At 41.8% G+C, this 272,022-nt stretch overlaps 9 protein-coding genes across 10 annotated transcripts; 4 read left to right on the forward strand and 5 right to left on the reverse strand.

Annotated features, from left to right (window-relative positions):
* Positions 1–605: 605 nt before the first annotated feature.
* LOC311502900 (PR domain zinc finger protein 15-like) lies at positions 606–13,052 on the reverse strand. Its single transcript, XM_084565340.1, is given in 25 exon segments — positions 606–1,695; positions 1,904–2,125; positions 2,496–2,576; positions 3,217–3,392; positions 4,415–4,498; positions 4,650–4,781; positions 4,885–5,004; positions 5,390–5,469; positions 5,633–5,796; positions 5,988–6,128; positions 6,750–6,881; positions 7,025–7,119; positions 7,872–8,039; positions 8,142–8,229; positions 8,307–8,401; positions 8,487–8,696; positions 10,514–10,738; positions 10,959–11,042; positions 11,141–11,249; positions 11,350–11,502; positions 11,604–11,757; positions 12,161–12,254; positions 12,343–12,382; positions 12,947–13,034; positions 13,036–13,052. Coding segments are annotated over 25 exon segments (3,471 nt in total). The 5' UTR covers positions 13,044–13,052; the 3' UTR covers positions 606–1,167.
* A 2,919-nt stretch (positions 13,053–15,971) lies between these two features.
* Positions 15,972–31,252, reverse strand: c2cd2 (C2 calcium dependent domain containing 2). The gene is made up of 13 exons (XM_084564204.1): positions 30,411–31,252; positions 29,988–30,083; positions 28,509–28,628; positions 26,252–26,350; positions 25,720–25,836; positions 24,329–24,437; positions 21,282–21,390; positions 21,120–21,184; positions 20,898–21,013; positions 20,605–20,767; positions 19,099–19,340; positions 18,451–18,718; positions 15,972–17,389 (listed from the first exon to the last, which is right to left on the reverse strand). The coding sequence occupies exons 1-13, from the start codon at positions 30,690–30,692 to the stop codon at positions 17,169–17,171; spliced, it is 2,007 nt and encodes a 668-aa protein (XP_084420330.1). The 5' UTR covers positions 30,693–31,252; the 3' UTR covers positions 15,972–17,168.
* Positions 31,253–31,447: 195 nt separating this feature from the next.
* On the forward strand, positions 31,448–32,885 carry atg101 (autophagy related 101). The gene is made up of 2 exons (XM_084564205.1): positions 31,448–32,062; positions 32,157–32,885. The coding sequence occupies exons 1-2, from the start codon at positions 31,811–31,813 to the stop codon at positions 32,559–32,561; spliced, it is 657 nt and encodes a 218-aa protein (XP_084420331.1). The 5' UTR covers positions 31,448–31,810; the 3' UTR covers positions 32,562–32,885.
* Positions 32,886–33,598: 713 nt separating this feature from the next.
* zbtb21 (zinc finger and BTB domain containing 21) lies at positions 33,599–41,740 on the reverse strand. Its single transcript, XM_084565160.1, has 2 exons — positions 41,590–41,740; positions 33,599–39,313 (listed from the first exon to the last, which is right to left on the reverse strand). Exon 2 carries the CDS (start codon positions 39,309–39,311, stop codon positions 36,246–36,248), a length of 3,066 nt encoding a protein of 1,021 aa, XP_084421286.1. The 5' UTR covers positions 39,312–39,313; positions 41,590–41,740; the 3' UTR covers positions 33,599–36,245.
* A 1,364-nt stretch (positions 41,741–43,104) lies between these two features.
* umodl1 (uromodulin-like 1) lies at positions 43,105–59,396 on the forward strand. The gene is made up of 21 exons (XM_084564274.1): positions 43,105–43,872; positions 44,148–44,390; positions 44,646–44,792; positions 45,483–45,610; positions 46,013–46,196; positions 46,923–47,063; positions 48,410–48,586; positions 49,717–49,974; positions 50,476–50,588; positions 50,718–50,937; positions 51,951–52,355; positions 53,396–53,653; positions 54,155–54,267; positions 54,391–54,610; positions 55,381–55,518; positions 55,609–56,408; positions 56,551–56,711; positions 57,618–57,854; positions 58,128–58,284; positions 58,412–58,496; positions 58,929–59,396. The coding sequence occupies exons 1-21, from the start codon at positions 43,803–43,805 to the stop codon at positions 59,114–59,116; spliced, it is 4,443 nt and encodes a 1,480-aa protein (XP_084420400.1). The 5' UTR covers positions 43,105–43,802; the 3' UTR covers positions 59,117–59,396.
* Positions 59,397–64,909: 5,513 nt separating this feature from the next.
* Positions 64,910–80,870, reverse strand: map6a (microtubule-associated protein 6a; the record flags this gene model as incomplete). Its single annotated transcript, XM_084564599.1, has 5 exons — positions 64,910–65,057; positions 66,297–66,407; positions 69,225–69,439; positions 70,130–70,343; positions 80,164–80,870. The coding sequence occupies 5 exons, from the start codon at positions 80,868–80,870 to the stop codon at positions 64,910–64,912; spliced, it is 1,395 nt and encodes a 464-aa protein (XP_084420725.1).
* Positions 80,871–81,999: 1,129 nt separating this feature from the next.
* Positions 82,000–105,393, forward strand: LOC311502142 (diacylglycerol O-acyltransferase 2-like). The gene is made up of 15 exons (XM_084564275.1): positions 82,000–83,024; positions 84,123–84,301; positions 90,130–90,334; positions 90,465–90,639; positions 90,946–91,145; positions 91,491–91,639; positions 96,115–96,142; positions 96,532–96,582; positions 98,187–98,315; positions 98,544–98,651; positions 99,432–99,502; positions 101,999–102,203; positions 102,665–102,839; positions 104,117–104,319; positions 104,492–105,393. The coding sequence occupies exons 1-15, from the start codon at positions 82,931–82,933 to the stop codon at positions 104,644–104,646; spliced, it is 2,127 nt and encodes a 708-aa protein (XP_084420401.1). The 5' UTR covers positions 82,000–82,930; the 3' UTR covers positions 104,647–105,393.
* A 3,108-nt stretch (positions 105,394–108,501) lies between these two features.
* Positions 108,502–193,983, forward strand: uvrag (UV radiation resistance associated gene). 2 transcript variants are annotated; one of them, XM_084564788.1, is made up of 15 exons: positions 108,502–109,138; positions 112,593–112,710; positions 114,378–114,412; positions 115,587–115,748; positions 116,498–116,572; positions 116,692–116,777; positions 123,523–123,628; positions 127,423–127,549; positions 134,053–134,137; positions 137,728–137,815; positions 138,197–138,257; positions 141,220–141,385; positions 154,424–154,499; positions 178,424–178,515; positions 191,252–193,983. In XM_084564788.1, the coding sequence occupies exons 1-15, from the start codon at positions 109,034–109,036 to the stop codon at positions 192,069–192,071; spliced, it is 2,202 nt and encodes a 733-aa protein (XP_084420914.1). In that variant the 5' UTR covers positions 108,502–109,033; the 3' UTR covers positions 192,072–193,983. The 2 variants fall into 2 exon arrangements, with proteins under 2 accessions (XP_084420914.1, XP_084420915.1); XM_084564789.1 differs by having other exon boundaries at positions 178,424–178,507; positions 191,252–191,367.
* Positions 193,984–256,629: 62,646 nt separating this feature from the next.
* Positions 256,630–266,441, reverse strand: wnt11 (wingless-type MMTV integration site family, member 11). Its single transcript, XM_084565448.1, has 6 exons — positions 266,177–266,441; positions 264,411–264,602; positions 262,368–262,612; positions 260,487–260,764; positions 260,091–260,383; positions 256,630–258,165 (listed from the first exon to the last, which is right to left on the reverse strand). The coding sequence occupies exons 2-6, from the start codon at positions 264,491–264,493 to the stop codon at positions 257,991–257,993; spliced, it is 1,074 nt and encodes a 357-aa protein (XP_084421574.1). The 5' UTR covers positions 264,494–264,602; positions 266,177–266,441; the 3' UTR covers positions 256,630–257,990.
* Positions 266,442–272,022: the final 5,581 nt, after the last annotated feature.

Consider the following 272,022-nt stretch of genomic DNA (forward strand, 5'->3'; position numbering starts at 1 on the left):
AGAGAGTTTTCATTATATTTGCAAGTCATGAATGCCACCTCAGATCATATCTGATATTTTCATGGGGTTTTTATCTAAATGCTGTATTTTGATGAGCTTAGCATGGTTTTAGATGAAGACACGCAACAGCTCTACAAGTAACGTGTGTCAAACTTCAACCTGCCTCAGAAGCGGCTGATCCAGATATGGTTTGAGGTCTATCTTCTCACTCAACTGTATATTTAGAATATTTTTTATTTTTTTTTTTTAAATTCTACACTCACTTTCATGATGGCTACTTAATATCTAAAATATTTTTAACATCTGCTGCAGAATCTGATCGTATGTTATTGAAAATCCAATGCAGACGGGTGGAGTGTGCTTGTACACACTTACGAAGCGGTGCGTTGCATTCATTACACTCCCTAAAATGTATCAAAGGGACAGGGAGTCCAAACACAGGACTGGCGCCATCAGAGAGGGGGACGGGGACAGGGCTCGCCTGTCTGAGCTTGTCTGAGCTCCTCACGTGGCGGCAACAAACACAAGCAGGCGCAGTCCGTTTTTACTGCCATGTAGAAAAACCTGTCTGCTGACCACACACAAAACAGGGAGAAAGCCATCAGAAGGAGGTATGTTGTTTAAAAATAACAGTACAAAAAGCTTCCAGTTTTCTTTCCAGACAGGCCAACGGTGACAGTTTACAGCATTCAAAAATAACATCTCATCAGTCAGCTGCTTTCGGGCATACGCCAACCACCACGCTTTCCATAACCTGGTGGAGTCACTTTGACTTCACTTGTCACAAAGAAAAGGATCTGTTTCAGGTTAGTACATTTTCCTATTTCAGTTTTTGAGCAGCAGATTTGTCATGAAAACATGCATGTTTGTAAAGGCTGGTAAGGCATTTGAATATTCAGCATGTTGCTTTGGTTTCAAATGTAATCTTTAAGAGGAGTGTTTCAGTTTGGCTAAATGTACAATTTCTTTTTTTTTAATTATTTAATATTAACAGCCACTTTCTGTCATGATAAGAAATGGAAAAAAACATTACAGTTTTGCTCCTGTGGTGCTGGAGAGGCATCTGGGTGACAGTGATCAAAGCTTTGTACAAGTCTGATAAAAATCTACTCTACTATGTCTACAACGTCTGAGAGTGTGAGGTGACCTGCACCCCCCGGTGTGCGCTCAGTAGCTGAACATCTGCTGAGCGGAGCTGCTCGGCTGCTGCGGGGCGGGCGCCTGGCCCTGGCCTGGATCCGGGCCCTGAGTCTGGCCCTCCTGATTCTCCCCCTGAGCACCGTCCACCACTGGGGTCACCTGGCTGCCCTCAGCAGCAGGTACGGGCCTCCAGGCCAGGGTCGAGGCCTCCAGCTGGTGCCCCATGGGGTTGACCAGAGTGGTGAGGTTGATAAAGTGAGCGACGGACTGCGGCGCCGTGCCTCCGCCGGGGCCAACCGTCTCCGGGACGAGTTCGGCGGGTCGGTTGTGGAGCATGGCGGAGCCGCTTACTGTGTCGAAGGTGACGGTGAGGATGGAGTTGTCCAGGGTGAGGGGTCGGTCGCTGGCTGTCAGGTGGCCCACGGCGACAGGCTGCAGGCTGGTGAACTGGGCCGGGGCGTGGCTGGTGATGGGGGTGACGGTGATGTTGGTAAGACCCACTGAGCTGTTGGGGGAGGAGGCCGATGGAGCACTGGGGTCGGTCAGGACCACCACCTGAAACAAGCAGCAGTTAAATCAATGACAGGAACTGTGTCTTTGGATTTCTCTTCATTCTGCTTCCCATCATCAATGTCTAGTCAGCTGCTGTCTCTGGACATTTGGCCTGTTAGCAAGAAAAACTTCAGCTCCTGTTTCCTATTTCAATCAGGCCACCTGCTCTTATCAAGAACCTGGATATGCCTGTGAAAATCTGCATATCTACCTGCTGGATGCTCTGCACAGCGGAGCTTGTCTCGGTCTCGTCGCCGACTATGACAGCATTGAATTCCGTCATGGGTTCGTGCCTGGGCTCGGTAAAGTCAACATATTCGTCAGACTCGGAGAGCTCTGGCTCGGCTTGAACCCTCTGCTTCCTCTTGGGGTGTCGGCAAGTTCGGCTGGGCCTCTCTTGAGACATGCCGTCTTTTTCCAGGGTCAGAGTGGGCTGAGGAAGTAGCACACAGACGGTGACAGGGTAAACTTTAATGCATGTGATAGCCAGAACAAAGGAAGGAGTAGTAATGTTATAAAGACAGCCCATGCTGTGAATTAAAAGGAACTCATTATACTCGCACCATAACAGTTCTATATTTAAGTATCTCAAGAGTTTAAGGAACTGAAATGTACTAGTGGTTGGCGTCAACGTCATTTTTGCAAAAAGCTTTTGGCTCATCAAACTCAAACTGGCTCTCTTTTTGTTTTATATGCCAGGAAGCAGCTGTCTCCCCTCTGCTAGATCATCCCGAGCTCTTCCAAACACTGCGTTTCAGTGTCGTGCACCGAGGTGTGTGTACCGCATCACCGGAGAATCTGACCTGAACAATGCTGATAGACGAGTCGTTTATTGTCGAATTTTCCTGAAGGTCGTCGAACTCATCGATTCTCACAGACACCACCTGTGGGCAGAAAGCAGAACGACGACAGTTCAGTCAGTCTGTGACTCAATAAGAGCTCCGGGCCAGAGCGATGTCATGATATGGATCATGTCTGTGAAGAGACAATCCTTTGAATACAGCAAAGTCCACATTTTAGCCAGAGAAGACGAATAGTTTGAAAGAGGAGTTTAATAAGTAATCTGTGTAAGACAACACAGTCTTAAAATCTGTCCCCGAACAAGTTTAACCCCTTTGAGTCTGCAGTTTCTGGCCATTGATTGGTCAATAGAGACCCACTCATTGTGAAGAAAAGAAGAAAGCAAAAACAGGACTCCACCCAGGTTAATCTGTTAATCAGTTCAGTATCTGGTTGTTAACAGACCCTAGTCACTTGTGAGTTTCAGGTGCACACCACCAACAGATGCTGCAAATAGAAACTGAAAATGTCCACCAGGCATTTAAACCTGAAGAAGCCACTTGGATGTGTTGTGAAAAAGGTGAATTTGCACCCAAGTGAGCACACTAGGAGCAGCGGGCAGCTATGCAAGGCACCCAGGGATGTGGTACATGGTAGGGATCGAACACGTGACCCCACCGTCCCAAAGCTACTCCTCTATTTGTTTGAGCCTTGTCGACTCCTGACAGCCCTGTCCCAGCTCACCTCCGGGTGTTTGCGCCGCAGGTGCCGGTTCATGGAAGCGCGGGTGGACACCTTGGTCCCGCAGAGGTGACACGACTGGGCCTCCACCTTCTCGTGGGTCAGGTGGACGTGCTTCTGCAGCATGTACTCCGTCAGGTACTTCTTATCGCATGTCGCGCACGTCCACGTCTTACCCACTGCAGCAAGAGAGAGAATAAATCATTAATGGGGGGTTAGATAGCCATTTGGATGTACAGGGTTAGAGGGGAGACACCGTTGTGGACTGGCCTGAGTGGCTTCTCTTCTTGTAGATATTTAGACCAGCCCATCAGGTTTATGTGTGTTGTTTGGCTTGCTAGACCTTTCTTAATAAATTAAAGTTTATTGTAGTTCTAGACATCGCTGTTTTTCTCCTCAGTTTTCCTACTTTCCTGGTCTTAACCAAACATTAACAAAATATACTGCCCTATTTTCATCAAGCAACCGTCCCTGCTTTCTTCAACACATTGTCACTTTTCACTCTGCTTATATGGGAACGTGACAGCCGTCCATGTGCAGTACATGCACAGAGCACGGAGCGGTCAAAGGTGTGATTGTGTGCATCCGAGAGAAGAATGTGGTTACTCAGCTTCTCTGGAAACACGCACACAACCTCTGTTAGCTACCGAGGTTCAGCTAAGTTTGCTGGCTAAAATATTTTAGAGTGACTACAGCTACGCTCAGTTAAATTATTTAACAATCTGTATTATTTATTTATTCATTTATACATATTTGTGACTTATATAATAACATATTAGCATCTTAACGAGCCTTTTTTGTCTGGTGTACCACACTTTAGCAAGCAACCGGATAGTTCTCCACCACTGCATTAAGCTCTCCCTAATGGTGCACCTAGACATCTTTGCTGGTGCATAATCGGTTCCTAACAGAGATTCCATTTCTGGCATCAAGGCTAAGTAATTTAGCCAAGTCCTCTTTTCCCAGAAGTCCCATCTTCCACCCATAGCTTTTAGAGTTTTACAGTAAACATGCCCTTTAATAGTTCAGTTGTGCTTTTTTGGAAATGCGCTCTGGCAGCATAAATCAAAGCTGCGGAATCACTTTTCGCTCCACCTCTCTGGCTCTGAACACACTGAGGGAAATAAAAAAAGCCAAATTACAGACTCCCACGTTCACAAACCGAGCCCGGTTTTATGACGCCCCGACACAGGACACTTGCCTGTGTGGATGAGCTTGTGCGTCTCTAGGGTTGTCCTCTCACTGAACGTCTTTCCACACAGCTCGCACATGAAGTCTTTTATACCTGCAGACAAGGTGAGGACAAACGGTGACATGATGTACTGTCTGCGAGGTCTGCACTGTCAGTCTTGCTCGGGGTGACAAAGTGCAGGCGCAGTCAACAAATCAATAGTCTGCTCAAGACTGATGCTCGGCGTTCATGAAATGTGACCCACCTGTGTGACGCTTGTAGTGTTTCAACATATTGACCTTTTGGGCAAACTTGCGGTTGCACTCTTTGCACTCGTACTCTTTGATGCCCTTGTGAAGCTTCATGTGGTGCCTCAGAGCGTGCTTGGTCTTCATGCCTGCAGAAAAAAAAAAAATATATATATTTAAAGCATCTACTACCCAATGTCTGTGCTGATTGAATAGTGAGGAAAAAAATGAATGCAGCCGAGGGACCCTGACCTTTCCCACACTCCGCACACAGGTAGTCTCGGTTGTCGTCGTGAACCCTGAGGTGCTCCTTCAGCATGTCTTTCCTCGCGAATGATTTGCCGCACATGTCACAGCCGTGGCTCTTCACCCCTGGAAGAATATTCAAACACACAAGTGCACAAGACGTTCAATTAAAATCAGAGAAAGGTCATTATTTCAACTTCGGGCTGTTGATATACATGCAGGGGCAGTGTTAAAGAGCACATTTACTCTGATACAGCTTTGACTTATAAGTGCTGTAATAAATATTCCCACTTCCCACTATATTGCAGGGAAAAGCATTGTTCTTTTAACTACCTTCACCTATTTGGGACCACTCACACATTATATGCATTTGATTCATTAGTAGTTGTAACAAAGACACCTTCTATACCCTCTAAACAGGTTGAATTACGTAATATGTGACTATAAATACTGTCTCACAAAGCTTGTTGGCTCGTGAGAGATCAACACTTTATCTCAGGTCGCTGCCCACCTGTGTGGATGATCTTGTGTCTCTCCAGGTTACCGATACTATTGAAGATTCGGCCGCAAATTTCACATGGATGGATGTACCTTGGGGACAGAGCAGGAGGTTTGAAACGATAACACGCTCCACAATAAGTATGCAAAAGACCGTCTCTCTCTCTCTCTATATATAAATATATATATATCAGTCTTGATTGGGCAATCAAAAAATGAGGTGCAACGTGTGCTCTTTCGCCTCACACAGTCTTACTTCTGCACTGAAGGGTCGCGCAGCTGCTCTCTGTGGATGACCAGGTGAGCGTTGTACGTGGCCTTCAGGGCGAAGCGACGGTTACAGATCCCGCAGTTGTAGCCCCCCTCTTTGTGCTGCTCCATGATGTGCTTCAAGTACTCTTTGCCCTTTGCGAATGACAGCTAGAGACACAAACAGGAGGAGTTAATCTCCCCTCAGCTTGACACATCAGAAGGCCTTCCATATCTGTCTGCCACAGACTCCTGAACGGCCTTCATCGTGTTTTCGAAGGCCCGGCTCACGATAAAATTAGAGACCAAACAGTTTCTAATCTAAAATGTGGTTTCTCCGCGCCCGCCAGGACGGCGCTTACTTGACATTTCTTGCAGTTGTACTTGTGGTGCTCAGGATCGTCTTCCTCTTCGTCCTCGTCCGTTTCGTCGCTGTCATCCGCGGAGATGCCGATCTTCTTGATGAAGCCCTCTCTCTCCTGCTCATTCATCAAGGCTATATCCTGGGATGAAAAACAGTTCTTTAATGTTATTAAAACCAGTGACTGCAACCCTGTGGTGTCTGGCAACAGAATGTTGTTAGTGGGGGCCTTTGGGTCCTATGGGTTGAGGGGTGGGGCCTCTGTGGATCATCCCACAGATACTTGATCAGTTTGGGATCTAGTGAATTTGGACGCCAGGTCAACACCTTGTGCTGTTTTTCATGTGTTTTTAAGTTGTTCCTAAACTGTTTTTGTGTGTGTGTCAGGCTGCATTCTGCTGGGGATGGCTCCTGCCATCAAGGAGTGTCATTGCTATGGGGTGGGGGTGTCAGGTCTGGTCTAGGTGGGTGATACATGTAGTAACATCCACACGAATGCAAGGTCCAAAAGTTTTCCAGAACAACATTGTATCGTCACAGGACGGTCAATGTTATTTACATGTTAGTGGTCTTAATGTTGTGGCTGATTGGTGTATGTCATCATTGCTTGTCATGCAATGTGTAATCTGAGTGTAAAGCAGGTGCTGATGTAGCTTCAGCCACTCCTAGCATTGAGGAAAGGAGCAGCATTCTTCCATGACAGCACTATGTGGTGAAGCCGTTCATCAACAAAACGCAAAAACTGTTGCAGCTCCACTTTTACCTTGAAGTGCACATGAATGTGATCCCGGAGGACGTCCACGCGGAAAAACTTGCGGCCGCAGATCTCACAGGTGTACTTCTTATCGCCATGTGTCAACAGATGCTTGTTCATGTTGCTCCTGCAGGAGAACACCTGTGCACACAAATGTAGACCGAGCAGTATTTAAGTGGCTGATAAACTACAGCTAGACACCCACGCTATATTTTTTTCCCCTCCTGGATTTATGAAGAGGTATGTGACCTGCTGCCACAAGGGCTATTAATCAGAGTGCTCACCTTGCCACAGATGGGGCAGGGTGACGGCTCCTTCCTATACTTGGTCCCTTCTTCTCCGTTGGCCTCCAGCTCCTCTCTCTTCATGTGCTTTGGTCCTGTCCACGTGCATTATTGGTTTAGTTCAGCTTAAGGTCTCAACAGAGGAAATACAGTGACATGGAGACAACGTGTAGCTGGAGCTGCTACAAAAACACACCCACACACACACACCAAAAACACACACCAGACTGGCCAGATATAACTATAATTAACAGAGCCTGATTCATGCGACCGTGTAAACAAATGTAAACAGTATTCAGACACTTTAGATTTTTTCCTTCTTTTCAGTGGATTCAATTGCCATATTTTAAATTTTATATTTTTAACATTAGACTTAAAATGTTCGGAGTTTGAGATCCTGAAAAGAAGATTCTTTACTTCCATGAGTTCAAAACAAACTCCAAGAACTAAATGTGTATTGCCGGGCAGATACAGGGAAGCATAGTGGTGGCAGCATCATGCTATGAGGCTGCTTCTAGGTGCTTCAGTTGTGGTGAAGCATGCCAGGAGGAATGGAATAAACTGCCAAATCCAGACCAAATCCAGGTCTACAATGCATGAGCCTCTCCCCATTTGTTAAGTTGTTGTCATGCGTTACTGGGATTGGCTCAATTGGTTCAGAACAATGAGATCTGTGATGTAACTGGGTGAGATTGAATTGAATCATCTATACAGACATCTATTCAGTATTTGTGCACTGCTTACACACGAACCAACGGAACCTGAACGCTATATAGTCACCGAGTTATAAAACATGTGAATGGTATTACCAAACAACAACCTTGCTGCGGGCCCTCGTAGGACTCACCCACGCCGTGCCTCCTGCGGTGCTCCTGCATCACATCTTTGCGGTAGAACATCTTGCTGCAGATTTCACAGGAATAGAGCTTCTCCCCGTGCTTCTTCTTGTGCTTGGAGAGGTTGCTGTTGGTGGAGAAGAATCGCGAGCAGATGTCACACTGGAACGTCTTGTCGTCTGGAGACAGAACGAATAAAACGTAAAACAGGATCAGACATGACATGACCGCGACTAGAAACATGTCAAAGTAAAAAAAAAAGAAAGAAAAGACTACACTACCTGTCCTGCAGTTGTGAAATTTTAAGGCATTTTCCAGGCGAAAGGATTTCTCACACGTGTTGCATTTATATTTGTATTCTTGGTCAGGCTGTTGGGAGCACATAAAAACAAAGACATTAACCAGCGGAGCGACTCCTCGGAGCAACCGTTCGGGGTGTCACATACCATGTTCTTGCTGTGCTTGTACGAGATGTGCTGCTTCAGACTCTCCTTGCGACTGAACAACTTGCCACAGTCATCACATTTGAACAGCTTATCACCTGTGAGGACACATGAATTGGATGGATTCTCCGTTTTAATATATCCACGAAAGGAATCCAACGGCGTTCTCCAATGTGCTCATACCGTGAGATCGGATGTGTCTGTTGAGGTTGCTGCTGTTCTTGAAGACCTTGTTGCAGAGGGAGCAGTGGTACACTCTCTTGTGCTCTCTGGCTTTGTGTCTCTTCAGGACAGACCCGCTGTCTGGAGGACTCAGCAGGCTGCTGCTCTCGGCTGCTGGTGCTGACGCCTCGGAGGCCACCGGCGCGGATCTCTCCACCGGTGGCTTCACATCTGTACATGAGGAATCCAGTGAAAAGGAAAAAAAGAAAGAAAACAAATTGTCTTAGTTTAGCATGCAACACATTTGCTAATGAATAAACACAAAACACAAAGTAACATTTTAATACAAGGATGAGACTAGATTAAAAGTCAAAGGAACGCCAGAAAATTACAGTTACACTAATGAATTTCAATTCAATTTCATCAGTAACAATACAAATTGTCTCAAGAAGCTTTACAAAACCCAGAGCCTGAAACCTCCAGACCAAGCACCAAGGCAACGGTGGCAAGAAAAACTCTCTTTTTAACAGGAAGAACCCAGCTAACAGATATGGTAGGACTCATCTGCTTGAAGCTGGCCAGGTAGAGACAGAAAAAGAGAGAGGAGAGAAGAGAACAGCAGCAGGAACAAGATGATTCATACACCGATCAGGCATAACATTATGACCACTGACAGGAGAAGTAAATAACATTGACCATCTTGTGACAATACAATGTTCTGCCGGGAAACGTTTGGACCTGGCATTCATATGGATGGACATGTACCACCCACTTAGACCAGACCAGCCGCCCCCACCCCATAACAATGACACTCCTTGAGCAGGAGTGTCATTGTCAAACTGCCAAACTGATCAAGTATCTGTGGGATGATCCACAGAGGCCCCTCCCCTCAACCCATAGGACCCAAAGCCCCCCACTAACAACATTCTGTTGCCAGACACCACAGGACACCCCAAGAAGGACCATGTCCATTCTCTGATGAGTCCCAACTGATTTGGAGGCACACGGGAGACCTAAACAATATTAGGAAGGTGGTCATAATGTTATGCCTAATTGGTGTATGTGTGTCATACATACATTGATCAGACTCAAGCATCCATGTAGAATCTTACTGATGCAAGCAAGAGTACAAGATGTAGCTTGCATCAGTTCAGACCCTGTAAATAGTGCCCGTTGATAAAGATGATACAGTGTATCAGCTTTGAATGATGAATGATGAATGACACATAAAGTTGACATTTTGTAGTCATTTCATCTTCTTTTGTAGTCTTTTTCCACTTGTATAACCTCTGTTTATCTATTCTTTTGTGTAATATATTGTAGAAGAAGTAGTGAAAGTAGTAGAAGCAGCTACTGTCTGTGTCTTGTGTGGCACGTGTGGCACAGTGAAGAAGCAGCAGCACTTCACACCCCTTTATGTTTTTTCATTAACATATTGCGAAGGTGACAACTTGACTCTTGAGTCTGAAACCTCCGATGTGTAGGTTCTGCTATTTTCTTTTGCTATTGAAGTGTGTGGTGTCCTCACAAACACACACACACACACACACACACACACACACAGATCTAAAGAACCCTTTAAGGCCTTCAGGGAAAAGGTTTTGGATGAGATTTAAAAAGATCTCAAATGATTGCTAATTTGTCTGACCGCCCCAACAAATTCAGCCCAGTAGCAGACTGTTTGATGCATAAAGTAGTCTCCAAGAAACCCAAAACTTGATCACAGCATAAAGTCTGGCAGCCACTCAGTGTGCATTTATCTACAATGACAAAGAAATTGCACAGATTCGGCCTGAACTGGAGGCGAACCAAAAGGAAAAGGAAAAACCTTTGCTGTAGAAAAAGAACATTCAAACAAAACTACAGTTTATAGTTTCTGACATGAATTTAAGATGAATCAGTACGACTGTTATATGCCTGGGCAAAGAGAGTCACCAAGAAGCTTCATGAAAAACATATCTCTATCCAACTTACTCTGCATCTCTATTAGAACCATTTCTACCGTTGTTTTTTTTTGCACTCGACCACTGTTCTCTTTTCTTTCTCACCTTTGTTTTTGCTCGTGGAACTTGCAGCTCCAGGCCTGCGCCCCTTAGCTCTCCTGCCTCGGCTGTGCCTTCTCTTGGGGGCAGGCTGAGCAGCAGCGGGGCCACCGTCCTCCTCCTCCTCCGCCGCCTCATAAGGGCCCACCAGGCTCTCCTCCTGGGGCAGCAGTGGGTCCACGGGAAGCGCTGCTACCGTCTTCACCTCGCCGAGGTGACTCAGCATGCTGCCTGTGATCACCAGAAAGGAAGTGGAGGAATCAGAGTAAGCAACCACGACACCATGAGATCTTTTCAACGGGTAAACAGTCAGCGGCGCACTCCTACCACGATCAATTATGCAATTACAAGCTTTTAGAAAACAGATGTTATTGTAAACTCAGATCAGACCAAAGATCAAGACTCAAGATCAGTACACTTTTCTAACATGTGCCGACTTGAGGAATCTCACCTGGACTGTTGTCTTCAGCCACCGGAGACAAGTGGGCCCCACTTTTCTCTGAAGCGTCCGCTTTAGCAGATGAAGACGCCACATCTGATTAAAGGAGGGCAGAAAAAACAGAAGGGACAAGTCATGCTGTTGCCGTGACACCCTTCCACATCATGTGCTCGGTAATGCCCGAATAAATCTACCTTGTTGAGGCAGTGGTGGCTGAAGCGGAGGTTTCAACACGGGCTTCTCCATCTTCTTGGCGTAGAAGGCGCCGTACCAGACTCGCAGCTCCGTCCCAGGCAGCACATCCTGGAGAGCACAAAGCGGAGGCAGGTTAACAGAGGGAAGAATGCGGCGATCGCCAGTCTGCAGCCCTGACAGGCTCAGGCTTAAGGTGGGCGCATGGTACCTGGGAGGTGTTGAAGTAGACGTCATCGTCCTGCTGGTAGGCCGTCAGATTCTGGTGCTTGTGGTCAGTGGCAGGTCGCACCAGCATCATCCAGTTGCAGTCCTCCTCACAGCTGGAGTCAAAACACACCACCACGCCGTCCTTCTGGAAGATCTGAACATGAGGAGGATTAAGAATGATGACACTCATCCATATAAAATAAATAAGAGCATCTAGAGGTCATCTCCACATGGCCAGGATGCATAAAGCTGTACCTTCAGAGGAAAAGCCTCTTCCTTCTCCAAACAGGACACCCTCTTAGCCTCAAAAGGACCAAACCGCGTCCTCTTGACCAGCCGCCGCAGGACAAACACCCCTTCCTCCCCGTTAGCCACCCGTCTGATCTCCAGGCTGTTTGGTAGAGAAGACCTGGTGCAGGACCACAGCAGTTATAAAGTGACAGTAAAAAAAAACAAGTCACAGTATCACCTCCTACATTTTTATTAACACATAGATAACGTACACCTTTGTGAATATCTCCACTACATTTTAAGGGCCACTTGAAAATAAAATGTGGATTTGCCGAAAGTCACAAATTTAGCATGAGTGGGATGGAACTACAAGTGCCAGAAACTGAAGCATCTACAACAGGTCACCTACTTGTGCAATCTCTCCAAATATTTAATAAGATGACACTAAAAAAATGTGTGATTTCAGAACCTCAGAGGTCAGGGTGCTCGATAGCTCGGCTTGAATCTTCAAAGAATAAACTTCAGCTCAGAAGATGGGATGAAACCAGCGATTTAATGCAACACCCTCAGCTGTCACTCACCGAGCTCGACTGAGGACGAAGGAGTCCTGGACGGTCACCAAAGGTCCCAGTTCTGGACACTCAGAGTCATGGTACTGACCACAGTCCTCGCACCCTGTCACAGACACACCACACCAGTCAGCACAGTCCGGTCTGACTCTTGGACACATACAGCAGTGCAGCAAGACTGGATTCATACTCACAAATGAACTCATCTGGTGTCTGTTCAGCCATTATGCCAACCTACCAAGAGAGGAAATGAGTTTATAAGAGGCCTTAAACAGGAAACAGTGAGGGACATGTCCAGCAGTCAAGTCACACTGAATTTAAATGTGAACTTCTTAAACCTGTGTTTATGAATGTGACTGAACTTCCAAGCCTGCGTACACACTCAATGTGGGGACGCTTCAGCTGTGCCTGAACGCATCAGCCCTCCCGGCTACACTGTCTGTATTATGACAACAGGATCTGCTTTTTGGTATTCACGGTACAGTTGGAGCGCTCATGTTAAACACCCGGTAAGAGACGGGATCCAGGATCTGAGCGGCTCCCAGACTCTAGCCGGGTTTTAACTCCGATCTGAGCGGCTCCTCTTCGCTAGATGTAACAAAGAACAGTCGGCATGGCGGATGGACCGGAGACGCAAACCCTCAAACCGGAGTCGATGCTTTTCGGCGGCAGGCAGGGAGCAGTGGAGGAGGCTCGGGGCCACACGGAGCGAACCGGACACATCAGCTGCACCTTCACGACGAAACTGCGTCTCCACTTTGGACAAAACCCAAGTAGATTAGCGGGGAAACACGTTACCTTTTCTGCAAAAGACCCTTCATTTATCGAATCCTGACTCCGGGTTCCAATCCGCTCCAGAAACGGCGCAGGACCGGAAACGACGCGCCGAGTGCATTGTGGGGACTGTAGTCGTACAGTCAACACAATCAAGCCTACAATTAGACGCCGTTGTTTATTTACCCCAAATAAAAGGTGCTAAATGTGTCTTTGTCAATAGCCATAAAACGTATGTACATGTTATTTAGTTCAGGTATTAGTTACACCATATGACATATTCTACATTGCACTTGCTGATTCTACTGCACTACACACCAAAGTGTAATAACACAACAATTCAAAAATAATTGACTACAGTTAAATGTCCTGCATTCAATATTAAGTAAAGACAAAGCCAACAAAATATATTTCATTTATTTATTCTGGGAAGAGTCTGTCAAAACATTGTTGCTTTACTGGCATAAGATTACTTATATATACAGTGCCACTTAAAAGTACTTGCTCCCTTCAGTGTCTTCTACATTTCTACACAAAAATTATTCAGAACTTTAGCAGATTTTCACACAAGTCTTGAAACATAGTAATAATAATAATAATAATAATAATAACACATAACAGACAATGGCATTAAAAACTACATTAAAAAGATAAAAGGTTAATTTGGTTAAAAAATTTGGTTAAAACAGGATAAAAAATATACTTGTGTATTTGTTTATTGAGGATAATGAGCCAATATTACATATCACAGAGGTGCAAAAGTCAGTGCACGTCTAGGATTGCAAGTTAATGTAAAAGCTAGCTACGTAAAACTAGAGTCCATCTGTTCAGACGTGTTTCCAGTGTAAAGAGACTCGTTCAGTGCAACAGAGGAGCTTTCTGAAGATCTCAGAAAAGAGTTGTTGTTGATCATCGGGGTGGAATAGATTACAAAACCGGTCCTTAAGGTTGGAACCAACAAATCAACAATCAGACAAATTATGAATAAAGGGAGATTTAAGCTGACTATCATCCTTAAATCCTGTTACCCACCAAATACTTTCAAGTAGCACTCCGTATATTCATTCATTCAATCATTCATTCATCTTTTTTCATCATTCACCCACTTGTCCTGTGGAGGGTTGTGGGGGGGCTGGAGCCTATCCCAGCTGTCATCGGGCGAGAGGCGGGATACACCCAGGACAGGCTGCCAGTTCATCGCAGGGCTAACACAGAGAGACAGACAACCATCCACACTCACATGCACACCTACGGCCAATTTAGAATCACCAATTAACCTAACCAGCATGTCTTTGGACGGTGCGGAAGTAGTACCCGGAGAGAACCCACGCAGACACAGGGAGAACATGCAAACTCTACACAGAAAGGCCTCGATTTGAACTTTGTTGAGAGGCATCAGTGCTAACCATTACACCACTGTGCTGCCCGCACTCTGTACATATACATATATATTTATTTAATCACTCTCACTGGTGATAAGTGACATTAACTATGCCATGCCCCTTTACCATACACTTTCCAGGTAACACCGTATAGCACCTGTTTTAGTCGACTTCACTCTACTCACTATGTCAACAGTGAGTATGTCTGTAATATGTATTTTACAGGCGTGTCAGCGTTGCTATAAGTGTAACCTGGTTTTGCATTTACATCTTCCAAAACCATCACTTTAACAAAGCAGTTTCTTTTCATAAACAAGTTCTAATGTTTTTTATGGAATAAAAAACAACAACATGCTGTTCATTTAACTTATCTCATTAAATAGGTAGAAACTAAGGGAAACTACTTACTGGAAAAAACATGGCATGATTTAAATGGCCTTGTTTTTATATAATGCTTTTCTACCTTATTGGTACTCAAAGCACTTTACAGTCACAGCCACACCTACCCATTCACTCACACACATTCACACACCAGTGCCACACACTGGGAGCAAATGGAGGTTCAGCGTCCTGCTCAAGGAAACTTCGGCATGTGGCACATTCCGGGGATCGAACCGCTAACCCTCTGGTTCGTCAACAACCCGCTCTACCTACCTACTGAGCCACAGCTGGCTGAGTGCATAGTTTCTTTATTAAATATAATAAGCTAAAATAATTAGAAGCTACAATTAGGATTAATCTTGTGAGAAAAAAGATACACAGTTTCTCTGTGAAATGTGGTGCAGCGTACAAAGAGAGTACAAGTACCTCAAACCTGTACTTAAGTCATTTAAAAAAAAGCCTCTGTAAAGAAACAGCTGCACTGCTTTCATAAGTTAAGCAGCACTAGGGTGAATTCACAACAAAGTGTCATTGTAATCTCAGTTATTCAATCAATATTTATTGCCGAAATGAAATAACTCAATTTGTATAATAGTTACAATCCCTGCAGGGAAGTGACCGACATTCTGCGACAACAGCTAAGTCAGCCAGTTTCTGTGCACGGAGCCTTTAAAAAAAAGCACCAGGAAGCAGTTTATTAAACACATACAGCCCTACTGAATGCACAGCTGACGCTTGCAGGTTGTCCCAAGTAAAGGCTCCGAAAGCTGAGCGTGATTAAAACGACCCGTTTCCCCCCTCCATTCCTCAGAGTTTGCAAGCGTTCCTGTCTGAACGATTGCGCCTTTTGTCTACGGCCTGAACGGTGGATGAGAGCGGGTCACAGCCCTGCTATGTAAAAGACACAACGACACCCAGACTGCATCTGCAGAAGAGCACTGTCATCAACAGCAAGTGAGTGTTTTTAATTCTCAGGTAGACTAATAATGTAAACACTCAGTTAACAGATATGTGCATAGGCTTGATTATAGACATTGCTGATGGTGCGGGAACACAGTGGCGTCTCTTCGAGCCAGTCACTACAGTCCCCGAGTCCGACGCGGCCCAAAAGTCACATCAAGTCCGGGAGCAGCCGCGGCATCATCCTCAGAACAACTGTAAGGCAGTCAGCTAGCTCTGTCTGAGCTGCATCACTTCTCTGCTCAGAATAACTTATCGATAAACAGTAGTTAACATGATGCACAGAGAAAAGCTGCTCACCAAAGAAACATACAATCATTAGCTGGATAAAAAAAAAAAAAAAAAAAGCAGCCAAACAAACAAATTGGTTGCTCCCAAAGGTATTCACACTTTCTTTTGTTCAAAGCTACATGTTTAAAAAGGACAAAACATTTAAATGACGGAAAGACGGGTCGATTCCATTCAGACATGACGCAGGATTGAAATGAGAGAACTGGTTTCATTAAAGTATGGCTGAGTGTAACATCACAGTCCCTGGATTAAGATATGCTCAGTTCCCTTTTGACACATTAACAACCCTGCTGATAACAGTAGTGTACAGGAGGAATCTTTTAGGAAGACAAAGGAGAAAGTTGCATATCATTTGAAAACACAGCAAAAAGCACAACCCGCCCTGCTTCTAGTTTGGGAGGAGGTTCACTTATTTTAATGGCCGGTGGTGCATGATAACACGACCTCTGAACACGCCAACATCTTTCAATGTAATGTTAGACAAAAAGGCTGACATTAGCTAAGTGTAGCTACATTTTACAGCTTTTATATGCACATTACATACTCACTGACATAGTTTCAATTGGGATCAATTGAGGATGAACAGATAACTTCATAATATTAGTGTCAAAAGTAGTCGTATTATTCTCCCACCTGCACCAGTCGTGCCGTGACAAGATCGTCCCTTTGTGAAGGATTTTAATGCGAAGAGCTACAGAAAAGTCTCTGTCACAAGAGCAGCTCCTGTCATTGCACCTTAAATAAAAGATACTAAAACTGTGCAAATCATACAAACACCACTCTGCTCTTCATCTTTGGTCCTGCTGGTCCGCCGTAGAAAACTTACGGTTTACAGCAGGGAGAGTTTTCTCTTCGGCCACAGCGTAAGCGAGAATAAAGAGTGTTGGGCCACGGCAGTCCTTTTTGCCCGTAACGTGGCCGTAAAAGCACTTAAAGATTTCATAATGCCGCGTAAAATCGAATAAAAGAAACATGCAAAGTAAAACGTCATCAACCCAGGACAGGATGTCTTTATGCACACGCTTGTGTTTGTTGGAAAGTCTGCTACTTATATGAAGACACAGGATACGGCCAAACAAGAAGATATTTTTCCATCTGCACCAACTTCCCATTCACAACGCAGGAGCCCCGGTATGCAGGAAGTTTGCCAGTGCAACTCGAAGTGGAGGTGATTATGGTAGTTGTTGTGGGAGGGAACTGAGGTTAGGGGTAAAGTTGCTTGGTGGAGGGGGTCACACATGTGGCTCCCCCATGGAGGTAGAGCCGTTGGCTTTACTCTTATTCTTACTCTTGCGGTTGAGCATGCGGCTGAGCGTGGCTGTCCGGCTGGCCCGCTCCACTGCGGCCGGAGACTCAAGGTACACCAGGTCATTGTGTGACTGGCTCATCCCCGGGTCTTTGCGCTGGTGGCGCCGCCGGAAGAAAAGCTTGGCGCTCTTCCGAAGGAAGCTGCCTGTAGCAGGGAAGAAAGGAAGCAGCCTTTAACGTCACAGGAGACAATAATAAGGTCAAGATGACACCACTCCAGGCAAAGTAATGATAAAGAAAAGAGGCATACACAGTATTCCTTTGAGCAGTGATTTGAAAACAGCCGAAGCAGCCGGGGCACAGAATTTGTGTTAGTTGGAAATTGTTGCTACTGAAAAAAACTCATGGATGATATACTATAGAGTGTAAGCATTCCCCCTGTAAAGCTACTAAAACTGTGTTAATCACCAGCTAACACATACTAACTGTACCAACAGAGAGGTGCTGCTCAGTCCACAAACGGCTGCAAGCATCAGTGTGCTCATTCACCATGAAAGAAGCGTATCTGCTGTGGATTAGTTTAGTCAAGATGTAACGGCCTAAACACTGTGACAACACGTGAATGACAAATGATGAAAGAGACTCTACAGTCCTCTATACTGGAAGTAGCACATTCTTACAAAGGCTGAACAATATACAGGACTAGAAAAAGATTTGACTGGTGTTGGAGTATAGGAGGTCCGATTGAAAGTCAGAATAAAAAAAAAAATAGTGACAGTACTTTATCTATATATTGTGCAGCCCAAGTTCACTCTGAAATAAAGACACTAACATAATCTTACCCATTTTACATGAACTAAAGAATGAATTTGACAATAGAAACTATACTATCTACTGCTAAGAGAATCTACACACTGTACTCTAGAGTACCAAGGAAACTACAAGCAACTCATGAAGTAACTTACTCATCAGGACTTAATGCGTGTTTAGCACTGCTTTCCTCTAAGATGGCAGTGACGATAGTTCAAAAAGGAAAGGTTCAAAACAGTAGGAGAAAAAGAGAGGAAAGAAAAACACAAAAAAAAAAACAGACTGCATCACTGAGGAGCAACAGCAGGCAGTGAAAACAGAGAAAACGGTTAGTTCTTCCTTTAAGGCAATATGTTGTTTTAAAGGATAAAGTGAGATTTATAGGATATTACTGAGATCAGTCTCTCCCTCTTGGCCACCCACAGTAACAGCAGTCGCTTCTCTCTGAGCTCTCACCTCTGGTCTTCTTGCAGCTTGCCTCGGACACGCACAGAGAGAGCGAGGTATGGTCTAGTTCCTCTCCAGTCTGGCTCTCCCAGTCCTCCGGGGGCCGGCCGACTCCACTGGGGCCTTCCAGGGGCTCAGACACCTCTTGAAGGCTGTTGGGCCCTGACGCAATCGCTGCAGTCACATCCTGAGTGGAGCTGCTCTCTGACATTGAGGCATCCATCGCCGCCGCGTAGCCCGCCATGAGAGCCAGCTCATCATCCTGAGACAACGGCGTCTGGATAAGAGAGAACATCCCATTTAAAAATCAATTTCTGGTAAAGTTATATTTCATTTGACAGGGTGCTTATCCAACTATTACTATTTTCCACAAGAGGGCTCAGTTTTTATTATAGACACATGACGGGTACTAACAGCATAAGGAGTCTTTTCCTGCTCCTGACAAGGTATTCACTTTCATTTAAGATCCGTTTCTTACTCCACTGCAATAAACTTTTAGTAGGAAATAACTTCCATCAGCTCCAAATACTGGCAAACACTAGAGACTGACCACACCTGTGCTTCCATTCCCTTTCTCTTTTTGATAAATAAGTGAAACAGTTCCACTGATGTCAAATAGTCAAACTGAAACAATATGTGTTTGAACAGCAGTCTTACTTTAGCAATGCCTGAGATGATGATGGTACTCTTCTTCACCGGGGACTTCAGCTTCTGCTTGGCAGACTGGTGCAGTTGTCTGATGGCTGCCTCGGCCACCGGGTCTGTTCCGTTGAGCATCAGCAGCTCGGTGTCAGAAGAGGACAAGGCCTTACTGACGGTGCCCCCCAGCATGGACACCTGCTCTGAAACACGGCGCTCTCCGAGCTTCGGCTTGCTGACCACTGGCTTCTGGACAGGATCTGTGGAAGAACAAAAACTGTCTCATCGGAACACTTCAAGGGCATGTTAAAGGAGTTCAAAACGGTTATTATTTGACAGTGAGCAATGGATAAAAGACTTTGGTCCATTGTGACCTACTAATTGAGATCCAGAATGCCCATCAGCCATTGCTGACTTTATATTTGCATTACACCACACTCACATATAATATAACAAGTAATGTAGCGTAGAGTTATATTGCATATAAAATATGAATTACAATCACATTCAAGTCTTAGAGTCAAATAACAAATATTCCAAAAATATTTACCCAACAAGCCACACAGATACTCATCTGACCTCTGGATGACACTCTATTCTATTCTGTTTCACCTAAAATGAAATTGTACCCCAGCTCCAATTTGCAGCTTTGCTCCCAATACAAGCAGCCTAGAAAATTAGCTTAGCTCCGTGACTTGAATGTAATGTAACATAAGGGGCACACACCGGAGCTCATCTTATGTTTGGCTTTAGAGAGAATAAACACATAGTTCTTTGTAGCACATATTTGCACTCTTAATGCTTTATATTTAATTACAAATATCATGTTTCCATCTGCTGACTTAATAATGAAAGTGGTCTCAGTGTATTCAGACTGCTGAAAATGTACGTAGATACACTGCAGGGATGCATACCAAAACTGAAAAAGCTCTGTAACACCACCGACACTGCATTCTTGGAATCAGTTTTTGAGATTGGTCAGAAATTTGCAGGAAATTTGGATTTCTGGAAATCAAATAATAAGTAAAAACGGAGTATGGGCAGCGAGTGTGGCGCTGGCATTTACTGCTGAACGGTGGTTCATGTACCAATGTTCTGTGCTTGAACAACATGTTCAGTTGGATCGAGAATGAGAAGGCGTACTACTGCTGCTAGACGGCTCAGGAGAAGAGGTGCTCTGATCTACTCAACACCAGGTAGGCTGCTTGGTTATATAATTATAAGCTTATAAATAGTAGCCCTATCCGTCTGTGGGTAATGTGCGTTCTCACTGCAAACGAATCCAGATAGCGATACCAGGTGGGCTGAGACCACCCTCTCTAACTGGGCTCATTTGTGGCTGATTTGTTCTAGACATGGAAACACTCCCACTTTATAACAATGGACAAGGCATGAAAGCATCCTAAAGCTCCATGTTTCTCCGTAGGTCTGTTTTGAATAATATTTTAATGAGCTGAGGGACAAATTACATCTCAGGGTAAGATCAGTAGTCATCATGTGGTGCTACAGTCTCCGGCGCTGTACCTATGTTGAGTGGGAGCGGTCGACCGGGTTTGCTCTTCACTGCCGTGATGGTGGTGACCACGGTGCCACAGGGCATAACTGTACGATCCATCTCCACCTTCTTATTGGCAGCAGGCGTTGGAGGGTGCCAGGACCTCACCTCACTGGGGTCCAGGTAGGTAAACTGACAAATACAATTTATGTTAATATTCTTAGTGTAAATGGGAAAACCCTAGATACATGAATTACATCAATTCAACATAATCCGTTGATACTAAAGGAGAACGCAACAATGTCACAGGGTTGTATCTTACGTCAGTAGTAAGTGATCCAATCACTGTGTCTTTGGTAACGAGTGCAAACGTCTGCTGTCCCTTGGGCTGCTTCTTTACAAGATCAAAAGGCACTGATACCTGGCCTAGTAAGGAATCTGAAGAATTAAAACAACAACACACACTTTAGTCCGATTCTCCAAAAACAAGTGACAGTCAAAGCACGGGAACACAGTGACAGCAAATATCCAGAGATGTCCTTACTTTCTTGAGGTTGTCCATCATCCATCAACTGAATATTGAGCTCTTTTGATCGGCCATTCAATTCACTGGCGAGACAAAAAAAAAACATGTTCAGGATGTATTTTTCCACCGTGTGGTGCCATTTCTGCAACAACAGCGACGGTGCGTGTTTGTCAGACTTACAAGATAAATGGCTGGTCCCAGGCAGGATTGGGTGTGTTCTTCATTACGGAGGTGTTAAACCTCTGTGGAGGATCGTCTAACTGCAGCACACACAGAGGATTCACGCTGCCTATGAACACAGAAGAACTTAGTCAGCATCAAAGATAAATAAATAAATGGCAATGTGTGATCCAAGATTTGTCCATTCACAAATATTTAGACAGTCAGTCAAACACAATGTGCTGCTGTAAGATAAAAAAAAAAAAAAAGTGCTTTGGTCACTTCCACTGTTTCACTGTAATGGACAAAAGAGAGGTCAGAGTACATTGTATACGTGATGAATTATGCATAGGTTAGAGGACACTCTATAAGTAATGGTTTAGAGCGCTTCCTGTGCACAAAACAACCGTTTTTTTTCCTTGCGCACTTAAGCACTTAAGCAGCCACAAATAAGGAACTGGGTGTTAATGAATACAGCACTGGCAAGAACCATATAGACAGAACACCCACTGCAGCAGCTCTGGATCTGACTTCACAGGATGTCTCACAAGAAAAGCTGAGAATGACTGCTCTGAACTTGGAAGCAGGAAACTATATAGTGCAGAATGCTGTGCCGTGTCTCTACTGTATGTACAGTATCAAGAGTTGAGTGGAGGACGTCTGGCGCCGTGACAACCGCTGACAATTACACAATGACTCATCACAGGAAACACGAGTGTTGTGAGTGACGCTGTGCTTCATCACTGGACAAGCACTACAGCAACCTCTCATCAACTTCAAATATCTGCTGTCCTCCGCATTCATGGCTGACTGATTGTTTTCACTCTCATCATAGAGGAATCCTAATTATGTACATGTCTGGAGCACTCTGTTAGGTGTGGTGAGACTGATGTGGGCATTATTAATTCACTGCCAACATTGTTTAGCTTTGGCCGGGGCATTACCAAGAAATCTCCTGCCCATTCTCTGGAGAAGGGGCCCAGCCTGAGACGGAAATGTAAACAACAACCAGGAGGATGACAGGAACAGTGCCACTGCTACCAAGCCGATTTACCAAAGTCAGCCTCTGGGTGTAAGTAAAAAGAGGACAGATGGACATTTTGGGAAATAACCGTAGTAGCTCAGTATTGATGAGAAGATAAATAACAAATGTGGAAAAGAAATTGAAGACATAGTATGATGCCTTGGCGTCTATTCAAGCAGCCAGCCGAGGCACTGAAAAGTCAAGCCTGAGCCTGACCAAGAAATAAAGATACAAACAATGGCTTTTATAAATATCATTTATCACGAGGACAACATTTATTTGTTTTAGGAACAGTGCATACACTTCCTATCACTATGTTTTTGCCCTTCTTACATCATAATAACTGAAATAACCCAAATGCTGATAAAAAAGTTTCTGTTCCCTTGAAGGGTTGGCCTGATACAACACAAGCCGACCGTCTTCCACTGATAAGCAGAACCAAAGCCCATCACTACACAAACGCCTCACGTAACCGTCTCAATAGGAAAATATTAGCGTCGACCAACCACTCTTGATCCGACCATTTCTGGCTGGTGGGGAAAAAAATAAAAATTTCTGCGTGGGTTAAACGTCATGTGATGTGATGAGTTTCCGGGAGGGACAGAAAAATGAGCAAAACAAGCAGTTGTTTGCCTGACTTTGGAACAAATCTGATGTTCCACAGCGGGCAGAGGAAACTTGTGCATATAAAAAAAGTTCTGTTCTGTTGTGACTGATGTTTTGGGCACGTAAGCACAAATAGCTTATCGGACCGTTTAATTTATTCATTCATTCATCTTCTGTAACCGCTTGTCCTGTGAAGGGTTGCGGGGGTGGGGGAAGGGGGGGCGGAAGCTGTCCCAGCTGTCATTGCGTGAGAGGCAGGGTCACCAGTCTATCGCAGGGCTAACACAGAGAGACAGACAACCATTCACACACACACACACACCTACGGCCAATTTAGAATCATCAATGAACATCCGACCTGTGCAAACCGATTGTACGTGGCTAGCCCTAAAGTACCTGTGTTAACACCTGGCATTAGATATGTCTAATAAAATGTCTAAGATAAGATATGTCTCCACATGTGTACTCAGCCAGCACTCAACATCCAATCTCAGTTTGGTGCTCTGTGTGCAAATAAACACCAAAATTATTTGAAGCGCATATAAAATTGCAACTGCTGCTGTCTCTAATGGATCTCTACGGCTGTATCAGAACTACAAACAGCTATTTGTTGCGTGTGCGTCATCATTTGGAACAAGCTGTGGAGGCTCTCTCTCACTGAAGGCAGCTGCATATATGTGCCTTAAAAAGCTGATTTAACAACGTAGTTGGAGGTTTGTTTCTAAGGTATATCAGAGCTTGTGTTTCTTCTCAAGGAGCTCACACGACCGGTTAACTGCAGCTCATCTTTTCATCAGCGCCGTCTTATCAGTCAATTAATAGCTGCTTTATGGACACTGCTGCTGCTGCTGCTGTTGACAGCAGAGGGCTGACCACCATCTAATCAAAGGATGCTGTGTTTTTGCTTGAGGCACCCACCTCTGTGCGCCTCTTTGAAAGCTTATAAAAGTCTGTCGTCTTTTAAATATTCCATCTTTTACCAAGGTTGCTGTAAAATGTGTGAATTTCTTTAAACTGATCACAATGAACGGGCGGTACAGTGGTGTGGTGGTTAGCACTGATGCCTGGGTTCTGGGTGCCTGTGTGGGTTCTCTCCGGGTACTCCGGCTTCCTCCCACCGTCCAAAGACATGATCATCAGGTTCATTGGTGATTCTAAATTGGCCGTAGGTGTGAGTATGTGAGTGTGAATGGTTGTTTGTCTCTCTGTGTTAGCCCTGTGATAGACTGGCTACCTGTGAAGGGTGTACCCCTCTCGCCCAGTGACAGCTGGGATAGGCTCCAGGCCCCTGCGACCCTCCAGAGGACAAGCGGTTATAGAAAATGAATGATCACAGTGAGCTAAATTTATTCCTCCGTACTGCAGCAGTAGTGATACAGGGGTTTGGATTGCGATGGTGGGAGTCTCTGAAATAAAGACACATCTACAGACAACCTACCTGCAGCATCTTCCTCCAGATTGAGCGTGACCCGGATGTTTTTCACTAGCAGCTTCCAGTCGTGGGCTCGGGGGGGTTTTGGGGGTGATGTCGCTTTGTTGTGAGCGTCCTATTGGCAAAACCATCCACAAGATTAGTTAATAATTCAACAATACAGACCTACTGCAACATTAAGAGCAAGCTAAGTAATCTATTCATTCAAAAGAGGCACAGTCCTGTAACAACCACATCATAGGGATGCTCAAAGGCCTCTGAAAACTTTTTTTTTTTATTCCCCGGTGTATTAGTAATGTTCTGTGTGGGCAAACTATCTAACCTGATGACTCTATGCAAAACAAGCCTGTTGACAAAGGGTTTTCTTGTTCATAATTTGAATTGGATATTTTACGCCCACGGAGAATTTGCATCTCAACTGTGAAAGATCAAAAAGTGAGTTCTAAAAAACCAAAGTGAGATTATTAAAGTATGGTATCTGATTATAGTTTAGAGCATAACTGACTTTTAACTTTATTATTATAGGCTGATTTTACCAGGCATGCCAGTCAATTAAATAACAAGGCTTTGTCTGTAAGTGCTGGGTGATTTAGATTATCTAGTGCTCTGGTTATTTCCTAATCTTTTTAAAACATTAATAAAGTAGGATAACCTCAGCTGATGTTGCAAGTATTTGCTAAAAAGTAAACGGACAGCAAATTAATCAGCACTTCCAGGTTCGTGCTTCTCAAATTGATGATTTTCTCTATTTCACTAATTTAAATAATAACAAAAGTAAAAGATTTTAAGAAGAACCTTGGACCTTGTTAAACTATTCCTGACACTGAAACAGTAAGCAAATAGCTGACTAAAGATAACAATTATCTTTAGCAACCTACACACTAACTCAGTGAGAGTGATTATCAGCACTATGAGAGCATACACTTCATTATGTGTTTTTAGTATTACAATTCTAATTCTAATTTACCACAAATGTGAATGCATGGCGCATGATCTAATCAGAAACACATGTCATGCTGTCACGTGATGGCCGGGCAGAGAGCGCACTGGTAAAAACCTTTTTGTGATGCATGTGAGCACAATAAACTTTGGTGAATTCACTCCTCTGAGCAGGCTTTATGTGAGCATTTTTGCACTGCAGTAATGAATCTTCTACGCTGTTGTCAAGCCCGCTGAGCTACTGTTCGCCACAAATTTGCATTAATCACAATGAGAAATAAAGCCTGCCATCAGCACGAGCTATATACAGTGGGTGAATAAAAGGCAGTATTAGTTGCCTTCAGTGGCTCGGACAAAAATGTACAGATTAAAAAGTCTGATCTGTCAAATCGCAGCTTGCTGAAATCGATAACCTGCAATGACAGTCTTCAGGCATCAGGCATGACTGTCCAACTGACCTTGACCTCAGAGGCCTGAGCAGGCCTGCAGCTCATCAACACAGAGGGACGAGTCGCACATAAAAGCTGTATCAACTGCTCCTTTATGGCTGCTACGCTGAAAGTGTGGGCATTGTTCTGAGAGAGAGAGAAAGAGAAAGAGAGATGATGAAAATCACACACACGTATTAAATACTTAATGTGTTAAACTGGAAAACATGACCTCCTTTGTGGAAGGAAAAAGCAACAAAACTAAATCCACCCAAAATTACAAAGATTCTGGAGGAACGAAGTGTGTTTTACTGTTAAATGTTAATATCTTATAAACTATTTAGAAGGTTTTTTTAATCTTTGATGATGAAACTACTGAATCTTTCGCACAGATATCTCATTTATGCTACATTCATTTCATTAGAAAGACAAATCTGACAAAGACAAGACAAATAATTTTTTTTAACACTAGTTAACGTTAGCATGTATATGTGCAGTCAGCAGGTGTCTCAGCAGTCAAACACACAGTGGGAACATCTTATTATCTGCAGCTTCAAATTACCTGTGAAATGGGGATCACCCGCAGCGACCCCGTCTCCAGGTGGGACACTCCCCAGCTCACCTTGACCTCATCCTCAGCTTCTTGCATGTGTAGATGAAGCTGAGGGAGAGAAAAATTAATGATGTCTTATAATGCCACAGCAATCAAATATAAAGAAGCCCAGGATGTGAGGTGGGTGTGGTTTGGTTTTGGTTCCTAACCTGAAATGACGAGGTACGTTTGCGATGATTTAAATGTACAAATACCAAACCATTATGTGTAAAGCTGTCACCACTGCACCAGCTTTCACAACACTAGACATAATGCATCCCAGAGCATCAGTTAATTTGTTGACTAACTTAGAAAGCAGTAAGCAAAGTTGCTTACTTAATCACTTTGTCACATCTTGAACACATTACTGTGTGTCTGTTCCAATTTGTGGATGGTATTCTAAGTTTCACTGGGACTCGTGTGTAGAGTCTGATGTGAGATCATTTGCAAGGAATGATTTGTGAGATTACATGGTTTTGGCATTGCTGTTCTTATTTACACTGAAATTTACTTAGGGTATTCTTGCTCAAATATAACTACATCTCTCTTTTTAATCTCCAAAATAACACAGATGTCACGGTCGGGTCTACAAATAACTTCCACAATTCCTCTTTAGTGTGCCTGACTTACAGAATAAAGATTACTTAGGTAAAGTCAGCGAGGTGAACAACACCCACGTCGTGTGAAACAGAAACCAACAGAAGAAGAGAGAGAGAAGCAGAGGGACACAAAACAGACTGGTCCATCCTGCCCCAGCATGTCTGGATTCCATTGTAAGACTGAACAGTCGCCTCTGTGATGCCAAACAAAGGCCTCATCAGATAGTAACGGGAATGTTTTGATGGATCCAAAAGAACTTCACAGCCTCCGTTCACGAGGCCTGGATCAGTTTTTATAAACAACTTAAACTGGAAGGCTAAGCTATGATAATAAAACTGCACTCCATTAATAAAGAAGAACAGAACTTGTTTACCAAGCAGGGACGCTGTGTATGTATTGCCTTTTAAACGGTTAATGGTTCACATCACCTGACTAAGAGGGAAGAGGCTATTGTGAAGTCACACCATATGTAAATGTTGTGTTTGCATCTCAAAGAGAAAGTACTGCATTGGATTGGCGTGTGTCACATGGATGTCTCTCTTCACATGCAACAGGTCATGTGGAAAAGACAAAGTACACTGAGCAGCACACCTTAGTGTACTGAGTGTATTGTGTACATACGCTGTAAACACCTGGGGCTTCTGGTCCACATAGCCAGCCAGGAGCATTCTAGCTTGTATCTCAGTCCAGCACAAACAAATGTTTCAGTGGACGGATGGAAACATTTGAAAGGGCTTTCTGACTTTTCCAGACTAAGCCAAAACAGAGAGAGTGAAACAGAGAGAGTGAAACAGAGAGAGTGAAACAGAGAGAAGCGCTTTCCGCTGTATCCGTTTAACAACCAGGGATCCACAACCAAAACAAAAACGTGCCGACTCTAATCCTGACTTTAGCTTCCTAGCCTCTAACACAGGTTGTATTTATGGCACAGTGAGCTCAGGTGGGGGGTGGGGGGGGGGGGTGGGGGGGGTGGGGTGACAAGCACCTTATTGGTTTAAAAATGGCCTTAATGCAATCAGGTTAGCCTACATAGCCAATTTCATACATATATTGATAAAGACTTAACACAGAACTCTAGAACTACTTAAACTCTTTCCACAGCTTAATGTACACTATTGATTACATAACGTAATATATCACATATGGCTTCACTTTATTCAACACTACAGCTACATGTAAGGGGGAAAAACTATAGGTGAGTCCAGGGAATATTTCATTTGAGAGCTCGCCTATGCCAGTGGGATAAATGATAAAACACATGACTGTAATTTCTAGATAACAACACTACGTCATTAGTCATATGTGTCGTATCATTAGCATTTCATCAGTCTTGTGCAGACCCCTGACAAATGTGAATGTAGACAAAGTGGGCCTGGCTTACTGGAAACGGGCCTGACAGGGATGTTAATGAGGTCTTTGGGACGTTTGCCAAGCACAGAAAGATATCCCAACCACTTAATCTAATGTTGCTGCCAGCAGGGAGCCAACACTGGGCAGCACATCTTATTCAATAAAATCTCCCATTAAAACAAACCACAATGGCTTCCAAAGGATGTACAATAACTCTGATTCAGAGGCCTAAATGTTAAAGGGACAGTTCACCAAGACGCAACCATAAAACGTTTACCTGCAGCTCTAGTGGAGCTATACGGACTGTGTATTTACAAGGATCCGCTGTAGCCATGGCTCTCGATGCTGCACCGAGAGAGAACTCGAGCTTCTCCCAAACCACACTGCAGCGAGCGGTCTGTTGGGAAGACAAAGTGAAGCGTTAGGGTAATGTAAACCCACTGAGAATGTAAGAGCTACGGCAGTGACAGTATTTGCATGCAACTCCCGGGTAGTTAAAACATGTCGTGAAACAAAGTCAAATAGGGAGAAAGACTGCAGCGTGCACTAAACTGCAGGGTTCTGTGTGAAAGGAACTATAAACTATACGTACATATAGGCACCGTGCTTGACTGATATGACATAACAGTGCGTAGTGTCTTAAATACAAAACCTGTGGCACAAACATACTGAAATATCACCAAAGGGCTGTGTTTGCACAGTGGCTTTAAAAAGCCTGATACAAAAGTAAACGTAAAGATTTGCCTCAGGAGAACTTGACACTGAACTCTGAAAAAGGAAAAACATTTGTACTTGCTTCCAAAGTCCTTATCAGTGGTTCAGTGTAATGCAGCTTTAACTGGTTGTAAAGTGTCCCTTTACTAGAAACCTATTTACTCAGGGCATTCTTTTTGATTTCAGGGTAGGCGTCTTTGAGAGCAGTTTTGTATGAGATCACCGTTAAGGGGAAACCTAAACATAAACATAGATACTGATGCATTCCTGTCGGCCTCTTCCTCCTTAGTGCTGAGCCTGACAGCTATATAAGCTTCTTAAACACTCGCACACACACACACAATGTGCATACACACACAGCACGTGGTTGAAAATAAGCCTCTGTTCGTTAAACTCGCACACATTCAACAACAGAGCACCTGGTATTTTGGCGCATATCACGATGATCACAAAGAAAGGGCTGAGTTGGCATTGGGAGCACAGCAACGCCAACCGGGCCAGCAGCACACCGAGCAATTTGTCCCTATCTGACCTCTTTGAAAAATAAAAGACCTCCAGTGGCAGTTTACATAAAGTCTGCAGGGTGGCGTGTAATCTGTGTGACTGATAAAGAAGGAGCAAGCTTTTCACTGGCTTTTTTTTTAAATGACAAATATTCCTGCAGAATGCCCTCTGGTTATCACAATGTGGAGTTCTGAAAATAAATCTTGTTTATTGTACAGAATTCTGTCTGTACAAGGTGGGTGAGTTGATGAGTTGGCGCGTGTCTTTCCTCCAGCAGGTCAAAATGCTTTACAGGTTGCTGAGTAGCTCCCTCCCCACTGAATTAGAGAAGGGGAAACTGAATTTAGGAACAACCTTCTATAAATACCTCCTGCTATAATCCAGATGAATGCTAGAGCTGCCACAGCTGATCTAGATATCTCCCAGGATAAATATATTCATTGACCAGTCGGAATAGACAAAAGCCACAAACATGCAGCTCATATGATTTTTACCTGTATTAATAACAATAACACAGATTTCAGTGTGAGAGTTGTACCTTGTTCCTGGCTGACTTCTGAAAGCTGGACACTTGGCTGACCCTGAGTTCTGACGCCTCAAGACCATCCTCTTCAAACGTCAACACAGCAGCACCCTGAGGAGGAAGGAGGAAGGAGGAAGGAGGCTAATAATTAAAACCAGCAAACCTGCATTGCACAACTTGCAGATAACAAATTATATCACTCTGGCAGCGTCAATACATTTGTTCTGACTTGATAATTCCAAGGAACATGGGGAGAAAAAAAAAAGCAGATGATTCAGTGGTGGTGCAGGAAGGTGCCAAATTCACGCCCCCGACTGTGTTAATATCTTGAGTTTTGAGCGAAACATTATATGAGCCACATTATATGACATGCTGGACTTCTTTATTGAAGTCACCTGTCACTCAGCAGAGTGGTGGCCTGGCGATCATGAGACTCACCCCTCGCTTCCTTGACTCGTCATTCAAAGCCCTGCACCAGGCTCCTCTCCACTGACTTTTCCAGCTTTTCAGTGACAGCGCCCATCCCAGCAAAGCGGCGGCTTCCTCCTTCGCCGCAGTGTCCTCTCCCGGTTTCTGCCTACTTCCAACGATCCCATGCTGGAAATACTGTACGAAATACAGTACCAGGGTAATCAGGGATGCGACGAACAGTGTGACCATGCATAGCCACTGCGGATCCTCCAAACCGAAATATGAACTGGAACTTTCCAAGTCGGACATTCTTTGCGAATGGAAACGATGATCACAGCTTAACACACCTCCTCTGATAAGTTTTCTGCAAACTTCATAGTATTTGTTTAGTTAGAGAGCGGTGAAATCAATAGGGGTGATCACCTTCAACTGATAACATCGCCGATATCAAACCCCCAATATAAATTATGCTTATTGTTATCCATGGTGCAGTGCGCGCCAGCTTTTAAAACCCAAATAGAAGTCCCAATTTATGCAAGCAGGTTGTCGAGAACTAAAACCATTGTCAAAGAGCTGTAAATGTTCTGGGTTCAAACAAACCTGCAGAACAACACACTCATCCTCCTCATAGAATATGGATGTTAGCTTAGTTGGCTAATCTTCGCCACGGTTCGTTTAACTAGCTATTCTTATTAGCTACAGAGCCGCCAAAGTTTCCCCGGAACAATTTATTTCCAAAGTCCGTGGTCATGCTTCGCCAGGCGATGTCCAGATACAGAATGTGAATCCAGGGAATAACATCCTGGAAGCGAAGAGCGCAGTCCTTCCCGTTGGACTAGGTTTGCGGCTCAGTCCGACTGTACAAAGTTGCCCCTTCGAAACGGATATGTGGCACAAACTGTAACTCCCACAATGCACTGCGGCAAAAACGCGAGCGTTTGTTTTCGTCCGGTGATCGAGCGAAGCGAAGTGTATTTCCCAACTAAGGAAACGTAGGCTGCAATATAGCTCAGGGGAATTTGAGTTTAGATGTTTAGACATCCGTTTTGTACCACTTTAAATTACTTAACTCAAAATTAGTCGAATTTAAGCGGAATAAACTACGCAGAATGGGGTTTTGAACTACGCGACTTGCCGTAGTTTGTCCTGCTGTCCCCATTATTACCACTTCCTCCTGTGTTGTTTGTAGCAAACATTTAGCTAGCTAGGTTTTGTTACAATGTTTGTGAGCTCAGAACACCCAGCTGCCATGAGGAAGTAGGGTGTTTTATTGAAAACGTTCCATTGTAATACTCGGGCTAATACAGTATTACATAGCGGACGCCCGTTTGTAGAGGTAAACAAAATACTTCCTCGTCGTCTAACGTCACCCAGCTGGTATACAGCACCGTCACCTTACTCAAACCGTCACTTGGAAATAATTAGCAATGAACTGTCGATCCGAGGTTCTGGAGGTAACGGTGGAGGCGAGGCAGGTGGAGGAAGCTATGCTGGCTTTACTTCACACAATCTTACTGCACCGCAGTACTGGAAAATTTCACTACAAAAAGGAGGGCACCTACTCCATTGGCACCGTGGGCACACTAGACTTCGACTGCGACTTCATCGATTTCACTTTTGTCAGGATGTCCTCAGAAGAGCTGGACAGGGTGATCAGGAAAGCTGTGTCTGAATTCAAGGTACAGTACCCATCAGTTTTAACGTGTAATCTGTGCCCGTCATGTACCCACAGGCCTATTACTGACTGGGTTGAATTATCTGCTTTGGTTACAGGATGCTTTGAGCAACTCTGGCAGTGATGGCATGGGACAGATCTCCCTGGAGTTCTACCAGAAGAAGAAGTCTCGCTGGCCCTTTTCTGACGAGTGCATTCCCTGGGAGGTGTGGAGCATTAAGGTCAACGTTGTCAACCTGGCCAATGAGCAGGAGAGACAGATCTGCAGGGAGAAAGTTGGTGAGAAACTGGGTGAGAAGGTGATCAATGTTGTTGAGGTCATAAACCGCCATGAATACCTGCCAAAGATGCCCACCCAGTCTGAAGTGGACAATGTTTTTGACACCAGTCTCAAAGATGTCCAGCCATACCTGTACAAAATCACATACCAGATCACTGACTCACTGGGCACCTCCGTCAGCACCACCATGAGAAGGCTGATTAAGGACACACTGGCGCTGTGAGGATGCTCCAAGACAGAAAATATGGATCCTTCACATCCATCTATAGTTATGTTTCACAGGTTTTTGTTGAATGTGTCAGTGTAATAATTTCTGAGATGTCTCTACTGTGCTTTCTGTATTGCTAGTGTCTCAATTATGTAATCTTAATTTTAAAAATGTTTTGTTTTTGCAAGCTTTCTGCTTCTAACGATCCTCATCAACCTCCATCTAAAATACAACTGAACAGAAAGAAATGACACTATATATCAGTTAAATTCTTTGAATGATTGTGTTGCTGATAATGTAAACTTTTGTAAATATTGACAATAAATGTCGTTCATTGTAGAGACTGGACCTCATAAGAAACAATCATATTCTTTTCTGGCTCAGTTTGGGAGCAATTTTCCTCATCTGCGTGCATGCAGTTTCAAGAGGAGTGTGATCTTACACATGAGGTAGGACAGGATTTCCAGTTTGCCGTTTTTCCAAATGAGAGCAAACACTTCCTGAGTTCACTCCCTCGCTTCCAGCCACTAACTGTCACGTTGGCCCGCAGCTTGGAAAACATCCCCCTGACTCGGGGTTGTCTGTCTGCCAACAGGAAATTGACACGTAACAATAGTTCCAAACACATATCAAACAACTTCTGAGTGCTTCATCAGTTACACTGATGGCAATTCATCATCTGTGCTTTAGTGTATAAAGCACGGAATGTGTTAATTCATTAATCAATCAGCCCATTGAATGGGAAAGTCGTTACTTTGATAAATTAAGAAGTTGAAACACCAAACATCTGCTGATTTGAGCTGTTAAATGGCAAATCGTCCTAGATGTACATCAAGGTTAACTGAGTAGATTCTGACAAAGGTAAAAACATTTAAAGGAGATGATGTCTGCTGGCAACAGACTAGGTATGAGGAAGTCTTTGTTACACTGTGAAACATTTGATTAAGCTTTAAATTGGCTGATGAGAATGGATCGCAAACGTAAGACAATGATCAGTCCTAAACCTAAATAGTAAATAATCAAATACCACAAATGATTGTATATATGTATATATACTCCACCGTTACTCTTTATTACAGAAATGAAGCACAAAAACTGTAGAAAAACTTAAACACAAAGCAGCTGCAAGTCTCCAAAAGCAACAATAACGCAAATACAAATATTCATTATTGCAGTGAGAGCACAGGAATACTAAAAAGATAAAACTTCTCTTTACTAACAAAATTGGTACAAAATTGAGAATACAAACACTTCCATGTACACAAGTCTAATCATCTCGGTGAGAAGGTTTTTCTCATAAGAAAAAAATTAAGAGCACTATTATCGATACAGAATTTCTGCAAAGAATTTAACATCACGGTGCGGATCTCTTTGACTTCTCCCAAACAGTAATGATCATAATATTTGACAACAAAGTTCTAATCCATCAAGCCGAAGCAGAAGTATTTACTTGTACAAGAATGCAATTGTAAAACAGCTGGAATACAATCAAAACACAATCTTTTATATAAATCTTTAGGAAGCAGGAACACGCCGTCACCATTCGTAGAATAAAAGATTCCTGTGCCTCCCTCCTCTTGACGTCACCTCCTCAAAATGCCTGAGTCAAAGTTTTCTGAAACTATTGTGCTTTTATGCAAAATAATATCCACAAAAGTTATTTTTTTAAAGTTGCATAAGGCCATCAAAGCACTGTAAAGCTCTGTTAATTATCATGTGGGTTCAACTGCAAAAAAACTATCAGTGTATGAGTATTTACATAACACTGGTCCTGCACTAATCTGACAGATTTAGTGATTCTGACATTGTGACTATGTCTGATAGACACAAAGGACTATATCTGTATTTATTCTTTATAGTATAACCATAAATTTGATTACTATACTGCAGCACAAATATCTCCTGAAAGGTTCCTTGCTGTAAATATTGATTGATTTATTGTAACTGGTGTCATGAGCCAAATACTTGAATGACGTTACCCTGTATTTAGGATGCTGTGCAATCAACACGGCCCAATTTTATTTTCTGACAGCCCCCACTGGCCAGAGCACCTTTTACAAAGTTTACTTGCAGCCGTTTGCCTGCAGAAAAGTCTGACAGGCGACTGGACTGTCTCATTCGTGTGTATAAGTTCAAAAGGTTCAGCAGGCTAATAATTAGGAAGATACATTGTTTGTAAGTGCTGAATGAAGAGGGCAAGCAGTTAAACAAGGCTGCATAGTGAAATGCTATGCTTTAAACAAGAGATATCTGAAGTGTGTTTGATATAAAATATACTGACGGTTCAAATTTCATTTATTATACTGAAGTGCTTGTTCACCATTAAACCAAATGATGCAAAGGCAATATGAGGCTCAACTAGAAGAGAACAAATGAAAGCTAAGTATGAAGAAACAAATCAAAAACTTTGGGACCTATTTATCATTTTTACTCCTGCAGCCAAAAATCTCAATTATGGAAATTAAAAGATCTAAATAGACATTTTGGAATCTCTCTCTCGCTATATATATATATATATATATTCCACGAATTTCCACGAATCAAGTGTCAAACATAGTGCATATTGAATACATTGTTGAGGCCACCAATTTCCTCTTAAGGGATGTCACTTACACCAAAAGATGTATACGAAGATTTGTTCCAACAAAATCGAAAGCACAACTCTGAACCGTAATTTCCACAACTTTAAAGCACCTTTTCCACACTCTGAGAGAACAATGTATACGCAGTAGCTGTCCCTTCCATTGCTGCAACTTTTAAGGGCCACGACACACCAAGCCGAAGGTCAGCTGCCAACCGGTGTTGGGATGTCGGTGAGCGTTTGCGGCTCTAGTTTTTGTGGAGCATCCCGCACCGTTGGCAAGAGTCAGATACCGGACGGTGGCTTTAAGGCCGACTGAACATGCTGAATTGGAGCGCGACGATGACTGGCAGTTCAGGTTAGTGAAACAATGCATGAGAAATGATAAAGTCAAGGTGCAGAAGGCTCTTATCGTTTTACATCTTCATCTCATTCTGATTCGTGTATATTTTCACAATGTCATGAATATCTGGAATAAAGAAACTGTAGATCAAATGATCCGCTTGAGGCCAGCTCTGTACAACGCTTTCTCTTCCAGTTTCACTTTTTTAATGACGAATACAAACTACCGCTATCAGCTGGAGTTACTTTCTCTTATGGAGCGGCATCAGTTGGCCGTTGGCTTTAGACCGTGGGGTTTGTTTAAGTGCAACTTTCCGGCCCAGACAGAGGCGACGTGAAACAACAACACCACAGCAGGTCTTCGTCGGTGCTACTACTTTGATGTCGGTTTGGTGTGTCTGGCCCTTTAGTCAAAAACTGTACAGCTGAAGTAATGACGGGTACAACTGCACAACACATTGCTTTCTCAAAACACCTACGTAGGTAAATACAAGTAGACAACTAAATATTTTTCATCCAGATAAATTCTTAATAGATCCTTTAGAAAGAAAAAAAATAACAATTTATAATCAATCTCATCTCACAGAGGAATCTAAGCACTTGATTGCACATTCACGTTTACACCTCTAATGAACATGGCCACTTTAATATATGACACTGGAGGCAAGCAAATAAGCTATACATTCAAAATCTTCCTTTTGTAGGCTGAGGTGTGTTTATTCTAATATTAAGTATCGTCTCTCGAGAGAAGTGCACTGCTATCATTTGTCTGATGCTTACACGTGGCTGTGGCTCTGCTCGTGGCTCCACAGACTAAAGGCCGTCTTGAAGGTCCTGTGGCAGAGTTTACACATGTACTGCCTCTTAAACGTCAGGGCAGAGAGAGACGGCGCGTGGTAAAAGAGTGTGTCTGATTCCTGAGGGCCACCTGGATTCTCCACGCTGTTTGACCTTGACAGAGGGCTGTGGCTGCTGGGTTGCCGTTCTAGTTCAGGCTTATTTGTCTTGCTTACCGTTGAGCTACAGGGCTCCGGGCTGCTGGATTCCTCGGCCATCACTGCGGCGACTGGCACCGCCTGGGTAGACTTGAGCACAGAGGCCTGTGGCGAGGGACGCTCTGAGGTTTGAGGGGTCAGGGGAGGGGAGGGAGACAGAGACGACGGGTGCATGTTGATCTCTTTGGCTCCAGGTTCGGTAGCAGTCGACATGTGGGACTGGAAGTGGCTCCAAAGGCGGAAGTTGGTCCGGAAGGCCTTGTTGCAGATGTGACAGATGAATGGTTTGATGTGGCATAGCAGCTCCTGGTGTCGTTCCAGGTCTTTGCGAGAGCTAAAAAGATTTCCGCATTTCTCGCATGGCCACACACCGGGTTCCTCTGGCCCAGTTTTGCCAGCCTCTGTGTTGTCCATGTCGCTCACAGCCTCCTCTAACGGCTCTTCCTTCACTACCAGCTTGCCATGGTGGCCCATGCTCAGGTCCTCAGGCACATAGGATGAAGAGTCTTCTGAATCGTACATGGGTGGACCTGAAGAGTCGCTGTAACTGATGTTCTCTCTAGAGCTCCCAGTTCCAAGAGGCTCATCACTGTAATGCTCCTCTTTGAGCATGTCAGACGTTTCTTCACTGTTCTCTTGCTGCTTCAGGTGAATTTGGTCTTTAACAGTCATCATGTTGTGGTTGTGGACCTCCACCTGGTGGCGCCATATGCTGAAGGAGGACTTGAAAGTCCGCATGCATTCAAGGCATGTCAGTTTCTTGTACTTACAGTGAGCTTCGTGGTCCTTCTTGACAACTGGGCTTGAGAATCGCAGGCCACAGTAAGGGCATACGGTTGCATGTCTGCAGCCCCTTTCGTGGTCACCCTGTTCTAAGAGCGATGACAGTTTCATATTACAAAGTCTACAGGAGTAAACACCAGCGTCACTGTTCTTCTGTTGAATGATCTCATCCTGTTCCTGATAGAGGATGCTCTCGCTCTCTGTGTCCTGATCAGCCTTTTCAGCAGGATGTGTCCTTAAATGCTGCCTGTACTGAGACTGGAATACAAAGACCTTCCCACAATAAGGGCATATTAAGCTTGGCCTTGATCTCTTTTTGGTAAGTGCAGAAGATTGCAAACCCTGCTTATTCCTCTTTAGCTTCCAAAGTAGCGCTTTCTTTATTTCTCTCTCTCGCACAATGTCTATTAACTTCTTTTGAAATTTCTCATCCAACACAGAGGAGCTGGAGGAGGACGCTGGGTTTTGTACTACACCATGCTGAGTTTGGCAGTGTGTCCACACTTTGAAGTTGGTATGGAAGCGCTTGTGGCAGATGTCGCAGGCATACGGCTTTTCCGGGTTGTGATACATATTTACATGGCGGTGTAGTCCAGCACTGGACCGGAAAACCTTTAAACAGTTCCAGCATTTGAAAATCTTGTTTTGAGGTGGCTCCCCACTGTTCTCATTTGGGTCGCTGCCGGCATGCTGAGGTACTGTTTCTGACACGTTCACATCAAGCGAGAGGGCATGTTCTTTAAATATTCTGCTTTTCTTGAACGGGTACCGTCTGTTGTCTTGCCTGTCTTTTCTTTTCCCCATAGGATTACAGTCCGGCCTGGAACCTTGGTCGTAGTTTGTTTGCAAGTCTTTGAGACTGACTGGCAAAGCATCTCCGACCGTGATTCGAATAATGTCCAGGGGGTCAGCGAGTGGACTGCTTGGCTCAGCTTTCACACTGACCTCTCTTTCTACCTGAGATTCTTCATCATACCTGCTGGGGTACTTTGACCTGAGAACCAGAGGAGATGTTCTTGTTGAACTGCCATTGTGGGATGATGTTTCTGGCCCGGATGCTGTTGACGCCATTTTAACAACTGACTGCTCTCGATTGTGCAGCTCCTTGAGTTCCAGTGTGGGTGAGAAGACTGGAACAGGGCTGTCCATGGATAAAGATCTTCGAAGCAGGCTTTTTATGAGTGGTCCGCTCCTGTCGATGGTCTGGCTCGGCTCGCTGGCCTGAGCCTGAAAGGGCACTTTGGTATGATAGTGGGGCTCCTGCTCCTCATTCTCTTCTTTAGTGTCCTGATCAGCTCCTGACTGCAGCCTGATGTGCTGCACTTCAGCATCGCTGAAAGACACTGATGATGTCAGCTGGGGCCTAACAGAAGAGATGTGTGATGCTTTCCCTTTTAAAATGGAGGTGTATGGATAGGTGGGTTTCCTCTCAGAAGCTTCACTCTGCTCAGATGATATCCTGCTGGATTCAGATCTCCGGCCTGATTCATAGGAGTTGTAGTCTGATGGAGGCTGAGCTGACTCTTGTGCAGAGTGAGGAGATGTAGATCTCTCTGATGTTTTTCTCTGATAATTTGAGTGAGAGGGATGGACTGTGTCATTCCGGACCCGACACACAATGACGCTCCTTGTCTGGACATCATTCTCATCCCCCTCTGAGTACGAAAGCCTTTTTCTCGACACGCAGTAGGATGCATGTGGCCTTGTTGACACAATGTTGGTGAGGAAAGGGATTCCAAGGCTGTAACCCAGCTCTTGAATGGCTGCCAGGCTCCCTTTGTCCACGAAGAGTGAGGAGGAGTAAATGTAATTCAAAACTATCTCAAAAGCATCAGGCTCGCAGAAGTCCAGGTTTACAACTTTCAGCGACTCTGCATTCGTCCGTGTGAAGAGGGTCTGGAAATACTCGCTGCTGGCCGCCAGAACACTCTTATGGGCCTGGTACGTCTGGTCCGCCACTACCAGGACCACATCACACATTTGGCCACGCAGCCGCTGCTCATTGAGCAGCCCCAACACTGAGAGGGCATGGGAGGAGTTACTGTAATGCACCAGGCTCTCCATGGCTGAAAGACAAGGCAAGAAGATTTTATTTCACTGAACAAATGTAGATAAAGAAGTGATACTTAAATGTATACATTTGTTACATTTTATCAGTGCACCTGCATAAACAGACACATGAAGAAACACTAAATAATAGCAAACTGGAGGTCCAGACATCTGACCCTATTATGAATGAGTCTGTGTCCAGGTGGAGAAATTTCGTCTTTCAGTGCATCTTATGAGAAACAACTTGATATCACTGCAATTCTGCATGAACTTGAAAATAATCACTCTCTTTTTATTATGTCTAAAAAAAATGAGACATTTATTTTACTTTTAACCAGTTCTATCCCTATTGGTTACAAACTGACCATTTACAAGAAATCAGCTGCCACCTCATGGTAAATAGAGGCAACTAGAAGCCCTGAAATTCACCAGCAGCATTATCTGAGCATCTTGCTAAATCTGTGTGAAAACCAATAATTGTATAAAGTCACCGTAATGAGAAAGTAATAACTGTGAACTACAGCTGCAGCATTTAGTGATTCGCCAATTAGCTGATTGACAGAAAGAGATCTGCAACTATGCAACTTTGGTGGTTAATATCTTAATATCTTTCAATCAAAAAAAGTCAAGCTTATATATGTATATACACACTACTAGTCTGGTAAAACATGAAATATGAATATGTTGTCCTAAATGTAGTGGAAGACATTTTTACAGGTTACAGATCAAATGATTTATCAAGGAAATAACCAGCGTCAACAAAGTTATTGTGCCCATTTGTTTTGGGACTATAAATATTGATTCAGATTAGCAATCATTAACTGGTTAAATAATATCTAGGAAAGGACAACTTCCTGTGGGTAACTGGCATTTTCTGGTTGATCACTAGAGAGCAAAGTTGAACCTTTTTATTGATCACAAAATGGTGCACACTGGCGGGGGGCATGCACACCAAATGTATGGTCATTACATCACGTTAGCAGAAGTAGTTCTGTCAAGTCACCCCTCAGCAACGCAGGCCAATAGAGGAAGTTTAAGAAGTTTAAATTTAAAGTAAAGGCTTTCTGACTCAGAACGTGTGCACAGTGACAACTCTACTTACATCTTAAAAATGTTCATTTGTTTCTATTAGACAAAACGTTAACCTTCAAAGCATGGGAGACATTTCACAAATAAAAGAAGGAATGCATGAACATAGCTTATATATAATCATCTAAAAGAAAATATTGAGCAGTTGGCCCTGCACTAGTGCAGCAAATGCTATATATTGAATGGGTCTGGCAATTTTTGGGACCATCTCCAACTTGCTAAATTCCCTGCTGGCCCCCCCAGTGTGGCCTCACACTGCATTATTTACATGAAATAGACAACTAAACCTGATGCAATCTAACCCTGATTTATTTATTCAAATTTCATGAGAATCATAATGTCCTATAAATAGTGACAATGGTTTGTGTAGCTGCATGTTAAGTCCATCGTTGTGCCAAATATAAGGGCTTCAAGGCATCATTATCTAAGAAACTATCATCTATTACCACATGTCGATCACAGTCTGACATCCAGAAATGACTTAACGTGGTCGACAACAGGTATATATATATATATATATATATATATGTAATGGGCTGACGCTGCATTCATTCATCAAAAACTACACATCGCTTGGGTGACTGTTGATCCAAACTTGCAATTCACGTAGGAGAGTAACAAGGAACACTGAGTCAGTTTTCTCCCATGAAGCTGACTGAGGCTATCGGCGTTACATCGTCCATGAGACGTGGCTCAATTTCTAACGACTGATAACTTCCACTAGGAGCCAAATGTCGCTTTCGGTTCAGGACGCTCACGCACACATTTATCTATTTATTTTTTTTTAGTGTGCGCTGTTAAATAGCCCCAGAGCCTAGGCTACGACCCATCTGCTTTACAGTAATAGCTCTATCAAATTAAAGGGGGAGGAAAAGTTGAGCGCGTTTCAATGGACTCCGCCGCGGTAATCCCGGAATGAAAACACGGAGCCGCTGCTGGAGTGTGCGGGGAGTGAATTACGACCGCTCCCCTCAGTGGAAGTGCTCCTCTGATTTTTTTTTTTTTTTCTTAAATACGCTTCAACCCGGCCTGGCCGCAAAACAGGTTGTAGCTGGTCAGGTTTTTACAGCAGCACAATCCCCCTTTCGAGTTACGTCAGGGAGGAAAAGGAAAAAGGTTCTCGTTGACAGCACTCCACCAACTATGTTTCTCCCTCCCAGGTCATTTTATTGAACGTGAAGTTTGCTAGCCTGGCCACACTTACCCTGCCCGTCGTGAGAGTGGTCGTTCCTCCACGCAGCCGCGACTTTATTCAGTGTTGTGTAGATTTCTGCGCGCTGGTCGTGATTCCATCCATCTTGAATTTGACGTCATCCCACACCAGGGATGAGGTCATCGCAAAGAACGCTCGTCACGTGCACTGCGCGCTGATAGGCTGGTGGAGGAGAAGGAGGCGGGTCAACGGAAGGCTTGACGCTGAGGCTAATTTAAAGGGATATGTCATATTTTTCGTTTTAGAAGACAATGTATTTACTGTATGTTTGAACTGTTATACTTTTATGACGTTCAATGGAAGCTAACTGAAATCATACCCCATATAGTGATTAACAGTGTACCTGAGTTATGTGTAGGTTAAACTGCAGTATGTTTATAGCTATATTTTGCTTGATGTTGAGTCATGGGTGTTACAGTAAACTATGCGACTCAAACGTACATCTTTAGAGGAACTGATCTCTTTCTTTTATTTATTTAAAGACATAATTTCCTCTTTTAATCTGCAAAAGATATGCATCCATTCACCTACAGAGTTAGGTGGATGCATGTATTTAGTACTTTAATAGGTTTAAAGATATAAAATGTCTCTTTTTTAATTGACTGGTTTTAAACATGATTTTTTTTTTAATCTAACTTAATAAAGTTGGAATGCATAATTGTCTAATCTTATTAATGCAGCTACAGAATAGAATTTCAGCTATTTAAAAGGTTTTAATTGTGCAAAAAATGTGCAGCTTTAATATTTGTATTATTATTTTATTCTATTCTATTTTATTTTTGTTGGGTGATTTTAAAGATACATTTTAATCTTAGTAAATAAAACTGCCATGCATAATTGTTAAATATAATGCATCCAACGGAACAGATTGTCTTTACTAGATTTAAACAGAGCTAAAATCATTCAGATAGAATATGCAGGTAACTACACGCCCTTTAACCCCAGTGAAACTAATTAGGTCCATGACTGAAAAAAGTCACTCTAGCACAGCAGTAGATTGGTGTCATTACTGGCATCCAGTGGGGACTTGTCGCTATGTGTATTTGGCCTACAGGCCTCATCCTGGAAAACCATGTCAACCACAGTACCTGGCAACAGTCTCATTACTCAATCAGGTGTGGCACTGGTAAAAAAGACTGACTACGCCACTCCTGATGATCATTAAAAAAATAAAAAATAAATCTTATTTTGAAATTCTCATTTTTTTGATACAAGTGTATTAATGTTTAACAACATTAATTGACTTGATTCCCTGCACTTCCTTGCATCCACATGCCCCATTGTGTCTGCAAGATTCCAATCGTTAACGCTTGATGACTGAAGGAAGTCTAATCATGCCCATTTCACACCTCATTAATATAAAATGCGCACCATTATATGGATCAGTACATTTACTATGAATTAGGAGACATGCATGACAAGATGTAAAATAATGTGATTTCCTTTCATCAAACGTGAACATGCATTCACATTCATAATGTCAAAGTTATCACAGCGTCTTGATGTCGTCTTTTTATAGAACATATTTTGACAGCCAAAGCGTCCCACTGTTCCTTCATATAACGAGAATGAGGACATGTGGGAAAATGGCAGGGAAGTTCTCACTCCTCCTTATTTGACATTAATGGCTGACACAGTTGGCTGTTAATGCCAGCAGCATAGCAAGCACTGCCATGGTTACCTGTGTGGAAACCAAGTCATTAGGGACTCTGACTCCTCCCATCCCACATCTCTCTCACGGCATCATAAACATGTTTACTGCCACTGACACTGCCAAAGGAGTGAAATGAAAACTTATTTCATTTACATAAATGAAAGTGTGCCCTGTTCTGCCATTGTGAAAATAATATGAGCCGAAGACTAGTCTCTTGGAAATGCAGTGCTTCACTGTTGTCCTGCTGCCAGTTGTCAAAGCAATATGGCTGTCTAAATACTGCAATGTTCTTTGACAAATAAATGTCATTCAAGTGCATTCATAAATCTTACTCCAATTATTAACATATATCTAATACTCACCTGCGACCTGCTCTGATTTTGTGGTCCATTAGGGACTGATGGTGTAACTAGGGGGTGGAGAAAGACAGAGCCGCAGAGGATTTGGTCTTTGACTACACCCTGAACAGTGAGTTAGCATCATCTCAACCTGAAACATGCAAGTACAATGCGGTGGTTAATTATATGGTTGAGACTCTGAACTGTGAAAAATGAGTTGGATGCTCTCTGTCTGGGTGTCTGCGGCCCTGCTGGCTCTCTGTGGGGGACAAAACACTGAAGGTAGGTCTCCACGCTGATGACACATTAATCTGATGAATTGCCACAAAACAATACTTTTTTTTTTTTGGATTTACACCTCATGCTTCAGCAGCCGTATTAATTTCCTTTTGAGCCAAAATCAAATAGCATTTAGCATTTAGTGACTAAGAGAAAACATAGCGTGTTAGCAGTTTAATTTCACTGCCTTGCTCTTTTTTTTAACTTAATGCAATTAAGTAAATCAGATATCAAGTAAACTTAACCAACAGTAATTGACAAGAAATATTTTATTCCAGGGATGCACCTTGCTTCATCTGGCTACCATCTGTGTATCCGCAATGAAACACGGACTGTAAGTTTCCTGGCAGTGCACATGGTCCCTTACACCGTGTCAGTGCCTTGTGGCGGCTGGTTCTTCTGGAAGACATGCACAGTCACGCTTCATAAGCTGGTCCATCAGACTGAGAACAAGACAGTGAACGAGCAGGTGACCAGGTGCTGCGATGGCTACGCTCAAGTTGGTCGTTACTGTGCTCTGTGTGAGTGTGACGCACATCGCTTATCCATCCGTGGGTTTGAGGGAGATAGAATGGCACAGATTTGTTTGAAGATCCTTCGTGTTTGTAATATCTGATGGTATAGCAAAACACACCGTAGACGGCTAGGCATTCCGTGTGACCTTTCAGCTTGTGGTGCTGTGTGCAAGACACCAGATGGAAGTGCAGCAACTGAACTGCTACAAATATACCGCTGCTAATATATGGCCTGTAACATGTTATTTCCTCTGAATGAAGCTGTAAACAGGAGTGACGAGTTTACTGCCAAGCCAGGATCCTGTCCAACTGCAGATGGATTTTCTTCCAGCTCTAAGGGCTGTGTGTTGGATATAGACTGTCCAGGATGGCAAAAATGCTGCCACTATCTCTGCACTGATCCTACAAGTCAGTATACATTCAGATTGCTTTCCTTTGTTGTTAAACTTAAAAGCTAGCATGGTTTATTGGCGGAAGATCTTTCAACATTACATTTAAACTGAACCTGTGACACTTTACTGTGAAACTGTGGTTACAAATGACAATTATAACATCTTGTGAGACTCAGCTCAGTAATGCCTGCTACACAACAACATCAATCTTAAACCTGATGACATTTGCTGACAGCTAAAGCTCCCGGTCACAGCAGATCGGTGAGACTGAAGCAGTGTGTTTTATTGCTTGTAATTTTCATTTTTATTGAAAAAGGAGGGACGATTTATTTCTCAAGTGGCTAAAAAAAGAAGAAAAAAAAAACCTCTTTAGAAAAATGTTCCAGTTACTTTTGGAAATCCACAGACCTCACTGCGAGCCATTTCCCTTGGAACTATTTTCTGCTGAAGAAATAATGAAAGCGAACTCTGATATACACAAGGCTGTTGCTTGCGCCCGGCCCAGACAGTCACTGGCAGCGGAGGCTCCGTTAGTAGCTCGAAAATAGATGTGCCGTGATGTGAAATTTAGTGGTTATTGTTAAAACAGCTTTACCATTAACATTTGAAGCTTTGAAGTAAAGCAGGCAGGTTTCTGTGATCCAGTTAGTTGCACTGAATGTTCTTGTAAAATGTTTAACAAGGCTCATTTTAACTTAATTTTCAGGCTCAGCAAATTACTCTGAGGACGGAAGAAACACTTTGAATGCGACAGTGACAGTGAAAGTAGATTACAAGGAACTGATGGCCAGGGATGGCGGCCTTCTCAATCACACTAGATTGCTACAAGCAATGGTAACACTCCTATCCAACACTACAATGCTAATGAACTGCTGCTGCTGTAAATAATAATAATAGAGGTCTTGTATTCATACAAGACCGACCCAAAGCTTTTCACAATGACACATCTACCCATTCGTTCACACACACGTTCACACACCGGTGTACTAAGCGCACTGGAAGCAAATGAGGGTTTGTTTCTTACTCAAGGACCAAATTGCTAACGCTCTGGTTGGTGAACAACCTGGTCTAACTACTGAGCCACAGCTGCCCACAGCATAGACATTTATTGAGACATCTGCTATATATAATAAGACAATGCTGCCATGAACACAAGCTGGCTATCGTCACAATTAGATGAAGTTTATCATCATTACTTTTCTTTTGACGCTCTGTGTGTGTCTCTCTCCTTAACAGGTGACTGGAGCTCTGCAGTCCGAGGTTTCCATCCGTTACCTCGACTCACGGCCCGTGCATCCCTACAGAACGGCCACCTCTCTGCTGATTGACTACAACTTTACCCTGTCACGCCACAATGTCACGTCAAAGCTGAGCCGTCTCCTCAAACACATAGAGGAGGTGACATCTGTGACGGTGGAAGGTGGGGACACAACGGTGCTCTGTACGGCAGCACTGATCTCTCCGTGTGAAGCTACTTGGGGTTTTTCATTTTTTTTTTCCTTTAGTGAAATGACATTCTTGCAGAGTTTTGAGAATGATTCATGTAGCAGAGAACACAGTGTTCAGGAAAGAATGACTCAGTCGCGCAACAGTTTCCTTCTCCCACCACTTCTGTTTGAGTGACAGTCATCTGTGGGATGTTTCCTGCAATAGCGGAAAATAACACCAGAGCGCAACACGCACACACACGTGTATGAACACACAAACGCAAACCCACGCGTGCACACACACACATACACACACACACAGTATTAATCATGAATCAGTCATACTTGTTACATTTGCACAAAAGACAGTAACAAGCTCAAATAGGTTCTCTCAAATAGGAGATAATTAATTTCCTTCTCCACTCTGCTGGCATTCATCACTGAATCCAAGGATAATAATGAGCTTATTTTTAGACACCTCTGAATTGCCTAGCCTTTAAATTAAAGGTACAGCTCTGACATGCACATTGTATTCCTGTCTATTTTAAGTAACAGCATTCCATTTACAGATTTGAATCTAAATGTCTTTATTTGTAATTCATATTGTAGAATTCCAAAAGCTTTTGGCTATCAATTATTTAGTTATTTTCAATAATTCTGCAAACCCAACCCTAATTCAACAGCATACACGGTTAATATGTTTGTATTTTTCTTTGCAGATATAGATGAGTGTGCACACTCTGCTCTTCATCATTGCTCCCGTCTGGCACGCTGTATCAACACAGCTGGCTCCTATCAGTGTGCCTGCCTTCAAGGATACACTGACGTTGACCCCAGCAACCCCGGAGCCAACTGTACAGGTTAGACTATGTGTGTATGTGGTGTAAACAGATATTATTTATCATTCACTCTTTGGTTAATTGCAGTAAGTTGAACCGCAATTGCACCTTTAAAATGTAGAGGAAACACCTGTAAACCTTTTTGTCACACCTCTACTCCATATACCATACATGAGATAGATAGAATATAGCATATACCTCTAAAAGAAAAACAATATACTAGTTAAGATGAGTGGTAAATATCTGAACATTGGACCTTGTGATTAAACTATTTCTATTAAAACCTATAGCGATGCAGAGATGCATGCAGAGATCCATTCAAAACAAATAGATAGAGGACATCGATGTTTAAATTTGCAGAGCCTGTGATCTTTCATTTTGCAAGGAAGACACTCCGTTCAACCCCAAGGAATCATATATTAAATTTAAAGCTCTACTGTACGTGGATTGAGTTTGCGTTATTCCAGTTATTATATAGTAAGGTTAAAAAACATTTGGACAAACACACATGTAGTGTAGAGAAGGATTGCATACTTTGACACAACCACAACAAAAATTCGCTTTCAATAGTTTATTCAACAAAAACACTAACACATATAATATTCTTCAGCCCTGGCACCTGAAGCTAACATTGTCCCCTTTTGCACAGATGACTTCCTGTGTAGGCGTTTGATGTACATGTCCACAAGCCTCTGACACTGACTTACCAGTATGAAAAGGTCTGCTCTTTGCCTCTGGTGAGCTGTAGTTTCGCTTTAATGTTCTTTATCCTGGTATACTTCTAATGCAGGATTGTAGACCAGTGTGCTTTGAGGCCAACAGTTGCAGAGACGTGCATCTACAACTTTTCTTTTAAAGGCCTTAGAGATTTTGAAAAAAAACCACATGCTTCAATGGAAAAACAACAGCAGAGCCCAGATATCAGAGGTGTTACTGTATATGTACCTTAGCTGAAGATATCTTACTGTACACGTGGACCGCCTTGTGGCGTGTTTTCTGCATCAGATGCTGGAAAGTCCCAAACACATTTATCTGACTAAGATTACAGAGAAATATTCTAGTACAGCAAGAACTGTAGGGTTATGGAAACCTTGTCTTTGGCACGAACAAAGCTGTAAGGAACAGACCACAGATAAACATGATGATGAGGATGCGGCAACACGTGTAACTTCCTAAGGCCCGTCAAAGGAGCCTGAACCGAGATCTTGCGGTGAGAGTTAAAGAAACGACGCAACAAACCTTAATAGTGGAGTCAGGTTGTGCACACAGACACGTTTTATATTTAATTCACTACCTGCAAAACAAAACAGTGTAGCAGGCTGTATGCACCCAACTCTCAGCGCCCACGTTCATGTTTTGCATCAAAGGTTTTGGTTTCACCACGGAGTCCCCTCTGACCCACCTTCCGCCGATGAACGTGACCTACTACACTGCTTCCAACGCCACACAGCACCTTCCATCATCTCCCCCACCGTGGACAAAACCTGTGACTCCTACCAACGTGAGCTCAACTCAAGAGTCACCTCTGCTGTCAACCACATGTTGTAAGAAATGTTTCATTTTTTTACCTCAAGGCTGTTTAGAATCTGCACATCTTGACTTACAAGTGAAAGTAGCAGGTGACGTGTCCCAATAGAAACTGTTTGAGACAGACTATTTGGGTCTGTAGAAAGCATTTCCTCTGAACGACACAGATCAGCCAGCTGACACCTTTAGCTGAGCCTGAACATATCTTCAAGAGAATATGCCTCAGAACTGAAGAAGCTACTCGAATGAGTGGTGAAACGTCTTCTCAAAAAACTCTACAAGTCCAGTTGCCTTTTTTGAACCTTTGTTGGATATGCCTAAATGTGAAGATTAACTGTAACTGGCTGTAGCCATCCACTGCATGGATGACAGTAGCAGATGGTTTCATGAAAAGGTGGGCAGGTTAACCAAACATATAAACCAAATCAACCACTTACTCCTCATCTTTAAGTCTTTTCTTTGGTAAAAATAAAAAATACTAATTGAAAAATTAAAAAGGTGAAAAGCCCACACTTTCCCAACCATTTGATTATTTAGTTTATATTCACTTCAAACTAAAAGATGTTGTGCTTCAATGTACATCGATTGAGCACTTTATGTCTACGTAGAGAGCAGATCCTCTTGTCTACATGTTGTGTCGCCATGGCTCTACTGGGGCCCAAAAAGGACAAACCTAACACTGGATAGGCATTTTTAACCTCTTAAGCAACCACTGAAAAAAGAAGGGGTGAGCTAAAGAGTTTTCAGTTGGATGCTGTCTGCAATCTTACTGCTTGATGCCGCTAAATCAGATTTTCCTTAAAGGATGAAGACTGATTTGGCAAGCACACGTAATTAACTCCCCCACCTCCACTATAGACAAGAGATAGTCAGAAGTTAATTAACTAACTTTGAATGTGTTCTTGGCTAGGCTAACACTCTCCCCTAGTGTCCAGTCACACCACTATGCTTACTGACTGGTAGCTTTAACCTAATATTAATGGCACAGATTTAGAAGTGGTATCAACCTTTTCACAGAGCAAATCCATATTATATTATATTAGAAAATTAGCATTTCCCAATAAATGTCAAACTATTTACAGCGTTTAAGCACAATTAATGAACACTAAACCCTGTCTGTTCCCTCCCACCCACCAACACCTACCAGCACCTCCCAGCATCAGCAACCTACAGCCCGCTAACGTCACCGGGACGTCCTTCTGTGTTTACTGGTCCAGCCAGTTTCACCCAAACCAGACTTACCTGGTTGAAATACGCGAGGGGTCAAAGGTCGTGCTCTCTCAGGAGACCAATCAGACCATGATAGAGAAGAGGCACCTGCTGCCTGGGGTGCTCTACAATGTTACTGTCACACCTTGCGCATGTGGAAGTCAAGGAGTCGCCCTTCATATAGCCATCAAAACTGGTAAGAAATGATTATTAGAGTGGCTTTGGTGTTTGACTTTTTATCTTGTTATTGTATACATTTAATCTTGAGGCTAGACCACTTTCCCCACCCACACATTTCACCCACACTCTATATCAGTTGAAACATGCCCCATAATGAAATCCAAATGGAGCGTAACCAGTCATAGTGTGATAATAATTGAATCTAGCTACACCAGGTTAGTAATACATTTTACCTTTTTCCTGGATACTGCAATTGTAATTTGTGAAATTTTGTGGTTAGTAGCTGTTTTTTTGGAAATGTATTTTGTCTGAGCCACAAGAAAAGGGAACGACTAAACCCAATTTTTGAATATAAGATAAAATGTAGCCCCTGATTACCAGCCCCGCAGAGTCATGAGAAAAGAGATAGAATTGCCTTTAATGACTAATGTGTGATGAAGAAAAGACTCTTCTCGGGTTGGTCACATTTAATGGTGGAAAATGTGGTTATTGTACCAAATAAGACTTTTCTTTGTAGACGCTCAGACTCTGGAGGGCACAGCACGACCTACCAACATCCAGTTCACTGAGGACCTCCAGAACACCAGCAGCCAGGCCTACAAAAACCTCACTGATAGCTTTATACAGGAGGTGGGTGGGTATATCATGATGAGTATCTAGTGACAAAATATCATCTTTGACTTCAAATGTTTCTAAAAAACAAAGAAAAAAGTCCCAAAATTCCCCACACTTCTCACCTGTGTCCTATGTCTCCAACAGATCTACCGCTCTCTATCTCAAGAAATGAGGGCACTGATGGATTCAAGCCAGTTGATGATCGAGATCAAAAGCATTTCCATGGGCAGCATGGTGGTCAACTTTACCATAATCCTCTCGTTCAGTCAAAGCCAGGACATAATGAATGTATCCACAGCACTGCTGCACTCCCTGAAGAACAGCTCCGTGTACACTGTGGATGAAAACAGCACAAGCATAAATGGTGTGGTTCGTTCAGTGCTTTCTTCTACTGGTGTGCTTTTAAAGAGTTGGCTAGGCTGAAATCCTAAAAATTGCTCCAAATAATAGCATTAAAATGCCAAAAGTGAGTTTGAAATAAGAAACCCTAATGCTGTCATCAGCACATGCCATACTAGGCATGAGGATTTCAAATTCTGGACAGATCGTTGTATTGGAGTGGCAGTAATTATCAGTTTTTCACTAGAATCCATGTCAACATCCAAATCGAAATTACGACTGGGGAAGTTGTGATAAGCTTTGGTAATTCAACTAGAAAAAAGCAGACATGGGTGTTCTGTGTCAGCCAGATACCACTGTAAAATGATGATTAGACACTGAAACTTATTAGATACGTATACTAAACAAATACGTTTACAGCTTTACTCATCCAGCCCTGCAGTAAAACTGATCTCTCAAATGCGATTTCAATACGTCCTGGGGTGGTTCACACCTGTCTTTTACAGGCCAGATCAGATCTTAATGCAAGATGCAGCAATGTTCAAACTACGGTACTCCAAAAGGCCATTTACAATGATTTTAGCAAACTGTTTGCAAGCTAGGTAAGTAATGGATGTAATGTTTGGTTATATCTAATTTGGCAAAGCAATGACCTATATTGTGTCCCATAGCGTCATTTACAAAAGCATGGGGTGAACTAAAATGTAACGTAGAGGGCTGTATGTGACTGGTTAAGAAAATAGAATCTACAGAACAGTAACCAACAACAAAAACCTGACTTACTCATCAAAAACATTTTATCGTTTGTAGATGTTAATGAATGTGCTTCAGGGGAAAATGACTGTCATCCATGGGCGACATGCACAAACATCTTCGGATCGTACACATGTCACTGTACGGATGGATTCACAGACAACAGTCCAGAAAGGCCCGGACGAGTCTGCAAAGGTAGAGTCTCACAGAATAGTATGAAATATTTATTTTACACTTGCATTAACAGAGACATAATATCATTACATTTTGTAAACTCTTGTGCAGCCATTGCTATTTTGGAGACAACAACACCAGCAGTGCCAACAGCAGTGACTCATGCCACCACCACCTCTACTACAGCAATAACCACTACTACCCCATCCTCTTCTACTAGCCCAATAATCACTACTATCTCAACAACCACCTCAACTAACCCAGTAATCACTACTACTACCCCAACAACTACCCCTACAACCACTACTACCCCATCCTCTTCTACTAGCCCAATAATCACTAGTACGTCAACAATCACTTCAACTCTGACCCACCTTCCACCGATGAACTTGACCTACTACACTGCTTCCAACGCCACACAGGACCTTCCATCACCTCCCCCACCATGGACAAGACCTGTGACTCCTACCAACATGAGCTCAACTCAAGAGTCACCTCTGCTGTCAACCACATGTCGTAAGAAATGTTTCATTTTTTTTTACCTCGAGGCTGTTTAGAATCTGCACATATTACTTGACTTACAAGTGAAAGTAGCAGGTGACGTGTCCCAATAGAAACAGTTTGAGACAGACTATTTGGGTCTGTAGAAAGCATTTCCTCTGAACGACACAGATCAGGCAGCTGACACCTTTAGCTGAGCCTGAACATATCTTCAAGAGAATATGCCTAAATGTGAAGATTAACTGTAACTGGCTGTAGCCATCCACTGCATGGGAGACAGTAGCAGATAGTTTCATGAAAAGGTGGGCAGGTTAACCAAACATATAAACCAAATCAACCACTTACTCCTCATCTTTAAGTCTTTTCTTTGGTAAAATTAAAAAATACTAATTGAAAAATTAAAAAGGTGAAAAGCCCACACTTTCCCACCCATTTGATTATTTAGTTTATATTCACCTCAAACTAAAAGATGTTGTGCTTCAATGTACATCGATTGAGCACTTTATGTCTACGTAGAGAGCAGATCCTCTTGTCTACATGTTGTGTCGCCATGGCTCTACTGGGGCCCAAAAAGGACAAACCTAACACTGGATAGGCATTTTTAACCTCTTAAGCAACCACTGAAAAAAGAAGGGGTGAGCTAAAGAGTTTTCAGTTGGATGCTGTCTGCAATCTTACTGCTTGATGCCGCTAAATCTGATTTTCCTTAAAGGATGAAGACTGATTTGGCAAGCGCACGTAATTAACTCCCCCACCTCCACTATAGACAAGAGCCAGTCAGAAGTTAATTAACTAACTTTGAAGGTGTTCTTGGCTAGGCTAACAGTCTCCCTTTGTGTCCAGTCACACCACTATGCTTACTGACTGGTAGCTTTAACCTAATATTAATGGCACAGATTTAGAAGTGGTATCAACCTTTTCACAGAGCAAATCCATATTATATTATATTAGCACATTAGCATTTCCCAATAAATGTCAAACTATTTACAGCGTTTAAGCACAATTAATGAACACTAAACCCTGTCTGTTCCCTCCCACTCACCAACACCTACCAGCACCTCCCAGCATCAGCAACCTACAGCCCGCTAACGTCACCGGGACGTCCTTCTGTGTTTACTGGTCCAGCCAGTTTCACCCAAACCAGACTTACCTGGTTGAAATACGCGAGGGGTCAAAGGTCGTGCTCTCTCAGGAGACCAATCAGACCATGATAGAGAAGAGGAACCTGCTGCCTGGGGTGCTCTACAATGTTACTGTCATACCTTGCGCATGTGGAAGTCAAGGAGTCGCCCTTCATATAGCCATCAAAACTGGTAAGAAATGATTATTAGAGTGGCTTTGGTGTTTGACTTTTTATCTTGTTATTGTATACATTTAATCTTGAGGCCAGACCACTTTCCCCATCCACACATTTCACCCACACTCTATATCAGTTGAAACATGCCCCATAATGAAATCCAAATGGAGCGTAACCAGTCATAGTGTGATAATAATTGAATCTAGCTACACCAGGTTAGTAATACATTTTACCTTTCTCCTGGATACTGCAATTGTAATTTGTGAAATTTTGTGGTTAGTAGCTGTTTTTTTGGAAATGTATTTTGTCTGAGCCACAAGAAAAGGGAACGACTAAACCCAATTTTTGAATATAAGATAAAATGTAGGCCCTGATTACCAGCCCCGCAGAGTCATGAGAAAAGAGATAGAATTGCCTTTAATGACTAATGTGTGATGAAGAAAAGACTCTTCTCGGGTTGGTCACATTTAATGGTGGAAAATGTGGTTATTGTACCAAATAAGACTTTTCTTTGTAGACGCTCAGACTCTGGAGGGCACAGCACGACTTACCAACATCCAGTTCACTGAGGACCTCCAGAACACCAGCAGCCAGGCCTACAAAAACCTCACTGATAGCTTTATACAGGAGGTGGGTGGGTATATCATGAGGAGTATCCAGTGACAAAATATCATCTTTGACTTCAAATGTTTCTAAAAAAAAAAAGTCCCAAAATTCCCCACACTTCTCACCTGTGTCCTATGTCTCCAACAGATCTACCGCTCTCTATCTCAAGAAATGAGGGCACTGGTGGATTCAGGCCAGGTGATGATCAAGATCAACAGCATTTCCATGGGCAGCGTGGTGGTCAACTTTACCATAATCCTCTCATCCAGTCAAAGCCAGGACATAATGAATGTGTCCACAGCACTGATGCACTCCCTGAAGAACAGCTCTGTGTACACTGTGGATGAAAACAGCACAAGCATAAATGGTGTGGTTCGTTCAGTGCTTTCTTCTACTGGTGTGCTTTTAAAGAGTTGGTTAGGATGAACTCCTAAAATGGCTCTAAATAATAGCATTAAAATGCCAAAATGAACTTTCAGTTACAAGTTTGAAATAAAAATGCTGTCATCAGGCACATGCCATACTAGGCATGAGGATTTCAAATTCTGGACAGATCGTTGTATTGCAGTGGCAGCAATTATCAGTTTTTCACTAGAATCCACGTCAACATCCAAATCGAAATTAGAAATAAAAGCAGACATGGGTGTTCTGTATCAGCCAAATACCACTGTAAAATGATGATTAGACACTGAAACTTGATACTAGATACTTATACTAAACAAATATGTTTACAGCTTTACTCATCCAGCCCTGCAGTAAAACTGATCTCTCAAATGCGATCTCAGTGCGTCCTGGGGTGGTTCACACCTGTCTTTTACAGGACAGATCAGATCTTAATGCAAGATCTGGCCACAGAACAGGCCCTGAGACAACCTGTTCACACAACAGTGTTCAAACTTTGGTACTCCAAAAGGCCATTTATAATGATTTTAGCAAACTGTTTGCTTGTTTGGTTATATCTAATTTGGCAAAGCAATGACCTTTTTTGTGTCCCATAGCGTCATTTACAAAAGCATGGGGTGAACTAAAATGTAACGTAGAGGGCTGTATGTGACTGGTTAAGAAAGTAGAATCTACAGAACTGTAACCAGCAACAAAAACCTGACTTACTCATCAAAAACATTTTATCGTTTGTAGATTTTAATGAATGTGCTTCAGGGGCAAATGACTGTCACCCATGGGCGACATGCACAAACATCTTCGGATCGTACACATGTCACTGTACGGATGGATTCACAGACAACAGTCCAGAAAGGCCCGGACGAGTCTGCGAAGGTAGAGTCTCACAGAATAGTATGAAATATTTATTTTACACTTGCATTAACAGAGACATAATATCATTACATTTTGTAAACTCTTGTGCAGCCATTGCTACTTTGGAGACAACAACACCAGCAGTGACAACAGCAGTGACTCATGCCACCACCACCTCTACTACAACAATAACCACTACTAACCCATCCTCTTCTATTAGCCCAATAATCACTGCCACCTCAACAACCACTTCAACTACCCCAACAATCACTACTACAACCCCAACAACTACCCCTACAACCACTACTACCCCATCCTCTTCTACTAGCCCAACAATCACTACTATCTCAACAATCACTTCAACTACCCCAACAATCACTACTACAACCCCAACAACTACCCCTACAACCACTACTGTCCCATCCTCTTCTACTAGCCCAATAATCACTACTACGTCAACAATCACTTCAACTACCCCAACAATCACTACTACTACCCCAACAACTACCCCTACAACCACTACTACTCCATCCTCTAACCCAATAATCACTACTACCCCCACAACCACTTCAACCACCACCACTCCAACCACCACAACAACCACTACTACCCCAACCACTTCTACTACCCCAACAACCACTACTACCCCAATGACCACTTCTACTGCCCCAACAACTACCACTACTGCTTCCCTGAGATCTGCCACCAATGCCTCTATACTATGGGCCCTCTCAGTCCAGTGCAGAGTTGCTGCCATCACTGTGACTGTTGCCAGGGATTTTCTCACTAGTGCCCATATTCAGGAGAGCGCTCTGTACTTGGGCGAGCAGGACTGTGGCGTCAATGGAAGCAATGCTACCCATGTCCAGCTGACTGTGTCGTGGGATGAGTGTGGCACTGTGCTTTTGCATGTAAGTCCCCTTTCTCTTCTGTAAAAGCAGTTGGCTGCTTTTATGTCACCTATCTTCTATGTAACATACTTTCTGGCATTTTCTCTACAAAATTGAGGTGCATTAACTCTGAAAAGAATCCTAACTGCTTTTGGTATTTTAGAATGAGACCTACTGCATGGCATCCGTAACACTGTTCAACAACATGGATCCATACACCTCACAGAGTGGATCAGTGGAGGTTCCCAGAAGAGAGCTGCAAGTCCCCATCATGTGTACCTACAAGAAGAGCATGCTTATCTCCGCAGATTTCAGTTCCATGGGGTATACTTCTCTGGCTGCCATGATTACTCAGCATATTTCAGCAATTTTCAAAATAGGCCTCCCAGTTTCTCAACTAATACAGTAAAGAGACAAAGTGACAATACTGTGTTGCTGTTAAAACTTACAATGCAAAAGTGACTTTCAGAACACCACACGCAATAACTGACAACTGTAATTTAGAATATAGAGATACTGTATTATGCAGCAAGGCCAACACGTATGATTTGAGTCATATGGTACATTGTGTATAATAATGATGTAAATCTAAAGTATTTAAAGTTACGTTTCACAAAAGTAAGCCTCTGATACCATTGTTTTTTGGAGATTCAGTTTATAGAAATCTTCCAGGATACGATTTAGTAAATCAGTAGTTTGAAACTAGCAAACAGTTACTATGAACTTTAAATCCAAGCTGGATTTACTCTAATGAAAGGTGATTTATTTCTCTACTTTATTGGTGGTATTAGGTGTTCTTGTTTTCCCTGACTGATAGCTTACCCCCCTGTTTTGTGCTCAACTAAACTAAGCTAAGCTAAACTCAGCTAAACAAAACTAAACTAAACTGACTCACTACGCTAAGCTAAGCTAAGCTAAGCTAAATATATTCCATATACCTTTGTGAAAGTAATATAAAAATTCCTAGCATGTTACATGTTCCCGATTTTTTAATTTCTTCCCTTAAAATGAAAGCTTTACTTTTTAAGTAAAACAAAAGAAATTAAATAAAACAGAAAAAATAGAAAAAATAAGAAAACAGCAAAATTGCCCTGTGAGAGACTGTCCACATTGTTTGCTGCCCCTCGCCAGTGATAACTGGGATAGCCTCCAGTCGTTCTAAGTCTTATAATGAATGAATGAATGAATGAATGCTTGGTGTAATCCAGTTGTGTTATCATCCATCTCCAGGTATGACATGATCAAAGATGTCATCATGGGCTCGGGGTCTTTCCAGGTAGTAGTGCAGCTAATGAACGGAACAGTGCCTCTGCCCTACAACTACACCTTGTCCCCCAAGGAGCCTGTGGTGGTGGAGGTCAGCCTCAACGTCTCCTCAGATCAGATTAAATTAATCATAAACAAGTGCTGGGCCACTCCCACGCCAAACCCTGCAGACACCTTCAGCTACACCTTCCTGGAGAACAGGTCTGCTCCTGCTAAACGATATTTACTCTTTCACCTTAATTACAGATATTACTTTATCTTAATAACTGTTACCATTACTACTGCTATTATGTGTACTATGGGGTTAGGATGACAAATGGTCACAGGGCTAATGGTATAGGAAATTGTCATATAATCAGTGTGTAGCTGTTTCAAAATACAGTATTCATGTAATTAATTCCCATGACAGATTGGGGTCTATAAGTCAGATCTAGTCAAAGTTCATTTTTCAGTCCCTTGTATGTGTCTCCACAGCTGTTCAGTGAACCCATACACCAAAGTGCTGATGAATGGGAACTCCACCACGTCCCGTGTGTCTGTGGAGATATTCTCCTTTATCAGCCTGAATGTGATCTATCTGCACTGCCAGGTCCAGATCTGCTTGCAGACTGGCTCGGATGCATGCGTGCCTGTGAGTGCTTTCTGCTCAAGAGAAAATCGATTCAGTCTTTAGTCTAAAATAAGAATCCCCAACACCTGACTCAGGCTGAAGTACCCACTCCAGCTGTAATTGCTGTAATATTCTTGTTTTCTTGCAGAACTGTCTACAAAGAACAGCTTGGTCTGCAAACACAATTGGAACGGGTTTTGGTTCTTCCGGGCCTGTACTCAGGTCGGCTGAAGGTGAGTGCTTCATATAGAATAGAAGTAATAATAGTATTATCTATAAAACCCTTGATTTTAGTGTGATGTGTGGTCTGTGCTTCAATTCTAGTCAAAATTAAATAACAATGACACTTCATGATCTGTTGCTGCTTTTAATTTCACCAAAGTCCAAAGTTTCAAAGTTTGAGAGAGGCATCTAACTTCTCCATTATCAGTCTACGAGACAGGAAAGTTCAAGTAGCTTCTTTGAAAACCAACACCTAAAAACCCTGAATGTTATGAAATATGTATTGAATTATGTTCATGTGAAGTGAATTATTTGGTTCCATCCTCTATTCGCTAGTGAAGGATAGAGTATTTGTACAATCTCAATCAAGTCACCATTTTGTCATTTGTGTTTAGTCTGTTTGCTGGTTTTAATGCTGTAACCTGATGCATATGTTCTTGCAGAGTCTGTCGAAGAAGAATTTAACACTCTCTATGTAGTCGGCCTCTCGTGTCTCGGGATCGGACTGACGCTCTTCTTCATCATTGGTTTCGTCTGCCTCTTCTATTACCAAAGGAACCGCATCGGACACTACAATTTCAGCGTCAAACCCAAGGAAGAAAACTTCACCTACTTGGTCTTTAACACCTAGGGGTCAAGTCAAGAATTGGTCATGTTAGTGTACTTGCTATACTGTTACCGTGAAGCCGCCATCGGATGTCACTGTTGCACCATTCACACTTTAGCTTTCAGCTGCACATCTTTGCACATCGAACTATTTATGAAGCACAGACATATATTTACATTTAAAACTGCCTCCTCCGTATAAACTCAACATAATAAAATGATAGAGTAGTTGCATACAGGAAAGTCAGATGTCAAAACTATTTATTTAATGAATATTTTCAAAGGAAGTATGGCATTTTTATTCCTTTAGCTGGAGCTAAAATGCTCACAGAGGTATGAGACATGATAATACTCAGGAGAAAATTGTCCAAACCTAAATTCAGGAGTCTTAAAATACTCACTGATGCTGGAATATCAAGATTTATAATGTATTGACTTTGCAATGGCTTGTTTTGCATGTCTTTGTCTATATTAAGATGTTCTGTATCATTTATGCTTAAAATACACCATATGTAATACTGTACAATTATCAGTTTATTATCAGACTGTCATATGTCTCAGATATGCTGCCTGTCGTGTTGACTGAATAAATATATCCTACATAAAAGCAGACACTTGGGGGCGCTGCTGGCACAGTTCTTCACCTGTAAAATAACAATGCAACCTAACTTCCTGTATGCACAGAGATGACATGTTTACATGTCTTGTGCAGAGAACAACAAAAGAAATAGTATATTTAGAAGAAAATTCGTTTATAATAGCAAACACATTTCATCTTATTTTAGAGGGAATGGAGGTTGTAGAGGGGGGTGCGGGTATCATGTTCCTACTTTAATCAGATCAGTGGTTAAGAAAAAGATCTCATGTAAGCCTTTCTCAGTCCAGCAGATCTGAAGAGGATCCGGCTTTTCCTCACACTTCCCATAATCCCGCGTCGTTGACTACAGGGTCATAGAAGCAGCCGCCGGGCTGACGGGTGATGGTGTTGAATACTGAACAGGGGAAGGCTTTCTCTCTGAGAGGAGGTCCCTGGAGACCTGTGGTGAAGGAGGGCTTACAACCATCTGGAGGGCTGCAAAAGCCCCGCCTCCTAATTAACCCGTTCAGCCTCACAGTCTGAGACCTGGCAACCCGTCTCCATGGCAACAGCCCAGTGCAGGGATGGAGGGAATAATGGATGCGGGGAGGGAGAGAGAGCAGCAGCAATCAAAGGCGAGGGAGAGAGCGGGGAAGCAGTGCGGTTCAAAACTATGAAATCGGCTGAAATGTGCCTTTAGTGTCCATTTACATGTTGTGATGCAATTTGCTCCAACTTAACATTCCCTCTACATCTACATTTAGTGAGTGGTTTGGTTTGTGGTTTGCAGTTAATCTGCTTTGGGTGGCCTTGGACTCTAGAAGAGAGCAATGCGCAGGTGTTTGATAATTTATAACCTTCACATAAGCACAAACACAGCAACATTTCCCATTGTTTAACAGAGAAAACAAGTATCCAGGGAGAGATTTCTCACTTCAATAAGTTATTCCACTCTGTATGTCTGTATCTCGGAAGGGAGCAGAGCCACGTCCTTGGTTATGGCTGCAACATGATCCATGTCTCCACCGTCCTTCCTGTTTTCCTCCCCCTCTTCTTCACATCTGTCTCTCTGTGTTCATCTAGGTCAGGGCTGGTCAGAAACACAGCCATTCATCATGCTTGATGCTCCGTGCGCTGGAGGGGTCTCCAAAGGCTTTCTCTCGCACAGGTCATTACTGATTAAACATCCTAATTGTGTTTTTATGGGACAGCTCGGGGCCGTCCTCCAAGCACCTGGGCATTGTAATGGATCTGTAATCTTCACAACTGAGAGGTGTTCTGAAATGTAACCAAGTACATGTTACAGTGCAAAACACAGGTACACCGAACATGCATAACATTATGACCACCTTCCTAATATTGTGTAGGTCTCCCTTGTGCCTCTAAAACAGTTGTGATTCATCAGAGAATGGACATGGGCCTTCTGAGGGTGTCCTGTGGTGTCTGGTAACAGAATGTTGTTAATGGGAGCCTTTGGGTCCTATGGGTTGAGGGGAGGGGCCTCTGTGGATCATCCCACAGATACTCGATCAGTTTGGGATTTAATGAATTTGGAGGCCAGGTCAACACCTTGTGCAGGTTTTCATGTTTTTTTTAGTTGTTCCTAAACCGTTTTGTGTGTGTGCCTGTGTCAGGCTGCATCCTGCTGGGGATGACTGCTGCCATCAAGGAGTGTCATTGCTATGGGGTGGGGGTGCCTGGTCTGGTCTAGGTGGGTGGTACATGTCTAAGTAACATCCACACAAATGCCAGGTCCAAAAGTTTCTCTGCAGAACATTGTATTGTCACAAGATGGTCAATGTTATTTAGTTTTCCGGTCATAATGTTGTGGCTGATCGGTCTATTTGATTCCTCTCTGTGTATCTGACAACTGTGTTTTTTTTCCATACTAAACATCGCATGAGTACATTGTTACTGATTAAATTAACAATAACTGTAAAAGGAGGAGGTTCCTGGAACTAAGGAACGTGCAGACACATATTTTTTGATTTGTTGTTTTATAGAGTCAGTGAATTTGCCGTTTCCATGACTAATGAAATGTACCTACTGAACACTGTGTCCACTTCAGTTATAATGACTTCAGTGTCAGTTCATATTTTTGCAGGAAGCTATGGAACCTGTAAAATAGTATTGTCATATTAGCTCCACCTCAACCAACTGCAGCAAAATGTTATTTACACTGTTACGTACATTTGTTGGATAAAGCTTTGTTCGTTGATGCTAACCTTCTTAGATGCAGAATTATTGAAGTCACCTATTAAATGCAGCTGCACATTGAGGTAATGTCAAGAATATAAATGCTGCTTCCACCACTGATGGAAAACTATCCCAATTCAGTTGTTACCATCTCAGAAAACGCTCTAAAATCTGGCCCGTTTGATCTTTTAAAGACTATTTTCTATGGTTTTTTTCATCTCGCCTGGCTTATTGTTACGGCCTTTTTACACGTCTGAACAATAAATCAATGTCATGACTTCAGATGGGACAAAATTCATCTGCCAGGCACTGGACCAGAACAAGGAAAAGGAAAAGGAAAAGGAAAAGGGATCCTATCACTCTGGTTTTAGCAAGTCTTCATTTGCTCCCAGTATGTTCTGCTCCCAGGCTGTTATAGGCACCTTGACAGATGTCTACTGTCCGTTCCAGGGGCCAGGCTGAAAACAAAAGGTGGCATGTCTCAGCATAAATAACAAACAATGTTTTTCTCATCCAACTGATACATCTGACCAGAAAACCATCAGCGGTGATCTGTCGTCTTCGCACGCTCCTCCCTGGGTTTTAAATAATTTGTGAGAGTATCTTCAAGATGACTGAGTTGCTAATTAAGACCGACAGATCGAGAGTTACGTCTCCTCCCCCGGCGCTTGTTACTCTCTCAGTGCACAATTACACTAATCCCAGCAATCTTCAGCACCACTGATGGGCTGTGACGGGGCGCCGCCTCCGAAACAGGGAGCTCAGCTTTAATGTGCACATTTTGTCTGTTTCTCTCTTCCCATGCATCGTCACACTGTACATAATGTCATTTTCTATAAAACAGAGTGCAGACTGTAATGAGGGAGGACCAGTCTAATGAGCAGCAGTATGAACTTGTTGCAGGTTGTTTACACCAAAACCTCCAACCAGCTGCTTTATTAAGTCCCCCCCCCCATCAATTTATGTTGTCCTGTTTCTTTCGTCTCCCTCTCTCTTCCTCAGCGAAAGCCGTAAGTGAAATATGAGTTCTTGCCTAATGAGACGCTCCTTGTGCTTTTTAAGGAAAGTAGGTGATCCACTGCTCTTTAGTTTATGTCATAGACTTCTGGCGGGAGAGCAGGTTCAGCTCCAGTTTTTGTCCAACAGGGATACGTGTGGGGCGTTTGACAGTGGATCAGCTCTGTTGGTGCAGGCTTGTTTCAGTGTTGCTCATCGGATTAAACTTGAGAGTGGAGGGTAACAAACTTCAGATGAGCAAACTGTACCTGTAAAACCTTAAAAAACCGTCAAGTATTGAAATCTCTGTCTTTTAGGCTGTACTGAGGCAGTGCTCTTCTACAGTTGCTTGTGTGTGATGAAATTTAAAGCAGTCATCTTCTTAGATCCTTGTCGGAAACGGGTGGCTTCTTTAACCATAATGTGACTCCACCAGCAATAATTCAATCAAAGGTTCACGTGTGCTAGTACGCCCTTGATATTTTGCCCTCAAGTAAAGATGATATTCTTTCTAATGCCACACCCGTATTTGTTTCAGACTTTAGACCCTATTGGTTGGAGTTCCCCTTTAAGACGACAAATAGTTAAACGACCTCAAAGAAATCCATCAATTAAGATGTCTCCTACTGTTGGTGCACTGAGGCCTCACCGTTTCCATGTCAGGCTTGTGTAAGCAGCAATCCTGGACCATAATTGGTTTCTGGACTGTAAAGAGGTATGTCCATACAGAATGTTAAACTCAGACGGACTTACCCTCCTCTTTCAGCAGCTGAATGTGGGACCCGGCTGCTACTTCTCTGCACAGTGAAGCTCTAACATCCAAGGGAAGTATATTTTTAGAAAACACTTTATAACACAGCCAACAGCTCAAAGTGTGTGAGTCATTTGCTGGAGTCGTTTTAGAGGAAAATAGAAACAAATACGATGAAATAAATTATTTTTAACAGTCGTGCTCTCCGTAGACTTCAAGCATCACACTTACACTGTAGATATTTAATATAAGGGTCTTCATGGAGGTAACAGATGCCTTTTTGAACAAGAACAAGATGAGAAATGGGTCTTGAATTTGCTTCTAGCAGGAGCTTCTATGCAGCGCTCACATAGAGGTTCATTGAAGCTGGAGTAGAACACAAACTTGGTCAGAATTTGCAGATTTTTTTAAGGCTGCTACTGTCATTTAACTAGAGGAAAACATGAGAATAATGTAACGTACAACATAGATTGTTATTTTAACTGCACAGTAGTAGTAGTACATTGAATGTACAGTCAAGTATAAATACGCAATAAGTATTTTACTAGTATCTGTTTCAAGCAAAACTGAAAGAAACGTATTGATTCTTAATACTTGATTGTACATTTAATTTAATGTACAGCTGTATTATGAAGTGTCACTGTGGGAAAAATAAATTAAAATAAAATAAAATGAGTTTGAACAGAAAAAAGGAGCATTTTTGGAACGGTTACCTACGATTCATGTTTCTTAGAGGTATTTAGAATTTGCCAGCCCACTCAAAATTCCCTTGCACACTTAATGCGTTCAACTAAGCACACTAAAGGTCTCATTTCAACCACAGTCATTTTAGTAGTCTTAAATCTTTCTCTCTTCAGACCATGCAAATATCCCACCTAAAAATGGCAAGAATTACAATACAGGATGGATATCTGCAACTTATGCTTGTTTATTTACACTAAATTAACATACAGTACCGTTTTTTATGTTGTTGTAATTGTTAAGCACTTCATGGTGTGGTATAAGTACTAATAATAGTGACATATTCCTTCAAAATAAAATGCATGAAACCAGAAAATGATGTAGCACCTTTGCGATAATGCCGTGGGTCAAACAGCCGTGACCTTTGAGTCAGGAGCTGTTTCAAACATGCGTGTTTCAAATATGTGCATTTCCTTTTGGATAGCAGAAATATTAAATCTATATTTTGTGTGTTTCCCCCCCATCTTTTTCTAATCCTCCTTAATCACCAAATATTTACAGTACAGAGCAGCAGTCTCCGTGTAAAGGCGTGTCAGGCTCCGTCCGCACAGGCAGAACTACTCAGTCTGGTTCACGTCTAGGGCAAAGCGTACGACTCCCCCGCTCCGTCGAGGCTCGTCCCTCTCCAGCAGTGGCTGTGGTTCTCCTCCAGCAGCACCCTGGGAATGATGATGACTGGGTCGGAGAACCTCGTCCTTAGCATCTCTAGGAGGCAGCACATGGTTAAGGTAGCGGAGGAGGAGACAGAAAGAGACACATGATGAGGCATTTCTCTCAGGCGAAATCATCGGGTTGAGCTGAGGTGAGCACCCTGTGACCGCTCATTTCAGAGTGTACATATATAAAAACTTAAAATATGCTAACAAGGCAGCCTTCTTTGCTTGCCACAAATATTACGTAACAATGCCTAAGGTCAATTTGGAAACTGGAGAGTACCTAATCATGAAGTAAGTCTTTGAAAACTTGACAATCAAATGTGCTGCGTCGTTGGAATACTGATTTCCAATGATGCATGGCACAGCTTTGCATTTAGATCAATTCAAGCCGCTCGTTTCAATCTACACTTTAGCCCCGTTCATTTAGCCCCAGCGCCTTTTACGAACTACACAATGCCAGTAGTGCAATGAGGGTCTCGGGGTGTCCTTTAAATAAAACGAACAGCTACAAGATGCAGTGCTCAATGGAACTATCCAAATCACATTTGAGTGAAAAAAAAAATAAAAAATACACGATGAGGACAAATTAGATCATTAACATGCACTTACAATTTCCTTTGAAATGCCTCTTTCCAAAGCAGCATCGCTTCCCTCATTCCATTCATACTCACCCCTCAGCTTATAGCGGTGCTAACACTCAGAACACGTAATCTAGATAAGAGTGCAAAGCCTAGACCAAATTATTGAACATAAACTCGGATTGCAGGTCCAACAGAAAACAGTGGCAGCATGCTTCAGGGACTGATTGTTGCATGGAAAAACATGTGCACATAACATGAAACCTTTAGTTTTGAGATGCAAAGTGCTATGTGTTCTTAAATAGTGCATGTCCACTAGATGTACGTGAGTGCTTCATGAATGAGGGGGGATAATTTGACGATCTGTTCATGCAATTTGCTGTAAACATGGGTGTGTTACAGCCGTTGGGTCAAGAATGGTTGGGGGTGACTATGCTAAACTTGAGGCCTCCTTAAGAAAAGCTGCCTTAAGGAACCTTACATGTAGGATGTGACAGGCAGGCAGGCACCCTCCTACTCTAGTGTCCATATGGAAGAGAAATATAGAGGGGAGTAGACCAGAGATAATGTGGTGGTTCACCAGAAAAACAAACAAAACTGTGCCACTGTAATAGAAAAGAAACGTAAATCACAACTCTATGAGCATGTATGAATGGGAATGAGTGGCATTTGTGGCTCTATTTCTTTCCCCTGCTCCTGTGATCGATTACCTGGGATTGGGTAGTGCACAGCCCCACAGGTGTTGCTTTAGAGTCTGCACCCAGCCAATATCTCGGATTGGCTGGCAGAGTTGTATGTAGTGGTACTGTTTTAGCACAACCCTTCAAATGAATCAGAATGTCACTCATTAGCACAGTACAGGTTGGACACAGCATCATCCAAATGTGACATCCTCATATACTCCAACTATGACACCAGACTATAGAGACAATGTGATCTCAGCAAGTGTAACATCACACATACAGTATGTGGTTGATTTTTGCATCATTTGCACACTAACTGGTGGACTAAGAAGCACATGACATCTTATTCTGGAATAAGTTTCCGGACATCCTTTCACATGCATGTTGCTCTCTAAACCTGATGAGTCCTTGGAATATATTGAGACACGATGCAATAATAATATATTCTTCAGTTCTCACGTGAGGGCAACGTGCAGGGTTCAGGAAAAGATGCCAGAGCTCATGCCAGAATGCGGCGCAGGCCTGGATAAGCACAGAAAGAAGTTCTCTTCCATGTGGATTTTTTTTTTTCTTTCATAAATGTCGTCCGTCACAAAGACAAAGACTGGGACAGGAGAAACGCTGACAGACACCTGCAACCACTGATCGTTCACCGCTCCTCTTAACAAAATGAAGCAAGGAAGACACTGCTTTTTCTGCTTTTTGCATTTATTCGTGATGTTTCATTAAATACGAGCAAGCAGATAGAACACAAGCACGTCACAGAATTATTATTATTATTTTTCTTTTTTTTTTTTTTGCCCAAGACATAACTTTCATCACCATACTTTCTATCCTTATTTGCCTAATAATCACAAAGATAGCACCGGGTGTGTGGTGTTTACATTTACTGCCCCTACAAGCCCCCTCCCTTGTGTTACATGACAAAACGTCCCCCCAACCAAAGGCTGCAAAATGCTAATGAGTCGGGCCCTCATCCCGGATGGGGCACGTGCTCAGCTTGGATAGACATGGCGGCGGCGGCGGCGGCGGTGGTGGTGGTGATGGTTGCTGCTGTCTCGGACGTGACAGAAAACAGAGAAGTCATCAGATGCTGAGTGGCAGGGCTAATGAGAACAGCGAGGTGTGTGTATGTGTGGGAGGGGGGGGCTGCAGCGGAGCACAACGATAGATTGACCCGTGACAAGACTGTACAGTGCTCTTCTAAGTTATAACAAAGTGTCTCTCTCTAAATATAGACGCTAGGACTTGAAGAAAGCAGCCGGATGCTTTGGACTGAGAGTAGAGTCGGCCTCAGCCAACATGTAGCCCTGCTATCATATATAGACAAATATATATGTACAAAGGAGGTTATAACGGGGTCTAACAGATAAACAGTTACAGTACAACTTACTTCACGTTCCCTTTTCTCCAACACATCCTGCTGAGGACAAAAATAAATCCAGAGTGAACCCAGCTCCATCAAAATAACATGCTGTTTGGCCTTGAAATGCGGACAAACACAAGCAGAGCGAGCATTCAGAAACAGAGAGTGACGAACGGAGAAATCAGTTATTACGCTGAACGTCACTTCTCTGTTCCCCTTATAGTTTATATCACAATAAAAAAACATATTAGCATAGAGAAAAAAAACAAACATCTGATGTTACATGTAGCAGTAAACTGTTCCTAATTTATTTTTCAGTGCTTCAACCATACAGCTCCTTGTTTAAAGGTGAAGTGCTATTAAGAGGCGATACGAGCCGTCTGCTATCGTCCGACGGCAGACTGATCACATTGGTTACGGTCAGGCTCAACAGAGTGCATAATAACAACAAAAAGGCTTAAAGGAGGTGTGTGTGTGTCTGCTGCTGCAAACACACACAGTAATTGGTGCATCAGTCCTGTTGGAGGTGATTACACCGAGCCAGTGAGACTGACAGCTCCGTGCACGTGGCAGATGGACACAAACATTTTCCAAACAGCTCCACTGAACTCAGATCCTGAGACAGGCTGTTACTGTAATGTTAGGCGTAGTAATGGAAGGGGAATCTAATTCAGTGGGATTGCTCTATGACAGGTGTTCAACGCATAGTCGGTTTAGCGTGACCCAGATGGTTTGTTGGCTGTACATATAAAGGGGAACAAATGCTGAATGGGAAAACAAGGTGTTTTTTTTTTTGCCATAGATAAATTAAAGACAATTTAGCGCAGCGTACAACAGGGTTTAGTTCAAAATGAGACATTTGATCACAAAATCACATTTCACAAAGCTTTGATGGCGACATTGCCCAATGCAGAGTTTGAGCACCGTGAACAGACAACAGAGTAGCAAAGATAACAGAGCAGGTACAAAACAAGCCGTGGATCAGACATTCAGCGGGTCATTTATCAAAGATTTTCAGATTTGCTCTTCATTTTTTATTATTTTTTGTTTCCAAAGTGCCAATTCGGTGAACTTTTTTTCTACAAAGAGAGAAAACAAAAGACCCAAATCCTTGATAAACTCAACAAAGCAATCTGCTCAGTTGATCAAAGCCAACCCTTCAGACTTGCTTGTCACTGGGCCCATGCAACAAGAGCCATCCATTGGCTAGCCAGGCAGCCGGTAGCCATGGCAACCTGGAGATGGAGGCGAGCAGAGTGGGGGTTGGTGGGCGGCATCAAATGGCTGGGAGAGAGGAGAGGATGCTCCCGCCCACTCGTTACTATGGCGATCTAATGTAGCGTGAGGCGGGCGGAGCGAAGGCATGTCATGTTCAAACCCGATGTCTTATTCTGGTATTATTGTACAAACAAAGCCAAGAGGTAGAGAGAAAGGAGAAGAATGAAGAAAAGAAGGAGAAAGAGACCAAAGAGGGAAGAAGAGAAAGATGAGACGAGAACCTTGAATCAATTTTGCAGCCTCTGTGTTTGTTGTCCCCCAAAAAAACATAAGAAAGAAAAGAAGAAGTAGTGCTATAAATGATTTTTTACTCTTTTGCCTCAGCCAGTTTGTTGTTCATCTCTTTACTTTTCTCCTTGTCCCCCACCGCCGGCCGGCTCTCGCTCTGGTTCTCCGAGGTCGTCTTCTTGGAGCCCCTCAGCGCGGCGCTCTGCTTATCTTTGGCTTTCTTCACTGGCTTGCCCTGGCCTGCCGCTGTGGCCCCGGGCCTTTTGGGTTTAGAGCGAGGGGCACTATACCTGTCAACCTACGGATGTCGGATAGCGGAAAAGAGATTCCTGAGCTGAAATGCCTGTTGTTGCTTTTCATATCCAAAACTGTGTCGTGCAATGAGGTGAACATGGAAAAATAATTCACAGCATTACAGTAATGTACACCGATCAGGCATAACATTATGACCACCTTCCTAACATTGTGTATGTCTCCCTTGTGGCTCCAAAAACAGCTGTGACTCATCAGAATATGAACATAGGCCTTCTGAGGGTGTCCTGTGGTGTCTGGCCTTTGAGTCCTATGGGCTGAGGGGAGGGGCCTCTGTGGATCATCCCACAGGTACGTGATCAGTTTGGGATCTCGTGAATTTGGAGGCCAGGTCAACACCTTCTGCTGTTTTTCTTTTTTTTTTTTTTAGTTGTTCCTAAACCGTTTTTGTGTGTGTGTCTGTGTCAGATTGCACCCTGCATCATTGCTATTGGGTGGGGGTGCCTGGTCTGGCTTAGGTCGGTGGTACATGTCTAAGTAACATCCACACAAATGCCAGGTCCAGATGTTTCCCAGCAGAACATTGGATTGTCACAAGATGGTCAATGTTGTTTACTTCTCCTGTCAGTGGTTTTAATGTTGTGGCTGATCGGTGTAAATACGTCCCCTGCTCTCATTTCTTTCCCCTTGTTTTTACTGATTTAACACCATATTACAGAGTGCGGTGTGTTCTCACCTGCTTGCTGGGGTCTATGTAAGGCTCGCTGTACAAGCTGCGTATCCTCCTCCTCTCCAGGGCCTTGTTATCAGTGGCCTGCAGCGGAGCTTGTCCCTTGAACGTAGCACTGTAGCTCGTCTCTAGGCTCGTCTTCTCGTCCGGTGGCAGGTACGTGGACTTGGCCCGGATCATCTTTACCGGCTTCACATCTCTGTAAGCCTTGAACTCGGTACTGCGTGGAACAACAGGACATCGTTAGAAGACGTACTGGCTTTTAAGGTCTCAGCTGCTTTCATGAAAGTTAAATGAGAAGGCTGATACCAGCCTCACGTCTGTCTGTTAAATATTAGAGTACAACCGCAGAAGATGGAGATACTCAAGTACGTCAAACACACAGTCAAGGAATAACCCAGCACATTACTTCAGTTTTTTCCCTGAGAGAAACACAAATGGCTTTTGTTTTTTTTCCTTCTATGGACACAGCTAGGTTACCGGTTTCAACAAAGCAAATTACCGCATTTCACAAAATCTTCACCTTTAAAATAACCCATTTTATTTTCAGAGGCACTGTAGGCGTGAGGAGGTACGGAGCACAGTTTGATGGTGTGATATTGTGTAGTCCTCACACAGCAGTCCTGAAGAAGGTCAGCAGTGTGGCGTTCCCACAGAGCGGGTGGCCTGCGGCATGTGTTCAGTTTCAGTCTCCTTACATCTAAAGCTGTATGAACGTACAGTATGGGCTACAGAGGAGCGCCGCGGCTGAACACCAAGGTGCACATCAAGGTCATTTCTTTAATATAGCACCCTGCATTGCTCCTTCTCGCTCATTTACCCTTTATTTCTCTCTGCAGTGTGCCGTATTCCCTCAGCATTACTCAGCATCGGAGCTACAGTAGATACCATATGCTACAGATGCACCAGCTGTATTATTGCTTCAGAAATGCAATCACAGTTCAACCGTATGCCACCAAATTGCCTGTTTTGTATGATCAGGATTGAAGATATTAAATTTATTAAAGAAACGTTGCAAAACCTGAGAGTGAAAAGCCAGAACAAGAGAAAATAATTAGCCATCTTATGCTTAAGAATGACCTAAACAAATAGTTTCTGATCAATATGTAAGTTGTGTCTGATTATTTGTGTACCGCCATCAATTCATTGTCAGGAATGTGGAAAAGCACTGAAACTCTGCTCACAGAAACCCTGAAATTGCATTTTCTTTCCATCACACCGTTCTCAGTTAGCCTTGTGAAACCAGGTGGCGCTTTAGAAAACAGCTCCGTTCAGACACTGTGATATGACTGAATTCTTTTTATGCTGCTGTCTTGAAGAAAGAGGTTTTCATCTGAAGACCACTTTCAACTCGTTAAAAAAACAGAAATGGGGCAGTTATTAAAAGAAGACTATATATAAATCACTATCTTTAATTTGTTTGTCTTCATGGATTGGGCTATTGGCTCAGTGTATAGCTCTGTATAATATAATTTTAACTCCATGCCTTGATTTCTCTAGTTTCGGGTTAACTAGCACTTTTGCACATAGTAACAGTGATGTATTATTCATCAATGAAAGTGTACACCCACTGACATTGCTGAATTTTCACCTGTGTCCTGCAACAGGATGCTGAGATGAGGCAGCTTATTACAAAGCGCTCTGGGTTATTCCAGTCAGAGGACATCTATCAGTCGTACCCCGTGGCCCCGGTGAAAACCCATTAAGGCTCAGGGCAAACGCTAAACACCAACACAAGCGCTGTCGAGGCTCAGTGACACGTTCCCGTTCTCTGTGTCGATGAAGAAAAACCCTGTATTAGGCAATGCTGCTGAGTGTGGACCGAGGGGCAGACAAGGTCATGCTGCTGTACCGCAGCCCCATTAGAAGAATTTATAAGCCCAGGTCGTACCGAAAGACATGCAATCGATAACGAGAAGCCATGGAAAACAGCTACAGAGACAACGCGAGCCAGTGTCTTTGCATCTTCTAATGTACAGCTCTGAGGCAGGGAGCCGTGAGATCTGTAGCCAAGCTGATTTTACATTACGAGTGTGAAAGCTGGGTTCTGACCTCAGATGTTCTCGGGGTGGGTTGTCATGAGACACCACCACGCAGGAATGAGCTGATAAACAAAAACAACAGATTGTGTGATGAGTTAGGCTCAGTCCTGGATTTATTGTTTTTTATTCTTTAGTTTATAAGTATGTGGTTCTTCTGTCTTAGTAGTATGTTGATACAACTGATGAATATAGCATGAACAAGACTAACAAGACCATTCAACTGTTCATTACTACTTCTACTTCATAACACTGTACTGAACAGTTTACATTTAGATTAGTGACACTTATTCATCATCGTCATCATTTTGCATCTTCACTTCCTTGCATCATCAGTTTTAACAGGAAGTATACATGCCTAGATACTACTTTTATTCTACACTGCACTGAAGGACTCAGATAAGATTGGGCACTGCACTGTCTTGTAACCGGAAGTGATTTTGTTAGAGCTAAATGCCAACTTCAGCATGCTAACATGCGCACAAGGACACTGCTAGTATGTTGAGGTAAACGGATACAGTGTTTACCATCTTAGTTTAATGTATTAGCACGTTGACACTTGCTAATTAGAACTGAAACATAACATATATCACCATGCTGACAAATGCTGCCACCCCAACAGGAATATATGCTATAAATAAAGTTGCTCAAGTATTTTATCTTAGCCTTTGCAAAAGGTTGCTTTTGACGCCTTCTCGTTATAAATATATAATTAGTTTAGGTTTAATTAGCTGTCAGGCAACATTTAAGCAGCTCCTTGTGTCAAACGAAACCACAGCATGAAATGTCACTTCACCATAATGTGAAAAGCAAACGATTTACAACACAAAGGCTGATGACAGGGACATAGCCGCTGAATACAGGCGTCCCTTCCTCCGGTGGCGCAGGGGAGAGGTGGAAATCACAAAGAGAGCGTTACGTAACAGGGCTGAAGTCCACTTCCAGCGCTCGAATGGGCCGAGAAGCCGCGATGCAAAGGCAGGTTACACAACCATGTCCAAGTCCGAGGGGATAAAGCCCCCCAACGTGCCACCACAGGGCGTGTGTATGACAGAAACATAGAAAAAGAGACAGATTGTTAGTGCAGACAGGATTCACAGTGTGAAACACCGCTGCTATTCATGAACATATGACTGGGCAACAATACAGCCTGTGTCTCTGAGGCCAGGGTGTACTAGGTACGTGTTTAAAAGATTGCGTGTTGAGAAAAGGTTTCTTGGTTCGAGGGGCTGTCGTGTCGCGGAGTTGCATCTAGCTGCTGCACACAAAATAAATGTGAAGACGCAGCAGGGTGAGGTTCACGTGAGGCTGTTCCACTGAGCTAAGGAGACATAGACGGCTATAGCTTCAATTAGTGTTAAGATGTGTGCATTTTTAGGAGCAACAAAGAAACTAGTGGTTCATTGACAGTGTTAGGTGCAGCACACTGAGATAAACCTCTCTGTTTGACTGTAGATGTTGTGTTTTTTTGTTTCGCGTCATGTGAGACGTTATATCACGTTGCACAAATCCTCTCCAGAACACAATATTTTCAACTATCTTGCCTTCATCATGTTGCTATCTGAGTTTGTTTTCTGCTTTCCTTATTTAGAGTACAGTCCAGCATCCATCCATTAGTCAAGTGACTTACATTGCCATAGATACTAAATACACAGAGCAACAAAGGAATCACCTACAATTAATAGTTTTACATTAAGGCTCCTGCTGTCAGCAAATGGTGAAACATGCACAGGAAGATAAGATGCGCTATCTATGCCATATCTAGAGTGTGTATCTGTATCGTTAAACCATATCTGAGTACTGTCACCTGCAGAAAAGCTTCATCATTTAGAAGCTGGAACCAGAGAATTGTGTTTTCTGCTTGAAAAATAAATTACATTATGAATAGATGTAATAAAAATAACAACAATAATACAATCATAATAAAAAAAAATGAAATCAGCATCCCAGGCTGTACTGTCACACCACCTGATATTCCACCCTGTGTCACTAAAGCTGCTTTGGATGCTGACCCCGCTGACCCGCTGTGGCGGAGGGGACGCTCGGAGAAAGACCTTATCTCTACGAACGAATGCTGGCACGGACGGGGGTGGAACCGCGCCAGGGTACAGCACTGCTGAGCTTCACACAGCCGTGCTCTTACATGGTACAATCTGGACCGCTCACAGTGGGGCAGCCGCGAGAGATACGCTTTTAAACACGCGCACACTTCTGCGCCGCGGAATCAAACTGTGTTGAGCTGCACAAGCTGTCTTTACACTTTACAGTACAATGAGACATTATTGGCAGATCAGAGAAAGCCACCCAGGAGAAGGGTAAAAAAGTCACTCAAATTAGCTTCTGTAAATCCATCCCATTGAGAAAAAAAAAAAAGGAAAACTGTGTTTTAAAAGTCTTAATCAATAATGCAAGCCTTTGGCTGCAGGGAAAGCTCCCAAGGACTTACAAGAGCTACAGGAAGAACAGAAATACCACGTAAACTGCTCAGCGGAATATAACACATAAATAAATAAGTACATGTTTGCAGTATTCATCACTTTTTAAAGTAAAATATACAGCTATACATAGCCATAAACCCATGCAAAAAAGATAGTTCCTAAGTCTGGAAAAACCACATTTGAGCAGAAAGTACGTAGGGAAAGTACGCAGACAGACATGAAAGTGAACCAGAATGCACAAAAGCAGGGCCTCGCCTTAATGGGTTGCAGCCTTCATGTAGACCTGTGCTTCCCTACACTAGCCACTAGTCAGTCCACAGATTTTAGTCATGTAAGAGGGGCTGAGATATTTCAAGACAAAAACAGAAACATTGATCTCATTGTGCTAGAAGAATATTCATGAGAAAGTCATTATTATTCGTCCCCAGGAGACCATGAATACATGTTGGCAACCCATCCCGCAGTTGTTGAGGTATCATGTTGTAGTACCCACGCAGTGAACCAGCCACAATATTCTGTCCTACACTCCTGTCTGTATCTCCAAACCTCCTCAGTTAACCTTACCGATTCTTTATTGATCCAAAAGATGGAGAAACAGACGGAAATACTAAAGCGGAAACACGCTACTACCAAGCGGACCAATCACAGCTCTTGCGTTCCGTGTCGGCGCTGCGCGTAGTTACATTTCTGGGGAGGTGCACGTCAGGCTATGGCGCTAGGCTCTGCGAAGGCTCTGCGCAGGTGTCTACGATGACGCCGTAGCCTCTGCGTCAACTTAACGCATAAGTCTAAGCTGCCTGTAAGGCTTTTACTGGTTTAGATGATGAGCAGGAAAATTCTGTTACACTGAACAAATCTGGTTATTCATATCACTGTGTACAAGATAAACTGTGTTTGCTCAGTTTACAACACAATCTGGTGATGTATGTGACCTGACCCTCTACACTGTACGTGTCCTGGTGTCCTGCAGCCTGCCTACTACAGACTTGAACAGGTCAGCATGTTGATGCTTTTTCCCTATCTAAACTGCCATGGATAAAAGTGTCTTTCTTCATTGCTCCAGAAGGGAGACGCTTGCATTGCCACCATTGGTTTCTGAAATCAGTATATAATGATACTTCAATAACCCGAAAATGAGACACTAATGCAGAATTTTACAGACTAAATTGTTTTAACAGTATACAAATGAGCAAATTTATGTCCATATGTGGAATTTTGCATAAAACAAAGTGAGACCAGTGACATAGTTTTCTGGGATGTTGTTGCTAATGGTGATTCTGGCTCTAATTCTACACCAGCTCTTGGTCAGAGATAAAGGGCTGGCCGGCTTCACTCGCCGTAATCCAAGGAATCGATCTGCCCACGCACTGTAGCAGAGCTTCACTTCCTAACAGTGTTTCTCGCTTTGTCAGAGCCTGGCTTCTGGTCAATACTCCGCCTTTCTCTGGGATCACTTGGCATCCTCTCCCTAATACAGCCTTTCTGTAGCTTCTCAGAAAATGGCTCAGCATGAACAGACAATTACAGCATTACAAGACACTTCAAATCATCACATGAAGGAATGTAATAATAGTGCAGCAAGTTTAAGTCAGACGTTAACACTGGTCCAGGCTTAATATGTTACAGTATCTTACATAATTCATTCATAACCAGGATCAAATCTGAAGATATTTCCCCATAAACGTACTGTAATACCGTAAAATCAGATTAGGCCGGTTACGTAAAAACGTCAGACCTCTGAACTGATGCAACAACTGACAACTGAACATCAGCTGAGATCTTGGCTGAGGATTACGTTTGGTCAACAATTAAATCACACTGACTGTATATTCCCAGCTCCCCTCCATGCCTGAGTCTCAGAGCTGCAGCAGAATGTGTTTCAGCATTCACTGCTTGTCAGTAGAAACACACTGACGCTTTGCAGACTCCCTGAGAGGATCATCTTTAAATCCACCACAATCCATTGGCTCCTTTACAATATACTGTCTTCTACCGAGTATCTGGAAACGTGACATAAAAGGCCAGCTGATGTTGAGTTCATTGTGTATCACTGTCTGAGAGAGACAGAGGAAGAAGAAGCTCCCGAGATAAAACTGCTGTGAGAAATATGTTGAGCTATGATATGTGACATAAACTGAGGATAAAAAATTCACGATCGCCCGGTCTCTCTCTGCATTAGTGAACTCGCTGAACCTGCCTCACAGCCAGCGCTCAAGCCCCGTTCTTCTTCGTTTTCTTGACGGTTCTTTCTGCAGCCTGCTATTGTGACAGCCGACGCACATCACATAATGCAACACGCGACGCTGACAAGACGAAGAACAGCCTTTGTCTTTCACAGAAGGAGCGTGCAGCAAAAGAAACAAACGCCAACAAAGACTGCTGCCCGTGAGAGTTATTCAAACATAATGCGGCGAGTTGGTGGTGAGATGAATGCTGGATGGGGCTCGGGACTGGGAGGATGTTTTTTGAGAACGCTGCAAGAAAGGGAACAGTTAACGCAGCGGTTGGCGGCAAAGAACAACCACTGCCTTTAGCATGTTCTCAGGTGCACTACAGAAAGAGAGCCGTTGTCTTCAAGTCTCTCACAACAACACTCGGTGGATGAATAAAAGTTCTAAGAAACAGTGGGTGGAGTGTCCTTGTCAGTAAAGAGAGCCGATGGGAGCGGGGCTTTGTGTTGAATTGCAGGGGCAAAACTGCGGTGCAGTTAGCAACGTGGCTAACGTTCCAGGTGGCTACATTTCTGTGTTTACTTTTGGTCGGACTTAAAAACAGGGGTTTAAAAGGATTAACTTGAACATCAATTTTTGTTTTGGAAAGCTGCAGATACACCTTGATTCCCTGAAACTTTGCAATGAAGGGCGACAGTGCATGAAGTTGGCATGAGAGTCAAAAGCCACCATAGTCACCTTACTGGAAACATGACAGGTGGAAATAAACAAAATATCTTTCAAAGAACTGTGACCGTGATTCATCCTGACACTGCAGCTTGTGCACGTCCTCAGAAACTGACGCCACATGTTAGCTGCTAGATGCGACTCAGCACTCGACCGGCGAGGGCACAGCACAGCAGCAGCAAGGTCAGCAGCAGCTTTGAATCACTGCAATAATGATGGAAAGTTTCTAAGGGAAACTGCAACGCTGTGGCTGCCATTTACTCTGCTGTGATCCCAGCATGGTACAACAGCCTGAGACTGACGAGAGAGAGTCGTTTGTTTAATTTATATAAAGGTTAAGAGATAATCAGTTCATACAGATCATCCTCGGGGGGACCTGAACGTGTGTGCCAGATTTTAAAGCAGTCCACCCGTTGTCCTACGAGACATTTTACTGAGAAACAAAAATGTCAAGCTCCTGGTGGCACTAGAGGACATGTCATAAGGATTCATCTTGTGGGGGATGTCAACGTGAAACAAGATTACATGCCAGTATTAGAAAGCCCAGAGGTGTGATGGAGATCAAATTGAATAAATGAGAGTTATTTAATAATGAATGATTGCCTATTAATAATTCATGTGCATGACTAAGTAATTTTGCCCTTTTTTGAATATCCTTTCATTTGCTGTGGCTCCTCCCCTCTTACAGAGGACGGCAACAAAGGCTGTACCAGTTGTTATGAACTGGATGTCATCCACCATATCATTAAAACTGTCTGTCATCCTGTCAAATCCTTTCTTTCTAATGAATATTCTTCTAGCACAATGAGATCAGTGTATCCTGTCCTTGATGGCAGCAGTCATCCCCAGCAGGATGCAGCCTGACACAGGCAACTCAAAAAACATGAAGAACAGCACAAGGTGTTGACCTGGCCTCCAAATTCACTAGATCCCAAACTGATCAAGCAGCTGTGGGATGATCCACAGAGGCCCCTCCCCTCAACCCATAGGACCCAAAGGCCCCCACTAACAACATTCTGTTTCCAGACACCACAGGACACCATCAGAAGGCCCATGTCCATTCTCTGATGAGTCACAACTGTTTTGGAGGCACAAGGGAGACCTACACAATATTAGGAAAGTCAGAATCTCAAAGCAGTGGGACCAATTTTCATGAAATTATTGTTATTGTGAAAAAGTCAAGAGTCATCCAATCATACTCTAACACATACTTCTTTTTGTGTGTGTGTGTGCACATGTGTGAGTGTGCTGTGTAAGCGTCTGCACACCGTCCTTGGGCGTTAACCCACAGCTGACCTGCTTTGCGCCTCCGCTGGCAGTGCGAGGCAGAGAGCTGACTGGGCTCCTGCTTGTCACGGTGCAGCCACTTCATGCCATGTGGGGGGAAATAACCCTGGGCTGCACCCTGCTGACTGCTCAACAACAACGGCACGCCAGCCAGGCACCAAACAGCTGTAAAGGCTCACTGATCCCATCGGCTCCATTCACCTCCGCCTGCCGAGTCACACTTCAGCCAGGCTTCCTCTAACAACCGCAAACCTGCACCCTGTGACAACGCTGAGTCAAAATACAAGACCTGGCAGTTTTACAGTGAGAGTATTCAACTGGCTTTTTAAGGTAAAACCCCGGATGCTCTTAAATGTCCACCAACAGATTATTGCAGCAGTGGAAATAAAGCAGAAAAATCAGTGTGAAACGTATTATCTCATGTGCTCATAACCAGCAGCCTTCACCAAACATTAACATGATGTAAACAAAGGATGCAAAGCCACAAAAGGCATGCGCACGGCAACTAGGACATGCTTGACTTGATGTGCATCCATTTACCATGTCCCATCATCCTCTGGAACATTGCGTAATCACACTGCCCCGTGGACCAAAACATCAACAGTGTTTGACAACCACTCCACCTTCACCTTACCGTTCAGTTTAATTATCTTCTGCAGATAAAATAAAAGCTGATGGGCTTCTCATGTTTCCACATGAGAACAAGAGTGTTAATACGAATAATGTTCTATTAGTCAACCCCTTAAGTCCTTTAGGAAAAATCCCAATTCCAGGGACTGCAATGCAACCAGTGACACACCTTTCAGACACTTCTTTTGGAGGATTTCCTCTCCGGCAATGCCTCCCATTGATCAACGGTCGGTATGAGGACCTTCAACTACACTGCATAAAAATGATTGCGCTGGAAAAGGGTTCTTTAAAGGGAGAAGGGTGTTGTTTTTGCAGGTGAGATGTTTCTGACTGTTGTTTTGTATCTTAAAAGACGGCATAGCTACAGTCAAGACAGGTATGTGACAGAAATCTGAATGTGAAAATCACAGCCCCTAATACAAAATAAGCTAAAAATGCATCATTTAGTTGTAATATTGACAACTAATTGTTATTTTTTTTGTAATTCAGTGACTATGCTGACTACTTATAATGAAATTCTTTAATTCTTTTTAATGGTGTTGAATGTGTGAAGCATCACTTTCACACTGTCCCAAAACTATCTAAGTGCTTCTGTTTTCATTGACACTTTAGGCTTCAATTAACCTATATTTAGTCTTTGTTAGAGTTTGGTGACCTAATAGACTAGTTTAGAGAGTTTTGACCTCCCTGACCTTTTCATGGACCTTAGTCATCCCTAACACCACAGACAGCAGAGTATATGAACTCACTTGTATGAGCTGCCGGCTGCAATCTCCTGTTTGATCTGTCTGTTCACCGCATCCACCGCTCTCCCTTTGCCCTCTCCCTCCACCTTCAGGACTACTTTCTTCTCCCCCTCTTGCTTACTGGGCCGCTTTTTCCTCTCTTTGCCGTGGAGGAGGTCTTTCTCCTGCACCTTGTCTGCGATGGCGCTCTTCTCCACGCCGCTGTCCGCATCCGCCAGCACCACGTGCTTTTTGCCGTGCCTGGACCTGTCAAGTGCGCGGTCGTCGCCGGTCGAAGGGGTTTTGGGTATCCAGGGGTGGTCGTACCTTTTCGGGATGGGCCAAGGCTTGAAGTCCTTCTGGTACTGGGTCTCGCTGTTGAACGGCGTCTCCGGTCCGTGGTACTCGTTCTTGGGCTTACAGCTCGGCTCGGGTCGCACTTTCCAGTGCTTAAAGTCCTCGCGCATCACCGAGCTGCACACGCGCTCCTCGGAGACGCACCTCCGCGGTGGCCGCACCGACGTAGCGGCGCGGGTATCCGCGCGAGACGGCTGCGTTTCTATGGCGACCCGGCCCTGGGGAGGGTGGAGCGGCGGCTGCAGCTGGATGTGCTGCATCTCGGAGACGTCCGTGTACTTGGTGAAGACCAAAGGCACCGCAATGTCAGCCTTGTCCAGCTGGTTCCAGAAGCGGGCCATGCAGCACGCCCTGCTGATACAGGGCCACGCCATGGTGAGGTGTGGAGCACAATTTCCACAAGAACCGAAAAGAAGGATAATAAATACCCTATCTGTCCACACTCCGGTACCCTGATATGAGAGAATCAAGATGTCCGTGCGCCAGGCTCCACGGATGCTGTCCAATGCTGTTGACGTTAAATCTGATCAGTCAATAGGTAAATCCATTGTGCTTTCAGAAACGGCTACAGTGGCGCAAATATGAACGAATTTGTTAAAAGAAAACAACCGCACAGACGTCTGCTCTGCTTCCCTCAGTGTCTGCTCTGTCCGTACGACCTGCTACATCACTCCACGGCAGGGCACTGCAAGGAAAACGGCCCCGCCCGCCTGCTCAGCATCCCGGAGACACAAAACTGGAGTCGAGGAGGAAAATAAAAGTCAAGTCAGGAGAGATCATGAATAGACATCCGGGTTAACCTGCAGCTTTAAAACCCCTCTGAGGCTCTCGTGTTTTACCGTAATTTCTGAAAAAAAACACCCCAAAGAAAACGAAGCTTCATAGCAGGACATTGGCGGCGACTTATCTTCGTGCCACACACCTGGAATAATTAATCTGAACAAGCTTTAATTTTGAAATGTGACTACTCGTTTCCTGTTAGCGTATGGCTGACTGACCACGGTGAACTTTACGCAAACGGTGCGTCCTGACGCACTCGGCGTAGTGGTACAGGAGGAGGTCCATCCAGCACTTGGCTTGCACTTGTCACAGCTTCTGTTTATTTAGATGCTTGTTGTCACTTAGCTAAGAACCATGAACAAAATAATGGTCAGAAAAGAAACTATTTTCTAATCAGTCACAATACAAACTGAAAAGAATATACAAGTCAGGAATAGACATAAAGATACACTACATATAATATCATTAGGATTCCAATTTGTCATAGTTATGTGTTTGATACAGAAGGGGGACAGATCCCATTAAAGCCATTACAGCTGCTGTAATGTAGGTCTCTTATTCATGCAACATTTCCTTCATGACAAAGGGCTATCCGTTATTGGAGGACTGTGCCAGCAGATAGTAGAAAACATGAATAATGCCAACTCATTACACAGTCAGAGGGCCTGGTCCTTGTCGGACTATAGTCTCTGAAATACATGCACATTTTCTAAAAGGGGAGTTATTACAGTGAATGCAGACAACTAATTTCCAGAAGGAAAAAAAATGCATTTCTTTTCTTTGTTTGTCAGTGTGTGCAGGTAAAACACTAACTGACTGACTGAATACGCACTGAAGATCAAAGTGTTAATTAGGTAACTGGGGTAGATAAGCCCTGGATGAATTATTAATTCGTGAAGATGCAATCAAAGAGCAGAATATAATGGGATGTCAATCAAACCCACTGACCCCGGAGAATGTCAATCTACACAATGCTAATGAGAAAAAGGATAAAGATGATGGTGTGCTGATTTGTGATGCCATGAGTGACTAATCTTATCTGCTTCTTTCTTCATCAACACTTTGGATAACTACCTCTGATGGTGACGGAGGTGTGAGTACACCTGAGCTTTGTAACAAGCCTGCTCAAACCCAAGTGGTTTACCTTTAAACAATGTCGAAATGATTTCAAAGCATTTAAGGCAACACTGATAAGGGTATTGCGATACTGTGATAAGAAAAGTGTAAGTCCTCTCTGAAGACCTTTGTCGCTGCCTATATCACACTCAAATGCAGTTGCGTGATTGCTCAACCAGATGGGGCTGCCTTTACAACTAGAGAATATTGTAGTACACAGCCATTCTGACTGCTTTCCATACACACCAGGAAGTTAAACCCTAACAGCAGAATGAAGAGTCCCTTCATTCACTGACTTGTGGTTGTTCTTGTTTGACGGCTTTGTGTTTAATCAGCGCTTCTTGCGGGGTCAAAAGTCTGATGGAGCAGATATGGACTGACAAATCAAGGCCTGTATTCAGTTTCTGAGATAAGCCTCTCATTAGGAAGTGATGGTGGAGATGTGAGAAGGGCAGACTTTGGACCCACTCCGCTCGCTCTTCTTCTTCTCCTCCCCTGGTGCAGCGTCTCGGTCGGTCTCGCTTCTCTCGTGAAAAACATGAAAATTGATTTTGCGCCCGTGGATGTGCCCTTCCAAAGGAGACTGCAGACTCTCTCGGTGCTGCAGTGGGTCTTCTCCTTCCTTGGTCTGGGTGAGTGCGAAGATTCATGTGTGTGCAGAAGGGAAACATGTGCAAATGTAATAATGGGATGATGGGAAGCAGCTGATGCTACAGGACTAATAAGGATTTGACAGCAGGTGATGAATCGTGTTGGATTAACTGCTTCTGGCAAACTATAAGTTACTATGAATGTTACAGAACTGTTGTTTCAAATGACTTAACTCCTGTATGGCCAGAAGAGGGAGTCATGGAGGACATAACTTGAGCAGAGAACACCTTAACATAGGTTACATTATATATATGTTTTTTATAGTTACCATTTCATATACATTTCAGCATCTAAATTTGTCCATCTTGTGTTCATGTTCACTCATGAAAGACATCTCCATCATCATTCTCCCACAGCCATGTCGAAGTTAGGATTAAACTGGATTTCATGCACTCCATAACTCTATAGAAATATATTCATTCCAGTAGGTCTGATCTAGTAGGTCTAGCATTTGAAGTGGCTGACATATCCATCCTTTTGTCCATTATTGACCTATTTCTCCATTTGCTGACTTACTGATTGTGGTTGGTGGGAGGCGTGTCCCATTTAGGTGGCCTGTCATAGCTGATTTATTGGTCACTGTGTCAATACACATATTAAATATCAGCATCCCACTTCAGATTATTTTTTCCTTGTTTATTTCACGAGGGAATAAAAGAAATGTGTCCCTGCAAAACATTAACAGTGAGAGTGATAAATATGTGCCACAATGGGATGCAATTACAAAATCATGAATGACATTTCTAACGGAATTGTGTAAAGAGCACAGCAGGGAATCACCGACGTGTATTAATGCTACAGCAAAACTATGTTATGTATTATCACATATGCAGAAAATTTCATCATGTCTATTTCCTGATAGGAGAGGCCATTTAAAAGTTCAAATGCTGCATCGTTTTTGATGGAAAGCTTAGCAACTGCCCACCACTCATCACATATTTGATTCCAGCCAAGCTCATGACCTTCTCCTCTATTCAGCGGCCACCCATCCAGTGTGCATATCATTCCTTTGCTTGCTGTATGTTCTTCCCGTTCACAGCCGCTGCTACTCTCACTACGCAAACTCTTTCTCTCCTCAGCACCAACCTGCATCTTCCTGTTCTTTTTCCTGCTCTTCACCCGTTTCTGGCTGATCAGCGTGCTGTACTCCGTCTGGTGGTACTACGACTACGACACTCCGTCACGCGGAGGCCGCAGGGTGCCCTTCTTGTGCGGCCTCAAACTGTGGGAATGCATGCGCGATTACTTCCCAATCAAGGTGAGAGCGTTTGGACAGTGGTTCGCTGTATATACGAGTGTACACTTTCACATATGGGTGGGACCAGTCAGAAGATAGGACATCGGAACATCTGTCTGCTCATTTGATCTAATCTTTGATATCGGGCCTCCAGAGCAATAGCTGTTATCTCTGTCCTTGGAAGCAAATAGACCACTGATGGATGACAGCGCTCTGTTCCTCAGAGTCATTAGCTGAATATGTTCCCATCACGTCCCCAGCTCCTACAGTAAGCGCTTATATTGTCTGGTTAGACAGTTCTGCAGTCAGAAACTGAAATAATTTAATCAAAACCTCCTCAAATGCTAGATGACTGACGACATGATAATAGTAGAAACATCCTTTAATAAAAATGTTCCATAACAAGTGTTATATGACATTAGTAAGGCTCAAAAAAATCTAATCAAATAATTAAAAAAGACTGAAAGCACTTAAATATGAAGGTAAAGTAGAAACATGGTAGTTCAGCTTAGCTTTGGCTGCAAACACGTAGACAGCTAGTTTGGTTCTGACGCAACGCGTGCAGCTTTACTGGGTTTCCTGGCAACTTCACGGTAACGATAGGATGCCAGGAAATCCCTGCTCCTGGGAAAGGACCAGTCACATAAACCCCCCCAAGTGAAGTCACATGTGTTAAAAGTGATGATATGGTATGATATGGGTGAACTACTTTCCTGTGCTCAACGTCCTTCCACAGATTTCTCACAGATTTTCACTGGCCACTCACCAGATGCTGCTACAAACCAAAAATGTTTCAGTGGTCAAAGGCATTCACTGCTGAAACACAGAAGCAACTGTTAGAGAATAATCAGTTTGCCCCAGCCATGTGTGCAAACTGTGAACCGACCCTCTTATCGGAAACACCCGTTCCACCTTCATAATGAAAATAAACCCTATAAACGAGGTTTCTGCTTTTTTGTACAAAGGCATTATTCAGTGATCCAGGGCACAGGATTCTAGCAGGGAGATAACTTTTGGCTGAACGCTGGTGTCAGATAAATGAACAGAATAAACTGTCCCTGGCCCCCGACCTTCTGACAGTACACTACACTACACGCCTGTCTCCTCATATCCAGTCTATGGTCTCTTGCAGCCCGTTGTGTCCCTCTTGTGGTTACGCATGTGTAGTGTGTCTACATGACTTAATAGAAAAATAACTCCTGGTTTTTATTCACAAACAGCTTGATATTTATTCAAGAAAAGTGTCGGATGTTTTTTTTTTTTCATTTTCATTCTTATCTCCGTCACTCTCTCTTTTTAAAAAAATAAAAATATCTGGAGAATACTTTGGAATTCACAGAAAGTAGGACCTCTGTTTACAACATCAACCACATTACACAGACACACTTCTTGCCCCTGGGCAACACTTACACTTTGGACTGTGCTGATAAGACTGAATGCAACAACAATAATATTATTTCACCAGCATGTTTTAAAAACAAACGCTATATAAACGACCTTAAAGATTTCACATGAACCATTTTGTATATTTAAAGCATTAGAGCTATTTTATCATGATTTATATATGATTATTATTTTTTATTTTTTAAGAGACAGCAACAGAAAGGTTTTGAGCAAATTATGTCAGAAAAGCAAAATGTTACCGCTTGTTCTCATTTTTACCTCTGTAAGTGGGTCATATGATTGTTTTCTGTGATTAGCCTTGACAGCCATGCGCAATAATACAGTAATCCATATGGGCTATTATTGATATTATCATAAAAGGCAAGATAGCGACAAGTGTGCCAAAAAAAAGTTTATAATAATGCTAATACTAACAAACAACATAATATAATAAAAATCATGAATTAACAATTTAACAGCCAAACATCAATAATATGAAAATCCTCAAGAATTTCTTGTCTGGCAGCTATTAATATTTTCATCTTTTCTTAAACGTCTCATGTGAACCAGATGGAACTTTTTTTTTTAAGATTCTGAGAATTTATTTATTTATTTGTTTGTACCCATCTACTTGAAAGTGAATCATGTCCAGCATCATCTGACTGTATGCTACGTTAAGCCTCAAACAAAGAGTCCATCTAAGGCTTAAGAGAAGCAGTGTCTTTTGAGGGCCTTAATTAGTTTCATTGGTGTGGATTTTCCCACCATTTCTAATTGCACCATCATCAGGTCGGGCCGAAAGCTCACCAGCTGATGTGTGCTCTGATGTGAGGTTTTTAAGTAGATGAAAGTACATTTAGGCAAGACAGTGACGCAAATCCAGACATGTTTAAAGGCTACATATGTTTATGTTTCACTACAAAGTCTTTTTTATTCGGCCTAAGAATCCAACCTACAGCAAAATACACTCTGACGTATATAATCATGCTGATTAGCCAGTGGCAGCTCTCTTTTCTTTAACTCAAGGAAGAATTACGCAAAAATTGCGAGTGAGTTATGCCGTTGTTTTATGAAATGTTTCTGTCGTGTTACCTAAAGCTGCTCAAATATGTGCACATATGTGTCATCTGATTTAGGATACTAAGCAATGTAAAGTGTGTTCAAAGCAGCAGTTTTGCATTTCTTGGAGCGCAGAAATGCGGAGATCGGTTAACATTTTCTAATTTTACTCAGCTCTGAATAATAACCTCTTTGCGGGCTACATTTATAATCATACTAAGCTCAGCCAGAATATGTAAGTAAGTAACATTTATGTAATCACAAAGATGTTTGGTCATACAAGGCTTTCTAATGATGATACCAACATTTTAAATGAATGTAAAAATGAATTGGAAGCCAGTGCAGGGTGGATCAACTGAGAGAGAGAGACGTTTGCTTCAAACATGTAAAAAGAGCACTGAAGTAATCTAACAAGAAATAAAAACATGAATAACTATCTCCAGCTCACCACATATCTTAACAATATTCCCGAGCAAGCTGACAAATTGGTAAGATGACAGCTACATTTTAGAGGTTACACTGAACACCAACATTTAATGATCTCTTCTCCTGCTTGATGTTGGAATAATATTTTCAGGATTAATTATAAGATTTTCTGTATCTGCAGTTGGTTACTCTCATCAAGCCACTCTTAAACATCTTTAAAATGGCAGTGCAACTGATTATTATTGGCTTAGAAATGAACTGCCAAGTGCTGGAAATCTGTCCAAGATTCAGCATGTATAAAGAGAATAACATAGGACCCAGAACAGAACCCTGTGAGACACTTTATTACATGCTTACATGTGTAACATGTATGCAGAGTACCTCTGCATACATGTGTGGAGATGTCATGTTGTATATTTCAAACAACGCTTTCCTAAGGCCTCTCTCTCTCTCTCTCTCTCTCTCTCTCTCTTTTTCTCTCTCTCATAAGTCATAACACAGTGGCCCCCTATCTTTGCGTCCTTGGTGGAGACAGACAATAAACTGTTGCTTACTTATGTGACCTGTGGAAACACCACCCAAAGAAGAAATAATTCCATCACAATCAGCACACAACCCCTAGTAAACTTGTCATTTTTAAACTTTTACTTATCAATGTAATAGATAAAAGAAAGACAAAAGAAAGACACAAGAAATAATGGTTAGCTTTAGAGAGGTACACGTAGGTAAGTTTTCTTCCCAGCAACAATGTGCTGGTTCTGATTCTGTGTGCAGCTTGCGTTTTAATGTACCTGTGATTGACAACTTCATCAGGGCGTATCCTGCCTTTCGCCTAATACCATAACAGGCTGCAGCTACAAATACTGTGAAAAAGACAATGAACACCCTTGAAATTTCCTGGATGGTTCAAAAATCAGCTCCAAAAAGTAAATAGGAAGTCTTTTGATTCTGACACGCCCTTGGCATTGATAATAGCAATACAGATTATGTCGTGATGACAACTTTGCTGGAGGACTCTGTGACTGGTTACTGGTGGACGGTTCTTTTGTTTAGAGACAGCTTCGGACCTCATCACAGGAACCGAGCCAATGATTAACTTTGTGACCCGGAGGCCAACAACGGCAGGCACCCACAGTATAAACAGTATGGAAAAAAAACAACATAGCAGCCTTGTGAATGCCCAATCACGACACATCCTATATGTGACCGGCTACAGAACAATATCTGACAATAGCATTAGATGTTATGTCAGATGTAAACAATGAAGAGAAAGTTTTTTTTTCTTTCCTTTTTTTTTTTTTTATGAGTGAGTATAAAGTAAAACAAACCACATCACATGACCAGCAACTCTTTACTCTTGACCTTTAGTGTTTCACAGTATCTGTTCCCTACCGCTGTTTGTGTGTCTCGACCATGCTCCGCAGATGAGATATCTTATCGAGCCACCAATGGCTGACGATCTAAAAGACACTTCAGATAAATATTGCCAAGTAGTAAACACCCATAGTGTCCTTTAGGTGCCTGCCCAGCAACAAACAAATGAAGATTGGATTGGATTGTACTGTTATAGGGTGTTTGTGGGTCAACATCAAAGTAGATCATTTTGACTTTTAGATAGGGCTCCTCTAGAGTGAATAAATTACTCACTTCTAATCAATAATTCCTAATTAAAATAAACATTTAACTGATTAAAGGAGACCCCCACCAATATTAGATAATGAAGGCTCCCTCCAATCAAGATTTGATACATACAACCCTTCACAGGTGAGAGGTATTATCAAACCACATTAAAAAACATGAATCGCAAAGTCAGAATACACAGAGAGAGCAAATAAATATGAGCTATTAGTTTTCTCAGTGGTACTCTGATGGTAGCCCAGAACTCTTGCAGCATTTCTGCTGTTTATGAGATCCATTTGTAATACAAACTGAATATGTTCAACCTGTCTGACTGATAAATGTCACCACTAACCACATAATAGTCATTATATTTACAGAATAAACTTTCATAGTGCAAGTAAGGTGCTTGTTCTGCTGAAAGTTGGCTCCCGCTATATGATATATCACAGAGGTTTGGCGATACACCTCACAGCAAGATGGCGCTGGGTTCAAACCTGCTGGCTGGCTGGGGCCTTTCTGTTTGCATGTCCTCCCTCTGCATGTCAGGGTTAAGTGGTGATTCTAAATTGGCTGTAAATGCGAGCAGTTGTTTGTTTTTCTGTGTTAGTCCTGTGGTAGATTGGCGACCCAATGATAGCTAGGCTCCAGGATCCCCTGTGAGAACCGCTGTGATTCCAAATCCTGAGGTGACCGCAAAGTAAAAACAAAGTTCGGACAGACAATTTTTCAATCTTTACAATGAAGTATATTTTCTAAGCTGACATTTCTTGTAATATTTTAATCTTAGAAGTCGCCAGAAAAAGAATTTGAATACTTTTTTAATGATCTGCTTTTGTCTTTCAACTAAGCTGTAGATATAACACATTCAGTTTGCTTTAACTTGACATTATGATGACCTCAATAGTTGTGATTTAGATGAAGATCTGATTTTATGATCAATTAATGCAGACAACCAGGTAGGAGCACAAGGAGGACCCAAGGAGCACAAAATGTCAAATTCTCAAGTACAAATAAAATTGCATAGCAGCTGAGCAATTGTTTGCATGCAGTTCCCTCCAACTACTGTATGTTTCATGGGTATGTGAGGGGCAGTGTATTTTACTGTAGGCTGGCTTTTGGACAGAACTGAGGCCACAGGCAGGGGAGCTAAGAGAAGGTTCAAAGGTCCAAAGACAGTGTTGAAACTGAGATATTAAGGCACATGTCTGGGCTGCATCCAGCTGGACCACTGCAATACACTACACTTCGTTCATTGTGAAGATTTATAGAACAGGCTATGTTTGTGCATATGCATTTATTCAGATATAAATCTGAGCAAATCTTTAATTTCCACGCAACGTCTTGTCTTTTCTCCACCCTAGCTAGTGAAGACAGCTGACCTAGACCCCAGACACAACTACATCCTGGGTTTCCATCCTCACGGCGTGCTGGTAGCAGGAGCCTTTACCAACTTCTGCACCTATGCGACGGGCTTCAGGCAGCTGTTTCCAGGCATCACCACCTACCTGCTCATGTTGCCCCTTTGGTTCAGAGCTCCGTTTTTTAGAGACTACGCCATGTGTGCAGGTATGGGCCACAGATGTTTGAACCAGATTTCCCCATCGACCCTCTCTTTAACTCCAGATTGCATTCATAAGAACACTGTATTTTCTCCACATTTGAGGTATCATCTGATGCATTCTGTGTTACATTGCAGGTCTGATTCCTTCAGACAAAGAGAGTGCTACTTATGTACTCCGCCAGAGGCGTGGTGGCCGTGCTGTTGTAATAGCTGTTGGTGGAGCCCCAGAGGCCCTCGACGCCCACCCTGGTAGCTTCAATGTGCTCTTGGCCAATAAGAAAGGCTTCATCAAAATCGCCATGGAGAATGGGTAAGAGCAGACAGCCCTAGGGGGAATGAGGAAAGTTTTCTGTTACAGCTAATTCTCAGAAGTCGTATTGCTTATTGAAAGGATTGTGTCATTTTGTCCATTTTATGGTTTCTTGCATCTTGAGTGTGGTCTCTTGAAACAGAGCCTCAATCAAGTCACTTGCATGGGATTTCCTGGGAAAGCACATAGTCAGTGATGAGATCAGTTTTAAATGAGAAACTTATCTAAGACACAGAGGCATCAAGTGCTGAAAAATATTTGTCAATCAATGAATCACATAAATGTTGCCATTAAAACCTATTTCAGAGCTCACCTGGTGCCAGTGTTCTCCTTTGGAGAGAACGAAGTATTTGATCAGGTTGAAAACCCAAAAGGAACGTGGCTTAGATGGATGCAGGAACGGCTGCAGAGCATCATGGGGATCTCCCTGCCTCTCTTCCATGCACGTGGCATTTTCCAGTACTCCTTTGGTCTCGTGCCCTACAGAAAACCCATCAATACAGTAGGTGAGTAAACAGCTGTGGTATTTTATCGCTACATCCCCATGCCTTAACCTGTGAATTCTGTGCAATGCTGTCTATTCCATTAAACATCTCCCGAGGAGTTTTTGACTATGGGAAAGACGTTAAATGCCACTGAGTTGAGTTTCAATGGATGCAAATGCAGTCAGATAAAGAGCAGGATTTACTGTAGCCGCACACATTAGCTGACACACATTCGCTGGCACGCAGCCTGAATACATGGCACAACATTTTAAATAAACAGACCTCTGACACCGTCAAACCTTCTGCAAGCCATGAAGTACAGAAAGTACTGACTGAGCATACTGTCCTGCCCTCACCTCTCTGCAGTCGGGCGGCCAATCGTTGTGGTGAAGAAAGAGAAGCCAACTGCAGAGGAACTAGATGCCCTCCACCAGCTCTACATGGACGAACTCAGCAATCTGTTTGAGGAGCACAAAGCCAACTACGGAGTGGACAAGGACACTCACTTGAACTTTGTCTAAACTGGAATGAGGATGGAGGGGAATTGAATTCCTATTTATTTGTGAAGCAATGGCGCTTTAGATTCAGATCAGTTTACCCTTTGACTTGCTCTGTATTTGCTCTCAACAGGCTTGCAAACTATAACTTCTTGTTTCAACCTAAAAAATGTGAACACAACGGCTGCTTTAAAATTCCAAGAGAAAGAAAATGCAATGTGCTCTTTGAACCAACATTAAACATCGCCTGGAAAACAATGTCTTTATTTGATTAATTTAGAATCATTTAAATTCATTCCTTTTAAAATCCATCTTTTAGCGAAAGGCATCACTACTGTAACTGTAACTGAAGCTCAGTGTACATGATATCATGGCATCGCGTATAAATACCTTGCAGATTGCTTTTCAGCACATTTTTTCTGTCATGTCCATGTTTTTTAAGGTTATACCATGTAATTTTCAGAATTAAATTAAAAAAAAGGACTTTGCCTGTTTGCTAACTAATTCATTCACTGACTGACTGCACAGACACCTCTGGCTACGCGATTGTGTGATTACTCTTCATAATAAAATGTTTGGGGTCATGCATATAGGACAAAAATGTCCTTCTTTTGATTGCTGACAAATAAAAGCTGCACCACAATTCATTTGTGGAAAGCAACTTAGTACATTTGCACAAGTAATCTGCATATTAATAATTGAGTTCTGAATCATTCACATGTTGATACTTGATATTCCACTACAGCCATGTTTTAGGAAATGCCTCTTTCTTTTTTTGTTGAGAGCTGAACGCGAAAATGGACGCTGTTGCATCTGTTTAATGTGAAGTTACAGCAAGGGGGTTAATGGCTTAGCACGAACACTGAAAGCAGGAGGGGGCAGCTAAATGTCAAAGTGGCAGTTCAGAGGACAGGATCAGATTTTTTAAAGTTTATCTCGATGCAGTACTTGCATGTCGATATGTAGACTGAAAAGGCTTTATGCTGCTGTACGCCTTGCTATAATGTTGTGCATTAAACCAACAAGGCTGACGTGTTAATTAATCAGAGGTGCTCGGAGCCAGATTTATTTTAACCTTTGGATACCGGGCCACCTATTTGCCCCCATTAAGCTAAGCTAATCTAATCGGCTCACTTTTAACTCCTGGCAAGAAATCCAAAAAGTATTTTTCCCCCCCACAAAAGTACTGCTTTAATATCTGCCTTTAAATTCATTAAGACTTTCTCAAACACTAACGTGATGAAATGAACTTCAAATCTTCAGATATATTTAAGCAACCGACTGAGACATCTGAGTAATAAACCCGCTAATATGGGTTATCGTTTTATTAGATCTAGATCTTAAATGTTAAAAGTTCAGTGTCTGGTTTTCCATCAGGTTGACACGTGATAAGACTGTCGGTGAACTTTGGCAGACAACTTTCAGATGAGATTGCAGAGTTCTAATATTTCCAAATGAAACGGCTGGCAGACTGGACGATGCCCTGGTCCTTACAACACAGGCTGGGCAAGATCTGTGTGACTTTGCGTGTGTGTGTGCACGGCGGGCTGACGAAAAGGCTGATGAAATTTACAGCAGACCTTACCGCAAAAGAGACTCAGGGGAATGCATTTAGGAAATAAGAAGCCGATACTGGACACTGATTTAAATTTCATTAAATCTTGAAAGATCTGTTTGATAAATCAGCTGACACACCAGCAGAGTTTTTATATAGTATTTAAGCACTACTATATCCTAAATTGCTGCAGACAAAGTGGGTCTAGACTGATTGGAAATAAATAAGTCAAGATTGCTGTTATTATTGCATTATTGTGATGTGTAGTGTTTTCATACAGTAGGACACATCGGGGCCCGCTGTTGGAACAAAGCTTCTGACAACAGATGATTGCTTGGTCTCGAATTGCTGAGGTGGGTACGAGTGTAGTCAGGATAACAACGTTATCGACTTATTTTTAAAGACAGTGGTCAAAGTACAAAAGAATTAAGGGCTTGTGTACAGGGTCGTATCTTATCTTGACTTTTTCTTGAAAGAAAACAAAACATAAATACAGTTCCGGTCCCTCATGTTACTGAAAAGCTGTAGAACAACAGTGGCGCTATCATCATTTATGAATGGCAGAGTTTAAAGACACTATAAGTTGTCAGAGGGGAAAAAACGCAGTCACATAGTATATAGATAACTGGATATCTGTTCTACAGATACTGTGTACACTGCATGAATTATATAAGAATGTGAAATGCTTTTAGACTGAAGGACATGTTGCGCAACCCACGGAGAAACCATCCCATCACTTGAACGACTCCCACCACAAGACTCTCAGTTCCAATCAGTGCCAAAATATGAATAAAATATATTATTTCTGTAAAACTGCACGATTATGTCATCAATGTCCCAAATTATTTCTCAACAGCAGTGTCAAGGACTGTATGGCTGATTTGATCCAAAAGCAGTTATGATTCTTGGCTTGGTCCCACTAGATATGCCGTATCAGTTTTGGGATGAGATACAAAGTGCAAAAAAATGAGACAGCAGACTGGAAAGAATATTTAGTTTGATGAAGTCAAAGGTGCCACAGAGTACATATCAGGAAAAATCAGGACTTCAGCACATCAAGTGAACATGTGAGCGTGGAATTGAGGGTGTATTTATTCAGCTCAAAGTTCATCTGTCTATTTCTGTAAATGCAGCGTCACTATTAATAGCATCTGTAGATTTAAACTTGACCAGGTGCCATACATTTAGATCATTGACTTGGCTTAAGGTTTGAGACAGAGTTCTTGCATCGTCGAAGCTGAATTTATCCTCATTAAATGCATCCAGGGCCCACACACTGTATGTTAGCCACAAGGGTCACTTTCTGCAGTACCTATTTTCACAAAAATACAACTTTAAATGCAGAACTTTCATTTATGAAAAAGAAGAATTTTACACCATGGTAACCTTCTCCACCAGTGATCAGGAACTTTCAGCGAGCAGTGGTACACCACTCTCGTGTCCCATTCGGCAATTCCTGGCTAGGTGATTAGTTGGCAATGCCAGCTGGCGGATTCAGTCGTTGTTAGAGGTCACACTGAGTCAGATTTTTATGAAAGCTTCCTTGAAAAGATGGCAGCCCCTGTGGCATTATTACACAATGCAACCCACAGCTGCCCATTCTCAGAAGTCGTGCACGTACGACTGATGCGTTAAGTGCAACAAGTTCAATTTGGTCCGATTAAGAGCCAATAAGGGCAATGTGGTTGCACCATAGCAGCCAGACAGAAGACACAGTACTATTCAAATACCGATTATAAAAGAATGACTATTTAAAACCTCATTGGAAAAATAACTTACGACTTCAAGCCATTTCTACGAATTCGCTGTTTAATCTAATTGCACATTTGTCACAACTATTTAGGCTGTGTAGAGCGTGAGGCGGCAGGCAGAATAGTGAACCTCAGCGTCTTAGAGCACAGTCTGAACTCCATGTGAAATATTTCTGTTACATCAGACAAGCTGCAACATCTCTCCAGGGTATTAAGAGGACAGTTACAATTTTGAAAGTGCTTTCAGCAACACTTAAATAACGTGGAGTTGAAGCCAGTCCAACACAGGAGAGTGGAATTTGTGGGATTTGTTGCACATTAACTCTTAATGAGGCTTTGTAAATTCATCAGATGGACTGCTGTCAGTGGGGCGGCACAGTGGCGAGGTGGTTAGCACTGCCTCACAGCGAGAAGGTTCGAATCCAAGCAAAGATATTTGTGCGATTTCCCTGAGTCCATACTAGTGAAATAGTTGGGTAAATAGAAGGGGATGCACCATGGGGATTGTGGATACACTGTAGGTCCTTCACAGTTGGCCGATGGTTTATGTCGTTGCAAAAGGTAGCCATCTGGGAGCTATCACTTTCTGATTGTTTACTCCTCAAAGGGGCCCCTAAACAATTGCTTGGTTTGCCTGTGTTGACAGTGCGCCCATAGCAGAAGAGGCAACGCTTAGCATTCATTCATTCATCTTCTGTAACCGCTTGTCCTGTGAAGGGTCACAGGGATGCTGGGGCCTATCCCAGCTGACATCGGGCAAGAGGCTGGACAGATCACCAGTCTATGACAGGAACCTAACAAGCATGTCTTTGGGCAGTGGGAGGAAGCCAGAGTACCTGGAGAGAACCCACTCAGACACAGGGAGAACATGCAAACTCCACACAGAAAGACCCCAGTCGGCCGATGGATGCGAACTTTGAGGCATCAGTGCCAGGTCCAAAAGTTTCCCAGCAGAACATTGCATTGTCACAAGATGGTCATTGTTATTTACTTCTCCTGTCAGTGGTCATACTCTTGTGGCCGGTTGGTCTACTGTATGTCCTCGAACAGCTGCTTGGTTTGCCTGTCCTGATGGTTTCTGAGTGCACAGAGCAGAAAAGGCGACTCCTAAACTTTATTATAAATAAATAAATAAACTTTTATCTATCACGCATATGCAACATGTACATTTCGTGTTTGCCACACAGCTCAGCTGCCTCATCCAGGCTGCACCTGGTGCAGAGGTGAGGCAGAAATGATCAATACCTGGTGTCCACGGACCCACGTGACTGCCCTCATAAATACAGAGAGACGGGCGTCGCGGCTGCACTGGCGCTGCACGTCTCCCACCTGCAGACCTGCGTGTGTCCGGACAGAGAGGACGCCCTCACGTTCACGGATTCCTCGGCACATCTCTAATACATATTTGTGCTCAAGCCTCCGTCCTCCAGGCTCCTCCCCGCGCTGATTAAATGCCCGCTCGGCTCTGAAGTCAGCTGCTGTTGAAGGCAGTCATGACCGAGAGGCTGTAGAGTCGGCCTCCCGACGGCAAGCGAGCGTCTGCATCTGAGCTTTTTTTTTTTCTTTTTTTCTTCTCAATTTTTCGGGCGCCCTCGCCACCCAAGAAGCCTCAGCTATGAAGACCATTCTTGCTGCATACTCCGGCGTCCTGAAAGGTAAGACGGGCTTAGAGCTTGGATAGTGTGACAAGGACTAGATCAGGCAATCGAACACAAGTGGTCGAACAGATCAGGAGTCCATCATGAAAGAGGTCAGCGGGACGTGAAACATCACAGTTTGAAACTTTGAATCCTTGTTTTGGATCATGTATAAATATTATATTCATTCATATAATAACTGCAGTCAATTTCGGGGAGTAATACAACTCAGTCTTTTTTTTTTTTTTTTTTTTAACCATCAATTCATTTCCAATAGATTGTTATTTTATTTTATTTTTTGTAATAAGAGGTTAAAATTGATGAATTATTACAATCTTTACTAAATAAACCATTGCTTTTGACGGTGTAAAATTGTGTCTTCTTCTGGAGACTTGGCCCAACTATGTGGAGCACAAACTCGGGCTTTTAATTTGAAAGTATGTATTTGAAAATTGGTTTCTGGTGAGGCTCAGGGCCACAGTTTCATTTTTTTTTCCTTTTTTCTCTTTACAAAAAATCCATCTTGATGCAGTACTTACTTGTAGAGTGAAAAGGCTATATGCTGCTTTACTTCCCATGCTCAATGAGATGCTCCTAAAGCGACTTGTTGTAACTGAAGGGGTAAAAAGGGGCAAAATTCACATTCCTTGTCATGTGCAAAGATTAGTCCCACACTAGTCAATTGGAGATCTTTTGGAGTTTTTAGTTCCCTCTCTGGGTCACGGTCTTTTAACCTCACCTCACTTCACCATTCAAGTGAACTTTAGTTGAACTTATTTTCTAACACATTATGGAGATTTTGTCTCTTGTGACATTCTGGTCATTAAATAGGCTTCATGGCCCATAACGACAGAATATATTAAGGCCAGGTAGCGTAGGCTTAGGGATATCTGTTAAAGCTACACATGCAAGCCATGCAACGCATTTGAGCCAGAAGCAGGAAAGGTATTGAAAGACCATCACATGGTCCCCCTTGTTTGCTCCTTCTGCAGAGCATGATACTGTTTGTGTACCTCTCTCTCCGCCTGGTGACCAGTTTGATCTGGCTCCTGTTGGGACTGCTAGCACAAGCTATAGGTAGGCAGATCTAGCCGTAGCAAGTTGAATCCTGGCCAGCCCGTTGTCTCTGGCACGCTTTCAAGCAGCGGCAGTCTTAAGGACTCATAGCATCATAGTTCGTAGGTATTACCACTGGACTCCGGGAGTTGGGTTATTTTCAGTTAGCACAGATGGGATTAGACGACAGTGTTTTCGTGGAGGGGAGATCTTCTTCTTACTGGCTCTCAGCGGTATGAGCTTGACTGGCTTTAGTCGCTCTCAATGTGTCTTTTGCTTGACACTGCTTCCTCGCGTACAGTCTGTCCACATGTAGCTTCACTTTTATGGACTGGTGGTGACTGAAAATTGCTGGTGAGTAGCTGAGACTGTATGAATGTGTACTGATATGCAGGAGGAATGGTGGAATTAGTGGAGACTAGTTCTAGGAAATCCTTAGCTTTGTTTAGTTGAATGTCCACCTATGTGTTGGTTCAACTCAAATCAGGCTGCAGCAGGACAGCGTTGACTGCTTCATTTCAGTTCATCTGTGGACATTTAGTTTATCTCGCATGATCTGCCTCCAGGCACCGGCTCCAGCATCCTCTCAGCCCTGCAGGACGTGCCATCGGCGTTCTGGCCCTGCAGATCCAAGATGGAAAAACATCTGCAGGTCATCTCTGTGCTGCAGTGGGTCTTCTCCTTCTTAGCCATGGGTAAGTGTGCCTCTGTCTGTGAGGTGCGCGTCATTTCTCTTAAGACGTAAAGCAAAGAAGCTCATTGGTCTTGCAATAAGGAGGTCAAATCACTAAGCTGCACATGAACTTGCTGGGCGTTTTTTTTTTTTTTTTTTTTTCTCTGATTTTGTTCTGCTGACAGGCTGTTTTAACCTTTTTAAATGAATATATATATATATATATATGTTTGCTCCTGTCTTCCTCCAGGTGCTGCCTGCACTGTGCTGTTGATCTACTTGTTCTGGACTGACTGCTGGCTGATCGCTGCCATTTACACCGCCTGGCTCATTGTTGACTGGAACACACCGAAAGAAGGCAAGGCATTTAATATCAATTAAAAATCAAATATCTGACGGTTTGATTGTTGCCCACGAGTGGAGATAAGCCACTTGTTTGACTGTGATGGAATTTAGAGATAAAGACTGTGAAGTAATGAACTTGATGAAAAGAACTGTCGCTTGCAGCCTTACTTAATTCTGTGATGCAAGAATATGACCCTGCTCTTCTCTGTGAATCAGTAACTTGACACAGAAATAAAGTAATAAGAGCTACTCTTTCTAGATATCAATTTGTGACTAAACACATTCTGTAAACACAAGTAAGGCCAAACTAGAGTAAAGCCGAGGCTTTGGTTGGTAATCAAAGCTTGAGCTTGACATGCGCAACTTTTCCTCAGAGGTCAAAGTTAACAGGTTATCTTAGGAAACGTCAGCATCTGTTCACAAATTTGAGAGAAGGAAAAATAACATAAAAGGTAACAACTTTCAAGGATACACAGACACTTCCTCCTAATAATTCTGTCAATTTGTGTTTTTTTGTGGATACACTGACAGCCACTCAGTGTGTTTGCTGCCAATGGGAAAATGTTATCATGCAAATACAGATACCTGTGAGCACGCTGGCACACAGTAGACTGGCACACTGTATTTCAAAGTAATTGTAGAACTGCAGGGAGTTTTTAACGGTTCTGAAACGGTTAGTATTAGCAAGTATTATTTCAAAGTTTAAAGTAGTTTTATCAGAATTATGTCTAACTAATTTAATCGTTACTTTCGAAATTTTAAAAAGATTTTTAAACTGTAATTTGCTCCTCAGGTGGCAGGAGGTCCTCTTGGGTGAGAAACTGGACAGTGTGGACATATTTCCGAGACTACTTCCCAATCAGGGTATGTAAATGTTTCATCTTCTTGATGTACTGCTGCGAATGCATACGACCCAAATATTGAGAACTCAAGAGCAGCAGATGCAGGATTGCAAACAGTAAGGAAATAAATATTGAATACCTGCTGCTTGTTGTCAGGTAAAAAGTAAAAGGTAGTCCGTTACTTAATGATTACCAAATGTGCACAGGTTTGACACTATAGATAAGCTTATCAGGGATGGCTCGGGTATCAGCTGTCTGCTCCATGCTGTTCCTTGTCCTGTGCTGATTATGATTAAATGCTTGACGTTGGTCGGGAGTTTCGGACTTCGTCCTATTTGATAGTCTCAGATGCACACTAAGCCTTTTCGGTCCTCAGGTATTCCCCAGCGCATCTGTATTTGAGATGACGATCCTTGCCCAGGCTAAAGGGGAGGGGTGTGTGATCACATATTGGCACACATGCTGCATTACTGCATGCAGGCGGTGGGAGAGTAGCTGTGCATGACTAAACTGCCACCGAGGAGGCCAGAAGTCAGGGAGGATATCTGCCCTCGGACGTGTTCTGCATGGTTAAGTTGGCAGTCACAGGATGTGACTGAATCATCAGTTTTACGGACCAAAACGTTTAGTCAGTTAATCAATTAGATCATCAGAAAAACGGCTTGTAGTTATTTTTAGTCATTCTCCAAGCCAAAAAAAAAAAAAAAGCCAAACAGTGGAGCTGGAAGCAGAAAATAATCTTCTGGGAAGTTTCGACTACATTGTTTTTTGGATTGGTTGTATTTTTGTGCAATGAGCATAAAAAGTGAAAATTATTCTTTATAATTTCACAAAGAAAAAAGTGCCATTTTCTCCATGTTTTGTTTTAACTGTGTGGCAAAGACAAGACAAAGTTTCCTATAAGTTGAAAACGACAAATAATTAACTAAAATAACTAGGAAAACGCAATGTATTTTCTGTTTATTAATACATTTAGCTTCAAACAGACAAAAATATTTATTAGAGAACCAAAGTGAAGTGATATTGGAAACAGTCCTTGACCATGGATAAAAGTTACACCATTTAATCTAATATGTATTCTTCTCTGCTGGTGAAACCTTGGCCTCCTCTAATGAAACAGAGGGCTTTTTGTATAGCTTTTGTGATTCTATCATTTCTCCACGTTATGTGTTACAACTCACCACTGACTGTATTTAAATATGTAAATCAAAATTTCTCAACGGCTGTGTACTGGGGGAGGGCGAGGCATGTTCATTTGATACAGCAGATTTTTAAGATATTAATGCACATGAAGAGACAAAAAGGTTTTCAAAATAGTGAAATAAAATGAAAGTGCAGAAAACCCAAATCTTTTTCCCTCTTTTAAATGTTTTCTGCGAGTCTGAGGTCCGAGCTGAACTTTGTTCATCATATTGATCTATGCTGTGTGTGCCGTGTCGCCGTTGGTCTCAGCTGGTGATGAGCTCAATCTTGCGTCAGCCAGAAGCTAAATTTCAGACTGACCCTCTTGTTCTCTTGTTGTAGAAGAAATTGGTTAAAGCGGTCTTTTACTGTTTTATAGATCCAAATAACCTGAAAATATCGACAGGGGCATTAAGTAGTAACAGGGCAAGTGTTTATCTATGATCAGCATATGACTATGACTATTATTTATGTGTTGGAAGCCATGGGTCAAAGTCCAAGACAACGATGAAGCCGAAGTGTGAACTGTAGGAAGTCTGCTCTGTGACTGTTCTGAAAACTCATTTGTGCAAGTCAGCTTCACCACTAAAAACTTCTTCTGTGTTGCTGCTGTTGCTGCTGTATTGTCGTTCGCAGCAACCGGCGAATCTTGTCTCGTTAAACATTATGTACATCTCCCCAAGTCCCACTCTTATCCCTCACATCTGCCACGCCGGCCAGGTGGAGTCCTGCGGCGCTATGGGGATCTTGAGCTCCTTTGCTAATGTGATTACGCAACTGCTGTGTTTGACCGGCTACTAATGGAGCTTTGTGTACACACTGTGATGGATCACAAGTCTACACTGCAGATCAGGGAACAGTTTCTCGGGGGGAGTGTGTAAGTTAACGGCCTCAAGGGCTTGAAATAATGCTGAAAGTTAAAGAGTTCACTGCTGCCAGCTTGAGCAGGTACACAACCGATAAATGGGCTTATTATTTTATGATTGTAATGGAGCAGGCGGAGGAGAGTCCTGTCTGGTTTGATGTGATAAGGGTGTCCTAGTTTATACACTCTCTGTGTACCAAATCCATACTACATACCAATTCTAATGAATTAGTTTCTTGTATACTTTCTGGCAGCACACAAAAATAAATGGTAGAAGTAAAGGGGAAAAAAAAAAAACAGCATTAAGGAACTAGTAAAACACCAGGCGTAAGATTACACATGTATATGCTGCTGTTCCATCCCCGTTTCTCTCCACCATGACTGCCTCATGAACCATCACCCACTGCAGCAGTGTGCCCCTCATATGGAAATCACCCTCACACTCGCCGCCTTTGTGCTTTTGTCCCACAGCTAATTAAAACCCACGACCTGCTGCCCAGCAGGAACTACATATTTGGCTACCACCCTCACGGCATCTTCTGTTTCGGCGCTTTCTGCAACTTCGGGACGGAGGCCACGGGGTTCTCGAAGAAATTCCCGGGCATCAAGCCCTCCCTGGCAACGCTGGCGGGAAACTTCCGCCTGCCTGTCCTTCGGGACTACCTGATGTCTGGAGGTGAGGTGGTCTGAGGTCCCGTTTGAGTTCTCCAAATGTCTGATAACGTTGATCACGGTGTCTGTTTCTTAGCAGACCTTTGCCCTGTTACACAACTGAAATAGCTTCTGTTTACTTAGATCTGCTGATTTCACTTTATATAGAGCTTAAACCATTCAGATGGGATGTTTGCTCTTCATGTTTGCCCATATTGTACAGATGCTCTGCAAGGTTACAGTAGGTTAATACACATGCTGTTCCAGAAGGATCTGGAGCAACTTTTTTTGTTGCTAAATGTCTCTGCAGTTTTTTTTTCTGCAATACATCAGCTTTTTTAAGAGTTTGCACATGCATAGCTTTTTGCATATAATATAGTCAGTTATTTCTACTTTAATGCTACTATAGACTGAAGCAGAAAAGCATTAAGTTGCTTAAAAAAAAAAAAAAATTTGACTCCTTGACATCATTTTATCCCCTCGCAGGTATCTGCCCAGTGAACAAGAACTCCATTGACTACCTGCTGTCGCGTAACGGGACGGGAAATGCTGTGATCATCGTTGTCGGGGGAGCAGCGGAGTCCCTGCACTGCGCGCCCGGCACCAATTCGGTCACCCTGAAGAACCGTAAAGGCTTTGTGAAGCTGGCGCTACAGAAGGGGTGAGCTGGCTGCACAACATTCAGACACCAAGGACACGTGCTGCTCCCAGTAACAAAACGCAGCCTTGAACATGAAAATGTCACTCCCTGCTTTGCGGTGACTCACTGGAATGAACAAATCCTAGATTATTAATCCCAAAATATGTTAAAAACTTTCTCACAGAGCATTAATACATCTTTCGGGATTTCACGTGCAGTGTTGTCCACCATTACGGCTTGGCGTGCACTGCCCTTTCAGAAGGTTCAGGCTGTGTGCGCTGGCATCATCAGTGTGTTAATCAGTATTAAAAAATGTACTATAAAGGAAAGTGGCCTTGGTTTGTTTTAGTAGCCCAAACAACTGATTCCTTCTCAAACACAGCTGAGGATTATCATATCGGTGGGTGCGCCTCGGCCAAAGTAGCTTAGTGCTCGCTGGAAAGGACATGCAGTTATGCAGACTTTCACTCATAATAACTAGGCTAGCATTTTCGCTAATATAAGCTTGGAGTTTTAATTCAGGTCACTTTGGATTCACTTTCTGGAACTTTTACGGCTTTGTTTGGGTGCTTATGAAACGGCTGATCTTGCAACCGGTTGAATAACAAGTTGTTTAATGCGTAAAACTGATCAACAAAGAGGCATCGATAATCCATGTTTTGGAAAAAACATTTATCTCATTCTCATTTTCAAGGCAATGGAAACAAAATGATAGAAATTAAACAGTTTGAAAAGTTAAGTACCCTGAAATTAAATGATTCTGGACTTCAGCAATCCCAGTCAGGTCAAATGCAGGATTTCTGGGTTCATTTTTCTACATGATTCAAAATCTTGGCTGTTCAACCACAATAATGTTGAAGTTTCCCCGGCAGGTATAAACTGATTCATGATGATCAGCACGTTGCACACATAAAACCAACGTCCTTTTTGATGATTTGCACTTTTCTGCCAAGTAAATTAGACCTGTCAATAAAGCAGAATCATGAGTAATAAATATAAATGATTTGGTTCTGCATTGCCGTTATCAGATGTGGTGCACATTAAATTAAGCCTTGTGGTGCGATAATGGTTTCCAAAGCCAGCGGATTTACTGCAATACAGCAATGATTAAATAAGGGTGTGTTATTTGGGCTATATCAACAATGGCATAAAGACGCAGCAAAGTCACAGAAAGAGGAAGTGAGGAGTTGGTGCTGCTTCATGCTTTATTTTTAAATGATTTACTGTTTTGTTTGTCATTGTTGCTGTTCATCTGTAACTTTTTCCATAGTTGACCTCCTTCCTATGTCCCCCCTCAGGTCTGACCTGGTTCCAGTGTATTCTTTTGGAGAGAACGACGCCTACAAGCAGGTGATCTTTGAGGAGGGGAGTTGCTGGAGATACCTCCAGAAGAGGCTACAGAAGATTTTGGGCTTCGCTCCTTGCCTTTTCCATGGATGTGGCCTCTTCTTTGGAAACTCCTGGGGCATCGTGCCCTTTAGCAAGCCCATCACTACAATAGGTACGTTTGTCTTCTGATGTTTTGGTGTGTGGGTGGATCCGAAGAACAGATTAGTGTTGTGCTTCAGTTTACTCTGTTGATGTTGTACAGTTTATTACAGTGCAGTGGCCAACAAACTGTTAAGGGCTTACCAAAACAAATCCAATACTTCTCTCCTTTGTTTTTATTTTAGTTGGGGAGCCGATCACAGTGCCAAAAATTGAGAATCCATCTGAAGAAATGGTGGATCTCTACCATACAATGTACATCAAGTCCCTCCAGAACCTTTTTGACAAGTACAAGACCAGATCTGGCCTTAAAGAGAGCGACGTCCTGTACATCCAGTGAGAGGACGAAGGCGACCTGCTGAAACTCTGAGAAACTGTGCCAACATGTTCAGACCTCTCTGCCTATTCACTGTCCCTTCCTCATCCAACCATGGTGCCTGGTTTATCTCCGGACTGCAAACTCTACGCATGCACACGTTTGCTAAAGAAACCTCTTCTTACTGTTGTCTCTCTCTCTTTCACACACACGCAAGCATCGTTCCTTTTCAGGAAATGGCAGGTTTAAAGAATACTGGCCTCTCTGCTGCTCTTGTTAGGACAAAGTTACACCAAATCCCACATCAGTGAGTGTGCCTTTGTTGTTTTCTTTTCCGTAAGAGGTGTATGCTGGAAGACAATATGTAGAACTTCAAAGAAGTGCCTTTTGTTTTCTTTCACCCATGCATTCATATACTTCTTTCTCAGCTCAGTATGATCATAATGCTAAATGCACAAGCAATGCAAATGGAAGGTACCACTTTATTATTGGGATAATAAGCCCAATGTTTAATTCAGCCAAAGACGAATGTTGTCCCCATACATTTCTACTGTATGAATGCTGAATTAAAGGAATTCTACGGGGTGGATTTATATTGTGAATGCACAATACACATGTGCCTGTGAGTGTGTAAAGCCATAAAGTATTAATTGTATTCTGTAGAGGGAAAAGCTTATTTTAGTGTTTTCCCCTCAACAAATATTTCTGATGCACTTTTTGTATTGCCGATTACCCTGTGAGGATTTAGTCTCTAGAAAAATGCCTTTTGATATGATTCCCCCCCCCCCCCCCCCCCCCCCAAGATAGTCATTGCACAGCTTGGCTCGATTTTCCCCCTTTTTGTTCTGCTGATGTCCAGGTCTCCATCTAGGTGGATGCATTTCATCTATGCAGTGAAAAGTACAGTAATTTAAAAATAAAAAATGTCCTTAAGCCTTTTGGACGGTTCGAGTAGCAGTGGAAGAAGATGAAGTTGTTTTGTGGGTGAAAATCTGAGTGTTTGATGATTCCAGTGTATAGTGTCTCTTTGTAACCATACCATTGGTGATGACTGGGATAAAGAAGGTGTTACACAAAGTAATTCCTTGCTGGTAATGAGTTATAGTTGAGGGTGTTTCTAGTACTTTTGTAACGTAAGAGTATGTGTATAGAATCTATCCTGGGAATCTTCAAAATAAAAGGTTTGTGTCATGTTGACGGGACTGGAGATCGAAAGACAGATTGTCATTTGAAGAGCTAATTCCTCTGGTTTCACCACTGTGACCAAAGAGCAGTGTAATCCCTGTGCAATAAATCTACAAGCAATAAATGGTGAGACCTATCTGTGATGAATGGGATCATCAGCCTGCCAACGTTTAAATTAAACTTTTTTATGTTTTCAGAAGGAGATGTGTATGTGTGTGATGTGTCTTGTCTTTTCTATTTGACACTCAAGGACAAGCAATATACTGTATGTTCTGTATATATTGACATTAACAACTTAACATACAAATGAATTATTCAAAAAGCTGTCAGACAGGCTCACACGTGCAGAATTTAGTACTGAGAATTTAAAAACCATGTGAAATACACAAATCAGCCACTACATTAAGACCACTGACGGGAGAAGTGAATAACATTGGCCATCTTGTGACAATACAATGTTCTGCTGGGGAGCTTTTGGACCTGGAATTTGTGTGGATGTTACCACATGTACCACCCACCTAGACCAGACCAGGCACCCCCACTCCATAGCAATGGCACTCCTTGATTGCAGCAGTAGAATGCAGCCTGACACAGTCACACACACAAAAACGGTTTAGGAACAACTAAAAAAAAGCAGCACAAGGTGTTGACCTGGCCTCCAAATTCACTAGATCCCAAACTGATCAAGTATCTGTGGGATGATCCACAGAGGCCCCTCCCCTCAACCCATAGGACCCAAAGGGCCCCACTAACAACATTCTGCAGGACACCCTCAGAAGGACCATGTCCATTCTCTGATGAGCCACAACTGTTTTGGAGGCACAAGGGAGACCTACACAATATTAGGAAGGTGGTCATAATGTTATGCCTGGTTGGTGGAAATACATAAAATAAAACTGGATTCTTCATCAAATAGAATCCCTTATATTGTGTAGGTCTCCTGTTTTGCGCCACTATGGCCCTGACCCAGTGATGCCTGTACTCCACTAGACCTCTGAAGGTGTGCTGTTGTGTGGCATGCAGCATTATCCTGTTGAAAGAGCCATTAATACCATTTCCATGAAAGGGTATACACGGTCTGCATTTATGCTTTGGTAGGTGGTACGTGTCAAAGCAACACCCAACGCATCACACTGCATAATGCATCCTGGTGCCATGTGTTCCCCAGGAAAGAGATAGACACACACTGTAAAAGAAGCCATGATTAATCAGACCAGACAACCTTCTTCCCTTACTCCTTGGTCTACTTTTCATAGGTATTACCCACTGCAGACTGGGAACACCCCACAAAATTTGCAGTTCTGGAGATGTTCTGACCCAGTCTTCTAGCCATCGCAATTTCATCCTTGTCAAAGTTGCTCCAATCCTTCCACTTGCCAGTTTTTCCTGTTTCTACCAAATCAACTCGAGAACAAAATTCTTACTTGCTGCTTAATATATCCCACCTACGGACAGGTAGGTAATCATTGTTACATTAATGGAGAAGTTATTTGCTGTTACTGCTTTTAAAATTGAACTGTTCAGCTTTAAAATCTAAATAAAATCTATTCTCAAAGAAATAAACATTTAATGTATTCAGATGTTAAATAACTGACACAAAATGGTGTTTTCATATTGTAACTAAGTTCAAATTTTAATGTACAGCAGTGCATCATATTTTAGTACTAGTAATGCTGCATAGTACAGAAAACAGTAACTGTATCTGTAAATGTATAGTTGTGGAGTAAAATGTACAATATGTTCCACCAAAATAAAGTGGAGTAGAAATAAAAAGTGGTATACTATAGAATTTAAACACTCAAGTAAAATACAAGTAGTTGAAAACTGCACATTACACTAGCTGCTTTCCCCCTGAAAACTGACCGGTATTGATATGGGACTTTAAATAAACAAACATGTCCACAAATTAGGCAGGGAGAGACAAAAAGCAGAGAGCACTCAAAGTCCATTGCCCTTAAGGAATCCATGGTGCTATCAGATCGCTAGTGTGTGGCTGATGCTTCCCCCTAGTGGTTACTTGATATTCTGCAGTCAGTTTGAGAAACAAATCTAACACAAATTATTTGCACGTCTACTGATCAGATGTGGAGGCCATTGATTTACTCAGCCTTTATACTGAAGTGGCTGAGTAAATCAGACAATATTAAGTTTTTACAACTTAATATTTCACTATGTCTTGTTGCGTTACACTGCAGATTCATATAACACAGAAACACAAGCTCAGTTGGTAAAAGTTGGGCATTTACCATACATCTATAAAAAATTATTAAGTGATTCAATTAGCAGACAGAAAAAATATTATTATTAAAAAATGCATTTTCTTAACATACGCAATGTATAATTTTCAAGCAGATATCAGATTTTCTGCTTTTATAAAATAATACTATTAGCTACTCCTAAAGCACATAATCACCTACTACATAACAATGCTCCTTAGAGGCCACTATTGTAATACAGCCGAACGTATATAACCATAGGTGGATGGCAACTTGCAGGTACATGTGTTGATTATACTTCTGTTGTGTATTTTTCTGCTTTTATTTTAAGCATAATTTTAAATGCATAAGTTTTATTTGTTACTGTCTCATTGTTACTTCTATTTATGATAAGTGAAGAGTGTTTGTAGAATACTTTTTTTTCCATTTCTGGGGTCCAGGAGAGTTTCCCTTTTCTTTTTCTGTTTGATTACTTCAGTATCGATAAAATAATGTTGGCAGGCGCTGCGAAACAAATTTGATTTATTTTTTTGGTCACTTTTTGTTTTAGCTCTTACTGAGGTTACCAGCGAAAACGGCCTGCATGTCGCCGTTCAACTGTCACCTGCATGTCACGCTGTACTGTGCTACTTCCTCATATTTTGCAGCTTTGACAGATTTCAACCATCCCAGAAGATAGACAGATGATACAACCAATAGTATCTCGGGATTTCAGCAGCAGGCCCCGCCTTCACTTGATGGACGTTGGTTTGAACCAATCATCACCCGAGGAGTCGCACCTCCCAACCGGAGACGGATTTCCGAACCAAATGTAGCAAAATAGCCTGTACTTTGTTTACGTCCCGTTGGTTAGCTGACAGCTGTTGTAGCGCTTTACCCAAAACAAACCGTCTTGTCTGCATGCCTCTGTTGGTTGTCCAGAGCTTTGTAAACTTTTGACCGAGTAGCATGTGCTCCGAGGATGGGATGTTTTGTTGAATGAGGGGGACCCACTAGATGCCGACAGGAGGATGAACTCCATCACCGGTCGGGTTCTTGCTATACCCGCGGTCTCTGTCACCAACTCTGGAGCTTCATCCTCTCGAGCCTTACATGTAGAGCTCACGTCCCAGCAGGTAAATGAAAACCCTCTGAGCCTATAACTGCATTCAGCTGAACTCAGGAAAACTTGGACTGGGCCGCCTCACTGTGTTATGTGCTAGTTAACAACGTCAGTTACAACTGCTGCCTGTAGATACACGGCAGGCCTGTCAGGCTAGCTAGCTAGTTAGCTAGCAGCTGCTAGCGTGCAGTTAGCTGGCTTACTGGAAATAAATGAAACGGGACTGACACTCCAGCCTTGCAACAACACGTTTGGCAGATGAAGGGTAATTTTAAGCCCGACCTATTCAGTATTTTTTGCTGTGCTTAGCTTATATGTATACCACACGACATATTTAATTATGTGTAAAGTTAGCATGCTTTTGCTAATTGTAACTTAACTTGGCGTAATGTCTTCACGCAAGTGACAGCTCAGTAGGAGGAACCGTTAGCATACAGTAGTATATCGTTATGTTGACGTTAAACTGTCTCAAACAGTTGTTTTGTCGTTATTTGACACATTAATTGATTTATTCAGTGCTCTCTTAAGATGGGGATTTAGGGAATCTCAAATACAGCATTCATCCATTCATTCATTCATTCTTTCATTCATTCATTTGGAAATAGCATACTGTACATAAAGTTGATAGTTTTCTCATTAAGTTTACCCAACATCAGGATAGAAAACAGACCCACTACTTCTTTCACAGACTCATCGTCCATGTCATTGCATCATATTCTGTTTGCCTTGTTTAATATATCTTTTTTTGGGATAAGTTATAGGAATTTTGCGTAGAATTAAGAGCCAACGTCTGATCATCACACAGCATCCTGTGAAACATTTGTATGCAGCAGGCTTTTCTTGGACTTGTTGCATCAAACCACTTCAGCCTATTTTATCTACAATTTTATCAAATTGGCGTGTTTTTTAGCATTTCATATGATTGGGATTCATAATATGTGCCACTGACGCAGCATGACGTTCAGCTTTGGGTTTTCTAATTGATCTTTTCTGCTTAGTTTGACGTACAGTGTAGATATCGATGGTTGTACCATGGAAAATTACTTTGGGACTGGGACTTTAACATTTAATGTTTTCCCCAGGTTATTTGAATGATTGTATTGTATGGTCATTTTGATAATATACTCTGTAATCTAAACTTCTTCATCATCAGAACAGTTAAACAGTCCATTATTTTCACGGTAAATTAGACTAGGCATTATATTTCTGTGATGAGATAAATATGTGACAAAAAAGGTGATTTAATGCTTATCTTGTGATGTCTGGATCCGTAAATAACTTCAGTTGTGTTTGTTGAGATTTCAGGTTATCTGCCTCTGTATCTTTTTCACCGGCTCAAATACAATGGAAGCGATCTGGCTATTGTTTAGGGTCCCCCAAAGCACCGAAAATTTACATTTAAAAGATATTAGAAATCTCAGAGACAGAGACCTCAAACACATAAAAGAAAGCGTTTGCATTACATTACATTACTGTATACAATTTCTGTTGGTAGCAATAAAATGCTTTAAGTCTTTCTGTAATTTTACAGACACTTTACCTTTGCATTTTAATCTTTGGCTTTTACTGTATATTGTTTACTTTTTAAGCACCCTCTAACATTATTTACTTGTGACACATGGATATTATAATAGACCAGAGACTGTGAGAAATGCATGTCAAATTGTTGATTAGACACATGTGCTTTTAGGACAGTGTGCTTTTATTTTATAGAAACAGGAAAGGTGGGAATGAGAGTTTGAGAAGAACATGTAGCAAGCAATCCAATCAGCCAGGAATTGTTTTTTTATGCCCATATTGAATGCACCTTAAAAAGGCAGTTGTTGCTCACAGTCTTATTCGTTGTATGTACATTTTGGTGATTTGGGAACTAAGCCCATAATAAGTAAATTTCACAAGTATACTGATGGGAATTGTAGTGGATAAAAACAAGAGATACATTCTCTAAAATATATGTAGAACCATCTTTCCACATTTAAATGTGCCTTCTTTAACTCCAGTATAAAGCTGATATATTCAGATTTTGGCTTTGAAATTCAATATATAAAACAGCTGTACTTGTGTGTGTAACTACAGTGATAACAGCAGTTTGTATAGTTGTATAAGAGAAAATATGGTCGTCTTAGTGAGAGGATTACTCGTTCATATTGTTTAATGAAATAAAGTGCACACAAAGAATGCCCTTATTGAATAAATTAATGACTACACACTTCTCTAAGGCAGACATAAACAGTATGGCAATGGTAAGATGCAGTTTATCATAAAAGCTACAACCTAGAGTTTAAAGTAGTTCCAGACATAATCGTGATGGCCTGTTTTCTGTGGAATTTAAGTTATGCATGGTGATAACATCATAACATGGTGATCTCGGAGGTATGATTTAGTAAAGGTGTGTATTAAGCATGCATTCGTTTTTATTTGGTGTGCCTAAAAAACTGTAGTTTCATGTCCGGTCTTCAGTTACCTGTGAAATGTAGCACTGGCTTTGATTTAGTCCATCCAGTTTCTAAAGAAAATGAACGTCTTTGGTCATGTATTACAGATGTTCAGCACAAGGCTTGTGACTAGCTAATCACTCTAATCGCATACCACCATCTTATATGAGGGTTTTATAACATGGTTTGTAGTGACCATGCCTTTGATTTTCACAGCCATTTTCTCTGCCTGTGGTCTGCTTTAGCCCATTCAGAAATGTGCACTGACATTTCTTAAGGAGGGGGTTAAGAGTACTATGCAGAACAATCAGTTTTTTTGTTTCCGAGGCCCTTAATCTTATAGGGAATCCCATGACTTAGATTTAGTCTTTGTATGGCTGCGGGAGAGAGGCCGGACTGACCAGTTAAGAGAGAATCTGTGTTGTCGTGACGTGCTTGCCTGAAGCAGGCATTGCCAAGTGGCACGCCTTTGTCTCTTGTGTTTTATCCCCTCGCACATGCATATGTAAACTACCTTTTTAGTAAGATATTTGATCTCTACAGGTCTCAAACATTGCATATTTTAAAGCATGTACTTTTCTTTATGCCTATAAGCTTTGTGACAAGCACATGGTTTACAATGATGCCTTTCTTTTGTTTGGCGCTTACTGTGATTTGTAGACTTTGTGATAAATCATTGTAGGGCTAAAAAAATGAAGTTATTTCTCATGTGACTGTCATGACTGGTCTTGCTTGTCTGGTTAGCTTGCTACTTAATTCTACCATGAACATGTCATGCCTGTATTATTTTAATATCTTTCTGCTGCTCTTGCCTCTATGCATGATAAATAACCGCTACTATTGACACTTAACACAGTTTAAAGGATAGAGAATTTGATACTTAATTGATCTTGGCTTCTGCGTCTTCAGACCTGCTAAGATTGCATTTGCCAATGACTATTACATTAGCCAAATGAACGTGAATACAACAGCTCTGATGTCTGTAATATGTTGCCAGTGTATCCACTCTTTCTCTCAATCTCTGCCTAACAGAGACGCCTGCGTCATCTCCGGAGCATCGCAGCCAGAAACATCGTCAACAAGAATGGTTCCCCACTGCTGGATACTTACTTCACCCTTCACCTCTGTATAGGAGACGGCATTTCTAGAGGTCAGTGTTACTGTAACGCTCCTTCCACACACACCTGAGACCCTGTCAATGGTTTTTGAGCAGTTTTACATGAGGATGTTTTAATAAGGGATGCAGAATACCACTTTTTGTCAGACCTTGTGGATACAGAACACTGATATGGGTACTTAATAATGACATTACAGTTCTAAGAATGACAGTTCAAATCAGCACCAATACAACTTCTGTCAGATCACTAGCATGTAGCATTGGCATTATTTCTCTGAGGCAAGTTCCTTGTTAACAGCCAGCTAACCTGTGCTACCGCTGTCTCTCTGTGCGGCTAAGCAAAACTTGCCGTGCTGTGGTGAAGTGCACAATGCACATTCAGTACATGTGGGTTCTAAATAATTGAATTGGTTTCAGTACTCTTTTTCCACCGCATTGATATACTGACACCAGCTGTATTTTCTCACTATGTCTATTTTCTGACAGCGAGTTGGCATGCACACCGTGTTGCCCAAATAGCCCTGTCTCCTCTTATTCACAACCTCAGCAAGTGCACAACCTTAAGAAGTTTTCATGAATGTAAAATTTGGGGTGGGACTCGATTTGAATAATAAAAAAATATAAAAAAAACTAATAGTAATCTAAATAATTAGATCTCGATTAATCACATTTTAATCACATAACAATATTTGCCCCGAAAAGCAACATTTTTTTTAATTTAAATAGATTTTGAATATTTGAAGATTGAATATTGTAAACTCAAGCTCCTTTAATGCCTGCATTTCATTGCATTTCAATTCAAAACAGTAGAAAAAGAAATAGAAAATATCCCTGGCTCAAAACTGAACAGACCTAAAGTTAAAGTGCTATTTTAAATACTTGGTGGTTTCTGTGCTCGCTGCAACATGCTTTACATTTACTGTAGATGGTACTGTAGGGTTGAAGTGATTCATAGGTATGCAAATTCTTTCAATTTGCACAAAACCACACTTTTATCAAGGCTTCCATCGGGTAGTATTTTTTTTAAATGAAGTATATCAGTAAATCGTGCACTGACAAATGTTCCGCGTTGTTTGGAGTACAAACTGTGATTAAAAACGTTTTAAATGCGTTATTTTTATATCAGTATTCATTAGGTACTGAATCAGGGTTATAAATTCCACCACTGTTACAACACCAATGCACGTTATATTTCTGTGACCACACAGAGCAGTGGTTTGTGATGGTTTAGAAAATCTGGTATCTTAAGCCAAGTAGTCATTGTCCCAATAGTAATACCCCCATAGAAGGTATGACATTGTATTATTACAGTTGTTTCAGAAATAAAATAGTGAAATGAAGGCAGATAAAACAAATAAAGATTTGTTTGTATCCCTGTGGATAGATTGGAGTAGACACTGACTCATTGACTAACTGTTCAAGCACTGTGGGAATATATTTTGAAGAAAGGCCATTGAGGTGCTTTTTTATAGAGACGCATTCCCCAGCTTTGATTCAGAAAGTGCTCAGAAATGTATTGCTCTGTCCACAGTGTGTAGAGTATCTTCAGGAGTTTAATCTAGTAAACATTTATTTCTGTCCTGCAGGTCTAATTGTCCAAATTAAATTTGACTTGAGCTCACATGAACTGTCATTGTGCATGAGTTTCCTGCCTTCTTTTAATCTACTTAATTTTATTTATTTTTTTTATGTCTTTTCAGATTTTTACAAGAGTGAAGTCATACGAGACTCACTGGTGAGTATAAACTTCAAACACTCTGCCTCCTGGGATAGGCTCAATATTTTGTCATTACCTTCAATTATGCCAAGACTGACATATATACCTGCTTCCTATTTGCCTGTCACACATTTAGCCACTTCTGAACTTTTTCACCCGAACCTTATTTAAACTGGTTGTGAAACAGTAGCTTTACAGAGATGTGCTGTGAAACGTGCTGTGTTGTATAAAATATCAAGCTTCCATCAACGTGAATTAGAAACGACATGTGCTTCCTTTGCGCAACTTTCTCTCTCGTCAGTTTTTGGCAGTTTCCACTTGCGTTTCTGTCGCAGATGCGGCGCTTCGCACAAAGCCATAGCAGCAACTATTGGTAGCAAGCCATTACTGGGCACTTGCGGCCGAGTAATGAGCTGACCTAAGCTGGTTTCCAGGCATACTTTTCAGTGCTCTCGACGGACAGACTTTATAATGCATTGCTGGAGTCATGACTCCTGTCAGCTCCTAGTCTAACTTGTTCCTGTTGAATATAACATCCTTGCTGACATTCGTTTTCGAGTATTCCGTCTCCTCCCTGTCATCGTCCGTCGAGGGAAACATTTCCTGTTGGTCTTCCTGTTTTCATTGTAACTCCTCTGCACTTCTGCTTCCGCTACTGACTCTCACTTGCTTTGTTTTCCACACCCCTCCCCCCAAACACTACCGCGGACTCTACTTTTGTTTTCTCTCTCTCCTCCGTGCCCCAGAGAACAACTAGTTTTTTACTATTTCATGGAGGGAAGTGATACGTAATTGAATGATATAAGTGACTTCAGTGTTCTGTTGCAGAACCACTAGTCATGTTGTCATTGTGGTCGTTCAGGGAGAGACTATAAACAGAAGTAGGGATCAGACTGTAAGGTTAATGTACAACAGGATGATTCAGTTACTTTGTAGTGGATAAGGATCATATTGGGAATTTAAAAAGGCATTCCACACATTTTTGCTGTTATTATGTTATTAATAATCTCTACCCTACACTCACATCCTCGTAGAATTTCGACTCATTGAGCTGTTATGAATGCTTGATTACCGCTCAGTCGGATAAACCAGGTTGAACGGTGGTCAGCTGTTGTGTCAGGTGTTAATATACTATGCTCACTGACTGACTGGCTGCTAATCCTTACGTGTGTGTGTGTGTGTGTGTGTCCAGAATCCAACTTGGCGAAGCCTGGACTTTGGCATGCTCCCCGACCTTCTGGACACCTCAGTGTCTTGCTTTGTGGTGAGGATCTGGGGAGGACAGGAGGAACAGTACCAGCTCCTCATTGAATGGAAGGTCAATCTTGACGGCCTCAGATACACAGGACAGCAGGTCAGCAACCACACACAAGAACTGATAATAGTAACGATGACATTTCATTGTAATATATACTATTCTTTTGAGAGGACTGTAGAGAATTTAAGAATATCTCTCTATTCTCTGTGAAGACCAGGCTTTTGTTAACACGGGAAACTGCAAATCTGGCATTATTTTTTATTTGCACACAGTGTTTATGCCATACTTTGTATCAATTAAATGTTTTACTGTTTGAAAAACTACATTCCAGGCATGAGGTGCACATTTTTCACCTCTACATGTAGCTTTGTACTCTTAAATGCAGTTAAAATAACAATTTACTCATGCATCACTCAGTATATTGCTTGTTGACCGTAATCAAAAGGCAAGAAATTGCAATACTTCTCACCACAGTAATGATTTTAGTAAGCATATATTGCACTGGTTAATGTTAAACCTCAAAACTTGTGCTCGTATGGCGTTTTTGTGTTGTGAGGACTGAAGATGTGCTTCAATGTTTAAACATTTTCAGGTGAGCATTTTGTGTTTTTTAAAGGTCACAGTGTACCAAGTCACTTGAGGCTTTAGTTTGCACTTGAAACGTAACAAACTTGCCATCTGAAAGTACTCAAGAGGAACTCTGTGTTATTGCCATTCTTTCACAACAAGACTGAATTGAAAGCTCGTAAACAGATAACACAGTCTCATGCACATCCAGATGCTGCTGTCCTTTGTTCTCCCTGCATCTGCCCCCACAATCAGCCTCTGCCTCGCTTTGTCCACAGATTCGATCCAGAAATCCGAATGAGATCATATTTGGACTAAATGACGGCTACTATGCAGCCGACTTTGATCATAAGGTACAGCATTTTGCCTCTTTTCCAAACCAACGAAAGGGAGAACCCAGTCCTAATGTCATTAGCTTTATTTCAATGCCATTTGGCTTCTGCACTGAAACACTGACATGTGGCTGTTTCAGGATCAGTCGGAGCGGAAGAAGAACAGCCAGCTTCAGGTCGACCAGAGTTCAGTGAGGAACTCTTACAGTGTTTTCTCTTTGCTCAGGTAAGTTTTGTGCTGTTCACCAGTATTACATCATATTGTCCTATTGACCTTTTTTTGCATCATTGAAATGCACCCTTCAAACTGGGTTTTTCTGTCATGCAGTGGATTTCAATTATGTACAAATTGTTCTTGCAATATATTTCAAACCACATCTTTTTTTGTTTGTTTGTTTGTTTGGTTAAAAAAAGAAAGGGTATTTATTTTTGTTCATGACTCATGTTATTAGACCAGGGGTGTATCTGCTGTATCTCAGTAGGTAGGGCGGGTTAGCAGTTCGACCCCCAAGACATGCCTCATGCTGAAGTGTCCTTGAGCTATACTGAAACCCCATTTATTTCCTATTATTACGTCTATGCCTGTCTTGCGTATGTGTCTTTTGTTGTCCAGCAGATGGTGCCATAGGAAAGCCAACATTTAAGAGCTCTGCTTGTCACCAACTTAATATAAGCTCACAAATCCTGCCCTGTATGTCCATGAACATAGCAGGTTAAATGTATAGCCATTTAAACAGTCTATTCCCATGAAAGGACCTTATCATTAAATACGATTTAGCATTGGGCGAGCAAAATGAAAGTTGTATATTGACTGTGAAAAATGGCTGCAATACAACTTTGTACCACAAGTAGGAGACAGAGACATGCTAAGTAAATAGCTTATTAGAAGGGAACCTTAGTACAGTAATTAAAAACTTAAAGGAGACATAAAGGAGTGCTGGCATCTGTTGACAAACACAGGCTCGTTCTACATTTAGATTTAAATGTGGTAGAACGTAAACACTACTTTTAGAAGTCTCCAGGGCTTCCCCAAAGGAAACCTTCAAGCCCGATCATCACCCAACAGCATAATTATACCCAGTTTTGACTAAATAAATGTGTATCTGCAAGGTTCAAGTTAGACACTTCCAAAATAAGATAAGGATCCTGTCATTTGGAGCATTATGAAGGCCTTCACTAACATTTTCCTTCTATAAGAATTAAATAAGGGACCATAAATGCGCCACAGGCCTTTGCAGTGTCAAGAAAAAGTAGTTGTGCCAAAGCCAGCTGAATTTTAACAGTGTTCCCTCATCTAGAAGTGGTCATGGTTTATGTTTATATGAGAGGGGACCATTGCCTCCTGAACAACTCACTGGAGAAAAAGCCCAGTGGATCATAACTTTTATGACCCCTGCTCTTGCTTTTTCTATTATTCCAGCCTTTCTCCACATCCTCTTCTTTGTATCCTCTCCCATTGGGATTTTAGAACACTTACACTGATTACATTTTTCCTCACATGCCCTGCATGCAGCTCTTCACCCTTGTCTGAATATTTTCTAAGCCTTGTTCACGATTATGTACTGTAGAATGATTCATCAGATATTATACGCTCCAGCAGGGATTATCCCTCAACCCCCCATGGTACATAACCATATATACAGAGCTCTTCAAAGTGCATTAACTTTCTGAAGCATTCAGGTGGACCATTGCCTTTGATTATTATTATAACATTACATGCAGTACATTGCACTGGTACACCATGCGTTTACTTTTTCATGGTGGGGGGAAGAATAGTACTCACATTTAATTCAGATTCAGATTCAGAAAACTTTATTTGTCCCCGGGGGGCAATTTAAGGCACAGGTGAGCAGCTTAACGTGCAAGTACAGACATTTTAAGGTGCAATTTAAGAATTAGTCTGGTCATCTAATTCTTCGAGTAAATCTCTTGTGGTTCTCCAAGAATGTGATGGGGACACTCAAAGTGTCAGACAATCTCATCCAACTTTCTCCCACTCTTCCTTGGCCCAGTGCATGGAGTCTTTCTCAGGGAAGTGCTTTAATGGAAAAGGATGAGATCTGCTTCAGTGCTAACGCACTGATCTTGATTAATGACGGTAATTTGTCAGCAGATTCACAACCTTCTTTTTCCGCCGGGGTCCAGTTGTCAACGCCCTGCGTTTGTGTGAGGAACATGGTGATGTGGGCTTGCAAACACAACACGTCTCCGATGGAGAGATGAAGAGGGAGCTTACAGGTCATCAATCAGCAGACTCTTGTCTCTTTCAGAGAGGCTGAGATAGAGGGCAAGCCTCATCCTACACAGAACTGGGCCCCTGTCTAGGCAGAAAAAAAGCCAAGAAGACAGTGACAAAGATGATCCAGCTGTTCAGCAAAGCGTTTTCCCCCCCCCCCCTCTCTTAGACAGACTTAATATAGGTTCAGATGTTACTCGACCTCCCAAGTATGCTCCTCTGCCCTAACAGTGGAAGGCTTGAGGAAGTAAGATGTGACTGGACTTTAATATATATTGGATATTCAATGAAAAGGAGAGACAGCGAGAGTGACGGAAGGGCTCATTGTTTGAGGTTATTATTGTTAAAGGTAATCTCTTATGGCGTAATGAATCACATGTGGAAGAACTGAGCTCTTTGACACAATTCTCTGAAATCAAAGATGTATTCACCGAATAGTTTTAAAGTGACATAACAACCAGTGTGAATGCTGGATGTTAAAACAGTGGGCCACGTGACACATAGCAAACATCATTCTTGGGGCAAAAGTATTTTCACAGTTCAACACAGTGACATTGCCGATTAAATTTGTCCCAAACTCCTGGAGCCTAAAGGGAAATGGTTCCTTTCTTCTCATGTGATCAGAGCCATATGTTGCCTGTGCCTCGTGATTTGCTTGTGTATGTTCCTTTGTGGAGTACGCCATGTATGTACAGTATGTGTCAACAGAAGCAGAGTGCAGTAATGGTGAAGTCTATTGGGACTTTCTTATTCCCCCAGAGCTGTTGAGGTGATAATGTTTTCCTGCAGGCAGCCCCTGAGGTCTCCTCGCCTGCTGGCTGGAGGCTGCCGCCACAGCTCTCAGCCGCAGGATGCTCCTGTGGTCCTGCATTAAGCAGACAGCTGGATCTGAGTCTATCGCTGACCCTGGTGTCACAACCAGCCGCAACTAGACTACAGCCATAATACAGATATGAATGTTTATGCTCAGGCTTTCATTTCACACCTCTGGAGTGGACTTCTGCAGAAAGTAATTCTATACATGCTTTAAGACATGGTGTGGTTTTTTAGCTTAATTTCTTCCAGCTTGTCTTTATTTCACTCTCACTAACAACTTAAGTTGTTTTCTCTTATTTTTCTCTCACTGTCTCCAGTTTTATTGTCTCTTTGGCACATGCCTAGCACTGTTGTCTTTTGTTATCTCAACTTGTTAATGTAGGGTTAATTTCTCTCACTTGTAAAATTGAACCTCTAGCTTCTCTTTGAGTTACCTGGCCTCTTTAACCAAAGCATGCAGGATTTTACTAAAGGTCTTTGATTTTTTTTTTTTAAATTTGTCTTTACACCAGGCAGTTTCAGTAGCCATGGCTAAAGAAATCTGTATATTTGGTGTAAGACAATGGCAAAGACCTTTTACTCATGGCTACTTGTGGGAATCCAAACATCAGTAATTATCTATAATCATCTAAGTGCGTGACCCCCTTTTGACCCTTTCAAGACCAAAACATATCTTTTCTCTAGATCTTGGCTCCCTGCATCTCTGTTGTAGTTTTCATGGCTTATAGCAACTCAGCAGATCCCCCACAAAAACCTCAGCCTCGAGGAGTAGTTGTGAATATGCAGGCTCGCCAAAGAGGCTTCACTCAAGTAATGTTATCTTCCATCCCATGTAGACGGAGACAATGGAGAAGTGATGTGAATAGCAAGTGGTTTAAATGTGTTGACATTCTTTTGCTATGAGATACAGACAGAATTTGGAAGTGTTTGTCCTAAGTCTCTGCTGCTGTGTTGTCTGTTTTGTCCCTGGCATCAGATTGTAATGGGTTATTATTCTTAATTTGCTGCCACAGAATGTTTCAGACCTTGTTTTGAATTGGTTAATTGACTGCCCTGTTCACCCAGTGCTGTTTGAAAAATGGTTGCTGGAAATGAATTCAGTACAGTCATTAGTCTGAGGAGTTGTTTCCTTTGACCCAGGATTGTTTGACAAATGCTTTGGGCAGACTTGCATGAGATAAACAGGTGGAGACTGGTTAGGTCAAATCATGTTAAATACATTTAGAGCGCTGCTTTAAGCGGACAGTTACATGTGAGCTGAATTAATCATATCCGTAAATATATATTCTACCTGTAGCCACCGTTTATCCTCTGCTTAGTTGTACACAAAGTGGTTTTTAGTTCAGTCTAAATATTACTTAGGCAGACAATTATATATACAAGAGATAAAAAGATTCATGCATCTCTGCCGCAGCTTAATGATGTGAATTGAAATCTCATTCTAAACTCTACCATTTAGACCTACAATTTGAAGAAATGGAGCAACACAAGGCCTTATAATGTGTGTGTTTCCCCCATCATTTTCCTATCAGAAGAACAGTATGCTCCCAGGTTTTTAGATCATTTTCTCTTGCTTATCGCTCTAAGACAGATCACACATCTGTATTTGCTGATTCCTTCTCAGCCCTGATTGCAAAATTACGGATGTTGGGCCTCATCACAGCACATAAACCAGGGAAAATATTTATTTCGAGATAATCAGTGGAAGTAAATGAACAAAAAACAAGAGATGTGGGTTAGAAAGGCTGCCAGACCACTGCTGGGTTAAAAAACAAAGACTTAAAGGTCATCCTTTTTTTTTTTTTTTTTTCCTCCATATACTTGATTGTACTACTTTACTACTTTTCTTTACCTTATTATTTGAAAAGTACTTACCAGTCTCTAATTTTACTATACCTAAAGGCCCCTATTCCAGCATTTCAACAAGATGTCTTCATTTTATCAGAAAATCTTGAAGTTTCAAAAGCACAAGTTTCATCTGACACCCCTGCAGAATCTACTGCTATGTTGACGGAGCAAATGTTATTGTTTGTCTGATTTTTATCAGGAAGAAGGGTTGAGTGCACAGCCTCAGCCATAACTTCCTGTGAATCTGAGTTATAGGGTACCTTTCATTCAATGGGGAGGAAGAAGTCGTGGAGTCTGGTGTGTTTTAGCGTCCCCTGGTCAGTTGCCCAGTGAATTCAGTGCTGGGTATACGGTGAGAGTCGTGCCTGCTCGTCTATAGGTCGTGGTGATGGGCAGGCGTTAGGCCAAGGCTCAGGAGATGATAAGGGGGCAGACATGCGTGAAAAGGAGAGAAGATAACCATTCTCACCTGGGGGAAAAGGCCATATCAGATTCTCCAATCGCAATCACCTAAACAGATGAAGCTGTCAAAACAGATCTGCTCTGATGTTCCAAAGGTCTATCTCTAACTCTTATCACCGTCACCTCAGAAACATTGAAAAAGCGTGGGTAGAAAACATGAAATGATTTTCCTGTTGCGCTTGTCTTCTAACTTCTGTTTACATCGTCATAGAAACTATTTTTTCTGGGTTGGTTGCCGGATAAAGGCAATAATATCCAGAGGTGACTCTGAGTTTCATAACTAGAAAAGCCCCCTAGGATTTGTAAAATGACTCCACCAAGCTGCAAGCCTGTTAAAGAGAGTCTTTTACCCTAAACCCACTCAAGAGGCAATTTCTTGAAGACTCAAAGCAAAGAACATACCTAAAGAAAAACTCCTTTGACTCAAGCAACAATCCTCTTATTCTGTCAGCTATAATCACCGGCTCCAATTTCTCCTTGTTTCTTATGGACTCCACCTGCAGTTGGTGCAGTTGTATAACAAACTGGTGATTCAGACCATAAAAAGAATTAAAGTGAGTAAACAGCAGCTGCGTTTAAAATTTTCATGCTGCGTTCTTAAATTTAGCCTTGTGAACACTATTACTGTTTGGTTGATGTTGTCTGGAAATAGGAAAATTTGTCACTGGGAGAGAGGAATTTTTAGGAGGGCAATGCTGAGCCAGTCTGCACACAGCATGAAGAAAAGTGACCATTACTGCTGTGTTTATTAATAGCCACGGATTGCAGGAGACATCCTCAAGAAGTGCATGATCCAACGCCAGTGTTGACAGTTTGATTGCTAATTGCCTGTTGCCTTGTCTGTGTTGTCTAACTTATTCCCACCATGTGTATCTCAATGGGATGGGTTGTGCTATGTTGTTTTTTTGGTCCATCTTCCTATGGGTTTAGGACTTGCAGAAAACATTGTTGGAAGTTAACTGCCCCTTTGATTGATGGTCTAGATAATAAGCTTTCTTGTCATTTGTGTGCTGACGTTGCTGTTCTCTATTTCAGTGATGACAGTGACATGGAATTTGGAAGTAGAGCTCCATCTCTCTGGTTTCAATTAATTAGAAGGCCTTTTGAGGGCTCTTGGACTGATGGGTTTGGTCCTGTTGGACAGTGTTTGAGCTCATGCCTTATTGTGTTTAGATTATTGAACAATAAATAAATAATGACTTTTGCTGTCATATTTATGGCATTTTGCAACTTGATTTTCTAAACTGTAGACTTACCATTGGGAATGTTCTCAATTTTGTATTAGTCCTGTATTTGATGTCAAACCTCGTCATTACATTTTGCAGCAGCCGAGGTTGAAAAATTAAGTTAAACCCAAGTTAATCACTGCAAAATGTCTCCTTCTCACATGGGGACAATTATAATTCTCAATGTGCCCTGCACACTTACTGTAAACATCCAAGCTAAATAGAATGAATTGCTTGTGAGCCTGTATCTGACGCTCATATTTATTCAGTCAATCAATTTAATGTTCTCTTGGAAACAACGTTTCACCACCGAGTTGTTCTTGCGGTCCCGTGTGTGGTTACAATGTTGTGGATGGTGTCATTGTGTTCTTCTCCATCTGCAGGCTTCACACTGCCCAGAGAGCCATCAAACAGACCCAAGTAACGGTTCAGAAGATTGGGAAGGAGATTGAGGAAAAACTAAGGACGACAGCGACCTGCACAGAGCGGGTGAGTACGGTCACTCTCCAACAACTTATCAGCAACAGCGTTAGACGGCTTATTTGCTTCTGTTCAGCAGCAGTTGCCATTGTTATTTCATCAGCTGCTGTGCATGGTATAGTGTGAAAATGGGGGGATGAAGTACATTTTATGTTTTAGGAACTTCATTATGATAATTTATGATGTAGTGTTTTTGAAATAACAGTAATTAATACCATAGAGCAGTAATTGCTGGGATCAGCGATAACAGGCTAACTGGCTTCTCCACTAATAATAATCATAAGAGACTGTATTGTGATTAAGACTTATGGGGATTTCACAGCTTGTATCATCCTAAAGCCCAGATATAGATCTAACACTGTGAGTACGGGATGTCATTAAACCCTTTTGGCAGCTATTGAATCTGTTTGTTTTGATGGCTCAACCAAAAAGTAGAGAAAGAGCAATATCCAACCTGCTGCAGTGATTTGACAAAAAATCCTGTGTTTGTGTTTCCACTTTCTGTCATATCCTCGACTACGATCCGCAGCAAAAGCAGGAAAGCATATTTAACATTTTTGGAATTGGCAGCCACACAGCTGTGAAAACGGAGCGCTGATCCCAGGATTGACATTGTGTTTGTTGTAAACTTCAAAAGCATCCCTTTTCTTCTGCTGTCATAAAAGCCCAGAGGTGCTGACGCTTTGGTGTTTTTACCCTCCAGTTGGACTTGCCTTTAGAAAAAGGTTTTCACATATTGTACCGTCTATGGTGAAATTCTGTTTTCATAATCGCTCAAAGTTTCATATCTTTCAGAGGGCTGTTGCACAGATACCATAGTTAAAGGTTTTAAGAGCCTCTACAGCTGTTACAACTGCTGCTTTCCATCATGACGTCCATCAACTTTTGTTATGCTTCATTTTTTGTTTCCTTCCTGAGACCTTCATCCTACCTATTGAAGCAGTTCCACTATAGCCACTGGCCCCCTGCCCCCCTCAAAAGTTGAGGCTCCTTTCTTTTTGCCACAAAGGATCCCTTTCAAAAACTTGTCTCTGATATTTCCCCCTCAGCGAAACATTCTTTAAAACCCTTTTTCAGAGCTCAAATCAGCTAATAAATCACATAATCCTCTACCTTTCTGTAAAGGCCCTACAACTCCGAGTGAGTGGAGCATTGTGTGGCTCTTCTAAAGGTTTCCCTCTTCGGAGAGCTCTGTACTATCCTTCTGTTCACGTCATGGTGAGCATGGATCAAAGGGGGACAGAGTGGAGGCCACCAACCCCAGCGCATGGCCCTTTCACCCTCTCACCCACACTCTGCCATTAATCTGCTGGGTTATAACATGCTCCCACAACGCCTGCTGCTTATTTACTCAGCTGACCCACTGCTGTTTGATGTTCAGTAGAAGGCAGACAGACCCTGGTGGTGGGTAAAAGTCTCTCTCACACACACTCACATGGCTGTGAACCACTTGTCAACTATGCGGCACAGTGAAAGTGTAGGAGGTTCACAGTTCGTGCCAGTGCCAGTAGTGGTTAACATGCAAGCATCAGGGTGCGACACATTGGCGAGATGGAGGCTCTATCAGTTGTCTCGCTGCGACTGATACCCCTCTCTGTTTTCTCCTCGAAGCCCTCAGCAGAAACCTTCCAGAAGAGGCCTATCTTTGTTTCCTCTGATCCAGGCCGCGATCTCTATCTCAGTGTATGTGTGTCTGAGATGCCACAGTCCCTGTATGCAAACAAGAGGATGAATAACAAGTTTGAATGTTGTCCTGCCGGCTCCCTCCCTTGCTCCCTCCCTCCCAGATCTTCATTATCTAGCTCGTTCTCCATTTCTACTTCATGTTCTTATCCTCCAGCTCAAATTACATGTACATTTGTCATCATCCACTCAGTCCTTAAAGATGGCCTCTTAAATCTGTCTTTGCATGTTTTGAAGTTTCCCTATCTGTTCATCCCAGCTTATCACTTTTATTGTATGGTTCTGTTAATCACCAATCTCGCTCTTTCTTACTATACTCTATATCACATCCATCTATCCATGAATTCCTTGTCCTGTTCCTCATTAGATGGTTATTCCTCTTCAGGCTCCCTATCTGCTACATAGAAACACGAAGCCCGATGAAGGGACACCCCATAGAGAAAGCAAGATGTTGACTGATCACCTGATGCTGCTGTTGGTCAGGCAGCATGTAGTGAGGGAGACGCCAGGCAGGAATTGTGGGGACACTCACCTTTAGGAGACTGCGGTTTGGTTTGCTTTTGATTTGGTTAAAAATGACTGAGCACCTTTAGTCCTTGCTCGCAGAGTCACTGCATTCAAATATACTAACATTCATCCAGCTATACACAGAATCAACATACTTCACCCGCCCCGTAATTTTCTGCCATACATATTGCCATACTTCCTCTGCTATCACTTAAAACACATTCTTTACTGAGATAGCACTGATAATGTCAACGTCTACATCAGTTTAAAAACACCTTGTGTTGACACCTGCCTGGCTAGATGTCTGCACAGGTTGAAGTTGGGGACAGCTGCTTCCCCTGCTTCCAGTCTTTAGGCAAAGCTCAGGTAAAAGTGTTCTAGATGTAGCTTCATTTTATATTATGGGAAGTATTATATCACATTAATAAGACAATATGATAGCAAAAATACCACTTTGCACGTGCTCTAGATTTTAATGTGTTTAGAGTGTCGTCTTTAAAGTGTTTAACGTGTAGTGTTTACACACTAAAGAAGTCAGCTATTCCAAGAAATTTAACAAACTTTATGTCAAATTCCTTATCTCTCACAGGCTGTCCATTGTGGTCCATTCCTTTTCCCCAATAAATGTGGATTAAAAAAAAAAGTCTAAAGTGACCCCAAAGCTACTATTCTGGTCAACCAGAAGCAATGGGAAACGTATCCCTTCTGCATGTTAGCTAACCTTGTAACAGCAGCAGCTTGTAACCATGGTTGGCTAACCCATTACCTAGCTACAGTGAGTTACTCTGCTTGCTGTGTCATTGTTTGCCCTCTCTTGTGAATGTTGTTGCCTTGGCGATGAACTTCCATTGTTTAATGGTGTAAGTGGTCCATGACTGACAAAACCGCTTGAAGGATCTGTCAGTCTGTGCTAACCCAATCATGAAAAGGTCTGATCAGCCAAAATAAAACAAAAAAACATCTGTGTAGGGGTTATTGGGATACAGAGCTATTATAACAAAGGAAATGGTAGGAAATATTATCTACAGTGTGTAACAAATGGAAGTGGAATTAAATTTATGCAAGAATAATAGCATAATATGAATATGATTTGTAATTGCATTATTGCTGTAAATTATATAGGGTATGGAATTCGTGACTAAATTAAAGATACAATCCAAATGGTCAATATAAATATGAAGCTGTCACAATCCAGCCTGGGTTTGATACCCAACCTCATCTGTTCCCATTTTATCAGAGCAGCACTTGCAGACAGCCTTTCCCATGACTTGTGCTCATTACTAAACATTTTTACCAGTAACACACATCTCAGGCCTTCGTGAAATGTTTTGAATAGCCAAACCATTATCTGTCTGTCGTGTCATTAGTTGTTGACAGGGGATTCTGGATTATTAACTGCAAGCATTGGCTCAGTGGATGTGTATTAAATCAATGTGACGTGGGATCAGCCCGCAAAACCATGGCTGGTCCTTGAGGGAACTAGTGGGAATTCTGGAGCTTTTACAAAGAGTAATAAACACTCGGAATTGCTGTGACCACTTGCTAAATATTTTCTCTCATCTCCATTCTGTTTTTTCCTTATGTTTTCCATCTCTGCTGTTTTCTGTGAGCAGAAGAAAGAGCGTGAGTGCATGCAGCTGCGTATAGCTGTGCTGCGAAGTGAGCTGCTGCGACAGAGGAAGGCGCTTGGCAGGGAGATAGACCTGCGGCAGAAGGAGCGGGCACAGCTGCAGAAAAAAGGTAAACTGATGAGGTGCACGGACAATGGGTACACCTGGGCTAATAGTAATAATAGTACACCTCCATTTACAAATCAGATTTGAATGTTTTAGACCCATGGGATTGGGGCAGGGTTGGAGTTAGGGAACCAATGTATTATAAAGTGTCAGCTATCCTATTGAATAATATATACAATGGATGCATGCTTTTCTACATTTTGCAGTAAACAACTGATCCAACAACAAAGCACACATTAATAGGTATATTCCTTCCACTTAATTAGCGTTTTCCCACTCTAGAGTTGCTCAGTTGCTAGAGATAACGTGGACCAAAATGAAAGCCACTGGGAATTTAGTGGTACATAATAAACACACGGGATGTTCAGACAGTCCCTCTGCAACCAATTTAGATGTCTCCAGTGGCGCGGCATGACTAGAATCCTGGTTGTGTAATAAGACTTAATACAATGGTAAAAACACGTGCAGCCAATTCCGACTAAATCTCCAGTCCTCCCTCGGATTATCCACAAATGCAGCTACTACTAATAGTATAGAGAATAAAATGTAAATGTGCTCATGACAAACATTGACTGTTTTGTCTACATTGCACACCTAATCAGAATGTTTTACATTTTAATTTAGTATGATGCAATGAATTCCTTTTAACTGAAAAACTCAACAAGGCTCCTTTGTTAATTTGCATCTCTCTGTTGTTTGATCAAGTTCACTACCTCACCCGGAAATGAATGCATTCTGTAATGTCACCTTGTTTTTCTTGTAAAAGTGTCAACAATGATGGAAGAAGCACGTTAAAGTCTGGCTCATTCCAATCTCATGGATTTTTGTACACACACTATAAAGAGTTGGGGTATTTCAATTGTATGTTGGAAATTTGTCTTAAATTTACGAAACATATCATTTGGCATATCATTTTACATGTCAATGCCATGTTGAGTCAACGCTTTATTGTTGTGAGTGTTGTCACATATAGGAAATCTCTTTCACTCTTCCAGTCGGATCGGAGTCACTAAACACAAACACACGTACACATGTAATGTACACTATATAGAGCCATTCCTGTGGTTAACTCAGCCTGTTCCGAGCCACTACAGCAGGAGTTTTTGCAGCGGTGTCACACAGTTAACCCTGTGAAGTCTGAAGCTAGCTACTTTGATGTCTGACGGTTGAGGTGGATTTCAGTAAGGTTTGGTGAAACTTCGGCTGGGAAATATATACACCCAAAACCCAAACACATAAGCATTGTTGGACATTATTATTTTTACCAATTTCTTTTGGAATATTGTACATTTTATGTTGTAATTTCTGTGTATTTTGGAAACTTGGAGCATATCAAATCTCAGCTATTCCTTTCTCTGTCTCTATTCAATTTTGTGCTTCAGCTGGAAAAAATCCAGGTTAAACAAAGATCGTGAGCCACAGTAGTGTATCGTACAGTAACTCTGTTGAGGGCTTCACTGTAGCAGAAGTGCTTTAATACTGTTGAATGAAATCAAATTGCTAAATGGCTACTAAATCAATATACTAAGATAATATCAATAGTTCATTTTTGACAGTTGTAGTGTGGGAGATTGAACTCGTTCCCTGCAGCTCTCCAAAAAAGCTTTAGGACTAGATATATCTTGATCTGCTGTCATCAGCTCTGATGTTGTTTCTGACAGCAGGCCAGATTCCCTCTATCTGTAAGATCACTTTACTGCTTGACCAAAGGGCAGGGCACATCATCGAGCGACCAACCTGATTTGGGGATTGTTAATGATTAGCATGAAGTATACGCTTATGTGCAGATACACACACATTCACACTTACATAAGAAGAGCACACTAAGAGGGGTTCTGGGAGACGTTTCTTTTGTGCTGCGATTCTAAAATATGGCCGTTAATCCTCTGCTTCTTTACCTGTCACCACTCGGTCTGCAGCCAAAAGGACTCGCTGCTTTACAACTCTGCAGCTCTTTCATGGCCTTTTTCCCAGACTGGACAGGTGCTTATTAAGAAACAGAAGAAAAAAAAATCCTTCAGCTGGTGAAAAAGGGAAAAGGTATTTGAGGATAAATTGAAATGCCGTAGCTGAAAAGGGCCACGCTGAAGTCTTGTTGTGTTTCCCAGACTCATCACTCAAACACTTAAAAGCCATATGCTGCATAGCTCTGCTGCGTGTCCAGCCTGTTGTTTAACTCTTCTAATCAGTCTGCACACATTAATTTGTTTCAAGATCAGGAAAAAAAACCCTGCATTAATTACAGACAGGATACTCTCGGAGACAGGTGTTTACAGGGCGTCATACAGCAGCTGATTTCGTGTATGATTATATTTAGATTGGCACCACAATGTGTTTGTTTCATCTGATCTCATCTTTCACGTGGGAGACACACAGGATTTGATCAATTTCAGCTAAAATTTCATTTAGAAATTTTCCTCGGGAGACTTTATTGGCTTGAAGAACTTGAAGAAGCAACAATAGCCCTGTTCAGTCACGAAGAATCATACTGATGTTTTATCCATCAGTGCTGATTCAATGGGAAGCAAATGCTTTAATTTTTACACATTCCAGTACTTATTACATGCAGGTTGCTTGTTAAGTTTTATTGACAGTTTTACTTCGTGCGTAACTACGTTGCTATGTAATATTTCCCCGGTGGGGTCCCACATGGACTGTTAATCTCCAGTCTTTATCACGCTCTGTAGGACCTCATCTGTACCTGGCCGTGTGGTCCTCAAGTCTGTCACACAATCATAGGGCCCATTAGCAAATAACTCTTATCAGCCTTTTATTGCCAGCAAAAGACCTCTCTCAAAACAAGTGGCTCAGGAAACCCAAACACTCGTGGAGGTTCTGCAGGTGTGTGCGTTCAACTTGTGGGCTCCCAGATAAAGATGAGATGGAAGTTGGGCCGTCTGCATTTTTATTTTTATTTTTTTAAAGTAACTATTAGAATGTAGTTGCAAACTTGCTGATGCCTGTTGGGTGTATATCTTCCTTCATGTCTCTGCACTCCCTCCTTGCCGGCTAGGACAGTGTTAGCATAATAAGCACTGAAAAACATCAGCAGTCTGTATTATCTTGATGACAGGTTAACAACTAGCTGTTCAATGCCCGTTGATTTACTGTAAGGGCAGAAAAATCATAGCAGGAGAGCACACATGAGAGAAGCTGTTGTTTTTCTCTTCTACAAACATACGTACTCACGCTACATCCAGTGAATGTCTTCCACGCGAGCCATAACGAGGGACATATGGGCATAACCATGGTTTTTAAAAAAAAAAAAAGTATAATAATAATAATTTTCACAGCTGTGAATTGAAAACAAAATTCCGCCCTCCCATGAAAATTAAGCAGTTTGGTTTTGGTGGGGTCACACTCTTGTCACAATTTCCTCCTGTCTAATATCCCTCCTTCCACCTTGAGCAGATGAAATAAATCAGGCCTGTGAGCGGCATTTATTGTACCATAGTAATGGTAGTTATTTTCACTCTCGGCAACACAGCCAGGACGCCCGACCTATAAATGTCAATGGTTGGCGTGGGAGGCACACGGTTTTGTGAAGGTAGGGTTTGTGGAGGTATTTGTCACCTCGGAGAAAAGGTCTCATGTTGAAACTATTATCATTAGAGCTCCTTCAGCAGCAGCTGAGCTCTACGTTCTTACGTCCACCAGCTGGTTGCCATTTTGACAGGTACTATACTCCAACATTGCACAATGGTTCAAAAACCTTCCTTTCGACATTTTTCCTGTCTTTTTTGTTGTCTTCCAAGTCTGTCTATATGTCACAGTCCAACTTTTACTGTTTACACCTTTATATTTCTAACACGCATCTTTCAATATGGTCTCCTTATCATGTCCGTAATTACTGACCCTCCATAATGCATTTTTGTGTTTCTCAGACTATTATATTACAGTATTTCTTTCACACAGTTAAACAGTAACCTTTAATTTATTTCTATTCTTTATTTACACAGCTGCTGAGAATGCTGCATGGGTTAAATGTCACTTGATATTGACGTCTCAATGCTCATTTGCGGTTTTTAATGAGAATCAGATTCTATGCATGTTTAAAGATTCTGTGTGTGGGCTTTACTTATGTGTAATAAATGTGGCTTAAGAGTTTCTCAACAGCTTTGATCCGGTTGTATTAATGCAGTTTGGAACAAATTAAAAGTTCTCAGAGGGATTGTAGATTTTCTCATAAAGAGCAGCTCAATGGGGCCTCAGATACTTTTACAAGAAACTACCCCTCTCTGAGTTTTTTCATTTAAGACATACTGCATGTTATGTCCTCATTTGCACAGTCAATAAATTAGGCTGTTTACTGTGACATGATGGGGAAATGGCAGAAGTTTACTATTTTCCTGTAAGGTTAAACCAGCAACCAGTGCTACTACCTTTATTTGATAAATCCACTCAGTGCGTTCATGTGAAATGCCATTGTAAGAGGGACTGCTCACGTAGACTTACTTCGTCTAGACTTCACCCGGTGCAGGAACACTCGGTTCTTACAGAGATCACAAAGAGGACACTCAGGACACTCTGAATGAACCCCAAAATCCCCATCAGCAGAGTGGTGGTTCATTTTGCAGCTGGATTTCCTTCTGAATGACTGAAAGTTCACTGTCTGCTGCCAGAGGAAGCTTACAGTAGATTGGACCAAAATCAGCTATGACAGATTTATTTTCGGATCATAATTTTTCAGCATCGAATTCGATATCCTTGTAGCATTACAAAGCCACTCCACATGTTACAGTGGCTTTTATTTCCTGTTTGATTTGGAAGATTCAGTAGTAGGGTATTAAGACGCAAACATCCACAATGCTGCAGCCGTGCTGCTGTGGCTTTTGCTGTGGACTCGCTTTCCGTATGGCAGTGCCAATTGGAAGAGGTTAGAGGAATGAAACGATGAGAAGATGGATAGACAGGCAGGACAGATAGGACAGAGGCAGGTATTACATGAAAGAAATACACACCCATCTATGTTCAAATATGCTTTCGTGTCATCACTCACGACAGAGGGATGGTCTGTCTGATCTCTGTCTGCCATAATCTGTCTTCGTAGCTAATCTGATGGAGATACTTCTGAGTACCTCTATTTTCTCCTTCACTCTGTCTGTAGTACTCTCTCACCTTATACCCTTATGATGCCAGGGATGTGAGTGAAAATATGCGATAAAAAAGAAGATTCTTTGCTCCATCTGATCACATGGGGTTTGATAATCTTAATTGCGGTCATCTCGCGTTCGTCCGAGATGCCCATTTGACTGAGGGCATCGCATTTCCAACTAGATTACCTCATAGCTCTTAAACGCCATAGGCATTGGGAACAATTTCCTTGTCTACTTTAAAAAGATGAACTCAGGTGAAAAACAGGGGTAAGTTGTGGAGAACACTGAAACGTGCTGCTCGTTTCCACTTATGTTTGCTTCTACATGCATTTTAATGCGCATGTGTGCTATTTACATCATGATAGACTAGAGCTAGTGTTGAAACGTGTAGCCTAAGTTTCACAAACAAGTCCTTCACAGTATGGCTGTCAGTGCTATAGAAATGGTAAAACTAGGCTTCTTTTACAGATCTTGACTGCAGTATTTAAAAATCTTGAAAAATATCCATGTCTAAATTACAGATTGCATTATAGTCAACAGAACATTTCATTTGCCTTATTTATAATGTTGCTTTTAATGCACTTGTGATTTCTTGTCCTATAATAATATGCCTAAATCAGGTATCAATAGTAGAGAGTGTCAGAGTAGTATAGCGTCCAGCTGCTAGACTCAAGCAGAGATGTGTAGTTGGCTCACTTCTTTCCAACTTGACAAGTTGGAAGAGGGAGAAACCTCGTTATTGATGTTCACTATGCAAAAGTTGGAACACAAAATAAACACTTTCCTGTGTTTATTCTGGAGTGACGGGAAAAAATCAGGAGGGGAAAAAACATGTATCAAACATGTGGTTTAGTTGTTCTGAGTTGCTGCTTTATGTACTTTTTACATTTACATTTTTATTTATGCCCTGTGAAGTTCATACGTAATCGCTGCAGCAAAACACGACCCGCTCGACATTTAAAACATCTATTTTATTAAAATCACGTGGAAGCACAAGCGATGTGTCTTTTGCCTGCTACAGCGTGTGATCGCGGAATTTTTTTGTTACAGCTCTAAATTATACTTTACTCTCTTTGGTTTTATGCTACACTGAGGTATTGTGTGCTTGCCAATATTGCGGTTACACAACTTCCACATGCTGTATCATCACTGTCCCTTATCTGTCTGATTTTATTTATTTGCGCAACTCTGTATTTAGAGAGTCTGACACATCCTGTAATTGGCATACAAATGTAGTTGAGTTTTATGTGGTGTCAAAAGGAAATAGTTTGCGCCTGATCAAAAGAGCTGTTTGATCCGGCTTAGTGGTGGATGGCAGTCAACCAAACACGAGCCCACCTGGCTGTTCAGATGTAGCAGAAAAGAACACACACACCTGACAATTTTCTTTATTTCTTTTTGTCTCTGACAGAGGAAGTGTTTTCTGCTCAGCATGAGAATCTGAAAGAGGAGAAAGAGTCCTTAACCAAGCTGCAGAAGGAATGCACGGCAAAAAGGTATGTGTGCGACTGTAAATAGCTATTGCTTTATTTCCGCATAAAATAGCAGTTTCAGTGCAGTGCCCCTGTCGCTGCCCATAGACACTAGCCAGGACCCACTGAATGATCAGGCCCAACGTGTTGCTCAATCATGTGATGAGATTACACCCTGCGCTCTGCCTCCCACCTTGCTCTTTCAAAACAAGGGAATGTTTTTGCGGCTGGCTCTGCCTATTTATGTGTTCTCAACAGAGAGTTTGCACATTGTGTTAAAAAGCCCGTTGGCCTGTGTTTGCCTTGGCCTGCGGGGATACGTGTGCGGCTGGTGCAGACCCTGGATACAGCTTTGTTTGTCTGAGAGGTGCCTGGCAGTCACAGAGGGTAAACCAGAGCCCCGGGAAGGCCAGCAGAGGCCAAGAGACCCAGCAAACAGGAAATTAACACAGACACTTATACATCTGCCTAACATCCATTCCTTGGAAATATCTGTGTTATTTAGGTTTTTCATAGAAGTGTCTCTTTTAATTTAACTTCTTTTTTAAGGTTTTATCTAGGGAAGGGTTATGCGGAGCGTGTGAGATTTTTCTGAGCCTTTCCTGTTTAATATGTTGCTTCAGCTGATGACCATCTTATTGCACAAAACTGGGACTAAAAGGCTTCACTGAGGGTTTAGTTATGATATCTTTGGCTATAGTAGATGTACTTAGTGACTTCAACAGTAGTTCAGTTGGTTAACCATCTGTAAAGAGTAACCAGTATTTTACTTGATACTGTAGAATCTTTTACTGTACCATTTGATGTACAGTACCAGTCAAAATTATTTTCTACATTGTAGATTAATACTGAAGACATCAATACTACGAAGGGAACGCGTGTGGATTATGTAGTCAACATAAAAGTGTTATATTTGACAAAGCAGACAAATTTAGCTTTGCACAGTCTTGGCATTCTCTCAGTCAGCTTCATGAGGTCGTCACTTGAAATGGTTTTCCAGCAGTCTTAAAGGAGTTCCCAGAGGTGTTGAGCTGTTGTTGGCTGCTTTGCTAACTCATCCAAAACCATCTCAATTGGGCTGAGGTTGGGTGATTGTGGAGGCCGGGTCATCTGACGCAGCACTCCATCACCCTCTGTCTTGGTCAAATAGCCCTTACATAGCGCTGGTGAAGTGTGCCTTGCATTTTGAATTAATCACTAACAGTGTCACTAGCAAAGCACAACTCCACGTGTTCCTGTATTAATCTACAATTTAGAAAATAATAAAAAATAAAGAAAAACCATTAAATGAGAAGGTGCATCCAAACCTTTGACTTGTACTTTACTTTTCCATGATGCTACTCTATACAGAACGTATGAACTTACCTTGTAAGTCATTATTGGAACAGTAGTGTCATTATTACCTACTCATATTGGTACTTGGTATTGGCAAATAACCTGATGTAAGTACTTGTACTTGGTCTGACTGAAAGTGGTATGGGTGCATACATAAACAAAACCCTTTGGAGAGGCCCCAAACTACTAACTCTAGCTCCAAAAGAAACCTGGCAAAAAGACAGGAAAGAATATAACAAAATCTCCCTGTGGTTAAGACATTGTTTATTCTTTCCAAAAGATATTTCATGTTAGCAAATTAATAATGTGTAAAACTGTGAATTTTACTGGTTAATTAATGAGCATCATAGGTTTGAAGTTGAACAGAGGACTTGCATATAATGGAGCATTGCATAAAAGCTTGCAAAAGAGTAAGGAGCTGAATTCTTTTCAAAGTTTTTGAGCCAGGGTCAACATGTCGATTGAAAACTAAGTTATTTTGTTTGTGAGAATAATTAAGAAAGGCTGTGGGTGAAACTCGAGTTAGCATGTTTTAGGAAAAGCGTTTCTAGCTTGTGTTTGGTCTGGCATCAAGATTTAACCGGTTAAGGGAAAGCTTGCTAGACACAAGAGCGATTTTCATATCAAACCATCATTACACACCAATGTTTTTCCTCTTTCACTTACACTGAGAAAAAGAAATGATAAGAGACGGCTAACCACAGGCAAAACCAAAAAGGAAATTCAAGTGAAAGGCGAGGAGCATTTATGGGCCGATGCATCACATTCAATAATCATTTTTCCCCTAAAATCTCTTTTCATCTGCATCAAATGACAGGCTGCTGCCCACCACTGCCCACCACAAGTAGTGCTTGAAGTACAGGACACCCAAAGTGAAAGAAATACTTCCTCATTCATACACATGAGAGTTGTTTTGTATTTTTCAGTTTGTTTTCAGTCCACTTAAGATTCAGTTAATTTCTAGAGTGGATTTGCTTTTTTCACTGCAATTTATTTTCTTACTTACTATGTATATATATAATGTGTGTATATATATTTGTTTTAAATAAAGCTTAGTTTTTATTTTTATTTCAGTTTCCTTAGATTTGTTCATCCACAGCCAGTTTCACTTTGTAAATTTTATTTTAAAATCTTTTAAATGCAAACCTTAAATTATAGTTTATCCTATACATTTCTTTTTTGAGTCATTTTTGTGTTAATTTTGACTGAGGACTGCAGGAGCGAGAGTAGAGGAACGACTTGCAGGAAACAGTCCCTGGTTGGTAATGGAACCCGGGGACCTGCTGCTCGGGGCATATGCGCCCATGTGGTATTCACCCTAAACACTCGGCCATCGGGTCTTCCCGTAATTATGATTTAAATGCCATGTGAATTGTGGTAGGTTTCTCACAGTTGTGTGATGCAAACAGCTGCCGGTTCACATAAGTCCCTCAGTGTGATCATATTGCTGTTGGATATCGAAGGGATACAACAGGGCGTTTGTTTTCAAGCATATACGCTACATGAGTCTTTGAATAACTGCAGATGAGAACATCCATTTACATACTTGGATTCCTATATAATAAGAACTGTGGAGTTTCTGCTATGTGTGGAATTTATAGATTACAAATCATACTGGTCTACAGTTTAAAACTGTTCTCAATAATTTACTGCCTTACAGAGTTTCTGGGAAAGCTGTACACTTATTTTCATCTTTATTATCTGAGCGTTGTACAAGATAATGTCCTGTACTATAATAAACAATACATGCACACCGAGTTACCGTACTCAGGTCAATCCCCTTTATCTGTCACTGTCAAAAAATACATTCTTCTTCCTGTTTCACGAGTGTCAACTGTAGTATGTTTCCCAGTTCCCGTGATACTAAAACAAGCTTAATGGACCCTGCTCAAATGTAACAAATGAGTTGTATCGTCTGAGTTTTATAAAGTTAAACTGGACATGACTCACTGATGAGTCTCAAATGTACGAGTACATTATGCTACAAACATCAACTCCCCACTCTGTTTGTCATTAATCTTTTATATTTTCAGTAACTATAATTTCCTTTAAGCCTCACAATGTCTCCCTGTGGAGCAGTGACTTGCCTGGAAGAGTTTCCCTGCTCATTTTCACTTTCTCCTTCTCTTCCAGCTACACTCCTTCCCATCTGTTTTGTTATCTGCCCGTTCTCTAGTCTCTCCTTTGCGTTGCTACCCCCTATATCCTCCACTCTTTTGTCTCCTTCTGCTAATCGTGGACTCACCGTGTCATCCTTGTGTCTGGTTTTATCTCCACAGAGAGCAGTTTCTCAAGTCCAATGCCCAGCTCACCTTCCGCTGTCGTCAGCTCCTCTCTGAGCTTTCCTACATCTACCCCATTGATTTGGTAAGTTTGACCTGAAGGTAGACTGCTTTATAACACACTGTTGACATGGCAACTGCAAAGAATTATGGGTTACAAAACCAAAGCTTTGTTAGCAGAAATGTTATGTATGCATCCAAAGGTTTAATCCAAAGTAATGTCAGTTTTTATCAGGGAGCATCCGAAATCATCACCTGTTTAACATGTCTCACTTACTGTATTTTTATTATATCATATATGTTATAATCCTTCATTTTTGTAAGATATTTGGCAACAAAACAAGTAGTGATTTAAAGCAAGTCCCTCTGCTGCAAAGCTCTGCATCCCACATGGGAGTTTCATCTTTTTTGGGGCTGTTTCAGCCGTCTGATCTATTAATATGAAACCTCTTATTTAAATCCACAGGCCAATCAGTCAGATTATGTCATCTGCGGAGTGAAGCTGCCAAACTCTGAAGACTTTCAAGGTAATTTATTATATGTGCTTGTGTGTCTCATGGTTGCAGGAGAAGCTGTGGTAAGGCGTGCTGGACAAATGTTTTGCCTCAGCTTTAAATGCTTGTGGTTGCATGTAGATGGTTGGTGAGGGAAAGTAATTTTAAAGCTGGAAGGGTGATGACTTCATAGACACAGTATCTATGATATCATAATTTTGGCTACTGTAGATGGCAATTTTGCAAATAGTTGTTACTGTGCTACTGTATTACAGTTTTTAACTACACTTTTAGTTTTTAAAGCATTGACATATTTTAACAATTACCGGTACGTTATGTCAATGCACAAAAGACATAATGGCATAGTTTTATTATCAGTAAGCAGTTAATCGTTTTAATAACTGTGTATTGGGGCTACTTCTATACAAGGAAGTCACAATACACCCATATATTACAACATGTTTTATCATGTGTGTGACATGACTCAGCAATGATTGAGCATCAAATTAACAGACACACATGCAATCTCCTGCCTAGGTGCATTTTTGATTTTTAATTCATTTTCTCTCCTGATATTAACTTTCATGAGGCCAGGGTGTACCCCGCTTCTTGCCCAATGACAGCTGGGCTAGGGTCCAGCGCCCCGACGACCCTTCACAGAACAAGCGGTGACAGAAGATGAATGAATTAACATTCATGTATATTTTCTTCTCATCAATGCAGCAAAAAGATCAATGCAATGATTTAACACAACTACTGAAAGTCCTGACAAAAATGAGGGACAAAGAGGAATCTTTCATTTGAGGAAAAGTGTAGAAAAAAAGTGTAGTGTTTTTCCTCTGCCTGATGGTTGGGCAAATACACAACTAGGTCAGGTTTCATTCTTCTGTTTCCCTGTACACTTAGCTTTTCTCATCCCTTGTTGGCTGCTGTCGGAGGAGTCGTTCAGCATTACTGCAGTCTTATGGAGTCTTGTCACAAGATGCTTTTGTTTCCGGTTCTGCCACCCCAGTGAGACATGGCCACAAAAACCACATGGTTTAATTTCAAAGACACGGTCTTAGGCAACGGAGCAAGAAAAAAAAATGTCAGCAGGAAGTTTCACAAAGCCCTTGTTATCATGTTGGTGGGGAAGGTTAGAGTAAGGGTCACAGTGTATGTGTTGTGATAAATGGGATTTGCTGTCACAGCAAGAGAACACTGATGACTTCATGACCCCTCAGCAGCTCGGATGAATTGAAGGGGGAACCAGACTGAACGGATAATGAATGGTCAGCTTTGGTGTGCAGCACTTGTCTAATACCGGGAACACACCCGGCACTGTCCCCTCTACATTCTCAGGCTCCCCTTCCTCACAGCTGGTGAGCCCGAGCAGGCCTCTTGAGTCCATAATTCAGAATACTTCTCCCAATCTCCTCCGCTCCCTGCTGGCACTCTCCACCTGCTAACATCTTTTAAGAGTGCGCAGAAGTGTGTGGAAGTGACAGCCAGTCCATTTATGTTTGCAGCTATCACTTGTTCCCTTATGATGAAGCCTAAATCTACTCCTTCCTGCACTCCTGCATACAGTAGGTGGACACCTAGCAGTGAGTAAACAACTGGGCATGTGGCCGAAGATTTTGAGGCTAACTGTACATCCATGCATTCACTGCTACCGTTTCCTGTATGGTCTGGTGACTTGTGGTTTGCAAGAATAAGAGAATTAACATGCAATTCAATGAAGCCATTAATATTCACCCTCTAACACAACCTCTGTGTCCATTAGATAGCTTAAGAAACTCAACATGTGGAAGAAAGGATAAAGAAGGATGCACTTTACCTTTTGTGTGAGGTCTGTCCCATTTAGAGCTGTTCAAGTCCAGAGCTGCCTGGATGTGTGTTAAAGTCAGTTTGAAAGGCCTACAGGGAAGGATGTTCCACATTTAAGACCAGGGTCAGGGTTACTTAGCATCTTAATCCTGCTGTGGGTCAAAGTGGAAAAGAGTGGCATTGGAGCCCATCTATGCTTTACATTTAACCAAGCTTTCTCTGTCAGCTCAGTCTGACAAGATATCCTCAGTCTCCAGTTGCACCCCGAGGTGTCACTTAAAGTTGCTCGTCCTTTAGTTGACCCAAACTTCTCAGAGGTCAGGAAGCTGTTTACTGTAGGTGCTTTAGATCTACAGACAGAAAAATACAGGAAGGAGAATGATATAGTGCAGAGGTTTTATGTTAACGTGGAAAACACACGATGTGAGTCTGCCACTCTCTGTTGCCATAGTCTATTACTTCAAAGCATTAAGATAAAAACCATAGTGATTTTCAGTCTTTGCCTCGAGCGGAGTCGTGCTGCTGTTTGAGAATGTGAAACCACTTAGCATGTTGTCTTGAAACCATTTCTCGTACTTAAAGCGAGCTGGTTTACTGTTTCTTCTCTTGTCAGAAAATGTTCACGAAGGCATGCAGTTTTCCACCCAAGTTGTTTGGGCTCTGGGGAAAGTTATACGCCATGCTTTGGTTTCTCAAGCACATATCTGAAAGGAATTGGGAATCCCAGGGCAGCCATTGTTTTTTTGGTACTGTGTGTGCTGTGTCATGTTCTCTCTTTCAAAACACTTTCCCACATGAATGCGACTCCTCTTCTTCCTGTGAATACTCGGTTACCACACTGTCTTAAGTTGGATGTTTGTACATTTTTGTTTGGGTTAACAAGATGTGGACATGGGTCGTACAAATACAGTTTATTTTTCTATGTAATTAAATTCCAAACAAAACCACCAGTGCTGACTATAGGCTTTGAAGTTTTTGATTTAACAAATTACTGACTTTTGGTTGATTAACATTCTGCCATTTTTACTTTAATTTGTTTTGAATTGTAGCCTCAGAAGCATTTGTTTGTTGATATAGATCACATTAAAAACCTGTTGATGTATTTATAAATACAACATGTCACGCTTACTGAACAAATCTCTAATGTGACATTACTGGAACTTCTTTTTCACTTTGTGTTCTGCAGCAAAGGACGATGGGAGCATTGCAGTCGCCCTGGGTTACACGTCGCACCTTGTCCTGATGATCTCGTGCTTCCTGCAGATCCCCCTTAGGTATCCGGTGATTCACAAGGGTTCACGCTCCTCCATCAAGGACACCATCACTGACAGACTCACTGAGAAGGAGAGAGAGTAAGTAGACTCACGGAAACACTTCCTGTCTTCATAACTGTACAAGTTGTACACACGTTGGACACTCGAACCACACTTTAAAATGTATGAATCGCATTGCGTTAGGTGATGAACGTCTAGGCAAATGGAATCCATTTTAAAGAAAGATAGGACAAGCACATTTGTCAGTTTGACACCTCATACAAGCTTTATGTGATTTAGCTCTTGGCTCTAGTAGGGATATTTTTAGACTCCACGTCTGTCTCTTGAATCATTTTTTAGGATGTTCTCTTTCAGTTTGCAGACAAAATTCCTCTGCACACACAGGCTTTGACATTCCCAACTCGATTTTTGACAGTAACTCCAGTGCCGTCTGGCTGAAATTCTTCACTCCAAATGTTTAGCCAGCAGGTTCGTGTAGGTTGAATCTGGACACAGCTGAAAACAACACAAATCTCCAAAAGCTGCTGCCCTTTCTGTGCATGCTCGTTTTGCCAATTTAATTACGGCTGCCTTATTATTTTAGCTTTAAATACTTCCTGTTGTATCAGCCTCCCTTCATACCCTTACTCATTCATCCCATTTGGCATAGTCTCGGCCACAAGACTTAATTTCTTATCATTTTCTCAATATTCCCAACTGTGGGGGATCCTTCTGTGTGCAAACAAACCACGTTTGACATTTTCTTTGAGCTCATTTCACTTACATTTGCCATTTTTACAGTTGATTTTAGCTAAGCAGTTACTCCGCCCCTAGCAGAGCAACAGCAGCTGTTGCCAATCGCACCAATAATGGACATGTTTCAGTTTGACAATTAGAAGTTGTCCAAATACTTTTTACATATCGTATAACTGTTCATCTGCCATTTTATGAAATAATCACCTGATAGTTTAATTGTCCAAATACTTTTTAGGGACACTGTGTAGTACTTAATAAGAATGAATGTGTGCCTGTGTCCTTCTGACTCCACGCCAATGTCAGTCGTGGCTCGAAGGATTATGTTCGCACAGTCACATTATAATGTTCTGCCTTCAAATTCCATCTAAGTCTTCACTCCGTATATTATGAGTCTGGACAGATAGAGATGTAAACTTCAACTTGACTGGTTGGCAGAGGCGCTGCAGGTCAATAATTCTTTTCTGACGGCCGCTATGCTACGCTCTCACTCGGCCGCGTGTGGACTTTTGTATTAGTTCCACTTTGGCAAAATATTTGGATCAAGTGTTCAGATGAGGGGCTCTATGTTCGGGGGACTATAAAACAATCCTCGCAGTTTAATTTGGTGTCCGGACACCAATACCGACCTTCTGAAAATGATTCTACTGCACCAGCACACACAAAAGAAATGCATAAAAGAAATACACGCATTTCTTTCTTTAATTATAGTAATGAAAGATCTTGTCTGAATGAGTATAACCATGACTAATTGTTAAGATTTAATTGTGGTGAGTCAGAAAACCCGTTGTTTCAGAAAAACACAAAAGCCCCTGCTTTTCTCAGTGTTCTCACGCAAACTGAATTATTGTGGATGATTTGTCATGTTACACTTGTAAAAGGCTTTAATAGACGTCACGCAAAATCTTTGGCAGTAGATTTGTTTTTTTAATATTTCATATGTATATGTAGCAAAACTCTTAATAACCCGTTGCATATAAAGCAAAATAAACAAAAAACGACATACGTTTTTAAAATTTACATTATTTAGATGCAGTTACTGTTGCTATAGTATACGTTATAAGTTAAATTAAACCATGCATGCTTTTTTTTTTTTTTTTGGGCAATGTTATTTTGACCACAAGGTTTTCATCATGGTAAAAATTGAGAATCTTGCAGTTTGCTACTAAAATTGCATATAACAGTTTAATGCTTTCTTTAAACTTTATTGCATTTAGAAGAAGAACACCCCTCGAAATGTAATGAAATATTCTTTTTTGCACAACGCACTTTTCTTGTTTCCAACTCTTCTTTGTTTGCCAGCACCTCACAAGGCATTGGTTATGTGCTCCGTCTCTTTCTATTATCTGAGTGTCGGTAGCTCCAAAAAAAGAAAGCATATTAACTCGAGCTCAGGTTTGTTTTGTATCAAAACATTCACGGGTCTGTCTCAATTCTCTCCCAGAACTTGTTTTATTCTTGAATACTTTCAGATCTTTACTAGCACATGATTAATTATAGAATTTATTTGTTTTGTTAAACCAGCATTTCATGTTTGTAATATTGTAAATGAGATAGTTAAAACGGCGCTAACATGCTAAGGAGTATTGAATGTCATTTTCAACACTTAGTGATAATATTTTTTTTCATTTCTACCAAATTTATTACACTTTGAACAACCTGCTCATAAATCAAAGAACCCAGTGCTGCCAGATTTTAAGGCACGGAGATACTGTGGTCAAAGTACTGTAGTAATAAATTACCAGGCTTGTTATGCTTTTATTCTTTTTGATCTCTATATTTAAGATTTTGGCAGACCAAAGTCAAATATTAAATACAGAGGGCTGATGGCGTGTGTGGAATTATAACGTAGTCCTCGAGAAGTGTTCCTGCCAAACTAGTTCAAGCGTTTCAATTAAAAGTATTGACAGTTAAATCCATTTTTGTCGGTGTGAAAATACCTAAATTAACCTGAAATTTTGAGAATGCACAAGACTGTTGAGGAAACTGTACTTAAAAGCACCCCTGAATATACAGCATGCTGACCTTGAGTTGAAAAGATTATTTTTCATGTCTGTCACTCCACTGTGTTTATGAATACCGGTCAGAAAATGTATGCAGTGCATATTTTAATAGTATTGAGTGACCATGACTTACCACGTGCTGAGGATGAGTAAATCTCCCTCTTAAGGCCCTCAGAGGAGTCTGGATGTCTCTGTGCGTTCTCTGCTGTTCGTAGAGACGCCGCAAATCCGTGATTTTTTTCAGCTGCTTGTCCCGGTCATGGTTGCTGTCATCTTGAGAAACCTTCCTTACGGCGACTGGTGCTTGCTTCCTTTGCTATGAGAAAAGAGGAGTTCTATTTGCTATCATTCAATCCCTCAGCTGTATCTTACTACAGTGTCCTGTCTTCTATTAGCTGGTGGTAGCTGCAGTATTCTGTCTATAAGCAAAAACAGATAAATTCCAAGAGGATCTGAATGGATTGAATCAAATGTTATGTGCCTCTAAGGCCTGCTTCTCTTTATTTGGCAACTGCTGTCACCGAAACCATTCACATTCGCTTTTTAGCCTTGCTAATTGCTACACTTATTTGCAGCGCTCTATTCATTCTTTAATTGTTATTTTTGAATGTCAAACATGGCTTATCGGCTATTCTTTCTGAATACAACTACTGCAGTAGTTGTACAGTCCAAATTGCATAAACAGACTACAGCCAGAATTTACCTTATGTCAACAACAATGCTTACACATGCGGCATTGTTTGGTTCATATGTTGTAATTAATAAGTTTCCAAGCACTCAGCATTAAACTCATGTTATGCGATATTGTGGCACACTCATACATTCTTCTCTCCAACCTCCTAAACTGAAAGTCTTAACAAACCAATCTTCCCTTTTTCCCCATGTTTCTTTATTGTAAAAGTAACACTTAAGGTCTGGATATCTGGAGCTATACATCATCGCTGATCTAGTTTGAAATACTATCAATCACATTACATAAAAACCTGGGTACAGATGTTTGGTTTTTCAGGTCAGCACATTCCTCGCATTTTATCCTACGGACCAATACCTTTGACAGGAGACAGGAGGTGCCCCCTTAAGTGATTTTGTTTTGCCCGCGGTAGCGACTTGAAGTTTTTGGGGGATTTATTCAGGTGTTCAGAGAGACAAGATTGTAAATCACACTGCACACTTTGTTTTTTTTTATCACACCCTAGGGTTGTAACCACTTTGCTTCCTATCTTCACAGCATTAAATCATTTTTGTGGAATCAAGCACTGTTTGTAATTGAAGAATACTATGTTGACACTGAGCATAGCAAACATTAAACTGCTAATCTGCACTCACCTGGGGCTTTCTCAGATCCATTTATGCTAGTCATGAATTGTAGGCGAACAGTAATTGCAGCAAGGGGCAATGTAATTAAATTACTATTTGTGTGTGTTATGGTCTTGTAACTATGCATCAAGTCAGATTAAATAAAAAAAAAAAAAAAAAAAAAGAAAAACGGTATGATAATTGCATGCTCTGGAAACACATGCTCAGGTATGCACCCCGTATACGTATTGACATTCCTCACATGCAAGAGCCACTTTAGTGAGAGAGCAAGAGAGATGAAGATTTTGTTATAATGAGTAGTTTCGCTAATAGCCATTATGATTTCCTCAGTCATGCTTACACTCATCACCTCCTCAGATTATGCTCATACATACAATGTCTATAAAACGTATTCACCCCCTTTTTGTTGCGTTTATACATGAAATCACGGTCAGTATAAAGTTTGCACAAAAAATCAGAATCAGAAAAATCCGATTTTTACAAAATAATGTCAATTAATTAAAAATATTCAAGTTAAAGTAAATCACCCCCTTCAGGTCAGTATTTAGGAGATGCACCTTTGGCTGCTATTACAGCACTGAGTCTGACGCAGTTCTCTTGCAGACTAAGTCAGATTATACTCCAGGATTTGGTGATATTTTTCTATATGCATGTTCACCTCTACCTTTTCAAGTCATCCAGGGCCTGCTGCTGTGAAGCATGATGTTGCCACCACCATGCTTCACAGTAGAGATAGTGTGTTTGTGGCGGTGCAGTGTTTGCCAAACACAGTGTTTAATCTGATGACCAAAAAGCTAAATTTTTGGCTCATCAGACCAAAGAACCTTCTTCTAATGACCTTGGAGTCTCCCAGTTGCCTTTGGGCTAATTCCAGGCAAAATTTCATAAGGCCCAAACAGCTTTTAGTGGTGAAGAACCCGGGCAACAGTTGTTGTATGAACATTCTCTCCCATCTAAGCCACTGAAGATTTTAACTCCTTCAGAGTGGTCGTAGGTGTTTTAGTGGCCTCCCTCACCTGTCTTCTTGTCTGTTCAGTCAGTTTGTGAGGACGACCTTTTTGTAGCCCTCTCCTGACTTACACTCTTCAGTGATCTTTTATCTGAGTTGCCTGGAGTGTTCTTTTGTCTTCATGTTCATGTTCTTTAAATGTTCTGAGGTCAGCTGCTCATGGACTAGCATGGCAGATTTTCTAGCATGGCAGACTTCTATTTATTTTTACTGTATTTTGATCAAATGCAAGTTATTGTGTGTCTAAAGTGAAGGCACATGTAGAAACCAGTGTGCCAGTAAGCACTGACACTTTGACATCCACACGTGTCATCCATAAGAAGACTCAGCTGGAAGAAAGTGTGCGAGAAGAAGGGAGACATTATCTGACAACCCAAAGATTGAGCTGCCATCTCTCTGTGTGGGTGATTATGTCATGACAACAGCTGGAGAGACTCACTGGGAGCCACTTTATAAATTTCCAGTCCTACGAAGCAAGATATTTACACCAGCATCCAGCAACAAAAAATAAACTTTTGTAACTGTTAAACAGACACGGCAATCCAAAATTGCTCATAGGTGTCCCTGAGTGGGGCCAAACGCTTTGTAACCCCCCACCCCCATGTTAATGACCCTTAAGGCCCTGGTGAGCAGCAGACATACAGTGAAATGATGTGTGGGGAGACGGAAAGCAACTAGCCGGCTCTAAGCGTGTACAAAAAGGGGGTGATTAAAGTGTCGGAAAGAGGCGGCCGGTGGTGATAAGTGAGGTGGCATGGGATCAGTTTTTCAAAGCGTGGTAGGATTAGCAAACAGTCACTCAATTACAATGACGTGCACATAAGAACCTTATTTTGTTGTTGTTGCATGTTGCACTGTGCACCCCTGGTAAATGGTAATTGTCCTAACCTGGCCTCCCACTTTTACAGTATGGTGAATCTTTGTGCTCTTTTTAGGTGATTCCACGCATTCTTGTATTTAAAGGGTCGACGACCTCATTCTGTGCCTCTAGTGTAGTGTTGCATGACTAGTGTCAGTCAAGAATTGGTAGTTGAAATATTTGAACCTGTTAACTCTCCATGTTTGACTGTAAGGACCCAGTCTAAACTTGAGAGAAAAAAGTGACAGAATGGTGTCTGAATGGTGACAGAACAATATCACAATAGTTCACCTCTTGAGTTTGGCTAATATCGTTTTATTCCTTTTGAAATTTGAGATAGTAAGCAATTTTGCCACAAGAACTGTGTTGAACTAAACTGCATTACCCTTAAACACTTAAGTACCAGTCAGTGTTTTAAAGAAGTACTTTACTAATGTTTGAAAGTAAATAATGGAAGACAATTGGTCCTTTTGGCACCGTGTGTTATTTGGCCTTTTGGAATCTCAGAATGATTGTCCTGCTCAGAGATGCTCTCCGAGTCACTGGACCCTAACAACATGTTGCGCCCACATTTGGTCTTGCGCAGTGTTCACTTCCAGTGTTTCTGATTGCATGGGGCAGAAGTAGGGAGATGTGATCCAGATGTCCGGCGTCTGATTGAGACCAGAACCCTGCCATTAAAAAGCAAGAACTGCCTCATATATTCATTCGTCCAAAGCATTGAAGAAAGTCTGCTTTTTTCTCTCTTTTTTTTTTTTTGATTCTTTATCACTGGATAAAGGAAAATGGATGTAAGTGGGATTCACACATCCCGGCAAAAGAAACTGACGGTGTCAGTGTTGAGTATGAATGCCAGGGGAAGGAGTCCAGCTTAAGATGAGAAGAACCTGTGAGCTCCAAGAAAAGAAGTTATTGTTCCGGGGCTTCGGCAGTTTCACGTCTCTTAACATGGACCATGTGCACAGGAGAAAAGGGGAGCTGCACAGACTGTACTGACTAAAGTTACACACCAATGGCAGGGAAAAGCACTGTAAATCAACAGGGGAAGGATAGACACTGTGAGTTATTTGAAGCAATACTGTACACACACCGAACAAGTAGATTTTGGCTTTTAGGCTTCAGATATATTTTTATTGTATCTCCAGTTTTACTGGGCTTTGCAATTTACAATACAAATTAGCATATAGTCTGGTTTTATAGGCTAAATCCTGTAATTTGATTTGTTGCTTCTATGTGATATGCACATGTCTGATCGTGATTCACTTGCATAGTTACTGTAGTCTTCATGGAAGAGATGAATGAGGCGATCAACTTGTGACCCAGGAGAGCTTAAATCAGATTTGAAAATAGCTCATTATTTAGGTTATGTATGTCAACTACAAAGGGATCCTGGGACTGGTCAGAATGGTTGCTTGTCTTTTGTGGTTTTCTGCCGAATCACTCAAGGACAATGGCAGGAATGGTATGTTTATAAAAGCCCCGAAGAAGTCAAAGAGTCTCTTCTAGGTTGACAGGTTAGTTGCATAAGCAGCCCTTTATCTTGGAATCCTGCTGTTGTTCGGCCCATTGAGGCAGCCTTTGTCCATTCTTCATTAAAAAGATAACAAGAAGCATCTGTGCTGGATAGCGTTCTGAAGGATGCTATACGTTGATGGCAGTAGCCCAGCCAGCTGACGGCATCGTTAAGTATCATATTCTTATTTGTAGATAGAGAAAAAAAAAATAAAATGCTTGTACTTAAAACAGGCATTTTTACTTTTTCTTTTTTTTTTTGCCACACTAGCGACAGCTAATATCTGTCTTTTGGTCCATCTGAGTAAAATATATCATAAAAATGATCTAATGGGCTCTCACTGCTACTGCTGCTCTCACGACTACAGTATGTTAATAAAAATTTGTGTTGTCCCGAGACCTCCATGCGGTCGGAATATTATTCCTAATTTGGTATTATAATATTTTGATTTAAGGTCAGATATCATGTTTTATTTGGAATAATACTTTTGTGTTGAGGTGATGGTCTGCTTAAGTTCTTTTTGCTTGTGAATACTGTGAAGGGTGCTGGTGGTCAGATCCGGCACCTCTTCTCTCTCTGCTTGTGATTAAAACAAAGGAAGAAAACAAAGGCAAAGAGAGAATGAGAGTGTTCGGGGGGTGGGAGCTTGGGGTCAGTGGACCCTGGATATTCTTAAGAGCCGTGATGAAAACCCACTATGACAGAACGAGCAACCGCCACATCACTCAGGAGACACTTTAACGGCATAGATGTAAGATGGTGAAATGGTTATGCTGGGGTCTTAAGTGCAGCAGCCGTCATTAAAATAGCATTCACTGACAGATGCTCAGTGTAATCATTTCTCAGATATTGAAAATTACAGCTCCCTGTGATTTATATACTAACCACTGCCATTAGAGCCTTGACAGTTGCAAGGCAGGTGTTTTTTTAAAAAGTAAGCACGAATGATTTATGGTCCCATGCCGTTTGAAATTGCACATTAAAGACATTGTGAAACTCACAAGCCACCCCCCCCCCCAACTCCACACCCACCACCACCACCACCATTAAAAACAGGGGTGTAAGTACTGGCCAAACCCGTGTGCGAGAGCTGTTGTTCTGCACATTTAGAATATTAATTAGGATGTCTAAACAGGCAAGCCAACACATGTGGAGACCTCAGCCTGTGTATACATTACAGCAGGTCAGTCAGTCTCTAGGAGCCTTCCCGCCGTATTCTCATGAACCGCAGTGAAGCTAAGCTCGACCACCCACCTGCATAGCTGTGTCCTCCTTTACACTCCTCCATTTAATACAGATGACCCTAGTGGGAAGAGAGAGCAGTCTAATATATTAGAGAATGCTTAAAGATACATGCTCCCTATAGTTTTCACAAGAAGAACCCAGTGACCTTATGACATTGGTTCTCTAATAGACTCCTTTTAAGTGGGCTGCCTGTAGAGATTATTGCAATTTTGAAGAAAAAAATAGAGATCTGACAGACCCTGGATCCTCCGCTGTAGCTCTGTCGTTGTTTTAAAACTCCAGAAAGCAATGTTGGTCTTCAGCTGGTAGTATGTTCAAACCAAATGCTTAAAGCTTTAACTACAATCTTTTGGCCGCAGTAACCTCTCCTTTTCTCTTTGCACACATACCCCGCAAATGTGGCCATTTAACTGGAGGCTGTAAAAGACATCATGTGCTGCTGACACCTGCTACTCGGCCCCTGCGGCGCAGTCCAGGCAGACGGTGTAGACACTGGTGATAGATGAACCAGAGATGAAAGAATTAAAACTTAGCCTGCTATTAAAAGATCCCTCAACAGATATGAAATACAGGTTAAGGAGTGGTTTTGAAAAGGAATGGGCAGGAAGACGGAGCAGTGAACTTCCCAATGCGTGTTTATTGGTTGTTTCCTTCTTTTAACAAGACTCTGGGCTTTATATTTTGAGAATGTGTGTGTGTGTGTGGATAACGGGTGTCTAGACCCTGCAGTTGAAGAGCTGCCAGGCTGGGGGCGTTTATGTTTTTACCCATAAAGACGGGGGACTTTCCTGTGAGATGCTGCTTTTGTCTTTTTACAAAGCCATGGCTCCACACTTATTAATTACATATTTTTCTGTCTACGCACAGTGCCAGCACTTGCACGTTAACTGTCCTGTGGTGTGATTGCTCCAAAGGGTAGATGTGAAGAAAAAAGAGGGGCAGTTTTATGAGAGCCAAAGAAAAGTGATAGATTTACTCCTGCTCTCAAATCACTGTCTTTTCTTTTTCATCTTTTTGTCCAGTGCACGCAGAGTTGAATATTAGCTAAATGAAAGCAGATTTCATGTGTCAGCAATCAGTCCTCTGAATGGATCCTACAATGAGTGGGTGTGTTGATTATGGCGCCTGTCATTTTGAGTTTGCTGTGTTAGTTTCGCGGACATGACCCTTCAACAGAGCTGCCACCGAGGGGAGCAGCAGAGGGATGTGCTGAAGGAAGGACTCGCTTGATTAAGGAAAGTGAAGAAATGCACGGAGAACTGCTGAGGTAGACGTATGATTCTATTTGATGCCTGTGTACAACAACATTAAACAAAATAACCCAAAAGATTGTGCAAAAGCTGCAAAAGGCAGAGTCATTTAAAACAACACAAAAACAATTTGTTTGGAATGAGTGGAAAAGCACAAAGGTTGCCACAAACTGTACTTTCTCTGGTCTGTATGTGAATCTTTCTGGACGGTGCCTGTTTATTCTGGATCCTTCATCTTGATGGACTGACAGGGTACGCATTTGGCTCACAGAGTCCTCCAGGACTGTAATTTATTTCATCCTGTTTAGTGTAGAGGACTGTTACAGTTTATATCGCTGGCTGAGTGATTAAAAATGGCGTTCAGTCTTCCCTTACTGAACTTTCTTATGTCTCTCTCAGACATACACCACTTACATTTTTGCTGTTGCAGCAGAAATGATGGCAGTGGCCGTCTGTGACCAAGGTCGGCGCTAAGGGATGAGGCGAAAAGTGTATGCGCACTCATTGGGACAAACACGATCAGATTAGATGATGTATGAAATAATAAAACATCCTCTCTAACTGAATTATGCACTCCCTTGGTGCCTCCTCCCTTTCCACCGTCGTCAGACTTCCCCCCTCGATCCTCCCGGCTGCTGTGTAATAATATATTTGACTTTACTGGACGTCCCCGTGAGGAATTCCTGGTGTTTGGTGAACCGGAGTCTCTCCAGTGTGATTTCAGACACAGTGGACAGCGGCCATTAATCACTTCGCTGTGACGGAGCCTGTGTGTGTTCGTGTGTTTGATTGTGTGTGTTGGAATGGCTCTGTTTTCCTTTCCTTGCGTGTTCATCAGCAAACAAATCCTGACTGTTGGTGGGGTAGTGATACTGGGTATGCCAGCAGCGTGAAGGGAATGTCTGTTGTATTGTTCATCCTCTCTCTGGTAGTTATTTCCTAGTGCTGAGATAGGACCTCTGGCATGTCGCTTTCTCCATGGGGCCCCTGCTGCATGTCAAGGATATGGAGGACCCACAAGTGAACGGCTGTGTGGCCTGCAGGCTACAGCGTCGCTCACTTTTTACTTGCGGGACTTTGTAAGAACATCCTGTTGGATTTCATTCTGGGGCTACAATGATCTCCATCTGTTAAGGTTTTTCTTCTTACACTTCCCAGAGTTGCAGAGTAATGCGTGAGTGAGGAGGCGTTTACAGCGTGCGCAAGTTCATAATGTTGTCTGATCTCCAGACAAGCCCGGATATGATACAAAACAAACTTGCACGACATGGATAAGAGCCAAACAAAAGAAAGCGACCTAATGTTAAAAATTCTTGGGAATGCTCACGTTATCAAGGGCATATGCTGCTCTGAGAGCAGCCAGGGCTGAGTGAAATGTGGCCTTCACCTTTAAGCACATCTAAATCATGGTCGCTGTGCTGTTAGCATGATCTCAGTTGACAGTAGGGTCCAGTACTGAGGAAGTATATTTTAAACCAAATTCTCCCTTTGCCTCAGACACCTCTAGGTCATAGAAAGAGGCAGCAAATATCTACTCTCACACGGGATTAGCAAAAACCTATGACCCTGTCCCCAGGGGGCACCCGTATAGAAAAGAGGCATGCCGGATGCACATACTTACCCACTTATACCCACTTATAGTTGTCAGTCAGGATAAAGTTATTTTTCTTTTAAAAAAGTAAATGTTAATTCTCTACAATATTTTTGTTTCATTTTAGAATTTACACTGAAAAGTCATATTAGATGAAGTACTTGACTTAGTAGCTATTTCCCTTTCCTTTCTTTTTTAACTATTATTTCTTTTTGATGAAGTTGCTGAGCAAAATACAGTCACGTAATTTCACTAACCTAACTCTACTATCCAATAAAAATATAAACACATGAAAGACCAACAGCTTATTCACATGCAATTCTGTTATCACTTGTGGACATTACTGGCAGTAAAATGCATCATGGTGTGACTCCAAACACGGTGCTGTGCTGCTGGCTTCCCTGATGATGGCATCAGCACAAGCCTCATTAATATGTATTCAGTTGGAAAAGCTTGCCTGTACAGTAGTTTTCCTCTTTATGTTTCCTTTTAACGTGGCTCTTTGAAATAAAAAAAAAGTATCAGCTGGATATCTGACATAAAGGCTGCGTCGACAATGTAACATCTCATCTGTGTCTTGTTGGATATTTGTTCAGTCGTAGTCCAGATGTCAGTTTCATGAGCAGAAAATAGAAGTAAAAATCCTCTAAATTTAACACATTTGTTCTCCTGCGTTTTTAAAAGTAGTGTTTTGGTAATGGGGTGAAAAGTTAAGAGTGGTATTTGGTTTATTATGCACTCAAGATTAAGGAGAAGCGTTTAGAAAAAAGTGGAGACACAGCCGTGCAAATAATGAAGATCATCACAAGTATGTTGTGTGTTTGTGTGTTTTATCAGACCAAAGCCCTGCTCAGTCTGTAGAGCTGGTTTCTCAATATACTGTAGCCTCCTCAGTGGGAGATCAGCAGACATAAGCACATAATGACAGGAAGGGATGAGTCCAGCCTTATGTCCCTGGTAGCAGAGAGGATTTTCCCTTACACCATGTCAGCATACTCCTCTCACTACCCAAGCACCCTGGACTATATCTCCCCCATTACCCTTCCTGTGCAGTCCTTACTAAGACATCTGACTGGCACTGATGGGACTTTCCCACCATGCTGAAAGGGAGAATTGCCTTTGTTCCTGCTTAGAGGCGGATGGAGAGGCTGTTTGGACACCTCCACTCCTGTTTGATATTTCAGTTTAACAAGGTGGAAAGGTGGTATCTGTGGGACGGGATCACAGACCCAGACTTCTTGAGCAATCTGCAAGTTTTACCCACAATAAACGCCGCTGGCTACGTGAACAGACCCTTTCAGCAATGCAAAGAATTCATTGCCTCTTGCAAAGCCAAAGAGCAACAGATGTTTGAATCCCTCAAAGTAACATTAATAAGCAATAATCCCCCTTTTAATCCCACCTTCTTTTTATTGACATTTTCACATGGATAGAACTATGGTATATTGTAATATGTGGCGTGGATATAATGCTATTGGAAATTTAGTTAGCTTGCGGAGGGTCTTAGCACTTGTGTTTTCAGACTGTTGGAACTGAATCAGGTGGAGTAAATCACCTGTTCCTGTTTAAGTTTTTCCTTTTCTCCTGTCTTTCACAGATTCCCTTTGTACCCCAGAGGAGAGCGGTTTCATTTTGAATACGGTGTCTACTTACTCAACAAGAACATAGCCCAGGTAATACATGAACACACATTCCTTTCACACACGTAATATTGTTATTTAAAAATAGAATAATATCATTATCATTAATGTAGCAATTTACTCACCACTATTTACACTGTTATTCTATTGTCTTACCTTTATACTAAGGTGAGTTGATGTGTGAAAAGGCAGAAACCTGAAAATGAAGACAGATAAGAACAGATTATCTTAAATAGCTAACGATACCAAATCTACATGGCCTTTCAAAAGCACTCCTCCAGTTTCTTTCATTAAGTTCCTGGATTAAGTTCCATTAAGTTCCTACACATGCAGGTACACATGACTTCACTTTGACACTTGCACAAACTTGTGGAGTGACTTAAAATCCAGGAAATATTCTCTTTTTCTAATATGTCAGCAAATACATGTAATTACTTTTTTACTTCTCTCCGGTGCTTTATGGACCCAGGTTATTGGTTTAGTCCGGATATCAACAGGTCACATTATATGGATTCATTTCAAAAGAAGAAGAATTTAAACCTTTAAACACTGTAATTTTCAGTGAATATCGTCATAGTGCGTGGGTTCAGGACTGTTTTCTGCCTCAGGTGGTGGTGTGGATAATCAACATTAATTATATCTAATTCTATGCCTATATTCTTCATAATGAAACAACATGTTACCCTTTGCAACAGTTCTGGTTTGTCATTTGGTCATGAAACATACTCATTAGCCTTCCTGATATGGTTTGTTTAGTGCTAAATTTGATCGTGAACATAATAAACATAATATCATTGAGTTAGTGTTACCACTGTGAGCGTGTTAGCACGCTGCTGTTTGTATTTAGCTCCAACACTGTTCTGTATACAGCCTCACAAAGTTGCTAACCTTAGACCTTCAGACTCTAAAGTCTTGTTAATAGTTTTCGATCATCAGTGGAATAAACACAGAGGAATAAGCTGTATTAGACCTGGAGAATAGAGAATAGCTGTTGGTTGGACCAATTTATTATTGGTTTTGATCTTTTGATTCATCATCTCTTATCCGTGCTTTATACATTACACCTAATATGTGACATTGGTGACTCCCTCCATTGATCTTTCATATATTTAGCACTGACTTGCATTCCATTCCCTATTTTCCTGGGCAATTAACGCTTGCAGGTGGCTGACTTCAAACCACTACACACTGGGAGGTTTTAGTTCTAATGCCAGACCTCAAGCTGTGAGCCAATAATCAATGTCTGCCATCTTCCCACCACCATCCAAGAATTAAGAAAACCAGCAAGATACAAGTTTAAGCCAGCAAAGGAAAATAAATGTAAAAACCACCAAAGGGAATAACAAAGCAGTCAAAGTCTCCCTGGTATATACTATAGCATGTCATTTTTTTCAAATAATGATTCGTGTCTTGCGACGGCATTATTCAAGATTGGTACCGTAATGCTCGGTGTACCTTGTTGAGGACAGCCAAACTCTGATCTGACACCCACTCCATCACTGCAAGTCAATCCAAGCATGCTGATGTCAGAGGTGAAATATTAGCTGAGGTCGCTGAGGTCGGCATCATTTGGTAGATTTTACTGTACTCTAGTAACTGTCAAAGGGAGCATACATGCACACAATTGACTGCTCATGTGTGCACACCACTGTGACTTGTAACAGACACAACCTTTAAAACCTGGCAAAGATTTTCCAGTAAATCTTAAAGAAAATGCTGCTCATACATTATATGGCAAACACTGAATGTGTCTTTTGCTTTTCCATAATATGAGTTAGTGTGCGAAGTATCAAGCAATCTGTAAAACAAATCAGAATAGCTTATTGTGATGGTGTAACATAAACAGTATGTAAAAGTAAAATTCACTATTTTATTTGTAAACCTTAATAAATATACTTTACTGGACTTTATATACCAGAGAAGTAGATTGTGACAAGTTTTGCATTCATGACAGTACTTAATATTTTCTCGCATTTAGCACATTTGGTGTTATCTTGATGCATTATCCTACCTTTCAGCTCACATAACGTCCACCTAAATCCTTTTTATCAAAAGCACACATCATGATCTAAGCTTTCTGACATTTCTATTTCACAAATCTTAACCATGTGCTGCCATCAGATCAAATATCCCGATCAAAATCAGCACACCTATAATAAAATCTAATATAATTCGGCTTAATTTGTTGTGTCAAAATGGTGTGATGATCCGCGGAGAAATTCTTTTCACGTATTCAAGAGGAAAAAATTTATTTGTTAACCTATTAGATAAGAATTTTTTAGTTAACATAAAATTAGTTGTCTCAAAAAACTTGTGCATATATCACTCTGATGGAATCTGGTCTGCAGCAGATGAAAAATGAGATCTGGGACAGCAGGACATCCCCACCTGTGTCTAAGAAACCTATGGGGAAAGATTAAGACTTGAGGTTTGGAAATCAGATCAGATGGATGCCATCAGCTGTACCACAGGTGGGCACATATGAGGAGTGCATGATGTCTGTGTAAGAGGAATTTGTGGAATGAATTAATAAAAAAAAGGCAGCGTACTTGGTATTATTTGTGAATATGTAATCTCTGTGGAGGAAAATTAAATGTAAGCCTTGGAGAAATAAATAACCAAATTGTTCTTTATACTATGGCGACCTTTGAGTTTCTTTGTTTCTTTAAACTAGAATTACAGTAATACATTTTCCTTTTATTTTTACAGGATGAAATTTCAGCTTTCATTCAGAACACTGCGTTATACATTCCATGTGTGCCTGACTCCATCCCTGTTAAGGATGAGTTCTCAGGTTGAATCCGAAACAATATAGTTTTACCACATTAATAGTCCAGCGCCATATGATAGTGATAATAGACCTTTGTTTCCCAATTGAAGGAGTAGTAAACATGTCACAGTTGATAAACTGGAACCACCACAAATGGGGCTTCTCCATTCCAGTTTGATTTCTGCACACCACATTAAACTATTCACTCCTGTGAGTATGTGAGACTTCTGATCTTTCAGTTTCTTGGATCTCATATCACAGAAGTTCAGGTTTTGAGAGTTGAGCCTTGGAAATGCATGAAGTAATGGAGGTATTTCATGTTACATGTAATTTTTGCTTTTAAATGTAATTAGGACTTCTTAACCTTGTCATTTTCAACCACTTTATCAGGGAGACAGACTCTTGCTCTGCTGTATGGTTCTTGTTAATATTTTGGATGTTTTATTAGAAAATAGCTGCTTTATTGACCCCTACGCTTTGAGTCTGGGTTTTCTGTTGCTGATATGATTTACCAACAGACACCATTTTAGTTGCAGCAGACAGCTGTTTTTGCACGATGGTGGGTTTGAATTTTCTTTGTGTTTTTAAGCGCCTCCTTAAAGTCACGTTATGCAGTCATTGCACAGCTTGTCCGGTGTCTGGCTTTGTGATGCTAAGCAGAGGTCTGCTTTCGCAGCAGGCCCGGCAGACGGTCTGATTGGCTGTTTTGGTGACGGACTGGAGCCTGGGTGGGAGACATTAGCTGTCCATCTCTTATTAAATTGCCCTCCGTGGCTCTGTTTGAAAGTGATACAGGGAAGCTGGCGAAGGATCAGGGCCACAGCAGGACAACTCTGCTTTGATGTGTCAGAGGGAAAAGTTTGCTTTTATTAGGCCTCATGTCATGAGGCCAGGGGTAAGGATGGAAAAGCTGCCTGGATGTCAGGTGATGACAGACTCCCATGTTGCTCTTTCAGGCTTTTTAATGACAATAAGAAGTTAAGAAAGGCTTCAGGGAAGGTTTGGGCTGAAGCGTAGCCATTCTACCAAACTCCCTTTCATTTCTTGAGCAATCGGGAAACATTGCAAAATTTGCAACGCCTGATTAAGTTACTCATGTTTATGTGGAGACATTTCCATTTTGTTAACATGCATATTTTCTCTTAGGCCGATCTAAGCCAATACCAAACCTCGAATATACAACGACTTTGACAGAATATGATTTTCTCCCACTTTCGTAATTAAATGAGTGGCAATTGGCTACTGTTTTTTTGCTCCAGGTATGTAACTTGGCATGAAGTACCCATCCATGGGGTGCAAAAATGTTAAACCTCCCATTCCTCCATTCACAATTTACACAGACGAAGACAAATTAGCTAAGTTAGTGTGGCTGACTGCAAAGACAATCCAACAGCCTTTTGTCTGGAGGAGGGCCATACACTGCATTTAGTTACTCACGGTGTTATCCACTAGTCTGTGTTGTTGTGAAACTGGCATGTGGGGCTGATTAGAGCACAACTGATGCTACACAAAATCTCAAGGATTTTAGGAGGGGGGAAGGCTCAACAATTAGTTCTCAGTCACTATGCTTGGTGTATCATATTTTGTGGGCCTCAGGCACAGGAAACCAAGTATTGGGAATTAAAACATAGTAAATCTGTTGCGGCTCAACCAGGTCACCTCTGGGTTCACCTTTATTTCTGTCTACTGGGGAAAGTCGCCTGTAGTCTCCCGCCTTCCAAGTCTCCTCGCAGTTTTACACCATGATCTACAGGCAGCGTGCCATACTGGTGGTCTGGTGCGTACGTCAGAGCGCCTGCTGCCATTAAGAGTGGCAACTGTGGCTCCATAAAACACAGCTATGACTCACATGGGAACCTACTGTGTTTAGTGGTTAGTGGAGGTGGCAGCAAGCGGAACAGGAGCTGGTTAGCTGGAGGTATTCTCGGCGAAGCTGTTTGGAAAGTTTGTTGGTGCTCGAGTCGGGGTGCAAAATGAGTGTGCGTAATTTACTCATTGTCAACAGCTGTGAGTCCATTAGCTCAGTGAAGTCTCTCTTCAGCATTACGTTCATGCAGAGTCTAAAAATGGGTTAAATTAATAAAAAAGCTCGCACACAGCAGAGTTCCTGTGTCCGATTTGGATTCAGTATGCCGTGGTTATGTTGTGTGATCCACAGGATACTGAGCCAAAATTGTAACAATTTCATTTGCACTAATCTAAACCTTACAGGGAAACCTTGTTGGTTTGGATACAGTACAAAAAGAGAAATTGTCCTTTTCCTCCACCGACACCACTGAAGCTGAGGTTAAACAAAAGTCTGACGGATTTGTAAATAAAATGAGCTGGCTGGAAAGCAGTCTATGTTTACAATCTTAAAAAAAGAATATGGAAATATACTGCGTATGTGCGTTTCATCGGCTTTGGTGAGGTGATTGCAAACAAACCCATTCACCTCCTCCTCTCTTTGCTTCAGTCTTGGTTTTTTTTCATCCATTATATCGTTGTTGAATCCATATAGTGTGTCCCAAACAATAGGCCCGTCGTTCATCGCTTCACCTCAGTGACATAGCTTGTGACCTCAGTTGGAGATACGACAAAATCTTGGCATAGGCATTAGCTTGTGTGATTGTGCTTCAATGAAAACCATATGACCCAGGCAAAGTCATGCAAAAAGTGAACATTACACAGCTCCCTCCCGCCTCATATCTCCCATCCACCTCATACTGAGTTGTTAAGACAGTTAAAATTCCCCAATGAAAACTATCTCCAGCTATTACCTTATTTCCTTTCTTCTTTAATAATGCAGATGTTGGAGATGGTACAGAGTCTACAACTGGCTTTTGTGAATACAGTCGACTGCTTATAATGAAATAATGGGTGTACTCGTGAACTCAGTTTTTCCACAATTGACATTCCTGTTTACTCTGTGAGTCCGCAAGCCAGTGAATCAAAAATTACTGTGTACAATGCGTGCCTGGTGTGATATACGTTTGTGTATTGTAAACAGCACACGAAATAAACTGAGATTAGAGCCTCGTGCATTGCAGGGCTCTAATGTCGGTTTATTTTGTCCCATCTGGGAGACATTCCTCCAGATCAGGTTTTCTTTTACTATTTAACTGAAAAGAATATGCTATGATAGAAAGTCCTTTGTATGAAAAGAATGATAACTGCGAAGGATTCATCGTTCCAAGACAAAAATCCCTCGATCTCCAAAACAAAGATTCCCCTGTTTATTCCTGTTTATTTTCACCCCTCCATTGCTTTAGCAGAAACTGTATCTATACAGTTTCTCAGCTGACTCTTTCTGAGAATTTCAACACTTTTAGACAACACTATTCCGGGGTTCCCTCAAAAGCCTGTTGGTCTTTCTCCTCTTGTCCAGTTGAGGCTTGTGGTTTATGAATCACATCTCGGTGCATTCCAGAAGACGCTCTCAGAAAAAAAGAAATAGAGAAGGGCAATTACATCTCCGCTGTCCGCCGCCAACAAGTGTTCATTCTTCTGTCCGGCCGCCTCTGTGCAAACCTCATCTCAACAAACAGACCCCTCAATGTTCAGAAATCATAATGCAACTCACTGTACGTTGTTTGTTTACTTAAACTCTGGACCACAGTTCCCCAGGCTCTGCCACCATCTTTATCCTAAGACAGACAGGGCCTGGAAGTAATCAGGCGATTTCAACTGCCTGCTGCCACTCATTGGCTTCATCCTTCCATAGCAGCCACATCCGTTTTCCATTTTCCAGGGATTGATATGATAAAACACATAACGGGCGGGACAGGCACCAGAAAATGCAGTTCTAAGTCAACATAGCCTGCCTCACTTTGACCCGAAACAGGAAAGAAAAAATGAGGTACCAGGTGAAGTCTCTTTTTAGACCAAGCCATAAAATCTCTTTCTGTTTTAGCCCAGTGAAGAATAGCTTGAATCAGTACGCTTTGAGCATCATTTCCCACATGTTGAACCAATGCTGGATAATCACCCCTTTCCATCAAGTTATAGAGCCTGTGTCTGACAATGTGTTTTGCATTTAAAGGGCATTAAGGTGCCACTTTTTACATGATCGCTTTACTCTGTTGACACCGAAAAGCACTTCATTAGTGTACCTTATTTATCACATTTTCAAGCAAGATATTATTTCTGGCAGGTTGTGAGTGAGGTAAATTGAGAACAGTATGGCTTGTATTATCAGAATGTTAACAGCCTTAAATGAGCACAGAAGGTAGGCTGATGGCTGTCTGCTCCCCCCCTCTGATGATTAATGAAAAGAGGGAGGAATAAAAAGGGAAATCACAATTCTCATGGTGTTGGACTTAAGATTAGATCTGTCAAAAGGTTACGCCTGTAGTCTGCAGTACTCTGTTATCTTATTTGGATTGTACGTTGTATGAATTGGACAGACGCTATCTTTATCATTTTGATAATGGGACTGTATGTTTGAGCCTTTTCTAATTTTTTATGTTTATTTTCATATAGTTATGTTAAAATGTTTGATGTATTTATCTTGGGCAAAGTTTCAAATAAGGAGGTCGACATATTTGAAATTCATCCCCGCGAGCCAAAAGCTCAGGCTTCAGGCTGCTTTGAACACCAGGTTTCTAGTGTTTTTTTTTTTTTCTCCTTTAATGCCAAGTTGACTTCAGTTTGTCACACGTTTCATTTGTGCATCCAATTAGACTATCCTAGTCTAATTTAGTGGCATTATATGCATTTCATGTACACATAGCATACAAAAATATGTTGCACTACATGCAGGTAGTGAGTGTAACATTTACCAGAGGTCTTCTGTCTTAATTCGTAGGTTCATATGTTGGTGCCATTTGCTGTCTCATTCCCTGTCAGATTCTGGCTCAAACATGTTAAAAGGAAATTGAATTAAGTTACTAACTAATTGTAGGGACCTTAAAGAGGTTGAACTAAGGGAGTATGGGATAACAGGTACTATGAAAAAAATAAGATTTCTGAATCATGTAAAACTACTCTAGTGGAACCCCAGAATAAAAATATTCATTGTGGAATCAGCTTTAAATGATGCTTTTATAGTTTAATTATTCCCTATTGGGATAGTGTATTCATCTTCCATTTAATGTTATTTTACTGAAAATTATGTATTTACAGTAGATCCTAAAATAAGTAACCACAAAGTAGCTAAACATTACTGCTGCCATACTGTAGCAAACTGAACAGAGAAATGTTTTGACATATGAATTAAGAGCTACCTGCAGTCTATGTATCTTGGCCCAGGGAGGAGATGTGTGAGGAGAAACCTGATCAGCTGCACAGCTCCAGTACAGGAAGAAGGGCTACTGAGAAATTACATTTAGATAAGAAATGTTTTTCTGCTCCAAAGTAACAGCCTGTAGGGGAAAAAAACCTCCCAGTGGTGTAGTCGTCCTGCGTTTCTCTGAAGCTATTAACTAAACCCAGGCTTTAATGTACACCTCTCTGTGCCCATGGGTTTTCCTCCCCGTACTGTGTGGTCCCTGTTTTCCATCACAAACTTTTGTTGTTAGCTACAGCTTACATCCAGTGCCACTTATTGGCCAGAGAGAGATTTTGGTGGGACCCTTTTTACAACCAGAATAAGGAGCACCCTTTTCCATAAACAGACATCTACATACTGCTGCATCAGGAAGATTTTGGTGGTAGTGTGGCTGTGGTGCCGTGCTTGCAGAGCATTAACTGTCCAGCCTCAGATCCTGACAAGAGTGGAATAAATGGATGCTCCAGAGCTAACCGACACAATGAAGAGAGCTGCCTTTGTAGTCTCTCAGCTATTACTCGCCTTCAGCCAAAAGTTGCGATTTACAAGCAGGTCTCAGACCACGCTTCTAAGTGTATGTCACTGTTCTGTGGTTTCCACTTAAGGGTGTGTGTACGTAGTGAGGCTGTCAGTGTGCCGCGATTATGCCTGAGCTCCAGGGTTTTACTGGAATTCCTCTGGACAGCCACCTATGACTTTATGAAACACTTAAATTCGTCTAATTGAATTTCCACATTTTGTGGTTGGTAGTTCCAGTTTTGCCCATCACCACAAAGAGGTACCAGAAGAGCTAGTTCCACTAAATGTAAGGGTAAATGTAAATGTTAATCCTGTCTCTGGGTGTGTGTGTGTGTGTCCCTGAGCGATTGGGAAGAATATTGTATGACAAGAAGTGTTGAGTTTATGTTGGTTGTTAAGCTTTTACCAAACTTTAGTGTCTTTAGGCTGGCAAACCAAAATTTTGTTGAGTGCTAAGATGTCACTGGACATAGAGAGACTTATATTAATTGTATATTTTATCTCATAAAAATCTAAATGAGTAGGCTGAGTTACAGACAATACATTCAGCAGCATGCTTCATTTGCTTTTATGTGTAGTCTTTTATAATCAATCAGGGCACTCATGGCATGATTATCTTTGAATGTATTTTTCCCACAAGTCCGGCTGTGGATTTTTTTTCTCTGATTCTGTGTGTTTAGAGAGTGTTGGCTGCTCTGCTCCATCATTTATTTAATAGTGTGTCTGCAGTTTCCAGTGGCTTGGAATTTGTAGCCTTCTCCCCTTGTCTCACTAAACGCTCCAGCACTCTGCTTTAGCACCAAGGCTTTTCCGATTTCTCCTCTGTTGTATAGTCATATCTAAAACTGTTGTCGTAGACTAGGAGGAAGCCAGCTCCTCCGCAGATAAAAGGAAAGAGAAAAACTCATCAGAGTTAGGAGTGTTTGTTTTTCACGGGGGGTTTTATCAGTTTCTTTGATCATAGTTATGTCATTGTGTCCTACAATACTTTTGGATTCGTTCTGTTTTTCTGTCTGTAAAGTTGAAGGAAATTGGACCAAGGCACACAAACAAAGTAATTCTCCCTGCTTGTGGGCTTTTTTTTGGCCAGCCAAGTTTACCTCCTGGGGCCCCCACTAACGTGTCATAAGAACTGAGAGAGTATATTTTACCTCTGTAAGTTTAGAAAAACTTGTTTTTCTTGTTAATTCATCAAACCTTGTGTGCTGCCATTTTGGCATTTATGACTAGAGGTATTCAGTCATGAGTGCAGGCATTATTCAATGACATTAAACAGCTTTTAGAATAAAACAATGCTGGCCCCAGCTGGTCAGTATTTGAAAAAAAATTAAATGAAAATCAGCCATCCTGGCTCTGTGTTAGTCCCTCTATCCAGTGTTGTTCCTGCCTCCATGTGGATTTCATTACAGCCCTTTGACTCTGGCCAGTCTGCAGCTTTTCATCTGAATGAACACAGAGGCTGTGGACCACAAATTCTTCTCAGTGGCACTCATCGTCCAGCTAAGAGAGTTGATGTCTCTTTCCTCTAATTTGGTTTTGCCGAGTTAATCTCAGATTTGTCTCTTTCTCTGAATGTCCTTTGCTCCGACACTCCTCTCTGTCATGTAAGGTCTCACCTCATTAAGGTACTGACTCGCTATCAACCCCGATGTATGCTCCCATTCCTTGGGAAGGAGGAGAGGATGTGGGTGGGGTGTCCTCGCTGTCATTTAATCATCTCTGCCCTTCCAGTCACAGCTTTCTCCTTATTAATGAAGCGTCTGTGATGAGCCCGGGCCTGTTGTCCCAGAGGTCACATAACCGTTTTACAGTTATTGGAGAAAAGGGGCTAAGTGGCTCATGAAAGCAGCTGTTAAATAAACACCAGCTCAAATGAAAAAAAAAAAAAAGAGCCTCTGAAGGGGATCTTTTTCCCTTTGAAAAGAATTAATATAAGCTGTTTTCTCTTAATCCAAATAAATTATGTTCCAAGTAAAAAGCTGTATGAAGAAAGTTGCTATGATCTTGAAACAAGTACTTAAATTCTGAACTCTTACAGCCAGCTATCGTTTAGAAGAGACGTTCTAGATCAGATATAAACTACAAGAAGCAGCTGATACACTGATGAGCTGAAACGCTGATGAAACGCTGACCACTCACTGACTGAGGAAAAAACAGTTGAGCATGTCAAAGCCTTGCTTATATTAGATAAAGTGAAAACTTTGTTCTCTGAATGTGGGAGACATAGGCCGAGGTAAGGACCTTCACGACTTTGACGAGGGTAAAATCCTTATGGCCTGAAGACAAGGTCAGAACAGCTAATCCGCGAGGCTTGTGCAGCGCTCTCGGTCAACAGTGTAGAGTGCCTACCAGCAATGGTCCTAGACAACAGCGTGTTGGGGAATGTGCTGAAACACGTCTGATCTGCAATAGCTCCAACTTGCAACTTCTAGGACTTAAAAGATCTGCTACTATGGTCTTGGTGCCAGATTCCAAAGAGCACCTTAAAAGCTGTTTCACTGATATCAAATGGACGGGGGTTGTTCATTACATTCTGTACCATGAATGCAGATTTGACTATAAATTACCATACACATATTCAGTACAACCACTGACATAGAAAGTTACCTTTGGATTTTTGGGTATTTATGAAACAAGTGAAGGTTTTATGGATATGGCTTCTACTTATACACTGTGTATCTCATTCAGTTTGATTGCATATCAACTGTTTTGTTTGTTGTTGCACTCCAGATGGTTACCCACCCATTATGACGACCAGCAGGCAACTCTAAAGTTTTAGTGGACAAATTATTCCCAATGGTGTTGTTGTCCCCATGGAAACGTACCCCTTTTGTTTAAGCCAAAGTCGTTGGCTCGTGCTTTTCTCAGCAATTAGGATGCTGTCCGCAGAAACTGCACCCTCCTTTAGTTAAGTATGCATCCAGCTACAAATATAAACACAAATACTCATGCTGTAATTATGCCAGAGCATGTGTTTGGCTTTTATGCGTTTGGCGTTTGACTTGCAGCTGTTACAGCAGTCAGCGAGAAACAGTCTGGAGTGTAAAGTTATTTTTGTGAGCAGCAGGGTGTTGCGTCTTAGCTATGGCTGTGACAGCCTAGCAGCCAGAGTTCACCTACGTACAGCCGTGTTGTAATTCACCGTTGTTGACAATGAGGGTTTGCTTGGCTTTCTCCACCTGACTTCAGCTATTGGCTGTCTGTAAATCACGTTACGGTCAGTGCATCCAAGGGTCTGAATTACAGGCTCTTAGTTTCTTCACGTGGCTTTATTTAGTCAGATTTCATTAATGCATCAGATAGGTTTTTTTTGGCCCACTACTGTGGTAGGGTATTTTTTTATGAATTGACGCTTTTAATAGAGTTAGCTTGGCCTGTTTTTCACTCTGACCTTAAATTCAATTCAGCAGTGGCCTTTAGCCAGCTCATTAGAGCTAGAAACCACACATTCAACCTCACACTCTTTCCCTCACACTGAATAAATGGAACAATCTACATAGTTGGCCTCCATAACTATGTGAGGGGGGTGGGTTTGCAGGGGCTGGACCACACAATTGCTATTTGTTTCTTGCTCATTGTTCTGTCTCTGCCTCTCCTTTTAAGTCTTAATCAGATTTGGTTGATATAGGATTAGGTCACATTTTAAAAACATCTATGTGCTATTTATATGTATTTATTTACAATAATAAAACCTTTATGTCTGTATTTGTGGAGAAGATTGAGATAAAATGCATCTGTTTTTAGCAGAAAGCCATATTATGACACGCATCGGTTCACTGTACCGGGAATTGGGTTCAGATTTAAAAGGAAGGGAGTGTTATCTATTGCGTATATTTTGGTGTAGCTGCAGCACATGGAGGCTGGCAGCAGCTGGGAAGGAAGTGGAGCAAATGAATCTAATCACTGCATCATAAGCAAACAAATAAAGAGCTGTGAGCTGTTATTATTAAGCACACAGTTGAGCAGGGTGAACTCTGGACAGGGGACATCATGCACTTCAATCAGACATTCTAATCACAGATTACACCTCCTTATCTGATTTAAAACAAATCATGCAACAAACACACCACTCGGAATTTTGGCCATGAGTATTGCATTGCTTTCTAGGCAAAATCTAACATTGTATACAGTACATTGCGTCTTTACAGTCTGCCATGAGTTGCAAAGACCAGTCCCTGATTCTAATCAGCCATTCATTATGAGAAAATCTTTCTGTATTGGACTATGACTGTTTCAATTTCAAACACTGCACCCCTTTGGCAGTAAAAAAAAAATGTTTTAACATCCTTAACACTAGGCAGGGTCACAGTTGAACAAACCCAGATGACCAGAGAATGCTCCAGGCTCTCCAAAGTAAACCGGACACAGCCTATACTCTTCCCATACCGTGGCAGCTTTTAATTTGATTCTCAGATCCAATATAAAAGAAAGCTGTTTTCTGTTGTTTTCTGTTGTTTATTGTGCTGTTATGCTGAGTTTTGATTTTTATTCAGCATACTAGAGACATTTCACTCCATCAAATACTTACAACCAGCTTTGTGACTCTTCATATGTTTTTTTACCCAAGCTCAGTCATATTTGTTTTGCCAGCAGAGTAGCACTTTACTGCTTGTTTTCTTTCAAGAATTGGTTGACACACATTGGTCTTTCCCAGGTACCATTAAAATGGCTATTAAATGGTGCTTTACATTTGCGCCATATTACAATAAACTGTACAATATTCTCATTTAACAGTTCTTTCAGAAGCAAAATATAGACTTTGGCTTTGCCAGTGGCCCATGGAAAGCTTACCGCAGTCTCAGATCCGCTGTGTGAGAGCTCATGCATGTATGAATAGATCCTGAGAGCTTATGACTAGGATGCCTGCTAATACTTAATATGTTCATAACCCTTATCCTGATGGCTTTATCTGGCTCGCACACAAATACATTCACACAGAGCAAAAGCAAAGCAACATTCTTAAAATTTTAACGTGATTTATTTAGCAAATGATACACATATCTAAATCCTTCTCCATGTGCATGTATGAACGGCCTTTCATTTTCCAATTCATATTTGTATCCTCATCAACCCAGATTCCTCCACGGAGAAGTTTTATGCGGCATGTTTTATCCTGGTAAAGTAGCAGCAGGATCTGACAGAAAATCCCTTTGAACTCTGTGAAATATTGGAAGTCTGAGCTTTAATCTGGGGCTCTCTGGTTACTGTTTTGATAGAGCATGTACTTGGCCAGCCAGTTGTACTGTAGGCCAGGCATAGCGATTTTACTGTCATCAAGGTTGTATTCATACTTGACAAACTGTTTCAGTGACGTAGTTTGAAAGATGTTTATGATATTGTTTGCCAGATACTAAATGCTTGTATTTTATTTAGTGTGGAATAGTGAGAAACCATCAAACTAAAGCCCAGATCGACTATTATTCATTTTTCATTTCTTGTTATGGCTTGTTCACACTTCAGACTTGCTAAAGTTGACAGTAAAAATAAGCAGACATTTGGATAAGTAGCTCTTAACAACCATTGCTCTGATAGCAGGACATTTCAGAGTTGTAACTGAGACACATGAGGAGGAGTGGACACAGTTTGCCAGCCCAGGCCCTCCTGGTGACCCTCAGATTCAGTGGTAACGCTAATAGAAAATCTCAGTCGTAAAGACTACCACCACATAACTAGGAAGCTAAAAGAAAAATAATATCCCCATTCACAAGAAGTGGAACGCAGAGAGAACATGTGGTTTTATGAAGCCAGGATAGGCACCTGCCCACAAACCATATATTCATCCTCCTCTCTGGCCTGCTATTTTCCGAAGGGCCTTGTGGAAACACGACATGTATTAAAAAGTATATATTTCCCCTGTAAAATACCACAACACTTTAATTCCAAATAATAAAATGAGTGTGATCTGACTCTGGCTAAAATTAAGGTGGTTAGTTTTCATAACCATATTTGGCAACATTATTTAGAACTGCAGCTACTAGGGCAAAGTTTTTTGTGTTTGTTCAGGAAGCCTTTCCTCCGGTAATGTACATTTTCCTCGCTAAGGAAGACTCAATTAGAAGGGTGCTGAGCTCAGGCTATACTCCATTTGCCTCCATTAACCTATCACACATCCTGTGCCGTACACTCTTTGGCATCATTTGCCGTTCAGCCCACAAAAGTGTGTGGCCTCCCACAAGATCAAGCTCTTCATGCTTTGATTTTGAAACTACAAAGTAATGAATTAGCATTTTCTCTGAGGTGTGCATTATTCAAGCATCAGGAGTCTTTGTGTGAGCTGCCACGGAGGATTGATGATAGTCCTACATGCCAATACTGCTAACAGGAAGTTGACCTCAGTGTTGTGACTTCACAGCCCATGTGGGTGTTGGGTTACTTAGCTTGGCTCCAGTGTTACACTGACGAGGGTCATTAGCCTTGAGGGCCAGAGCAACCCTCAAAGAGGGTGGCACTTCCAATAGGTGTCACTGTAGCACACTAGACTTGATCTACTGACCGTCTCATACACAGACTCAAGAAGCACAGTATGATATGAACACTTTAGACATGGCACCCACCTCCTGCTGTGATTGGGGTCAGAGGAGACTAACATCGGTCTCTTGTCACTGGTGGTCTCCTTAACTGAATTTCCTATTCATCTCACACCGCCTTTCCCGCAATTATGTAAATCTGTTGACTGAGTTTGGCGGCAATACAATCCTCAGCAAAGTGTAACAACAAGTAACGCGACGGAAGAATCTGGTTTGAATTAGGGCTGCATTTGAACTGGACTCAGGCTTAGTGAGTACACCACACCTGCATTACATTACCACAGTGTGGAGGAGACAGAAAGGAGGGAGAGAGTAAAAGAAGAAAGCCAGCAGAGTTAAAGGATGTTAAATGAACTGGAAGAACTCTCAGTATGAAATATTAAGAACTGTTTTATTATAGGCTTACATGAAAGGGGAAAAAAACAGCAGGAAGTACCAAAAAATATTGCATTTCAGCTGTTAAGGAAGTGCATCAAATTATAGTATGAACTTTGCAGCCATGCAGTTCCCATGGCCACATGAGTGTTTGTTTTGCTTTTGCTTTTAAACATCTTCATGTAATAATACCGCTGCTAAAGTCAATAATTTAGTCAGATATCTTAATCTTAAACATACTGCTCCACTATCTACTATCTAATCTTCTAGAGGTGTGGATGTGGTCATGAAAGTGAATAGCCTTAAGCATTTCATATCCTCAGTGGACCTCAAAGGCAATTAAAAACAGAAAAAAATCTAGATAAATAGGTGCAGGAAAAACATAGACGGCGCCTTTTTTTCTGCATTGCCTGTTAAAACTGGTGCGTACATATCCCACAATGCAATGTGACCCCTCTCAGTTATAGCATACGTCTGTGTGTGTGCGTCAACAGCTAAAGTTGCCTGAACTATCCTCAGTCAGAGATGAGGGGTTGGCTGCACACTGTGTACATGTAATCTAGTGTCTTTCTAACTATTTCTTATTATTATACTTTGTAATCTTCACTGACTAAAGTAGACAAATCACCTTAAGTGATGCCACTTTATCCAACATTTTTCAGTTGTAGTGTAGATCTATGGACTCAGGGCCCGTAAAGTACGATGCACGGAGTTCCCCTTCAGTGACAAAATTAAAGTATGTGCGTCTTTCTCCACACAATTGCTTTCTGCTCTACAGACATTCCTGGATTCTGACTATTAGGCATTATGTGCTGTAGATCAGTTACAGGCCACTGTAAGTTGAGCTACAGAGCTTTAGATGATAGAGACTGATAATGTAATAAATGATTAACCCATGACTTTCATTCAGCACAGAAAGAGCACTGTTAAGTTTCTTCAAGTAGCTGTTAACATTTAGCTTCATTTCAGTTCCTTTGAAAGCTCCTACTGTTGCTTGTATTGGTCTGGACACGTTCTTGTCTAGGTTAAGGGCTGCTCAACAGAAGAATGGGCTTTGATGGCTAAAGCCCAAAAGTGTTCTCAGTTTTCTGTCATCCACTAAAGGCTGGATCTAAAAATATAGAACTTTTGTTACTGGGATGATTACATTAAATAGTGTTAGTATCACTGCAAAACCCTTGAAGGTCTGATATCTATTTTCTTTATTTAGCGCATGTGTTGACACATTTCTGGAATTGGCGAGAGCAGCTTATCAACTGGTAAACACCTAATATTGACATAAAATCTGATAATGACTTGAAAGACATGATCCAACTTCTGTGCAATCAGTGCAACATACACATACACGGCAAACTGATCCTGCATAATTGCTGGACAAAGCTTCAAGCTCTGTTCTTTTTGTTCATCTGAATATTTCAGTTTAAATGAATTCATCTTCTGGTACAGCTGCGTTTGTGTGAGTCCTCCGAACATTTCCATGGAAATAAACTCCACATGTAGAAGAAGCAATAATATGATAGTTTGTTGATCCTAGTTTTCCCTCTGTCTTATGTTTTAATCCACTATGAACAGTATTTTCTCCAACCATTAGTCCTCTGCCCTGCCCTTTATGCTGAATTGTGAACATGCCATTATGGGATTCTCTGCTTATGCATGGAGTCTACATCTGTTGTAACTAAGCACAAATATTACAATATGAAACAAGAATTGTAATCTTAGTTCATATCTCTCGTGGAAAAGAAATACTTTTTGTATGTTTCAGGCAGCAGCAATTCTTCACACTATAAATATGTAGGGAGAGATTTTCTGTGGTAAGCAAACGCCTGTGGTGTTTACGAATTCTGATTCTTAGTTTGGCTTGAAGGCTGGATGATGATGACGAGCGTGGCACGTATTCAAGGCCGGAGCGCTGCTCTGAGTTTAAGGGAAGTACATTTTTGTTGTGAATGAATTATATGACTCTAGCCAGACTCAAACAACTTTTCAGCCCTGCTCTGTATATTTATTGAGACACATGAAAGGCTGCAGTGATTAATCAAGTTTGCTTTCATATTCTACACCGAACCACGAGATTGTTGAGGTTTTGAATCTCCATTGCGCCATGTGAGGTTTTACCTTTGGCAAACACAAGGCGACTGCAAATACGAAATCTAAAAACATCAGGTCAGTGCACGATGACCAAGCACAGCTATACATACGTGTGAAATTAAAATGCATCATATTATTATTCTCATTAACATATTGTTTCCACATTGTCCTCCTCCTGTTAAACAATGCGTCTTTTGGATGCCACGTCTCCCATCTGCAGCCATTTTGTCTTGGCCATTTTGTGTATATCCTGGTCAACATTTCAGTGTAATTCATTTAGTGGATGAGTGAAGGCTGTGCATGCCGCTTTTATTATGTGCCCGGGATAGACCAGATGGGTGGAATCATAAATGCACCGTACTGCAGCAAACATAATCAACCATTTCAAATCCGCCAGTGAGCTAGAAATAGCTTCACAGAGGAGCGGTTCTGTTGAATCTAAATCAAACCAAGTTGTGGGCACGAAATACAAAATACACTGAAGGAAACGGCTGTGGATGACATTAGTGTGTGATTTTTGTTTTTAATGTTACATTTTCACCTCCAGACATTACTGTTTTGGTTTATGTGTCAGGGTAGATTTGTCCTGTTTGTATGTGAGTTTTTAACCTTTGTGTGAAAAACTTTTTTGCTGTCCTGGGTTTCTTCCCAGTTTTAAGCTGATTTGTCTTATTTATGAAAGATAATATAGAAATTAAATAAACTGAATGGCTGTGTGCAGTGACCCAAGGTCTGACACATTTAAATTCATATGCAGTATGATAGGTTCTTTTATTACGACACATCTAGAAATTAATTTGGACTTAGACTTAGACTTAGATAAACTTTATTGATCCACAAGGGAAATTACTTGGTTACAGTAGCTTAGTTGTACATAAAAAACACACTCTTAAGAACGTAGAAAAAGAAAAGATTAAATTAAATAAACATTAACAACATTAACATTAATACATGTTAAGCATGCTTGAATGTTAAACCTGTGGAAAATGATTATTTTGTTCCAAGCTACAAACATCGCATTTCATGTTAAGGAGCGTTTGCTGTAATAACTACCTGGCTTTCGGGTTCAGTTGCAAGGCCAGAGAAATTTAAAAATAATTTGTTTTCCTCCCAGAGTTCAAAGTAATGATCGAGCGTAGGTTTGACTTTGCCAGAAAAGACAATGGAAATGCTGTAACTCTTCTGGATGAGGCAAACAGTTTACTGAAACACCAAAACAACATATCCGACGGAAATCTCTCTGTAAGTAAATACAGATTCTGACGTTTGCACCATGTCAGCCCCCCGAGGTGAATGAATTGTTTATTTCCTCGAAGCTCGGGACTCTGCCTTGGAACATTTGGCAAGAATAGTTCTATTGGCAAACGCTGAAAAAAGATGCAGATCAAACGACTCAAAAGCTGAATATGTGGCTCACAGAGCTGTAAACAAAAAACTAACACGGTCGACTTGCCACTGTCGTACAAAAATAAAGACATAATAATGAGAAGATTAAAACAAGAACATGCAGACAAATTTAATCTGATTAGAAGAGTAAAACTTCACTATGATGTTGTGAAATTGGCACTAAACGTAAACCGCGTGTGACGCATGTGGTTTACATGTGCCGGGCTAAAAGATGACCAAAAGCTGCTCTAATGAAACAAGAAACTGTTTGTTATTGACCGTTTTATTACAAGTCTCACTCGAAATCACACGTATTAAAGTTCCAGAAGAATGGCCCATATATGAGTCCAAATAGAGGTCAACGTAACAGTCTAACATTTTTCACTACTTCATTGGACTCATTATTATGATTTGAAAATAGTTAGGCGACTGACTGACCACTTGTTTGGCACGTAGATCTCTGAAACACTGTTAGCTTTGGCTTAATAATAAACAGCACAGCATGCAGACTTATTAGAATTTCCTGGCCGGATCAGTAGAAATGATGATAGAAGTGACAGTAACTGTTCCATTACACTGCAACAAATTAGTCCGCACGGATGTTCATAATTTGTCGGAGGATATTTTCATACGCGCCAGTTTACCTATCATTAAGCTCTTATTATTTCTTCTCACAGTTTGTTTTTTATCCACTGGTATGTGCGCTGTTCATGAATCAGTCATCTTAGCCAGAAAAGGCACTGCCTTGAAATATTGTCAGTGGCAGGTCATCTCCCAAAGCTCCACTTCTCTACATATGAGGTCTGCGTATGAATGAATATGTCAAATTCACAGTCTGCGCTGAAGTATCCAGTCCACAGTTTGACCAGAGGGATAGTGGAGGGAGGAACACCTGGTTAGCCCTTCTATAACAAGCTGTCATTGGACCTAATGAGCTCCCTGATTGCCTCCCCCAGGGAGCATGTAAAACCTGTGGGCTCTGTAAAATAACCATTTCTATTTTTACCCCAGTGGATAAAACCATACTGATTATAAATCGCAGGGTAATAGTCCGGGATGCAGGTCAGACATGCACAGGATACTCCAGAGTTTGATTTGGAGACTTTTAACCTTTTGACACATGAAATGCAACACTCTTGATGGAAATATCCTGCGTCCCGGATTTCCTCCACTGCCCATCTCCAATGATGACGGAGGAACTGATGGAAGACCAGTGATGTCTGCACTGACATGCAGCTCCTTTGTGGTTATCTCATAGCATAAAACATGTGGAAGGACGAGGTGAGCTTTGCTACCTGGGCCACCCTCCTGCCACCACATCATCAGCAATCAACCTCAACATTCTCAGCAGCCCGCCCACATTAGTGGTGTGTTCTGAAGGTGATTAGTACTGACACACTCAGGAAAACAGCCATAAGCAAGGCTGTGTTTGTTTAGCCCCTGTACAGAGCTCAGGGCAAACAAGAAGGTTTTGCCAAATGATGGGTGGCATGTACTGTAAACTGACTGGTTCCCGCCTGCTCTCGTCAGCTCAAGCGTGTTTGTGTGTGGTCGTGGCTCCAGTGGAATGGCTGCTTGAGGCTGTATACATTTCTGCATTCTTTGGGCTGTTGCTTTATCTTGGTTATGGACGAGGATGAGTCCCGATATTGTCAGATGCCCCCTATTAAAACCTCACCGTCATACTAACTGCTTCCACATGCCGCAACTGACACAACGCCCTGAGTGGGTTTAGTTGAATGAGTAAACAGGGAAGGGAGTGTCCAGACACAAAGGTGTGAGTAGCATCGAGGAGACCCAGCCAGATCTATTTCACTATGTCATCAGGTGAAAGAGCCCCAGTGGATGTCCTCACTCTAACAGCCCCCACTCGACTTGGCCATCTCATATTTCAGTTGCCCTCAATGGGCGCATGGAAATTCTCACCACGATCTGGTTAGCAGTATTACAAAGAGCCCTGTGGCCAGCTTCAAAGCACACATCCGTACACATGTGCACGAGCACGCGAAGGATTCCAGCATTCATCGCAAGAATGTATGAAAGGGAAACTGGAAATGACAAGTAGTCTCAAGTGGACCGATTCTGAGCAATTTGCTTGATCCTTTGTCTGGAGCGGCTGACATAGAAACACTGACATCGTTTCTCAGTGTTGTTGTTTTACGTACAAGCTTATCATTCGTGTTGTGTGCAGCCAAAACCAAACCATTGTTTTTTTTTTTGTTTTTGTTTTTTATTTAGTGTCACTGACAACACACTGCCTCGTATCTATTACAACACACTCTGAAAGAACAGTTTGGATTTACAGAGCAAAACCTAAACCTTCCCACCCAGCTGTTTGTTTCCATCTGACTGTTGAAGCTTTCATGGTGCCGACAGTTTGAAATGACACCCAGCTTTATGTTGTGAGGCTGCCTGGCACATTTCTTTCTCATTTACAACATTCTCTTTTCCTCCAGATGACTTAGCCAGGTCACTAATGTTTTTCTGTTTGTCTCAAGTGAGCAGAGAAGAAGGGCAGTGGCTGATGTTTGAATATTTGACAGCCAGCATCCAGGATAAATGCCTTCCCTGGACAAAGGGCATGAGCAACACACATATATACACACACAGCTCACTCTGTGGAGAAATTTAATGCGGCTTCCACTAGGGAGGGCCAGACTAGTTTATGAATATTGATAGAGTCTGGCTGGGTCAGCTGCAGGGCTCTGGTCTTCCAAATGTGTTTTAACACACCTCATTGCAAAGATAGTGTGAAGCAGCAGTCACCCAGCGCTGGTGGCTCTGCAGCGCTGCTAGCCAGACACTTAGCCCAAGTGTTGTTGGTGCCCACTGGCAGAGATTTGACAGAAGTGTGAGCAAACATGCGTGCAAATAGAGTTTTGAGTTATTCTGTGTTGGCTTGTTGGAAGCATACATTATAAAGAACCTTGGATCGCTGCAATATAAAACGTTCTCCGGTTTTTTAATCCCCCCACAATGAACTATGTGGTAATGAAGCCTGTGATGTCACAGCCTTGTCTTCACCCATATCCAGTTTCTGAGTGCTGCAAACTTCTACGCATAAGGCAAACAATAAGAGGCACACATACCAGTGCCGACTCGTGCTGTTTTTCTCCCACACACACTCAGACGTACAGCCGTGTAATTTGACATAGGGCTGCTGTCAGACATGCAGTGTAGTTATTACACACTTCAGAGCTCAGGCTAAGTAATGGGATTTAAAGACTGCATTTTGTCACGCCTTCTGACTGAGAAAAAAACCATACACTGTGTTCAACAAATGCTTTTTCCCTTTCTGAAGCCATGATATTATTCTTTGCTTATATCTGATCCATTATTTTTAATTTATGTTTTCTAGACCATAACCTTAAGATTTCAGGAGATTGTGAATTTCCTTTTTTAGCATCTGGTCACAGAACAAGCAAGCCCCCACACCCGTCGCGCACTAGCTATGCTCTTTCTGTTCCTAAACTGGTGGTGTTATTGATCTTGGCCTTCTGTTTCAAACCCAATTCCAGCGTCATTTGGTCAGACCCTGAGGTATACTCTGAGCCATGAATGGATCTCTGTGTTGTTCTCGTAGGGTTTTGGACCGTTCCATCACCAGCTGGGTTTTGAGGCGACACCCTCGTCCGACTCCCTCAGTCTGAGCTGCTTTTGATAAAGCCTCCCTCAGATACTGTCAGGACTGTTGTTTCTGTGGCTCCCCTGTAAGACACGGACCATTTGATGCCAGAACACACACATGCGAAAACACACTGGAACATTCATGCAGACGCGGGAGCACATTGGTGCATGTCATACACATACCGTACCGCTCATACCATACAGTGTACACATGATTCTGGCAGCTGTTCTGAAAGAACGGGGTTTAGACATTTTATTTTGAGTAGGAATCTAACACATGCAAATGAGGCTTGTGTGTTGGCGTAACCTTTTGTGTCAATGCCATTCTCCTATGCCTCTTGCCACAGCGACTAAGCCACTATAGCAGCTAGCTAAACATATTACAACATTAACTGCAAGAAAAACCTGTGGACAAAAATGTGTTTTAAGATCCACTGGCACCCTGACAAATATTTTTAGTCCCCTAAATTGTAAAACAAATCCTCAAATAAAATATATAACATAGAGAAATGTGACCTTTAGCCTTAGAGGCCCAGGCATTTATTTCTCCTTAATTCCTGTATTATCCAGCCACTAATCCGTTATGACAGTAGTATGTTCATATATGAATAAGCAACATGTTATCCTGAGCGATGTCCACATCATCTTATCACCAGAAGTGTGTGAGTGTTTTAATAAAAACACATAGCGGTTGCCGTGGCACCCAAGTGGAAACAAAACAGATGTCAGCTGGTGCAGGCGGCGTGTGTGACAGAAGGGCCTCTGAGATATACGCTGGACGTGCGGCATGATGCTCCTCTGCTGTTCGGTGATATAGGTTAAATAAACTCCCCGGGACAAGAGTTGGCTTGCTGTGACATCACTCAACTGTTGGAGGAAATGTTTCTGGCACCAGAGCTGAAGTTTCAAGGTGGCCTTGTTTCTTTTTCGCTGGATTTGATTCTATCACCATTAAATAAAGCGTTGTAGAGGGACCGTTCAAGGCCAAATTTAGAAGTGGGTCTATCGTAAAGCGAGAGGGAGATCATGGGAGAATGTAATGGGGTTTCTAATGTACTCTCTTTGCCCCATTACATCCAGATGTTTTAACAGCGTGTTTGATTTTTCTTGCCACCCGCATCTCATCTCCTGTCTTTCCACACACCTTACATATTAGCACACATGCCTGTTATCAGGGAAATGTGCCCGTTGTGTGTCCAGATGAGTAATAGTCTGAAGGGAAGAATAGAAATGTGTCATGGTGAAAGAATGTGGACTTCAGACCTCTTCTGTAGGTGATATTTCTTTCTGCTCTAGACATCTTCCAGTAATGGAGAATTTGCACACGTGTCAGAGTGATACGTAGTAGGGCTAGGGTGCAGTACGATGTGGTAGGTTTGGAGGCTAATGATATATTGTGTGTTTCCTTGTCTTGCAGCTGAGATATCAACATGGCTTGACCACCCCAGACCTGCAGCAGACACTACCCAACCTGAAGAACTTCCTGGAACATGGCCTGATGGTGCGATGGTAAGACAGTGAAAGACACATATTTTTGTGTTAAGTAAACTTAAAGGGTAATCATCTGATTGTGAGACAATACAAAGTACTGTAATTGTTTTCACTAACTGATTATTTTTAGTATTTAATTTATAACAACACTAATTAGGATTTCCAAAAGAAAGACTGTTCGTCTTAGGTCCAGTCATCTATCACATTAACAGACCATTTCAAATAGCAACAACAACATGCAAAACCAGACAACCTTTTAGAAAATGACTGCTGCAGGATACAAAACATAACACCAGACTTGTCCTGGTGGGAAAGTTTCCTCACATACTATAATTCTAAGAGGAAAAGAGTCTTGGACGCTTTTCCGTAAAACATGAACTACTTCTCTAACCTCTAACTTGTCTATCAGTCGCATACTCAGACTGTGCTGTCAAGTGGACACAATGAATTTCTCTGGCAGTTCTCATATCTGAAAAGACTCCTCATGACAGCCAGTGTCAGTCGTAATTATGGCCAACTGACAGACAGTTCCGTAACTCATCTGAAGTAGGTGTTGCAAGGGAAATTCAGCTCTTTTACACAAGCTTTAACTTAAAGAACTTAAAGAGAAGTGCTAGCCAAGCAACACACAAGGCTACACACAGCCCATAACTAAACAGTTTTTGTAAGAGGCAGTGATATAGTCACTGATTTCCAACAAGCCTACCTACTTCCTGTAGTTAGTAAGTTATTCTATGGTTTGTGTGGACTTAGTGAGAAATATCTCCAGTATAAATGAGTAACCGTAATGAAATAATAGGATACACATAACTAGTTACCTTTTAAAGAAATTGTTAAATAAAAGTATTGAGTATTTGATTTGAAAACTGAGATGAAGAGTGAACCAGTGAAAAAAAAAACACTTAAGGTTAGATTATGCTTCCGCGTAGTGATCACGCAATGGTCACGCAATGGCCACGCAGTTGCTCGGACGCAGTCGTGAGACCGTGATGGTTCTGCGTGGGGTTTACGTGTCGAAATGCATGCCACACCGGTAGAGGGCGCTATGGTTTTTTGTGACCGACCGACCGAGACTCTTGTGACTATCTCGCCCAAAGAGCTTAGAATACCAAGAGGCGAAACTCAATAGAACGCTCCAATGCAACACTTGCCCCCATGACGTGACAGCGCGGCCGCCATTATGGACTGAAAACTAAAGGAAACCCCCGAAAAACAATGGGAGTCAACGGCACTTAATCAACTTAACGTAACAAATGTAAAGTAATATTAAATTTCTCTGGCCGTCATATCTAAATATGAAAACAATTTAAAATACATTAATGAGGATGACCGACGTTAAATGACAGAAAATGTTACGTTTCGGCACCGACGTTACAGTACATGTCAGTTTAACATTAGCCTATATGCCTGGCTAATGATATGACAGAAAAGATGCGTTTAGCCATGCAACTTCCACAAGCCTTGCGATAGCTTTCCGTCATATTTAGCCTAGGTGAACTTGTTGTGCAAAGTTAACACAGATATAATACAGTGGATAACGTAGTGGCGATACCTATTTAAAAGTACAACGTCGATCATCTGACATTCCACTAGCATAAATGCTAACGTTGTCAGACGAAAAGTTAATCTAACTTGACAATGACGGCAAACAGCGTAAGGTTTATATACAGCGTATAAACTACGTTACTTTTAAATGTTAATGCCTCCGATCCTAGTTTCCCGTTATCTAGTGATATTACTATAGGAATGTTATAGTATTTTGGGACAAAATATTATAGTTAAATTAATTAAATAAATTACTATAGTGTTCCTATAAGATTACGATAATATTTTGTCCCAAAATGCTATAAGATTCCTATAGTACTTTTTCGTCCCCCACCGAATCTGCTTCATTAGCCTACCACTTACGGTTTGCAAGGATACAATTATAAAATTACTGCAGACCTTTAGTCTATCAATATTTATGTTCTATTATGCATTTTCTTTGTTATATGAATAACAGAAATTCATGAAATATAGGCAGACACACAGTAATGAGATATTTATTAAATGTTTATTTTGAAATTGGTGAACATCAGCATATATTAGGCAGGCGCAGTCATTTATTATTATTATTTATTTAAGTTTATTCTAAAAAAGCGTGTCTATGCTATGGAATGTGATCTAATAATATGTTAATCATTAGTTTATACAGCAAACTTGACAGAAATGCACTAGCCTAACATTAATGCAGCTTTGCAAACGCTAACAATGCTGTCATTCACGTTCAACATTCAAGTTAAATCAGGACATCATTAAAATATTTCCACTTAAATGAGTTATTACCTTTGTGCATCCTTTGGAAATCGATGGAATGCCAAATCACTTCTGGTGGACTGATAATTCTTGCAATTTATTGCAGAACACTGCTTGCGTTTTGACCACTTGCGTGCAAACTGGTGCTAGATTTTAGCAGCTTTCAGTCCATAATGGCGGACGCGCCTCCGCAGCGCCCTCTACAGGCTGTTACCCATAACACAACAGAGTTTCGCCTCTTGGTATTCTAAGCTCTTTGTCTCGCCTCGTTATTTACCTTCCGGCTTTTGCCGTAGTCACAGTGTATGATGGACACCGAGACAGAGAGACTGGCGTTGGAGCTCCAAATTATTCAAGCAGAGGAAGAAATACTTCTATTGCAAATTAGGGCACGACAAAGGAGACAATTATGTTTATGAGTGGAAACCGGAAAAGCGGTCTCCAGCGGATGTAGTTAGCGGACCAATCACAGCCAATGCCGCTGCGTTGCTGCTGCGTTGTTGCTGCGTTGCTGTTGCGTCGCCTCGACGCGCGTCGAGGATTTTTGGGAGGTGCGCGTCTGGCCCTTGCGTAGGACGCACGGGGGTCCGCAAGGACGCAATAGGTCCGTTATAGGTCCGTACGCACGGACGCGCTGTGTCAACGCGGAAGCATAATTTCGGCTTTATTTAGTGTATACTGACAAATGAAGGGAGCATAGATGCAGCAATGGTGTTGCAGTCAAATTGGTCCCAGCAGTTTTGCTGACCCGTGTTGTCTGAAAATAAATGTTGTACCTTTTTTTAATTTGGGTGTAAATACCCTAAAACTAAAGCTGAGCGTCTGCACTTTAAGCTCATTTAGGTAAATGCAACAAAAATTGTCTCAGTGTCCAAACGTATACAGACCCAACTGTAGTACTAAGGAGAAAAAAACATAAGTCGTATCAATATTTGCGGAGCACCCTGCCTTTCAAATAGCACCAGTTCTCCTAGCCCTGTTTGGACCTGATATTAACATGTGTCCTGAGTGATTGGAAATATCCAGCTGTAAGTACATGTATTCACACCTGGCATTAAAATGTGTCTTCACATCTGTCTGGACCCGCAACTCGCGATCTGATTACAGTTTCACGCTCTGTATTCAAATAAACACTGACATCAGTTGGGGTGCAGTATAATATTTTAACAGCTGATGTCTTTAATGGGTCACTACCTACCGCTCTATCAGAATCAGGAGCAGCGCTGTTTGTTGTGTGTGCGTCATGACAAGTCTGTTATTTATGTAATATTGATCTCCACCCTGATGTTAGTTATTTTAGAGACCTGCACAAAGCTCTGATTATAACTTGAACTTCTGGAAACTTCCATACACAGTGTGATCTAACAAAACCATCCGGTAATAAAGGTACATTTATTGAGATGAAACCTAACTCAACTCCACATTGCTACTTGCATACATCAAATGATCACATCAGTAATTAACCACATGTCGTACATACATTTTTTGACACACTTACACATAGCCTAATCCTATTCAGTCACTTAATTTGTTAATTCTTCTTCTTTTTTTGTGAATGAATGAGGAAAACCTTTGCTTATACAAGAGGACGAGAATAAGCAGCCAGTCAATGTGGCCAGGATACATTGTGTGTACTATCCAATCTCAAATGGATCACTCCGGATTCATGTTAATACCGGTATAACCGAGACACGCTTGCACACAGTTCTTATTGGGACGTGATGTTCAAGCCGAGCAGTTCTTTTATGGGTGTAGTGTCTCTCAGTGTCTTCTGTCTTGTCATATAATGCCAGACTAACTCCAGATCAAAGTAGATTTTCAAATCAAGAACTGTTCTAATGACAGACCATTTATGTGACATAGCACAGTATGATTCACATATGAATATGGATGTGTTAGTTTAAAGTTAAGAATGCTATATCTCAACTCCTAATCATTTTCCACCTCTCCACACCAAGATGTTGATGAGATTTGCAGTAGCCACTTTATCCTGGTGAAGTGGAATGCTTAGATCTCTGCCTCTCCTTATACTGTCTTATGGCCTGTAAGTAACCCTTCACTAAAACCCGAGTTGGTCTGCGTCAGATTTCAGCTCCACTGCCCTATAAAAAAAAAAAAAAAATCTGTCTTTGATCTCCACTTCTCTCCCTGGGTCAGCAAAGGGGAAAATGTGTATTACACACATTAATTGAATAATCTTTTGTTTTGAAAGGAAAGAAGCCATGAAAAGCTTGTGCTCTCAAATCAGGTCTCCACTGCCCCCCACTTAATGGGAAGTGGAAGGGCCCAAAGATAGATGAGATGAAAGCATGGGCACACTAGCCCTCCAGCTATGAGGCTATGCGTGTGTCTATGTGTGTACACATACATGGAAGTTTGTAAAGAAGGTGGAAATGTTACAGTTCTCGAGTGGTTTACCACAGTCACACTCCTGCATCACAACAAGACCACAGGTACAGGGACAAAAGCTGCTCTGTACCGACTGAAGTCAGAAACTACCTTTCTCGTCATCGCAAGCAGCATTGAGCCTGTGTTACCAGAGCGATGCTTAGTTCTGCATTTGGGGAAAAGACATATTCACTTGGGTGACACAAGTATAAAGGAATAGTATGAAGAAGCCAACTGTTGATTACCTTAGTCTAGTGCAAAGACTGAAAGCAGACTCTGTCCAAAGATATTATCTGCCTATGGTCACCTTAGAAGCCCAATAATTAAATGCCATGGTGCCTCCGCAATATGTTTTTTTGAAGTTTGGTTCTTGAACAAAAATACTTTTGTTTGATTTTACTCTTAAGCTACATTAAACTATCTCGCACAAGGGCAAAATTCAGACACAGTGTCTCATGCTGGGACCCAACTTATGAAACATTGGTTGTATAAAAAAGGCTACATAGCAGCTGCTGGTAATTTTCTGAAATACTGTGACAGACAGGCTAAGCTACGTACTAAGCACCTTCCTTTGTCTCTCTGTGTCACTCTTTCTTCCCTCAACACATCCAAACTGGGATGATTTGAAGAAGGACATGTCTAAGGAAACTGTTTATAGAAGAAATTTGGAAACGGTCCCCATCCCCATATATAACAATTTCAGCATTCATCCAGTCTGCAGGGAGAGCCTTTCCCAAAGTGCCGAGACCCACGCAATGTTGGCATAGTGGATTCATCTTAAACATTTATTAACTGAATGGAAAAAATGAGGAAAAGACATGTCCGTGTAAGAATATAAGAGAGCGCACTGCAAACTGTCATTTTTCTACACTGAGCTATATGATGCTCATCTGGCAAGCCGCTGATCGTATCTTTATGCATTTCCAAACGCACTGTCTCAGAAACACATCATAACATGTCAGAACATATACAGTGTAGCCCGGCTAAGTAATGGACAGTATGGGTTTGTTTTTTAAATCTTGCTGAAGGATAAGAAACAGTGGAAAATTGAGATTCTATTACCAAGAGGCTGACATAGACAGTACTAGAAACCAATTCTTTGTAAACTGCACAGTCTGCCAAGATCAAAGCAAACGCATTCAACATGCTCCCATTTGCCACTCCGTGTCCGCTGAGGGCCTGGCAGATGTTCACAGGTTCCTAATCCTACTCCGGTGCCTGGAAGCGAGGCTATGGACACAGGGGTGGATGCAAAGTGTGGCAGAGGGTCTGGCCAGGCAGATTCAGGACTGCAACTGGAGGATGTGAAACTCCTGAAGAACCTCATATTGTTTTGGAGGAAACTTTTGCAAAAGGATTTGTTATGTGATATACACAGAGAGTTGCAGTATTTAGACAGCTGCAGTCTTGTCAATGAAAAAAAATTTATATGCTTAAAATAAGCTTTTGCACAAGGTACATTAAGCCTGACATTTGCCCTGTGGATTTATTATATTTCAAATAATGGGTGATGATTTGGAAGGAGGAATCAAGAATGTCTTTTTTTGTGTTCATGGATATTCTGTAAAGCTACAGCCATTCTATGAACACCATTTCCTCTTTTGGGTATAATAATGCCATATCCATTCCTTTATTTCCGCCTCTCTTGTGTAAATCATTATTTCCACCAACCATATGTTTATGTTTCATTTCTTAAAGGAAGTTACTATAATATGATACCTTTGAGTCGTCGGAAATATCTTAAATGCTATTACAACCATATAGATGTAGAGTACATTTTTGTACTGTTATACTGCGAACTAGTCTTTAGTAAGAATGCATTTTTAATGTAGTATTACACTGCTCTTCTTTGACAGTGTGCAATATGTAATGGGGTGTTGTGTTCTTTCCTATTTCTTGGATTCTTGGCGGTCACAGCAAGACAGCAGTGTTGCCAGATCATGCAGCTTCATGCCCAGTTGGGCGGTATTTGCAGGTAAAAATAGAGTTTGGCGAGTAAACAAAATTTGTGTGGGTTTGGGATCATTTTTGCTGTTTTTTTTTATTTTTTTATTACTTTTTAATGCTGATTTGAAACAAGCCCAAAGTGCTTTTACTCTTTCCAATACTGTGTGTGTGTGTGTACTTGTGCTGATTTCTAAAGAGTAGAGAAGCTCTATGGTCTTGTCAGTGGTCTACATGACGTCATCAGATGGCTTCCCCGTAGCCAGATGTGAGTAGTTATGGTGGTTGGCTGCTGCAGGTTATTGCTGGATGACTTCTAGGCTTAGCCTGCTTTGCGTTTCATGATGGGCTGCACTTGTGTAAGTAATCAGGGTGGTTACAGTACTAAAGAAAATATCGATTTGATATTTTGGGCAGTTTAACGGGTTTTTGAACAGCTTTTGGGCTGGAAACCATCAGCTGTATCTGGCAACACTGCAAGACAGCAACAAGAATCAGACCTGACTAAAAATTATTCTTAAAAAACAATGTTTAATTTTGTCTCTACTTCATATCAGTGCCTTATTTTAGTTGGAATAACAGCTTTGTTACTGATGTAATGTCTGATAATGCACCTTTAAGCAGAGTGATGGAGTTGTCAGTTTGTTGATCGTGTTGTACATGCTGTGCTGTGGTCATTCGCACTCGTGGAAGGCCAGACAGTCAATAAGACTGGCCCTATTAAAGCAAAAAGAAAACTTTGCGTCCACCTTAGCGCATATCAAATTTTTAGTAATGTTTACTCTAGTAGTTTCATAGGGATTTCCCTACACCACTTCAAACGACCAAATCTTATCTGCCATTGTTTGCTTTGGCCCAAAACCATGGCTTCTTAGCGAGATTTGGATATGAACAAGGGCATGTTGTGAAGTCTGTCTGGGGATTGGACAGTGGAAAGGCTTGGCTTACCAAATTCCTGAGTTGCCTTGAAATATGCCAGGTTTGACATCAGCGGTGGAAAGAAGAGAGCAGGCAAAAAGCTTTGGAGGAGTGAAGGCTATTTCTGGCTCGGTATGTCAAGTTTTCTGCTTGATGAATTAGACAGAGGTCTCTTAGTTGGATTTATAGTGTGTAGCCAGGTTGTTGTCTGCCTAATGCAGTAGCAAGACTGGGACCCAGTGAAACTCCTGAAAGTCCTACTGTAAGTGAGTATCTTTGGCCACCAGTGGAGGGAACACATCAGTGCTATCATAACTTGACCACTGGGCTGTAAAAGAAATGGAAGCAGACACAAAAAAAGAAATATTTAGTGAACAAATTCAATAAAACATATGGTGTGTGTGTGTAAATCAGTGGCTTCATTGTTGGAACTGTATCAATGTAGTCATACTGTAGTGAGATTTGTAATAGACAGAAACCAAATAAAACACCAGATAAGGCAAAACTTTGGAAAAGGCTTAGCTCTATATGAGGTAATACAGGAAGCGCTCTGAACAAGGATTAATGCCCACTCCGCCTCCGGCACCTCAACAGCCTAAAACAAACTGCAGAATAATAACTACCCCAAATATTCCCTAAAAAGTATACCCCATGGGGGCCCTCAGTCAACACAGCTCAGTGTTATATATTTGGATTCAGAAACACCTTTCAGTATGGTATGTTTAGCTGAATACACTTCGCATGTGAAGTCCAAGATCCACAAAAAATATTGAAATCTGAGACGTACACATGTGGCGATCAAACCCAACATAAAAGGATATTTTATTTTCATATCAATATATGAACTCTGTTGTAGTCAATATTAAAACCAAGTCTGGAGCCATAGTTGGTCTCTCTGTGAGGACATACAGTGCAGTCTTTGGACTGAATGCTAACATCAGCATGCTGACATGCTGATGTTAGCATTTACAATATTCAACATCTCACCAATGTTGTTGCCATCCATCCTGGTGAGTACATGGAGATTTCATGGCCTTGCATTCCATTAATATCTCACAAACCAAGCATGGTCTTTATGTGTGTGTGTGTGTCCATCTGTGGCGCATTGCTTTTTGACCCGAGTGCAGTGTTGAGTTTGAGTTGTTTGGATGAGCTTCATATTTTGGCCAAAGCTTTTTTTTTTGTGTTTGTTTTCTTTTTTTGTTATGCCTTCAGTATGTCGTTGTTCAGGGCCTTTTGCATGATGTTCACATCCTTTTTCAATTACGATATTTCCTCAAACAAAGCTGCAATTGACCCGTCCACACAGGCATTATTCATTGTTCACATATTGGACGAAATACGGTATATCTTCATCAGGCCTTTACAAATGACAGCATGTTCACAACAGGTTTCAATTACAATACTTCCTCAAATAAAGCAGCAGTCTGCCTGTTCTTGACAGGCCTAGTTTCAACCATTACTGCATTATTTGAGAAAAAAAAAACAACAACAACATTACGTTGCCAGCAGGATGCAGCCCACTGGCTGTAGCTCATTCAAATTTTTACTGGTTGTTTGGATGAGCAGTTCTCAATGGTCCTGCAAGTCACAATCAGCGCCTTCACAGCAGGCACATTTTGATGGAAACTTCACTAGTTTCACTTAAAACCATGAGTGTATGCATAAAGTCTGCGCTCAAATTACCATAGTTGGTGATTCATCATCTGGGGAACATGAAAATACAATACATACCAGAAGTCTGGAACAAAGATGGGCCAACTTAATGATCAACATTGAAATCCCTTGAATTTTATTGCTTCTCTTTTTTAAAACTCTTTTTAAAAGGACTACATTTTGAAATGTGTTTGTACTGTTAGGGCAAAGACAGTTATAGAAAGTAAACAGACTGTTTATTAGGAAAAATATGAAAAAAATCTTGTGCAGTGGACCAAGGAGTATCAAGAGACTCTTCTCATTCAAGGGTTTTTCTTCTTCTTCTTCTTCTTTTTTTTTTGTTTAATGCCTACATTGTAGATTAATACTGAAGATGGCAAAATCAAATATGTAGTTAACATAATGTGTTAAACAAACCAGAGTGGTTTATATTGTAGGTTCTTCAAAGTAGCCACCTTTAGCTTTGATGACAGCTTTGCACACTCTTGGCATTCTCTCAGTCAGCTTCATGGGGTCGTCACCTGGAATGGTTTTCCAGCAGTCTTGACGGAGTTTCCACAGGTGTTGAGCACTTGTTGGCTGCTGTGCCTTCACTCTCTGGTCCAACACATCCCAAACCATCTCAAAAGGGTTTTTGGTCAGGTACCAGAGACCAAGCAGTTCTCTTCTTCTTCTTCTTCCTCAGTGGTGACTTCTTTGCAGCAATTTGGCCATGAGGGCCTGATTCACACAGTCTCCTCTGAACAGTTGATGTTGAGATGTTTCTGCCACTAGAACTCTCGGAAGCATTCCTTTCCCTTGGCGGTTGTCATGAGAGTCAGTGCATTGGTTTTCATGACTTCTTGAAAACCTGAGTTTTTGAATGTTCCGCTTCGATTGATCTTTGTAAGTTAAAGTAGTGATGGATTGTTGTTTTTCTTTACTTAGTTGAGTGATTCTTGCCGTATAGATTAGGACATCAGTGACACTGGGCTATTTACCTTTGAGAACCATGTAATAACCCCACCTCTACACAATTCAACTGAGAAAGAAGGTGAGAAATTCCACAAAGCCACTCTTGACAAGGCACACCTCTTACCTGCACCCCATCAAGCTGAGAGAATTCCAATAGTGGCCAAAGCTGTCATAATACATCTGGATTATAAAGCATATTCTGGTTTATTTGTCATAATTCCATATCTGTTCCTTTGTAGTTTTGATGTTTTCAGCATTAATCTGTCATCTAGACAATAATAAAATTAAAGAAAACCCATTAAATAAGAAGCTGTGTCCAAACTTAACTGGTACTATACTTAGATTCTATGTACGTACAGTATTTTCCGTATTATGTGACGGCGTACAAGTTCCAGCTTCTATAAGAAAATTTAGGAAGTGTTTTTCAGTTCAACCTTCCCAGCATGCTCCATCGGCACATATGCTCTCAATGGCCGTACACGTGTATCCTAATTGCCTGCATTAAAAACATGTCATCGATATAACAGTTAGGATGTTTGAAGAAAAAAAAAAAATGTTATGACTGCCCAGAGGTTTGCTTGGCTGAAGTCCTGGATGACACACCCAGCCTCCTCTGTTAGTCTGCAGCACAATTTGACACCAGTAATGAAACAACTGTAGACCTAATCTTTAAACAAAGTTGAACAAAATAACACGCTCCATATGCAAAATTCCTCATTATACAAAAGACTTTGTGTGATGACTATGTGATTTTATGCCAGTGTTAATAATGCATTTGTCTGTGGTGTAGATGTCTAGCTGAAATCACAGTAAATGGATTAAATGACAGAGCCAGCTGGAGGGAGGACAGGAAGAAAATGGTTGCTAATAATTAAAATCAAAGCCATTTAATCAGCCACTGCCGTAGGGATATCACTCAGTCAAAGACCGTAGTTGCGTAGACGCTTATTAGCTTGTTTAAATGATGTACGGAAGCATTCAACTTTTAGCTCAGGACTAGTCGTCTCTGGTTTCCAAACTTGTATTATGTTTCAAAGAGTCGGAACAACATTTTCCACTTGATAATTGACTTCTCATGACATCTGTCTTTATTTCCGTCCACCAAACCGTATTTATTTTAATTTTTTTTGGGGAACTGGCTTTCAAAGAGCCCATGATGGTTTCATTTGTAAAGTAACAGATAAGTGTTTGCTATGGTAAATATCCAACTTCTCTCTATTCACCCTATTTCATCTTTAAATGAATTCAAAGATTAGGTGATAAAGAGCGCTATGTTTATATTTTACCAGATTATGCTTTGCTGCAGAGTCAGCCATGTGCTTGTCAGAGGGGTGGGGGGGCTTGTATTAAATGATGTGTTTAGGTGAGCACGCACTGCCAAGTGAAGCACAGTCTAACTCCGGTTCAGCCCTCTTTGGAAGAACACTCAGGTCATTACCCTGTGCCTTTATTTTCTTAACCCTGACCTTGACCTGACCATTCAACTTTTACATCTGTGTGCCTTCATTTGGCTTCGATGTCAGTCATGAAACACAGTATCTACAGTTGTTACCATAAGCAGTTACATACTGTACCTTCAAACTGTGGATGGTTCTCATTTACTGTATCACTGGCACTTTGAAGTTTGACAAGTTTCTCTTAAAACCAGACAGCCTTCTGCAATCTCCTCAGCCGAGCGTCCTGCCTGTGAACCCTGTCAGGACCACCTCGGCAGGGTGCCTGCAAGGGTCAATCTCAGTTTTTTTTTTTACAGGCTGTCATGTGTTTGCCGGCGAAACTATCCATCAGTCTGTTAGCTAAGGCATAATAAATGCAAGTGTCAACTAGTGCTTCCATCACTGATATCTAAGCGCCACTGTTACAAAGATGACTTCCTTATTAGTAAGTGCCGGGCGACAGGAACATTTTTACAAGGACATCTATTATGGTTGCATGTCCAGATTAACAAGCAGAGATTTGTCCTGGACTCTTTAACCAACACACGTGGATCTCTAAAGAGCACAGGGAGGCCCTGATTCACCTTTAACCCCAACAGTACCGTGCCTCGGCTCCTGAGATAGCAGAACGGTCACATTGAGCAGACAGCTAAGTAGTCCTGTGAATTATACACGGTCTTGGCTATCGGAAGAGGCGGTGAGGCCCCCATTTAAGTAGATTTATGACTCCGGTACAGAGGCAGGGCGGGGCGTCCCAGATCTCGAGTCTGTTATCTGTTATGGAAGAAAATGTCTGACATACTTGGGTGGACGCCTGCTGCGCTTTTTCAGTTAGTAGAACGCAAGTGTAGTCTCACAGGCTGCGCAAATGTTTTCTGGATGTTGTAAGGTGGGGTGATTTACAAAGAGCTGCAGCTGCCGTTCTCCTGCATCAGGGGAAGGGAGCTGGGTGCTTTGGGTGGAGGAGTGTTGATGAGCTCAATGGAAAACCAGGTCCAAAGAAAACCTGGTTGCTCGTTAGGATATCCCACTCTCTCGTTGGCTGTAGTGGTGATGGCTCATTGTAGTAAACACAGCCCTGTCCTGTGTTACGTGTCGTACTCTTCATAGAACCAGTTGCTCATAATTTCTTTTGTACATCTCTCTCTTTTTGCTTCTCACAGTGACCGGCACCATGTCTCTGGCTCCATCCCAGTGCCCACTAAGTCCCAGCTTGGTGTTTCGGCTGCCTCAGATATAGGCTACCCCAGCCATACCAGCTCCCCAGACCGAGGCTTGAGGAAAAGGGCCAGCTCAGAGGCTGAGGCAGAGCTCAAGTACAAGCCAACCCCTCCACCCAGCTACAACACAGCCATGAGTGAAAAGCAGCCCCCGGTTGCCCTGGCACCGCCTCCACCTTCACCTAAACATCTGTCCACCTCACTGGATGCCGACATGGCCTCACTCAACCTCACCACGACTGTGGAGGCCAAAGAGGAGGGAGAGCAGATGGAAGAGGAGGAGGAGCATGGCAGCACAGCAGTTGAAGCAGACAGACATAAAAGTGCTGACAGAGAGACCGAAGCAGATAATGAAGAGATTGAAGAGCAACCACCCAACTCTTCTGCAGTGCAGGACGCTGGTGAGAAATCATTGCCTACTATCCAGCACACGGGCACCATGAACGGCTCTTTGGTGCCAGGACAGGCGCCAGTTAGCCTGGTCCCAGAGCTGCGTTGCTCTGTGGAGCAAGCCGAGGAGATCATGGGCACAGAGGCCACAGGTTTAGGCTTGGGCTTGGGGATGGGGTTAGGGCTAGCCGATGAGGCCCGTCTGGGAGACTACCGCTGCATCCCCGTGGACCACGCAGTAGCTGTGGAGTGTGACGAGCAGGTGCTGGGTGAGCTGGACGAAGCTGGCTTTGAGGAGTTCTCCAGGCGCATTTATGCACTTAACGAGAACATGTCCAGTTTCCGGCGGCCGCGCAAAAACTCTGACAAGTGAGGCACGGGACCCAAGAAGAGAGGAAGGCATCAAGAAAGTTGCACAGGGGGTTTGGACAAATACAACACAGGGACATAAACTGAGAGGACAAAGGTCTGGTCCTCACTCCTTAATCACAGCATCAAAATCTTAGGAACTATTCTGGAATTACAACCAATTTGCACTTGTAAACATTTCCATAGTAATCTTGAAATGAAAAACTGTTAAAAGTGAAAGTACTGGGGCAGTGAGCTTAACTTTTAGCTTTGATGCCAGATTTGATGTGTTAAACAAAAAAAAAACTCTGGCATTTTTTATTCAATAAAAGATTTCGGTCTCAGCATTACAAATCACCCTCTGAATTACTGTGAATTCCTTTACATGGGACCATTTCTGTACATTTACACGCAAATCCATATTGCAATAACAGCCCCTGGCCTCTTATACAAAATGTAATCCTTTATAAACTGCATTTCAGATGTTCATCCACACCTATATTGTAGCGTCAGTACATTTTGTTTCATTGCAGCAGCTCTAAATCTCTCTCTTTGACACTGTACCTCAAGTTTCACAAGTGCTTGCTTCTTAACTTGTGGAGTTGTTGGGAATTTTAGAGCTGGCTGTCCCAGTACTTCCACCTTTGATTGCGCAAGCAAATGTTACGACCCTTCCTGAGTCTGATTTCAGGGTGCAGGATAGTGAGCGTGTGCAGGAGGGAGTACTTGGGTAAGTGTGTGCGCTTCACGCGAGCTTGCAACCACAATCACGGTTAGAGGAATCCCCGCCAATGACCTTGGAACACCGCAGGATGAGTGAGGTGGGAGCTGGAACCAGTAGCCCAGTCAGAGACTCCCTAACTGCGACACCCTTTGCTTCGACAGGCCGACCCGCCCGCCGTTCTCCACACAAGCTCAAGTTTCTCCTTCAGGTCTTAAGATGAGGACTACAAGAGTGGCAGGTTGGAGCTCGCAGCACATGGCAGGGATACAGTGCAATTGTTTTCTGTCCATCTCTGTGTCCTCTTTTTCTCCCTTTCTTTTTTTTTTTTTTTTAAACTTTAATGTATCCCATCAATGTTAACTTCGTCCACTGATTCTTACATTCAGTAGACCAAAAATGAGATTCTGTCTATATTCTGTTGGAATGTCTAACTCAGGCTCTCCTCTAACTGTTAATAGCAACCGTCTGTGATTTAGTCCTGTGTCTCCCTGTTCTGAATGCTTTCTTGCACTGGTATTCAATTATTGCTTTATTTATGTCTCCGCAACTGTGTGTGCTTTGTTTCAAAAGTAAATCAGTGATTAGTTTTAATTCCTAATCACTTGGGATCTCATAACCAGTGTCAGGGTGCTGACTCGACCGGCCGCTTTGCATCGCCCGCCATGACAAAGATGGACTCCTCACCGTCAGCCCCCAGTGTTTCAGATCCAGCAGTGTGGCTGCTGACTCTATGGAACTGTAGTATTTAAAACTAAAAGATGTACCATGTTAGATCATTTCCATAAACTACTATACAGTTCAGTAAGTGACCATGTACATATACTTTTGTATGGAGATTTTTTTTTTTTGGTTATTAAAGACTTGCAGTCCAATGGCATGGGTGTATGTACCCCCTTTAAACGAGTTGTCGCCTGCATTTGTATTAGAATGTGAAACACCGAGGACATGGTGCTATTAAAATGAACGAAATCCTAATATTTCCTGTCGACAGCCACGCTAGCCCCTCTAGAGAATATGTACTTAGACACAAGGCTTTCAGTTAAATGCTAATCTTAGCATGCTAACATGCTCACAATGACAAGGCTATTGTGTGAATATTAAGAAGTTCAAATGTTTGCATGTTGACCATCCATGGTGGAATGGCTAATTAGCTCTAAACCAGTGTTTTAAATTTGTGTTCAAAGTAATAGCAGTGTGTTTAAAATAGTAGTTAAAGCTCAAAATCTTTATAATAGCTTTTATTTCCAATACACGCACATGTATTTTGATTTAGAATAGGACGTGCAGTGTTGCACGTCCTATTCTAAATCAAAACATGATGAAAAATGTTATTACTTTACAGAAAGTGGAGGCTGTTCAAAAAATTGGCAGCGTCTGCGGTTCTCTTTACAAACTCAAACATCTACTGTATAAACTGGAAAGTTCTCGAAGATGTAGCTTCCCTGTGAATCACAGAACTAATATTTAGTTGTATAACCACTGTTTCTGAGAATTGCTTCACATCTGTGCTGCGTGGACTCGACCAACTTCTGGCGCTTATGTACAGGTATTACAGCCCAGGACAGTTGGACATCGTTCTATAATTCCTCTACATTTCTTGGTTTTGCCTCAAAAACAGCATTTCTGATTCTCGCACCACAGGTTTTCTATTGGATTAAGGTCCAGGGATTGGGCTGGCCACTCCATACCATTTATCTTGTTGGTCTGGAACCAAGATGCTGCTCACAAACTGATGTATTCAAACTGATCCATCATTTCTTTTATATGATAAATAGGCCCGACACCATAGTATGAGAGACATGTCCATATCATGATGCTTGAGTCACCACACTTGGGGGGTCGTGTGAGAAACTGTCTGCGGCTCCTAGACCCAAAAAGAACAATCTTGCTTTCATCAGTCCAAAAAAATGTTGCGCCATTTCTCTTTAGGTCTGTTGATGCGTTCTTTGGCAAACTGTAACCTCTTCAGCACATGTACTTTTTACGGGAGCTTCCTGCTGATAGCTTGGCTTCACATAGTTGTCTCCTAATTGTTGAAGTATTCACAGGTAACTTCAGGCCTCCTTTGATCTCCCTGGAGCTGATCATTGGCTGAGTCTTCGCCGTTCTGGTTATTTTTCCAGCCATTTTATCCGCTTTCTTGCGCGTCATTCGTGTTTTGGTTGGGATTTTAAAGCATCTGAGATCACTTTAGTTTAGCAGCTCATCGCTTTCTGCACTTCTCGATATCTTTACCCCTCTTTAATCAACTTTTTTATAAAAGTGCGCTGTTCTTCTGAGCAGTGTCTGGAACGACCCATTTTCAGAGAGAAATGCACTACAACCAGCATGTGCAGCATTTTCTCTCATCGTCCTTACATAAGAGCCACCTGTTTGACACCTGTTTTCTCACAAAATGAATGACCTCACTAATTGAACTCCACACTGCTATTATTTTGAACAGGCCCCTTTCAATTAATGATTAAATTACACAAAATCAGCAGCAGAAATAGAATTTCTGCCAAAAACAGCAATTGATCTGGTTCACAACACTCCACTGAACGGCTGTGACGGTATTTCAGTCTTGACCGAAGTTGTTGGACGACAGACTTCAGTGCCATCCGTCTATGTTCCCCACCGCTGCTGGGAAACGTTTGGACCTAACATTCATGTGGATGTTACTTAGACATGTACCATCCACCTAGACCAGACCAGACACCCCCACCCCATAGCAATGACACTCCTTGATGGCAGCAGCCATCCCCAGGAAGATGCAGCCTGACACAGACACACATACAAAAACGGTTTAGGAACAACTCAAAAAAAATGTGTTGACCTGGTCTCCAAATCCACTAGATCCCAAACTGATCAATATGGGATGATCCACAGAGGCCCCTCCCCTCCACCCACAGGACCCAAAGGCCCCCACTAACAACATTCTGTTTCCAGACACCACAGGACACCCTCAGAAGGCCCATGTCCATTCACTGGTGAGTCACAACTGTTTTAAAGGCACAAGGTAGACCTACACTATATTAGGAAGGTGGTTATAATGTTATACCTGATCAGAGTTTGTCTGGGTTTGCCATTGCTTATATTTTTATGTGTTATTACAGCACTATATCATCAGAGTCACTTAAGGCTGGGAAAGGATCCAGGTGCATCCCCCTTCGTACCGCCATGAATCAGGCAGGTTTAGGCTTTTAATCTTTCATGCTGCTTCTCTATTTTAGTTTATCATCTGTCAGGAAAATGTCCCGAGCGAAATATTTTATCTGTAGCAGTTTAATTTTATCAGATGGAACATTCTGCTCTCGACTGGCTCTCTTTAGGTTTTACTGAGGTTTTATACTGCACCTTGCATCCCTGCTCGTTATATGGGATTAAACAAGATTTGTGAAATATACTGACCTCAGGAGAAGCTTCAAGCACGGTGAATCACGTCTTAAACTTTTTACCCTGGTTCTTGCCTTAGTGTAACTTTCGTTCTTTTGCTTGCATGTAAGACGTATATTTTTCTTATTCACGTGCCAAAATGAAACTTTAATGATCTTTAGATTGCAAGCGGATCATTTCACATAATCACGGCACGTTTGCTCTGAACTAACCAGAGTAATCAATGTGACCTTTCTCAAATGTACGTTTCAAATTCAAAGTTTATTCGCCACATACACAACATGTGGTTGTACAGTGCAGTCAGCCCCTTTTCTAACAGAATAAACCCTTCTGCTTTCCTTTACCTCATTATGCACTTAACTGAGTAAGATCCAACCTTTCTGGTGGTATTACCGCATCACTTTGTTGTCGGGCTCCAGGTAATGTATCAATTTGTTCACATTAAGAACCGGAACACAGTAACTTAAAGCGTTTGAAGCTCACTGAGTGCTTGTAATTCCCTTGCTTTTTTCAGGCACATTACTGTTGGCTATTATCAGTACATACCATCCCATTACTCATGGAAATAAACCTTTCTCGTTCAGAATCCCTTGCAGGCCCCTTCGTAGTCGTTGTCATTAGGAATTTAAGTAATACAGATTATTGCTGAATCTGTCCTTTCTGTTTCCAGATTCACATAAAATAGTTTCCTGCCCCTCGATCCTATAAGCTGCTTGTGTCACTCTGCAGACTGTCTGCTCTCACAGCTAAGCCCCTACAGGTGTCTGAAGGCCTCAGCGCTCGGCCCTCTGGGAGTGACACTTCATCCAGCCAGCAACAGGACATCCTGTGCCATCATGAAAGCAAAACCCTCTCTGCGCACAACATGTGAGTGCGTGCGCCTGTGCACAGGTGCATGTGTTACAATCTCTGAGCATTTGCAGGTTATTATTCTAGTTTATGGTTTATTGGAACATGAACTGAGGCTCTGAGAGTGAGAGTAAGCAGGCCTTATTTCCCCTCCTCACAAAGCCTTCTTCATATTTTTGAGCCGAGTGCTTAGTTTAAAGAGTTCAGCACCGCTGCACTGTATAGTCTGCTGTACTGTTCATCATCACAGGCACCTCACAAAATACACACCAGCCAATGCAGAGCTGCTGGCCGTCCATACCTCTGGGCTTTACCGCACAATGTGTGCGTGTACGTGTGTGACAGTTCTGCACGAACCGTGCCAGTGTCCTCATTAACTCACATTATTGACTTCAAACTGTCACTGTCAAATTGTCCAATCCACCTAATCCTGGCGATCGTCCTGTGGTGGAGAAGTAAATATAAGCGGGATAAACAGAGCACAGAGGAAGGAGAATAGCTGCAGTCCATCAACACCTCATTTATACAGCGGCCGTATCATCTGACACACAGTCAGTCCCAGGTCAAAGTCATTCACCGTACCCTTGTCATTCTTAGGTCTCAGTGATACTCTATATCCTTGTCATTACCTGGCTTCCGTCATACAGTAGATCCCTTGTCATAATTACCGTGGGTGTCACTCGGGCTATAATCCTTTGACAGTGACAGGGCGGGCATAATGGCATGCTTTACATTTATTTTTGGAAATCTGTGAACAAATGGGAGACACAGTCAAGAATATGTAACAATTGCATTACAGTATATTGTGTGATTTTACACAGTTAAACATGAATGAGTGCAACAAATGTGATTGTCCAGTTGTAAAATTACATACAAAAACACAATTGTGTTTTACAACCTTACTTGTCCTTGCACAACTACTAGCTCATAGTGGCTAATATTAGCAAACCTTAGACACTGCTAGGTGACTGACACTGAGTCAGGAGACCAACTTTATTACTTTTTTCCTCTATACACTGCACACACATATCTCATTGGCCGTTATTTGACTGTCTTGTACAACTAAAAAAGTAAATAGTACTTTAGTGATATGTGCAACAATATGAAATATCACTTTCATTTTTTTTTTTTTAAAAGTGCTTTCTTTTGCCAAGCATCAACATTTTCATCACAGTTCAGAAATAAGATGCTGCACACAAAGAGTCATTTCCTGTATGTCTTACGCCGAGCATTTTGTGTATAAGAGTTCCATTTAAAAGCAGCGCACGTCACGTGGGATTCACCCATGCCCTGCTCGTTTATAAGACTAGAGGCCGGTCTATTCACACCTAGTTAGCAAACTAAATATACGCAGTGGCCCGGGGCCCCAGACAAAGACGTACAGATGCTATCCCCGCAAAACCAACTTCCGTCTAAAACCCTTCCATTGGGGGCTGATTGCACCAGCACAGATCTGCCGGGCCAATCAATCGTGTGGGCGTCCTCATGGACAGGAGAGTAACAGCAACGTAGTCATCTAAGAGTCCTGGAGTTGAATTAATTTACAGCAAAACGGTCAATTGAGTTATTTATTTCTCTGTAGCGGTTTAATGAATGAAATCCAAATAATGTGTGACGAGACTCATATTCTCATGAGAATTGTGTCTGGCTACAACAGGCTAATCCCCCCCAGTCCAAACTAGCTAAATCTGTCACCTGGTAGATACAAGGGGGTCTCTATGTGGAGGCCTTCTGGGGGCCTCCTGTCTCATCTTTTTCACAGGGCACCAAATTATTGCTTGATTTGCCTGTCCTGACAGTGGCCCCTGAACATGCAAGCGCCACATATCCTTAGAATATGCTGGAGAAAATTAGCTGAATCAGCAGGACACTCTCTCAGCATCCAGCAGCACAGATATCTCCTCCAAAGAATGAGGAACGTAAGATGAATTCATCTTTCTGTAAATGTTCTTTTGGCTCTGCTTACAGTATTCAGGCATTGTGTTGGAGGCATTACTGAACACACTGCGCCCTAATGCCCCCTATTTAAGACCCATCACTTGGGACAAGAGGAGAGCAGGAATCAGGTATCAGTCTTGGCCAGCGTTCAGCTCCGTCTTCACAAAGACACAAAGTCCTTTCTCATTCATTAGCGAGCTGAGACCTCATACTGCAACTGTAACTCTTTATAGCTGGATTACAGTCACAATACAGGGATCTGGGGACTGTGTTACAAGTATGGAGGGAGCTGCAGCAGCTCTGGTGTCCTCAGCGAGAGCTCAGACCAGTCCCTGGCGGATCCGCTCTCCTTGACCCGTCCCGGCTCTGGACTCGGCCAGTCGACACTTCGCTGCGACCCGCCTCAGCTGTTGAAGCCATCTCAGAAACTATACTGTCTGCTTGGATGAAATCCCAGTCACCTCTCCAATCTTTACGTCAATAAAACCCCACTCCTCACTATCACTCCCAAAGTTTTTGTTGTTTTTTAAAACGCGAGCCTTAACCTTTCCCAGGCATTCACCAAACCCTAACTTTTATGGGGCTCACATATTCTCTCCACATGGTCCAGTTGTACAGCTTAATAAAACACTGTGGTGTCCTGCTGATTTCAATGCAGCAATATCAATACTGGTATTGCAGTGCACAAAATACTGGGTAAAGAAATCATATCACAATGACCGTGACGGTTTTATTATGAACCTTGTGAAATTGAAACCGATCAGTGAGGACTGATGTCATCGTGCTCTTACGAGGACTGTATTCGTGCTTGTAGACATTGTGGTTTGCTGTAATTACCTTCAGAACATTTGAATGACGTAACTGACACCTGACATACAGATGGAGAGAGGAATACTCCCCAAACGCACAATGGACTCCAGCACCAGTCCCCCTACAGCAAACAATGTGAAACAATAAGGAAAGGCATATCACAGCACAGAAGGTAAGATTACATCTGTGCAGTGTGATCTTTTTGCTTTTGTACAGTAGCCATTGTGCTGTACATGGTGTACATGTTCCGAAGTAGATGGACTTTCATGGGTAACGTTTTCTCCTCTTATTCCTGGGAGTCATTGCCTTTCTCTTTGTGCCTTTGAGGTAGAGCCATGACTTGATTCATGGTCCTGATCTCATGACTAAAGGACTGGCTGAGCATCAGTCTCCCCAAAAACCATGGTCTCCAGCTGAGCTTCTACAAAGCGTTGCATCTGTTGAGAAGAAACTGAAGAGAGTACAAAGAAGTCCCGTTGTTTGCACATACTGAACCATTACTGGGAGATTGCTTCTGCATGTGACTCTTCATCTTGCTTGTCCAGGTGGTTGGTGGAGAACAGTGGTGAGCCAGTAATTTATGTCACTGAAATACACCTATACACAATATTTTGTAAGTGCTATTTGACTGGTCATAAGAAGGTCAGGAAGATACACCAATTAGCCATAAGACTGCGATTGTACCCACCTCCCAAAACAGCCTTGACCCACCAGTGGATTCTACTCGACCTCTGAAGGTATACTGTTGTATCTGGCACCAGAACGTTAGCAGCAGATCTTTTAAGACCTACAAGTTGCGAGGCGAGGGGGCTACATGGCTTGGACTTGTTTGTCCAGCACATGTCACGGATGCTGGACTGGACCTTAAAATGAGGCTGAAAGTTGGGTAAGAAAGATCTGTCCCCTCACGATCTGTTCACCGGAAGTGATCGCTCCCATTATCCTCTGCTCTAAAAATCAGGTCATCCTAAATTTCTCAGAACCAATTGTTCTTCGTATCTGTGCTTTAAAGTCTTTTTCATTCTGTCCCTCCGTCAGTCGACTGTGGACCATGTCCATTGCGCAGCCTTCCCCATCTCCCCCTCTCTCCATGGTCACCTAATGAGTCTTCATCGGAGTCTAGTCTCCACCTACCTTCATCGTTCATCACTCTTGGAGTCTAACTGCCAAACCTTTCATGTTCATGTTATTGTTTCCTCATTAAATGCTCATTCTTGAACTTGATCTCTCCTCATTGAACTCGTTGTGTTCCTTAAATCATTCCTGAATCATTTCTGCTTTGTGTCGGGGTGTATCATCTTGCTTAAAGAGATCACTGCCATCAGGGAATACCAATCAATGGCAGGACCCAAGGTGTCTCTGCAGAACATTGCCCAAAGTGTCACACTGCTCCGTCACCTTGCCTTCTTCCCATAGTGCATCCTGGTGCCATATGTTCCTCATTCACACACTGAACATTGCGCCTACTAAACATTTTACATGGACAAAATGCTTTAATCTTGATTGAAATCACTCTGATTAGAGATTCCAACTCGACTATTTACTCAAGAGTCACACCATGTGACGTCTTACTCTTCTGTCCATCATCACATAAAGCCTGCCCAGGCTTTGAGTGGCTTGGCAGAGCATTGCTGGTGGATAATCAGTTCACAATGCAGAGACTCCACCAAAGCATCTTTGTGGGTAGGGGAAGTTAGTTTGGCTTCCAGGCCACCACAAATCATCACCCAGAACAGATTTGTATTTATTTATTTATTAGTAAAGTGGTTCTGCCAGAAATACACATCCTTATTGACATAAACGAATCTGATCCTGAAATGAAAGAAAACACACAAGTCACCAAAGAGTGTTGAGACAGAAAGTGGACAGAGTTTGGTTTTATTGTCCCAAAACCCAAACCCAATAGTTCCTGTACAGGCCAGACAGTTATGGTATATGGTCTTGTATTTATATAGTACTTTTCTACCTATCGGTACTCAAAGTGCTTTATAGTCAAAGCAACACGTCTACTCATTCGCTGACCCAAACGCACACACATTCACACACCAGTGCCATGCACTGGGAGCGACTGAGGATTCAGTATCTTGCTCAAGGACACTTCTGCATGCGTCAGGGGTCCAACTGCTAACCCTCCAGTCCAGACTTGGTCCTTGAATGCAACACAAACTTGGAATACACTTTATAATATGTACACATATGTACATTATGTAATTGCCTTTATACATTACATACAAAAATGTTTAGTAATGACACTAGAAACTTCAGAGTCAGAAAAACAGCGTGGACAATAAATCATCTTTTGTCTTTAAAGAGGCCTTTTGACGTGCTCCTCTCCTTGTTGACAGTCGTTGGAAGTTGGTGGTCACGTCCGTCACTAGGACATTTTCCACGTTGCTGAGAGACGGCCGGCACGCCACCTCATCTGAGTCGCCGTCGAGTCGGGTCAGGGACGGCCTGTCCAAAAAGTAAGGCTTTTCCATCTGTGGGAGTTCGGCGGGGCAACCGAGGCTGTGGCTCATTTTTGGACGGTGCACGGCACAGTGTCTTTTTGTGCCACATCTATCTTCTTCAGGACACTGGTGTTACTTTTCAGTAGAAAACGTATTGGAAGCATATGTGTGAACACTGATCTCTAACATATGTTGTGTTGAAAAGCTACACAAAATTCTAGATACTGAAGATTTACTGTTGCACCTTTCTACATTTTCTGGCAAGTATTAAGTTCTTGTGAGGAGGATTATCAGAGATTTGACTGAATCATTTTCAGGTTATATACTGTAGACTGTGTGTGGGTAATTGTCTGGTTTCACGTAATAGCTACTGCACTAAGAAACTCGAGTAACTTATTAACTAGAGTCGCTTTAGTTTTTATTAAAATCAAAATGTCCGGCATGGGAAAGTCGACTCAGTCTGGACTCAAACCAAGACCAAAGCTACATCTTAGCTGTGCAAACACATCTGCTAATGCGACACACATGGCCACTGTCACTGATAATCACTGAAACACCGGCATTTTATACGGAAATCTTCAAGGTTGTTAAATTGACTCGGTGTTCTCCTTGCTAATTACCTTGTCATGTGTGTAATTGTCTCATCTTATGCATCACAGGTGCATCCAGGCCTTTAGATCCCAGTGGCAATTACACACATCTGATGTTCATTGTCTCCCAGTGAGACCAGTTACACAAAGGAAGTGAAAAAAGGGGGGGGAAAGGAATGAAAAGCGCGCGTTGTGAAAGAGAGCCACTTGAGTGCTAAGTAGTGGAGGTGAGACTTCCAAGGAGCTGTTTGGGGCTAAGCAATCTTTTTTTCTAAATAAAAATAGGAGGACAGTCCTGCCTGAGGATTTACTAGATCCTCTTGGCTGCATCGCAGAATAAAAGCTTTAATCAGTGAGATGGAAGAATGTCCCTTTGGCTGCACCCGCTGCTTTGACACGCCTGGAAACAGTGACTGATACGCCACAAAGCCACTACAATCCTTTTCTTCCTGCCTGCTCTAAACTAACTCTCATACACAGGATCACCTCTTCAATGCTAAATCCACATTTATGGAAAGAATTACCTGACAGCCAGCCCTTTCTCAAAGCTGGGAGCTGATTTAAGACATGTATCTGGTGGTCAAATTTTCAGCAACATAGCTGTTCATCCACATGTCAACTTAATTTCTGACAAATCATCTGTGGTCTTGCAAAAGTTTTGTGTGGAAACAGTTCAGCGAGCCATTCTGGGAGAGCTCCCAGTATTTCACCTTGGACCGAGAACTCCTTCAAGAGTTCGGGGCGCCAGTGGGGAACAGTGGTGATGAAACTACAGCAACACGGCTGAGAGCTTAAAGCCCAACATGTTCAGCAACAAACATATTTTAAGATTTGGTTTGTACGAGGGAATCAGAGGGAATAGGGCCAATTTGGCCGTCTGTTATAACAGACCGTTGTCGTCGGTGTAACTGCTGAGATCTGGGAACAAAGAGGCTGAAGTCGGTCACACTGGAAGGTTGTTCAAAAAAATACTATGGTGGAAGTTTCGGATAAACCGTCTGGGGCGGCCTGGTCCTTGTGGGCGTCGGCTGGGCCGCGTGTCTGGTGGGGGTGGGGGGTGCTGCCCTCGGGCTCGTGGGGCCGTGGACCCTGCTCCGTGCCTGTCCCGGGTGGCTGGTTGCCTGGCGAGGTTGGTGGCTGCCTATCCTGGGCCGCCGGGGCCTGCTCGCCGCGGCTGGGGGGGGGGCTCTGGCCGGGGGCCTCCTATGCCACCAGCTGGATGGAGGCATGTCCCTCTGTGGTGTGGTGGTGGGGACACGCACCCTGGGGTTGCTGCTGGTGGTTGGGATCCTGGGACTTCCTGTCCATTGTCTGCTCTCCTTGGGGGAACGGTTGCACCATCACAGCCATCTTTAAACACTCTTCATCCTCATTCTGCATGGTGACACAGTCACTGCATCCTCTGGTGAACATTTAAACCGTGTATACAAACCGTGAACATTAAGGACTACTGTGGTTTAGTTATCTGCTGTGTTATACAAACATGTATGTGTAGACTTAAACACGAGTGTATAAAACTTTTGTGCCATGGTTGTTGTCTACCCCAGTGTAATCTTTCTCTTTTGTGTGCCTTTTAGGATTGTCAGCTTGCTCTCCGGCCGAGACCGGGTGATGTTCTTTGTTGTGTTTCTCAACAGGTGTAGCAGTTGCTGCTTGGTGTATCCCTCTTTTTCTCTCCATCCCCCCCCCCCCCCCTTTTTCTCTCAACTCCTGTCCACTATCTTTCTTTCTCTTTCTCTCTCCGTGTCAGGTTCAGCAATATTATGTAAAGGTCCATCCACCAACATGTATAAAAAATAAAATAAAGTTTAACTGAGATTATCAAGAGGAGCCTTATCATTCATAAAGCTCCCCTTGGCAAATCAAAATCTGCTCAGCACAATATGAAGAACAGATCATTATTCTGCTTGCTTCAATGCTGGACAGGACAAAAAAAAAAAAAAAAAAAAAAGGAAGTTTCGGATAATAGTTTTACAGTTAGCCTCTGATGACAGTGACAGTGCTGCAATGCCTATAAAGTAACCAGCATGGATCCGTTGCAGTGCCGTAACGCATAGTGATGTTTTCATCAGCCCTCACGATCCAAAGTGGACATTTAAATAACAATATGTCATAATTTCCCTCTCTTCTAATTTGTAGCAGCCACGTTTTCCCCTCGTTTGACATGAGCTGCTCTTCGCTGACGAGAGCAGACGGGAAAAAAAAACATTATGATATCCAGAGATAACCAGTTGTCAGAAATTTGGCAATATTTTACGTTGCGAAAAAATGTGGTATTGGATCAGTGCACGGGCGGCTGCAATGGCGGCGCGATCAAGAATTTTAGGCTGGAGACTTCTTGGTATCAGAACAATCACAGAAGTCATCCTGATTTAAAAAAGAAAAATGGTATCAGACACATTCATCACTGTATAGAGTAGACAGTTGCCTGTTATTTAAGATCCATACAGGAGATCTGTGAGCTCTGTTCATGGTCCAGCCTTCATATTCCATAGATTCATATGTATATTATGACGGTATCAGTTTACTGCTGTACATAAATCAGCAGAACGGACTCATCCCTATCACATTAGCTTATATAAATCAACTGAAAACTTAAATAAATAATCAAATACAGAGGAAAGAATTCAACAACCACGTTCATTACTGATTGATCCATTTAAGGGCTGAAAATTCATAGATGTTATTTTAAGAGTCCTCACAACCAGAGGGTTTTTCTTATGTTCAGTACTCAAGATTTCAATCACAGTGTTAATATAGACCAGAACACTGATGCACTGGGTCCGGCTCATGCTCTGTATCATGAACACGTTCAATCTCCCTGAAAACCCAGCCTCAATCTAAATCTTTCCAATTCTACCAAAAAAAAACTAAAAAACATTTTTAACAAAGCGGCAAATTGTTGAGTTAACATCAAAACCAGACGGACTAAGTGAGAGCCAGGCGTTTCCCATCATGCTCCGAGGCCCCCGCAGTCAGTGGGAGCGACTGCTGCGCCTGGCTCCAAAAAACTGCATAGCGCCCAGATCTTATAAGGTTACTGTTGCTTACGTATCCGTGACAACCAAAGCAAGGCTGGATCAGGCCGTAAATCAAACGTGTTTGCGTTGCGCGGCGATTGATTTGATCTCGAACGGTCCCATCAGAGGGGCGAAAGGTGAAATTGGGACACATATATATATATATATATATATAAATATATATATATATACACACATATATATATACACATATATATATATAAAAAAAATAATAATAATGTCACATACACGTAATGGTGTAACATTCCATGGTAACTGTGAATGTGGAGGACATTCACTTGTTTTCACTGATATGGTAAGCATTTGCTAACATCCAGATGTTTTCTTATTACTCATTTGGAGTTGTGTTTCTGAACATGATTCATGTGACAACAGTGTTCTCTCAGTCTGAACTAATATCGTAGCATTAGATCATATCTAGCCTGCTGCTTTGTCTTTCTACTGTTTGGCACTGAGTGGGAGGTTATCTCAGCTGATTGCTAATGCTGAGAATGTACAGCGATCAGTCGTAACATTATGACCACCTTCCTAATATTGTGTAGGTCTCCCTTGCACCTCCAAAACAGTTGTTAGTGGGGGGCCTTGGGTCCTATGGGTTGAGGGGAGGGGCCTCTGTGGATCATCCCACGGATACTTGATCAGTTTGGGATCTCAGTAAATTTGGAGGCCAGGTCAACGCCATGTTTTTTTTGAGTTGTTCCTAAACCGTTTTTGTGTGCGTGCCTGTGTCAGGCTGCATCCTGCTGCTGCCATCAAGGAGTGTCATTGCTATGGGGCGGGGGTGCCTGGTCTGGTCTAGGTGGGTGGTTCGTGTCAAGTAACATCCACATGAATGCCAGGTCCAAACGTTTCCCAGCAGAACATTGTGTTGTCACAAGATGGTCAATGTTATTTACTTCTCCTGTCAGTGGTTTTAATATCTAGGACAACAATGAGCAGTCTCTTAAGCCTTTACAAATCTCCACCACCCAGCCACAAAGTTGTGATCTTTTTAGGTTGCTTCTAAAATGCCCCTGTTCTTGATTACAGAAGAGAGAATAACATAATTCCCAACATGCAAAAGTCTCCAGCAGACTCAGAGAAACATGCTGCTAATTGATGCCATTGGTCGACCCCTGTTGTGCTCAGCCTCCCGTTGGCCTACTTAGCATCCACTTTGGCATTTCCCCCTCTCTCCATTTGTCATATTAGATACGGATTCAGTCGACTTGTTTTCGCCCTCTAAAAATTTAGCATCACTTTTAATGAATGCAAAATAAAAATCTTGGAGCCAGTCTCCATTCTATAAAAATGTCACTTAACTTGCCACAGACCATTCATCAGGCGTACATATAGAGGAGGAAACACATTACGCATTGCATTCCACATGAATAACTGGCTTTGAGTGAAATTCATAACAATAAATCACAAGGTGGATTTGCAGACAATAAAACTCAATGTCGTGTTTCATAGCTGCACAAGTTTGTCGATTTGGGTGTATAGTGGAATAATACTCATTACTCTTTCATTGCCTCCACGTCAGTTTATCCACCAAATTCACTCTGCTTAACATCACACATGCACACACACACTTTTATGGCTACATTTCCATGGAATCAAAATGTGCAGCGTTTGCTGCCAGTTTAATTCTTATTCAATTACTTGTAAAGTCTGATGAGATTTTTCCTTCATCTGCTCGACTCCAGGAATTATCCCGATGCGAAGAGTCAGGCTCTGAATACCCTCAGCTTCACCTGATGAATGTTTTCCGCATAGTAATGGGATTTTGATCAATACTCTTCATACTTCCGTGGCTGATGACAAGCTCTCTTCAAATGTTCTGTGTCCTGTCCAGCCCTGTAAGTGGTCACTTACTAACATGTGCTACGTATTACTACAGGCATGTTAAAATGAAACAGGACCCTTCTCCTTAAAAAACAGGACAGAGTGAAGTTTGAAAGAAGTGAACAATAAGATGGATTTGGACTTTATAGTGTAGTTTTATAGTATAAGTATTGTATTAAGTAGATTAATGTCCAGGCTAAAGTTCATTAAGGAAGATCTGTCCCCTCACGACGTGTTCCCCTCAAGTGAATTTCGCTGTATTTCCTTATCTCTTCCATTTTCCCTCAGTGTCAAGATCAGTCCTTCCTTAATTGGCAGTTCCCTACCTTCATCCAATGAACTATTCTCCCGCTTTCTCTCAGCCAATCGTTCCCTCGTCACTCCATCAGCAGGCTCCTCATCCTAGAAGTCTCCTTCAGCCACCTGCCAACTTCTTCTTCTCCATCACCCCCAGCGTCTAGACTGCTGGGGGTCCTGTCCCTATCTACCTGTTCTATGATACCGTCACTCCCAGAGTCTAACCGCCAAACTATCACCTTGCACGTTCATGTTCATGTTTCCTCAGTAGATGTCTTCATTTGCTTGATCTGTCCTCTCTGAACTATTGTTGTGTAGATTAGCAGGATTCTTCAGTCGAGCTGAAATGACCAGAAAAGAGAGATCCGTCGTGTAGCTGTCAGGGAACAGTGCAGAGCTCGATTCACTGAGAATAAACGATTTGAGTCGGAGTTATGGGTTCAGACGGGTTAGGAAGTCAGGCATGTGTTCCGCTGTTGATTAAATGCAATTAGACCATGAGCTGATGTTGTGTGCACAGTTGGTGAAGTGCTCTAAAATACTAGAGAATGATGGCCATTAAACTCAAAGCAAAACAGCTTTCACCGGCACCAACGTCCAGTCGGACTCGAAAGAATTCACTGTGGATTTCACGCAGAAATCACATCTCTGGCCTCAGCTCGAGAATTATTACTCTGATTGTAACATAATTTCACACAAACGTCTGATAGGAATCCCCCCTCTTCGCTCTCTCTCTCTCTCTCTCTCTCTCTCTCTCTCTCTCTCTCTTTCTCTCTTTCTCTCTCACTCTCTCTCTCTCTCCCTGGATGACAGTGAGAGCAGGGGGCCTCCTTTTCGTCCATTCACACAAGGATCAATCTGACACTACACAGACTTCGTCCTGGATAGCTAGCAGGATAAATTTCACTTTTCTGGTATTTGCGTTCTCACATACATCTTCTCCTATTAAAGTCAAGAACAGTTCAGGATTGCAGCGCATGTAGGAAAATGCCTACAGTGATAACCTCCACCTAAAAAAAAAACACATGCTACCTTTTATTTAATTCCTTCAAAGACTTCACTTCACAAACATGGATTAATCCTATTAAAACTAAAGCCCCTAGGCCTTCAGGATTCTCTCAATTTCACAGTTACAGGAGCTCGTGAGCCGCTGACAGAGCGGCCTGTCCATTGCTTTTCATCACCTGAATCTGGTAGGTTTTCCCCCTTAGATTACTTCCACGAAAGACATGGAAAAATAATAATGAGCTAGGGCTTGTTAGATCAGTTACAAGTGGAAAAAGTCTTAGACATGCTCCCATTCCGGTAACATCACCCAACGTATTCTGCTGTCCTGCGGTCTGTGGTGTGCGACCAGATTGTTTATAGCTTTTTACAACTGATCCATTCATAAATTAGGATGATGCGCGTTGAGTATTTTTACAGTCTCTACACACATTTTATTTTCAGAAGGTAACCACAAGCACGCGAGGAGAGAGGCACATCCAAGCAGCGTGAGGTTGTCTGATGAATGTCTTTTTTTCTGTTATCTGAACTGTAGAAAACAGGAAATTCTGCTCCTTCCAAAGATTAGAAAGCCTCTGGAGCTGTGCTGCTGAACGGGAGATGTGGCTCCTGCTGTTACTGAGGCAGTAGGCCGCGGGGCCGCCCACCGACTCACAGCTCTATCTGCGTCTTTGTCATTCAGCTCTGTGCTTGTCACTGTTATCTGACCTTAACGAACAAAGACAGAGATGTTTCCATCATATTGCAGGAGAAAAAAAACGCCTTCTTGTCAGGAGCTGGGAGGAGATGAAAAGATTAATATCACTTTCATGACTCTGCAGTAAATATAAAGCTGCAAGCTGCAGCCAGTAGTTTAGTCTGGCCCATAAATCCATGTAAAACCACAAGGTGTGGGTCTTACACAGAATCCACAGAATCACAGCTTTCAATATTTTGGAAAATACTTATAAATTGATCATAATTCTTATGTTTTTCTAGCCAAGAGAGATGTTGCTACCACTGCCTTTCTGTTCACCACAGTAAATATGAAGCTGATTAGCTGATTAGTTCTAGTCATTATCCAGGAAAGACACATAAACCCCATAAAACTACAGTGGATTGTCATGCTTTAGTTTCCGTATGCATTAAACAAACGAAACATAGTCCTGCAGTTATCGAGCTTCAGAGGTGCTGCTACTCAGTATTGCTTACACTTGGACAAAGAGCCTTTCAGACCTTGCATTAACATCCGTCCTGGGGAATCCAATCACAAGTGACTGACAGTGATCCAAACCACATATGTTAATGTACTTCCTCAATAATGACCGGTGTCCTTATTCACCTTCATTCCAACGGCACAGTGGTACGTGTGGATGTTTTCAGGGTTCAAGTTATAATCTGAGGTTTGTTCAGGCCTAAAAATAACACGGAGGCTGAGATCAATAAATAAATAATAACTCAACGTGTGCTTTCAATGAGAGGAAGACTTCACGGTTTGTTTCTGAATACGTATCAGCTGTTCGTGGTTCTGATACAGGGCCAGCGATCCATTAGAGATGGCAGCTGCATACAATGTTATGCGCGCCCCCAATGATGTTGGTGTTTGTTTGCACGCAGAGCATGACACCGAGACTGGACCTCAAGCGCTGGCTGACGTTGCATGTGGAAACGCAGGTGTGACCACAGGTGCTTAAAGCTGGCCACAAGCTGCAATCGGATTTTAACATGGGGTCTATGGCATTTGAATCACCTTTGGAGCCTGCCTCAAGGGGCCATTTGGGGAACTGCAGTTTTTGGCACTCTTTGAAACAACATGTGGATGTTAAAACTTTAGTAAAATACTGCTCTGCCCCCTTCTGTTTGTCTGCAGTTGACATTTATTATATCCAGCCATTTTTTCCTTCACTGACCTCCGCTGATCAAACATGATGCCGCATAATCATTTTAAGAGTATGTCCTTTAATCATCCTTTTCATTGATCTGATTTCCCCCTTCCTCCTGTTTTGATCAAATGTGACTTTTCTTTGTTGTATATATTTACATAATTATGCAAATAAGAGGCTCAAAATAACATCTTACATTCAGAAAAAAATAAAAATAAAGAAAAAATGCCACGAAGACGAACCATCTCCCAAAGGACTGAGTATGGTTTTAGTTACCTCTTCATGTGTGTGATGAATTCAGCGAAGGGCCCGACTGCCAGGGATCAGATGGATTGTACTCCTGCTCAGTAAAACCTGGTCTCTTGTTTTTCATGATAAAGAAGGCAGTATTCTTATCAATCTGCACATTTCTCAGAGCTGCGCTCGAGACAAAATCCACATACTCCCCTATTGTGTGATACGGGGAGGATTATTTTTGCTCCAGGCATTCCGTGTTATTCCAGAGGGCCTCACGGTCTAGTTTTTCGGCTAAGGGGGGAAGAAACATGGTAGGCCTCTGTTTTGAAGAGCCCTCCAGAAATCTGTTCCAGGGCTCCAGCTCTGCAGCCGCACTGACAAACAACCATAACCACCCTGACCTTCCCCGACCAACTTCCTCTGGAGAGGAACCCAAACAAATGTTGTTATTCAGGGCCTATTAATATTCTGGTATAAATAAGGAAAAGTAGGTTTTCATCAGGGCTACGGCGGGACTTTAGGAGCTCTTCACGAGAGCCAGCTAAAGTAAAAGAGAAGTGTGGTAATATTTTCAAAGTTAATTCTCAACTGTTTGAAACAAGTTTACAAAATCCAACCAGGATTCTAGAAACATTGTTTGGCTCTGTCATGTCTACTTTTCTGAGTGTTATATAAATCAAGCAATTCTTTCAAGGAAATGCCTCCTGTAAAGGCTTATATATTCAACTATAATTTCCAGGAAATTACCAGGAAATTCCAGACCTGTAAATAAAAGCTGTATGATTTATTTGTCGGTGCAGTGACCCACACTACATGCTGTTTCAGAGCCGTCTCCCACTCTGGCTTGGAGTAACGTTCTGCATGGAGAAATCGCGACTACTTTGTTTTTTGATTTATTGACCTAAGGGTAATAATTTACATACTCAGCCTAAAAATGATGACATCAGCCTATGAGACCATCATGTGTTCATTTCCAACTGGTAGAAAGGCTACTCGCTCCTCCAAAAGAAAGGGCAAATCCTACCAACGACCCCGTTTCCAACAATGAACTGGACTTAAACTCTAGCCAAGAATAAATAACCTCGCAAATTTCCGTCCGTCTGTGTGTTATTTACATGTGTGTTTGCCAGAGACTAATAGATGTAACACGTTCGGAAAGCATGTGATGCTGGCAGCGTAAGCAGAATGAATATGGAGGTCGCTCGTTCAATATGAAAAATAAAATAGTATGTGCATTTATAATGAACACAGAGAGGAAAGAATGCAGCGGCGTACTCCTGCCAGAGCTTCTTCCTAGGCACCCGCAGGCGGTCCACTTCAAAATAAGTATCATCAAGTCTGACATGGATCATTTGTATTTCCATATATTGTGCAACAGGCATGTTTTTATTTTTCCATGCCCATCAAGACCACAGCTGTCGGCATATCTATTGTCCAGTACCCATGTATATCTGTCTTGAGTTTGTAAAGCGAGGCCTGGGACATTCCACAGTTTCTTCTGTCACACCAGTACACCATTAGTGGCCCTTGAAATGGATACCCAGCCTTCTCTATCACAAAATGGTGGTATTACGCCATTAGCATTACTCTCATTACCAGTTTAACGCTGAAATCAGACACGCTATCAAAGTCTGTTGTAATGCGAACAACGATATATGAGACTATCATCTCGACTAAGCTTAAGAAAGCACATAATTAAGGAAGCACACAAGTCCTTTTAAGGTGTTATTATGTTATTGAATTTTTCGTCACAGACGTCTGATAGTGTTACTGTAATATGTGTAATCATTCGGACCTCCAGGGGAAACGGACTGTATTTTTTGGAGATTGCCGTGCTCTGGAAATATTTTGCGCTTGTCCTCTGGTGTTTGTTATTGTTGGCTCTATACATGTCAGAAATTACTTTGACAGCATATAGGATGCAGGAGTATACTGTCTAACTTTAATGCAATGCTCAAAGTACTAGCACTCCGCCAGTTGTGTTGAACAAGCTCTCTTGACTACTATTGGATGACCTGGCATGGAATTTGGTTAAGATCTTCCCAATGGACAGAAATACATTAACTTACATGGTATGCACCCACTTTACATTCATGCACCCTCATCATGCTAAAATTTTGATTTGTCCAATAGATGTTTGGTTTATTTACCTGTGAAACTAAAAACATTTCCATCCAAGTTATCTGACGGTAATGAGCATGCTAACACATTACAATAAGCTAAACTTTAGCATACTTTATGACTTAAGGATTCAATGATTCAAGGAGTTTTTAATTGTCATTTCAACACATGTTGGTACATGAGGTGGAACGAAATTAGTTACTCTGGCCCCGGTGCAAGCCAATGGCAGAGACAGTAAAAAGGATAAAAATAGAATAAAATTAGCTAACTTATCACTGAGCATGTTAGCATGCAGGCCTTAGCTTAAGTGTAGCCTTTAAGTACAGCCAGTACATTGTGGTATTAAGGAGAACTGGAAATTGGACCCAAATGGCGTTCACATATTTGAATTAAACATCTTGGCCTGAGCGTGAGCCAAAAAAACAACGACGCCAAGGACAAATATAAACAAAACTCTAACTTTGGCCACTTTGGTACAGGGCCCATGTACATTAGTATTTCTCCGTTGACTCCGCCCACTTTATGTTCCAGTGATGTCACAGTAACAAAAGTAACTTCTGTAGGTGTGGGGAAAGTTACACAAATACGAGACCATACAAAACCTAAGAATAGAAAGAGGATACACCACCCTTGTTTTCATCTGGCGATGTCCTGTCAGCAGCCGATTCTACAATGTTTTGGAGTTTTTCTTTTTTTTTTCTTTTTGCAGTAGTGACCGCTGGCGGTGGTGTTCAGGCTGTTCAAGTTGCTGCCAAATGCGCAGCCTCACAAAGCAGCGTAGGTAGACTCTCAGTGTTGTTTTAGCTGACACTAAGGGGGATGAATTAATACCGACACATATCTAACAGGTATACAGTAAATCAGAACTATGCACAAACAGAACCAAATCTATCATTGCCCTATGACCTCGCTTATGACGCATTCGCAGAAACTAAAGAAGCACTTGTTCCTGCTTTAATGTTGTCTAATTTAATGTTGGGCCGCACCCAGGGTAGACAAGTAAATTGCCTATCGCCAGCAGCAGGGAGGGGAAGCCACGATAAGCTCTGTAAGGCGACGCCAACTGGCAATATTGTTCTTCTCTGTAACAATGGCTGGAATCACTACTATCACGAATTTCCTACACGACGCGAGGCCAAAGAAAAGCAGCCTGGATGATTCCACGGCAGAACCAGCGGGCTGAGGATGAAAAGCACATAGAGAGGCCAGTATGTCAGCGAGTGGTACATATAACAGACAGCGTGCAATGTCAGAAAGTGCACAGGGAAAACATGCATTGCCTGTGGCTAACCCAAAGGTATACTTTTCAGTTATAAATGGCTGAATCAGAAATAGTGCACAGCGTACCATGCAGCTGTTACAAAGCTCTTATTCAGGCGTGATAAACCAGAGTTCATGTAACACATGCTGACCTATCTGGCAGAGGAATAGCATATTTCAAAGCTTCAAATTCACTCAGAGCCCCCGTAAATACTGTAAATATTTTATGTCAGTGGCAAGAGGTTCTATACCAATGATAAGTCGGATAAACTTATTATTTATCAGCAGTGCACGGGGGTTTCGTCATCTGTATATATTAATCATAGACACCATTTATGGCCTTCTAATAGAGATTGATGCACTTAATCAAATGTTCCCTCGGCCTTTGCCATTCCAGGGTTTTGTCCTGGTTATCATAACAATAATGTCTAATGACGTTGAAATGACAAGCGGCGGAGCAAGGGGAGAAATTGTTTCAATCTATCAAGAGCACATTAAAGTAAGTGCCCCCTGATTAACTGACTAGTCACACATAAGTAAGACATGCACCGTAAAACAACACTGAGCCATATTAAAGTCTGATTAGAGTCTAATGAGGAAAGCGATTCAAGTAGCTGGAGCGCAGATTGCTTATCCATTAGTCTACATACAGTGTAATGCACAGCGCACTGAGTGTTCATGCCTTCGTGGCCACATGACAAATGTACTGTAGACACTGGCTGCAGAAACATCGGCAAATGTGCTTATTTTCATGCTGCGTTTTAGATTAAAGAAACACTTTCCTCATTTTCAACTTTATTTCCATATGTCATAGTTCAGACATATCATGTTCGAGTGGAGCTCTCTGTATTGCCGTTTCCAGCTGTAGCCAGTTTGCTTCCCCGTTCCACTGACAAATCGCTGTACATTAAAACAACTGTACTTAATGTATTTTACTCTTTGAGCTCCTAGGAAATGGCGCAGAAAAGGCTGCTTCTCTGCTTGCACAGCAATGATATTTGCAAGGATGATACCTTTGAGCTAGCTGGAGCTGGATGCAGGATCATTTCATCCCATGCAGCTGAGGTGATGACTCAATCTGCCGTTGTAAAAGTATACAGTATACATTACAATAGGGCATTTAATGTCAACAAATATCACTATGTCTTCCGTCTCTGTGGAGAGTCTGCTTCTTCTCTGGAAAAAAGATTGATCTGAATTCAGGTGCGCTCTGCTTGTTATGTAAGTCTCTGCTCTGGAGTGAAAGGCAATCCAAAAGTTCTCTCCTTTCTCTAAACTCCAGGCATCGGTGATAATTTAGTTTTTGATGCCAATTCAAAAAAAAAAAGAAAAAAAACAACAACATAAAAATATCAAACCCATGGGCTCACAGGGAGTGTGAAAGACTCCTAAATAAAGGGAAATATTTTTAAGACCTCAAAGAAGATTTACAGTAATGATAACTGATTGTGAAATCGGCAGTCTTGGGAAAACTTGACGACTCCAGCCCTGCTCCTATAATAATACCTTAAAATGATCAGCTGTATGTGTAGCATAGGATAATTATTAGTGTATTCCGTAGCTACATATGCCATATTTTTCCATCCTGATCAAACCTTTGTCATGCCACCCAGTTAAGCTGTCAGCAGCTCTACAGACAGGATGAAAGCTTCCATCTTGGGTTTCACGGTGACTCATCCATCAGCTGAGGTAAGTTATTTGTTGTTTGTGGACTGAATGGAACTTGGCAGGGGCGGGGGAGTGCAGAGAAAAGGTGGTATGTGGATTCCTGAGCAGGCAGCTGAGCGAGTGGGAGCAGCCTCCCAGCACTGCTGCAGATGAGATGGATGAGATAGAGGCTGGAGTGCAGGCCTAGTTAAATAGAGGAGTGATGAGGGTGGGGCTGGGCGGAGGGCTTTGCTCTAAAAGCCCCAAGGGCCCGGGCATTGATCTAGAGATGTCTCCTTCAGTCCTTATATCTCATATCTGACTAATATTGACATTGCCAGATTTCTATCTGCGTCCTCTGATGTTTTGTCGGCCTCAGCAAAGTCAACTTTGACCCCCATTTCCCGCCACTTTTTATTGAAGGCATGTGTGGATATATTATCAGAATTGGTAGTCCTTCCTCATTGGAAACAATGCAGCTGTTTCAGACGTGTTCTTTGCCGGTTCAAGGCTAATCAAATTAGCATGAAGACACATGACTTTGTTCAAGATGGACTTCAAATAGACTGAACTTATATTTCCTTAGTGTGGACTTACAGCAGAGAAAACATGTAGACAGAAATTGCACGGTTTATGGGGACGGATAAAACATTATGTAAATTGCGTACAATTTGCATGTGTCTAAAAAAAAAGAGTCACCCACATTTAATAGCTGCATCGATCAGGCATAACATTATGACCACCTTCCTAACATTGTGTAGCTCTCCCTTGTGCCTCCAAAACAATTGTGACTCATCAGAGAATGGACATGGGCCTTCTGAGGGTGTCCTGTGGTGTCTGGTAACAGAATGTTGTTAGTGGGGGCCTTTGGGTCCTATGGGTTGAGGGGAGGGGCCTCTGTGGATCATACCACAGATACTTGATCAGTTTGGGATCTAGTTAATATGGACGCCAGGTCAACACCTTGTGCTGTTTTTCATGTTTTTTGAGTTGTTCCTAAACCGTTTTTGTGTGTGTGTCTGTGTCAGGCTGCATCCTGCTGGGGATGGCTGCTACCATCAAGGAGTGTCATTGCTATTGTGTGGGGGTGCCTGGTCTGGTCTAGGTGGGTGGTACATCCACATGAATACCAGGTCCAAAAGTATCCCAGTAGAACATTATATTGTCACATGATGGTCGATGTAATTTACTTCTCCTGTCAGTGGTTTTAATGTTGTGGCTGATCAGTGTTTATTTGTTGTGAACATAGTTTTCCCAGCATATAGTGTGTCAGCCTGCAACATTTTAAAATAACAGTAGTGCACAATAGGCTTCTTGCACAACTGCATATGTTGAACCAAAACAGGAAGAGGGACGGCTCACTTGTTTGTTGCAGGGAAGTATTCTATTACAGGTACAAATACACAGTCAGTCCAGACGGTGAGCGGTAGGGGAGGGAAAACGCTCCGCAGTATGAAAATATTCCACCTGATCACTTCTGGGAGAATACCTGCAGTGAGACAACATTTGTGGACTGATGAACTGACCTGACACTGGCTACTGATGTGTTATGTGCTGTGGGGAAAATGCAGTTTGAAGTTTATCACATGTACAGTTTTCTCCTCATGTCATGTGTGGTGTTGCGGGGTGGATGTTTTCTTTGCAACAGCTGCCCCAAAAATCATCACCAAAGTCATCCAGTTTCACATGCCACTTATTAAAACACCCTGAACACCGGCATGGGAAAGGTTTTCTCACATTTACAACAAGACAAATTGCTCATTTGATCTTTATTCTGCATATTGCAGATACATAATATTTTGCTCATAACCGTGATATAGTTGGACGATAACTGAGATGCAGTTGGAGCATTATGCAGTAAGTAACGAAACTTGACAACACACAGGCGTCCTTATAACAACACACTGAATACTTTCTCACCAATCTGAAAAGCTTCATGCAGAATGAAAGGGAGCGAAAAACATTTCTGATCGCTAATAAAGGACTGACTCCACTAGCAGCCAATATGTAATGTATTTTCAGATTAATAATACGCAGGGTGATTGATGAGTTCATGACCTGAGGCAGAATGAGATTAGTTACACGGCTCTTGTTCCATGCACATGCAGCTCTCTATGAGTGATAATGCAGAAAGTGTGCAGTGCATAACTTGTGTGCTGTTTCTGTTAAGGGTAATAATAATTAAAAAAAAAATGCAGCAGTGGACAACATCAGCCATCTGCTTAAGGTGCATTGAGGTCCATGAGGACATGGTGGCAAAATTGGCGCAGGGCGTCTCTACTCCATCATGTCCATTTTGACAGTAATGATGATGTCATCGCTGCTGTGGACTACTTTCTGGATATACAAGACACTGAAGTGTGTAAATAAATTAATTAGGGTGCCCCTTCTGTTGAATGATCCAAATGTGCCTTTTTGGACGCTGCTCAAATGAATAGCCCATCTAACCCATGGGCTGATGAAAAACATAATTTGGAAAGCAAATTACATACAGTATTGCTCACCAACTAACTCCTGGCTGATGACTTTCCGTAAAGATGGTATTATTAAAGTACCGTGTATTAGTATAATGACTGAAAGGAGAGGCACTATGCAAACTGCGTGCAACAGGGAGAAATAATACAATCAGAAATACAATCTGCCTAGCACCAGCACTCAGCACTCACTACTTAACACATTATATTGTGTTTCTTTTACCCATACAAAAGTGAATGTGTAAAGATGAGCTGTGGTTTTATGAGGGCCTTGATATTTCCCGGTCTTGACTTTACTGCCGATCTCCAGGAAGTCACTGGGCTTCAGAGAAAAGGCTAAGAGGATTGCGTTTCATCATTAAACTGAGCCACTTTAGCTTCCGGTCTTTATGCTAAGCTCGTGTGCTCCTGCCGCTGACCTTATACGATATTTGGTGTATAAATCTTCTCATTTAATGCCTGGCAAAAAAACATGTAACCATTGTTTCCAAAATGAGCAACTCCTCATTGTATGATACAGTATATATACATGCATGTTGATATATGTGTGTGTGTATACTGATTGTACATATTGTCTTGTCTGTAGTGTCCGGGCTGCATATACCCACTATCTATATACTAGTAAAATAGTCCTAGCTTGTACGCTATTATTGGGTTAATTTTGCACATGCTGCTATTTGCACTTCTCGTTAAACTTCTGGGAAACTGCATTTCGTCATGGATGTACTCACGCTACATACGATGACAATAAAGCAGAATCTTTCACTGTGAGCAAACTAACCTGTAACTTTATCCTGGAGTGCAGAGCGTGTAAACACACCCGTAACTTGTTCTGGCTGACCTGTGGTCGTCCTGCGGCGACGGATGCTGTACTTGCTGTAAGAGTCACAATAGGCAACATGTCACCGTAATCCCAGCTACAATAGAGCTAAGAATAGAAGCCAAGTGGATACTGGAGATGGGGATGAACAATGGTGAAAAGGGGCGAAAAGACACCTTGAACAGGGACAATGATGTATTTTAAGCCTTGACATGACTCTGACAACCTGATTGCTAACCTTTGCAGCTCACGTTAATGGCTCTTACAGATTTGTAGCCTCCGGTCACACCCCGGTTCTCTTGTGATTCAGTACCTGGGCTTTACAAAGCCTCGTTCTCAGTGTTAAGGTAACAGTTTGTCAGCTCCTAGCGCTCATATTCTGCCTCTCTGTACGTTAGGATATATGCTAACATGGCAGCTCGCCAGCTGTTGGTACTTGAGTTGAAGCCTGGTGCTTGTTAAGAAACACAAGAAAACCTTTAAGATCCAACATGGACAAAACTGATATGTATGCCATGGCCAGCAGGCTTAGCTGATTGTAAAGGTCAAAAATCCCTCTGACCCCTTTGGACCTTTAACAAACGACTCCCAAGGCATCAGGGCCAGCCGTCATATCCGATGGGCTGCTCTGTCCATGCGAAACACATGTGCTACAACTTAAGCCTGAGGAATAAATCATCTTGTATGAGGGGAATAAGGAGGATTTCCCATTAACCCCTGAATGCCTTGTACTCACATGGGATCTCCTCCTGGCCACAGGGATAAATAACATCCAGGGAGCCCTATAAACTCTTACACAGCAAGGATTTATTCTTCTAGAATTCCGCTCACTGAATGGTAACGAGATCAGCCGTTCTGCAGGGTACGAGGCAGGTATGGATGTCAAATGATGTCAGTGCAACAGGACAACAATGCAAAACCGCAAGGGCCCGTGGTGAAACACCACCCTACCTTTTAACCCCCGCCCCACTGCCACACATCATCCAAGGTGGGACTCCCTTCTGCAACTAATGGCAATAAATCAACTGTCCGTGTGGCAGCTCAGAGGTGTCAAATACTGTGCAGAGAAAGAAAAAAAACAAAAGGTAAAGAAAACTAAATAAGGAAAGGGAGTGACCGAGCATGGAAGGTTCAAAATTCACCCAGGTGCAATGTGGGAAAACAGTGAGGCTCCCTTTCCTGGTTACCCACGATGTTTTTGAGCAGACGATGTAGGTGACCCTCTGCTTTCAATACCTCCATATATATGTTGCTGCTGCACAAAGACAGAGGGCAAGTGAAGTACCTCTGAATGCCTCTCTGTAATGCTTTTCCATCTGCGGCAGTAACTTCACTGCGTCCCATCAACCACAGCGCTCAGCAGCCTGTCACTGCAGAGGCAGCGGTGTTTAAGAGCTGTCACAGTGTGCACATGGAGCTCAGCCTGCAACTGAAGCCCCCCCCCCCCCCCCCCCCCCCTCCGTGAGCCTGTCGCTTCGGTACAAAGACGCGGTGCCTTGTTCAACTGTCTGATGTGCTCAAGGACTGAAGCAAAGCGGGAAGGAAGGAAGGAAGGAAGGAAAAGAGAAAGAGGAGTAGAAGATGTGTGGAATAAAGGCATAAACAAAAGAATATGTGAAGAAGGATGAGACGAGTGACAGAAAAAAGAGAAGCCAGGAGAAAGTAAACCATGCAAGGACAGGGGGAAAAGGTGATGAAAGAGGTGGACACAGTGTTCTATGTTATGCTGGCAAGAGAGGGAAGAAACATAAAATAAAGTGATGAAAGAAAAGGAAAATAAAGATAAAAAAACAGAAGGATGAGCGATTTTAGAATAAAGACTGCCAGAAGAAGAAAAGAAAAAGGAAAAAGGTACTGAATGGGGAGAAAAGTATGAATAACAGAGATGAATTACATGGAGGCTCCACAAATGTTAGAAAGAATGGAAGTGTTCAAGGCTGAATACCAGCTATTTTTCGTGTAGCTCTCTGTTTTCCCACATTGTTTTAATTGGCTCTGTTCAATTAGAGGCGCGCTAGCATGTCCGTCTCCCGTCAGTGTACAGATGTACAGAAGTACCCTCATATTCTCTGTCTCTGGTCTGGATGCAGCGAGATGAACACTGCAGCTCAGACTAACAGCTTCTGGCATCTCCAGACAGGAATTCGTTCTTGCCCCTGTGATCGCAGCAGGCTGGGGATTTTGACACAGAGGGAGATACATAGAAGCATGTTATTATTATTTTTGAAGACGCAGAGTTCTGGGCCTCTCCATCCTAGATCCCTCTGTGCAGTGGGTCATGGTTCCACACACACTATCTTCTCTTTCATGCACCTCAGTGTCAAATCATTCAGAGAGTAAAAACACACAGTATCAGATTATACATCAGTATCAGCATGAGGAGGATCAGCGATCTGAGCTTTTTAGCTCTCCCAGGTGGTGCTGTAGAGGCCAATATATCTGACTGCTAACGCTGTGACCCGACCAGGCTGGGTCTGTGCCTCTGACTGTAATCCACACAGCTGAGGGTGAAACCGTGGGAGATAAACACTGCAGCCACGCATGAGGTGCGTGTGGCCTGGCTCGCTTTCACACCCCACCCAGCCGTCACCGGTTGCTAAGCCGGGAAGGTGACCATGAACTAATAACAGCATTCACCCTCATACAAACACACACGCACACACTCATCCCAGGTGGGTCACAGCTGCTGAAGGAACCGCTCCACATTTGCGCTAAAAATACCAGCGTTGACACAGGGAGAAAAACAAAAAAGCAAATTAATGAAGCCCCCTCTGTCTTGATTTAGTGCCGCCAGCCTCGGCCCCGGTTTGCACATCCTGTGAGATTTCATTCATAGAATATCTCACATTCTTTTTTTCCTTCTCGAAAAACCATTTCTAAACATTATGAGCCGGGCTGCCCCTGCTATGAGCAATGAGATGAGGCCCTCCAGGCCTGTGGCAACCCCCTCTTCACTGCTCATAAAGTGGAGGAACGCCATCCATGCAGGTGATATCTTAGCAGCCCTGAGAGCTCTCACTGGTTTTATGAACACGAGGAGTGGGAGAGTGTATGAGCGTAAGATGGGGGATGTGGAATTAATTGTTTTTCAGACGTACCTTGAGAACAGCAGGATTTTCCACTGGTGGAACACATGGTGGGCTTAGCCGTAATTCAGAGTAAAGAGATGTAAGAAGGACCCTTGAGTGTGAAGGGGTTGTCCACACTGCAGGCTGCCTTCATGGGCGGCTGGAAAGAAGAGATCAGACTGGGGCCGCAGCTCAACAAGTGGAAAGCACGTGTGGGCATGTGTGCGTCCACTGCGCGGCAGGACGGAACATCCCATATTTTAATTAAAACAGCATCGACCAACTTTAGTGTTACAGGTGGGAAAACGTTGCGCCTTTTTAAGTTTCCGCTCTGTGGCAAATACTAATGAAACAGCGTTTAGCTTTTGTGCGCTACACAAACAGGCACAAAGACTCGCAGATAATGTACACACACATGCTTGCCCGTACGCGCAAATAGCAAATCGCTGGGCTCCCTGATCAGAATCAGGACTTCATTCCGGAGGGTATTTACTTCCACATATAAACACACACCCGCTCACAAGGACATTAAAGCATGGACTCAGTGATAATTGGAGGTCATTCCAGTGACAACTGGTATGGGGCACTCTGCAGGGCTGAAGCATAAGGAGGGCAGTCGAACATGAAGCAGCCGTTGCTCTCTGAACAGGGAGAATCCTGAGAAAAGGCTGCTCAGTAAGTAAGCTATTTGCTCCATAACAAATGGCTTCATAAACAGGATCTTCAGTGTAATAAGTGTGGTATGCTGTAAAACCTCTTGTCAATATGCAACTTCATTTGCTCTCCGACATTAACGGAGCGACGGGGGGAGTTGTTGCTGCTTTGATTCGTTTGCCACAGCATCCTGTCTGGGTGTATCCGAACATGGGAAAGCACCACCATTGGTCTGAGGGATGATCTAATTCAAAGGTCAAATAAATATGTGGATAGCTGTTAGAAATGAATTGCTAACAGCAAATTAAAAACTTGATGCTGTCAGGATTGTGTTTTTGTTAACATGATGAAAAATTTATATGTGTGGTAACGGTCACAAAAATGTTTTTACTGAATGCAGAATTTGCTTTGTAGAACCACCATCCACCTCAACCACCATTTGAAAAAAATGCATCTGATCTTAATTCAAACAGAGAACATGTTCAGCACGTAATTTGGAAAACAGTTTAGTTGCATCTAAACGCCATTTCCAGGACATGAGGATGCCTGATTTGTTAGCAAAGGTTTGTAGCAACTCATTATGAGAGTAACTTTCCCTCACAGACAAACAACGGCCGTGAGTGTCTATGCCTGTAAAACTTGAATGCCTTTTCTACAGGTCATCCATTGGCAACGCGTTTTATAGTCTTCTTCCTGTTCCAGGTTTTCACAGCCAATTCCTGTCTACTTCATTACATTTTCATTGTGCTCCCTTGTAGTTAGTTCCCGCTGTGAGAATACTATGACCTGCTCAGTATTGCTGCCGCATGTGGAGATTAGCAATATATTTAGATAAGTTAGCGTGGGAAAAAATGCTAATGGGTTTATGTTCCAAGGAGAATATCCAGTTTATCAGTCATTTGAGTCAAACTAGACTCACAATAACTAGCCACCAGTCGCAAATTAATCAAAATATACTATTAAATGCTTAAGTCGTGGAATAGTTTGTCCAGTAACAGATTTTTTGGCCACATGGAGGCAGTGTAAATGGACACAGAATAGGCTTATAAAGTTAATATGATGAATTTGTTAGCAAACAGATGCTTATTTAAACGTTAGCATTTATGTGGTGTTGTGTTTTGGGTCTATTAAATGCCCAACAATCACTCCCTGTGATTTTAGTCTCCTCCTGTTCGACCTTTTGCTCTCTTTTGAAACCCAATTCTCCCCTACACTCACTACAGTCATTTGCTATATTTGGCTGTGTGCCAAACGTAGGTAGGTAGGTAATCTACTTACGGTTATTAGAGGTTTTTCTCCGAAAACCTTTTTGGAACAGTGAGTCAGAATAATTGGATCAAAAGTTGTTGCAAAATTAAAGTAATGCCGAAAGAAGTTAAAAAGCGGAACAAACTCTCTTGGTGTTCATATCAGCAACCTCTCTCTCATGGAAGTAGTTGAGATCCAGTGTTAATATTAAAATGCTGCTTCTAACAGTGTTCATAGAGTTTGTCAGAATTTCAAAAGCATTGCGTTTTTAGTATTTAGCGCAAACAAATACACTGTGACAAAGTAAAGCTGCTTTGCTGTTAAAATGGGTGAACTGAGGTTACTGTTGTGTACATAAGGCTTCAAACACATTTTTTGAGCTGCAGAATTCGTGGACAAAAGTATTTAAGTGTTTCTGGCCAATATTACTCTGATTCCAGACCATTTGCTTGCCAGCCGTATTTTAAATTTCGTCTAAGAATTTCATAAATTCCCACTCAGTCTGAATATCAAGCTTTTGTCAGTGTCAGATTTTCACTGTAATTCCAAAGATTTGTGAACACAGAATGTTTTGGAAACCTTCCTGAATATTCTAGGAACATTTCTGGCCTCGTCTGGTCTGATTTCCCTCGCTTAGAAACGCAGCCAACTCTGATTGTAGCTGGAACCGACAAAATAATAGCTATTGGTACCATATGCGTCTTTGGAGCTGCAGACAGGTCGAGGCTGTTATAAAGATATTAGTTTTAATATATAAGATGCTGGGAGATCTGAATTTTTCATAATATGTATATAAATATTGTGGCCTTTTTATTGAGAAATCGGTACCTATGGTGATATTAGTTCGGGGTTTGACATGTGGGGTTTTGACATGAAGGGCTCCGCTTCAAAGCGCTGAGCTGACTCATTGCGTCTGTGCGCGGAGGTCTCACAAGGCGTTTCATGCCAACTGCTCCAGCTCCGCTCGAGTAAAGAAAGCACGATCCCGCTTTGAGCAGCCTTTCAAAAGGCTTGTGCAATCACGCTTTGTTAAATATTTCACAAAAACATTTGTCACGCCTTTCATAACACTGCACCGTGGGTATTGTGACAACCTTTTTTTTACTGACCAATAATCTGTTGATGAACTCCTGGTTGTACGGAGCTCTGTGATCAAATCATTCCTGTTTTAGTCTCTTTACACTGACCCCCAGTTTGTTTGAGTTTTGATCTTACTGATTAACGACCTCTCTCTTTTACTACGTCCAGCCTGTAGAAACAACCAGGCTTAGTCAGGGATATATTTTTTCTCTTGCCATTGATTTAACCCCTGAATCCCATCTCTATTCATCTGAATTATATGTTTATATGTTTTGTTTTTTTCCATGTCTGTGCATATGCAAATTAGATTACTTTTAATTAGATTAATTATTTTTTATTGCTTCTTTTTCCATTTACCCCATCACCACTCATGCTAACCTCTGACCCGGCTCAAACTCTGTAAAACAACTCTCCTGACAAGTTGGAGTAATTGGGCCACAAGCCACAAACCGAAAACCAATTCTGAATAAAAAGAAGAGTGATCAGCAGGGATGCCAACACATTTATATGCCAGAAGGGTGATTTGTTTTACTCTCTCTCTCTACAACGTGAGCCGCTAATGGAACCTCGCTCCAATATGCTATAATACTCTGCACTCAAAGTAGTTGACCTCACCTTGCGAACACTATACAAGTAGGCCACGAGAAGGATCTAAGCAGACAGCTTAGCAGTAGACAAAATATTTAGAGAATATATTTTGCTGTAACTTTCTTAGTCAGCCGCGCCAGACTATATCAAATGACCTGCGAGCATTTAACATGAACCCTCATGTAACTTGGCAGGCTCACGTTGGCTTACTTCATTTAGTATCCTGCAGATTGGTTGGACAGAGCTGGATAAACCACGGGAATAACTAAATGTACAGAACGACCGTCAGGTTGGCTCGCACTCACTATGTCCTTAGATAACACACCAGTGGCGAAGTCATCTGTTTCTGTGTAAAATTTTCATAACAGTTCTCTGGAAAAACCTTGTAGTACTTGTAGAGTTGTGACGATAAAAATGTAATATTCATCTTGGGGGGTCTGTGAATCTGATTTTAAATCATACATTTGTCTCATCATTTGTTTCCTGATTTTACCTTGTTTACTTTTTTCCTCCTTCTTTTGAACTGGTTTCATTAATTTTACTGCACTTTGTGGACTTGTGGTATAGTAATATTTTTAAGAATTATGAGCATCAGCCTTTTCAGTCCCAGTACCTAAGATACCCGAGTGTATACTTGTGAAAGTAAAAAACTTACGGGGAGCACTGCTTTTACAATGTGTAAAATGTCTCTCTAGACTACCTCAGAGAAGGTATTTTCCACTCTTTAGCATCTCGTTTTACTACGGTCCCTCTGAAGCTGTTCTCAGAGATTTTTTTTCTTCCATACCTCTCCAGCAGAAAGAGGTATCACCTAACGCCTGCCATGGCGTTTGGGGAACCAGCAGCAGGAAAGAGAAGAGGTCACGTCTGGATGTGACTAGCAGCAGTGGCTGAGACAGACCAGACCCACTGTTGTTTAGTCAGAGAGGGACTTATGAAGCTGAGAGGAACATTTGTGGTCTTCCTCAGGAGGGCGATGAAATCTGTCCTAATGTCCCCGCAGTTATTAGAGTTCCTCCACAAACATTTAGGAGTGACGTCACGCGCCTTTATCTCCTCGTCACGGCAGACGGGAAAAGAAATAAACGGAGCACAAGCAGTCCAAAAATGACAGCAGAAAAAACAAATACACGTGAATGGATGTCTCTGTGGCCTTTTGATACTGGCACATGAATGAATACAAAGCCCAAAAAAAACAAAACCATCTCAAAGCCTAAAAACTGTTTGTGTTCGCAGATTGGTGCCATCACTGGTTCACGCACTCACTTATACATATTAAGTTTTTGTAAATAAAACGTTTATTAAAAACCTGAGCACCCTTGAGGAAGGAATCGTTTGAAGATAAAGAAGCATTTGGCAAAGCATAAAGAAATGTAAATGAGATGTAATGGGACTTTTGGCCTTCAGAGGTGCTGATTTTGTTACTTTTGGCCAGAGTCAAGAAAACCTTTTCCCTTTTCATTTCATCCAGTGTTTTTAACGGTTTTCAGTTTAAAAAGGAGGCGGCCCCAAATGCAGGAAAAAAAACAGAAGAATGAGCTTTAATGTTGAAGGTGATGCAAGACAACAAGCGACAATCCAGAAAAACCCACAAGACACAGACTCGTACCCAGTGGCACGGGGATCGCTGTGAGTATTCACAAAGCCGATTATGTACAGTGAGGATGAACAGATGAACTGATGAAGAATGAGGGAGGATCACAAGGCTAAATACACAGTGAAACTGAGAACAGGTGGAAACAATCAGGGAGTCACTGAGGCAGGGAACAAGACAAAGACAGGAAGTACGGTAAATATAACAGTGTAATTACCTTTCAGAATAGAAAACTAACAACATAAAAAACAATAGCATGCCATCTATATGCTAGCCTCATATATAGAAATATGATGGTGGTATGAGTCTTCTTATGAAACTCTAGTGAGAAATTATCTAGAGAACTGCACTATTCATTTAAACGCTCTTACTTGGTTTGGTTCGCTTGCTACTCGCTTGTTATGAATGTTTACTGATGAACTAGCTAATTAGCAATAAATAATGTAGAGACAACTGGACTTGTTGGAGCTTCACCAGTTCACTTGCATTGTTTTTAGCTTTGATTATACCTGCATAACTGAGAATCTTCACAAAAAATGCATGTTATACATTCTGCTAGCCACTGTGGCGAGGTCACAGGCTACTACCAAGCGGTCCAATCACAGCTCTTGCGGTTTGCGTCGCCGTAGCGCGTAGTTACATTTCTGGGGAGGTGCACGTCAGGCAGGGTCTACGTATGGGCTGGCCTGACGCAGTAGTTACGGCATCAAATTGATGCAGAAGCCTAAACTGCCTATTAGGAGGAGTCAGGCATTTTTCAAGATGCCGATGTCACGTGACACCCACACTGAGCTTCAAAACCAGCCTTCAGAAATCCTTTTGGTCACATCATGGAGGTTTTGTCCTGTCCATGTGGCAGAGTTAGTATAAATGTTCAGTGTGTGTGTGTGTGTGTGTGTGTGTGTGTGTGTGTGTGTGTGTATGATCAATTATAGTGGGCAAAAGTGCTATGGCAGATTTTTTTGCCCCAGTCCAGTCCTCACTGTTGCCATTGAATACATGTAGATGCAACCTCTAATCACTGATTTTGGAGTTGTAGGAGAATAGTTCCTTTGAAACCCAGATATTTCATAACACGGTGCCCAGAAATTGACACACTGAGATCAAACTTACAAATCTTCACTGCTTTATGATGAGGTAAAACAACACTGAAAAGTGGTACAAATTTAAGTAACTCTACCATGCTATATGTTCAACCTTTTTTTGTTTTTGGTGTTACAAATAAGTACAGTAAAATGTCACATGTCCCGTGACTGCTTCATACAGAAAAGTAATGAGATAATTATTCCAGGAGGATGTCCGTGGACTGCTGCTGCCTCCGTCCACATAGCACTGCAGAGTTGGAAGCTGCACTGTGGGTCAGGGAACTATAAATCATAGGAGACTTACTCTTCTGAACTGTGAAATGTCCTCCTTCTGAGCAGACCATGTACATTTGGACAAGGATGAATCAGACTATTATTAATTATCCGTCACACAGGTCAGTGGCGCCATAAATAACCATCGTCTGACAGATTTTAACCAGAAAAACAGGCAGGGTTTAATTGGTATGAGGTATAAGAAATTTGGATTATAAAGATATTTCTTTATTGAAGTGTTTTTTAAGCTTCTTGCTTAGTGAGCAGCAAAGAACTTTAAGACACGGCAAACAAAATAAATAAATGTCTTATGTGAGCATATATTTTTTTCTTTTTTGCAAGAACAAAACTGCACAATTTTCACCAGAATTGAAATCTATCACATTGCCACTTTTCTTGAAATGAAAACGTTTAAAATAAATATATTAGGGCTGACTCTCTAAGTTAAATATATCAGTGTATTTATCTCTACACTGATGAAGGACTGGCTTGTTTTGAATATTTAGCTGAAATTTGTGGTGGGCAGCATGATCAAGCAAATCCTGTAATTTGAAAGGTATGCTTCAAAAAATAACTGCTACATAGCGCCCATGAAACCTGAACTCTAACAGCGTTTCAGTGTTATTGCTCCAAACCACTCCTAGGTCCGTTCTGGTTTTGTTTTTCCCACCCACCAAGGCAAATAGAAGGCGTGTGGGACATCAAAGAGGGAAGTTGCCCTCAGGGCATCCAGGGGCCAAAGTATATCTGAGTTCAGGCAACATTTCACCAGTACAAATCACCTCCTGATTATATCCGTCTTATTTTTCTCCATCCTGTCTGTCAGTCATTTCTTTAAAAAAGGTAGTGATGACTTTGGGGTTGTTAAATCCATAAACAAGTAATGGTATCAGTGCTGAGTGCACCGCACAGTAAGACACAAATAAACCCAGATATCCGTTTGTTGACTTAGTTCAGGCCATGATTTTTATGCCTGCTTATGGTCAGCACAAGTCAAATATGAGGTCAGTATATTTTGAATCTCCAACCTCCATTTCAATAGCCCCTGAGCACCGACAGGGCTTTCCGCTGCACACACTGCGCTCGGAGTCAAATAAACAAATAATTCCGTCTTTTTTGCCTCAAGATGCTCATCATTATACATATTTAGTGACGGAAGATTACGATTTTAATAAGCATAAGAGGAGAAGGCCTGTTGGCCTCCCAGTGTCAAAACATTTATACAGCGTGCAAAAAAGCCTGTGGTTTCACCTGTGGTCAGGGGAGAAAGAGTTGACTTTTATTTTAGTTCTTGGTCACGCTGCCTCAGTCCTTCCAGAGCAAGACAGTGGGAGCATTTAGCGAAAGAGTAACACAGCTCAGTCATACTGTATGTCTGGTTGCATATGTGTGTGGTGGGATGATTCATACTCAGGGGCGGAGAAGATGAAACACCTGCACAATATCATCCTTGTGCCATCTCCCTCGCTGATAGTTTAATTCACCATGAAGGTCGGGGTTTTCTAAAGTAAGATGCTAGAAAGGAATAACACGGTAATCTACTGGAAGTATAACTGGATTCTATACAGTCTTCTGTCATGCAGGCTATTTTAAGGATGATTTGTTTGTAGTTTTTGGCCATAATTTTGTATTCACCAAATAATTTTTGAACTCTGGGAACATAACTAAATCAAACCTGATGGTGTACATAAACACCAGCAGTTGTCAAAGTAGGGGAAAGCACAGATGCATTTCAGATGCCTCATTCATAGCAAGAATACTATATCAGGGTGGAGCTTAATGTCTGCTGCTCTTGCAGATGTTTTTAAGGATGGAAGCACCCAATTTCAGCCTTTAGACAACTTTAGACATTACATTGAATTATTCTAGAGTTACAATTTATGAGAAATTAAGAAACGCAAGATGTCAGTCAGTCAGGTTTTAAACAAACCTCTTGGGTAACTGAACATATTTAGAAGAGAAGAGAGGACAAGGGCAAAACTAGTCACTGTCCTGGTTCGGCTTAATAATAATACATTTTATTTATGGGTGCCTTTCAAAGCACTCAGTCATCTTACAAAAAAAACTGCAATAAAACATCATAAAAATAAAACAAGCAATATAATAAAACTAAAAGCAAATTACACAATATATAGAAATGCAATAAAGGTAGAGCAGATTAAACAGAATGCTCTGAAACTCATGGTGCAGAGTCGGGCAGGTGGTGCAATAAACTCGATGGCCAAGAAGGATCTGAGAGGAGGATCAGAATCAGAATCAGAATCAGAAAAGACTTTATTGCCAAGCATGTTTGTACATACAAGGAATTTGCTTTGGTGTTGGTACGCATAAAATAAAATAAAATAAAATATAGAAACTATATATAAAATACAAAAATACAAAAAATACAAAAATATATACACAGTATATATATATATATTCCACCAGAACATTTACTGTGGGATGATAGTGGGTTTGATGTGTTCATGGGGGGGGCTTGGATGTGTATAATTGGAGACGATCAGCCAAATAAGCTGGAGCTTGGCTTTGAAGAGTCAGTTATACAAGAGTATACAAGAGTTATGATAAGTTATAGGATCTTGTACTCAATGCGGAATTTAACAGGAGGCCAGTAGAACTTTTGAATGACTGGATTGATGTGGTCTGTGAACGATGGTCTTGCAATGATGCAGGCTGTGGCGTTTTCAACCAATTGGAGTTTATGAAGACATTTCGAGGGTAGAGTGATGCAACAGAGGCGTGTAGAGTATTCTGTGTTAGGGGTTCCAGCACTGATTAATGTTGTGGAAGTGGATGTATGCCGACCGAGTGACACTGTAGATATGGGCTTCTAGAGATAAAGTTCTGTCAAGGACAACACCTGGGGGAAGAAAGTACAGTGGAGTTCAGTATTTCAATATATACCGTATTTTCCGGACTATAAGGCGCACCTGATTAGCACCAGCTAAATTTTGGGGAAACCACCGATTGTGCCATATATAAGCCGCACCCGACTATAAACCGCACCCGACTATAAACCGCTGGTGTTTTAATGTTTAATTACCGTAAGAGTTTCTTCTACCACGGAGGGGATTGTCGGGACAGAAATGACTGTTTGGAAACGCAAAGCGTCCCATTTATTTACATCTGACAAACATAAATCTTTCGATCACTCAAACAATCAATCAATCGATCAAACTTTCACATCTTTGACATTACAAACAGCATTCGTGCAGTGCACAAATAATACAACGTCCTGCAGTCATAGTACCGTAGTAGTGCAGTATAACAAAAAACAAAGCTTACAACGCTTGAAGAGGCAATAACGTTAAATGGCTAAATTTAATTTGTTTGTAAAAGTGCTTGCCTGTAACACGGCAGCAAAAGTGCAGTAACCCGGCTGCTCAACAAAATAACCAGCATCTTTTTCGAAAACAGCCAACACAGCAGTAAAGGTGCAGTAACACGGCCGTTTACTGTATCAAAATAACCAGCCTACTATACCAGAAAAGTCAGTTCTTAATCCTCGTGTCATCGTCTATGACATGATAGTGCGCCCCTGGTGACCGTTAGCTGTAAAAATCCATCCGCTGTTGTATAAGCCGCAGGATCCAAAGCAAGTGACAAAAGTAGCGGCTTATAGTCCGGAATTTATGGTACTTCAGTATTTAATGATCTCAACTTTGGACAAGAGGACAGCTGATAAGGATGACTTCTATGCTCTATATTTTATAGTTGTTCGTAAAAAGTTGCAGGATAACCATTTCAGTTAGAAAGGCAGAAAGGGTGGGTGGTATGATTGGGAGAGTGTTGAAGACGAGTAATGCTAGGTGTCATCAGTGAATGAGCAGAAATATAGCTTTCATTTACGGTTAATATTGCCAAGGGGAGGAAGGTAAATAATGAATAGTAAGGGATCCTGATCAGTACCATGGGGGACTCCTCTGGCAATGGGCAGAACAGGAGATATCAATGGAGGCTAGCCATTTGAGGAGGATGTTGCAGGAGATTGTATAGAATACGTGCCTTTGAACAATGACACGACACATTGTGATACTCACTTTGACTTGATAAATGATAACATTTCAGCCTTTAACTGAATTCTTAAATATGATTTTCTTAAAAAAGTTCAAAAGATGAATTTAGAATATGTTTTGTTTCAATATGTGAACTTTTTGCATTTCTATTGTGCAGAAAAGAGCTTAAAGGGGAACTACTGTTTTTTACAACCTGGCTGAATATTTTTCCGATTCTGAGGTTGTGGACGAACCATAGCAGTAGCAAGTTACAGGTAAACAAGCCGACCGTCGCGGGTGCGCACGGTGCTCAGAGACGACATCATCCTGGTCAGAAGACATCATCCAGGGTCTGTAGGTCAATCTACAGACCCTGGATGATGATTACAGGTAACTCCAGACTCAACGGTGTAACAACGTATGGAAACAAAATATTGGTGAAATGAACGAGTTTCGCAGCAGATAATGCGTTATTTAGAGGCTGCGTTTCAGTGCCCCAGTCACTCCCACTACATGGCTATATGCTGATCTAATTATCTCCCGAAGGAATACGAATTACACAAAAGTTATATGGGTGAGTAAACAATTGTATTTTATGCCAGAAATAAGGTCCAGGTTGTAAAAAACAGTAGTTCCCCTATAGGACCGCACACTTAACCATATATAATAAAACTGCCATTTTAAATGTTTGTGTATGTGTATATATATGTATATATATATATATATATATATATATGAAAGGGCTTGCTGAAAGAAAGAGTATCTGGGTTACAATATCTTGCTTAACCGGACGCAGTTTCAGTCTGATCAGCCGATTCTTATGTTCCCTACGGTGGAAAAAATAAGACTGTGATAGGAAATTACACATTGTTTGAAGCAGCCTGAACAACAAATTATCTAAAATGAGGTGCATGTTGTGTGTAGTCAAACATAGTCAGTACTTGCACAACAGTCTTTCTGCTTATTTCAGTGTGAGATGAGCTAAAGATGTTTAGAACAGTCTACCTCAAATGCCTTTTGTTGCACAAGTGATTGACAGCTGTTTATAACGTGCAAACTCCAACCAAATGAGGTTATTGAATTTCAGCTGAGTGTGAATTGTGTTTCATAGCAATTCTCTTGTGGGCTGGATTGCACTAATTATGGAAGATCACGTTTAAACAGCTATCCATCAATTCACTGACAGCTTGTGCATTCACTTGGGGCCAATGTGAGTGGAGCTGGCAGCCTAAGTACCAGCAAATGAGTGCAAGATCCTGGGATTGTTTTCATTCTGTGCGGTTGAGCTATAAATTTCATTCATGGGTCATCATTCCTAAAAATCTAATAAAACATTCAGCCTTTTTTAATAGAGGTAAAAGCTGTACTGAGGTAACTTGCAAATTCAAAAAGTCACAACTAACTGTTAAACGCAAAGCAGGACTTTTTCTTAATGTTTCAACGTCTTATTCATATTTTTTACAGTAATCTGTATGAGTTCTGCTGTTTTCTAACTTGCACAGTTAGGCTTTGTGTCTGGATGTTGTTTTCAGCAGCTTTGGCTGGTCAGATAAACACAGTAGCGCCCAGATCTGATGGCTATTAGCCAACACCAGTCACTCTGACAGGCTGTATTTATTCAGTTATTCAGTTTGTCAGAGAAAAACATCTCAGCATTATATGCAAATCAAACCACTTTCAACAACACATGGAAAAAGACAAAATTGAAATGTGAAACAGATAAAGCCTCTTCAAATGAACAACTGTTGAGAAAGAATCTCTTACCTTCTTGTGGTTTGAGCTGTGGGTCGCCTGTCCAGAAGGTCACACAAGAATAGGCGGGCACATGATGGGTGGTGAGGTGTTTATGCAGAGAAAATTAACCAGAACGAATGAAGCACAAGACATTTATGATTCTGTCTATTGTCTTTTTACCCCAGGCTCTGACATCAAATGGGAATTTTGGAGCTGTTAAATGTCTGCAAGGACACAAATGTTTTGAAATTGGATGCTCGGCATCAGAGCAGGCACCGCAGTTTCATGCATCCTTGAGTTTGAGTTCTTAGGATTCTAATTTTATTTTATTAGTAGTTTCTTATTTCATTCTGGAAATTATTAACAGATTGTGTTTTTTAGATCTTTCGAGCCCTGAAAGACGATGTCAGAAACAAAGCATTTGCGTGAGAACAACAGAAATGTCAGATTGAAGGCCACAGAAAAGCTACATGTTCACTATGTGCTGGCGACCATTTTGGGTGAAACTCTGGAGCTGTGAAACAACTGTGCATTTTTTACTAACTAAAGAAGTAGGTGCTATTGTTAAAGTGTACTCTAGTTTCCAGTTTTTGAAATTAGTATACAAGAAATAAACATCAGGTCAAAAAGCCTTACTGGGCATAAATAAATTAATAAATCAGTTTTGTTTTTCATACAAATTCAACTTAGTCTACCCCTCAGAAACCCTGGAAACGTAGCAAAGAGAAAAAGTACAATGCAAATTCTATTGTGTTTTTTCAGAGATGTTCCTGGAGCGTTCTCAACAGTGTCCACAGTTTGTTTAAATGTGTTCCAGCTGTGAGTATCAGCTCTGTTTCAGTTGTGCATTGCATTGTGTGACAACAAAATCAACACTGCTCAGAACTTATAATTTTTTCCAGTTTTAGCACAGAAATTGATATCCGGCTCTTCAGAAACTCTTCGGCTCTTTCTATACCATTATAAATTTAGAATTCATATAGGATAGACTTTTGTGACAGCATGTGTGAGTCAGTGTATTGGATTTCTGACTTTTATGTGTTGCACATTTCAATGTGTCTCCATATAAGTCATCTTCAAAGTACACAATGAAAAGCAGTTAGAGTGCTTTGCCTTGCCCACTATCGCAACTCAAACATCAAATCAAAGCCCCAATTACTGCAGTTAATCTGTTTCCTGTAAAATCCTGGTGAAGAACAGGGATGAATAACACTTAAGGAGACATGTCTTGTTGAGAGCCTACAAACAACTGCTGAATGGGACCACATTATCTCATGCAGCTCTCTCGCTTTGCCTCGTTGGGATCCATTGTGTAGGTGCTACTGTGGACTCTGCCTACCAACAGCAGGGGACGTTTGATGCAGTGCGGGGCACTGAGGCAGACAGGAGTGGCTGCAAATGTAATCCACAGTAGCAGAGAGCCCATATTGAGTCTAAACTGATACGACTGTCTTTGGGCTAACGACAGGCCACAGCAGGTACCTGACCCTTCCATTTCCCTGCAATAAAGGCCTAACTTACAGGCCAGTCCCCTGAGGCTTCAAAGAAAGACTCAGCCTAAGCCAGGCCATCCCTGCTGAGGGTCACAGCCACTGAGAAGAAACAAAGTTACCAACCATAGAAGATGGCTGACTCCTTGTCTGTCTGCTCATCTATGTATCTCTCTCTGTAATTGACACCTTTGACATATGCAGCTCTCCTCAGTCACGTGGCCCTAATAGCAAAGGTACAAAGAAGACACAAGGTACTCCAGAGGTCAAGGAGGGATGTCAGGAGGCTAGCTGCCCCCTGACCTCATGTCTCTTGAGGAGGGTGTGGTGCCATTCAGCTCCTGGCAGCATGTGTCCACAGTCTGACCTGAAACCAAAGTCCTGCAACGGCCAAAGGTCTTCATCAGACACATTCTCACAGTGTGTCCAAGCACAGGGAGTCTTCTATTCAAGTTCCCCGGGTACCCAGCTCCGCTCAGGACCTGACACACATGATTGGTACAGAGAAACAAGAGAGCCGCTGAAAGAAAACAAAAGTGTCAGGCTTTAGACTTTGACAAAGTGGGGAGGAAATACCACAGTCTGATGAAGTGATATTGTGGGGTTAAGATGGGGAAAACTCAACCTTGACAAGGTGGATCATTTTACTCTGTAAAGTCAACAATCAGAACATGCACTGTCCCCTTGAGCAAAATACATCAGCAGGGAGAGGGTAATAAAATGATCATTTCAACAACAATAGAAGATTCAGAGAAAAACAACCTGGAGTTAAATCCTTTCAATGACGTAGCTGTGAACTGTGAGAGCAGACAAGTAGCTTTACTTAGTTTAGTTGGTCAGGATTTTCAACTGATGTATTTTTATATGTTCCAGTTTAGTTATATAGTTATATAGTTATATCGTGCGACCAAAGAATCTCATGATGCACTCAGTTGACTCTTATAGACCTCACTCCCTTCAAAGATGCAAGTTGGGCAAGTGTAGATATGGGTCTCTTTTCCCCCTGTCTTTTAGTGCACAGGCAATTCCAGAGTCTACTGGGACCCTAAACAAAACATTTTACTGGACTTGGCCATGCACAGCAGAGTTAGACACGCTGCTCTGCTTGATAAATTAACTTATGTCACCTGTAAAAGAAAGAACAAATGAAATATGGTGATGCTGGCTATTTTATTCAAATGTCTTATTTATTAGCTGGGGCTGGACTAGCAGTTTTCACTTCCCTCAAGAGTCATTAACACGATAATTAATGGAATTTAGTATGCAGGGTTGTGTCAAGTGGGGGCCCCACAGGGAGGTCTCCCACCGTCATTGAAAATTGAACACATTGCCACTGGTTTAGTTTAACGTTTGCCAGCCATCAGGGTTCCCCTAATGTAAATGTATACCACAACTAGATATTTTAATTCAAATGCAGATAAAAAATGACCATATTCTTATTTAGATTTATTATCACAATAGATCTTGACAGAGATATGCCATAGTGCTGTTTTCTTTCTCTGTGTTCAGCAAGCTTTTTTTTAATTCACATTAAAAAAAATAAAAAAAACAAATTCTCTGTCAACAATTGACACAACATGGCAACAACACAATGGCAATGTAATGAAGCATTGCTCTGAAAAATAAACACATTCCACGATTTCACAAATGTTCACAGGCGATGCCAGTCAGACTGGAGTCCCTCCGAGTCTCATAGGCTCTGACACGCTACTACATCAGGTACAGAACGACATTCTCCCTGTGATGTGATTTATGACGCATCATTTGGAGTGTACAATTAGGACCTGCAAACTTGCTCGAAAAACACTGACAGCTTGTATCTGTGCACAGTTTAGTCTCACACTGAGCCTCGGGCAGCGGATCTGAACACTGATGCCATCAGTTCTCCCGCAGCAGCGCTGGATAGCATGCAACACAGCACACCGCAACAGAGCCCCGACCTCCCGGCTCGCCTGTCAGGAGGATCAAGTCACAACAGCTCCAGGGGAGGGTCACACTTGGACAGGGAATGTCCGACGCAGCATCATGGGCAGTGCAAGCCAAGCAAGGAAGTGTAACTTTGCCGTGATGGGAAAGCGCTTTGTCGTGCGTAACCGTGTTGGATTTTATGATTTGAGTTTATATTTTGCTATCAGTGATATTCCTTCACAAGGGATCTGTAAAGTGCTTTGTAAAAACTCCCGCAGTTTATGCAAGATAGATTCCAGCGGTCTCTCTTGGCCAGCAACTCCTCGTTTTTCCCACTCTTTCACTACACCTTTCAGCAGATCGGAGATGGAGACAGAGAGGAAAATAAAAGGAGAGGAAGAAGAGGACAAAACAAAAGGAGATCGGCCTAATCTGGTACAGATAACAGAGCTGAACAATAACTTTGAAACACAGACACACAGACTGGGTCCAAGTTGGATTGAATGGATTTTGGCTTGCCCGCTTGGCAAGCACACAGCTTTGGGCTGTGCTTCATGAGAATAACACACACACACACACACCCACACACACACGCATACACACACACACACACACAGATTAGAGATCACCGAATTGTTTGAGCTTTCTGTCTGATGTAGTTTAACACCTGTTAGATTCAGTCCTTTGGCAGATGCTTACAGTTTCAGCGTATCTGTTTGGTGAGTGAAGGATCGCCGGTATGTGACCCTCTCCTCTGATCACAGCAAGCTAAACAAATCATCCCTAAGTGTCAGTCCTGGGTGTTCTGACTCACGAGTTCTTTGCTAATAAGCGATATAGCAGATGGAAAGGCTTTAGCATGAGAGCGAAAGTAAATTAGTGCTATTTTAAAGCAGCATGGGCAAACGTCTACGGAGTAGAAAGACAATTATTCTGCAATACACCACATTATTATTGTGCTGTGACATCTGGTGGGATCCTGCAAAGGTCCAAATGAGTAGTGTCAATGAGTGTGATTAAATAATATTGTACAGATTTTTTTTTCTTTATTATTTACATTATTACATTTTCTCCAGAATATCTTAAAAAGAAACCACTGTTGCAACTGGTGTAACACATTACTTCTTGTAAACTACAGGACTTTTCCCACACAGGACTGTTCAGTCATGTTCAACACAGCAAATGTAAAATGTTTCACACAAAGGATAAAGCATGAATTTTTAATTTTAGGGTTTGAAAATGTCCAAAGTTTTCAAGGATGCCAGGTTTGCATCATGCCAAGTAATCACTCCTATCATACTGTATGTGCAGACAGTGACAGTGTTGCTTTTCAAATACCAATCGCCGCTGTGTTGCTGAGGAATGCAGTGGGGGGCAGGGGCCATCATCATGGGCCTGCCTGACCTCTGCAGCTCACTCCAGTAGGGCAGATGGGCCTTCACCCTGTAATCCCACCACAACAGGGAGCAACAGGGACAGCTCAGGCAGCTCAGGCTCTTTAAAGGCCAGAAACTCCCTGCAGGGACGGACACCAATAAAATGTCTTTGTTCCCTAGTGAGCGCTACATCTCAGGTCCTCATCAATGCTCCGGTTTGGGGTTTCAAGAGAAACTAAACACCCCACGGCTGCTTTCTAGTCATGCTCTTTGTTAGTGGAGTGAAGGGAAGATTGGGGAGAGAACATGTAGATTTATTAGGCTGCACACAGCGTTCTGCAAAGTTTAGTAGAGCTGAGTGATATTCGGAAAGGCAAACATTGTGACCACTACAGACATTAGGGTTCGTTTCATCTTTTCTTTAGTTTCAGCTTTGTTTTCCTGGGTTGCTTTTGTACATTATTATTCATCCGCACAACACTCATACGTGGTTCTGCAACAATTATCATTATCATGATCAATTAATGTGTTCATTATTTTATTTGTGAAAAATTGCCGTCACAATTTGACTGTGATATAATCACAATCAAACTGTTAGAGTGACTGAGCTGAGTCAGCGCCTTGGCAACTCTTCCTGGCAACATGCTCAAGTAATAATATCAGTAAAACCTTGCCCTGACGCTTATTGCATCACAACATGATAATTATGTGACCAAGAAAATACATCACAATCACAAACACACAAAACGTTAAAAACTATCGGCTATGTTCAAATGGATCAAGATGTAAGACGATAACAACATCAGTTGAGACTGGAGTCTCTGGATCAAAACAGATTTGTCCAATTACAGGTACTATCTGGTTGTTAACAGACCTTAGTAATATGAGTTTGAGGTGGGCAACAGATCTTCCTATTTAAATCCCAATTCCCCACTAGCAAGTTTTCTAGATCGGAAGAAGCTGCTTGGATGAAACATGTTAAAGACACGCTACGATTTCCAGTTGCCTTTGCTTCAGCTTGTTTTTTTGGATAACAAACTTCCTGATACATATATAAACAGCATGTGTAAATAACACACACAGTGTTGTCAATTTATTTGGGACACCTAGCTAAATGTGATCCTCCCTTCTCGAAGGTTCCAGTGTTCAGTTTTTGTTGAAGTCGTCTACAACTGTACGGTTATATTTTGGAGCTGTTGAAGTATACATGCTGCACTGTAAAGGCGGTTGTGTTTCTAATATTTTATCCAACAACATGCCTCTGTGAAATGGCATTAACAGTACCACAAGAGGAACAAGCCACGTCCGGGTGTTGCAACAGAAACAAAAAAAAAAATCTGTATATTCATCAGTCAGTATTAGTTTGCTGTTTAATGATCAACTAAATGTTCCAGCTAACGTTTGTGCAGACGATATTAATAAACTACTCACTCACCCACATATGGACAGAGTTTGCCAGATTGTTTCAAAACACCAAGCCACATGATTCAAATAGTGTAAACCATTTTAAGATGCCAATATCACGGCACCAGTTAATACGCAGCACACTCCCTTTTTGCTGTCTATTGTGGCGCACACTTGTTGAAGCCCTATGTGCTGCATACATTTTTTTTGTTTTTGTTTTACTGATGCTTAATTCAGAATTTAATACTGACTGACTGAAAATGTAAAAAGTCACTACAGGTTATTATATATTCTCCGCCAGATTTATTGTATGTGAACCGTGAGCACCAGAGGTCATAGAGAGAGAAATTATACGTTACATGTGGGATTGGAATTTAACTAAAGCTGTAAAACAAGTCTCCGTGAAGCTGTTATTTCATCTTCCTCTGGTTTTGCACAGCTGTTAAAAATCAAACAATTCCTTCCAGGTAGAAAAGTTTGTAATCACACCGTTTGTGCGGTGTGTGATTACATAAAAAATTGACTTCCCTGTCAAGAGATGTAATTTTAAAGTGGCGCTTTGTTTGTTTCTGTTGCCATGGAGACAAAAGATTGTGTGTTTGTGGTGGATTGCCGAGGATCTGTCCCAATCAGCTGCACGGTTTGGGAGACAACATGCCACAACCTTATAATTAGTGCTTCCTGTTGGAAGCACTTTGAGAAAGAAAACTTGAGAGGAGTTTTTCTTTTACCAGAGTGAAATATAATAATATTTGCTCTTTGCAGGCTGTCCTGTGGTGATCCCGTGGATGTTTACTTCAGCTTTGCAAGAATATCTTCATTTGTATCATTTTCATGGAAGTTTCCACCATACTGACAGCGTTCTGTGCCCTATTATGACAGAAAAAACCCAATGCAGGCAAAATAGCTATAAAACCTGCCAAATCTCATTTGTTAATGATTCTTCAGATGAATCTGTTTACATATATTGGATACCTCCGCATGTGAAAGAGGAGAGGCCACCAACAGAACAATGGAGAGAGTAAATATTTGATCCATCTTTCTTCTCTGCTGTGTCTAGCTGTCATTACAAATAGGGGGTGAGATTCAAAAGATTGCATGCCTTGAGTATATAATGACTCATAAACAGCTTGTGTGAGAAATGAAATATGGTTTTAATTGAAGTGTAAATGTTTATGACCGTATCAGAAACATCAAAGACATCACTGGGTCTCTGTATACAGCTGTGGCTGCTATCAGAGACTGCTAATAGTGTTTATCTGAGCTGATGACCAAATTTTCATTGTTGCCCTTTTCAAGCAAACAAACACATCTTCTTGAATGGCTGTCTGTCAGTAAGGGGTGTCTCAACATCCACTTCTCATTATTCATGTCAGTTTCCATTCAAGTGAAGCACAAATACTGAATGCAGTCCATAAGCGGAGAGAAAGACATCAAGTGAGAGCACCACTCCGCAGCAACAGTTTCAGCCTTTCACTGAAGGTTTACGCTCGAACTGAAGAAATCAGAGAAAAGCACGTCTGCAAATTACAGGTCTGAAACAAAATGCATCTTTGTTCCAGTCATGTTCGTGCATATGCTTAATTCCAAATCTTATAATCTTCTGATTTTAATGTGCCGTAATCACCGCTCATGTGCTTCTGTGTTAGGCTCTGGATTTGGTTATGAAATCTTCACAGAATCATTTAAAAATCCCTTTCTACTTGTTGTTCATTGAATGATGTGCAGAATGATGTACGTGCAGATTTTTTTATATGAAAAGGCCGTCTACACATTCATGTAATGAAGGTGGAATGTTTCACTGTGTTCGCTTTAAATTTCACTTTGAGACATGCAGGTGTTAGCTTAGTATGGAAGGCTTTTGTACACCAAATGTCATATCATATCACATCATATCATATCATATCATATCATATCATATAGTCTAATCCATGATAGTAATAGTATAAATATTCATGTGATTAAAAAGATGACACAATATTCATAATACTATAAAACTGAGCACACGCACCACCCACAATTATACTCAACTAGTAATTACATTTTAACCATAAGCTGCATCAAGATCAGATTCAGCTCCAGTAACACTGGTTGCATTCACATGGACATTAGTAGTGGTTCACTAATAATGGCCTAATAAGAACAAGAAATGCCCCATGTAAGGACCTCAGCTGGAACAGACTAGAACAAGGAGCTGTTCAAATAAGTGTAGGAAAAGACGATCAAAGGCAGATGTGGTGTGGGCAGAGACGAATGAATCTTCTTCTTCTGTTGTATTCCTGGTAGATTTGATGCTTTGAGAAGATATACGCTCGTTAGTTTTGGTATTTGTTAATCGGACGAATTGGATCCAATTTGTTCTGATTAATGTGATTACATTTATTTGAACATAAATAACTAAATACTTTATAGTTTTACGTGACAGTAAACTACAGTAAACACTTTTAAACATAAAATATATCTTGCCAAAGCCTCTGATCCTTGAATAGACAGAGCAGGCTGCTGCTCAGGGCATCATCAGTTTTTATAAACAAGTAGTGCAGTCTTTCTGATCATAAAACCAAGCTGTAAGTCTGGGAGTCTCTGTATATGCTCTACTGCAAACTGAATAAGCCTTTACCACTATATATAATATGTATAAGCTCTTCTAAGCAGCTGCTTAAAATGCCTCATTTTATTTCATGCAGCAAGCAAGGGAAACTAGAAGAGCATTTTTCCAACAATCTCAGTCCAGATTAGAGAGGAAGTGGCTTTAAGCGTGAAATAGTTTCATGTCTGAAGCAGGCTTGCACTTGGTGTTGAAAGGAAGCAATTTTTCTTCCACAGTTCTAGGTTTTGAGAGATTTTGTGCTCTGCAATTTAATGAACTATTTTAAATGAAAATAAAGAAGAAAAAAATAACCGTGTAGTAGCATTTAGAATCTATGCAGTTTGGCCTCACACAAACTCAATATCCAAAGACCCTGACTGATCACTGAGGACGTGCATGGATAGACAGATGCAAGGCCGTGTAATCTATTTCTCCAAATTCTACCATTGTGATTATTAAAAACACATGTGTAAGCTCTTAATACACCTGAACCAAGAGGACATGTTTCTGTAGGCTGTGTATGTCCTTGCCTCATACACTGAGACTGCAGGCAGATGTCTTCTAAGCGTCTCCTCCACATGTAGTGTATGCATTTGTGCATTTCTGACATCAACCATAGATTTACTGTACGTTCCCAGAAGTGCAGAGTTATTTCCATGAGCATGTGGGGAACAAAGTAACCACAAGAGCGCTCAGATTACGGCCAGCAATAACGTCTCAATTTGTTGCTTGTTTAATATCACAGGGTAAAGGCGACATGAAAGAAATGGCTTCTGTTATGAACTGTCCCGGTTGTTTGCAGATGGATTGTGAGTATCATGTGATTTTTAAATGATCACATTCCAGCTTAGTCAAGAGCTGAACATGGGCTGAATGGACTGTGGGTCCATCTATATTTATATTCTAAAATATGATTTGAAAAGAAAAACAAATGTTGTAGTTTTGTTTGCTGTCAACATAATAAAATGTAGATGGTTGTAACCAGTTACCTGGGAGACTGCACCAGGTGCAGGCTGATTGATTTTTTCCTGGCTGCGTCAATGACACGTGCACTTCCTGGCGGACTAGCCACCGGTTGTTTGCTTCATGCTGAACTGGTTCGTTTATTCTCTCTAAGCAGCAGTAAAAGAGGGATGAGAAAAGCATGATTGTTATTATGGCATTTTAAGAAGTCTAAATATATTTTCTGAAGATCCAGCAGCCCCAAAATAACTCGTTGCCTCTTTCTGCTGCATTTCCGGTACGTAGAAGACGAAGCTAGCCAGTTATGCTCACTTTATAAGTGCGTAACAGGTAGGCTAATTGTAATATCTTTTAGCCATATCGAGTTTAAGGGTTTTAAGTGGCAGGTTGTATTATAAATGGCAGCTCACATGCAGTTCAAATGAACAGCATGTATTGCATTTTCCTTCCACAGGTGTAATACGGGTTTCTCACTGTAACGGTAAAAGCTAATGATGGCGTAGAGGTGCGCGTGACAGAGGAGTGCGTGCTCAAGCAATGGGATCGCAGGTATGCACGTGCTTTCACAGAGCCTGATATCAGCGTTGTCTTGCTCATATTTTTTTTTTTATAATCTTATAAATATGATGACTAATATTTTCCTTATATTTCCTGTTATTATTTTGTACACATGCCTATTATTATTATCATCATTAGAGAAAATGAGACAATGCTAAAGTATGTGTTTTTCAATGACAAATTCATATATCTAATAACGTAAAGCTGTTGAATATAGTGTATTATTGAGTTATAATTACAGTCACATGTATGCAACATTTTAATTTGACTGAGTTTGTTTTAACAACTTCTAAACTGTTGGTTAATGGAAAAAATAACTAAAGGATAAAGGATAATATTACATTGCCCTCCTCATAAACAGTTGTAGCTGTGGTAGTAACATTATTAGCAACGGACATATTATCAGAATCACATCATATACCATCTCACTAAATCCCTTCTCGTAATATTTCCAAGTATATCTCTATCGTACATTCTCCTCTGTTTTTTTGTCAGCTTCTGTGAATTTTAAAGTCAGCTGAAACTAACTGTGATATTGTTTAGGCATTTCAATTACATCCAAGTGAGGCTTGTTATGTTTATTTGCTTAATCATTTCGCTGCAATGCATTTTATTTTGACGAACTCTGACCAAAAACACCTGTCTTTTTGCAAGGTTTTCATTTCATTCTTAGAGAACCAAAAGCAGAGGAAAAATGGCATTCAGCAGGTAATCATTTCCATTTTTAAAGTGATGTTTCCCACTGCTGGCAGGCAGCAGGCAGGCAGAGTACAGGGGGATTAGAGCCACTGTCAGCAAGCGAAAGGGCAGAGGGGCTCACAGGAAATGATCGTGGCCCCATGGAGGCAAATCAGAGGCCAGTGCCGCCGGACCAGCTGCTGCAGCCCAGTGCTGAGGGAAACAAGAAAAGTGCAAGGTCAGTAGAGCGTTCAGAGAAAGAAAAAGCCAGAGCACAAAGAGCCACAGAGAAACACTCAGAGAGACACATGTAGAGTGGAAAGATGTAAAAAGAAAAGAAAAGAAAAGAAAACCACCATGTAAAGAAGAAAACCATGTAAAAACATGAATTCTTCTGAAACACCTCTCAGTTTCGTAATTGGCCTACAGCCTAATGTTAACTTTTCACACCTTAATTTGTTAAGTAACCCTGACCTCTTGGCCCTAAATGGTCAGCCAGGGGAGATTATTGTATAGGTGCTCATAAATCAGATGTGCTAGCGATGGTTGCTCAGACACATTGCTCAGGCATGTGGAGAAGGAGGAAGTGTGCTAGCTCGATGCACATCACTCTGTGTAGACCCAAGGTGTTTTCTGACTCATTGAGCTTTTATTAGCGGCAACCGGAGACCTGGACCTTGTAATTGATTCTGGCAGAGGGACTGTGGCTTACAGTTAGACAAACATCTAAATGTAAAGAAGTGCAGCACAACTAATGGGACATTTCTTTTTAACTTGGTACAGGCATTAAAAAGTTCAGTGCCGCTTCAATAATATAAAAGGTCTGTCATTTTGCTGGTTTGTCCCTCATACGATCAGTACTGCTTCCACAATGTCAGATTTGAAGAGCAGGCAGAACCAAAAGCAGCTGCAAGCAAACTGACTATCATCTATCATAACAAAAGCAGAAAACAAACAAAGATGCTGCTTGAGATTCCAAGTAGACATGAAAAGGTTCCTCTCGGCCAAGGCCAGCAGTGATTAAAGCAAGAAACCAGACAGGGCCTTTCATGTGGGGACCATCTCATGTGCCCCTCTCAGCTTCAAGGCCAAAACATCTCTATTCTCTGACAAGTGGTGGTGCAGACAGTTAATTTCTTCCGCTACACCCTCCAACCAACAGTTTAGCTCACGACTACAAGTGTCATTGCAAATAATTAACTTCTCTTGTCTCAGTACAGCCATGGTTAAGGTACCTCAGTAACCCTGGTCTTGTCTGGCAGAAACAGAGGACAAATCTGAGAGCAATTGAGGTCTTGGCACTTTCCAGAATTACTGCCCAAAGAAGATTTCCGACCTTCTTCTTCTTCTCGGAATCTATTTATCTTAGACAAAAATCACTGACTTGCAGTTAAGGAAGAATGATTTCCTTTGCCAAGGTTTCAGGCGCAGATGTTTGAATCTAATTTTACTAATTGTAACAAATGCATACTGACACAGCAAGAGCTGAAAGACCAAAGGAGGGGAATTCAGAATCAATAAAGACTTTACTGATTCTGTTCAGATTGAGGGGGACGACATAATAGAGAGCTGAGACCAAGTATTCATGAAATGAGAGCAGGATTTTTAGCCGGTCTCAGACATTCCAAATGATCTCCAGTCCTCCATTGGTTCTGTGTTAATCAGCCTCTATTAAAGCCATTTAAATGGTATCTGCGCTCTGACCTTCACCTCAATAGAAACCAGCCGATTCAAAGTGTATGCACATGTGTGTGTGTGACTAAAACTATGCAACATACGACATTTTAATGATTTCCGTTCTTTGAAACACCTCTCACGCAAACAAACACCTAATCGCTGCCAAGGTTACGAATATAAAAGCGCCGTATAGCTGAGTCAATCTGATAGACTGAAGGCGTATCTGTGAAATATGGCATGGATGAATAATTCTGAGATTCATTCCACAGTCTTCATCAAAGCCTCCTGAAGTACCCCAGCCAAAATAGAGCCGGACACACAGCTGCACCTCATTGTGGAGCTGGGTTGATTTAATCTGTGCTAAACATGATCTAATTTAAAGCTAATATGGCCCTTGTGTGGTCAGCGTGCAGCACAACTTCAGACTATCAAACTGATAAGAAGAAGGAAAAGAAAACATTCTGGGGGCTTTAAAGTCTCTCATTTTCTCCTCTCTGCTTGTTTGTTTGTTTGTTTCTTCAGTTAAATCCAGTAAATCACAAATTGAATGAAAGCGGAGATTGCCTCCTGTTGAGCACTCAGCTTAAAGTGGCACCTCCATCTCAGAGCCAGATTGCTGGTTCACCCCTGGCCTTGCATCCACCTGTCACAGCCAGTGATTGTTGAGCAGCAGTAATTGTACCATGCTGGTATGAAAGCCCACAGGAAATCCCTCCAACAAAACGCCCGCCAGGCTGGAATGTTGGCACTGTGCTGGTACTCCAGTCTCTTGGCCTGGACTCTACTGCCTGAGCTTGAGGACCATGTGATGTAGCAAGGAATGCTGGAGGCCGAGGTGGGGTCGGAGGGGGTGGGTGGAGGGTCAGTATTCGGAGGACAGTGATGGGGAACCGAGGTTAGTGGAGGATTTTGAAAAGGGATTTGGGGCCAACAGCCGAGGCTGTAGTGCTGATCCTCAGTTGGCAGCATGAGGAGAAGTGTGAGGGTCTCAGTGCTGAGGAAGCCGTCCATCACTGTGAAGTGCTTTGTGGCCTTTCTGTCAAATGAACTTTAGGAATGAGGGGTGTTCTACCTTGACAGTTATATAGACAACAAGAAGAAGCCCACCGATCGAGAGGTTGGGAATTACATTTAATTATAAATCAGAGTAACTGAAAAGCGTGAAAAATCCTGTTTTCTAGCGATTTAAGTTTTTAAAGTTTATTCAATGTATATTCAAAGTAAGTGATTGCCATTCCAGAAAACTTTTCTTGTGCAAGGTTCTTTCCAGAAGTCGGACAATATGTGCTAAGATCCTTGTTGTACTCATGAAAATAGTTTATAAATACTCATAAAACATTTTAAATGCATATTTTGCTGCTTTGTCTGTTTAATAAAAACAAATAGATTTTTATTGGCCCTTAGTTGCTTAAAATAATCCAATACAAAAAATAATTTATACATTTGTCCTCTCTTGGTGTTTGACATGACATAAAAAGCTGACATCAAAAATGTTTTGTGATGAGCCAAGTGCCTGCCACAGCAATCAGAGATCATGGCTGCTGAACCAGCACAGCTGTGAATAGTAGTATACTGCGGAGTGAAGATTGTGATGCAAATACCTCAGGGAACAAATTCGTGTAGGAATGCGCTGTTATCCAACCTTCTTGGCAATAATCCGTTTTCTACTGAGAAGGAGAGTGAGAAAGAGAAAGAAGGAGGGAATGGAAAAAAGAGGAAACAATCTGTCATACGTCTTGATCTCAATTTGCCAAATTTCTGTCTAATGGTAGGAGGGACAGGACTCTGTGTAAAACACAAAACACATGACAAACATTTATGACAAGCTGGACAGTCAAAACACAAACCTCTGCCGTGACACTAATCAGACTTCTTTGAACCATTCTATATAGAAGATAGTTGTTGTATGGTCTACAGTGCCTTATGAGACTTCGGTACAGAAATAGGATAAACAAATGTGACACTGCGGCGCTGAGTAAAAAGACTAATTAATGCCATGGTTATTGTTGTTGTTATACTGTGAAACAAAAAATTGGATTCTTGTGGGTTCACACCACAGTCATAATAACAGCAGCAAGAAGAGAACACGGGGAAGAGCGATATAGTTACCGATGTACATACTTAACAATGAGATGGTTAACTAAATCTTTACTGACACATTATTTTCTAAAAACAATACAATACAAACTCTGCTACTGGTCCCAAAATTAGCTGCACTGAGTTCTTTTGTTGGTGAAAAGGCAAACTCTGGTCTCTCTCTCTCACACACACACACACACACAACTTCAGAATGCAAACATGAACCCTTCAAACAGGGCCGCTCCTGTCCGTCTACAGCTGCGCACCTCCACAAAGTCACACAAGGCCCTGAGAGGACAAATGTTTGTTTCTCTCTGTAGAATTAATGAGGGCATCGGTTCCTGCCACCTCCACTCTCCTGCACCGACAGACTGCACCCAGCTCCTGCTCTGCCTGGGCTTGAAAGCGAGAAGTAAATATTAGGACTCGACTATTTAGAAAGAGTTGGAAATGTGCAGCCCACAGCAGGGCCACGAAGGGGGCAGCGGGAGAAATGAGGAGTGAGTGGGTCTGGTAGAACATCTGAAATGTGCTCCGCAGGAGGATGTGACAGAGATGTGTGCTAATTGCTTTAACCCTTCACACCTACTTGCTCCTTGTAATGGCCCTCCAGTTATTCCTCTTCAAATAAAGATTAGTCTTCCCTCACTTTCTCACTCTCTTTACACAAAGCACTTGTTTCATTTCAAGTATTTTTGGTTTTAGAGAATTTTATTCTAGTCTGTATAATACAGCCGGTATGTGAACATGAACTGAAGAAAACACAGCTGAACAACAACAAAACATTATCTATGCTAATAAGAATTGCGTCAGCTCACTTTATCATGTGTCTTAGCAAATCAACTGTTACAGTATTTCCCCATTCACTGCAACAAACAAAAAAACATGCACATGATTTCCATAATTTCCTTGATTACTGCTGTAATGCAGTAAAGTGACATCCATGCTCTGTTCTACCTGGAACATTTATTACCATTTCATTGCACTTTAGCAACTGTGTTCTTGTAGTACTTCGCTGTTATTGTATCTGCTTCCTTCTTTGTTGTGTGCTGACCTGAAATTAAGCTGATTTGACTAGTATTTGAGCATAATTTTGTTCACAAAATAGACCAATTATGTGTGTCCAATGCGGGCAGTATCCGTTCATGACCATTTTCAAATGTGGTTTGTGTGATTGGATTCTCGGTGCATCTTGGATATGTTCACGTCTGTATTTGGCAGTTGTTATTGGATTGCCTCTTGTGAAGAGGACCACACAGACTTTTGTAAAGTTCTTTGTTCAGGTTTAATGTGACCCTCCAAGCTGTATACTTTGATTTGAGATACTACAACCACACACAGTGTACATGTGTGGATGCAACAAGTTACTAGCCTGGGAGTATCTGGACGTGAAGGAGACGAGCCTGAGTATTGCAGCAGTGCCTGCTCCCCTCTTGGCTACATCACTGTGTAGATTTAACAACCCAGCTGAGGGTTGAGTCCTGTCCAGGTCTTAAAGAGGTCTGTAAATCAGGCTGGCGTCAGGCTGCAGGTATAATATGGACCTGTGGCTGTGGTCTCTAGGTCAGAGACAGCACAGCAGAATGGCTTCTGCACCATAATTTTTCCTTAGAGCTCCACCTAGCTAAATAAGAAATGAAGCTAAGAAGAAATCAAGCATAGTTATTAATCATTCCAGTCTTTGGGGAAAAAAAGTCTCAGAGAGACTTTCCTTGGTGATGGGTGAAATACTGCTTATTACTAAGGACAGCATTTTGTTGTGAATTTCTTATAGGATAATTAGGATACACATGCCTGTTGTATTGTTATTATTATATAGGATAATTCTGGCTATTTACAGCTTTGGTGTTACTTTCATAGTTCTGGGAGTTATTTCTGTTGGTTCTTTTTGAGATCTCTGAATACAATATTGTCATAACAGATATGAGATACTAGAAAGAATAAGAATAGTATGAAATATTTCCCATTTTTCGTTTTAACATCTTGCTGCAATTTTTTTATGGAATACTGTACATTGATGATTCACATTGTTATGTTTATGTATTATGCCCCAATAATGGCAACTCCTGCTGCCAGACATGTTGAAAATGGAAAGAGCCAATCATCAAACGTGTGGATATTCTTTATGTAGAGATCTAGACTAAAATTAAATGATCTACAACTAAAATTGGGGTTTCATTGAAGTGCAATTAAGGTGGAGTTCGTCTTTCTTATCCGCAGTAAATGTCTTGTCTCGTCCTCTGCATGTTAGCTTTGCTGCAGCAACTGTGGTAACAGTTTGTTTATCCACTAACAGACCCACTTACATTAGTTTCTCTTTCATTGTTCTCTCCTTCTCTCTTAGTGTTGTTGCCTTGACATTGCACGTTGCTGAATTTAGGACACTGAGCTTCTGAAGGAGCACTGAAGGAGTCGTGGGATGTTTATCTGTTGAGTGAAGGAGTTTTTCTCAGGAACCACTTGTCATGTTACAATTAAATAGTGTTGCTGTTTTAACTTTACCGAATTATTAGCTATATTAGCCTTTTATTGTTCTTGAAACAGAATATAAGCACCAGAAGTTAACATTTCAGCACCTGTTTCAGTAGCTGGTTATTGATGATTGATTGTGGCACATAATTTCCAGGTCAGGATTCTTAAACTAAAAAAAAAAAAGATCCTTTTCCCACACGGCGTGTCACCAATCAGACAATTCACAAATCAAGTCAGTGCTGCAAACAGTGCTAATCACACATAATGGCTTCGCTGGCTGCTCTTACCACCCAGTCTTTTGCCTCATAAATGGTATTACCTCATTCAGACTGGGAAATATGGAAGCAATTAAAGTTAGAGAGCAATCTGGCTACCAGTCAAAATTACCCTTATGTTACAAATGGTGGAGAGACTGAAATAAGTATGTGTGTGTATATTGCATTTTCTTTTTTCTTCCCATAAAAAATTATTCTTTGAAACGAAAGCTCAAGTTGAAAGATTTGCTAGAGCAAAAGATTGATTTACTGTGATACACTTGAGCTGCAGCAAGAGAAGAAATGTCTGAGTTTTATGCCTGAGCCATTTGTTCAGACAACTTGAGAGAACAGCGGCATTCAACCAGATCAGAGGTGATTTGTGCCATGCCCTCTGTCTGCTTTAAGCCAAGATGGAACGTATGGTTCAGCCGCTCAACAACTATAGCTGTCGAAGGAAATGGAAGTACAATTTTAGCACTTAGGCCTTAACTCGTTCTTGTGGTCCAGTGTTCAGCCTGAGTTAATAAAATACTTCAACAATACTGACGCAAAATAAAAACCTCAGAGAAGAATGATTCTCACATTAACCTTAGTCACAATGAGAGTGGAATATTTGTTTGAAATAAACAAGACCCACATCTGTTTTCAGTTTATCAATATATATGACAAACAAAGACCTTTCCAACAATATCCACTTATGCATTTATTTTAAAAAACTGGACGCTGAATCAAAGAAATGCACAAGCTGTGCTGTGCTTCACATTGATCCACAAATCAATATGTGGGACATTTAGTTTATTCCAAGTGTTTCTAATTTTTTGTCTTATTTAACAATATACTCATAAAATTTCTAACCTCAGATCACACACATATCAAAACTAAGAATAAATGAACTAACAATGAACATCAGTTGGGCATAAAATGACACTGTAAATCTGGCAAACACATCTAGAAACAAACACAAAGCGGAATTGACGTCATTGAGGGGAAAAGCATACAAATCTTTATACTAATAAAACTAATTCTTGCCTAACACCACCTCTTTGTTCTCATGTTTTCCTGAAAATCACAGCATTTTTTCTGTTTCTGCCATTAACTTGGTTCCTTTGTTGTGTTTATATAACATCGGTCACTTTGGCATGATAGCTGCTAGATTAGGATATTACCAGAGTAAAAATACTTTATGCTCTGGGACGAAATGTCTTGCTAAGGCAACTGACCTGACGCCTTAACTGGTGGTCAGTGTGTCGGGGGGCCAGGCCGCTCCATTTACCAGGCTTCATGGCTGAACTCAAAGCTGCTGCCTAAATGAATGTTTTTCATCATCTGCCATTACACTCTGGCCAGCGGAAGGTTTCATGTCAACAGTGGGTGAAATGGCCTCAGCCATATTCTCCAGATACAGCGAACTTCACAGGACGCACACTCATTAAGTAAAAATCCTCTAAACCTGTGACTGAAGTTAGTTTATGTAGTTTAACTCAGCCATTGGGTTTAAACCAAGCATTTGGTAAACAAGGGTGTACTACCCTCTTTATCCTTTCAGTAATGCTAGTTAGTTAGTTGTTTTTTCCCTGAGTTTGTTGACTCCTCAACTGAGTTGTTGAGCCGCTGTGTTGGCCCTCTGGACAGATTTACTGCAATTACATGGGCCAGTGTTTACTTTTCCCAGCATACTTAACGGGCAGTTTCTTTTATTCATATTATTTCAGTCTTTTCTCTTTCTCTTCTCCAAAGCTTTTTTCATTGCTCCTGCCTTTTGTAGCTTATACTGAAGCTCTGCCTTCCAGATAACCATTGATTTGTAATCATGATGTTGAGATTGCCTGTTGCAGCATTTTATAGTCTGCTTTAGTCTGAAGATTACTACAAATTTGTTGCCGCTAAACAATGTGGCATGTCATTTAGCTTATGTAAACTGATGTGCTTCTACACATATGGAGGTAGCAGATTTTTTGCAAATCATTCAAGTAATTCTAGCTCTGCTGTCGATTCTGAGTTCAGCTTTGAAAACTGAGTTGACCTAATGTGTCAAGCGCTGCACTTGCCTCAGTTACAGATGTACTATCTTGATGTGGGATGTTTTGAAATATAGGTCTTTTGTGATTATCTTGAGACTGCTGGAAAAAAATATACAAAAGACACCATAGTTTTGAGGAAAGGATTTACAAAGATAAAAACACATAATTAACTTATTTTTGACATTAATATGACATCAGTTCCAGAGTTTGTCCTCAGGCGCAGATGTTATATCTGTAGAAGAGTAAATAGACAGGGACATGCCCAGGCAGTAAATGGCACTGAGTAAAAACAAGATGTTAAGATTATATGTGTACTTTTCATGATATAGGATAAAAAAGACTAAACGTTAATATTATATCCTCAGAGTCACAGTCTTCATTTGTGCTTAAAGGTTCTTTGGGGTTAGTTTTAGACTGAATACAAACTCCTTGTGGTGTCGCTGTCTCTTCTACAACCATCCACTGCTTTGTCTTCATCTAGAAAGGTGCATGCCTTGCATGATCTGCTATCTCCCAGCAACATGCCTTAGGACACACACACAAACAAAAAATGGCCTTTAACAGCACATACTGCTGGATTCCTATTTAAAGGCTCGAGGCTAAGGGTGGGGGTGGGGTCCACAAAAGTCAATTTACAGTACGGGTCAGTACATCTGAAAGCCTTTACCGCTCCAGCCAAACTCTTTGTCTTCCTCATTCACAGCTAGTTATCTAGACTGCATGCTGCACAAAGGCAATTGGCGTTGTATTGTCCAGGCTGACATTAACCCCTGATATTTTCACTGCTCTCCATTAAAGTCCTCTTTTCCTTCGCTATTACCGGGCAATTCCCACAGAGCGAGGGGTCACACCAACCGTGGAGAGATACTTAGATTCTCTGACAAAGACAGAAAGAAAGAAAAGAAACATAAACTTCAGCAGCAATTAGTTCCGTTTTTTGTCTTTACTTTTGTTTGGTCTTCGTTTCAGACACAAAAGTTTTTAACAGCTGAGATGAGGGCTGCTCTAAAGCGGGTTTTAACCAGATTCAGACCAGCATGACAACCTATTTACGTCCAAGTTACTCACACAGTCACTCTTAAGCTCTACCACAAACTTTTTGTTGAAAAAGAGAAAAATGCAATATTGTGGAGCGGAATAGTAACAACAGATTATCATAGTAGTAGCACAGCCAGGTCTTACATGCAGTGTTTTATTAACTAGACCATGTCCAAGTAAGATATTTCAGGGTTATTGGAAGGTCAGCTGAATATCTGCACGACTTAATGATAACAATAGTTGCTCAGAGGGTCAGTTGGCCAGGTCTAGTATTTCCACACTAAAGCAGGTATCTAATCTTTAGAGGTGTGATAAAAATACCGTAATGTCATGCTTAGGTATTAGTTGTGATAATTTCATAAGGTTTTGGTGAGAGGAATAATTCCAGGAGAATTTCTCAACTTCATTTAAACATTTACTTAAGTACAACTGTGTATGAAGTAAATTCAGTGACTTTCCAGGGTCAGTGTTTCAGCTGATACTCTTCTCTACTTCACTATCAACTCTTCAGTCAAAAGTGCTTCAAGCACTGAGGACAACATTTAGCACATTTTTAAAAAAAATATATAAATAAATAAATGATATCAATGATCATTATATTATATCATTTTATGAATGATAAATGAAAGACATTTATCAAATGTGTGAAGAGTACCATCTATCAGTCTTTGCGTCCCTTTCCCCCACATATTCGATGACTGAGGACGTGCACACTGTCATCCACAGGAGGACAGTGTGCACGTCCTCAGTCATCATGTGAGGCTGTCCATTTCTGTAGCAGTGAACTCAGTGACAGACAACTGTGGGTGGACTCATAACCTATTCTCTCCAAATGCCAGGCTGAGGAATGCCAGTGACTGAAGAGTCCTTGAGGCTGTCGATGGACAGGCCTGTGTGCAGACTGAGTAGACCCCCACACACCTGCACACAGCAGATACTCCCTGCCCCCAAACCGAAAGACCACAGTGTGTTGTCTGTCTGTCCTCACTGGCTGTTGCAGCTTTTAGACTCCTCTGTTGGGACATCAAATACGTCTGTGTATACAGAGTCTTGGCTTTTGATCTGGAGTCACATTTCTCCTGTTCACCTGAAATAGATGTGACTAATTAACTCTTCTTAACCCACTGTATGTTTGTAGCCACAAATGAAATTAAATGAAAAGGACAGTTGTGAAACAGGCCCAACATTATAAAATGGCCAGTGAAAAACGACTGATAGCATTCCCCACAGCTGCCTTTTTCCAGAGTATACAGGGCAGTTTCTATGTACGTCCACAGGCTGGGGTCAAGAAGTGTTACGACTCGAGTGAGTGTGCTGCTTGTGCAGGCTGGCGCTGCAGTGTATCATGTGAGCTCACAGCATGGGTTCTACATCTTCCACAGCTATTTCTGTCAGTGTAAAATCATGAGAACCACTTTAATCAACACAAGGCTGGTCAGAGGGTAATATCTCAGCCCTGCACACCGCTTGCTCTGTTCCCTTTAACACGCCAGCAGTCTGGCTATATGTTCAAAAGAAATTAGATTTGTTATTTTTTAAATTTTGTTTGTCCATTGGAGGTCTGGATTTCAGACAAATGAGTGTTTAAGTGTTAAAGGAGTGACAACTATCCCCTTGCAATGACCTTTGTGAGAAGGTGGAACGTTCAAACAAACACTTTCCCAGGGTTTGGACTCCAATAGGCCGCCAGGTTGAACCGTGCTACTCATTACTGACTGTGCTGATCTGATTCACCATCACATTGTGCCGTTAGTTGTGGTTAAACTGTATTTTATCACAACTGAATTTGAAGTGACTTCACAATAAATCTAGTTTAAAAATAGATAGGAGGTTATAGACTTTTCTTTAACACAATTCTGTAAAATGAGCAAGCCTATAACGTCACCAAATGTGTGGCTCTCAGAAAAGGAGAAACACATGTAATATCCACGTAAAGATGATGGTAAAGATCATTTAATTATTTTATAAATACTTCTTTCTTTATTTCAGTATACAAAATAGCAGTATGTACATCCACACAACAGTGGTTTACAAAATCCATGAGATCAGCTCATATGCTCTGAAAAATAGAATATATTTTGATCTGTCTGCATGTCAGACAAAAGGAGATAATGCACAATTTCACAAAGTCCTTAAATGTCCTCTCTCAGTCCACAGGGATGCAGGCATGTCATGATCCACACAGGACACATGTTGAGAGTCCGAGACATCAACCACAAAAAAGTTCCAAGATTGAAAATTATTTGAAGTTCCCTTTGCGCTCCTGTTTCCTCCGTTGTCCATTGCTGAAGAGGAAAAAAGTTTTAATAGTACCTAAAAAAAGGGTGGATCCGTGATAATCCCTCGATTTCCGTGGAATGAAGCCAAACATGAGTCTTTGTCTAGGGAGGAGGGAAGACAATCTCTCTCCTTCAGCACAAAATCCAATATTATTTCTTTTTATTAGAGATACAATAAAATAGACTTTCAGTAACCCTGATGGGGAGGATTTATAATCATTAACGAGAAAAATAAAATACCCAGGAGGACGGCGGTCTTCACATGGACCGACTGGCAGTGTCACCACATTCTCCACATCCACGATTGTGAAGCAAAAAATCTTAGAAGCTCAATTGGCTGTTTGGAGATTTGATACAAAAACGGTACTGACACAAGAATAGACCACTTCTCGTTGAGATATGCATGCTAAAGCTTAAAACAAAAGTAAGCTTCTCTGTATTGTAGTGCTTTGGTTAATCTGTAGCCTCGGGTGGCCGGGTACAAAGTTGCGGGGCCGGTAGGGGCTCGGACTCATTTGCAGACGTATCTCTCCACGGTTCGCTCACACTTCTTGCAGGTTACGTAGCAGCACCAGTGGTACTTGCAGTGGCAACGCTCCACCAGCTTCTCTGTGTACGGGTTGTAGCCACGGCCGCAGCACATCAAGTCACAACTGTCGCTGCCAAGGGAAGTTTTGTTGCACTGTCTGAAAAATACAGAAAATAGTAATTTATTGTTTCATTTTATTTTGTCTTGCAATAATACATTTTTCTTACCAAGACAGAGGAAAGGGAGGCACATTTTTGGACCGAACAACCAGCTATGAAAGCTAACATATTTTCCCGTTTGCTTTCCTGCCAAAGACAATAAGTTTACAGCTTCATTCTAAAACACTCTGCACAATCTTGAAGCCTGACAAGAGTCTGCAACAGTCCTTTAAAAGGGCTTGACCGAACAGTGTGCTTTAACCTTTTGTGCACTCCTTCACCCAAACATTTTTTTGAACTCCAGTCTTTTTGTCTTATCGTCTTTGGGTGGTGGATGCTTTTGAGCCTCTCATTTTGGAAGCCAGGGGCATCCTGAATGAGCAGAGAACAGCCCTGCCATAAATCACACTGAATACGCAGGGCTACCCTCCCGCTCTTTAGCTCCTGCTGTCCACATAATTGCTGTGTTTTATGATGGTAAAGTGTTAATGACCAGTAGAGTGAGAGAGCTGCTGAGCTGATGGCTTCAGCGGGAGTGAAGGATAAGGAGGAGGAGGGACAAGAGTCATTGAGAATGTAAGACAGGTTTATTACACCGGTGGGAGCTGGCAAATAGACAGAATCACCCCACAAAGTTATGGGTTGTTAAACGCAAGCTCTTGTTATGTCAATTCTCAGCTGCAAGTGGAGCAGAATGATTAGACTTTTTTCATTATGAACTGCTGCTAAAATTCGCCTCCTCTGTCCTGGATACACATGTTAGTCCTAAAAGCTGTGCTGCTACTGCAGGAAAAAAAAAAATAGACAAGAGCCAGGTCGAGGTGCTGTCATCAAGATTTGTGACTTGCGGTGGCAGAGAATCCCTCTTTGTCTACAGACAGATATGGGAACGATCAATACCCTCGTACATGCACACAGTTACTCATGAACAAACATAAGTGCCACACAAATGTGCAGCGACATAAACGGGTGCCTTGTGATCTGGCAGAAGCGCAGACTGTGTGACTGCTGCATTATCAGGCTGCGCAGGATGCACAGGGCATGATGAGTGTTCTTGACGTGAAGCATGTCTTCAGCTTATCTGCAGAGTCGCATAAGGCAGAGGGATGCATGATGTGACAGTCATATGATGGATGATATTTATAAGAACCTCATGTGCCTCATGGCTTTCACAGCCGCGGCGGTATTCTGATGCAGTCGTAGCATGCTATGGTGCACAGAGCTCCATAACTGTATTCTAGTACAATAGAGTGTGTCTGTTTAAAGAAGCTGACGGATGATCATGCAACTGAAATGACATCAGATCTGTGCACCATAAGCTCATAACATATGCGATATTTCTCTGATACTGTTTAGTTAGGGTTAGTCTCTCAGCAAGAGTCAAACCCTTCATCGTATGGGCTCCTTTCTGCCAGCTAACTTCTCACTGAACAGCACCATCTGAACTAAAAGACTGAAGTGGAATGGAGTAAATAAACTTTTATCTGAGGTGGACGATGAACTATTTCCCTGTTTGTGTGGCCCTCTCAAATCAAGATCAACTTAAGTGCACTCAGTCCCAAGAATAACTGCATTAGTAATTGTTTGAGATAGCACGACAAGGACTCTAGTCACAGCGGCCTTTTCAGTGGCACATGCTCAGACAAGCCACAGACGAGGAACTCTCAGGGGCCACCAGTTGTTATCAGCCAGCCTGTAAAGTAAACGCTGCCACCAGGCAGGCCTGCACTTCACTTGAGTCAACATCCTGGATGAGCACACATTCGGGATTTGTCATTTCCTCTTTGTCAGCTGCGTGGGTCTGGTGCTGATGTGAGTCATGCTAATAAATCTAACTCCAAACAACAGAGAGACTATCATTACTACCAAAAAGCTCCCCTTTTGTCAGGCAAGCTAAGAGATGGTTGTGACCTCGCATTCTTACCTGTCCTGTGTGCCAATAGAGCCCTGCTTTTCGTTCTTGGTACAGAAGTCCGGGGAGCTCTGCAGGTAGACCAGTTCGTTCTCCCTCACCGGCCTGATGTCAATGTCTTTGGGTACCAGCTGCTTGCGTGTCCCCATGGGCCGGTGAACAACTTTGGTGGCAGATAGGTACTTGGTCTTCAGGTCCATGGCAATTTCTCTCAAGTCTTGCAGACCTCTCCAGCAGGTCCTTATGGAGCAGGATCCAGACACACCATGGCATTTACACTTCATCACCACTGCGTCTCTCAGTGCCTACATGTGAAGACATGATTGTTAACCCACTACATATGGGACAAAATCTTCGCATTTTATTCATCTTGTTTTGAGACAAAGAAAAAGTGTCCATACTGCGTACCTGTCTCCCGACTTCACTGTTGTGTAGGTGCATCAGTTTGTTGGCATTCGAACCTGAGCGCTTCATCTTCATGGGAGCATCAGAGAACTTGGAGCCCATCATCAGACCATAGTGCAGGTTGTCAGCGCAGCCACCCCAGCGATAGCCAGGCTCTGGGATCTGCGCTGGAATAGGGCCACATGAGCACAGCCGCAAATCCCCAGTAGTGCACGCCCGCGCAATGGTGTGGCTGATCGTTGCTGCTGACAAGGCATAGACAAATGCAGCCTCCCTTGTTCCTGAGGACAATAGAGAGGGAAAACCCCGTTATATACTGTAGGTTCAAAGGAAATAAGACAGATGATTTCCCTCTTGGCCCTGCAAAGTAACAATACAAACAGAGAGGATAAAACTGAAGTATAAATGACATTTAGTTGTCAGTAGCAGTTTTTAGGACTGGAGCTATTGATTATGTTTACTTTGGAGACCTTTATAGATTGTTTCTTGATTCATTATTTGGTCTGTTATAGTTATTAAAAAGATAAATAAATTTCCTGAATACTTCCTAATGCCCCCTTGCCCCAAAATACCCATTTTTCTAAGACGCAAGACAAATAAAAGTAGAAATCAGCATAATGTAGAATTGGAAACCAGCCGATGTTTAGCGGCTTTGCTTGAAAAATTATTAGGCTCCAAAAGTTGTTAGCAGAAAAACACCATTTGTACTAATATTTACAGATACAGAATGCTGCTAGTACAGTGTTTGTATATTTTGCATACTGTAACATGAGCTGCCAGTTTTCATTTTTAGACAAGCTACCGCTGTGCTGTCATGCTGTAAAACATGCTACAGTGCTAACACAGAGTAGTGGTTTGCATTAACTGATGCTGGTTAAACTGAATTCCAATGATGAAAAATTATTACAGCGAATAAAATAAAGAAGTCCAAATATCCACATACACGTCTCAAACCACATCTGCTGCATAATCAGCTTCTCTGCTGCCCCTCTGTTCTTCTCTATTTCCCTCTCTGCTTTTCTTCCGTCTCAGTGAAAGACGAAACTGAGTGCACGAAATGTATCTATCAGACATCAGTCCAACGCAGAGTGAACCCTGATGTAATTGGTGGTGATGTGTGTACACCGAAGGCACATATGTTTAAGGCCAGGGAGCAATTGGAAGTAAGGGAAAAAATCATGTATGACCGTGGGCTGGATAGATCAAAGCCATCCCTGGACAGAGATGAGCCATTTCCTGTTCAGGGCAGACTGTTCATTTAGCAAATGGCAGCCATGTCCCTTTTGGAGACTGCTGCACCCCACATCCCCTCTCACAACCTAACCTAACTGTCCCTGGCTGATTCAAGGTCATTTTGGCAATAGAAACAGCAAAGTCAGACGGCAATGCAAACAAGCGTGCAGTCTGAAAATACTGTGGATTTCAGAAATAACAAACCAATTATTATATCATAGCAAATGCACATATGTTTGGGGGGGAAGGGTGTTTCAAATAAACCTAAGTCCCTGGTGAGGGCTCGTCAGGAAAAAATGATGGAATAACTTGGCTGGCAGCAAAGAGTGGAAAGATGAGGCAACATGTCAACTTAAAACCAGAAAACTCCTTTGAAAAGGTCATAATTTTATAACCGAGTTCTTTAGATAGCCGTCATGTCAGCATTTGTTAAGAAATGAATTATGACATCTGTGCACAGACACCATCATTTCACCATTTACTCCGAGCTGAACTGCAGTAAACGTAGCACTTATGACCTCGGTTTTGGATGTTCACCGAATGTCAAGCGTGGCCATAAACATCAGACTCTTGTGGGTAAACAAAACTTGGAGCAAATTTTTTAAAAACAACACTGTCCGCACTATAATCACAAACTATTTAGAACCATACCTCGGTCGAGGTCTGGACGATACTTTGGCGCATTAACGGGGATGTCGATGGAGGAGCAGTTCCAACGCATATCAGCGAAGGTCTTCTGACATGTTTTCTTGACTTCGCGGGCAGCTTGGATAATAGTTTGCATGAGCTCCAGATTGCTGCGGCACAGCTGAGCTTGGGACGACACCATGCCCGGCAGCAGCTTGCAGTGCTGGGTCTGGTTGATGTGTAAAGATGTAGGAGCGTGTGACAGTGCTCTGCAACGAGAGGAAAACAGAGAAAAACGCTGTTGGTCAGTACGCATTATCAGTACATACTGTCTTAATTGTGGTGGTGATGGCCCGACAAATGGGCTGATTGCTTAATCACATGTTTTCCGTTTTATGACTGAAATTATCACATTTATGGGAATAACAAAGCACGCTGTGAGGTTTATTTGCAGTGGTGTGTTAGCAATTTGAGTTTCTTGCGTACACGCCTTTCAAACCTGCAAGAGACACGTCGGCTTTTAAAAACAAACAATTGAAAAATCAAAAGAGATAATGTTGCAGGATGGGAAATATTTTGAAAAGCATTCCTGCAGGGAACTATCTTATCATGGTGAAAATCCCAAAAGTAAGTCTGCGGCAGATTCATAAAATACAAGTGACACGCTCTTGGCACAGGACGTTTCTTTTGTTAAAGCGCAGAAGAGACCTCAAGAGTTGCCAAAAAATATAAAAAACCCAGTAAATTCAGATCCACCTTAAGATGAAAAACTGCGTAGATCCCTCGCCATTTGAATTTTCCACCACAGGAAGTGTTGTCCTCAGTGGCCTCAGTTTGACATGACTCCTCTGTTTACAGACTATTAAAGCATGCACACATTTGAGTTAAACAATTTGAACTTATTGGGGATTAACTTAATAGAGGAACCACAGGCTGAGACGGTTAGCTCTGATCTCTGCTTTGTGTGTCGTGCACGCTGCTGAGAATTCGTGAGAAAAGGCAGCGCCGCCTGCACCTTGGCCTGTTTTGCATTAGGGGCCGAGGGGCCACCATTCGGTGCCCAATGATAAGCTGTGACTCCACAGTGCTCGTAGTAACCCAGCACTCACAGGTGTTTACAGCCGCATCTGTTTTGCATTGCACCACTGAACATTATCAAGACTTAGATTTAGCACATGCCATCCGCGCTCTCATGGGCACATCTGCTGAGGTGTTCCCACTGTGAGTACTACAACCTCTCGTCCTGATAAGACGCCACGGATAGTTTTGGCAAAGCCAACGCAGAGGGGTTTTCACAGTCATCAGACATGAAGCGCTTAAACACACAATATGACATGCTTATGGATGTGAAGAAAACCTGCAACCGTTTATAAGAATACCAAACATTCAACTGAAACATACACAAATCCGAATTACAGCGACCTGGGAATTTTATGGGCTTTCCAAACTTATTGTGAAAATTACTGGTTGCTTTTACTCAAACATAAAAACAGTGTGGTACTCAGTACAAGCCATCAACATTTATGTCAACATAACAGAATCACAACTTCCTTCTACAGCACTATTTTTTTTATTTTCTGAGGCCTAACTAGACTACACAGAGAAAGCAGTGACATAACTGGCGCTGTCTGCGCCACCATGACGCCTCGTCATCCGGATTTTATTTTCTGTTCTTCCTATTGTTATACGCGGGAGGTAAATTTGATCAGCAATCTTAGAACTGAAATATGTATGCAGTCTCCTTTTTTTGCCGTATTGAAATTAATAAAAGAAAGAGGGTTCTGTTTACATACTGACGAACTGCCAGCTAATCTGCTGTCCTCCTCATCAGATGCACATGTACAGAAGACACAGTCTCCCTCATGATCAGGGGCAGTTTAAAGAATGTTGGGGCTCATTTCAAAGCCGCCATGGGCCCTCCACTTCATAAAAATGCCGCAAAGAGACACGCAATATCAAGTATCCTCATGACGTCACCTGTTTTGACATTGTTCGAATGCAAAGCAGTGTAAAGATGGCAAACGACTTAAAGCTTGAGACCGCGGCGGCACTCCTGAGAATACTTACAGCCATTTGATGCCAGAGCAGAACTGAGACAGCAGCAGAGCCGTGAGCACACCAAGAGGCAGGACACAAGAGCTGCTCCTCATGGTCGGACCGTGGCTCCGGTTCACACAGGACACAAACACAAAGGACTGTTGGGCTTCTTGGCTCAGACGCAAAGGTCAAATCTCATGGCACGGCCCGCTCTTCCAAATCCTGTAATGAATCACAGAAATAATATCAACGAATTAGCGCTGCCACAGTGTAAAAAATTTTCAGCATTTTTGTTGAGTTGAACGCTGCGCGAGGCCCACTGTGAAAGTCTTTATTTGAGCTCCGAAAACCTTCCGTGTTCAGTTCTCGAAAATACAATTTAAAGACAGATCAGGCGAATTTGAAAGAGCATCTGAAGAATGTTGCAGCTTTTAGTTTAGTTCCTTGTTAAATAACATAGTCAGAAATAATGAGCCAGCTCGTGCTTCTTGAGAAACAGCCTCAACACAGTTCAGTGGCAAGCGTTCAGAACATCCACAGCACTGCAGTCTCATTTTACATGCAAGAAACACGGCAGAAACTAAATTAGCTGCAGTGAAACCTTAAAGACAAAACAGTCTCTTGTATATGAAGGGGATAATTATGTAATTGTAAGCATGCTCACTGTCAGAAGGCACAACCAACTTAGTGATTTTAGAGACTTTATGTTGTTTTGAAACCACATATAGTGATAGATTTCCCCTACTTATATTTTGAATCTCATTGCTCACATTACTTGCGTTTCAGGAAGTTTAGGAAAACTCTGAGGCAGAGGAAACCAGACAAAGGGGGCCTATTTCTAACGGATTTGTGCGCCATCAAACAGCGTATTTGACATTTTGATGCGCGTAATTCGGTTTGGGAGGGAAAATCTTAAAGAATTCAAGACTTTAGCTCGACAAGGGCGCAGATCAGGGCGGTAATCTGCGGTCAGGGGACGAGGGAACGCATCAGAGGCATTATCAGATAGCGCTGGGAGCTGCAGATAAGAGGGCTCTTTGAAGGGAGCTTAAAGCGAGCGCGTTAACGCTGCAGGTAGCTGCTAATGGGCCCCGTTTGAAGAGGCTGCTCCGCACCTCGACTCTGATTGGCCCGGGCCACCTCGAAACTGTGTGAACTCACTGGCATTCATTATTCAAATGAGCCCACTGAAACTCACCGGCCGGTTTGCGTGTTACGGTTGCAAGAGTCACGCCGCTTAAAATAGTACACACGTGCAGCCTCGATTTATTATCGATTAAAAAGACATTTCCTGAGTGTTTTTGCGCGGTTTCTATGCAGTTTAATTTGGCAAAGGGCTCCCGTTTCCCACCCTAAAAGATGAGCTGATGGGGCTCTCTGTCACACACACACAGCTGAGATAAGCAAAGCAGCTGTAGCCCATGAGTCATATCTCCTAATGATCATTGGGATCTAATTAGCGGAGATTAACAAAAAATGTGTAAAGATTATATATTTTTTAATATTAAAACACTTATGTGAGGAGAAAAAGTGGAGGAGAAAAGGCGGAGACAAAACTGCTCAGAAGCAGGTTGTGACATTTTATACCCTGCAGACACAAAAACGTTAATAACGGGAGCTATTCCCATGACTTTTCCTTGTTTTAAAGTATTACTGGTTAAAATGTATCAAAATATACCGCTCTACGAACAAAGAAATTAACTTCCTCTTATCTAAACAACTTTTACGCTAAACTTTTACGCACTCCACCCTCAGCTTATGGACTTTTTCCTCCAGTCAAAAGAGCTTCACCTCACCTTAAACAGCGGCGGTCGGCTTTCTCCGTTCAGTGAGAAGAAGAAAAATCAGTGCTGGGTCGGAATATCCTTTCAGGGAGCTGTCTGTGTCGATATCAGCCTGATGCATTGGTAAAATCCAGCACGGGGTGGTAGAGTAGCTCCGGACAGGTACGCATGGTGCGTAATGAGAGCGGTCAGCCTGTGTGTGTGTGTGTGTGTGGGACAGAGAGAGGCTGGAGTGGAGGAGAGAGAGTGAGCCTGAGTGGGGGCAGACTCGCCCCTAAAATACCCCTGCCCTGCTTTGATCTCACTGCTGATGTCAGACCAGTATTAGCATAAGAAAGCAGGCTGCACCGGGACCTGAGCACTGCTGCTCGAAAATAATGTTGCTGCATTGATATCCTACTGCAAATACACCCAGAATGTTTCCACAGGGAGCTGTAGTGACTTACAGTGTGTCTGTGATGATGAGTAGTCCATACGCTGACCTTATTTTAATGGCATTTTTATAGTTTTCCTGGTATTATTATAACCCTCCCATAAAATGTAGTTAGAGATTCCCTAATGTGCTATGTGGTGCCTGATCAGACTTAATGGCAACTATCATATCTCTAAAATAATTTACAAAAGTTTATATAAGTATATATATACATATATTTTGAGAATATCCCTCTAATAAAAACTAAAACAAAATATTTGATACACAATAATAAAGTTCATTATCGGATTAAGGACTGCTGTAATTTAAGTAACTAATGGAGTTCATGCCTTACAATGTATTTTATATATTACTGAGATTAAAATGAGGCGCGTTATTGCTCCAAACACCGAAAAATTCAACAGTAGAAATGTCCGATGCGTGGAATCGCTCTCCAATAATTACAGAAAATCTCTGTTTCACATTCAGACAGTCGAGTTTGCTCCAAGCAAAATAAAATCTCCGCTCAATTTTAAGGGAAACATCCTTAAAAAATATTTTTAAAAGAATGTTAAAGTAAATAGCAGAGACACAGCCTGAAGTGAAGCATAGTTTCCGTCTAAAAGTACAAATAATAACTAGTTTGAAAGGTCAGCGACGCTCTGAAATCTACAAAACTAAAAACATCTTTTATTTATTAGTGCCACACAATAGCTACAATATATGTCCTAGAATACAGTGCGGCGGGATATTGTTCTACTTTAAATACGCACACACCAATGCTTTCCAACATATGTTCTTCTAAAGAAAAAAAATCATATTAAGGCTTCCTAGAGTTACACAGAGTTTTCCTGCACTGGTTGATTTCCTTAAATATTAACCACACTGTAAGTGATACGTTGCCGGGCCAGCTGTGGGAAATTAATGTATAGTTTTCCTGAGAATTTGTTGTACCTCCGGCGCTCAGACAAAAGCAACACTGAGCTGTTGTCCAGACCTTGACCTTACAACTGGTATAGCTAACATGGCTGGCCTCTTGCGCTGCTGGCTGCTCCGCTGGGAACAGCAGGCCAGGTGTTGTCATGCCGTCTCTGGGTCAGACTCAGACCACAACAAGGCCTCTTCCTCAGGGAACACCTCGACCCTGTATCCAAACCTGTTTGCCAGACAGCCTCCGCCGTATGACAGCTCTGCATGTATGTACCTTATTTACAGTACGCCGGGCTGTGACCCTGCTTCCAGAGAGACTCAATGTGTTTTACATGGCAGTCAACTGTGAATGGGCACAGGGTCGGAGAGTGTGTGGGAGTCGTGGAGCTTCCAACAGGACCGGGCTCGGCTACAGACAGACTTTTTGCACACAGGCTCTCCATTCCTGAGCTAGGATCAACACGCAGCTCCTTGATCTTCACATCTCGCCTTCCAATCGACACAGAAGGGGGAGGACACCTTCTGTGTGGGATGTAGGAGAGCCACAGAAGTTCATGATAATGAAATAACTCATGTCACCGCAGTAACAGCAGAATCAAAGCTGTGTTATAATAGATAACTCACACCTAGGGTCAAAACCAGCTTTGCAGAGATGATGTTACGCTCAGATTAAAATTTTTCGCTACCACTATAATCGGCTTTGACATTTTCAAGTGAGTCAGCCCTGAATAAATCGTTTTAGATATCCTTAAAACCCAATCAAATTTTTCAGTGCGAGTGGACACAACCAGAAAATTTTATTAATTATTCTCTGGAAAAAACTACGCATGTGCAAACTGTATGTCACAATTCTTATGGTGTACTTGCCTAAGAAGAGCTTTCGGCGCACAGTGAATGGAGGCCCCATAGTGCCTGAATACAGTGTTAATGTTTGGTGAGGAGCAAGTCTCACAGCGTTGAGCCATTGTCCTCCGAATCTCAAGAGGATCAGGCCAATATCACGAATCCCGAGGCTCACTGGGGGAGGGGAATAAGGACACTCAACTTTCACCCAAGAGGATCAGAGCCTGAATGGGTGCAGAGTTACTATTATGCCCTTGGAAACTACTCCCATGCTCCTGCAGGCATGCAAAAGTAAACTTGGCTCCGACAAACAGTGCAGTGTAAATATCTGTTTCTCTGTCTGCTTAAGAGAAAAGCTTAGCGTTAATTTAAAAATGTCCCTGTACGGTTTTAAATATTTCAAGATTATTTAAAAGGGGTGAAAAAAAAGACAATAAAATAGACAGTAGTTCAGTTTTAATACCAAACCTTCCAGACCAGTACAGAATAAGAAAAAACAATTAATGAGATCGCTGCCATGCTCTGATTTTTTTAATTTCTGTCTCTTTCAGTTTGATAAAATAGGAGAAATATGCAAACCCCAACGATAAACTAATTGAGGTTTAAGTCTCTGATAAGGTACGTTTGTGTCTGTCTGTTCTCTATTATCAGTGCAACCTTTTTAACCATGAATAATTTTCCAATCAAGATTAAAACCAGGGGTCTGATTAACAGCCATCATAAATGCAATAAAGAAAAAACTTAAAAGGGAACTGTCAAATGGAAACAATCAGTGAAGTGTACCCGTAACGTTAAGTCTTGCCTCTTATCTCCGACCAAACACAGAATGGCACCGGGCTCCTCCGATTATTAAAAAATAACAAGAACATTGTGTATCGCGAACGGCATCCTCTAAAGGGTGAAAAGGGTCAGATGAGACGTGCAGAGGGACAGTGACAGCTTCACATCGGCCAGGTGAAAATCCCATCACCCTCTGGTGTCCCTCCTGTGAAAGCAGCTCACAGCGGGGATTGCAACAGAAACAACAAGCTCCGTCCAATCTGTGCCCCGCAGGACAAGACTGGACCCACATCTTTTGTATACCATTTGTTTACAACCCCTGTCTCCATTGTGCTTTGAGGACGGAGCCCTTTCAAGTGACAGATGGGTGGCACTTCTTGTGAACACGTCATGTGGGCCCTCCAGGAGCTCAGACTGCACTCCGCCACAACCAAATACACTGATCGGGAATTCACTAGCACCGCACGAGCATTACCGAAAATCAAAATCACCATGGCTGGTCTGGTTTGAGACGAGGGCGTAAAAGTCGCCAGTATTATAGGTTAACGAGCCAAGAGAGGAGTCGATTCCAGTAATACGACTAATTAGACACACTGCAATCCTGTCATATCACAAGAGAATCGTAAATCGGAGCTAAATGAGCCATGAGCTCACTTTAAAGGGAAAATGAAATATATTTTTTGGTACATGGATTGGATAGCGCAAGTTACTTACACCCGAGAATATGTTTTCACCCAAAAAGTTTTTTTTGTCCCTTCCTGTCATCCAAGTGAATTATACTTGAATGAAGAATGTGAATTAGAGGATATGTCTATAATCCAACAAGATGTCCTGGGATTTTTTTTTTCATTATTTACTGTCTATGGAGCAGCTGCAGAATGTGTCTCCTGACATCACCACTACAGACTGACTCCTCGCTGCTCAGCCGTCTCAGCCATGAATTAAAACTGAGCTATATACATCTCCTATAAATTAATATATGTGGATTTTAATCCTGAGTTTATTTCCCCTTTAAAAAGAGACATTTCTTCAGGTGTCAAGTGCGGCGGCACTTTCTCACACGGGTCCTTTATCACAGTGCATGACGCCATGTCGAGGTGTTGCTGGTGTCGCTGAAGAGGAGCAAGATGTGTTGAGGGCAGAGGGAGTTGAGGTGAACCATGTGGGTGGGGTAATTACCTCAGCAGTCTGGGACGCACAGTTCATCTACAGACGTCTCTGCGCCCGAACCTCCTGATGAAAATAAAGCTGAAGAGTGACAGAAGAATCACAGGCCGGCTGTAGGCCTCTAAACAGTACAATAGATAAATTGTGCACATACATCTGGTTCTTATGAATATACCCCTTTAGATTGTGGTTGATGGAGTCAAGAGAGCGCCAGAGCATCCTTACAAATGATTAAGGCCTACTTCTTCGAGGATTACAAAAGCATCTGAAATTCCAAGCGGTATACCCATCGCTCTGGGGCGCTCTTTACTGAATCATGTAACGGTTGTGAGCGATCGTGAAAATACATTTTATTCCCTTCTTCGTAATCAGATAATCTTTTATACACCTCAGTACCGGGCAAACAGCACTGAGGCAATCCTTCACATATTAGTTTAAACCGTACAGTTTTACAATGGCAAGTAAAAAATGAAGTGTTCTTTAAGAGTACAATCAACAAGCTGACATCTGAATAATTCAAACCAAAAGCTCATATTAGGAAGATCTGAATTCTGGCCTGTGCTGCCAGTTTTCCCTGAAAGGGAACCTTGAAATAAAATCCACTTAAGCCCTCTGTCTTCCCCTCCAGAGTGTAGTTAAATCCTGGCTGTGTATGGACATGATTACGAAGTGCCACGGGTCTTACATCAGTGCAGAACCTTGACTTCCAGCAGGAAACCTGGTGCACGGGTCAATTATGGCAATATCTTGTTTTGCTTAGAGACGGAGGATGTGTTCTTCATGCTCAAACACACTCGGATTTAAACTGTAACAACATCCACGTGTACATCCGAAGTGTAAATAAATAAAACGCAGCTTGCAGGAGGTGTATCGCTCCTGGCAGGATGGAGTTATTATGAGATGACGCCGGTGTGCTTCTGAATGGCTACAGGGAGCCCACTGCCTATAGACAGGCCTGTTGGCTCAGCAGCCGAGAGGGGACACTGAGATGCTCCTTTCACACTGAGCTGAGCACCGACAATCAGGGCTTTGTCTGGGAAGTATCTGCTGTTACAACTCACAGGAATAACACGCCTCTTTAAACCATGCATTCACTATAAAAATTCTGTCAACTAACAAAATCCACATAAAATTAATTTTCTCAACCATAAAGCACCTTAAGTAATCCCAAATTAAAATGAATAGGGGAACAGCATCAGTATCACAAAGCAGTTGTTCAACTTGAGAAAAAAACACTCGAGCCAAACATTTGTAGAGACTGATTTTAAATATATAACATTTGGAATAGCCCTATCATTATTTAAAAATTACATTAAGTATTAACCTAAGCTCAAATAAACTAAAGCACCATGTTTCTCAAATTGTCAATACAGTAGCTTTATTGAAATTCTCCGTGTGAAGGCTTCTACACCAGATTGGAATTCATAGCAAATAATTGACAGAAAGGCAGACAATGTTCTATACAAGCCCACTGAATACACTTTTTTTCTCAGAAATTACATATTAACCAAACCACAATAGCAACAATGGAGCCCAAAAGCGATGATTTGCATCATTGGCAAATACCAGTCAAACCTGTCTCTCTCACATACCCGGCCTCGCAGTGGCCTTACACTTTACTCGAAGACAAATAGTAATTGAAAAAGAAAAAATATTTACTAGGTATCTAGATTTATTTAGTGGTTGTGTGACCTTAATAAACCTCCCTCTACAACCATGTCCTTGT

This window comes from Chelon labrosus (genome assembly GCF_963514085.1).
Source record: "Chelon labrosus genome assembly, chromosome: 17".
Lineage (NCBI taxonomy): Eukaryota > Metazoa > Chordata > Actinopteri > Mugiliformes > Mugilidae > Chelon > Chelon labrosus.

Bases quoted from the DNA above. Each gene is read 5' to 3' on its own strand.
- c2cd2 (XM_084564204.1), bottom strand. From the start codon at position 30,692: ATGTCCGACTTGGAAAGTTCCAGTTCATATTTCGGTTTGGAGGATCCG. The intron at 30,084-30,410 runs GTGAGTCTCATG...CTTCCTCCTCAG, and splicing joins ACGAGTCAAGGAAGCGAGGG to GGTGCTGCTGTGTTGACGTT. The intron at 19,341-20,604 runs GTACAGCGCCGG...GTTCTTCCACAG, and splicing joins ACCGCTCCCACTCAACATAG to ATCCTGTCCAGAAGCCAGTG.
- atg101 (XM_084564205.1), top strand. From the start codon at position 31,811: ATGAACTGTCGATCCGAGGTTCTGGAGGTAACGGTGGAGGCGAGGCAG. The intron at 32,063-32,156 runs GTACAGTACCCA...CTTTGGTTACAG, and splicing joins AAGCTGTGTCTGAATTCAAG to GATGCTTTGAGCAACTCTGG.
- zbtb21 (XM_084565160.1), bottom strand. From the start codon at position 39,311: ATGGAGAGCCTGGTGCATTACAGTAACTCCTCCCATGCCCTCTCAGTG.
- umodl1 (XM_084564274.1), top strand. From the start codon at position 43,803: ATGAGTTGGATGCTCTCTGTCTGGGTGTCTGCGGCCCTGCTGGCTCTC. The intron at 53,654-54,154 runs GTAAGAAATGAT...TTTTCTTTGTAG, and splicing joins TCATATAGCCATCAAAACTG to ACGCTCAGACTCTGGAGGGC. The intron at 54,611-55,380 runs GTGTGGTTCGTT...TATCGTTTGTAG, and splicing joins AAACAGCACAAGCATAAATG to ATTTTAATGAATGTGCTTCA.
- LOC311502142 (XM_084564275.1), top strand. From the start codon at position 82,931: ATGAAAATTGATTTTGCGCCCGTGGATGTGCCCTTCCAAAGGAGACTG. The intron at 90,335-90,464 runs GTATGGGCCACA...GTTACATTGCAG, and splicing joins AGACTACGCCATGTGTGCAG to GTCTGATTCCTTCAGACAAA. The intron at 96,583-98,186 runs GTAAGACGGGCT...ATCTGCCTCCAG, and splicing joins ATACTCCGGCGTCCTGAAAG to GCACCGGCTCCAGCATCCTC.
- uvrag (XM_084564788.1), top strand. From the start codon at position 109,034: ATGAACTCCATCACCGGTCGGGTTCTTGCTATACCCGCGGTCTCTGTC. The intron at 114,413-115,586 runs GTGAGTATAAAC...GTGTGTGTCCAG, and splicing joins AAGTCATACGAGACTCACTG to AATCCAACTTGGCGAAGCCT. The intron at 154,500-178,423 runs GTAATACATGAA...CTTGTCTTGCAG, and splicing joins TCAACAAGAACATAGCCCAG to CTGAGATATCAACATGGCTT.
- wnt11 (XM_084565448.1), bottom strand. From the start codon at position 264,493: ATGAGGAGCAGCTCTTGTGTCCTGCCTCTTGGTGTGCTCACGGCTCTG. The intron at 262,613-264,410 runs GTAAGTATTCTC...CTCTCGTTGCAG, and splicing joins TGCTCTGGCATCAAATGGCT to AGCACTGTCACACGCTCCTA. The intron at 260,384-260,486 runs GTACGCAGTATG...CTTCACATGTAG, and splicing joins ACAGTGAAGTCGGGAGACAG to GCACTGAGAGACGCAGTGGT.